The sequence below is a fragment of the Diplotaxodon limnothrissa genome, linkage group LG15 (assembly GCF_057381915.1).
Source record: "Diplotaxodon limnothrissa isolate DT_005_m linkage group LG15, D_limnothrissa_male_GT1.1, whole genome shotgun sequence".
Lineage (NCBI taxonomy): Eukaryota > Metazoa > Chordata > Actinopteri > Cichliformes > Cichlidae > Diplotaxodon > Diplotaxodon limnothrissa.
The window spans coordinates 15,290,996-15,528,077 of NC_140610.1; the positions used below are offsets into that span (position 1 = coordinate 15,290,996).

Here is a 237,082-nt window from a genome sequence, read left to right on the forward strand (position 1 = left end):
GCTCAGCTTCAGACAAAGTACAATCTCCCTACAAGTCATTTTTTTCGGTACTTACAAATTAGGAATTATGTCAAGCAAGCATTCTCAAATTTAGATACCATCCCCATACAGCATGTCTTTTACAATATGATGAACGAACCTCCCACCTCAAAACACTTAATTTCTCGGCTTGTCAACCTTTTTTCTTCGGCAGCCCCCTCTTGCCATATTAAAGAGGCTTGGACAAGGGACACTGGTTTGGTTATCTCTGACGATCTATGGGCTGAAGTGTTAAGTCGGATAAAACTATGCTCTGTTAACGCCCGGCTTCAGTTAATTCAATTTAAGGTTGTCCATAGACTGCACTATTCCAAAACCAAATTGAACAAGATTTTTCCTAACGTTTCCCCCAAATGTGATAAATGTAAACTTGTGGACGGTACTCTTGGGCATCTTTTTTGGTCCTGTTCTACGCTTACAGCCTTTTGGACTACTATTTTTAGTTTCTATAGCACTGTTTATGATAGGCAACTGTATCCTGACTGTCTTATGGTGATCCTGGGCTGCTCCGGCGACTCCTTGGCACTTCCCTTTGCTGTTCAACAGGCCCTCATGTTTGGTATGGTGATTGCCAAACGTTTGATTCTGGGGGAGTGGAAATCTGCCTCCCCTCCCTGCTTCAAGAGGTGGCTCGAGGAGATGGTCTCCTGTCTATACCTGGAAGAAATTCGGTTCTCTACGTCTGATTCCATGGAGAAGTTCAGGAAGATATGGGGGCCCTTTATAGACCACATTAAGAAGGACAGTCCACGCCCTGGGTCCTGACCACATTGTTTTAACTGCTTTCATTCTGAGCTGTTGCCCATAACTGTTTTTGCATGATTGTTATCAGCTCCTCCTAGCGATCTTTGGATTTGATCTTGTGGATTGGACTCACTAGATTGTGAGTTGTTTGACATGTATACCACTTGCTTTGTTTGCTTCTCTGCTGTTTTTAATAAGTGCTGGCCTTGTACCCTGTTGTGTGGTTTGTTGCTCTGTTTTTTTTGTTTGTTTGTTTGTTTTTTTTGGTTGTTATTGTCTTTATTGTCTGTGTTCTTCTGTCCCGCTGTTTGTGAATGTGTAAAAAAATTTTGAAACTTGCATAAATAAATACATTTTAAAAAAAAAAAAAAAAAAACCATCCACAAGGCTCATACTGCCCTTGCCTGCGGTTAGCTGTGCCCAGCTGGTTGTCGAGGCGAGGATCCAGATTTAGGAGCTTGATCTTTTCTGGCCGAGCTGCAACGCTGGATTTTATTATAATTTTCACCTTGTGAGTTGTTTTTAAAGCTTACACTAACCCTAACCCTAATCTTACTCTCATCGGAGGCTTAAAACCTAACCCTATCTTTAAATAGAGCTGAAAAAAACAGGTTTTATGATCGCAAATCTTCAAATATATGGGTTTTTTTTTTCTTGGTGGCTTGGCACTGTGTACAAGTTTTGGGTGTTTTGTGAAGGAGTTGGGCTTTCTCATCAGAAGTGATGTGACGTCCTCAGAGCTCTGGGTCGCTCGGCCTGCTGGTGGAGAGGACTTGGTATTTTTGTTAGAAGTGCCATGTGTTTAAATCAAAAACATTGTGATAAATGGATGAAGGGCACTAAGGAAAAACTGCCAGAGGAGGACGAGGACAGTGGGGCAGGCAACAGGCTGCCCACTGGCAGGACTCTGGGTTTATAATCCAACACTCTATATTTATTTGATTGGCTGCCACAGCTGACAGGAGGTCATCTGCCTCTACTGAGAGAAGAGTTGTGACGAAGATGCTCATTAATAGCCCACAAGTCTGCTGAGTATTTCAGTGCCATGCTGCAAACATTTGCAGAAAATTTCTCTCAGCTTGTTGCTTCTCACTCATGTGCTCCCCTTTGTGAAAGGAGTTTGGCTCTTTGTGCCGGTGGCGGAGCCGGTTCAACAGCTTCAGGTCACGGCGGCTGTAACAGAGACGCTGTGAAGCTCCATTGCACAGCACATTGAGCGTCCAATCTAACATTTATGTTTTAAAGCATTGAGCCTAAGTGATGCAAACGGACCTTGGGATCACATCGAGTTTTTTTGACTCATATTCAATGAAGCAAATAACTAGTTATTTTACATTACATTTTTACAATGTCTTATACAGCTTATGTTGCGTTTATGGGGTTGTTAGGCTTCCTGCAGCAAAGTACACTCAGAACCAGATAACATTTGATAGAAAGCATATTTTTGCTTTTTTTTTCTTAATGAACTTCACTAAAATATGTTTTATCTTTATTTTTACTTTCTGCAGCAGCTGGGGCACACAAGCACACAAGTTTTGTCATTTGTGCCCCAATGACATGCTGTCAGGTTACGCTCATGTTTTGATTAATAAACAGTATCGTCTTAATCCATGTGTCCAATTAAAGATTCTGCAACCCACAAAATGTTTTAGAGCATGTTTCAGCTTTCATATAAATAAATAGTTAGGTGGAGCTCTTTTTTCATCTCCCTTATCGTAAATGATGAGTAGGAATATTGAGCTAGTTACAGACAAGAGCAGTTTATAAAATAATTTCTGAAATTAGCATAATTTTATTGTAAAAACTGTTTTCGTGTTACAGCAAAAGTTCTGATTTGCAGTCCTCACGTATACGTGTGTGCGGTGGAACAGCAGAAACAAATAGTTGAGGTGGGGCTAAGGACAGATTCTTCTCCCTTTAGTATCTTTCTGTGTTTACCAAAATATCTCTGACCCAAAGGTGATAAATAGACTTTATTTCCCATTCAGGCAACCAAGCAAAGGTCTAAATTTGTCTCTTTGTCTTTGAGTCTGAATCCTGTCCAAAATCTCTGACGTCTAAAGAATATTGCCCCGTCATTGTCTGAGACTGCTGGCAAGATGTTTATTTTTAGCAGACATACAAAACCTCCTTTACACACACACAAACAAATGCACCCTGGTGTCTCTGTCTGCCTACGTCCTCGTGTTATCACAGTAACCACATATTTACGATAAACAAGGCATTTAAAAATGAAATGTGGATACTGTGTCAATAATCCAATTGTAGATATGCAATAACGCTTTTTGTGTGCCTTTGTACAGTTGTGATTAAAATTAAGTCATTTTTTAATAGCTTGTATGAAACAACAGGACTTGACCCAAAGTGTTCTAGTTAAGGCAAATATATTTTTATGTTCCAGGTCTCCAAAAACACAAACTACAAAACACACATTAACAAACAACATGATTTTTTATACAAAAGCACAGCAAAACAAATACAATAACAATAAAAAATATATAAATAAATATGAATAAGATAGGATAAAGAAATAACAAGAATTACCCGTTAAAACCAACTGTATCATATTTAACACACAAGTTTTTGAGACTTCTTTCATCATCAGCATGAATTTTCCCCTTTCCGAAAAATCGAAATACATTCTTAACCAATAAATTGCAAGCAAGCCAGATGTAGCAAATATAATACAAACTAGATCCCATATATCCAAATTAGTATTTTAATTAATCTTTTTTTGATTTGTCAGATGTTTCAATGAATACATCATTTTCAAAAAGTTTGCATTTTCTGGCTTCATTTCCTTATCAAGACAACTGTAAATAAACACATGAATAAAATCTACAACAAAAAAGAAGCAACAAGTATAAGTAAAAGAAGAGCAAGACTGGACAAAAATGAGGACTTCACTAGACATAAGTGAAAATAGGTAAGTCTTTCAAACTTCACTGTAAAGAAAAAGTTCAGAAACATGATTCAATAACTTTTGGAATTTCCTCAACTTGTGCCTGTTTTTGTTGATTTTACTAAGCGCTGCAAGAGTTCTGGCAACTTGACATTGATCACTTGTTAATAATAACAATAATAATAATAATAGCTTCAGTGTATTTAAAAAAGCAGAAGGAGCCACATCATTGATTGATCTGGCACAGACACCAAATGAACTTTCTGACCCAGCCCTCACATTTCTCTGTGCTTCGGAGCAGCGGGGGTCGTACACTAGCCTGCGAGCCCTTCCCCCGGCACAAGGTCGAGTTTGTGTTTCCTCCTGGTTGCAAACTGGGGACCTTTCCTGTGTTAGGCAATGCCCTAAGCTATGGAAATACATTAACCTGTGCTTCGTGTTGCTGTAATTGTATCTGCAGAAAGCTGAGACAGAGATAAATAGAGGACATAACATTGCGTTTCCATCCTGTAGTTTTCTTCTTCTTTCGTCGACAAGGCATAGAATCAATCACGCCGCCTTGATATTTTGAGGGGGTTTTTTTACAGTGTGCTGGACACGTCCATATGATGGCAGACTATTCAAAGAAAGAAAACTCGGTTGCCTTTAGTCGTTAGGCAAGAGGGGGGTATTGAGAGAAGCTGCTGGGAGATTGACCTCACTGACCCAGAGGCAACATGTTAGGGGAAAAAAACAATCAATGAAAATTCACTGGTAGTTAAAAAAAAGCAAAAAACAGGCGTGATGGGTTCTCCTTTCTGTCAGCTGCACAGCCTCTGTTTAGACTCGCCTCCATGCGCGTTTGACTTGCAAACAAAAACCACACATTATGAGCCTCGCTTACTCACTTAACTATCACCTAACACTCCACAGCCATTTCTTGCCTGTTTCTCTGATTTTACAGTGATTACTTACAACTGGAAGCAATTCTAATAACTTCATTTCCACAGCAAGACAAATGTAACACATTTGTGGGCATATGCATAATACATTATGATTAATATATAATATAAAATACTGGTAATCTACCGGGATCTTGGCATGCACTCTGAATATAAAAACACAAAGAGGAGAAAAAAGATTGAAATTGAAAGAGCAATAAATGCAACCCAAATGCTTTGGATGGAGATCTGATGGTTTGTATTTCCCTTTGTTATGATTTCTTCTTCTCCACTTTTCTTTATTTTTCCAGTTTTAACCCCATGTTTGAGAAAACTGAAATTCCCCAAATGTAAAATTTCAAGACTTATAACTCCATGCTGTTTTTACAAACTCATTCGACCCTGAATAATGATATTAACGCAGCTGTTCGAGTGCTGTTCTCACTGATACCAAGCCTTGTGTGTTAATTTAAAACTGTGTTCGTGCAGTTGACTCACATGCGCTTAAAATACAGCCTGCGATTAGCATGTCTGTGGTGGGAAAGGTTTGTGGGGAGGCATTATTATTATTATTATTATTATTATTATGACCATGATTATTAAGGCCATGCTGGAGATGTTGTTTCATCCCCTCACTGAGGGAGAATCGCCGTGCCTTCGGCCGAAAGGAGGTTAACAAAGACAGGAAGATTAAATAATACATTCATCACATTCTGAGAGGCCGAGGGCCAAGTTCATGTCAAATCCATAACAAGCAAAGTATCCTCGGCCCAGCTCATTTCCCCACACGCACGTCACACTCTGCTGGAAATCTGCGTAGAGGATGTATTGATCTTACTGGTGCTTCCTTTCTCACAAGCTCACAAACAGAGCCGCCGTATCACAGGCAGTGCCGCAAAACAACCTCCCCCGCCTCCCAGCCCCATAAAACAAAATAATAAACTCACCGCTCGCCAAAATAATCCAAGCACCTTTGTGTGTGCAAACGCGGTCTGTGCTAATGCACTGTTATTCGCTTCCTTTCACTTCAATAGATGAAAATAGCCTGTGTGTTTATAAATGTGGAGTACATGTGCTAGAGGTCAAATCTGTTAGAATAATAATTTGACGTGACTTTTTACCTCCCTGTCAGTTTTACTTTTGTGTCTTTAAAACATCACTTAAAGTTCACAATCGCACGTAAAATGGCAAACGCAAACTCATAATTTATCACTTCTGTGGGGCTATAGATCTTGCTTAAAAAACAATTAATCAAAATAGGGTATAACATATGAAAAGGTATTTATACATAGTTTTTAAAAATCATACTTTTCTCTACAGCAATAAAACACACTGCAGTTTTCTAGTTATAGGTGGAATCTGCACAATTGTGTGTTTATGTGGCATAAAAAGCTTATGACTGTAATTTTCCTTTGTGTGTTACTCTCAATAAATGATAGAAAACACTTAAAATTATGTGATATTGTTTGTTTTATATAAATACTTAAGCTAAGTGCAGATTCTTTTTAAACCTGATATTTTTAGCTCCTACACAGATTCATTTAAACTGAGATACGTTAGTGTAAGCCTCAGTGGCCTTCAATTCAGGAAATTGAAAGCTTGTTTGGGTAAAGTTGTCACAACGAATGACATAAAAAGTGAGGTTAAATTAGCTGGAGACTGCATAATCTGGCCACTTTGTTAGGTACACCTCATCAGCTAGTGGTTTGATGCAAATATCTAATCAACCAATCATGTGGCAGAAATCCAGTGCGTATAGATATGTAGGCATAGTCAAGTGTGCATACATTCAAGCTTAGCATCAGAATGGGCAAGAAAGATGATTTAAGTGACTTTGAAATGTGGCATGGTTGTTGATTATAGCTGGCTGTTCTAAGTGTTTCAAAAACTGCTGTTCTACTGGGATTTTACCACAAAACCCACTCAGTGGTTTACAGAGAATGGTCTGAAAAAATGTTCAGAGAGCAGCAGTTCTCTGGGTGAAAATGCCTTTTAATGTTAGAGGTCATAGGGGAAAAGCCAGTGCTTTGAGCTGATATGAAGGCAACAGTTAGTCAAATTACCATCTGTTACAACCAAGGCATGAGGAAGAGCATCTCTGAATGCACAACACATAAACCCTGAAGGTGGGCTACAGCAGCAGAAGACCACACCGAGAATAGGAAACTGAAGCTACAATTTATATTGGTTCTCCAAAGATGGACAATGAAAGTTTAGAAAAATGTTGTCTATCACGACATACGGATGACAAGGTCAGTATTTGGCATAAAATGACATGAACCCATGAATCCATCCTGCCTTGTATCAAGGGTTCAGGTGGGGCTGTTGGTGTAATGGTGAGAGGGATGTTTTTTTGGCACACTCGGTGGCAAATGAGCGTCACAAAGCTTAGATCATCTCAGTCTGGTTTCTTGAAAATTGATTTTTTTAAGATTTAAGATACCTTTATTAGTCCCACAAGGGGAAATTTCAAGATTCAAGATTATGTGCACTCAAATGGCCTCCACAGTGAGCAGATCTCACAGTGCAGCCGACAAATCTGCAACAACTATGTGATGCTGTCATGTCAATATGGTCCAAAATCTCAGAGGAACATTTCCAGCAACTTGTTGACTCGAGTAGTTCTGAAGGCAAAAGGCTGTCCAAGTCAGCACTAGCAAAGTGTACCTAATAAAATGGCTAGTTAGTGTGAATTTATCACCATTAAAGCTATGAAGAGGCCTTGGGCAGATACTTGTACTGTACTTGTACTGTATGTATAAGTATTAGGTGTATTTTTGCACTATCATTGCGTGTTTTGTTTCCTTCTAATCAGTCAGACTGATTATGATTGTCCTCAAACAGGAAAGCAGCTTCTTGTTTACTGCTCTTTGTTTGTCGAGCTTCCAGTGACAGGCACTGATCGAGCGATGATTAAGTATCACAGAATCATCAACAGCGATCCACAGGGTGAGAGCACTGCCTCGTTATCTGCTTTAAATTCCTGAAAGCTGAAATTAGAGAAGATTAACTTAATTAGGTGGAAACTTTGACTGTGCAAGTATAAACTGTGTTTTGTGTCATCACGCCGCTTCCTCCTGCGTGTAATCATCGTCATACTCATCATCATCATCATGGTGACAGACTGTGATGTGCTCAGTGCTTGTTTTTATCACTTCCTTCTGATTTTGTACATTTGATTAGAAAATCTGACTCCTAGTGGATGTAAAGAGCCACTGCATGTAGTAGCACCCCTTTTAACATGGATACACGGTATAAACATCTACTCCGCTATAAATGTCAGAGGCAAATACTTTTCACTTGTATTCAAAAACAACAACGAAAAATCGGAGATATCCAGTTTTTGTGAACGTGTTGAATCATTATTAGATCCCATTTACACCATTTAATACTTTAAAGCTGCTTAAACATGAATAATCCATGCTGAAAAAGTTACCACTTATGGTAACCATTTTCTACAATATTAGACTGATAGTAGCTTAATACATTTAATACATTTAAAAAATGTGAAATACTGCAACATTGGTATCAGTATTCTGTGTGATGGCGCATACCTTTGATACTTAATCATGCTTTAATGCTGCAATACAATACTGTGGCATCACCAAATGTATCCATAGCTAGAGGAGCTGTGTGATGCCGTGTCCAATTTAGCACGTTTTAAATGAAGGAAACTCCATGTTTGACGGTGTGGCATGTTGCTGAGCTTTGGTTGTGTTCCTGTTTTAGTTGTGTGTATGTACAAAGTGTCAGGGGACCTCTTTGAAAAAGGCCAGAAATGTAAAAGCACCTTTGATTACAATCGCAGAGAGCTCCTGAAACACGACTCCAGGAGCAGCGGAGAGGGAAAGAGGGAGATTTAAAGGGTGAGTAAAAGTGAATGCTGACTGGGTGACTTTTTGCTCTCTCTCCTTGAACAGTGCCTCAAGACACCTGACTGCAACGCTGGCTGGTGCCTTTTAAAAAATTTTTTTTTTTAGAGAAAACACTTCACAGTTCAGGTGTCGGGTGATATTTACGTCCCCCGCGTGCTTGAACATGTTGATATCAACTTTAAGGATGCTAGAAATACATGAGAAGGCACTGAGGAATTTAGAAATGGCCTTCTCTTCCCGGCGTTTCTGAAAAACAGAAAGCGTATTCTCTGCAGATGCGAGTGCTTTTGTTTGCCAGCGATATCATTTTGACATTTTAACAGCAGTCAGCCTCGGCTTTGATTCAATATTTCCCATTTCTCCGCTCTGAGCTCGTCCAAATGCTCAAGGGCGGCCGCACCAAAGCACCCCCGTGTCTGGAGAAGGTCATGACAGCTGTGTGTGGCCCTCTGTCCTTGCCCGGTGTACCAACTGGTTAATTAGCCTGCCACATGAGGCACATAGTGGGCAGGCAGGGGAATATGGGAAGAGATAGGCGGAGATTTAGCCATTGAGGACAATTCGTTTTGATTCTGAACTGTGATTGGTCTGGTTTAAACCCAGAATGTAATGTGATACAATGCAGACCAGTTGTCACTGGTGAAATCTGCAATTCTGGTTACAGAGTTCAAATGGCGTGCACGTGGAGAGAGAATGATGCATATATATGCTGAAATGTGGAAAAGAGAAGCCACATATGGTGGCATAATCCACAAAAGTACAGCCTGTCCTAGAAAGTTTGAAGAGGGAAAAGTATGTGGCAACATTGCAGACTATCTTCTTTTGTCATTAATGGCATCATGTAGTTTTTTACAGTTATAACAAAGTGCAGCAATGAAATCTGGGGTTTTTTGTTGTTGTTTTATTAACCACTTCCTTTTATTACTTGCATTTGAGAGAGGCTGCGTGTGGCTTTGTTCACTCACTCATCCACTATATTATTGCATGAGAGTATACAAACTAGTGAACATGTGCAGCTGCTGCGTAATTATGTGCTGGATCTTCCTAATGAGCTCTGTCTGTAAAACAATGGCAGGACATCTGCACCACATTTTAGGATGTGGGCACCTCGTTGTTGCTATTTTGGAATATTTCTGATTAATTACATGTTGTAATTGACAAAGACAGTCACCAAAACTAAATGTTAAAAAAAAAAAATCCTCCTGCCACTATATCTGGTTTTATTTGTTAGATTTTACCTTCTGAAGTCCCTAAAATATATATTTAGATTATGCTTCACTGAACTTTTTATTTTTTGAATTTTAAATTTAAATGAGCTCCTATTTTTGTGTAATTTTGTTTTTTTCTGAGCTAAGTTGTTTTCAACAATTCAATTTTTGAGATTAATAACATCTTGTTTTTAATTTTCAGTGCTGCTGCTATTTAAGAACTGCTTGGATTAAAACTCCCCTGCACAATGTTTTACTTTTTTATTCCTCTTCACTGGCTTTTTAGATAATCTGAAAATAAATCTTATTTTTAACACTTGTCTGCACACACATAATTATATTTTGAAAATACTTTGTCCATAATTATATCCATCTTTAAAAAAAAAGACGTGATTTAAGAATCTAAAGCATAATAATTGTGAATTATTATCACTCCTTCAAAGCAAATACGCTTAAATAACTCTTAATGCAGCAGCAGGAGCTTTATTGTTGTTATAGTTGTAATGTGCAAATATTTCAGGAGGAGTATTATGCAGACCAATCTCATCAGTTTTCTCTTTTGGTTTTTCCTGTGAGGATTTTGAACTGGATGCTTCAACCACAACCTTAAGTGTAGCTTCTGCTCTTTGCTTGGCCAGTTTTTCACACCACCTGTCACTAATTGATTAATCTGTCCACCCTACATGCACCACCTGTTTTGCAACTCGCTGTTGCCAGTTAATTTCTTTGCTCGTGTCTTGGTGTTTGTATCTGCGGTTTCCAACGTTAACTTTTTGGACTTTTACTTTTTTTTCTGGTGTCCTGTGTTCAGGTCCTTTCCACTTCCTGCAAGAATCAAACAAATCCTCTTAATCCACATCTCGTCAGCTTGAGTTGTTTGTAGTCTTCTGCTATAAACTTGACCAAGTAGTTCCTCAGAGTTTGTTTTACATCCTTGGTGATCTATAAACATTTGTGTTGAGACCCGGGACTTGTACTTTTAAGATCTTATTACTATTTCTAATAATAACCACAGGCATCTCCATAAGGTATCAGTACTGTTACGCATATGAAAAGAGTTGTATAAAGCCTTTTGTCACTCCAGAGAGAGCTGAGCATTGATGCTAACCTTAATTAAGATACAAGTTTGAAAACTATCCACTATCCAATGCTGCTAAATTCACGGAGTGCTCTTTTAGGGATTAAAATCTTAATGATGTTGTAAAATAAGCAAAGCCACAGTAATTATAGCACAATGCCTCATACGTGTAGTTATTCTAAATCTGAGAAGGCCACAGCCTTGAGAGGCTTGTTGCCCAAATGAAAAAGGAGCAGTGAGTTATTTGCTGCCCTAATGAGCTCTAATAAAAAAAAGCAGGATAGCCTGGATAGCCGCCACCATCACCACTTCCACTTCTCTTGTGTTAGCACACACGCACACATCCATCCTCTGTACCTCACTGCATCTGCTGCAGCAGGATCCCATCGGCTATCCAGTTACGGCTCGCCTGGCCGGGGGCTCGCATTAGTGGCGTAGGAGAGCTGTGAACAGGGAGTATCAGATGCTGTAATATGGAAATTCCTCTGTAATGCAGAGGCTGCGGGATTGTGCGATTACTTAATTCATTTAGCTGAGTAAATGTTACTGGTCTGCCAGGGCGCAGAGGGGATGTGGATTTAGCTTGTGTGTGTGGTGTTGGGGGGGGGGGGGGAGTGGAGGCTCTGTCTCAGGGAAGGATGGCAGGAGTGTGTTTAGCTTTTCTGCGAGCAAGTATTGGCACGCATGTGCGGTTGCTGGTACGTGTGTGTTACGGGTAGATGGGAGTACAAATGGGGCCTCAGAAACAACAGGTTGGGTTTAAGGCTCCAGTTTCACGCATCCAGGGAACAAACCATTAAGAAAGAGCACTGAGCCCACACTCCTCCTCCAGTACCCACATGACCTATCCCAGATGCTGATTTGTGGCTCCTGACACTTTAATTCATCGGAAAACACAAGTCAGGACCCAGGAGTTAAGTAAGTCCAATAACACTATGCAGAAGTAATGTTTTCCAGTGCCGTGCCAGCCCTGCCACCCAGTATGATCAAGCACGGAGACTCAGTCATTTCACAGTGGGTGAATATTTCCTGGAGGTTTTACACTAAGGCTGCCGACAACATAATTTAAAGCAATGGTATTAGTATTTTATGAACAGTAAATTATCGTGTTATCATGGATGTTATACAACTCTTCTGGTCATTTTTTTCATTTTTTCTTTTGTGCCATCATAAACTCTTGGTTCTTTGTTAGATAGTTGTACATAAAAGTAAAATAAAGAGTTTCTGTTTTACTTTTATATTATATATTATATATATTTATATTATATTGATTTAATATGAAGAAAGTACAAATTTGGAAGGGTTTTTACTGAGTATACTAGCTGCACGTGTTTATTATTTAATATATAAACCTCTTGGATGGATTTGCAAGATCTGTAGCTATAAAGAGAATATAATTCAGCTTGCAGCCAAATTACGGTCATACCTCATTTAAAATATTATTTTCCTAAAATGAAAAATCTCTGGATGCAGAAATTTTGGACGATTAATGAACTGGTGCTGACAGTGCACAACATTTCAACACTTTTATTTTTCCTCTGAATAGCCATGATTGATTTATGAAGATGTGATGCGACCGCTCCACTCAATCTCTTTCCAGATTTTCAACACAATGTGGAGTCAATGAAGCATTTTTATCAGCTGTTGTATTGACTGGATTCAGCAATTCCCCATAGCTGCCCCAGAAAAAATGATTTCATTGTCCTCTAATCCATTATTTAACACAGCGATGTCAGCTGAGCTGTAAATGACTCAAAACACAGCTGCTGGGGAATGGAAAACTGGGGGCCAAACTCAACTCGAGCAAAATGGAAAAAGGTGGAGCCGAAAAGCTGTTAAAACTATCTGACAGATTCGATACGCTCTGCAATGTGGAACAGTATTATTAATTTGGGAACTGGGCCTGTTAAATCTATCATTCCATTATTCTAAGAGGAATCCAAAGGACATTTGCAGCCTCCAGTGCAGCAGCCAGCGAGCCCTGTCTGTTGTTTTAACAGTTAAAAGTGAGTTTATCTTCCATTTTAAGGTGAGGAAGTGTTTGCAGTGCCACCCAATGGACATTTGGTACATTTTCAGGACTGGAATTAACAATCACGGGCTTTTAAAAGCCACATCGTCATCATCGTTGCAGTACCTTCCTGTCAGTTTGATATATCCTTTTTACACCTCAGTCTTTGACAAGGATTTTGCTCTCTTTTATCTAATTTTCTTCAGGAACAGCCAAGTTCCCTTACTTTTTTTTTCTTTCCTCTAAATATAACTCTTGAAAGAATGAATACTGGACCCAGAGGATTATGGAGACTTTGTTATTTCATCCATGAAGCATAAAAATGACTTTAGGGCACTTCATACTGGAAAGAGATGGTTATTAAAGGATTTAATTTAAAGTAGTTGTACACCTCAAATAGTCTTAGGATTAAACCTGTTGCTTGTCAAGATATCATGCGTGATTTGTGTAGCCAAACCCTTTTTGGTTCGGATGCAGCCTGACTAATATCCTGAATTGACTAACCATTATATTGCTGTATCTCTGCAGTGTATGTCAGTGTGAAGTGTATTTATTTATTATTATATATTTATCTATTTAGTCTATTTATGTGATTTTTTTTAAAGTGCAGTGTTTAAAAAGTGTTGTCATAATATCAACATTGCAAAGGACCAGTGATGTTGTCTGAGCACTCAGTTAGCATTAGCCTAGAAACTAGCAAATAAAGTAGTTGCTATTAAAAACTATCACTAGCAAACCGACACAAGGAGCCTAAATCTTGCTAACAGCAAACTTAATTTGATAATGTATTTATTATATTGTAAATATTAATAAAGAAAATACTTTTGTTCACTTGCCCTAGAAGAGCTTTTGACATCAATAACTGTATTTTCTTTTTCTTTTTAACCCCACATTGCAAAGCTATGACATTACAAAGACATCAGCTGGAGTGTTGATCCTGGACCAACATTATGATAATGCAGGAGCAACAACAACACAGGGATATCAGATACACCCACCACACGACAGTCTGAGATTTACCTGTAAATCTACACATAACCAAACCACTATCAAGTGCTTTGAGTGCTTAATATAACCATAACAAGGTTTATTCACACATTTGTTGCTAATAAAAATCATTATGAAAGCTAATTCAGTCATTGCCATGTTTTTCACCTTGATAGATACATTAACAACTTCATTTCATTAAATTTAAAAACTGGAACTATCTTTAAAAAAAAGTATTTTAAGCCTTTTTTAATATCTTGCTGGGATTTAGTTCGTGTTGTTTCGTTGGAGAATTTTGTTGAATATGAAAACAGCTTATGACATCCCTGGAAGTTTTACATTACATGTCTCAACCACCAGGCCTGCATGCTGCCCATTTGTCAAAAACAATTAATAAAATATGAAAAATGAACAGAAAGTTTGATTCCGTGCAGATAAAAGCATCAATAAATCTCCATAAACGTTTGTCTGTGAAACTCTTTAAAAGCTGATGTGGAGGACAGCGCAGCCTCTGCCAGCCTAAGCTCTGGTGGCCACTCTAAAGGAAAGTCTTCCAGGGAGCGTTGGCCTGCTGGTGTCCCCCTTCAATCTAGGCTTTAATAAAGCTCCTTGCTTTGTGTATTGTGGTTCAAACTGTAAAGTGGTGGGGTCTCGCGGCAGTGCCAGCGTGAATCGCAGGGGGCACAGAAGTCTTGGAGGTCCTGGTTTTACAATGCAGCAGTTCACAATGTATACACCAGCCCCCACTGTGGTGCAACTGGAGTTTGTCACTTGCAGATTTATATTCGTCTCCATTAAAGCTCTTTTACAGGCCCACCGAGAATCCCAGAGAGGCAGAGAGTGAGAGAGAGCGGGAAGAACATAAGGAGAGGCATGAAATGTAAGAGTAAAACGAGGGAGACATCAGGAACAAAGGCACCAAGAACCGATAGTTTAATGACTGTGCGAGCTGGAGAATGTGTCCGTTTAACATGATCCTTATAGATCCATTTAGTGGCAGCCCTGTTACTGTGGAACCAAATCATTTCACATGTTCTCCTGTAAAAGTGAAGAACACCGTACCAACCAAATCTGTGATTTTAGGGAGGCATAAAAGTAATAAAAGTGACTATAAATCTGACAGCAAGAGAAAGATGTCTGATTGTTACCACTTTTACAATTTAATACAAAACCAGACAAAGAAACTGTGCACAGCTTTCTTTTCTTTTTATACTCCAGCCACTGACTGTTATTTGTCATTACAGGAATTTTCATGCAAATATTCATGTATTTATAACAAAAATACACTAAACTACATTATCAAAGAGGAAACTTTCTGTTAGTCAGAGGTTCAGGCCTCAGACTGCTCTATGTGGGATATCATAGCAAGTGGACATCCCTAATATGGTCAACTGAGGCACACTGCTCTGAACACAGAAGCCCCACCCACCTGCTGTTTAATCCTTCTGTTTGTGATGTGCATCCAATTAGAAGAGGGTTCGCTTAAAGGATAGGGGTAGAGTCCAAAATCGAATCTATGGAGATGGAAAAGAGCAAAGTAGACACATACACACATTAAAAAAAAAAAACACTTTTTTTCTTATAGCACCTTTTATATTTTATCTATTTAGTGGGATTGATTTTTAGTCTACTGCCTTAGTTAACTCTTTATATTTTGCAAACTACAATATTTCATCAGTTGTCTTTTTACTGCATTGAGCTTTTGCAGCAATTTATTGAAATGTGCAAACAAACATAGAGGTAAACAAGGCAAATAGTAAATGAGGCCTAAAACCAAGTTTGTACGATTCTAACAAAGTTGAAATTCAGCATATGGCATCACCACCTTTGTTCTTCGGCACAGTCTGAGCCCAAGAAAGGTTTTCTTGTCATTTCTTTAAGAAGTCTTCAGGAATAGTTGTCCAGGTTTCTTTAAGGACATTCAAAGCTGTGTCGGGTCTTTGCTGGATTTCTTTTTCTATTTATAATTAAGGACATGACTTTCAGAAACTTCATCTGCAGTCATGTGTTTTAGGCTTTCTTCTTTTGTTCTCCACTTGTCTGTTTCCTCAGATATTTTAGGGACACACTGCACACCATGCCATGTTATAAAAAAAAATTTTTAGCTAAAGGTTTTTGAGGAATCACCCTGTTGGTGCAAACATAGTACTTTATTCCTGTTAAACTGTGTTAACTTAAGCATTTTACATAGATTCAACAACAAAAAGGGGGGGAAATATGTTTTTGTTACAGTCCGCCAGTAACAATGTGCCAACAGAAACCATTTAAAATTGGTTCTTTGCAAAGTTATCTGTTATGTGTAGACACAACTCTGGTTTATCCCATGAGTTTATGTTTGTATAATTCATATATCTGTGTTAAGGGGCTTAGCAAACAGATAAACATTAGTCTGAAATGGTCGGGTGCAAAGACTGGACTGAACATTAGAGAAAAAGCAGCCAACGTCCAAAGAAAGCCTTTCAAGAAGGCTGTCTTTACAAAGCAATATATTCTACAAACAATGTTCAATGCTTTGTACAAATACTATACAAAATATTGAACTGTAGTTTATTGCCTTGCATTTTTTCAGTAGTTATTGGTAACATAATAAAAGTATATAATTTTCACATTAAACATCTGTAGGAGTTCCATGTTTTGCCAGTACTTATGGATGCCCAATACTTGTGTGCAATGAGAAGGGTTTTTTGCCAGTAGGCCCTCCTCAAGGCTGACTTTCTGGGTTTGCTGAATGTTAGGCTCCTGATGCACAAATGAAGTTTAATTTATGTTGTCTTCTGTGGTAGCTAAAAGCCATAAGTATCCACATCCTCATAAAATTACCCTGGGAGCTTTCACAATCCTGTTTTCCATCCTGTCCAGTTATTTCTCAGTAGCCCTATATGTCTCTGTCATTACAGACCAAAGAGGGGAAAAAGCTTCTTTCTTACAGAACAGAACACAAGTGAAAGCTCACATTTACTCTTTTAAAATTACAGATTTGTTCCTTTCAAATGTTTAATAAAGGTAATTATACCTTGATCACAAACACTGATCCTAAATTTGTGCTGAAGTTCTAACTTAAAATGACCGGGACAGAAGAGGAATGAGCTTTTTATCAAGACAGGGTAAAAAGACAGCTTTTTTCAGCATAATTACATTTAATATTTTTCTTTTTATGGATTTGTAGTAAAGTCTTGGTCTACAATAAGTATGATGCATGATTTTCCTACTGTATAAATATATCAATTAAAGACTCAGAAATCTATGTGTGTGTGGGGTCCTCTACCAGAGGCTTGAGAGCTTGAGGTTTCTGCACAGTATCTTAGCTGTTCCTAGGACTGCGCTATTCTGGACAGAGATCTTCGATGTTGTTCCTGGGATCAGCTGGAGCCACTTGCCTGATGTATTCATGGCTGTTTGCTGCCTCATCCTGGACTGTGGTGCTGACACTCACTAGTCCCCTGCCTCCTTCCTTACGCTTAGCGTACAGCCTCAGGGTGATGGACTTGCATGGTCAGGAGCTTCCAGGTCTTCATGTCAGTGGCTTCTATCTCCTCCTTTGGCCAACTTATTATCTCAGCAAGGTACCTGATCACAGGCAAGGCGTGGGTGTTGATAGCCCAGATCTTGTCCTTACCGTTCAAGCTGACTCCTCAGTACTTGCATGACCCTCTGCCATACTTGGTGGATGCAGTCTTTTCTGGTAGTTCAATCCCCTCAGTTCTGACTACCCTCCCTCTCTTTGTTACCATTCGACTACACTTCTCCAGTCCAAACGACATTCCAATGTCATTGCTGTATAGCCTGGTAGTGTGGATCAGTGAATCGATGTCTCGTTCACTCTTGGCATACAGCTTGATGTCATCCATGTACAGGAGGTGGCTGACAACTGCTCCATTCCATAGTCGGCATCTGTAGCCAGTCTTGTAAATGGTCTCACTGAGGGGGTTCAGGCCTATGCAGAACAGCAGTGTGGACAGAGCATGTCCTTGGCAGATCCCGCACTTGATGCTGACTTGGGTAATGGGCTTGAAGTTGGCCTCTAGTGTTGTCTGCCACATCCCCATTGAGTTCCTGATGAAGGCTCTTAGAGTCCTGTTGATCTTGTATAGTTCTAGGCATTTCATGATCCATGTGTGGGGCATTGAGTCACAGGCCTTCTTGTAATCAATCCAGGCAGTGCACAGGTTGGTCAGCCTAGTCTTGCAGTCTTGGCTGACTGCTCAGTCCACCAGTAGCTGGTGTTTTGCGCCTCTGGTATTCTTGCCAATCTCTTTCTGTGCCCCGCCCATGTGCTGATCCATGTGACTGTTCATCTTAGCCGCTATGTACCAGATACTGGACCCCCTTTTTTGTATATGAGACAGGAAAATGTAATGTATGTAGACATGGTCGAGACAACCTTCTGGTGTTCAAGTGGAGCATCAGAACGGGGAAGAAAGGTGATTTAAGTGACTTTGACTGTGGCATTGTTGCTGGTGTCAGACAGGCTTGTCTGAGTATTTCAGAAACTGCTGATCTGCTGGGATTTTCCCACACAATCATCTCTAGGGTTTACAGAGATTGGTCTGAAAATTTGATAATATCTAATGAGCAGCAGTTCTCTGAGTGAAAATGCTTTTAATCATACCAAAAGTTAGAGGTGAATGGTCAGACTGCCTCGAGCTGATATAAAGGCTGCAGTGACTCAAATAACAACTTGCCATGACCAAATTATGCAGAAGAGCATCTCTGAATGCACAGCACAGAAAACCTTGAAGCAGATGGGCTACAACAACAGAAGCCCACACCGGCTGCCATAAGTTAACTGAAACTGAGGATACAAATGAGCTGCCTAACAGTGGACAACAGAAGATCGGACAAATGTTGTGTGGTCTGAAGTATCTCGATTTCTACCATGACGTTCAGATTGTAGGGTCAGTATTTTACATGAAAGCACATCCATCTATCCATGCTGCCATGTATCAGTGCTTCAGGCTGCTGATGGTGTAAGACTATGGGGAATATTTCCTTGGCACCATTTAAACACCACAGTCTGCCTGAGTATTGTTGCTACCCATGTCCACCCCTTTATGACCACCTGTACCCACCTTCTGATGGCTGCTTCAACCTCGACAACGTACCATGTCACAAAACTAAAATCATCTCAGACTGTTTTCTTGAACGTGACGTTGAGTTCACTACACTCAAATGGCTTCAACAGTGACCAGGTCTCCATCAAATAGAGCACCTTTGCGATGTGACTGAATAAGAGAAGACAGCTGACAAATCTGTAGCAACTGTTTGATGCTATCATGTCAATATGAACCAAAGTCTCTGAAGACTGTTTCCAGCACCTTGTTGAATCTGTGCCATGAAGAATGAAGGCAGCTCTAGATTTTACTGAAGAGGAGTCAAGTGAAGCTTCAAGTTATTACAGCTTTTTATCCTAGTACACTGTAAGTAGCATTTCTTTTTTAAAAAGCCACCAAAGACTAATGAAAATAAAACCTAAAAAAAAGAAGCTATGTAGCATTCATCAACACTGACTTTTTTTTAATGTTAACGCTGTGTTGTAATTATAAGCTTTTATAAGCATAAGCTAATTATAAGCAGCTATAGGTGTATTGTAAAAGTTTATCAATGTACAGTATAACTTTTAGTAATATTTCAGTCTGCAAACACAATATACTGAAGCGTGTGTGTGCAATGATTCTTTGTTACACAAGAGGGCGTTGTCTCCCTTTGTGAACTAATCATTGGCCTGTTACTGCCTCTTCTCCATGCAGGAGATTAATGAAAGGTGTATACATTCACAATGCATCCCTGCTGCTTATGTGAAGAGGGGGGGAAAGAAAAAGTGGACACAAGCTGCATATGCATATGGCGTACTGAGCATATGGAGGGGAGGTGTCTTCCCAGCTCTTCCTCCTCCACTCTTTCTGCTCACTTGTTCCCTCTGTCCTTTCTTTCTCTTGAAGCGAGCCACCTGCATTATGACAAAAATCTGCATCTCCATCCGAAGGGCAGGCGAGCTCCTGCAAAGGTTGCAGCTTAAGAGAAGATGGACTTCAAGTCAAATGAAAAGCAGGCAGGTTGTGTAGGAACAGCATGGGAAACTGGCTTTACAAAGCCCGCACTATCATCTGAGTCACATCAGACACATTTCCCCCAATTCCTGCAGACATTCTGCCTCCGTCCTGTCGCGATCTGAGACTTCATGCTGAATCACTGCGTCTAAACATAGATGCTCATTTGTCGCAACAGCATGGGTCAGGCAGTGCAGGCGAAAGGTGAACAAAGAGTCACGCAGTGGAGTTAAAAAGTTCAGCTGCCTGTTTTACAGAGCAAAATAGGCAGCCATATGGATGTCTTGTCTTTTCAGCTCAGCCCCCCTGAGAAATGGTGTTTGTCAGAGTAATAAAGCTGTCCCATAACCCCATAACCTCTGTAATATTCATGATCCAAAGTTTGTGCCTCGCAGGACAGCTTGATAAGTGTTAGACCTGAGTGTGTTCCCATGCTCAGCCATAACAAGTACATCGTCTACCTGGGTTACCACGGGCCGAGCTAGTCCAGACACCCAACAACGCACGGCAGTTTGTTAAAACACACTCCTCATTGGTTCATCCCAGGCACTCAGCGAGAGCTGTCTTGTCTGTTTACTGATGTCACAGGCTGGACGGAGCCCATAATAGGCAATGGCTCATCTCAACATTACGACCTGTTTATAAACGAGGTGAAAAATGACACTTTTATTGCCCCATGCAGCATCCCTCTGTCCTGCCGTGCCCCGGCCTGTTCTACCTTGTCCTGTCATATCAGTGGAGCACTTCTTAAAATAAGGATAAGTCAACGAGGAGACGGAGAGAGGAGCCTATATACACACACACACACACACACACACACACACACACACACACACACACACAGTGAAGAGAACGGAGGGAGGGGATCTGGACAGTGACAGCTTTAATGCAGTATCTCATAAACATGCATTAATCAGAGCAGGGGGCTGGTATAACCGCTGTGGCATACAAAGAAGCAAGACAAAGAGAAGAAGAGACGGGCCCACCGGTGATTCACGCTTTGTGCCGTGGTCATCTCGTGTCCTCTCCAAAAAAAGCCAGCGGGGTTTTGACAGCCACGACGAGGATGCGCGCAGCGGCAGCAACGACAGGCGTCATCCTCACCATCAATCAAACAGACTCAGAGATGAATGAGAGTTTATATAATGTATGGACATCAAACAGGACTCTGTGACTTTGAAAAATTACAATAATAATTTGTAATATATATATATATATATATTTACAATATAATCACAGTTTATGATAGACCCAGAAAGATTAAATACTGAGTAAAGGTAAAGAGGTGGGGCAAAGAAGCTCTGCAGAGACAGCAGGTAAATACAGTGATAGCAATATTATAAAAGCATGTCCCTTTCAAGCAGTGCGGTGGTTCAATGGTTAGCATTGGTGATGTGCAGAAGAAGGTCCTGGTTCAAATCCAGTCTGGGGCTTTCTGCATGAAGCTTGTGCACGCTGTATCGGCGAGCTCTCTCTAGGTAATCTGGATTCTGCCCACAGACCTGAGGTTAGGCTAACTGGTGGTTCTAAACCTGAATATGAATCGCGGTTTGTGTTAGCCCTGCAGTAGATTAGCGGCTTCTCACCCTATGAGAGCTGGGATAGGCTCAACCCACCAAGCCTCGCCCCCGTGACCCTGAATTCAATAAGTGGAAAAAGATGGAAGGTGAAGGCAGCAAAATGTTCTCAATCAAAGCAATTGCAAGGAGGTTGATGCCAACTTGTGAGGAAGCAGTGACTAGTACTGGTCTGTAGGCCTTATTCACTTGACCCATGATCCAAAATGGCAGACAAGTTAGCGATCAGGTGTGTGGAAAACCTCAGTAGAGAGCATCTATACACCACCTTGACCTTTGCTCAGAGATCTGTATTTTATATCGGAAGTTCTCTAAATTCTTTGACTCTTTTGTGTCCTAAACCAGAAAGGCAGCAGAATTCCAGACTTTATTTCCTGAAACAAACACCAGCTTTCATAAATATACAACAAATGTAAACCACCTCATGAGAAGACGAATGCTTAAAATCACATATTTTAAACATATGGTGTTACACAATATTATATAAGAGCACAATCATAATTAAATTACTGCACATACAGATTTGCACTTTCTTTGCTAGTGCAAATTTCACACACAAATACACACACACTGCATTGGATAAGTGTTTTTTTGTTTTGTTTTTTTCAAATGTGGACCCCTGGAAAACGCTGTACTTTAGGCCACTTCTAACCAATAAACCATATTTCAATTTCACTCCTGCAGCGCAAACTGTTAGGAGTTGTCAGAGTTGTGTCAATAATGTCAGGTGCAATTTTATCAACTGAAGCACTGGATGCAGTAGTATTGTTGATCCAAGACTGTATAGCACTAAGAAAAGGGTACACTTAGTTAAATTCGCATTATTGTGTGCGCTTTTTCCTAATCTTAAAAATACGTTTGTCTTAATGTGAACTCAATCACTCAGTCAGCTTCAGAGCGGCACATGCAGCAGCTGTTATTCAACCACATCTGTTAGGATGATTCAAATTGCAAATATCAGACTATCTAAGTTCAAAATCATCTAAAAAACCTGTCAGGAAATCCTCTACGGGTGTATTCGTGGTATTAAATTTGCACTACCCGAGCTGAGATGCTGTTTGCAGTTAGTGGCAGGTCAGATTAAAGTGGTACAGCTTAGAGTGAAAACAGGAGATTCAGAGATTTCTTTACCAGCATATTTTGTGCAAAGACATACCGCTGGAATATTTCCCCTTTCTGTCCACCAGAGTGCAGCAGTCTCCTCTCTCATGTCTGTACAGCACAGAGTTTGGCTGCAGGGAGCTTCAGCAGCCCCACTGAGGAGCTCTGTTATGTTATCACAGTTTGGGCTATTTATAAAAGTCCTGATTCAGCTCCACTGATGTTTCCATCAGAACAAAAAAGAGAACCTAAAGGAATAAAAGACTGCTCAAAGTTACTCAGTGTAAGCATCCCTTAAAGACTAGTTCCTGCAGACTTTTTTGAATGGATGTTCATGGAGACATCATGGAGCACTGTATGATGTCTCCATAAACAGCATATGGCTCATGTGTATTTATGTTGTCATTGTGTTTCTCTCGTGTTGCTGATGTAAAAGAGTTCCGCTTAGAAGGCGTGTGAGACACAGGATCGAGATAGTCTGACGTTGCTCAGTGCTGCTGTCTCCTGCCCCCTCCACTTTGTCTTCTCATCTGTGTCAAGCCTGTCCATCTTTCACTATAAACCAGTGCAGCTGTTAGAATCAGCGCTCTTCTTATTTCCTCCCATGTGACTCAGTCTAATGATCATATATGTTCTCCCCGCTGAGTCACAAGTTTGATTAATGCGGTAATATAATCTATATTTTCCCTATTACCAACAAGTCCAGTGAAAACACCGAACGCCAACGTGCTCATCTTACCTACAAGTCAAGTTACAAGTCTGATAAAGCTTCTGGAGCCACAGAGCTTCAATGTCTTGGAAAAAAACATTGCTCCGAGTTAAATGCTCCTTAATTACAGAGAACATACACACTGCATACACCAGCCCGCTGCTAAATCATAGCTGGCACACCATATTTGTAGCCTAAAATAACGCTTAACAAATGTAATTTCATAAAAACTAAACAAAGATTTGTGCCTTTGATGACTTCAGTCCTCTGAGGGGATGACTGGGCTTGGAGCAGGGAGCCACAGGCAGGTTGGGAAAGTTGGGAAGAGCTTAGAGTTGGACTAACATTCACTTTCACGTACCTCCCAAGTTGCAGCCGAGTATGTCCTCTGTAAAACAGCCACACACAGTAACCTAGATGCACTCTTTACTTTTCTCAGTGCACACTTGAAGCAGTAGTTAGAGCTCATCCAGCTGTTTGTGGGTCAACAGCAAAAATTAGGAGGTGAAAATATGCTCCATGATGCATTCAGTGTAAATATCATTGCTAATTACACGTTACAGCCGAAGCCCCGCAGATGGACCAGAATAATATTTGATGTTGTCAAGCTCTAAGGTGGGCCTTTTTCCAGCTTTGTCTCTTTATTCTTGGACTGTAGTGGAGCAGTTTTCAAAATAATCATTATTATCCTTCTCTTGTTATTATTATTATTATTCATCTGTCTAAATCACGCTGTTTTATCTCCTCTCCCTTTAAGGTGACCTTCATCTGCTTTTAATTTTCCCATTATCAGCTTGTCAGTCATGTGTGAAGCACTTTCAGCTGCGCTAAACAAACATGTTTTGGTGGGGTCTTTTCATGCTGAAGCACTTTTATAGTTCATCACTAAATCTGACAAAAAAAAACAACGTGTAAAAATGACGTTTCAAGTACAAGTTTAGTCTGGTTTCAGTCATGGTGTAAAATAGGAATCTAATCTGCTACATCACTGCCTAAGTTTAGCTGTAGATATACAGTGTGATCGTCTGCACCATGTCTGGAAGTGTTTTGGAAACACCCTCTGCTTCCTGTCCCCTTCATTATATAAGGAAATCGCTGTGACCTCGTTTGACTGCGGCCCCTGCACACTGGCACATATACAGTTATTATTATTGCTCTTTATGGTTTCTTTTTGCATTCATGTTTTCCTATTTCTTTGCCCCCACCAAGCCCTCCTCTCCTCCTTTTCACCTCGGTTTTGCTTTGTCTTTTTTAATCTTGTATTTATATTCTTTTTAGCTGCGCAAATAAAGTAAATAGAGAGCTGAGCGGGCGCACGTGTCTGAACCAGTTACTTCGATCTAAAAGAAGAGAGGAGCTCTATTCAAGGACGGGGCTATGAATGAGTTTCCAGTTACCATGGAAAAAATGTACCTCTGTCCCATAACCAAAAATGAAGCCTGATGCAACTTAATCCAGCGACAGCGTGCCTCGATGCCAAGCAACATACCGTGTCACTTCAAAATCAGAAGTGGCCTCGATCGAAAGAGCCAATGAATGATGAATTTCCTGTAAGTACGGCACTTCTGAAAGGGCACAAATCTGGATCGCAGATAGCCAGACAGATAGACAGGAGCGACGACAACAAGACGGCCCTACTTTCATCATCCTGCTGCTTTTCAGGCTTCGTGATATTTTTTCCCATGTGATTGAATTGCATGGCTAGTTTATTAAACTCTGCAGCTGTTGTTTGTGAAGGCACCTAGGAAACAGAGGTAATTGATGGACCTATTGAGTTACACTCGCCGCATATGAAACCTGCATGGCTGAGAAAGTCAAGGATACTAAAACAAGCTCAACTTTGCACCTTAGCTCACTGTCTGCAAACAGAACCTGCTGAGTTACTACGAGTTGTTATGAGATATTCGGTGTGTGTATTTGCCCGTGCGTGAGTACCGAAAGGTCACACTCTATTAATACTCAGATTCTTGAGCTTGCTGCCTCTGGTTGCTCTGCGAACAATGGGCTGAATTTTGTCAGTGCGCGAAAGATTTGACTTCCACATGCTTGGGGAAATTATGTATGTTTTTAAAGGTTAAGTTAAAAATAACACCTCGTGGGAATAAAAAAGCACTCAAAGGTCATGAAAATGGAGAAATACAGACCTCCTGTGTTGGAATTTTGGTCCCATTTTTACACCAAAGGCATATTTAATTAGTAATTTTGGAGCCCAGACCACCAAATGGAAAGTTGGTAATTCGACTGATATCATCGTCATGAGTGTAATTATGGAGCAAAAGCCTCCATACAGGAAGAAACAAGACAAAGGAAACTTTCTGGAAAAAATTCCAACGTACATTTGTGTGTCTTAAAAACCAAAAGGTTGCGTTTAAGTAACACCTGTAAAGTATAGTTCAAATCTTAAGCTCTCCAGATATTCATTCTCTAGACAACTGTGCAATAAAATCACTTTCAGCGGTAGCACAAGCTCAAATGTGAGCCTCGAACATGAGTCAAAAGTCGTCAACATCACAACAATGCGTCTCTGAGCACTTAGAAGATAAGTGCTCCAGTAAAATAGGGGTCTAAATTACTGTTTTGGCTTCCTGGGCCCCCCACATTGCAACATAATAGGTGGGTTGAATGTGTCATGAAGACTGTGGCGGGGGGTTTCCCAGGGTAAAAAGTAGAAGGAAAGATGAGGAGGAGGAAGGAGGGAGGTAGGAGAGGGGGATGCTTTCTCTCTATGGTGGTAAGGGGAGAGGAGGGCCACGGAGCAGGACCAGACAGCTTTCAAGATGCTTACAGCAGAGATAGGGAAGGTTCAGACTTGCACTGGGTTTAGTTGGAGCAGAAATTACATTGAATATATAGGTTTGGGTTTAAGTTTCTATTTTACATAATAAAAAATCACTTAATCCTGAGGGCTTGTTTTAATAAAACATACTTAACTATTAAAAAAAACGTATCTCATCTGTAATTTAGGAAGTTGCTTCATTTTGGTCAATGAAAATAGATCAGGGTGTCAGCGGTTGCCTGGTTTTTCATGTGTAAAGCTCATGCTCTATTAATAATGTGGTGAAATTGCACTTTTGGTCATTCCCCCTCGAGCCGCTGCTCTTCATGTGTGTGCCCGCTGACATATCGCATCTAAAGCGGGCACAAGAGAAGAGTGGCCATGTAGAAAGAAGTGATAACACAGCTGCAAACGCCACGCACATTTCCTGCTTTAGATTTTGGGGCTCGCTCTGCTTTATGTTACAGTCATCCTGGTATTATCAGTGCAACAAAATAGTCCAATAGTGCTTCTGAGAGGCTATTTTTGCAATCCAAATTTCATTTACATTATTTAAAATTGACTGTACTCAAAAAGGAAGTGAGCGATTGAATGAATTTCCCCACACTGCTTTAATTCAGGATAAAGCTTCTCTCGCTGCTGTTTTACCAGCCTTATATTTGAACAGTTACAAAAACTGGATGAGTAAATTGTTACAACACAATACAAATAATAAAAAAGAAAAGATTTGACAGGATTTACAGGAGTTGTACTCTCCAGAAAACCACTTTTGCGGCCTTCTGTTGTAATCCGGAGAAAATGAGGACTCATTATGAAGCACACCAGCAAGAAAAGCATGTGTTTGTGAACTCATTACGTTGTGACGCAACAGCCATCCCACACACCGCTATTGTTTGGTTTCAGTCGAATTCCACATTGTTTACAACCGCAGTTCAACAATTCCAAATCCCGATGTGAGGTCACGGTTTTCCTCCTCTCATCTGCAGTATCATTCTTAAAATTAAATAAATGATGACACAATGTTCCCTTTTTTTTCTTCTGCTTTTTTTTTCAGCCCTGTCACTTTGTCTTAGATGACATCACTCACATAACAGTTTAACGCAGAATGTTCATGCTGAGCTTTACTTTGGAAATAAGTAAATAAGCAGGGGGTTGCCCACCAGCTACAGACCTCTTTATTGCATTACCTGAAGTATTTGAAATAACTAAAAGCTGCAATTTTAAACCATTAATTTATTATTTTTGTTAATATCTCTGTCACCAAAGTGCTTGCTCATAGGGGGACATATGATTGTTGGGTTTTACTCTGTATATATTATTGTAGGGTCTTACCTTACAATATAAAGCACCTTGAGATGACTGTTGTTGTGATTTGGTGCTGTATAAATAAAATTGAATTGAATTGATCATCTAAATAAACATATCTACGCTCATTGGCCACTTTGTTAGGTACATCTGTTCAGCTCCTTGTTACAAATGTCTAATCACCCAGTCACATACCGTAGCGACACAAAGCATTTAGGCATGTAGCCATCATCGAGACGACCTGCTGAAGTTCAAACGGAGCATCAGAATGAAGAAGAAAAGTGATTTAAAGGTGGTTGGTATCAGACAGGGTGGTCTAAGTATATAAAAACTGCTGATCTGCTGGGATTTTCCCACTCAGCCACTCTCTCTCTAGGGTTTACAGATAATTATCAGAAGAAAAGAGAAAATGGCCAGTAAGCAACAGTTCTCTGGCTGAATATAATGGTCAGAGGAGAACGGCCAGACTGCTTTAAACTGATAACAGCTTCTTGCAACCAAGGTGTGAAGTTCCAACATGTTGAATCTTAAAGGGGATGGGCTACAGCAGTTGCTATTTCTGTCCGATAAGAACAGTGTTGGTTTCACCAACAGTGGACAAACATTTCCTCATCTGATGACTTTTCATTTCTGCTGCCGCTTTCAGTAGGCTCAGAATTTGGCGTAAACGACATGAAAGCATGTTCATCTCAAACCGGTTTCTTGAACACAACAGTGAGTTGTAATAGCTTCATTTTTAAGGGAAAAGTCAAAAAGCACTGATATCACTCAAAAATGTCAATCTAAGGAAGGGACATCATGATAATTAGTGGGAATCTGAGCACCTGTCACCACGCATGCCTAGATTAAAATTCGTATAGTTGTTGATACTGCCATTAAAATAGCCAACTACAACATACTGCATGCACCAGCATCATCAGGAAATGATGGTGTGTGGACTCTTACTCACTCCTAGGAAGTGGTTGAGCTGCAGTTGATAAAATTATGATGATAAAAGAATAATTTCTACTTATCTCAAGTTGAGAAATATCCTGCAAAAAATAAAAAAATAACGACAAAACAATTTAGAAAAACAGATTCAGAACAGAATGGCTGCTGTTTTAAAACCAGCTCTAAACCAATGAAGTGTAACGTGCACAGTGTGGTGGACTCATGACAAGAATGATTACCAGAGCCATGATTTTGTGCGATATACTATGGGGAATAACGCATGCAAGCACTGAAACAATGCAAAATGTGCATCAATTAAAGATAACAAGATTATGTAATGGTGTTAATTAAATGCACTTTACCTCATGGCCATGTGTGACAAGTTAATCTCAGTTGTTTTTATCTAAATGACAAGTTACCGACTGTCATTGGTCAGATTTTCCAACTCAACAAGTCAGGGGAGGCTTTGATGTATATGTTTACTGAAACTGATAAGTCTACATGACTGTGAGTCAGCCACCTCAGTCATGCTGTGTCTCTATTGTAATTTCTGTCTTAACCTTATTATATTTTAAAATGATAAATCATTTCCATAAAATGTATTCTCCTGTTTCTTCTGCTCTTGGCTGCTCACTTATGGGATCACCACAGCAGATCATCTGCCTCTACCTCCCCTTATCCCCATCATTCTCCTTCACTACAGCATGAATCTTCTCTGAGGTCTTCTTCTTTTCCTCCTGCCTGGCAGCTCCATATTCAACATCCTGTGCCCAATATATCCACGATCCCTCTTCTACACATGTTCAAGCCATCTCAGCTTTGCCTCTCTAACTTTGTCTTCACACTGCTCAGCCTGAGTTCTCCTTCTGATGTACTCATTTCTAATCTTGTCCATTCTGGTCACTCCCAAAGAAAATTTCCACTTCCAGGTCAGCCTCCTGCCTTTTTGTCTCCAAACCATACATCATACCAGGTCTCACTATCTATCTTATAAACGTTCCGTTTCTTGCCATCCTTCTGTCACAAATCACCCCTGGCACTTATCTACACCTACTCAACCCTGCCACACCTTCTTCCTGACCTCTCTTCTCCACTGTATATTATTTTGGATAAAGTCATTGTTAACTTCAACCGATCCTGTATGGAAATTTCATTTTTGATGACCTTTATGTCTGATTTATACCAGATGCTCTTCCTGACACAACCCACCCTGTTTACCAGGGCTTGGGACCAGCATCGTGCCAGGATTCTTGTATTTAAGCTGCTGTAAATGACCAGTTGAACTATAACCTCTTAAACATGTCTCTCATGAATAATATCAAGTCATTTTAAACCAATCAGTTTCTGGCAAAGTTAGTTTTATAAATCCATTTTTTCAATTTGGATCAGAACTATCATTGAGATTAAAGAAGTCTTTTTCAAGCGAGATCTGACCAAAAGGAGGAAGAAATTATAACGTAACAATTCTATAACGTTATTTTAACTGGCCAAAAAGGACTGGATTGAGTGGAATAATGAAGAGTCATAACGATAGTTAGGTCATTTCTTTATTTTACATATAATTTTATATATAATCCTTTCATAGCCTGTTTACTACAGGCTATTTACCAATATAAGAAAAGAAAATTGGGCATAAAAAAAACACATTTTTGACAGATCATCACTTTTTGGCATGGCAACAGCAGCAGAGGTACACTGGCTCATGCCCCCATGGCTGGGTTTTCTATATAAAATGTATTAAAAGCACTAAAAGTAAGATAGGAATGGTTCAAAACTGACAGCTGTTGCGTGTCTATTGACGATTATTGCATGACAGTGTGTGTGTATATGAATCATGAGGCAAACTAGACCAAATACAGTGCTGTGAATCAATACATGCATGAATACAATGTGTTATTTTCCGATAAAGTGTCACTCTGCTGGGGGAGGAGCCTCAAGCCACCAGATACACTCCAAACATGGCCACAGCAGCTTCACGCAGAGACAGCGTGACATATGGTGTCACCACACTGAGCCTGTTTCTTGTGTAGTGGTCAGTTTGTGGCTGTGTAGCAACACATGACACTTCAAATGTCCGACACGTGCCACAAGCGATAATGAACCTCCGCCGCTCTTCGCTCTGCAAAGCTGTGGACTCAGCAGCTCCAGATGACAGCGTATTTATCTCTTCCCACTGCAGAGCCGGCAGTGTTGTTTGATATCAATTTGATCTTTGCAGAATAACATTTTTCTTTGTTTATGTTCACTCTCCGAGCTCCTTGTCCTTTCCCGTCTTTGGCTCCACTCCAGGTGGCATATTTGCATTTGCTTATTTGCAGAGACATCAATATGGCACTTGTGTCATACCTGGAGACCCTCTCTGTAAGCTCCCTGGTGCACAGGGGTGGAAATGAGCCATGACCCCTTCTCTCGCATTTTATCTCTCTCTGGCCCTCGCCGACCCCGTTTGTCTCCCCGTCTCACACTCCTGTTTGTGTCTCTGTTTGTGATGCAGGAGGATAATTCATACTCACCAACTAAGAGCTGACTGCAGAGAATCGGAGGCCAGAACTCATTTACAGCAGAAGTACATCACAGTGAGTGGGACAGCTCGTCCAGACTAATCTACATCACAGGTATAAATATATATACGCTGTGCTGCCAAAAGTTTGCAGACACCAAAACTTTACATCCATAAGTGATCGTTGAACATCTAATTCCAAAACAATGACCTGCCAACTGCTCAGATTTAGATACAGGAGATGGTTTTTGATGTTTTGCACACTTCTTTATGAACATTATGAAAGCCCACTGTTTTCTAAAAGAGGATTTCATTTCATTTTCACGAAATATTGTAACCCAAACTATTACAAATGTGCACCGGTGTACAAATCTATGTGGACATAGACATGGCAACTCTAAAAAAAACATCCTTAAAGCACTCATGAGCAGAGCCTGAGGGGGAGAAATGCATATTAAAGGCTGTAAATGAATAATTCACATGTTCAAAAAATCTGCTCATTTACTTGTTTATGGAGATATCTGAAAAGCTTGATACCACTCTCATGTCTGCACTGTAAATTTTAACTGCTGTCTAGCTTGGTTCAGCATAAAGACTGAACAGTAGAAAACATTAATGTGAATCTGTTAAAAGATAATCAAGCTACAAAACTCAATAATTATCCTGCACAAAACCACTAATCAGGAACCAAATAAATCAGTCTTAATAAGGTATTCTGTGCAGACAGGGATAAAATCCATGCCTATTCTACTAAAAAAAAAGCATTTTGGTTTTTTGGCCTGAGTGAGTCAGCGAAAACAGTGAGTCAACAAATGTTTGCCTGTATAGATGGCAGAAAAGGTAAGACTGCTTTGCTGTGTGTGCAGCTGAGGAATTGTTCCTTCTGCTATTGTGGCTCTGGTGTTGATACCTCAGAATGGTGTACACTGTTCACATTGTGAGGCTTTGTTTCTTTAAACGGTGGCTAATGCCCTTCAGGACACAGCTGCAGAAGATTTCCTCATCAAGTGTTTGTGCAAGTAAGGTTTGAGGGATTGAAATGAAGAAGTAAATTTGCATTCTAATGGCAAAGTCATTCTAAGGGGGGGGGGGGGGGGGGCAACCTCCTAAACCTCTCTGGTTTCCTGGTGATTGCATTTGCAGTAGTTGCAGCAGCCTACACACTGGAATCAGAGAGCAACTCGTCTGCGACACATTCATTTCCAGAAAGCTTTTCGTTCAACTGGTTGCATTCTGGTTATATTCTGTATTAAAGCAAACCTGCCTCATTTGTGGAGGAATATATGATTCTCTCGAGTTTGTTTCATCACGCTTCCCAACTTGACCACAAACTGACAGCATACTGATTCCATATTACTGCTGTTTTATCACCAAAGTTGCTTTAAAGACAGGAGCCGACTGCGAGCGGTCTCGATCTGGTCCCTGTCTTCAAAGCACCAATTTCAAAGGCAACAAGATCACTCATTTTCAATTCATTTCAATTCAAATCAATTGTATTCACATAGCGCCAAATCACAACAGCAGTTGCCTCAAGATGCTTTATATTGTAAGGTAAAGAGAAAACAGAGAAAACCTCATCAATCAGATGACCCCCTTTGAGCAGGCACTTTGACGACAGTGGGAAGGGAAAACGCCCTTTTAACAGGAAGAAACCTCCTGCACAACCAGGCTTAAGCAGGGGGGCTATCTGCAGTGACAGTTGCGGGTGAGGGGAGGAAGACACAGCGGTTCTAGTGGACGTTAGCAGTGGGAAGTTCAGCCAAGAATTCTATCATATTTCATGACTGTTTTTGCAGACTTTAGAGTCACTGAAAGGAGAAAACCTGGTCACAGTATCAAATTAATACACCAAATAAATCCTTAAGTACAGTTATTTTTAGGAGAATCAAGCTGTTCACCATTCTTTCATACTTTATGCAATCCTTTTGCCTGCCCATTAGCTCAAATCCATATTGTACATTTAGTGTAGTTTATAATAAAGTTTGCTGACCGGCAGCATTTTATTCACAAGGTCTCAGCAGAGTGCTGCTGCAGTGTCATTTAGGTGAGACGTCACCCAAGTACAACAAAGGAAACAGTTTTGATTGTAACCAGCGCAGCCGTCCTCAGGGTTGGAGTTCCTCTCTGGATTATGTCACCTTCTCCTCTGACTGGGAAGTATGCACACACTTGACTGTGCGTGTATGAATGTATGTGTGTGTGCACCTGTGTATGTGTGTGTGTACAGGAAAGGTAGGTCCTCCTCTCAGGCCCCCTTTGCCTAATACGTCCATGCAGGGCTCACTGGAGAGCGGCGTGCAGCAGCACAAAGATCAGGGCTATTCTGGTGCTGCCAGCCGGCCCAGTGCTGATAGGAAAGGATTAATGAGTCGTGGCACTCATCGTTCGTAATTAGAAACAACACTAAAAACTATTTTTGTTCTTGTTCCTATGGAGAGATCTTGACCCCCATTCCCCACTAGCCATGAGGCAGCAGCCGCCTGTAAAGTTGGAGTAAATTTAGGCTCATAACTCCTGTAGCTATGTGACACATGGTTCAATGGAAGGGAGCGCAGATAATTCACAACTCTTGCTGTGTATTCCTCTGGGTGCTCAGATGTCAAGACAGCGTCTCCCGTCAAGACTTCTTTTTCTCTTTTCTCTTGTCCAAAAATTATGATTTATTTCTTTTGTGCTTTTTAGTTCTCAATAATTATTAAACCTGCATTTTTTTTTTTTTTTGTGGTCGCTTTGGAGTTGTAGACACAACATTTACATTTAAATACACTTTCTGGACACTTTATTAGGTACACTTTGCTAGTATCAGGTGGGACTCTTTTTGCCTTGGGGGCACAGGTGCTGGAGGTCAATACTGACACAATAACATCGCACAGTTGCTGCAGATTTGCTGGCTACACATCAATGATGTGAATTTCCCATTCCACCACATCCTACAGGTTCTCTATTGAAGTGAGATCTGGTGACTTTTGAGGCCATTTCAGTGAAGTGAACTCATTAACTTCATCATTCATGGTCAAAAAAACAGTTTGAGGTGATTTCACTTTTGTGCCATGGCGTGATATCTTGCATGAAGCAGCCATCAGAAAATGGATACACTGTGGTCATAAAGGGATGGACATGGTCAGCAACAATACTCAGGTAGGTTGTAGCACTAAGTAAAAATGTGCGCGGAAAAGATCTCCCACACTGTTACACCTCCACTACCAGCCTGAACAGTTGAGACGAGCCAGGATGGATCGATGCCTTCGTATTGTTACGTGAAGCTGGGAGCAAAAATAAAGACTAAGACCAGGATAAGGCACTATTTTTTCTTCTGTTGTTCAGTTTTTTTGAACCAATTAGAGTTGGACCAACCCATCTGGCACCGACAACCATGCCACATTCACAGTCATTTAAATCACCTTTCTTCCTCATTCTGATGCTCAGTTTGAACTTCAGCAGGTCATCCTGACCATGTCCATTTGCCTCAGAGTATTGGGTTGCAGCGATGTAATTGGCTCATTCGATATTTGTGTTAATGACCAGTTAAATGTTTTGTTCACAAAGTGGCCTGTGAGTGTAAGTAATCAATAGAGCAAGCAGCTGGATGTCTATACAACTCGCAGATAGTTATGAACATTAGCCAATTCAACTGGTCTCTCAGTCTGAAACTTGGCATCAAAATATCTGCCTGCTGCGGTCGTAAATGAGAAAACTGCATCAAAAACAGCAAAGCTGTGGGCCATAAAACCAAAACAGTCAGCTGCAAAATGCTAAAAGTCCTCATCTAGCTGAGGGGAGTGTCAGGCAAGTCAAATATTACACAGAAATGTGACCATTTTTTCATATAAATAGCTTTAAATGCAACATGAAACATCTGTCACAGATTTAATAACAAATTAATTTAAATGCCAGTAAAATATATTAGAAACTGGCTGTCTTTCATCTTAAGTGGCTGAAGAACTGTTGAGACGGTAAGGAGAAAAACATCCAGTACACCAAACAAAATTTCAAGCCTCCCTGTTTATTTCAAAGCTCACGAGTAGGGATTACAAAATTACAGTGCTTCAATTGCAACAGTTCAAGGAGTAGTAGGAGGAGAGTAGGAGAGATGACAGACCAGTCGAGGAATTTTGAGCAAGTCATGCAAAAAGGTGTGGGAGAAGGCCTCCGTTATAATAGCACCCTTTGTGGAAAAAATAAATCCATCTGTCCATAGGTCAGTGCAAAAATAGTAATGAATATATGCATACAAAGAAAATAGATATATATTTATATACTGTATATATTTGAGTGTTTACTATAGACACAAAGAAAGATATAGAGACTTGTAGAGTGAAGCCCATTGTCACCGGAGCCTGAGCCCAAAGCAGAGACTCTTAAACAAGTCTAGTCGTAAAGAGTGCACATCAAACGTGACAGCTTGATATTGTTCTAATACAGAACCATATTTCCGAATAAAAGGGAACAGACCCAGATGCCTTTTCGGAGCTGTCAGTCTGGCGATGACCTCTACAGAAAGAGCAATGTGAGAAAAAACAGACAGCACCATAATGACTGCGAGTGTCCCTCACAGACCAGGAGCACACAGCATGCTTCGTTTCCGATCGGAGAGCAATGTACAGTATGACGGTTACATTATTCAGTCAAATAGATCGTTACATTTAAACAAAAAAAAAAAAGCCATGTGCCTCTGCGATTGTAAGAATCAGCAAATGGGATGAAAAGGTATACTTTTCCTTTACAACAATGGCTCAGATAATAAGCTCTCTCTTTTTTCTTTTTATTTCTTTTCTCTTTTTATTGGCAAATGGTAGTCACCAAATATAAATGCACATCTACAAACGTGTGGTAAATGGTTATTATTATTATTATTATACCTTTTCATCATAATCAGATATTGTAAAGCACCAGTAGACACCAGTGACAACAGCAACAACAACAAAAAAATACATAGGACAGACATTTTTTTTTTTAAACTTCTTTGTCGGTGAATCACACAAATCTCACTTTTTGAGGCTGCAAACTTGTTATTCATGCTCGAAATGTTCACAGAGACCTCGAAACTATCAAACAATAGCTGAAAACAGCCCGTTATATATTCGTTCGTTTTGCATAGCATGAAGTTTCACATGAGGGATTTTTTTTTCAAGCTTATTGTCGTGAATGTTGGTTTGTAAAGCCTTACTGAGTACACTGTATGCGTATTCACTTTGCTATGAAAACGTCTCAATCTTACCGACTGAACTTTTTCTTCAAAACTGAATAAACAATGAAAAAAAACCTTTCGGGTTTGGTTTTAAGATATAATTTGCTTACAGTGGACTGCGAAGTAGATGTTTTTTCGACACTGATACTTAGCCCTGTGCTTCTTTGCATGCCTTTTATTTCATGCAGACAGTGGAGAGCTGAACAGAAACCAGAAGAACATTATGACTATAAAGAGAACTGGGACCGTAATTTGTAAGGAAGCTGCTTCAAATCAGCTCGGGAAGAAGGCATAAATCACTGGCTGTTTGTTTTAACTTCAGTTGAAAGATTACATGCTCTTTTATGTACTGGGAAAACTTTGAAAGCCCTTGGGTTTATCAAATCTAAACCAATTAGGTCAAAGACGCATGGTTTCCACGCGATAACAAGGCAATTTTTCTTTGTTTGAAAAGGAAATTTTAAATTTTCCAACAGTGTTGATCTGCTGAATATTTTATGGCTGTGCACACATTTAGCTCTAGACGAGGTCTTTAGTGACTGATCGGTTCTATGAGTGGAAAGGCTTAAACCGCAGCTCATCCCACCTGGGTAGGTAAATGCTTCCTTTTTTACTATGAGCACTCAACAGGTGAGACAATCGAATGCGCCAAGACAAATTAGGATGAATGCAAAATTCAGCACGTGCAGCGGCAACGCAGCAATCTACAACATGGATGAGAGCGAAGTCTACCAAGTAGAGTCTTAATATATTTGTTTTATGGGTCAGGGGTGAGTATATTAGTGAAGCAGGAAGTGCATATAATCGTGCCGAGCTCATTTACAATTAGATTTCCTTTCAAATGCCACCACTTGGTTGGACTCGCACAAAGAGCATTTTAACCTCCAGGGGTTTCTTCCTAAACGTCCGCACGTTGATTAAGAATGGCAGAAACAATCTTAGAAGAGTGATGTCTACGTAGCTCCTTTCAGACACTCACGTTTCTATTAATCTGACCGCTTTGCAACAGTCTTGCATGCGTCCTAACAGACAGGCGTGTTTCTCGTGCAACTTTGCGAGCTGCCTCAGCTCACCAGAGAATGCCCCGAATGTCAGAAAAATGGAAATAACATTTTATCTCACCAACTCAGCATCTAATTAACGGATGTAATTAAAACATTCCTCTATGATGCATTTGCTCTTCTCAATGAAAGACAGAGAGAGAGATCTCCTTCTCTGAGCCCGTGGCAGGGACGGGGCGCAGCACTCTCAGCAGCACCCTGCAGCACACACACAGACGCGCAGAGTGATAGAGACCCTGCTCTTGGTGGCAATGGCGACGAGACGTTCAAAAGTGTGCCATCTCTCGATTAATAACTCAATGAGAACCATACCCGCCACACATGAAAGACGTGATCAGTGTGATCTTCTTCACTCTCTTTGGCCATGTCTGCATGAAGCGGTGAGAAGCATTAATTTAAAGATGTTATCCGAATGACAGAATGCCATCATTTATACAGGTTAGCAAGGCAACGTGAAGTCTCTCATGTCTGAAAAGAGCTGAGACAAAGGAGCGGGGCAGTTTTGCCTGGGAGCTAACATTTGACCTCTGCGTGTTCTGCATTCGTGCGTACATGTTAAGAGTGCCATGCGCAGGCCCACTGGTGACGCATGAATTAAGGCATTGATAGAGGCACTAGAGCAGCACGTGACAGCAGCGCTTGCCTATGCAAGGAAGAAGAGCTCACTTAACTGTAGCTTCGTGACAGGGAGTTGCACGAGATTAGACGATGGTCACGCTGCTACCACACCACCACCCTCACTGTCACATTAAACTGTAACCCACGAGTGCATGGTTTTTTTTTGTACCTCAACTTAACTTTGCTACCTTAGAATCGGCTGAACCATAGCTCAAAATATAGGGCACTGACAAGAACATAAGATGAGGCCACAACGGGGACTTAACAGTACAACAGAGCAGGCTCACGGATGAACTGGAGCGAAAAAAACGACTAGGAGACAGAAGCAGGCAGTGATATTCCTCCATTGTGTTACATTAAACAACTCCAGTAGCCCTGTTTGACAATATTCACTGTAATTTCAAAGTGTTCCTTCAACTGCCAGCAGCCATGCATTAAAAAAAAACAGAAAAGAAAAGCTCATATGGCTGTCTATTACTATGTATATTGCTAAAAGATATGCATATGTAGATGCAGGAATGGGAAATGAAGATAGTGAAGAAAACGCACTCAGTATGAATTTTGTTTCAGCGGACGAAAACCCCCATAAGCCCCCCACCCCACCCCCCATCTCCTACCTCTGCCTAAAATACAGCATACTTATGCACATTGAACTGAACAACAGTAATTTACATTAACATCAAAACCGTTGTTCAGCAAAGAGCTGGAAATATTTTTGTATTATCAAGTCCGATATATACACATAAGATCAAGGTCTCAGTTGCATTCCACTCTGAAATTATTGCACAGTAAGCCGCTGTGGGCTTGTCATGGTCACCCCCATAAACCCCTGTATAAAAATAAAACAACATTAACACACCAAACAAGTCTTTATTTGTTTTTTTTGTTTGTTTTTTTTGGACAGGCACTGCCGTGGCCAACCCCGCCTGAGTCTGCAAACATAAACTGTGTGCCACAGTGTGAGCTTTAAGAGTTTCTTCTGTCAATATCTACCCCTAAGCGCACAGAATCTCTTTTCCAAACAGATTTCCTTCTCCGTCATTTAAGCTCCTCTGCAGTCACAAGTGGAAAGCTCGCCACCGACCGCTTCCTGTCTTTCTAGCTCTCTCCTCTGGGACTTCAGCCAGGTCCAAACAGTGGGGATTTTTGGCATTTCTCTTCGCCACTGACCCAGAGCTTTGGCATTCTCAAGAGTCAAGAAAAATTCGGCGACTCTCACACTCCAAATTGGCTCAGATCAGCCAGTCTCCGCTGGCAGATGGAGACTTGGTACAAGTGCGAGCATTGGAGGGGGAGTGGTCGAGAGGTTAATCTAGACGACGGTTTCCACACCAATCAACTTTGGCGTGAGGATTCGTGGCGTTATTCCACTGTTGAGGTCGTCCTCAAACTCCAGCAGCTGGCCCATGAAGTTAAGGTTCGGGGAGATGATGGGCCTCCTGGTTTTGACAAACTTGTAGGCGTCCGTCATGGTCATCCAGGTGTGCTTCATCAGGTAGGCGATCACAATGGTGGCTGAACGAGACACGCCTGCCTGGCAGTGGATCAGGAGGCCCATACCCGCTTGGTGTGCTTCCTCTGCAGAAAGAACATGGAAACAGTTAGCCCATGAGGAAGTCCAGTCATCACACATGATTGGATAATGAACCTTCCTTTGTGCCTTCAGGTGTTCAGAGAGTAAACCTTTCTGAACTTTAGATTATAAGGTTTTGTTTTTATCTACTTCAGTCTTTACACAGTGAAATGCTACTAGGAGCTACCTTTAAGGCTCTTTTCTGAACTGAGGGGTTTCTGTCATGTTTCAGGCCTTATTAGAGAACAAAATGACTAGATTTGCATAAGAAGTTACTGAGGATGGCCTCTGTCTATGCAGCTACCCTTGGAAAGACCCTGAATCTACTCTAATGGTCATCAAACCTCATCTTTATTGATATATACAGAGGTTTAAAAACTCGTCATTAGGGGTACGGGGCAGGTCGTCAAATGTCGTCTTTATGAGGAAAGAGTTAATTCTGCATTACAGCAGCACATCAACTACAGATCGAATTCACTGGATCCAACATGCCAGGACATGGAGCTCTTTTGAAACCTTCAGTTCAGCTAAGTGGAGTTTTTGATTGTGAGTTAGATCTAGGACCTTCCTCCCTTCAGGCAGCAAAGAAATTTCAATAGATCAGCTCAGACTATGTGAGCCATCCAGTTTAAACAAACTTTAGTCATCCATATGAGAAAAAAACAGCACTATTGTTTCCTTACATAAAATATCCCTTTGTGTTCCTAACATTAACATTTTTAATTGCGTGGAGGGGACTGGAGTATGTATAATAAGATAAGGGAGAGAAAAAAGGTGAATGAGTTCATCCTTTTTACAAATACTTCAACCCAAGACTAAACAAAAACTCTTTTGAATCCGTCTAACAATGCCGAATTTCTGAGGTTTTGTCTATAACCTTCAGAAAATAAAATGAATGCATTCAAAGGACGTGAGAGCGAGCTGCTCTAAACCAACTATTCCAGTGTCAGAGGGATGATTCATGACCTTTCCTTTTTTAACCAAGCGGTTCCTGCACTAGAATTTAAAGAAATAAGTGTGAGTCACGAGAAGATTTACAAGAAAACACACAAAAGGAAGTACTCATTACATACAGATTATTTTTATACTATGCGCGATAACCTCACATGACACAATGTGAGCTCTTGTAATGTAGACAGTTTATGAACCAACATTTTTGTTTGTTTAACTGCTGACAGCTCTGTGCAACCAGCAGTGAAAGTTTTATGTCATGTGACTTTTTAAATACGCCAGCTTCCCAGTGAGATGGCCGAGCTTGAGTCCAAATGTGTACTGTGACGCTAAGAGGTGATTTTCATACCAATGAATTCAAACGCCTCCTCAAAGTACTGCCGCAGGTTCTGCTTGTTGCTGTCGGTGGCAGGCAGGCGCTTGTAGACAAAGAGGCCCGTGTCATAGTGGTAGAGCGGCAGGTGGGTGGTTACATTTAGGATGTAGCCGATGTTCAAGCGCTGCAGCAGTTTGATGTCCTGAGCGTCGTGCTCGTTCCCCAGGTAGAGGAAGGGCAGGATTGGCGTCAGCTCTGCGTTCTCTATGTCCGGGGTGGAGGGCAGGGAGTGAGGTAGAGCCCCCGTCAGGCCAGCAGCTGCGCCCGTGTCCAAGCCTTCGTGAAGGTGCAGCGAGTGCTCACACAGGTTTTCATGGCTCTGCCTGAAGCTGCTAAGGCCTCCTGTGAATGGAGAGAGAAAGGCTGATGTAGGGCGGGTTTAATGCTTCAAAAAAAATGAGTTAAACTCTCAAACAACACTTTTTTCTTCAGTTTGTTTTTTCTAAATCCAGACTGGACCCTTTTGGTGTCAGCAGATAGAGCATGAAGATGACATGGCACGGGTTAAAGGCTCAATTCCCACAGGAGCGCAGTTTTGCTAAAAATAAACATGCTTATATGTCTGACCACCACATGAAACACGAAACAGCTAAGCAGGACAACCAAGCTTTGCATACACATCTGATAAAAGCAGATAAAAGCTCTGAAGCCCTGAAAACATTACAAACCCCAGACGCCACTGTTATATTTGGTTCTAATTTGAATGCTGCATTTAGATAATAGGATGAAGCCATTGGCCAAGTGAACTTGCTTTGAAAACCAGACCCAAAGTTGCCTGCAGGACATTTTCCACTAGCTCATGTACACACAGGCGCATCTGTTTACCTGTTAATGTGAAGGTAAATAGGTGCACTGAGTTTTAAATACACTATTCACTTCACTTCTCCAAATAACCGGTTTGCACCTGTTTGCACCAGTGATACCATCAGCCAAAGGTTCCCTTCAGCACTGGAGCTCTGGGGAGGGGTCCAAGTATCAGTTCATGTATTGTTCACAGTGCAAGAGCTGACATAATGCCATGTGAGGTCATCGCACAACCATACAACTTCCCCTGTGGTGGAGAGCAGGTGACACTCCTGTCAACTGTCGGTTTCCATCGTGAAGCAGCCCCACTGTTAAACAAAGACATCACCCTAAACGTGGTATGATAGTCGCCAAGCCCTCATTATCATGGTAGTAATTACACTGTGGTAAATATAAGAAGGGGAAGTGTTCACAGGACCTGCAACAACAAGCTCAACGCTCAAACACCTTGGGGAATTTCCACTGAAATGGAGTTCATTTCCAGATTTTTTTTTAGAAAATGCCCAAAAGAGTGACCAATTTTAATAATAAGATGAATAATATTCATGATGTTAATGTTTTTATGGGCTTTTTCGGCGGTGCAGGTAAAGCACTTGTATCGGGTGTACAACTCTTGTTATATAGATTAGAGAAATCACAATATTTTACAATTATTTTTTTTAAAGCTATATTGTATCTGTATTTTATAGCCATTTAGAAAAACCTTGCCTAAAGAAATAAAACTATTAGGACATTTTTTCCTCTCACTGATTATTATCTCTCAACAGAAAGACTAAACACATATTTATATCAAGCAAACTTTATCATTTAAACATTCTCAAGAATATAAGCCCTGTTCTACTTTTAGCTCTCCTTTTGGTCTCCACCAGCTCATGAAGGAGTTATCCCTTAGCTGCTAAATGCACTGAAGCATGAAGACTGAGCATCAGAATGGAAAGGAAAGGTGATTTAAGTGACTCTGCACGAGGCATGGTTATTGGTGCCAGAAGTGAGTGTTTCACAAGCTGCTGATTTACTTTGATTTTCCGACAACTATCTCTATGGTTTACAGAGAATGGTATGAAAAACAGACAATATCCAGTGAGCGGTATCTCTCTGACTGAAAATGCCTTGTTGATGCCAGAAGAAGAAAGACCGTACTGCAACAGGCAAAAATGAATGAAATACCCCTTTGTTACAACTGAGGTATGACGAACACCCTCTCCGAATGCACAGCATGTCAAACCTTGAAGTATGCAAACAGCAGCAGAAGACCACACCAGGTGCCACTCCTGTTTCCAGCTACAAACAAACTGAGAGTACAATTTCCATGGGCTCCCAAAATCGAACAGATGATTGGAAAAAAACACTGACTGGTCTGATGAGTGTTGATTTCTGCTGCGGCATTCAGATGGCATGCCGAGAGTTTGGCATAAACAACATGATGGCATGGATCCTTCCTGCCTCGTATCAATGGTTCAGGCTGGCGATTGCTGTGTAATATCATGATGGATATGTTCTTGACACACTTTGGGCCCCTTAGCTCTAAGTGAGCATCATTTAAATACCACATCCTAAAATACTACTGTGAGTTGTTGACCATGTCCCTTAAGGACCATCTTCTGATGGCTGCTTCCAGCATTATAACGCGCCATGTCACAAAGCTAAAATCATGTCAAACTGTTTTTTTAAACATGACAATGAGTTCACTGTATTCAAAAGACCTGCACAGTCATTGGATCTAAAGCCAGTAGAGCACATTTGTGAGGTACTAGAACATGAGAGTCACACCATGGATGTGCAACAAATCTACATCAACTGTGTGATGCTGTCATGTCAATATGGACCAAAATCTCTGAGGAGCATTTCCATCACATTGTCAAATCTATGCCATGAAGAATGACGGCAGTCCTGAAGGCAAAAAGGAGGTCCAGCCCAGTACTAGCAGGGTGTATATATATAATGGCTGTGTATCATAAATGGGCGATCGTGGCTCAAGAGTTGGGAGTTCGCCTTGCAATTGGAAGGTTGCCGGTTCGAGCCCCGGCTTGGACAGTCTCGGTCGTTGTGTCCTTGGGCAAGACACTTCACCCGTTGCCTACTGGTGGTGGTCAGAGGGCTCGGTGGCGCCAGTGTTCGGCAGCCTTGCCTCTGTCAGTGCGCCCCAGGGTGGCTGTGGCTACATGTAGCTTACCATCACCAGTGTGTGTGTGAATGGGTGGATGACTGGATGTGTAAAGCGCTTTGGGGTCCTTAGGGACTAGTAAAGCGCTTTACCTAAATTTGAAAAATTCCAACCTGTAATCTGACCATTTACTTTTACCTCTACTGCGCAGAGGTAACTCATTATTATTATAATAACAGCGTTCTTTTGAGTAACCTTATTGGGAAGCTGATTTCAGTTAAACGTCAAAATAAAGCCACATTACGGAAGCATTAGGGAAGGTTAAAGGGAAAGCTATCCATCACGAGTTGGTATAGACCAAAATTAACACTAAAACAGGGGTATTAATGTGCAGATGACAGCGTTTCAGAGTCGCTTTCCCAGTTTTAGAGCAAAAATTCAACAAAGGCTCTAAAACATTGGGCGATATACACATTCCTTTGCACACAAAAGCAAAATATTTAGCTGTAAATAAAAGCTGCCTCTATTGCAATTTGTTGTGACTCTATTATTACTCCATTAAACATTAGTAACAAGCAAATATCTGCCATTTTAATCTATATTTGGGAAAAACAAATTTAGCTAGCCGCACAATGCAAATGAGAATGTGAACAATGCAAATTAGTTCTGGCTCAAACTGAATAAGCATATTTTTATTCTCAAATTCAGCTTTCATAGTAAGCCGAGAACAGCAGAACCCCCAGAAGAAGCACGGTGCCGTGAGATGAAGTCTGCCAAGTGTGACTGTCTGTCATTATCTGCGACTAAAACTGACAAAAGTGAAAAACACGAGAAGTGTCTCGATCACTTTCATAAGCCACTGGCTCAGTTCCTGTTCAGAAGCTACCGCTTCTGCCTCGCAAGGCCTCTCGCACCACAGACCTGCTTTTTTCCAGCCCTTACCCTAAACCCTCCAACACTACTGACATGCTGTTTATGGCAATTCTGACGGATTAGGTGTAACCTATATCTGCTTTTAGCTGCAGCGGGGCAGGGGACAGAAGATCTTGTGTTTCCAGTGAAGTAGAGACACACACCGTGGCCATATTTACAATAAATCATGATGGAGACATGTTTGGTAGCTCTAAAATAACAGACTCTGGCTAAATTATTCAACAGCATTTGCACAAGTATGTTCCAGATGTGTTATTTTTACTGCTGCCTGAAATAACACATTTCTACAAATAATTTAAGGAAGTAAAGAATAATGATGGCTGCACATTACAGCAGCAAAGTCCTTACAGCAACAAAAAAAATGTTCACGGTTTTTAGTGAAATATTACATAATATAAAACATGCATGTATGCTGAATGGAATAAAGGCTCCAGGCAAGAATGCACATGTGACGAGAAGGCAGAAACTAGCCATCGCCGATGCTGATAAAAGTAGAGGAAAGTGAGCCTGTGCTATTTGATCCCCTTTAGCAGAGAGGATGCTCGCATTTTGCAAGAATTAAACCAGAGGAAGAAAGAGCAAGACAGTCTGCCTGTTCCTCCCACTGAGGCAGCTTCAGACAGACACACGTGCAGGATGAGAGACTGAGGAGAAGCCTCGTCTATCAAAGTACACAGGAGGACCAGAGGAACAAGTGAAAGCAACAGACGAGAAGAGACGAGATCAAGGTGCTGTGATCTTACGGCTAGGCTGTGACTGGGAGGCATACAGGAACACTCGCAGCCCAACCCCCAAACCCACCAAATACGACATACTTCTCCAGCTTCAAACACACCAACCAAAGATAGAAAACATGGCAATGACCCAGGGACTGCTATCTCACCAGGCTGCCTTATTTAATAACAGCTGCTTCTAGCTCTCTGCAAAAAACAGAAAAATAAAATAAAAGGGGGAAAAAAAGGTGAAAGCGAGTCATATAGAAAGCTCTTAAAGAGCGTGTGCATATGTTTATGCATGAGCGCGATGCAGGCAGTGGATGCAGAAGCTGTTATCTGTGGTGTTATAACTGCTGTGAGGCTTAAGTCCACAGCTCACTGGGTGATAAAACTAAAACGCTGTGGTGACAGGCAAAAAGAAAGAAAGAAAATCAGCTGGCCCGAACAATAAAGACAAACGTTTAGGAGGCTTTAAACACACTATTATTCTACCACATTTGTTTCATGTTAGTTTATATTGCGACTAAGCTTCTAGCGCTGATTAAATCAGACACTTGCTACAGAGTCCCTCCAAAGTCAGGCTAAACCCCATGAAATTGCGGTTTCTACCCCCTTTTTGTAAATGAAAGCCCTCATTAGTTGCTTGTTTTTCACTTATCTCCCACTTTGATGCTTCTACTTCAAGTGTTACCTTTGAGGATGATTGGGTCCTTGCCCTCCCTCCTCAGTGATTCCAGGACCACATGTAGAGGCTGAGTGGATGTCAGCCGGTTCGGGTCTGTGGTGCTCTCATCATAAACCACAATCTCTTTAGAGAAGATGCCCTTAAAAGAGTCCTTGCCCTCACGGCAGGAAATGAGGTCCAGCACAGTGATCTTGCCCTGCTGCAGCCGTCTCCGGCTGATCTTGTCAGAGCAGTTGATGTGCACGGCCCCCCGGATGTGGCTCTTGTTGTACTCCATGAAGGGCCGGCAGTCAATGATGACCGGCACGGGCCCCACAGGGTGACCCATGGGACAGCAGGTTATCCGCTTGGCCAGCTCATTGGGGTGGATGACCCTCACGGTGGCTAGGGCCTTCGGTGTGCCAGGGGCGAGACTGGGGGCACTTAATGCTTCATGGCTGCTGACCATTGGGGTAGGGGGCCCGGCGTAGCTGAGATTGGGGCTACTGGCGCTCACCTGGCTGTGGCTGAGGCTCTGGCTGTCCTTCTCATAGGTTGTGACAGAGCAGCAGCTGGCACTGCTGCATCCACACGACAATGAGCGCGTGGAGCCCTTGGATGAGGGCATATACGTTACAAGATTGGCCGTCGCCCGGATCTTCACCACGGTGGTGCTGATTACGGTCTTGTCGATGCTGCTGGTGGTGATGGAGTCCAGGTAGCTGGTGTCCAGGCGTAGTTGGAGTTCCTGAGGTCGGATTGGCCTTGGCAGCGCCACCACAATTCTGTCGTCGAGGGGAGATGGAGGCATGGGGAGACCGAGGACTGGACTTTCACGGAGAACTCAACAAGTCGCTCTGTGGAAAGGATAAGTTTTTGAATTAATCCCGGCTGCGAGAAGACGTCCCCTCGTCTGTCTGAACACCATGCAAACTAGGAAACGGCTGCAGAAGCCAAATATTAGTAATGTCAACACCTGCAGGGCGACACCCAAGTTGGTGGGAAAATTTAGGTGTGACAGACCGGCCACTAATAATAAACAGTTAAATCATCAAGACTCTCCTGTAACTGAATCACTGTTGGGTGTAATTAATATGAATCATCCCCCAGACACCGCACACACGTGAGTGATGCTTAATTTTTCATCCCAACTCTGGTGTGGCTGATTCAAAAACAGGAAGAGGTAAAGAGAGAAAGAAGAAGAAAAAAAGATAAAATACTGCATCAATGCTACGCTGCAGTTTTGTCTCACCCAAATGGAAAGACGGGGTACCAAAAAAGAAGGGTGGCATTTCCTTTGGATCAGAAGCCTGAGCATTTTAAAAGCATGTCATCTTGGCATATTATGTAAAGACACCCGCCGAGCTTTGCCTGTCCCGGCCGCTGCCATCCTTTATGCACGGTGCAGGTTCAGCAAAAGCAGAAATCATTCATGGCCAAATTCATTGAAAAAACCGGCATGAGAACGTGCCGAGAATGTGATATGGCTTTCAGGAGGAGACTAACTGATCAGATGAGCTGCAGACTGAAGGAAATCCAATTTCACACCACCGCCGTGAATAATTTCTAAAAAGATTAATACGGGATGACTGATTTAAACAAAAAAATAAAAAATAAAAATAAAGAAAAATAAGGTACAGATTGTAACTTTGCCGCATTTGTCAGGACTGAAGCCCATTAAGCCTGCGGGGCTTATAAAATAAGAGAGAATTTATAATACACACACACACACACACACACACACACACACACACACACACTATATATATATATATAGATAGATATATATACTTAAAATGGTTCCAGCAATTGAATATTCTGCTTCATTAATTATGGAATCGCGTGAAATCTCTATGACCGTGCATTTCAAGAACAACTTGTGCCACTGATTCCCAAACTTGCTCTGCGTTTCTGCTTACCGGTGAGTGTCGCGGTTGACCGTAGACGGATTTATTATCTCCGCTCCCCGACAACGTGGCCTCCATTCAGTCCGTCCCAGTGTTGTGGCTGGGCAACATTTTTTAGTACTTTTACCCTGCTGTCCAGAAATAATATTGAAGGAAGTCTGCCAGCCTACAGAAGTCGCGCAGTGGGAATGACGCGAGTACGAGCCAATGCGCGACTTCATTAATATTACATCTGATCCTCCTCGTACATCCAGGGCCGGCCCTGCGGTGGGAGGGATTTGGACGAGCTGCTTGCCTCTCTCTGTGGCTGGCTGAGAGGGGAGGGGGAGCGGTTGTCGCTTCAACGGCCTCCGGTCCGCGCGTACAGATGATGTCACTGGCAGCCAATCAAAAGTCTCTCCAGGAGGCTCGAGGAAGAAGGCAAACAGCATTAATTGAGCTTTATTGGAGTTTAATAGAGTGTTTAAACCGTAGGAAAAGGAAAAGCTGATTCTTTTCTCAGATTATAGTGTTTTATAGTGAAGAGCCTACTGAAAGAGAGGTTTAGGTTATGCCATATCATCATTTTTTTTTCCTTTTTAAAATTTGTTTGCTGTGTTGCTTCAGTTTTTAATTGACTTATGCTTGTTTTGTGTGTTTGATAGAAGTATTTTACTTTATATAATTTATTTTAAAGCCTATGTGTCTCATCATTTGTCTAAAATCTACATTGAGCGACCGCTTTGTTAGGTTGGAACCTCTTTTTATCTTCAAAACTGTCTTAAATCTTTGTGGCACAGACTCAACATGATGTTGGAAACATTCCTCTAAGATTTTGGTCAGTTTCTGAAATGCTACCATCCCACACCAGTTAATTCACATTTCTTCCCCATTCTGATGCTCACTTTGTACTTCAGCTAGTTGTCTTGGCAGGATTGGCTAATTAGATTAACACATTAATGAGTCAATAATTTCACTTTTATTTTAGGTGTGTTAAATATATTTTGATGTTGTACTTACGTAGAATTATAACTGACTTAAGTTAAGAATCTAAATATTTCTTTCACTGATTTTTAAAGTTAATGAGAAGCTGTTTTTAGGATCTTGTGCCCCTGTCATGTTTCACACACACTGTCTATAATGAGGGCACAGGGTGTCACATGTGATGTATTTCAGATCAGATGTTCTCATTTCTGGTGGGGCCCCCTGTGCCATCCCATTTTAAAAATCCCAATAACGTCCCTGCCGTGATGGCTGTCTGTTCAGCTGTTTATCACATAATTTAATTTAAAAAATACACCCAATCCTCCACCTTCCCTGTGTCGATTTAGTAGGGGTGTGTATAACTTAACGTTTATACGAATAACTTTCCAAAACCAACAGTTTGACAGTACCACACAGTTCCTGTTGTGATTAGCCGGCTGTGGTGGTAATAAAGCAGCCAGTTTTGTTTTCCATTCTGCATAGAAGTATTTCTGCTAGTTTTCATATGAAAGTGCAAAAATATAAATGTCTTCCTGGTGAGACAGACTGAAGACGTACACAGTTAGACCAAAATATAAATAACACTGCATCTTCTCACTGATCTCCATTGTGGTCAGTTAACCTCTCATATGAAGTGTTTCGTTTTCTAGGAAGCCCCGCCCCTGCAGTAGACATTTAAATAACAAGAACAACACCTGTTTCCTACTGCAAGTCATGATGTCTGTTTTGAAAAAAAAAGGCCTATTGCCAACCCAGAAAGGCTTAAGCGAATGCTACACAACTGCCAGAACTGGTTTACTGAAACAGAGAATGAAAAGATAGTTTGTCCACGTCTTGGTTTAGATCTTCATTGTAAAAAAGAATGATACATTGTTTCTTTCTTTAGATTGACACATTGTTCACCATCGTCTTCCACCAAACATTAATACAAGTCACAGTATCTTTCACATCTTTATTGAAAGTACTCACTGAACTGTTGAAAGTGCCACAGGATAAAATAAGTGCCTCTAAAACCTAGATTTAACAGCCTTTTTGAGCCTCCTATAGCACCAGTAATCACATACAAAGACAACAGCGTAATTTTAGGCCCTTCTTTTTTACATAGCTGCTCCCGAGTAGCCATAGTCACAGCATGTTGGTCATAATTGGCTCAAGCCCAATCAAGTTTAAGCACTGGGCCTCTCCAAAAGTGTTTTTAAGTTTTCTCTTAGGTCAGGCACTACACTATGACCACCTTGCCTAATACCTCGTTAGTCCACTTTTTGTTGGCAAAACAGCCGTGACCTATGAGGCCTGAACTGCAAGATGTTAGCAACACATCCTTTCGAGGTGGGTTGTTTGTCCAGCACATCCCACAGACGCTCAAGTGGATTGAGAGCTGAGGAATTTGGAACCAAAATCAACACCTCAAACGCATTGCTTTACTCCTCAAATCATTCCTGAACCGCTTTTGCTTTGTGGCAGGGTGCATCATTCTGCTGAAAAAGGCCACAGCCATCAGGGAATACCATTTCCATGAAATATTGCACATGGTCTGCAACAATGCTTAGGTAAGTGGTAAATGTCAGAGTAACATCAATAAGGTTTCCCAGCAGAACATTGCTCAAAACATCACACTGCCTCTGCCAGCTTGCTTTCTTCCCATAGTGGACCCTGGTACCGGGTTTTCCCCAGGTAAGTAACGCACCTGGCCATCCATGTGTTGTAAAAGAAGACCAGTGATGGCTATAAGCTCGTTGATTTGCTCATTGCCTCAAATATGTGGTGATGGCTTGTTGGATAGCAGAAGCTTCTCCGGGGTAGTCACCTCATCTGCTTAATAATTTGCATAAAAACCGACTCATAAGAAATGTTAAGAAGCTCCAGTGACTCCTCTAATTTGCTCTTTGGTCTTTACTCAGGCTCGCTTTACATCACTGAGGTAGGGCACACAATTCTGTGGTGAGTAACCACAGTACTAAATCGTGTCCACAGTTTTTCTGACTCAACTAATCATCATTTAAATTCAGATTGCTGTGTAAAAAGTGTCTGACCTCAAGTCTTCTGAGAACAGCCATTACATTTAATAATTTTACATCCCTACAGTGCTCCAAAATGGCCGACTTAGCTTAGGGGATAACTCAAAAACCATCTTAAATGTCCACACTTTGACTAGTTTTTCGGCAGTTTTCTGTATCAGTCAGCAAGTCACTCATGCCACCAGTCAGAAAATTATTTCTTGCCTTTGTAATCAAATATCCTAGAGCTGTTTATGTGTCCTAAGTACTGTTGGTGCTATACTTAAGGGGTTATGTACACTCATCTAACATATTTTGTTTATCTTTCTGTAACTCTGGGGACCAGTTTTTCTAAAAGAAATGTCTTCAAAGGATATTCTCATGTCTTATACCAGTATATAATACTATAATACTAATACCCACCCACCCTAATAATTACACTTAATTGCTCATTCTTGTTCTACAGATTGGAACACCCCTGCCTTTCAAGTTCCCGTGTTCTCCAACAGCATATGATCATCTTCCTTACAACCCTCCCTTACTCAGAGGTAGCTATATTTAACAGCCCTATAACCATAAGTCATGATCTAACAGGGAGTCTGATACAGAAATTTAAATCCAGATGTACAACATCTGAACATAACTCAAAGGATATAAAAAAAAAAAAAAAGCCATCCAACATATCGCTAAAATCAAGTTAAACCAACTTACTAGTGTGGGCAGATGTTTAAAGATAGCAGACCCAGTCCTTATTCCATTCACCCTTTTCTAACCTTTCCAAACTCCTCCTTTGGGCTCTGACAGGTGAATATCTCCACTCACCCACTCATGGACTCACGCAGTTGACATTAAAGCTTGAGATTGTTGAGCAACTCTCCTTTCAAACACGAAATGCTTGAACTGTAACTGAATCTCAAGCCATTTATGAATTAGGTGAACATGTTTTCAGGGGTAAAGGTTACCAAAAGGGACACAGGTGAAACATACTCTTTACAATGAATGCAATGAATGAGAACATTTGTAGGTTAATAGACTCTAAATAAAAAAAGGAATAGGGGTCTAAAAAAATCAGGCCAAGTCTAAAGTGCCTTAAATTATAAGTGTCTTAAAATACATGTAGTTTTAAACTTGGTTTCCTTGGTATGTACCTGAATTTGATCCTAGAAAACCTATATGTAGACATAAATTATATAACGAATATTTAGCAATAGTAACACTCCTTTGTGTGATGCTACATGAAGGCTCCAGATTGATCTACTAAGTATGTAATAGTATACTTTCAATGTGATCACCTATAAATGTAATTTTCCCTGGATCAGACCACAGATAGACTGAACTTCAGTGCTAAAACACAGCAGAATAAAAGAGATTAACCTTCTTGTGTAACGCAACACAAGTGACCTGTATGCAGAATGGGGTGGCAGTATTATTGGTGGCAATAAGTAGGTGTCTTTGGCAGGAGTGTTGTTAAGCAAGTGCCAAGTTGGCTGGCTGCGCAGCCCCTGAACGACGGGGACCTATGTTGTGGTGGAAGGGTCTCGTTGGCTTCGAACCCCAAATATAATCTGAGCACTCTATTTATCCTCGCTGGCAACCTGAAACAACGCAGAGCATGTATTATCACTTCTATTATTAGCAGTCTGTACAGTTATTTATAAATGGATGCAGATGATCAAAGCTGATTGGCTTCCCAGTGACTCTGTCAGGGTCCCTGTGCCTACCCGGTCGGCTCAGTATGGCTACATATGTTTTTATTTTCTTTTTTGTTCCTGCTCTCTGCCTTCCCCTCTTTTCCTCCTCCCTCTGCCTGGGCGGAGCTCACCTGTGGGCTCCTGCCCTTGGCCCACGCACCTGGTCGCGATCACGCACCTGTGGCTCATCACGAGAGTGTTCCAGCTCCTTTATAAGATGGCAGCTCTGCGTTTCTCGTTGCTGGATCGTTGCCGACCCTCGTCAGTGTAATCCCAGCTCAGTTACCTCTATTGTGTTTTTTCAGCGATTTGCCTTTATAATCCCTTCGTGTCTCTGTGTACAGATTCCCTGGACCAACCCCTGTGTTACCTGAGTGATTGGAGTATGAAGAGGCGCGTGAGGGGTGGACGGAATGAGTGTGTGACTTTCGGCGTCTTTCCCATTCGTGTGTGGACCCCCGGAGCCCGGCTTTCCCCTCACCTTTGTAAATAGATCACCTGGTGTATTGTAATAAAGACTCTTGTGCTTTCAAGACCTAGAGCCTGCACGTGAGTCCGTTCAGTCCCGTTGTGACAGACTCCTGTTTCACTGTGTTTAAGTGTAAGTGAACCAGCACCCCAGGCCAAACTCAGAAGACCATTTTATTGGTATCATACTATAATATTATGGTAATGTAAGCACTCTGTTTAGCAAAGCAATGTGTGAAGATGAAATAAAATGGTTTATCACACTAACTTGTTTTTAGCAGATATGTACTACTGAATCATTTGTGTATTTCTCACAGAACAAGCCGGTACACTCAGACTGCTTATGAACACCTGGTAAGATTAAAACTATCTGCTATTTTATCTACCCTTCATTTATACAGGGCGGGTTGGCAGAACATCCATGTTTATTAATAGCAGATCCCTGGTAGTGAAATAATAAAACAAGAATAGACAGTATTAAGAATCCCTGAATTTTTTTTTTTTTTTTACATCAACATATATATATGTGTGGTTTAGAAAGATATTGAGATGGTTCTGGGAATACCGAGTTTTTCTAAGTAAATTGAAGAAATGGACTGAAGGAGTTTTCCTTTAAAAGCAAAAGAAATCATTAAAAGACCCACTAGACTGCCTGAAATTTGCTTTCTCATGAAGCTCATAAGCAAGGCAATGCCAGCAAGTAAGTTTGTAATGCTGACATTACATGGTCGTAGTATCTAAAATAAGAGCTACATAAAGTTTAGAGAGCCGTGCAAAATATGTGGGCACTTTGGGTGCTTGGATTCTTATCCATTAATGATTTATTCACTGTAACGACAACCACAAACAGAAAGGGGGCTTAAAAAATCTTTAAAAAACTGGGTGAAAGTATAACAAGAAGAGCTAATGAAGGCCAGTCACATTTTACTGGTATTAAAATAAGATGTTAAATGAGAAACAGGAGCTTGGAACAACATTTTAGGAACAACTTCTGGTGGGAAGTCAGACACACGATGTACGTGACTTGACCAGTTATGTAAATTTAACCAGTTCTGCCGGTTAAATTTACATAACTGGTCAAGTCACGTACATCATGTCAAGCTGACACCAAGATTCTGTCAGAGTTTTTCGGTCTACACCAACACTAACTGTTTACATGATCAAGCAGCTGCAACGAATTACCAGGAACCAAATCTATATCATCAAATGTTCAAAAGCGATTTCCTAAAAGTGTTTATGATCAGGAGCTTCTGATAATGGCATGTAGCGAAGTAGATTTTAGATGCTGGCAGGCTAAGGGGAAAGAATGTTGGTTCCTAGAAACACCCAGTTTATTCAGCTGAAGAATGAAAGATTTCAAATGACAGATTTCTGAAGCTAAACATCTTAATGTTACCTTTGCCTTTTTTTTTAACACACGCATTTTTCTGAATATGTTTTCAAGTAGATAAAATTGGTCCCAGAGTTGTTTTTATATTGTTTTAGAAAGAGTGGCAAGTATTTGTGGAACATATCAGAGAATATATATGTATTCTCATTGCCCATGTTTTATTAAGTCTTTAGTTTTTAACTTTTCATGCAAATATCTAATTAACTAGTCCCATGTCAGCAGCTCAGTACACTTAAGCATGTAGACATGGTCAAGACAACCAGCTGAAGTTCAAACCGAGCATCAGAATTGATTAATTAATTCTTGAGAATGTTTTCAGTATTTTGTTGAAACTGTACCATGACGAATTTTTCCAGTTCTGAAGGCAAAACGAGGTCAAACCCTGAACAAGCAAGGTATGCATATGCAATAAAGTTGTGTGTGTATGTGTTTGTGTGTGCAGAGTAATATGGTGGATGCTCATGTGATAATTGAAACCCTGAAGTCATCGTATGTACAAATAATCACTGTAAGCACAATAGGTAAATTTTATCTAAAAGATACAGTAGACTGTGGTTTTAGTCGCCTCTAGACTTTCTGTGAATTTCACCAAGACCATAATCTGCCTTTCTTTTGAGTGTTCTGAGTAGTTAACCAAACCAGGAAAAAGTTTGCTCATGCTCAAACTGCAACGATCAGATACGGCACTGCATAAGTGCTCGTATAAAAACATTTCCCCTTTATGTTAAATATGACAAACGTGTCAAAAGATGTGTCAAAATTCACATCAGCAGCTCTGTAGATATAACACCTCACTAAGCTAAACTAAATGCTAAAACAAAGTGTGAAAAAACTAAACTAGAAAACTAAGTGAAAGGACAAATCTGAGGAAACACAGTTTATTAGGACTGAGGTATGTAAATCACAGTGAATCAAGTTGTCGATATTTTCATATCTGTACTAAATATTCTAAATCTTACCTCTGGCAAATACCACCAATACAATATGTAGTAAAGCATGAAACTACCACTGAAACTAATGAAAAATAGACTTGAGATTAAACTATTTTAAAACAATAAAAACCAAACTGAAAAAAATACATCAAAAACTGCACTGATTTTAACTTTATTATACTGATTTGTGAGTGTGTGTGTGCAGACAGCTGCAGACACGAGGGAAGTGTTGTTTTTATTATACTTTTTCGTAGTCTGATAAATGGATGCGTGTGAGCTGATGTACATTAATACAGAATCTGTAGGTAAGGGCTTTCTGGTTTGTGTTTGTACTTCCTGTATATTGACCAATTATAGTCTTTGTTTGATCCTTGTAAGGGTGTACTTAGCTTTTCACAGCTCTGCATAGAATCGTGTGAAAAACACCCTTACTGCTTCAATGAGAACTGAGAGCATTAGTAACAAAAAATCAAATGCACTTGTTTAATTGAGCATCGGCATGAGTAAGTGTGAGCACCTCTAGATGAAGTTTTGGGAATTTGTTGGTCTGGAGAACTCAAGTGTGTGTTGACACAATTTCTCAAGGTCATACTATGCAGTGCTCAGAAAACTGCAAAACAAAAATCAAGAGCTATATCCTAGACTCTTCAGGTCTCAGTTACCATGTTAAATTTAAAATGTTCTTGAACAAGTGTGGCTTGTTGGGGGGAGTTGCTGAAAAGATGATGACAGCATGGCTTAGGTTTGCAAAGTTGCAAATGAGCAAATCACAAGACTTCTGGAACAATGTCTTTTCTCAACGCCACGTTTAGAGGAAACCACACACAGCATATCAGGGCAAATACCTCGTACCAAATGTCACACTCAGTTCCACGTGACCTGGACACCTTGCAATCAAAGTCAACCACAAACTCCTCTGTATGCCAAAGTATGCTGAAGTCAAATGTGAGGCTAACTGCCCAACAGCTAACGTTTTGCTGAAATCGGGTCATGCAGCAGGACAAAGATCTTAAGCAACAACAGAATGACTGAAAAAGGAAAGGCTCAAGCTGTTCCAATGGTCAGCCAAAGTCTGAAACTCAACCACATCAAAATGCTGTGGAAACCTCAATGAACTCAAGTAACATCACCAAAGTGGAGTGGACTAACACTCCTTCACAATGGTGTGACTGATAAGTCATATAAAAAACAATTACTTTATGTTATAGCTGACACTGAATTGGGAGTGTACTTAGTTTACCACAGGTTTGTACAGGGTCGTGGGAAAACTGGATGCTTGAGGTTTTGACTGAAGATGATCAGACATCATCTGACGACAGTGTAGCTTTTGCTTCAAAGTTAATAGGTATAGGGTCATAGCTTCATTAAATTAAAATTCAGGTTCCATGATGACCCCAGGCAGAAACTCTTTAGGATCACCAAAGCTACTGCAGTTCATCACATCCAGCGGTTTTTGAGAAATGTCTCTTTAGCTGCATTTTTGATAGTTGTGATGTAATTACGCTCTCGAAAAATCTTTCTGTTGCAAAAACCACTTATAGAAAAGTTCAATACAACCTCCCACAGTCACTGATAGCATTTAGCCTTCAGGTTTTTGCTTTTACATCTGTCCAAGTCATTCATTTTCATCATTTCATAGACATTTTCTATGCTGCTTACAGCATCCGTCTTTTTACATTTACACAGTTAAATCAATATCTCTAATCTCTCAAACCTGTTGTCATAGGAAACTGGCAGCAGGTGGATGCTGCTGCTGCTGCTGCTGCCTCTGATGATGTCAATGACGCGGTGAGATTTGTTTTTTTCTATTTCGTTTTGAATGCTCAGCAGGACGATAAGCTAATGTGGCAACCATTTTCTCTCTTTTGTGAGATCTTGAACTGGATTATAATAAACTGCCTTCCTTTCATAAATGTCACACCATGGAAAACATGACAGTGTGTGGCTTCGTGTATCTGTTGTGAGATAATGTCAAACTTTGATCTCAAACACAGTGAAGTGGTTAGGCCTTTTTTTTGACACTCAGCATGGAAAATGTGACTGATCGAGGTGCGGTATTCACTGGCCCAGATGAAAGACCCAAACCACTTCCTGTCTTCAGCAAGGTGCAGACTCAGAGACACATTTAGCGCTAAACAGGAAGATCTCAACCTTATGTAACCTTGGAAGACACTTCTCACACATGCATTCATTTAGCAAAGACACGAGAGAGAAGTGTTTAAATTACAAATTAGCCCATTTACTAATTGCTGTTTTTTAGTCTTTAACATGCAAAACGCTGGCCTCTCCCTCTAGTATTTCATCCCATCTGGCTATTAACTTTATTCCTCTTTTAATGCTGAGCATTTAATAAATGGAAAATTTTTGCTACTGATGGTTTCTAACAGGGAATGGCACAGATGGGCTTACTGCAGACTCAACAGCTTGAAAAGCAACATGTCCAGCAATGGCAAGCAGGGACACTGCCAAAGATTCAACAGCCTGTCAACCTATATGCTTCTTCACTTTGTGCATATTTATCAGCTTCTCTTCCATTAGGCTGCAACGCAAACAACACGCAGCCTCAAACATATCTTACCTCTTTAAGCTTAATGGGCCAATTATGACTCTCACCGTCACTGGAAATCGTTTTCATTAGCTTCATTAGACAGTTTAATTGAATGAGCAAGATGCTAACCAAGCACCGACGCCGGCTTTCCAAAATCACTCTCTGCTCATCGTTAAGGCTGTGTGACTATCATTGCACGAACTGTCTGAGCTTCGAGGGTCCAACAAAAACAAAAAACAAAAAGAAAGAAAGAAAGAAAGAAAAAGAAAACTGTCAGCCCAGGCTGTCGATGCATTATGGCGCCTCCCTCGGAAATACTGTCACGCCGTGACTGCCTTTGTTTACTTTTGGATTTTGCTGGATGGAAATTCGGTTTCCTGTCTAAACTTTTGTACAAACTGACAGTATGTGACAAACAGGAGTTTCACAATTCAGCGTGTATTTTAGTTTAGCAACCTCACGCACTGAGAAAATCCTAAAATACTTGTGTGTGATAAGATCAGTGATACAACAGGGTAGCCAACACTGGTAAACACATTTTAGAGCTGAGGTGAACTGTTAGTCGTCACTTGGCCAGCATAAAATCAGATTTCACCCACCAGTTTGAAGCTGATAGGACGTCCGATGATGACACGACAGAAATTAACACATGAACTGAGTGACATTTAAAACAATTTGAGTGCCTGTTATTTAACTCGACAAATACATTCGGGTTTAATGTTTGAACTTTAAAAGAATACATCTTCTTGCCTAAATGACTCCAGCTGCTTTAAGAAGTCAAACTTAAACCAGACACTTTGGCTTGATTCAGTCAAACTGAAATGTCAGGGTTTTTCTCATTTCCCACTGTCACACAGGTTCTTTCACTGTTTCACATCAACTACTGCTTCTTTGCCTCTTCTGTAAGATGTTTCGCTCCAACTGCAAATCGGTGCCAACAGTTTAACTAATGTCTTCTTTGAATTTATTGTTAGAAGCTCGTCTGGAGAGGTAATCTAAATGCAGGACACAGGAATCCTCGCAAAAAAAGAGGGAGTACATGACTGTAACTAACTAAGTAATTAACACTAGCACTGTGCATGAAGCTAGAGAGAGGACGGTGGGTGGAGAAAAGCAGAGACACAAAGGGGCGCAATAAACCCAGCAGAAAACAGGGACCATGATATTGATGCTTAGCTCACTCATTTTTAAATACTTATACTTGCACTCATGAATCAAAATTTTCACTCATGAACTTAAACATCTGAGAAAATAACTCAAAATGTCTGGCAAATCTTTTTTGCCAGACACTGTGTTTTGCCAGACAAAACTGTAAAACGTTTTGGGGCTTTCTCCACCCATAAGTAAAGATCTGAGGTAATTATCTGAAAAATTAATCCTACTTACTCACATTACTGAGAAAATAACTTGAAGTAGTTGTTTGCACTTAACGTGCTGGAGACTTGCAGCTATCTGGTCGTTAAGTCTGACGTCACTAGCCGTGTCTGGGCCTAAACTCCGCTGCAGGTCCATATATCAAACGATCACTATGGCATTACTGAGAGTTGAAAAACTGTCTAAAGTCTTTCATCTTTAATAAAATGATCAGCGTTCTGCTCTACCAGGTGTAACAATTGAGTTTAACATCCAGGCATCCATGAAAACGGAATTTATGACATTTAACGGAGTTAGAAGTTAGCAGGAAGTTAGCTCGCTAGCTTCTATCTAAATACAATATAGCATGTCCTGACTGCGGGGTTTTGGAAACAAATTAAAACGTACAGCTCTGTTATCACTTCCAACATAAATGAAGACAGAAAACTAAACAGCAGTGACGTTTGTAGGGTTACTGAAGTTTGGTTAGCTGGTATATAATGATGTGCTACGCGACCGCTAGCGACACAGCTATGTTAGCATAATATAAACAAGCTAACTTTTTTTTCCACTCGATAAAAGTTAACGTGAGTGTTCTCGGTGGTCAGGAACAAATGTAATCGCATGGCAGGATGCTGTAAAAGGACCAAACTTCAGCCAGGAGAACAACTGAGATAATCCATCCTCAATACGAGGTTAGTCATTTATATACTGCTGCATGGGCTGGGCTGTAGTTACATCCTAAGGTTTTAAAAACTGAGCTTAAATAAATGATTAGCGATAATAAAAGCCGAGGGAGGTCAACAGTGATCACTGACTGTTTTAGGAGCTTTTTGAGATTAAATAGAAGAAAATACATAACATTAAACATGTTAACAACACAAAAGCCATATTAAACGCAGACTACTTTAGGCCCGGAAGTAGGATTCGTCACGTCATCACTTAACAACCAGATAGACTAAATATAAATACTGAGAAACTGGAAACAGGGGACATTTGCTTTCAAAATAAAGGTAGGTCAGAATTTCAGGTTATTGTATAAAATTTTGACTTACTAACTCGAACTTCTGAAAAAAGAAATGACTAAAAATTCAGAAAGATTACATTAAATTTCAATTTACCTCTGCAAATCAAGGGGAAAAAAATCCTAGTCGGTGGCAGAAACGAGCTTCCGCACATTTGAGTGTTTGCAGACAAGTTTTTGTCTTCTGAAACCCTCTTTCAGCATTTGTGCCATTTCAAATATATCCACTGCGTGCTATTTTCATCAGAATTAGCAACTTTTTTTGTTTTATTAAAATGTATTCAACTTTAATTAAAAAGAAACACTTAAATGAGATATTATCCCAGAGTGATGTGTTGGTTTAGTTAACAATGACAGAAATTAAGCACATTAAATCCCCAAAATAACCAAGCTCACTGTGTCAGCGTGTTTAAATTATAATTAGAAATACATTTATAACACATTTCATAAGTCATCTTGTGATGCCCACCTCTGAGGGGAGTTCCAGCTGAAGGCTGAGAAGTACTGAATTAGCCGATGACTGCATGCAGTGAAAATAAAATAATAAATTTCTCCTGAAAGTGTTGCCTGAGTGAGGAGGGCCGTCACTGTGACGGATTACCAGAAGAGGTATAGTTTACATCGAACAATAACAGCTCCATCACCAAACTCATAACAGCCCTATTTTCTCTGAGTTGGGCTAGTCTGCTCAGTATTATTCATTCAAGCTGGCATGTCCCTCCGCCTGAGGAAGGGTGACTCATCCTCATGGTCACTTAGCAACTACCAAATATTGTTTAGTTAACAATCAGAAAAATTTAAACATTTGCTCTCACTTGCTCGCATACACACTCATGCTTATAATCTGTATTTTCAAGGAGGGAACCTCACTGTCTCCGATACACTGTAGTTCTTTATGTGTAATATAAAGTATTGGTCATGCTTTCTCAATAATAGCAAATACTGTCATTCTGCCTGCAGTGGGATCCCAATTTAATTGTGACCTTAACCCAGGATGGAAGCGTATCATACACATGGATGGATTTACACGGCTGGGGGTTTTGCATAATGTTCCCTGATATTTATACCCATCACCCTCAGTGAGCGTGTGTTTAATAAACGTCCGTGTCCTCTCAAAGGTTATAAACCAAACTTCTCAGTCTTGACCTTCAAGTGGAGAAACTTATCGGATGCACTCGCTGCCCTCGACCAAAAGGATAAGACAATATAAATAACAATGACTCTCTGCGCCCGCTGCTCATCGTGTCTAAATAGCAACTGTTTCCAGGACAGGGGAGGTCACCTGCTGCATGGCTCTGTGGGAGCCAGGCCCTTTTAGCTCTTAAGAGGAGGTTGAGCTTTAGCCTCTCTTTGCAGCTGCCCCCCCAGCTCTAGACGATTACTGCAACAAACAGAAAGTGATATTCTGTGAGTTTCTAGTATTAATTTCTTTGTCTCTCCAGGCTCACTTATACATACAGCTCATGTTAACTGCCCATCTTGCCTCTTTTATTCTACACAAGCTGTTGCAGCTGTCAGAAATGTAAAATGCTCCACTTCCTGTGTGACTGAGGGTGATTTTGCTGGGGAAAACTTGCCAGATACCAGGTGTATAGAATAGCATATGCAAAACCTTTCCTGAGTAGGCTAATGAATATTAAATGTTCAGTGAGAAGTAAACAAGCGCTGAACTTTGTTTTTGTATTTTCCTCAGGACATTGTTAATTCTCTTGGATGTTTGAGCTTCACTATGCAGAATGATGCACTGACAGTTAAAGCGAGGAAGCTTTCATAAACATGCCACGGATCGTTTTTTATTCACCAATTACGTCATCTACTAATTGGAAGGTTGGTGATTTGATTCCTGGCTGTTCCAGTCTGCATGACAGTGTATCCTTGGGCAAACCCAAGTTGCTCTCTGATGCATCACTATCAGATAGAAAGCACTTAGCTAGAAAAAGCATAGAAAAAAGTGCTGGTGTGAGTAGATAAATGAAACATGTTGGCTTGAGTGGTAAAGCGCTATATAAGAACCAATCCCTTACCATTTTTAAAGAACTGCAGATTCCAGGATCATCAATTTAATCAAGTGTACACATTAGTGGCGGTGTATTGTTATTTGTATGGTTATTTCTGACCTTGTGTGGATTAGAGGAAATCCAAAATAAATTCAGACCTCTGCACCCAATTGGTTTTTAAAGTCATGAACTTCAACAGCAAACAAAAAATCGGATCTACTGAGAAATATATATCATGGCATGAAACTTGACATGACACATCATCTTGTGTCTGAAGACGTTTCGTTATGAGTGTGACTCTATGTGTTGTTTTCAGGTTAAGGAGAGAATTTTAAATCAATCAGATGCCTTCTAGTATTCTTGGTAAGATAAGAATCAAATCATCTAAAAGGCCTAAAATTTAAAAACAGCACAGTTCTTTATGTGTTAGAGGTATGACACTGAAAAACTATTTTGAAGGCAAAAAGCTTCTCAGAGCTTATCTAAAATTTGAGTTTAAGGCAAACACCTACGGGCAAATTCAAAACAATCCTAGTTCACAGAAAAATTACACAAGTGTGAAGTACAAACCCGTAGAATAGATACTCGTGTACTCATGAATTCTGGATTTCCAATGAATTTGGGGGATCTTCTAACCAGGTAAATGACTTTCTTGTGAGACTAACACTTAAAAAAAAATAAAAGAGGATTATTGCGTTTTCAGTCATAATGTGACCGTCAGACTCTTGGTAAATATAAGAAAGGTTACATACACTGTGTCCCAAAGCGCTCCTGTAGGAAAGAATTGGGATGCGTTATCCTCCAGCCAGGTAGGAAAATTTATTTGCATGTGGTGAAGTTTCCTCTTTTATCAGCTCGATACATGACACTGACATCATCACAAATGCTTTGCATACACTGAACCAGTACAGCAAGTAGTTCCACTAGTAAAGATTCTGGTGTCAGGTATCTTCTGTTATGAAAACATGCAGTGACCTGGGCGTTACTGACTTTTAAAGAGTGAAAGATGGGAAAAAACTCACGCACTGGCTAAGTTGCTGAAAATAATGCATGTAATTTGTTAATTTGTCTTTGTTTTTGTGTTAGCCTTGTTAGCCAAAGACCCTTTTAAAGAAGTTATTCTGGGTTTCCTGACCACATCTGATCAATGGATGACTTTTACCTTTGAGCATGATATCTCCACTAAAAGCTATCTTTAAAGATGGGTTTCCCCACATGATCCCATGACCATGCTTACATCATGTGATGGCTACTGAGTAAACTCAGTCCACTGATAAAGAAGCTGTCTGTGTCTGGTTATTGGACTTTGAGCTTTGGTGACTCTTTCTTGTTTTAGTTCCTTTACCACAGAGGAGGTACTTTCAGTGACACATGTGTCTGCCTGTGTCACTATCAATAAGATTACAAAGAACCTGTGTGACAGAATTTCATGAAACTTGGTGGAGAGGTAAAAACTGAACCAAGGATGAATCTTGTACATTTTGTTGCAGATAAATATTTTTCGAATTATGAGACACAGCATTGGCCTTCTTGGTATACACTCTCTGAGCTGGTTGTCTAAAATGACCATTCCTCGTCATTTCCAATTAAGCATTACAATAATATGTGACTCAAGTGTTTTTTTTAACAAGGCCATTTCTGTATGTTCTTCCCAAGAATGCTCTCTGCCATGGTCGCACTCCCATCATAAAAAAACAAGCTTGGTTTATCCTGCCTATCTTGGTCCTTGACACTTAAGATATTCTTCATCCCAAGAATTTAAATTCCTGTTTAAATAATGTTGAAAATTGTTAGGCTAGCGCTCAGCTGTTGCTATGTAGTCTGTGTGAAATATACATACTAGGAGCTTTCTTAGGCACAGCTTGGTATTATGGTACTGGAAACATTTCTCAGAGATTTTGGTCCATATCGACACCAACAACCCCAACAGCCGCAGTCAAAGTCACTTAAACCACCTTTCTTCCCAATTCTGATGCTCGGTTTGAATTTCAACTGGTCATATTGACAATTTTTACATGTTTCAATGAATTGAGTTGCTGCCATGTGATTGGCTGATTACTGATTTGATTTTAACATTTTTCTGTCTATCAGCATATGTAGGATTAGTCAAAAACTAAGCCAAACTTCATATAACTTGGTAGCAAAGAGGAACATCGTTAAAGGAGAATATTGTGAAATGGTGTATTTGTCTTGGTATGAATACCCTTCTAGTCCACCACATGTGGGATTTAAGGCAATGAACTCAAACATTTACCGTAACTTATTTACTGTTCCTTTTGTGAAATATCAAATTGTAATAATGACTTTATTCTGCAACCTGCAGCCTCCTTCGGTAAGCACTTTTAAAAGATCATGTACTCGATTTTTAAAAAATATCCTCCTGGGAGCACATCAGAAGCCGCTGCTATCTTTGTTCTTGTGTTTTCTCTGCCTTTATCCGAGTCTCCTTGGGAAACTAATGATGTCCTTTCTTGCTCTCCCTTTGTTCACAGTCTGACAAAGTGGAAGCCTACAATGCAGGAAAGCTGATGAGTATGCAAATGACTGGAGACAGAGAGACAAAGGGAGAGAAATGAAAGCAGAGAGGCAGTAGTGGAGAGTGATATGTGTCATTTGGTGATGTCATGCATCCGAGCGTCCAGGGTGACAGCGGCGGTGGTAACAGCCTGAGTCAGAGGATGACATCAACGCTACAAGCTGTCAGACAGGTTGTGAAAGGGCTTAGTCTCACGCTCCCATTGTCCCTTGGTTAATGCTTTTATTCAGGCTGCCACCGGCCTTACCATTTGTTAATCTGACCTAACACACACTTAAACACAGGACAAAGACACACAAACAGCAAATTTAAAGGCCAGCGTAGAGAAAGGCTAGCGGTGAAATGTCAGCCTATAACACACCATCAGAGCTTTTTGAATACAAAAGAAGGAGCACACAGTTTTGAGTGAGGTCAGGCAATGAAAATTTACTAGCAGACAGATTCAGTGGAGTTTACAAAGCTTGAATTGATTGCCTTACCGTGAACAAACATAAAGGCAGAATTTTACTTTTACTTTTTCTTACTATTGAACACAGTGAAAGACCACAACTAACATTAAACTGGCCATTTTAAAGCATGTCTTATTTATATCTCTGTGTCACAGAGCTCCAAATGAATCAGAAACACTATTAGACTGGGTTAGTTGTTCCTTCATTATCACAGACATAGGCAGTTTATCTGCAGCCTACATGTGGTACACTCTCTTTGTGTTCTGAGAATGTGTTTAACTAGAACACAGAGTATTTACTCCCATTTGAGGAGAACTTGTGAGTTCTGCGAACAGCTTTTTAAATTAGTTTTCAGGAGGAACAAATGGACTGTGGGGCTGTGCGCCACAATCTTGATGTGTTAACAGATGGACAAACCTGTTGTTTGTTTTGCTCTTGTTCTGCTATTCTTGGAATTTGCTGACAAGAAATATACAAAACAGCACCAAGATATCCATTAAGACAAAAGGACATGGGTAAGAATTAAAAAAAAAAAAAAAAAGATCTGACATACTAAACGTTTTATTGAAGATGCAAAATAAGAAATATCTTTCCTCACTCTGTACTCAGACTTCAGCTTTGTGTTGTAATGATATTTTTAAAGGGATCATATTATGCTAAATATTTTCAGCCCAACATCTACTCTTATAAAAGTGGATGCTCAAACCGAATAGTTTTTAAATAATTGGGTCAGTGTGTGTACAAGCAATCCCTGTGAGACGAAAGCTCTGGCTATAGTTTACTGCTGTAAACACTCAGATTCAGACAAGGTTGTTACACTTCAGTAAGAGAAGTTATCTTTAACATGACCATCACAGGTACAGTGCACAGTAGGCCACCATTTGATGTTCATCAAAAAATAAAACCAAGAAACAAATGTAAACCTCATGATCATACAAGATGAAAAGGAGTTTGTTCTAGTAATATTTGAGGAAAAAAATACTACTGGAAGTGGTATTAGAGTGTTAATATTAATGTGTGTGTAAAAAATCTCTTTGCAAGTCATTAAGCTGGGAAGAAACAAACGTAAACATCATGATGGTACAAGTCAAATTCTATCTCTGGGTTGTAAAATAAATAAAAAAAGCCAATAGCTGGTCATTTTCACCCCTGCAGTCGTGTTAAATATTGTGAAAATGGGCGTCTGTCTTGTCCTGCTGATCATGTCACTGCAACCACAATCTGCACAGCAATGACCATGCGGAGACATGCTATTGAGACACCACTTCCTTCCTGTCCCTTGTTAAGTAAGCTAAAAGAGCACATAATCTATAAATTGAAAGTAGCTCATTGGTATTGACAGATAACCAGTCAGCAATCGTTTTTATGTAGAAAATGACTCATACACAGCAAACACCCACCAAAGACAGTCAAAAATGTGGTGGGTGAGTTCCATTTTAGAATTATGGATGTTCCTAATTTGCTAGTCTTTTAAACAACAGAGAGAAAAAATTAGACTTGTCTAAAAGAGAGAAAACCTGAAGAAAATTGTCGAAACATATATTTGGTTCATAGTTTAGGACAAATATAAAACCATATATCACATTTATTGTTAATCAAACCATGTTTTAGATGTTGCTGAAATGCGTAGCAGTTTGCACCATGCATGAAATTGCAAACACCCACAGTGCCAGATCAGTTTGGGTAACCTTAGCAGTGGGAGTCACAGTTGCCTTGGTTTCTTGGTTATATTCCAGTTTATTGTGATAAAACTGACATACAACTGTTCTTTTGTTTACTTTTTTTTTTTAAAGAGAGAGAGAGACATCAAAGTACTGCAGAATATCGCAATAGAGAAAAGGCCCTTATATATATATTTTGTTCTAGAGCTTGCATCGCGCAATAACAGCTTCCCACTGCACCATTTAAAGCACACCAGCCATATTTATTTCATAGACTACAGTTTGTTCATGTACATATGTCTTTTTCACACAATAAGGTTATTTGTGGAGTTCCACAGGGTTCTGTCCTGGGACCATTTCTGTTTACATTCTACATGTTTCCTTCAGGCAGTATTATTAGAAACCATAGCATAGATTTTCATTTCTATACAGGTGACACCCAGCTTTATATATCCACAAAGTCAGATGACACACACCAATTGGCCAATTAGAAACATAGCGTCTAACCCGATATCTACTCTGGATGGGATTACCACTTCAACTAGGGGTGGGCGATATAAACGATATACGATATAAACTATATAAATTTGGCCAACGATAAAGATTTTGACTGCAGCCCATGTCCAAATTCATGGACTCCATCCTCCTGAGGACCCGGCCTTTGCGGTCTATGTGGGCCGGGTCCTCAGAAGGTCGGGTAGGCCGGAAAGTAAACGGCTGGGGAAATTGGACGGTCCTCCCTTCTGATTAGCGTCACCGCCGTCTCGGTGGAGTTTAATAAACTCTGCCGTCTGCTCCTTGCTATCTAAAATATAACAGGACACTGGCGTAAATTGTCGACCGTCTCACACTTCTGTTTCAGTTTTCTGTTTGACGTTTAGTCAGCTGTGTAAAAACCAAGGAGGAACCCACCCAGGGTTAATAAAGTTTAATTTTATCTAATCTAATCTAATAACTTTAATCTCAGCCAAACCGATTTACTCACGAACAAACAAAACACTGAAAAAAGCCCAACAATAACATTTTTAGGTTGTCTAAGTGACTTATATATTACGTTTAACCCGAGTAGCGAAAGTCCGTGGTGATCTGAAAATGACGTGCCGGGAGTTGTGCCGTTCTCGGCGGCTTCAGTGACCCTCAAGCTCCCGGCTAGCTATCGAGCTGGTGGGTAGCAGACGTCTCCGAAAACGTCGAAGCACGTTTGCAAATATGTGATATCTTGATAAACCGAGCAGATATTTGATGTTTACATAGCTACTTTCTCGCCTAAAATATGTTAAAAGTTTATTTTGTGACCCAGAAAGATTAGTATGAGTAATTTTAAAACTTAGTAGCGGCCGCCATTGTTGGAAACTGGAGTTTGGCTGGGCCGCGCTATGAATTCTGGGATATGGTGGGCCACGAAGGACACACCCGATCCATTCTTCAAATTCGGGGAAAAGGAGGACGCATTTGTCGGCTGCATTCGGAGGAGTCTACGAATTTGGACAGCCTTCGGCGCGTCGCTGTGACATAATTGGTCTACAAATGCGGCCTCAGGAGGATGCAGCCCATGAATTTGGACACGACCAACAAGTATCGCTCTACCGCGATAGCGCATGTTGATGATGTCATCAAGCTGCGCCTGTTTTGGTCGAAAGCATCGCAGCGGTTACAACCGTTATCATCTGCAAATTATGCAGGGCGACAGTCATAGCAAAGAGATAAAGCACTTTTGAAATATGGGGAAAGCCAAAAACTGCGCTTCCTCCACTTCTGTAACATTGATTCATTAATGTTGAGTTCTCTCGCAGCTGTTCTATTCCCATGTTGTTGCAGTATATTAATAACTAACCTTGTATTGTGGATGAATAATCTTAGTTGTTCTCCTGACTGAAGTTTGGCCCGTGTATAGCATCCTGCTATGCGGCTGCATTTGTCCCTGACCACCAGAACCCCCCACGTTAACTTTTATCGAGTGGAAAAAAGTTGGCGTTCATCCTCCAGCTTCACTGTGCTAATGTTATGCTAACATAGCTGTGTCGCTAGCAATCACGTAGCACAACATTATATACCAGGTAGTCCAACTTCAGTAACCCTGCAAACGCCACTGCTGTTTAGTCTTCTGTCTTCATTTATATTGGAAGTGATAGCAGAGCTGTACGTTTTAATTCGTTTCAAAAATCTCTCAGTCAGAACATGGTATGTCATGTTTAGGTGGAAACTAGCGAGCTAACTTCCTGTTAACTTCTAACTCCGTTAAATTGAATAAATTCTGTTTTCATGGACGCCTGGATGTTAAACTTAATTGTTACACCTGGTAAAGCAGCAACGCTGATCATTTTATTAAAGATGAAAGAATTTAGACCGTTTTTAACTCTCAGTGTTTGTTTGACTTTGGGACCTGAAGGTAACGGAGTTTTGGACCCAGATTACTCCATGAAGCTCCTCATTACGGCAGCCATAATGGTCTGACAATCCATCAAGCAGTACGGCTTACCAAAGTTGTACTAAAACATTTTTTAACAGATTTCTGCACGCCCAAATCGGTTCGAGGTCAGTAAGCACAACCAGAATTCATACATAAGGCACACTCTTGATTTTTGAGAAAATTAAAGGATTTTAACCCTTGTGTGGTGTTCGTATTTTTGTTACTCAGCCAGTGTTCATGGGTCTGGTGGACCCGCTAGAGTTTTGGCTTTCCAAATTAACACTATCAAACAATTTTATGTTAAATTACTCAACAGATGTTTACTTCATCCCAATTACAAGACATATGAACAGCAAACATGGTTAATTTTTTCCCTTTACCTTTGTTAGATCACATTTATGAATTAATGTGCTTCTCGTTTTTCTTTTATATAAAATGTTATAAATAAATCAGTTATAATCAAGTGGAGTGAGTGGAAAGACACAACACATTTACACGTGAAAAAATAATTAATTGTTTAATTTTTCTTTTGAAAAAAACTGAACACGGGTCTCACAGACCTGAACACCATACAAGGGTTAAGTGTGCCTTATAGTGTGGAAAGTATGTTATGCAGAAGAAAATAATATATCGCGATATATATCGTTACAGCACGTGCTTCAAGTTATATCGCGATATGGATTTTAGGCCATATCGCCCAGCACTAACTTCAACACTGTGAGAAATCTTTCATGGTCATTTATGACTGGGACATGTGCTTCAATGTGCTTTTTAAACAAATATGTAAGACCGCATTCTTAAACTCTAAAATCAGAAAAATGCTGTGTCAGAACAATGCTGAAAAACTAGTATGGACTAGTATTCCTGGTGGTGGACTAGCAAAGGCAGCAACGCTAAAAGTTTAGTTGACTTGTTGCAGCCATCTGTACTCTGGATTTTTCAAGCCTCACTGTCAACACTTGGTTCATCTACATTTCTTTCTTTTTTTTTATTTGGAGCTAGAAGAGACTGTATTGAGGTTGATTAGTAAGCTGCATCCATACACATGGAAAATTGTTATGGAAAATTTCATGCTCCAAAACTGCAAAAGCCAAACAGGTTAATCACAGTACAGTCCGTATGACGGTGGAAGTTAACATTACAGACCAAATCTATAAACATGTTATAAACAATTTCAGTGTCAGAGTCTATAGCTTGGTTTTGAAGACAGTCGCAATAGGTCATTAGAGGAACTGCACTGAACTCCATTTTTCAGACCTGGAGTTTTCCTACTTTGTCCCCACTGACTTACTAAAAATAACGTCACCAGCATTTTAGTATTATTTCTGTTCAAGAGCAGGATATGATGACATGTTGTCCACACAAATTATGTAATTTATGGTTCAAATTAGAAAGCCCTGAACAGCTTTAATGGATGTATTTCCACAGTTTTCATATATTTGCTTATAGTTGGGGGTTTTTTTGTTTTTTTTTTCTTACTAATGCATTTAATAACTCGTCACCGCAATAAATATCTAAATGACAAATTTTAACTGATGTCACTGTTGCATAATCTGGAAAAAAATCAACCACATTATCTCCATTAACAACCATCCAGATGTGTGTGTGGGGGGCAACGGAAGTGTTGTTTCAAACAATGATGAGTAAAGGAGGAAATGCAAAGAGACAGACAGGCCACACGCTCTGTCTCCCACATTCATTCGAAACGCAGCAGGCTTTGTTGTATTTCCAACCACACAAAGACCATCTATGCAGTCTGGGTACACTAACAAACAAGGCTTCTTTGGGTCAGGTTGAGCTTGTTGTTTGTTCATTGCTCATTGTACTTACACAGAATTATAGATGAGTGGGGGCAACGTGAGTCAGTGGGCACATATACACCTACATGAGTCATTGTGGCATACGCAGCTGACAGGTTAGTTTCTGGGAAATTATTTCAAAGGACTATTCAGCCTACCTTGAGTTTACACCTGTAGAGTTTCGGGGGAATGCACTGTGTGGGAAGCGTGCCTCAGCTGCAAGCTGCAGGCTTGATAAATTTGTGTTTGGCTGTGTTGGTGGATGATATCACCTTGATGACATCACCACTGAAGTAATATAAATATTCATTATGTTTTCTTATACTTGAGAAAAAAAGAAACATAATGGGTGGTAAAAATCGAAGATTACATGTTTACTGAAATCCAGAGTCATTATCCTTTTCAGTTTAGCCACAACACTCATCAGAAGGACAAGAAAGGGGCATAAATTAAAAGATTGTCATTTAAAGACTCACAAAAGATGCCCACATATGGAAAAGATCTTATTTGATCTTCCAGATGCTTTACTCACAGATTCTTCCATTTGAGACCTCTCAAATAAAAAAAATTGAAGCTAAACTTTGAAACAGCAGTTAAAAGGTTCAAACAGTGTGCTACAAGTACATGGAGCGACCTGATGCAGGACTGAATTTATGTCTCTCAAGCAAGAAAGTATGATTTGGAGTATACTAGACGTTTCTAAAATTAAATGGGTCACAAATTCATTTGGTTACAATAACAGTAATACCATAAAAATCAAGAAAGGAAAACATGAAACAAAAAAAAAAACATAGGCACAGGTTTTATAATGTCAACGCATGAACAATACCAGGATCTTAAAACTGTGGCTGCTAAATGAATATTATTCATTTTAATGTGTGTTTCTCCTACTGTGATGGGTTCATATGCTGCTGCCAGAATGCTGTATTATAAGGTAAGGTTTTGTCTCTTCATAATAAGTAATACTATTTGGAGTATTCAGAGAAAACACAGTTACATGAAGTAATCTGTGGCTCTGGAAAGACCTTATAGGTTGTTACAGCATATGTGGGACTGCATTTTTAGGCACAGCACCAGCAGACCTGCTGTAGGCTGAAACTTAACTTACTCACAGCAAACACTCGATAGGGTTTGATCACAAACCCATCAGGTAGAACGCAACATATTTAGTTATGATGTGAAAACCTACAATCTACAGGTAGAACAATCTGTATGGTGTTATTTAAGTCTGGCACTTGATGTCATCCGTTGGAATGTATATCAACCAGAAAAACTGATTATTTAATCTAAACCAGGGGCCTCAATTATTATCAGCATTTTTGATATGGCCTGCCATAGCAAAGCAAAGTAAGAAAGGTTAATTCAAGGACCCACTCTGACACATTTCCTTAAGTTATGATGGTAGACTTTGAACTGGGAAAAACGAAGGCGAAATTGGTGAATTTTTTCTAAAGACATCTTCAGCTGTTTCTCATCAGCTTTGCCGATTGATGGTGGATTAAATTCAAAGGTTTTCAGACTATATTTTTATTCCTTAAGAAGAAAGGGCATGATTGGGAGTTGTTGTTTTTTTTGTAGGTCATCGTGTAATAGGTTTTCTAGTTCATTCTACTTGAGATCAAATTGAGTTGTATATGGCCCATAAACTAAAACAGGTTTGACACACTGGTTTAGATTTATAGTAGATTCATAGTTGTGTGTGGTTTGTTAAAATATTCCCTTCTTTCTAGATGCAATAAAGATATATTGTCACAGCTGTCTTCCATGGCTTAATAATTGATGCCCGCCTGGAATTCAGTTGTGCTCTCTTTTTCACATTTCTGATCACTCAGGAGTTTTTTTCCCCCACCCGTTTGTGCTCCAGTTGGCCAGCCTCTGCAGAGCTTGAAGGAAAGTCACAACATTTGGACTACCACTTATCACACTGAGGCACACAAGAAATTAAACCTTCATAGCCTCAGGTGAATGCTCTGCTGGTCAAGGCACTTTGCATTTTGGAGTCATTACATTGCTGTTCTGCTCAGATGGGAAAACAGCAGTTGTCCACATAACTCTATACACACACAAAATTTCAGAAATAAGCTCAATTTATCCCATTTGAGCAATTGTTCGCTGAGATCAGACATTAATATATGTATAGGAATAAGCTGTTTATTCCAAGGCCAAGATTTTATTCCCAGCTGGATAAGTAGAGCAATCTTAGAAGTCAAGAGGATCAGTTTGTGTTCACCAGCCTGATCTTTTCTCACAGTCTGTGCACAGCAGAGAAAGCTCTTGGTCTTGGCACATACACAGAGCTGAGCGCCTTCTCCCCAGAAATCAGCTCACAGTTTTTATTCTCCTAATACATTATTGAAAGCTATTTTTGCAGCTGCACTCAGAGAACAAAGGTATTGCAGTTGTCACTTTCAACTTCACAGACAGAACAGGGAGGATATTTTGGGAATCTTTTTTTTTTTTGCCTTTTTTCTCTCCACAAGTTCCACAAGACTTGCCTCCCCTCAAGCAATTTTTGTCTAAATATCTGAATGTATGGCGAGTGTGTCGAAACACTCTTGTTATCATGCTGTTCAAATGGGCCATCTTAAGTCTGGAATACACCGGCTATTCTGCTACAGAGCAGTTCATCATGAGAGGATTTAAAGTCAGCACAGCACTGACTCTGTAGCAGCCCATATGGAAAAGAAATAGTAAAAACTTATATGTGATTACTCATGAAAGTGGCCACTTTCTCATTACTTTCATACATTGTTTTAGTAAGTATCCAAAACATACACGTTTCATTATATAATTTTTCAAGGGATCTTATATCTGTTTTCACTCTTATATGCTTTTCATACAAGTTTCACACAAGACAGATACAAACTTTATAAGATTTATATATATCTTTTCCATATGGGAGAGTAGCATAGATTGCATGCATGGGTACAAAGGCTGCTGAGATAAAGATAAAAGTATTGTGCAACCAGTTGCTGGTGGTTGCTCATGTGAAATTGGTCACAAGAATCTATACACCACTACACAGCGCTGGTATCCTCATTGCGATTGCTTTGGCCAATAGCAGGATCCCACGGTCACCAGTAGTTTGCATGCATGAGGCCAACTTGTTTCCAAAAACGGCGGTAGTGAAGCGATGGTGAAGCTTAGAAAAGTGCAACGCAAACCGGAAATGAAAATCGTTAGATGCAAAGTAAAAGTTCCCTCAGCTGTATGGCACAGCTTTTCAACAGGTTAGAGAATACAACTTTTTGCAAGTGACTGCAGGGTACCAGCAAGTTGTAGACCAGTCTCTAGACCTGTGTGACCGAGGTCTTACTAAGGTGCATCCAAAGACCCTACAGGTGCATCACACAGACACCTGTTAATTAGTGCTAAGCATCACTAACCAAAATTGGAGCACAGACTTTGTGAATGGGGGTGTCAGTACAATTAACCAAACAACAGGTCGTACAATCAAATTATCTGTGGCAAAGCCTCACAAACAGCTAGGACTGTATCCACCTCTTTCTGCAAGAGTCACTCAGCACACACGTCTAATAATCATAAACTGAAACATTAATGTGGAAAAAAGCTACAGAAATAAAACTATGTTTTGTACCACCAGCATCGACATTACAGAAAGGTCACTGTGCCTCCTCAGCTGAATTCGTGTGACATCATTTTACTTCTAGTTGTAACAGTAAGCCATTCAGTTTTTGCAGTAACGACCATGATCATATGAATTATTCACTTAAGAATAGCTTTACTGTATCAACAGCGATCGTGGTAGCATGACTGATTTTGGAATGGATGAGTGCAAGTCAGTCTTTGGGAATTACCTATCATGTGTTACTTTGGAACTAAAAGAAGGGCATTCATCAGCTTGTGATGCTAGCTTTAAAGCATGATCTCACTTGAAAATTGCAAAACAAATGTAAATGTGTTGGGAGATATTCTGTGCTCACAGTCAGTGATCCTAACTGTCCGAGTATGTGGTGAGTTCATTAATCCTTTTCTGTACCCTGACGAAGTGTTGCTCCTCTTTTGTATACTACGCAGTCTCAAACAGATATTTCTGTACTTTCGTAACTGTTGCCCCATTTCTTTATAAGTGTAATATGCATGTATGACTGTTACCAGATTTATCATGTGGTTTAAAGTAGGTAAGTAGGTTGTTCATGCTCAAATTGCTCATGTACCCTATAGAGGTGGGTCAGTGTTTAGGTTTTAATTATAGACTATGGGACTGCTTTAAAAGTATATTTAATGAGTTATTTTTACTGTAGATTTTAGTTTATATCCTCTGTTTTGTTTCTGAACAATTCTGAACATTTCTGGTGCAAAGTTGAGTATTTAACCATGGTGCTTTACAGGCCATTTGAGGATCTGTAGTCCCCGAGGTCATTCTTTTACTTTCCATTTTCTCTTCCTTCGCTGTCACCCTTAAATAAAGGCGTAAAACGCACAAACATAATCTTTAAATCTTTTTATTCATGAGCTGATTTGTATTCCCCTTTAATTTCTTAGTTTGATCTTCTGTCGTATTTTGAACCACAGCGTTTACTTCGTTTTATCTCCTTCCTGCTTGTAGCACGCAGCACTGGTGAACACATCAGTATGTTAAGTCCAAATTGCATGGCCGAATTATCGAGCTTTCTCCCTCCATCTCCCTCTTCTGCTCCACTTCCAAGCCCTTTCCATACTTGAAATGTTTTGCAGGGTTACTGAGATGTTACACTGTCACTGTGCAAGTCTGGATTTTAAGTTACAAATCCTCAGAGCCCTGAAGACCAACCAAGCGAGACTCTGAGTCACCCAATGCAGTGTGTGCGTATGTGCAATTGTGTGTGTAGCTTTTGTAGAGCAGGGAGCGAGGCTGTACGAGATGGGAAAACTCAATGTCAGCCACACACAGCAAAGAACCATCCAAGGCCTTTAGATGTCAAGCACAAAATTAAAACATCTCTCTGAGCGCCGTTTGTGTGTATTTGTCCCAGAAGCAAATAGATTCAGCCTGCAACCTGCGTGGATGATTAATTACACAAACAGTTATTATGCTTGTCAGTTCACAGTGGGGTTAGGCCAAAGACGTCATTAAATTTCTCTCAGGGCTAAACGAGGTTTTAATGGGTCTGTTAGAGTCATCAGAAGAACCTATGGAGACAGGATTTTTTTTAATTTTATTTTACCTGATAGATTTTACAGTACCATTTGTCGCAGCAGCCTTGGAGTGCACTCCCAGATGAACATACATCATTGCTTCATGTAGGCTGAGAACTGGTGGAGCTGGTAGAACTGGTGGAGCTGCTCAGCGGCCAGTAGCTCTATACTTACTTCCTCCTCCTACCATTATTCTTCAAATGTGATTTCATTTACATCAACAGCCACTAAGCCAACGTGTACTGAATGATTGTGTTTACATCAGCGCTAACTTTGATTGTAAATTTTTTTGATTTAGTTGCAGTCGTAGTCTTTTGACTAGAACATCATTTAGTTTTCTTTTAGTTTCAATCGACTAAATATCATAAGATCATAGTAGACTAAATCTAAAGTTGATTCAGTTGAATAAAATATAAAGTGTTAAAGTTTGCCGTGGTTTTACCAGTGTGAGTTGCTCCATGATTTAGAAAGCGTTTCATTTTCCTTGATATCAAATGTGAAATGTGTCCATGTGTCTGCTCTTGCCTTCTTCCCAAGCACTGACATTTGGTTGTATTTTTCATGAGAAACAGGGAGCAAGCGTGTTAGCAGAACCCTCCCACCCAGATCAAACTGTGCGTGTCTAACCTTACCGCAGACAGACTGCTTCTGACTGGAGGACTTCCGAGCTTGTGCCGCCTTTCTACACAACCTAATTGGTTCTGATTGGATCGTCTCTCCAGAATGTTTTCATTTAATTTTTATTAGTTGACGAAAGTGTCAGTACCTTTCATCATAGTTTTTGTACTCATGCATTCATTTTGATTTAGTTATCCTCTTGCTTTCACTGAAAAAAAGAAAAGAAAAAGCAATTGATGAAAAATATGACAAAAATTATTAGTCAACGAAATTAACACTGGTTTACATGATGTTATTTGGCTTAAATAACGCTGAAGTCTACATTAACACCAGTATTGGAAAATCTTACCCATAAAAAACTTTGTTACTTTTCTATTGCTGCTTGTAAGTTCAAGTCCTCATCCGGTTCTGTTCTAGGGCCTCTACTTTTTCTGCTGTTTATATCTGCTCCCTCTTCAGGACATTTTGGACATTTTTAAGAACTGCTATGCACTGCTAAGCAGGTGACATTCAGTTTCAACACATTCCGTTTAGTTTTAAGATATTTCTAAGCAGCCACCCTATGATAGCTGGGATAGGCACCAGCTCCCCCACAACCCTGAGAATATGTGGAAGACAGTGGATGGATATTTCTGAGCTTCGGCTCTTGCAAAGGTGCTTAGACACTTTTAAAAGTTTGATGGATAACATTATTTTACAACTTAAGAAAATAATAGATATCCTTGTTTGTGTCTCTCACAGATTTGGTATTGGAAACTCCAGGTTCCTTTGCCACTTTTGCTATATCTTCTATCAGGAACCTACAGGTAACTTTTAACTCAGTTTTCACTTAGGATACTCACATTAAAACCTCTGGTTTGCTCTTATTTTTTATCATTTAAGGAATATTGCCGTTGCCATGCTCTGATCTAGAAATTGTTTTTCATGCTTTTATTTCATCACATTGGGGTTACTGTAATTCATTGTTAACAAAGCTTCCTTGGAACCTCTGCAGGTCAGTCAGAGCACTGCTGAGAGGCTTCTAAGTACTCACATGTCACATCGTTGCTAATCCAGTTGCATTACTTCCCTATTAATTATAATTTTGAAATTCCCCACAAAAAAATAATTAACGTTTAAGTTGCATTTTGTACACAGCTGAGTGTCTGTACCATTTAGATGTCTGTTAGGCCTCCAATCAACAGAACATTGCTCAGTGGATGAAGGTGAATTGCTTGAAATTAGGCTAAATTCAAATCTTTACAGAGCTAGAAACAAATACTGTTCAATAAAATTGTGAAGTAATTTGTTTTTAAAGCTGAACGGAGTTATACCACAAAACGTCCAAATATCTAGTGATCAGCGAGCATAATTCTGTGATATTTCAGACTGTTTAACATTAATGTATCTACTGTTGCTTGAATCATTCTAATTTTGTTGAAATGACTGGGAAAATAAGTTGGAAAAGAGCATGAACTCCCCTCCAGCGTTTCAAAGAATAATAATCAGTGTGTTTGTTTTCAGGCCTGATTACAAGTAAAGACAGAAATCAGCCACCTGGTACAACCACTTCACTGTATTAGAAATCTCAGTCTAGAGCTACTTGGCGCCTTGACCTCATCACCCTGCATATTCATCACACTGGATAATTAGGACTGCATTCTTGGAAATATGTGATGTTTTGCAAGAACTACAGATTTATGGGTATAGCATCTGAACATCGATATCAGCTTTATTTATGGTAAAAATGTTGCAAAATGTACACGCTTGTAGAATAAAATGTGAGAACGTGTTAAAAAAAACTTTGAAATTGTAATTGAATATTTTCCCTTGTAAAAATGCTTCAGACGCTTGTGTTTAAGTTACTGTAAAATAAGTAAATATCAGTAAATATGCCATTTACTGAAGGTGGTGGAAATGTTGTGGTTATATAAATTGTTTTGGGTAAATGTTAAAAAAAAAGAATAGGGCATGGAGAGTTTTAAATTCAGTTATTATTATAATAAACATTGACTTTTTCCCAGGGGGGAGAGGGATACATTACTATAAGAAAATAAAATAAATTGCATTGGATCAGCCAAATTATTATTTTGTATATCAGTACTGGGCCAGTGCATCCTTATTAAGCTCCGGGTGTGGGATTTAAGTGGTTGATTTAGCCTTAAACAGGAATTTCCTCTTGGATACTTCATCCATAAAATAATCATCCACAGTTTATATGCTGGTGTGTAACACGTCACAATAAAATGACAATATTTTGATGATGGTTTTATCTGTACTGAGCTTCCTGTCTTGGCAAAGCACACAGAAACAGTGCAGGGAGCAAAGCTGCAGGTTTTAATAACAGTGTTTTGAACAGTCGCCTCAGACTCTCGCAGCTGCTTATGAATTGGTCATAAGGATGCTTTCTGTTTGTTACTCTAGATGATCCCTAAGTTGGGACTGCTCCAGCTGCTAAGATCTAAGGAGAAATTAAAGTCAGAAGACACCAGGTGCATGAGAACAGATGAGAAAAATGATTTGTTGGTGAACAATTCGATCCCTGGACAAAAAAAAAGAAAACTGCCCTTTTAACCTTCAACCAAAGTCCCTACAGAGCGTCTCCAAGGCAGAAAAATGACTGCTTCAGCTGTGAACATCTGCGTAGATTAAAAAAAATTTGAAAAACACTGGGGGGGGGGGGGGGGGGGGGGAAGCTTTAAAGAGGTCACAAACAGGACAGAGACCAAAGAAGTGAACGTTTACTGACTTGATTCTCCTTGCTACTGCCCGAGTTTTGAATTTTCGAACAACATGTCTTACGTATTCCCAGATCCATTCTGCAGCTGCTCCTGTGGTTAGGCAAGTGCTTTGGGCTCTGGTTTATGTAATGACTGCAAAGCAACACACATATACAGTACGGCTGACTGAGCTGCTGCATGGCCAACGCTGTGGCAAGCCGAAACAGAATCATTACAAACACTTTCACTTATTAAATTGGCATGCTGCTGAATGCAAGAGTTTATTTCATGGTTCAGTGCAAAGGAGTCAAGAGCAACGCCAGGATTTGAAGGCCAGAAACATGCCCTGATACTAGATTCATAGGAACAGAAGTATTTATCTTTATAGACAGAGAATAGAAAAAATGAAGCACTAGGAGTTTAAGTGGAGCCTTTTGATATGAAAAGGTTGACGTGGATGAATTCGTTGTATGGGTGTAAATATAAACACAAGTCAATTATAAGCAAACTCAACACACTTTTGCATTAAACGACTAAAAAAACGGAAGAGTGTAGCAGCAACCACCTGCCAGCGAGTCTGTCTTCCTTAAACGTCCTCACAACACGCTGCTCAAAGGTTTGTGATGATGGGTCTTCTGACACGTCAACAAAGCTGTCAGAGAGAAACTCCTCTGAGCTCTGTGCATAATACATACACTACTAACGCTTATGAATTTAACACTCAAAGGTTTGCTGAGGTCAGAATAAAACAATGTTCATAGAAACCATAAATCGGACATGAACACTAACAGTCAGAGGTACACTTTTCAAAATTAGGTGATCATACCCTCCAGATACCCAGTGCAAAAATGCAGAACAAGAGCTCCACACAGTGGAGAAAGTAAATCTAGGCACAATTTGCTCACGATTTTGGGAACGTCACAGACTGCCGGAGGACCTTTAGTTAACATTTAACAAAATGGAGCTTTAATATCTTCTTCCTTTTCTTTTCTTTGTCTCAGCTTTGCCCTTCACCTGTGAGCCATTCACGCTGTACTTCAGTGGTCGGTCTGTGAAAAGAAAATACACAAAATACAAGAAGACAGAGAGTAAATGTACAGCTTTTACTGTGAGCTTTTAGCAGCAATGGGAGACATTTGCAGTAAAACATGACAAAGTTGCTGCTGTTTTACATAATATAAAACATTTTATTGAGCAGAATGTGGGGGGGATAGCAGAGTGATAGTACACTGACTTTGTCCTATTGCAACATTTATAGCAGATTATAGTGACAGTGTCGGCATGCTTGATAATCTCATTTTGCACCAAAACATTTTGTCGTTTTTTGTTGCTATTATACTCAACATTTGCCAGTAATTATTCACACAACTACCTGGCAATCCAAAACTGTAAACTATTTAAGCCACTATCGCAGTAACTAACAAAAGCAGAAAATATTAACATTTTAGAAAACTGAGCAAGATTGCTTTTTTCATTTTTCCTTTAAAAACTGTGATTAAATTAGAAAAATGACTAATTAGTCATGAGATCTATGTCAAGACATCATTTTCAGAATTAATTCCACTAAAATGAACACAAACCAACCTGGGAAAAGGATTTTTGTCAGCGAAGCTTTCACTTCAAAAAGCTCGGGGTTCTCCTTTGAGTCTTTCGTGGCATGGAAGCTCGTCAAGTGCAGCGCAAGCCACCAGTCTTTTCTTTCAGCCATCTTTTCACAGACAATGTTCTCCCAGTCTACTCTGTTAACATTACACAACAGTAAGAAACAATAATAAAGTATGATCTGTTTCAAGCTGAATTAAAAATATAACTTAAAAAAAAAACGCACATACTGATTTTGAAGCTTTTGGATCACTGCCTTTAAACGGATCCACACTTCCAGGTTGCTCCCCCAGCAATTGAAGTCCAGCATTTCCAGGACAACTCCCAAAGCTTTCTGGGTGTCACTTTGTTTCTCTTAAAGAGCAAAAATCATATATTTTTTTATTACAAGAGAGAAAGAATGATTTAGAGACACGGCTCTAACCTTGGAGAAAATCAAACAAAGGAATTAACATTACCTATTTAGTACTGTCAAAACAGAACAGCTAGCTGTAAATAACTTTTCTATACATTTACTATCATCGATTTTGCAGCAAGACTGAACTTTATTTGGCCAACGATAGACATTTAAATCCATATTTAATTCCCTTTTACCCGACTGAAGCAGGAGAGAGCTATACTCCAGCATCAACTCATGGCTGGGGACCAATGCATGGAGGACCTACAGCAAAACAAAAGGACATTTTAAGCTTTTGAAACTGAACTGGATACAGTTCACATAGCTTTAAATCTAGTAACAGCCAATTTAAAACCTTATTCAGTGTGAAGTTTAACAGGGATCACTCCAGTTTTCCCTCAATACACAAATACACAAACTATAAAATATTAATCATTAATACCATTTGAACACCTAGATTCCAATTTAAATTCCATTTTTTGAGACATCTTTAAAGCACTGATTGAAATAGTAATTAGTTACAGTGAGTTTCATATGCAGCTTTACCTTCAACACTTTCATCAGTCTCTTCTCCGAAGCACCTTGTCGCTTTAAATACTGGTAGAGGTAGACATGCGCATTGGGATTGGGTGGGAAATTGCTGTCATACGCATAGTCATTCAGGACTTGCAGAGCCTCCTTATGATGCTCATAAAACTCGAGCATCTGCCAAAAAAATAAAACAACGGTCATGTAATCAATGCTAATATTTTCCTTACACTAAACAACAACAAACCTATAAACAGGGCAACATGTGACAAACAGAAAGAGGCTAAAGTACCAACTCCACTCACAGGTGTATTTCAAACACTTTATCTTGTATCCACTTCAGAATACCAACATTTTTCCTCTCAGGTTTGGAGACCTATTGATTGTCTATCCAACCATGTGGTTACGTCAGTGAACAAATCTCGCCCTGGTTTCACTGAGTGCGCTGCTGCTAGCTCCTCCGTAATCTTAAACTCTTTTTTATCCCATGTAAAGAGAACTAACTGGGCTATGTCACTGATATCAAAGCTCTGGTCCAGAGCCAAGGAGAAAAAGTCAAAACTGTCTGCTTTGTTTTTCAACTGTAGCTCCAGATTTCCCCACAATGTCCTTGATCCATCTTGTTATGGATGTTATGTTAGCATGTCAGAGTGCACCTAACGTCCACCAGAGAATGCCTTACAGCTTATTTTGTAGGAAAATGCAAAGCTGGTCAAACATGGATGCTGGTAGCATCCATAAGCTCTCGTATTTCACAGTGTGATTAGTAAGTAAGTATGTCTGTGGAGGTTCTAAGTCATCCAGGTCATCGTAGTCTAAGGAGCAGGGAAAGAAAAGCATCTGGACTTCTCTAAGTTGCTTGAAGATGTTTCACCTCTCATCCGAAAAGCTTCTTCAGTAAGAAAGTAAAAGGTTATTTATATAGCACTTTTCACAGACAGATGTCACAAAGTGCTTCACAAGAGAGGTAACAAAAACACAGTCATAAATACATCATGATAGGCTTCAGCGCCCCTGTGATCCTGAATTGGATAAGCAGAAAAAAAATGGACGGATGAAGGAAACGAAGGAAGGAATGAGTGTTTACCTCAACATATCTCAGTATGAAACAATCCCAGACGCCTGGATTTTTCAAAATCTCCTCAAGATTCACTGACGCTTGCCTGAAGTAGTTTTGCATGGTTTGATTGGAATCAGATTCATAATAATCTGAAAAAGAGAGCACCAAACATCAAAGATGTGAGCCCAGACAGACAGGTTTTCACACACAAACACATTTTTCCCCAACATAATGAATTTAAACTGCTCTGTCAAACACGCAGTTCCCATGTCTGACCTGTAGGTGGCAGTGTGACTTCACACGAGCCTCCTACACGCATCTTACTGAGAAACCTAAATAATGCATGTTCTGGGCTGTTATGCTGCACGTTGCCTTACCGCTGCTGGAGCGTGTGGACTTTTTGTCACACCAGATGATATAATCCAGCAGGCCCCTGTACGCCTGGATCAGTTTAATATTCTGAATCTGAGCTGCTGTCTCTTTCCCGTGCCTCCAACTCTCAGCGCTAGCAAGATGCCGCTTTGCATCTTCAATCTGCTGGTGGAGCAGGAGGTGGAAGGAATGTTCCAGAGAAATCTAGAAACACAAAATGACAACACCTCATAAGAAAAAAAAAATATGCAGATTCACATGAAAACTACACTGCGGCCACTTTTATTAGTTGAAGTACCATTAGGTAATGTCTAAATCCCGAATGCTTCATTCGCTCATAGATGGTGTTGTAATCTTCCATTGTTGAGTTGGGATGATGGTGAAAGATCTCAGTGGCAGTTCTCCAAATAAACTGAAATTTCAAAGAGAGCATTAAGGTCAAGGATGAAAATGAATGCAGTGTTTAAAGCTGAGTGTTTAAACAAGTCTTTATTAATTCTAATAAAATCTACCTCCTTAGATGGCTGCGCTGTGAAAAGATTTCTGTCTTCTAAAATTTGGGGGTAGTACACCATATATTCTGCTGCCTCCTCCCATCTGTGGTGCAGCATGGCTTCTCTGATGCGCTCCCGACACATGCTGGTGGTCCGGCGAAACCCATTCTGTTGAGTCTGATCTGAAGATGAAAGGTATGAGTTCCAAACCTCAGACAACATTGGATTTGTGAGGCTGATAGAAACATTTTTGATACCTTTTAAATTTGTTTTAATAAAGAAATAAAATATTTGTATTTCACATTAAAGTGAAGAAATTATTTCTTAATTACCGCTGACTAAACTTTTCTATAATGTAAAATCCAGGACTATGTAGAAGCCGGCAAACAGTGTACCATACATTGATCAGTGAGCAATAAGTCTTGCATCTAATATGTCCTCTGCTGTCTAACAGAAAAATTTATTTATGGAAATTCTGTACAACCCACCTCCATAAATGGGTTTAACCAGAGGGAACTTTGATTTCTTCTCTCCTTTTGAAGAGTTGTCCTCTGAGGAGTCAGAGTCATTCTCTAAGTCAATGTGAGGCTCCAGCTCTCTTTCTAAGTCATCCATAATCAGCACAGCAGTTAGACTCAGTCAGGATACTTTAACCGGCTCATCTGCAAGAAGAAAATTAGTAACAAATACATAAATGTATTTTTCTTCCTTTTTAAAAGGTACGTATTATTATATAAGACAAAGCAATCAAAAACAGGCACCATTAGTGTCACTGTTTCATGAAAACTTATTTAAAGATATGCATGACAACAAATTCCAATTACACCACAGTGCTACTGCACTAAAAATTGTCTATCAAAATGGTAAATGAACTGGTTCTTACATAGCACTACTACTCTATCTGAGCACTCAAAATGCTTTACACAACTTGCCTCATTCACCCATTCACACAAACACTTTTTCTATGGTCTTTCCCTGTAAGTGCTTTCTATCTAAACTTCACAAGCATTCATACGCTGATGGATGCACCGGAGAGCAACTTGGGGTTAGTATTTTGCCTGCACAACGCTACACCAAACCATATCATGCAAAAATCTTAGATACTTTGGATTCTCATCCACATACAGAAAGGTATCTGATGGCTCCCAAATTTATTGTGCAACATGATAATTACTCCAAACATGCAGTGCTTAATTAATTATGTTGTAAAAAAAAAAAGAGAGAAAAAAAATGTTAGAAATTATCAAAAACTTGTTTAAACTAAAAAGTACATTTGTTATTTATTAGTCAAATAACAAGCTGAATTCACTTTGTATACCCAAAGTTGAGCTGAGCTATTTTCTTCTGGTTAGGAAGTAAACAGAAGTAGTAATAACTGTAATTTGACATCTTAATCAGAAAATAAATATCATTTAGGGTGGCTGTGGCATAAACCCTAATAAATTTGTTAAGCACTGTATATTGCCAGAGTCATTTTTGAAAGAAAGAAAAAAAAGCAGTCAATCTCGGCTTGCATACAGACACAAGATCAAATCAGGCAGCTTGAATCCACTATAGAAATGTTTGGAACAACCTACCCAGTAGCTTAAAAACGTTGGGTATGAGAAAATAGAAGCATTACTGCTGTTTTAAAGACAAAAACACTCACTTTAGGACTTTACTTGTGTCTGGGTATTAACTTCCTGAGAAGGTAACGGACAAAATAAAAGTATTCAATACTTAGTAGAGGCTGAAATATTTGCACAGTACTGCATTTAAACAGGTGTGCTTGCCAATAGTTCAGTGATGTGTATTAGAGCAAGACCGCTTAAAAAGCTTTCATAATATAATTGGTCACTTTATACTAGAGTTGGCAATGTGCAATTGATAAAACTTTGGACATCTACACATGGGATATACCAGTGTTATTACAGTCTTGTTAGTGCAGAGCTATTCTTTGCAGCTGTATTTGATGCTAACTCACTAGCTTTCTTCACAACGGCTTATTTAGAGGCCAGCGAAAAACTACAACTTTAAGTTTTAAGATATCAAGAAATGAACATTTTTCCACAAAAGCAACAAAGAAACGGTCTGTTTTCTTCTGACTTACCCACCAGTTTTAAGTTTGCTCAGACTTTTCTGGAGAAAATTGTTTATCCTCCGTACCGATGTTAACAGCTACCTGCATCAGAGAGCTAACGTCCTATCCAACGAGCATTGCTGTTGTTAATCTTGAAAATTAATATAATGCAACGGATTGCTATGCTGTTGATTACTGTGACTTCCACACATTGTTTTTGACCGCCATGCTTTAGTACCTAAGGAAGTACAGTAGGAAGCTACGCTGCCATTGGCTGCTGTACCCGGAAAGGGCGGGGCAAATACTTTTCTCCTTCCTCCTCTGAATTGAAGCGAAGAAACCTTACAAAACTGACTCCTGTTTACAGATATTTCCGCTTTTGTGTTTCTATAAAATGCTGCGTTCAAGAAAAAAATAGGAAAAACAAGGATAAGAAACCCTAGACACAAATCAGCATTGTTTACCCTCTCCACTTTACTTTCTCTACGCTTTTATTTATATTAAACATTGGCAGTGTATAAAATACATTATTTTGTCACTTTTTACATAGCTCATGTTATTCACGGGTTTTTTTTGTTTATTTTTGTTTGTTTTTTTTTTTTTTACCATTACTCCAAAAATATTTAGCTATGAAATACTGAACTTTTTACTCCACACCATTTATTTTAAAGATTTAGTTCCTTATTATCTTTCACTCAGAAGGATAGCAGCAAGAGTAAAACGGCAGGTTTAGAATATGTTAGTGAGATCTGCTATGATGTATGGTTAGGAGATGTTGGTCCTGACAAAAAGACAGGAGGCAGAGCTGAAGGTTGCAGAGTTGAAAATGTTCATATTTCATTGGGAGACTCTAGACAAAGTTAAAGGGACAAGGTTGAGATGGTTTGGACATGTGCAGAGGAGGGGCAGATATGCTGGACAAGTGATGTAGTGAGTGACAAGTGAATGTAGTGAGGGAGGACATGCAAAGGGTGACAGAGGAGAATGTAAGGGACAGGATTAGATGGAGCCAGATGATCCACTATGGCAACCCATAAGGGTAGTATTATAACTATATTATACGGGGTCTAAATTTTTCTTTTACCTCTTTTCAGAATAGTTACTTAGTAGAAAACAATTATCAGGATCTTGTGTAGTGCCACTTTTCATCAGCAAAGAGGCTCAGTGGTTAGTGCTACTAAAAACCTGGCAGGGCTCTTTTGTGTGGTGTTTACATCTTCTCCCTGTCATTGCACAGGTTTGCTGTTAATCTCATTAATTTCCATCATCGGTTAAATAAATGCTCATAATAAAAATATAATAAGATGCCATTTTTATGAGGGCAGAGGGATTCACATGAGCCTGAAAATCATGCCCAGTGTTCTCTCCACTCTATTTATTTATTTCTTTTCAAATAATAGATTTCCAATGGGCAACACCGCCTTTGTTTTTTACCCTCTCTGTGCCAGCCTATTTAAAAGATCTTGGAAACATCCCTGCCAAAGGCAAACAATGGAATCCATTAAGATAGTAAGATGAGGGCAAGTTATCAAGACACCAATATGAAGGAGCAATCCACAGCAGATATATTTGTATATTTAAAAAAAAGAAAATTACTACAGAGATATTCAGCATATACAAAGCAGTGATGTACATGATTTTCCCAGCCGGCAATAAAGTGTAAAGCACAACTGCAATGCAGGATCATCCTCATTAATCACGGCACAGATACTGCTCCTAAGCGCACATATGCAAAGTTAACTGAGACACATCAGTTAACTTTTTATGACGGTCATTTCGTGCTAAACGATAAATCAAAAGCATTTATGCATTAGTTATTCATATACCATTTTGGTTGTCTTTCCACTGTAGTAGTCAAATATGCCCAATAGTCAAGTATGCATGATAAGGAAACCCTTTTTCACATGCACTAGACTAAATGATAAGCCTAATTTATGACTGCATCTGCTTCATTTTTTCTTTTCTTTTCTTTTTTTTTTGGTGTTGTTTTTTCCCCCCACCACGGCCACATGAAGCAGACACATCCAATCATGCATCCTGTGAAAAGCGATCCTGAGCCTACACCCAGCCGGATCTGCTGTGCTGACGTGTCGGCTCCTGCTGCCCAGTGCTCATGCTCCAGCAGCAGCAGCGGAGTCAATCCAGTCAACAGAAACTGCCAGCATGGCAGCAAAACACGTTTACCGACAGGGCTTTTTATTACTTTTATTTAACTTTATGTCAGCCGCAGCCCTGGAGAGAAGGTTCTCCGACATTAAGAGATGCGCCGATAAGGAGTGCAGCAGTAAGTCCGCTGGCTTTCCAACTATTATCTCAGGGGGGCTTCTCTGATGCGTCTTCGCACCATCCCGATACTACAGCCATAAACTGCCGTTATCTCTTGACCTGTTGCCGGTCGATATTTGCGACCTTGATCTCCTCTTGCAATTGTTGTGATGCTGTTTACCTGTGTGATGCCCAGTGAAAACAGGACAAGCAAACATTAACATTAATCATTTGGCTGGGTAGGATTACTGGTTTCGATGCAGCCCATGTTGGCTGGGTGCCTGTCAGCTTCGGCCTGCCTCGCTCCCGGATAGTGGAAGCTAAGGTTAGCAGCTAATTAGCCACCGGCCGGCTCGCTCTGCTAATGTTCGGGGTAAAGGTGATAGGTGAAGTTAAAGCCACGGTGTTTATAGTGTTCAGCCACATTTGCCTCACTCTCATGTGGATTTGTGGGATTGGGCTGCTTTGCCACAAATCAATATGCTTCTGTAACGCTTCTAGCTAGCAAAGTTTACATTTTTACCCTGCCTCCTGACTCTTAACCTCTACATTCAGTGCAAGACTTAATAAAGGACACGCAGCAGTTTTACTTACAATACAGAATATTCATTTAGCAATTGTTAACCACAACCGCAAAGTCATCTATAGGTGATAAGAACGTATTTTTATTGTTGACTTATCATCAGGGGGAGCTAATTTTGACTCATAAAACAGTAAATATCACACACTGTAACTCATAAAACACAAGTCAGAGCTGAAACTCAGCCACTCAGAAAGAAGTCTGAGTGAAATACAAAATTTAAGACAGTGGTTAGTAGCTAATACTTGAATCATAGTTAAAGCTTCACCTTTTCTGCTTTTTGTGCATCAGTTTTGGGCTTATTTTTCTAATGCACGTGTTGTTAAAGTGGCAGCATACATTTCTGTTATTTAGCTTTACATCAGTTAAGTATGTTGTAGTTAAAATGTAGTTGTCCAGTGAGATGTGTGGAATAAATACCTAACAACATAACAGAAGAAAACTGCCGACAGATAAGTACAAGAATTACTGACCATGTATGCTATCATCCCTCTTGTTGACTGATATGCACATTCAGCTGTAAGTATTAGTTATTGTTTATGTTAAGATGTCTTTGTTTCTCTGACACAACAGGCTGTAGGAAATGACAACAAACCAAAATTACTGGTTTCAGCTAAGGGTCGAATGCTTTGTATAAACATCAGCTTTAGCCCGATGTTTTACATCTGGTGCATCCAAGAACCCATCCACCCAGTTTCTTCTGCATATCCAATTCAGGGTCATATTTGGGGTGCAGTCCATTCCAGATGGTCTATCGGAGGCCTGACGAACCATTCACACTTATGGCCAATATAGAATCACCAAGTGCTTTACATGTTGGCTTGTCAAGCAAAAGATTGCTGATTCGATTCTAGCCTGCGATGCAAATAAACCTGGGGGTTTCTGTCATCAGGAAGTAGTTTCTAGAAAACTCACCGGACAATATGAAAGCACCACACAGCGGCCTTAGCCTGCAGTGGATTCAAACTCAGCTTCTTGGTGTGAGGTGACTTGAACTAAGCCCAAAACAAATATCCATCCATCCATCCATTTTCATCCGCTTTGTCCAGGGCCGGGTCGCGGGGGCAGCAGCCTAAGCAAAGAGGCCCAGACCTCCCTCTCCCCAGCCACCTCCTCCAGCTTATCCGGGGGAATACCAAGGCGTTCCCAGGCAAGCCGAGAGATATAATCTCTCCAGCGTGTCCTGGGTCTGCCCCGGGGCCTCCTCCCGGTGGGACATGCCTGGAACACCTCACCCAGGAGGCGCCCAGGGGGCATCCTTGTCAGATGCCCGAACCACCTCAGCTGGCTCCTTTCGATGTGGAGCAGCAGCTGCTCTACTCTGAGCCCCTCCCGGATGGCCGAACTTCTCACCCTATCTCTAAGGGAGAGGCCAGCCACCCAAAACAAATAAAATCTTTGAATAAGTCATTCTTACCCTTTGTTTTTTGTTTTGTTTTTTTCAGTGCTGCTGTGTCGGGGGAAAGCTGTGAATGATTTCTCAGGACCTGATTGTCGGTTCTTGTCTTTCAAGAAATCTGAAACCATCTATGTATATTACAAGCTGTCAGGAAGAAGACCTGACATATGGGCCGGAAGTGTAAGTATACTATAGCACATATTTATTGAGCTCTGGATTTAATTTGTGTAGTTAAAATCCTGAACATGTTCTCTCGCAATAGGTTGGAAGCCACTTTGGCTATTTCCCAAAAGACCTTCTGGCAGTTAACCACATTTATACTGATAACGAATATGAAGTTCCAGCTGAGGTATGGAAATATATAAGAAGATAATCCACTTGTGGATACCACAGATAGTAAGATGTAATTTTTAATTTATTTTTTTTTATCTCTTCTCAGGAAACAGATTTTGTCTGTTTTGACACTGGATTTGACAAGTTTGATAATTATGATGTAGATTTGCTCCTTGGCTTGTCAGCAGGGGAGAATGATAGCGAAAACAACAAAACATCTTACCAAGTCCAAGCAGCAGAAGCAATAGAAACAGGAGAAGTAGCTCAGAGTGAAAAACAAACTGAGCATCATGATAACTTGGAGGAGCTTCATAAAGCCCCTGATGATCAAAGTGCCTCTTCAGCCGTTCTTGATCAGTCAGCTGAAACACCTTTACAAAACACAATGGAGTCCAATGCAGAAGTTGCACGTGATGCTACAGAAGCTGAAGAGGTTAAGGAAAAACATGTACCAGAGTCTGTCCCTGAAAACTTGTCAGAAAAGAGTGAAACCAAAGATACACCCGCAAAATCGGAAGTGGAGTCTGTGCCCAAAGATGATTTTGTTTCAGAAAGCGAACCAGTCTCATCTTCTGAAGGAGTTCAAATCCCTGAGTTGAAAACTACCATTGGTTCAACTTTTGATGCCATCGTCACCGATGAAGAAATCACCGAGAAAATTACCCCTTATGAAGAAGAGGAGGAGAGTGTAGACGTGGAAAACCATCCAGAAAGTGGCACTAATGTTAAAGAAGAAACTCCACTGTTCTCTTTTTCAGAAGACTCCATCAATACTCAACCATCTGTGGAAATCCCCAAGTTAAAAACGACCCTTGGGACAACTTTCGATGCTGTGATCACAGATGAAGACACCACCAAGAAAGTTACCCCGTATACAGAGGAGGACAGTGAAGATGTGGAAGACCATCCCGAAAATAATAGTGATACTAAAGAGGAAACTCCACTGCTGTGTTTTTCAGAAGAATCCGTCAACACTCCAGCATCTGACTCTATTAAAAAGCCTGAAACTCCACTGGCGACACCTGAGGATAAACCAAAGACAGCAGAGGAGAAGAACGTGTGGACATCACTCGGAGATGCTGTGTTTTCAGCTGTCACTGGAGTAGACATAACCACACAAGAAGTGAATTCAGAACAAGAGGAAGATGATGATGAGCGAGTGCCAATCCCTAAGTTAAAAACTACCCTTGGGACAACTTTTGATGCTGTTGTAACAGATGAAGAAAGCACCAAGAAAGTTACACCAAATCCAGAAGACGACAGTGAGGATGTGAAAGATCAGCCCAAAAATGATAGTGATACTAAAGAGGAAACGCCACTGCTGTCTTTTTCAAGAGAATCCTCTAACACTCCAACACCGGAGTCTCCTAGAAATCCTGAAAGTCTGCCATTGACACCTGAGGATAGACCAAAGACAGCAGAGGAGAAGAATATGTGGACATCACTCGGAGACGCTGTGTTTTCAGCTGTCACTGGAGTAGACATGTCAGCAAAAAAAGTGAATGAAGAGGAAGATGAGGACGAGGAAGACGAGGAGGAAGAGGATGTAAAAACCCATGATGAATCACTCTTGGTAAAATCCCCAGAGGACCCAGAGAACATGGAGCCAGTTCTTCAAGATTCTTTGAATTCTACATCTGATAATTCTGATGTGAATGAAGGCACCAGTGACTCAGAGAAAGTTTTGTCTGATAAGAATGAAAATGATGTAGAAGTTACTGGACATAAGGAAGCTCAGGATGAAACCAAAAAATCAGCAGAGGATCAAATAGAGCATCTAACAGAGGGGATGAGAATATCCACGGAGCCACTGCCACAAGATAATAATTTAGACAACCATGAGGCTGAAGTAACACATATAAAAACCACACATGAAGCCACTGAAGACAAAGACGAGCAGGAGGTTCCCAAGGATTCAGAGATTACTGAAGACAAAGACGAGCAGGAGGTTCCCAAGGATTCAGAGATTACTGAAGACAAAGACGAGCAGGAGGTGCCTAACGATTCAGAGATTACTGAAGACAAAGACGAGCAGGAGGAGCCCAAGGATTCAGAGATTACTGAAGACAAAGACGAGCAGGAGGTGCCCAAGGATTCAGAGGCCACTGAAGACAAAGACGAGCAGGAGGTGCCCAAGGATTCAGAGGCCACTAAAGACAAAGATGAGCAGGAGGTGCACAAAGATCCAGATGTCACTGAGGATAAGGCAGCAATACCAGACAGTATTACTGCTGCAGAGCAGAAATTAGACAGTGCAGTGGATGAAAAAGAAAACATGACCGAAAGTGAAAAACACCTCGACTTGTCCGCTAATGAGAGGTCCAGTGACTCAGACCTCAGAGATGATGATAACATAGTAAATGACAGCCTGCCTAATCAGATACCTGATGATTCAATGACAGATTTAGGAAGTAATAACAGTCTAGCAGAATCACCTGTTGATGAGCCAGAGATTCAGGATGCACTACATACAAGGGAGATGATGGAAGAAGATGAGACTCCAGATGCGGAGGAGGGGAACGATGAAGAGAGAGAAGAATTACTTGAAGATGAAAACGCGCTTTTGTTCTCGCAGTCAGACAAAACCTTGCCTGAAACAAGTCCACCTACCGTGTCACCTCCAGAGCCAGAATACAGCGAAAGCGTAATGAGATTGACTCTGCTGTGGGATCACTTCACAGAGGAGAAGATGGAGCAGGTCCAAAAGCTTCTGGGTCTAAAAAATCTCTTCAAACTGGAGGCCATGTTCATGGATCTGGACATAGAGTTTCAGGCTACCCGTCAGTCACAGACGGGTACTACAGAGGACATTGAAAATGCGCTCGAAGGCATCTTGGAAGCCTCTGAGAACACTATCTTGGACGAGATTGAGAAGATGCTTGATAGCCGGGACACTAAACACGACTATGATCACCATATGGACCCAAGTAATTTGGATGAAGAAACAGAAATACTGGACGACTTTCAGGAGCTGGCTTTCAGCCTGCGGCAAAAATATTCAACAGCCAGTGACAGCACGCCTTTAGCACTAGAACTGTCATCAGACACTGAGAAAGGTGGGTTTGATCAGTATTATTTGAAGTATCTTGAGTACAAAAAGGCTTACACGTCTCTGTGGTTGCTTATTCTGCTTTAAACATTGACAGTTGTGCTATTAAATATGTTCATTGCATCAGTTTATAATCAAAGTGAATGCAGAATTTGATACTGTGACGAAGCAGATATCCAGCATCTTGTTTCCAGATAAATAGATAGTGTCGTCATCACGCTAAAAGGGAGTTCAGTTCACACCCAACAGTAATGGAGCCGTTGAGATAGGATTTCCTGCTTTTCTTACCATCCTAACAACAATTAATTGTGGTCACAAAGGGAAAGAAAAACATGTTTTCTTCTCGTTCTCTTTGACATCAGAAACTTCCCCCTAGGTTTTTTCAGTGTAGTCAGCTAGTCAAATCAACTTTTGAGGTGAAATTTTAGATATGTTGACTATCAGTGAACACAGTGACATAAGACTCTGACCTAAATTAAAAGGAAATGTTCATAATTTCATTACAGAAAATTAAATAAATTACTTTTTAAAAGGTAAAAAAATAGCAAAAAGGCCCAAGAGTTTAGTGAACTTACCTCAAATTGCTTATTTTATTCAAACTCCAATCCAGAAAAAACACTCTTAAAGCTATTTTACAACAATAACAGAGGAGAAACTATTCCAAACTTTCTATCTTTTCTCTCACTTTGTTTACTGTTTTGTTTTTCTGAACCAATGGTTTCATTTTTGGGCAGCACGGTGGTTAGCACTGTTGCCGCACAGCAAGAAGGTCCTGAGTTCAATTCCCCCACAGTCTTTCTGTGTGGAGTTTGCATGTTCTCCCCGTGTTTGCGTGGGTTCTCTCCGGGTACTCCGGCTTCCTCCCACCGTCCAAAGACATGCAGCTTGTGGGGATAGGTTAATTGGATAATCCAAATTGCCATTAGGTGTAAATGTGCGAGTGAATGTGAGTGCGAATGGTTGTCTATGTCTATGTGTTCGCCCTGCGACAGACTGGCGACCTGTCCAGGGTGTACCCCGTCTCTTACCCTATGACAGCTGGGATAGGCTCCAGCGCCCCCCGTGACCCTGAAAAGGATAAGCGGAAGCAAATGGATGGATGGATGGTTTCATTTTCACTCAATATACCAATTTAGGTATAGCTTAAGCATCAAGCAGATGGTCACTGTAGTGGATTTTCTGGAGTTATCCCTATCTATTTGTTGATGTACTTCTATTTGAGGAGGTCTGAAAACACATTAGTCTTAGTCAATCTTTTAGGAGACTGATAACGTGACTGTCCAGTGATGGCGCTGGGTATTTTGGCTCTTCAGTGGGCCACAAGGACAGCTCAGCTGCATGCTGATAGTGAAGAGACATAATGTGTTTCTTTATCTTGAGAGTTGACATAGGAAAGGGTTTATGAAAATCCATAAGAGATTAGAATTTCAGAATAACTCTAACCCTTTCTTGTAATGTTAAAAATAACTATATTTCATATTACTAATGCATTTCACTTGAATAATTCTTTTTTCACAAAGCCAAAATGGATTTTCATGATAATGAATTTGCATGACATCTGCAGAGCAAAGACAATCTAGAGGCTAGTTCTAGATTTAAAATGTTTAATCTTAAATTTAAGCATTATTGGGTTTTCCCCTATGTTTCCATCTCAGATGAACAGGAATTGAATGTTAAAGAAGATGTGCTACACATTGCTGAGGAAGAATTGGACAAAATACCAAAGGCCGAGAGCGATGACAACCTGACAATAACGGATCCTGAAGAAAAGCCAGCTGAGGTTGAAGAGGAACAGCTGGTTAGACCGGACGTTAGTGTGGAGGAAGATGGTGGACACTTTAATAAAAACAAAGACAATCCGCTGAGCTTCAGCACATCTGATGAGATGCAAAAGGTGCCTCAAGCCACCCTGGAAAATGCCTTCGACATGGGCCTTGGTGTTGAGGTTGAACACTCACCCTCAGGTTAGTAATGTCTTTAGAGCAATGGTGTAATGGAATTAAATTGCAGGTTTCCACCAACAGTTATAATATGTAAGATTACAAAGAGGCTGTGTGGTGTAAATAGTAATACAGGTTCCCCATTGAAATTGTGCCTTGAACCTTAGTGTGCCATGGTCACAAAAAAGGAGCATAAATGTTTGATACCTAATAAAATGGGGCGATCATGGCTCAAAGAGATGTCAGTTCGTCTTGTAACCGGAAGGTTGCCGGTCTCGTCGTTGTGTCCTTGGGCAAGACACTTCACCTGCCGCCTACTGGTGATGCCCAGAGGGGCCAATGACGCGATATGGCAGCCTTGCTTCTGTCAGTCTGCCCCAGGGCAGCTGTGGCTACAACCGTAGCTTGCCTCCACCAGTGTGTGAGAGTGAATGAATAGTGAAATTGTAAACCGCTTTGAGGGTCTCGAAAAGCGCTATACAAATGCAATCCATTATTAAAATATCATTGCTTTTGTGAAATATTTAGAACATGTAAACACATTATGAGAATTTTGGACTTTGGCTACAATAAAATAGGATAATCTTGAGGTCAGCAAATCAGTCACATTAAGCTTCCTCTGGTTTTATCATATTAAAGTTACACTATATTAGTTACATATGGTTTTGCCTTTATGTTGATATTTAACTATATTCTGTTATAGAAGAGCTTTACATAATCCAGCAATAACAAACAGACTTACTAACTGTTAAATTCTGTTTGACAAGGGTCTATGGACTCCATGGAACCAGTGTCCGAAGTGCACGAAGAAGAAGTGGGGTTATTCTCAACAGGGCTTGTTTACACGGGCTGCATCCTTGCAATGATCACGAATAAAACTGCAGAGTGGAGCACTGTGGTAAGTGTACCACCATTGCATACACCACATCCTGTATACATTAGATTCACCACTAATCTAATTCACTAATCTAATTTGTGAAATATTTCAGCAACATCCAAATGAATCTAAATCTGTAATCAGTCTCGATGATCTGACAATTAAAAACGTCAAAATAATGTCCGATTTTTCTGATCTTTCTCTGTCATGTGCAGGGAAGAAGCACAAACATGCAGATTTTTAAGGAACAAGTTAAACAAATTAGTTCTCTATCATCTCCTCTGTCTGCGTATGCTGAATATCTGTTGCTGGTTTGAGTGCCGCACAGAAAAATGAATAAACAAATGTTCCCTTGATGGCTTCTTTAAAGGAAGTAGGAAAGAAAAAACTTATTATATACTTTTTAATGCTATCCCAGGACATCCTAACATCACTCATAGTTCATAGGGACATACTACATACTATACTTGAGTATGCTGCTATTGACTCTTTTTGGCGTGGTTTATTAGATTGGATGATTGAAGTCTGAAGAAACAATTTACTCATTTAACATACAGAGGCCTCGTTATCACGTGGAAGAACAACAGCTTGGCACCTCCAGCAAAACCCAAAACATTTGAACCACGCTTCAGAGCAGATTTTCAAAACATCTCGGCTTCGGAGGCTTGACACAGTGTCGAAACGTCTGTTTCGAGCTTCCCATCCCTACCAAAATTTACTATTTTATTTGAACTTAGAGTGGCTTAGAAATATTACTCGTAAATGAGCAGTACACAGTCCAGAAAAGTATTGGCCTCTCTGATATAGTTACGCACCATATTTTATGTTGCTAGGGTAACCAGATCCGGGCAAACTAAATGTGATGAAAGGGGTTTGTTTGCGAAGACTCTGTGGGACGTGTTGCCAGTGCCGAGAGGGATTTTGATCTAAATTAAAACATGAATACACACATACTGTGCAGGTTACAGGTTTGGCATTGATCAGGTCAATCACAAATAAACTTTGATTTACTCTAATTTAGTTAAACTCAATTACTATAGAATAGACATAAAGAGGAATTTAATTTTTTTTATGGTCCTATGTGGCAGTCTTTGTGCAGTCTTGCATTTCCTGTTTGCATCACTGTAACTGTTAAAATTTCCACCTCTTATCTCTGTGGTAATAATTTGGGGATTTTAGTTGGGAGGCATTCAAAGAGCGAATGGTTCATAAGATCACTGTTTCAAGACTGGGAGGAGACACAAAGCTATCCTCAGGGGTCACAAGCTAGTGGGAAGGGCATCCGGTGTAGTATCTGTAACAAATCAACATGTGGTTCCCTCCTGTGTGGCAACGTCTTGGGAAATAAGGGAACAGCTGAAAGCATGAAAGTACTTTCAGCAAGGAAGCATTCATAGTTCAGCTCATCAATTTTTAAACCAAAATGTTTCTTGTGAGACTAGTGTCATCAGGAGTGTGAGACTGTACAGCATTTTTATATCGAGACAGTGTCCCGCATTTTAAATGACTCTAATTTACAAAAATGGACTTGTGTCAGAATAAAACAACTCAAAGAGAACTTGGATGCATCCCTGCTAAAACCCAAAGATGATTAGCAGACAGAAAAGCTGAAAAGACAGCAACTGCAATGACAGCTGTTGGAAGCATGTACAGAAAACTGTTCCATAGGACCAATTATGAACTTCAGTTTCCATCTATGCTCATCACTAATAATAAAAAAAAACAAAAACAGGAGCCTCAGCTGGAGATGACAGAGTTAAAGATGCTCAGATTTTATTGGAAGTGACCAAGATGCTCAGCAGGATATCAGAGGGTTGGTGTGATAGAGTAGAATTCAAGGAATAGGGTGAAATGGAGGCAGATGATCCACTGTTTTGTTTATAAGTTTGTTTTATAAGAATCACTGGCGAGGACTTTTGTAGAGCCAGCCAAAATGTAGGGCATTGTTGCAATATTTGGGGCAGACGTCACAGACTGTTGTCTTGCTGCTCTGAAAATAGGAGGGGATGGATCGATCTAAATATTGATTATATAGATACCGGCGTTGGTACTGGTATCTGATCAATACTTGTGTGATAGGATTGATCCTTTAGTTTATCTCCTCTGAGCATGTCGCTTCAGTTACATCAAACAGTAAGCATGTCTGTTCAAGCATCCCCACAGCCCTGTCCACACTTCGCTCATCTTCCTTCTTCCAGTTCTGCCGTAATTGGTTCTGATGTCACTCAATTTAACACTTAAATTTTACTGAAACTGAAAAAATATATCCTGAACATGAAAATATTTAAGTAATTTAAGTATAGTATAAGAACCCTTTTTGGTTCACTATCAAGTCATTTTTATTTATTAAGCACATTTAAAATAACAGGGGTTGACAGAAAGCGGTTGCCAGGAGGGCACATTTAAATTCCAGCGCTTCAAAAAAAAGACAAAAAGTGGGAAAAACAGTCAAAGGTGCACTTGTGATTTGTTGACCAATTAATGCAAAACTCACAATTATTTGTCATAAAAACGTATTCACATTCACCTCATAAATCATTACATGCGGCTCTTAAAAGTACTGACGCAGGCAAAGCTGGGTCTGTATATACTTTATATAATAGTATACTTTATACTGTATATAATATTGAATAGATACCAAAAATTGCAATGTTGCATTCCACTATCCCACATTGTTCCGCATGAATAAACTCTTTTCCCCACATATAGTTTTTGGGGAGCTGGAGACTTGCATGACTTTAGAGACTTTTGTTCAGCCAGCCAAAATGTGGGACAGAGGATTAAAATCGTGTGGGTACACTTCTGGTCGCCCTACATAGACGTCGGTCTTACTGCTCTGAAAGTGTGGTGCATTATGTGAGAACTCAAATTTCCAGTTTTCCCTGAACGCCCCCTCCGGCCCTCCCCCTGCCTTGTTGACTGTCGCGGTACAGGCTGAAGTTCGACACAGCCGGTGCTGAGCTGGCTGCTGGGGCTAACGGCCTTATTGTGGCATGTACAGGCAGATAATGTGTTGTTGAGTTAGTGTAGCCTTTTTTGGTCGCTACAGTCGTTATCCATAATCAGAACCACCAACTCTGCTAACGACCGTCGCTTCACGATAACTGCTGTGAATGGGATTTGACGGGTGATCTTTAATTACCGTTAGCAAGTCGTTGTTACCAACTCCTATCTCCACTATTTTACGTTGTCCATTTGTCTAACGACCGCTTATTTGTCTTTCATACGCGGGAGACATTAACGCTCCTGAATAACGAGCGTTTGCTTAACGATACAGTTACTTTGTGAATAGCTAACGTGCTAGGCAGCTAGCTGATACCTGTCAAACTAGCATCTGGCTAGTTCCGTTCTTGTTTTTAAACACGAGAATGGAGAGGGAGACATTATCCCTGCCTGTCATGGAACCGGAGAACACATATGTAGTTTTTGTGAAGGAACTGCAACATGTAAGTATTCATTACAGTATTAAAAAAAAAAAAAAAAAGCCAGACTGACACCTATATGAATATTATTATTTACGCTGTCACGGCCTGTGGGGTTAACCATGACGTGTTAATTAGCAGGTGGCTGATGGATAATGACTTGGACGGTTCCTTGTCCTAAATCTACTCACCAAACTTGCCTTTAGCATTAGCAGCAGTCGACCGGGTCTTGTATATTTGATTGAAGACCTTTCACTGTCCTGTGCCCTTTTCATTGCTATCTAACTTTTCTTACAGCCCAGCCTTTGTTGAATTTGTATTGAACATTTAGAACTGAAAAGCAGTAAATTGAAGAGAGGCTTTTAATATTTGCCATTAGTATTAAGGCAGCTGTAATCCCTGTATTTTATTAGAGCCACGGAGTGAGAGCATGTATGTGTTTGCTACTGTTGTCTCATGGGGAGTTCAAAGGTTTCTTTGTGATTGGACTAATATGCTCGGTTTGGTATGACTGGGCATAAATGAAGCTAGTTTAACTATAAAGTGAAACCCACCTAGCTTGTGAAAGAGAAAAGCTTGTAGTATGAATTGCTCCCTAATCAAGTAATGTATGAAATGCTACATCACTTCAAAATGTATGTATAGAACAATGTAGAAAAACACGTTATTTTTATGTTAATAAATAACCAACAGAATTATTTTGGTGACTAAACTGAGAGTGTAGACTAATCTTTTTGTGTTTTTATATCGATCCTGTGTCCTTTTCACATACACTCAGCTGCCACTTTATTAGATAAATACTTGGGGGCTTGGCAATGTTTTCCAGTTTTCTGTTGTCCAATCCTGCTGAGCCCATGTCAGTCATATCATTAGTTTCCTGTTCTAGCTTACAAGAGTGGCACTTCTGCTGCTGCAGTAGCCTTTCAGCCTTAAGATTCGTTGTGGGACAGAGATGCTCTTCTTGCTAATCTTGGTTGTAATGAGTGCTTATTTGAGTTACAGATGACTCTTTACTGATGTGTCATAGTTTGGTAAATGTATGCACAGTGTGTTAGTCTAACGGTAGATTTAATTTGATGTTTAATCAGAGCTTCTGCAGTGTTTTTATTGTATATTGTCTAGTTTGTTTTTCCATTGGGCTTTTTTGTTTATTTATTTTGCAGCCAGATTTATAGTCATAATTATTTTGATACATTTTGAAACATGGTAACTCTCTTGTCTCTTTTTAATTAAGTGTCTTTGAGCTAAATAAAAAAAACAAACATTTTTGTAAACCAAAGTATTCATGCAATAGCCTGAACTTAAGCTTTTACTGAGAGGAAAAAGTGATGTTGTGATAGGCAAAATGAGAATATGAAAGGAAAAGTGCAATCAAGTTATAAGACAAAATAAGAGCATCACTATGAAAATAATTTTCAATCAATTTCTTTTTCAATCTTCTTTTCACCACCTTTGAAAGCTGTGTTTGTAACTAGAAATCGATATAATTGAATTGCATAGTGCTAGTTTAACCATCTGTTTCCAGTTTAATTTCGTTCTCCAGAGTTAAAGCTGTGGTTGTGGGGTTGTTTTTTTTTTTTTTGTCTCTTCAGATGATTTCATTGCTGCCAGAAGAGTGGAAGCCAGGAGAAACTTTGTTTGGCTGTCCTTGGCAAGCTGTTGTCATCACTGCTTTGGTTGGAGTATTGACCTTCACCCTCTTCTTCTGGAGGACTGTGCTGGCAGTAAGTGTTGTGATATTGCTGCTCTGTTTATTTGGTGCCTGTAAAATGCCAATATTATTTGTATGAGCTTTGATTTAATAAGGCTTTGTATCCCCCTGGGTTATACTCCCATTGGATTGAGTTATACACAGTATAAAATCTTCCATATTTAGGTCATTGTTGGATGATATTATACACTGTAAGATTTAAAATTGATTTTTTTTAATTTTATTTTTAAAGATAAAGAAGAAAGAGTACCTCGGTAAGTTTTCAGTTATAATTTTTGCACAACATGACAAAATGCATATGTGTACGGCCTCATTGATTGTGTGCTTTGTGTAATGGGAAAAGTGGATGAAAAAAGACTCAGAGAGCAAATCCAGGTGCACAAAAAGGAAAAGGATGAAGCTCTCGCCAAAATGGCTGAACTCCAGAAACAGGTGAGCCCCAGAAAGAGAAATGTTGTTGAGTTTCTCCTATACAAAAACAAACAAAACACATCTGATTCATGTTTTCTTCTTTTTGTAAAAGACTGAACAACTGAAAGAAAATCAAAAACAGTCAAAGGAAACTGTTAGTTGTACAGTGAAAAAGATGCAAGAGCTAGAGGTAAGCAGTAAGAGTCTTTCTCATATGTATTTAGTCTTACGTAACCGGGTTGAATCTTTGTTGACACTCAGTTATTTGTTGAAGGGTTGTCGTTAATTTTTTTTTCTTTACTGTTTGCAGAGTAAAGTCTTACAGGCTGAAACATTGAATAAACAGATGGCCGAGGAAAAGGACAAATACGCACAGCTACTGGAGGAAGAGCAGGCAAACACTCTCCAAAATGAAACCAGAGTGAGTGTTTCATTTGCTTTCTGCTCGTTGTTATTTGCGTTCTTTTCACTGATTCATGCTGCAATTATTTATTTATTTTTAACAGATTGAGAAATTAGAGAAGTTAAACGAGAAGCTACAAGCTAACAGGAAAAAGATTCAGGAAGCGCTCTCTAAGGTACAAATCCTTTTGGGATATTTTTTTTTGCAAACTCTGTAGTGTTACTGTGACCTTTTAGCTTTAATTTATCTCATAAACTGTTTTCTTTCATCCATAGACTACTGTTCTCCTGGATGAAGCCAAGATTCGGGAAGATGCCCGAAACGTTCAACAAAAATGTCTTGAAAAAGAGTTTGCTGCGTTAAAGGACGAGAACAAAACAGTAAGACAGATATGGATATTTCTCTTTTATATTGTCATTAATCTGAATGCCTAATCAGATTTAATTTATGCTTTTTACCCTGCCTCTTCTAACAGCTGAAGGTCACCATTAAAAGCTGGGAGGAAAAACACACAGAGCTTAATGAGAAGATTAAAGTCTATCAGAAGTCCCAGAAAGAACTGGAGGACTCTGTGGTGCTCAAAGATCACAATGTGGAGGTCATTTTTTTTCACTAACTACTGTCATAACTCTTCCTGATTTTTGTTATTATTTATTTATTTATTTATGAAATTGTCTCATTCTTGCACAATATGTCCACTTCAGGTGCTGTCTGAACTTCTGTCTGACCTGGAAGCTTGTGATTTACAAAAAGGTGACACCAAAGTTTTGGCCAATGGTGAAGTAGCACCTGGTAAGTTTGTAGTTTATCAGAATATTTATGGATGAAATACGGCGAGTAGTTTTATTAACCACTGTTTAATAATATAGTGTTTTGTTGTTCTTTCAGTGTCTCTTACAGACAAGAAGACGGCCGTAAAGAACAGAATCAAACAGATGATGGATGTTTCTAGGGTGAGATATCAACAGATGTTGTAAAGCTTATTATATTTTAGTTTATAGAGGATTGTTCGGTTTCTAAATGTTATTGCATTTTCCTGTATTTTTCCCTACAGGTTCAGACCACTCTTGCTGTAGTTGAAGAAGAGCGGGATCGCTTCATGACAAAACTACTGAATGAAGAGAAGTCCAGGAAGGCAATGGAAGGTACATTGTTTAATGTCCTCGGGATTCCCATACACTTGTTTGCCATACACCTAGGGGTCATTTTTGACCCAAGGACAACACAAGGGTTAAGAAGTTGTGTAATTCAGTTGGGTATCTGCATCCTACTAAACTCCTCTTTGTTTTATTTTAAAACAGAGCAACACCAGGAGCTTGAACATGCAATCTCAACCCTGAAAAGTGAGAAGAGCCACATTGAAAACCAGTTCAAGATCCTCCAGCAGAAAAACGAAATCATGGTCGAAATGTATCAGCAGAAGGAAAATGCCCTGCAGCAGTAAGTGAAGTCTTCAGCAGATTCGAAATTGTTACTTCCTGTCGTGAATGTCTGAAAGTCTTCTGTATTTTTGTAGTTGTAAATTTTACTTGCTGTCTTTACACCATGAATGATGATGATGAGTAAGTGAAACCTCTCATCAGTTGTGATTTGTAGAAGGACTGGGAGTTACTGTGTTTCTCTGCGCACACAGGAAATTAACGAAGGAGGAGCTGGAGCGGCGCAGCAAAGAGAATCTGCTGTCGGAGGTTGGAGGGAAAGCTGTTGAAGCTGAGGAGCAGGTTAAAATTTTAAGGCAGCGCATTAATGAGATGGAGGACCAGATGAAGAAGACTGAGGAAGTCTACAAAGAGCAGGTAGACTGTGTGTTTGTTTGTTTTTTATCTTAACGTTTTCAGATTAGCCAACAAAATAAAAACATTACTCCAATCTGAATCTCGGCTGAATGGGATTTTCTTTCTTTAGATCAAAGAGCAGGAGAACAAAACTCACTCAAACTGGGTATGTTTCCACACTGTTTATTTACAGATGCGATAAATAATTTATTCGGTCTGCGTAAGATTAGTATTGAGCTAAAGCATTACTCTGCTTCTTTGTGCTGCCTGCAGGTGAACGCTCGTAATGCAGAGCGAGCTCTAAACCAAGAGAAGCTCGAATCATCGAAGCTTCGTGAAAAGTGAGTTTTGGCAGTTGTTAAAGCTTCCTTGTTGTTCTGGAGTATCAGAAATTTTGTTTGTTACTCATAATGAGGCTGTTTCTATACAGGAAGTTGCGAAAGCCTGAAAATGTTTAGTCGTTACCTCACATCATAGCTGTTCCTATTACTGCTTAATGTGACTTCAGGCTGAATAGATTGGAGGCTATTGATTGTTTGTTTTTGTTTTTTTTGGACAAACTGTGAAATTATTTAATGACGTCACCACTGGCTCTGTTACATTTTCATCAGATAATTAAAATTGCCGTAAGTCACAGCCCAGTTTAACTGCATCTGAGCTGTTTTTCTTCCTATTCACAGATTGGCTGTACTCACCTCTCAGCTCAATGAGCGCCGCGCTCCTCTCTTCAGACCAAACTCTGGTCAGCCTGCAGGCCCTCGCCAAGGTAAGCAGGCACATCTCACCCTCTGTTTTATTTCCATCAGCTCAGCTGTCATCCCGAAGAACCACTGAAGATAATACTGTTTTCTGTTGCGGGGCAGGGGGGCTCCAGTTTTGCCTCATATGTGTTCTGATTGTGTATTTGTCCTGTTCATGTGCTTGATTTTTCTTGGAGACCCTGAAGTGACCCTCTTTATTGCATGACTTGTGTTGTTTTGTCAGCTGCAGTTCTTTTCTTTTGGTAAATTGACGGTTCAATTGTAACAGGTGACTCATACGGGCCCTCTCCTGTGAGTGGGGGTGCACCATCCCCACCTATAATGATTGAGGGTCCCAGGCGTCCTCCTTCTGCCCCAGTTGCACGGAGAATTGACCCGTTTGGTGAGTCCAAGTGGATTGCTTCCCCCACTTCCTTTTTACCCAAGTGGAACATCACTCTCCGTTACAACCTCATCTCTCTCCTCTTTCCCTCCTGACTTTATTTTTCTTTTCAGCTCTCTCACCTCAAGTTTTCCTTTTATGTTTTTTCCTAGTGTGTATTGCATCCTGATTCCTTCGGGTACCAGCTCTTATTTTCACCCTCCCTCCCCTTCCAGTTGGATCATTTGCTTGTTTCTGTTGAAATGTGCTTTTGCTTTTATTTCATTAAAAACAAGATTAGATTGTGGAAGAAGATTTTCTGAATTTGTATGTGTGAATAAGTTATTCTTAGAAATCAAAGATGATTTCATTTAAATGCAAGGGTTTGGGGTTTTTTTTTTTTTTGTACCTCTGATTTATTTTTTTATTTTTTTTCCTAGGGTGTACAGTCTCTTTGTTTCCTCTTACTCTGTGTGTTGCGGCTGTGTTTTCCCTGCGAAGGGGCTCCATGGAGTTTTGGTTATTCATAGTTTTGTGTTTTTCTACCCTCAGGTCCTCGCCCTCCATCAGATCCCCATGGTCGTTACCCTGAAAAACACATCTCTGGGATGGGTATGTCCTCTGCAGTTTGTGCATTTCGAAGGTTTTGTGTTTATTTTGAACCTGTTATTAATGCAGTACTGTTTCCCCTCTTTCAGACATGATGGGCCCACGTAGCTCATCTCCAGCCAACTTGGATGCATCTGTAAGTTTCTTTTTAATCATATCAAACCCATTTTTATGTGATGCCATCTCTCCTTTCATGTGTAGACTTAGAGCTCCTGCTGCATTTCCACTGTTTGTCCTAATCTGAAACAGACGCAAGCAGTAGATCCACAGATAAAAACAGAGACTAAGGCTGAGGTCACCACAGAGAATCCAGAGGCAGTGAGTACAGATGCTGTCAGTCCAGGTGTTGGTGTGAAGGTGTTTGGAAGCACTCCACGTCCTCTTCCCTTAAGCTGGATTTGGATTTGGAAGGGGATCAAAGGCTCTTCTTTTTCTCTGGGGCTGACTAAACATTTTTTTAGGCTTAGTGTGTTTTTCATCTCACTGCACTGAAAGAAACAGCAACTCAAAAATGTGTCTTGAAAATACTGGGGTTATGAAAAATTGCAGAGTATGTGTGTCATATATCAAGATGCTATGAAAGTGGCTTGTTTTTAATCCAAATAACCATGGTGTGTGGTTAGTGGTCATGTGATTAAACCCTGGCTAAATGCACTGTGTGGTTTCTGGATCACTTCACTGCATGACAAAGTGTTGCCCATCTATACTCTCATGAAAGTTGTCACTTCAAATTGTCATGTTTGTTTGTTTTCCAGGGTCCAGGATCCTTCATAGCATCACCAATCAGGGACTCACCTGGACCCATGGTCCACGGACCTCCACCTGGTCCTGCACCCTATGATCCAATGCTCCCTCCTGGCCGTCTGCCACCACCCATAGCTTACAGACCACCGCGACCTGGCCCATATCACCTCCCACCTGGCCCTCCTCTTCTTCAAGGTCCTCCCCTACCAGCTAATGGACACCCAGGTATGCCCCTGCCTGGACCAATGGGAGGAGAGTTTGGACCCCCCAATGGACTTGCAATTCCCCCCAGGCAAGGCCCTGGCCCAGGCATTGATCCCCGGGGTCCGCTCCCACCGCAATTCCGTCCCCCTCCACCTCATCACTTTGGACCGATGCCTCCTCCACAGGGTACGTTCAACTTTTTGTTATATTTATAACACTATATTTTTAGGTCCATATAAACCTGATGTGGACCTCTTTATATGCCAGACTTTCTCATTTTAGTTTTAGCCAAAATGGGAAAAGTTCACTAAAATGTTATAGTTGTACTGAGTAGGGCTGTAACTAACGTTTATTTATGTAGTCGACTAAGCTGCCAATTTTTCTTTGATTAGTCAACAATTATTTCCATAACTCTTATCTCCACTTCCCTCAACAAATTACAATGACCCAGGAAGCATGAATTTGAAAATAATCAAATATATTTTCAACATTACTCAACAGGACCGTCAGAATAAAAATGAAATAAATTAAAAAAAATAACGCGCAAATAGGAAACTAAAAATGGCTTTTGTCCATAAGGTCAAATAAAGATTAAATCAAAAAGATTTAATTTCTAGTCCAAAATAACACATTTCAAGATGTTTCAGTTCATGAATTCATGATTGCAGTGGACATATCTTTGAGATGATGTCCCCAGCTGTTGAAAACCACGCTAAAGATGCTCTCTGTCATGACTTCAGCCATTTGAGAGGTGGATGAGTCTCTTTACAGGACAAACTCATCTATACGACTTTGCTTAATACTAGTAAAATAGAATTGGAAAACTGTCATTTCTAGTAAAACACAAACTCTGGGACATACTTAGATCAGTTGAACTGCCAACAGACAGTCTGTTGTCATCATCTTCAGTATTCTTCAGATTCAGATTCCAATTCATCATGCAGAAGAAGAGCAGCAAGCTATTAGACATGATTCACAGTGGAGTTGAGTGAGTCCAGATAGATTGACGTAGAGGCAGTGTTATGGTAAAGCCCGGAAATGGACTCCATTTGTAGCCGCTTGCAATGCTTAAAATTTGATGAAGAGCAGCCATTCATAAACAAAGCGGATAATAGCATGATGGTAAATGAGCAGAAAGTAGTGCAGTGTACCACATGATGAGAGGAGTTACGGCTTTAACAAAAAAAAATATATATATATTTTTTTAATGTTTATACATGACATTTTCTCACATTTGCCACCATTAATTTCTAGTCATACAAGCCAATCTTACTTGGACTTAAAAAATATATAATAAACTGATCAGGGAAGCCATTCATATAGTTCGCCTTATCAACTCTTCGGTTTTAACTAGTTTAAGGTGGCATTCTGGCTTTCTAATACTCAGCTTTTGGCAGATTTAGATTCTGTTTGTAGCAGCTGAGGGGTTCCTTGGACTTACGAGATGAACATACACAATGCTTATCTCTTATTAAATAATGCCAACTTTATGCTTCCCTTCTAAAAATGGCAAATAACATAATCTGCTGCTGTGGTTTTCATCCTGGCTGACTAACATGAAACAGGAAGGGCCGGGGCGAGCTGGTCAGCAGTAGCTGAACTTTCAGAATAGGTGGGAGGGGATTGTCCACAAGTAAATGAAATGCAGATGCTAATTTGGTGCTGATTTAAAAATGAAAAGAAAAAAATTGAGTTGCAGAATATATTCTGGTCCCTGTTCATCTACTTGGGCTACTAAAGTCTGTGTAAGAAGACCCTGAGGCAGAAGAAGGCAAAGGCTTCTTTATTTCCTGAAAGAAGTACAGACCTGGTCTTTGGTCTTTTTTGTCTGTGTGACCATCATTTCCCTGCGATTTTCCTGTTTAGGTGTCCGTGGGCCCATGGGACCTCGTCCACCCTTTCCTCCTGACATGCGCTTCCCATTACCACGTGACCACCCTGGCCAACCTGTGGACCTGCCTCTAGGTGCCCCGCCTCATCCAGCACATCCTGGTGATGCTTATGGCCCGCCTGCACCCGATGCCCTCCAGAACTCTGTAGCCGCTCACAGCGTCCCCAGACAAGACCTGCACGTGAAGCAGGAGGCCCCTCAGGACTCAGCCAGGCCAGAAATGGTCAAGCCTTAAATATGCCACCAGCTATGGCAGAGGACTCAAACACCCCCGTTAACTAAACCTGTCACAATAACAACCCAGATCCAGTACAAACAAAGATCATGATTATTTTCATAGTCAGATGCAAATGTTCTTACAGCGAGGCCCGCAGATTAAAGAATGATCAGTTATGTCTGAAATGTGAGCTGAAAGGGTTGCCACTTTTCTAAACAGCCTGTGCAATAACACTTCGTTTTATGCCAGATTTTCATTTGTGTTGATCTTTAAGAAAATTATATAGCTATGATTTTTAAAGGGGCAGTTTTTTTTAAAAAAATGTCATTTCCTGTGGAAATTGTTTTTTAAAATTGAGAAACAGGAGGGAGGTTTAGCTTCTAGCATTTCAGGAATACCATGATTTTTCCCAAAGCTCTTGCTTTACGTACAAATTTCAAAGCAAATGTGTAATTTGATGGCCAGATGTATAACTTATTTTACTATGTTGGTAGAACTTTTATTAATAAAGAATATAAAAGCTGTGTGTGGTACGTTAATACTGAGGATGTTTTTTGTAGGGTGTGCGATGAAGAATATATGTGAAGAAATAAGGCGTACATCTGTGCTGTTATACAGACATGTTGGTCCGAAAGCTGCTGTTTCGTATTTGCTGTCTACTGCTCAGTGATTGTGCTGTTGGTGGGACAAGGACAAAAAAGCTGCTCGGTTAATCTGATTTGCTGAGCTGGGAAGTCGTTCCACCAATGTGCTTAATGTGCTTTTAAGTCAGAATGTGAAAACGTACAGAGACAATGTGTTTGCATTTTTATTGCTCAGAGTGATGATGACAGTTTTTATTTAATTACCTGGGGTTTCTTTTTCTGGTTTACAGCTAAAATGTAACTTTTGTAGCTAATCCAGGTCCCTCTATGTGGAGGGAAAGTGTTAGAACAGAATGCCATAATTCAAATTAAAAATGAGGGGAAAAAATTATTTGAAATACGTGAATTTGCTCCATTAATCAAAAACGTCTCTTAGTTAACCAAATATTTACTTTGACCCGCCGTGTGTCTGAGTATGACGTCAATAAGTTGGCCACCTGTGCAACAAAAGTTTCTCAGACTTCCCAAGACGTTTTTTATGCTCGAGTGGGAGTTCATGTGAGTTTTCAGTCTTTTTCCGCTTACTCCACTACCAAAAGAATGTGTAAGGAGTAAATACACAACACTGCTTCTCACTGTCCTAGGAGACTCTCATTCATGCTTCATCTCGGATTCAGCGCTGGCTTTGGGCCACTTCTGCCTTTGTGCTCTGAGGATTGTATGCTATGTGATAGAAACTAGGGTGTCTTGTGGGCTGGATCTGGCACTCGGTGGTAGATTTCTCCAAGTAGCCCCTCCTAAAGCCATTGATGTCAGTGGTAGTAACATTGTGGTGTTGGCTTTTTGGTGGAAATTCTTGGATATGGTGTTACTGACCACCATCTTACAAACCACATTTACCCGAATATTCAGGAAGCTGGAATACCCAGAGGTAACCTGCACAGAAAGTACCCTGGCCAAAGCAGGGGATTTGAACCAGGAACCTTCCTGTTTCCTTTTTTTTTTTTTGGTTTGTAAATCTGACAAAATGTTAAAGAAGCAAAACACGATACCTCGGCTACATAAAGTCATACGTCCGTGCTGATCTGTGCTAATTATAACTCAATTTTCTGTCTTTACATCATCTTCACATTAAACATTTTTATTCGTAGAGTTTGAAATACTTAATAGCATCACTTCTTGATATTAACTTTTCTATTTCAGTATATTAATGTATAAACTTTTCCTCACTCGAAAAATATCAGTTCAAATAAATCAACACACTGCCTCATTTGTAGTTTATTAGAAATTAAACACGCCGTAAATGTTTGATACAATTTCCTTCATTCTGCCAAAACGAAAACACTCCACAGTTCTCACTCCTGCCACATCAGAGCACTTCACACATACACACGGTTACTGTATATTCATCAGTTAGTGTATCTTACAGTTAATTTACAGTCCAGATTTTTTTTGTGACATTACAAAAATAAAATCTAAAAATCAAAAATTACAAGACGTTTTAGTGAAGAACATCTATAGAGTCAAAATGGAAAGAAAGATGTGAAAAGCTCGAGAAAAGAAAGAGGTCTCTAGAATAAAAAGAAGAGCACAAGCGCATGAGAACAGTTCTGAACGTAATCCCATTCACACAGAGCCAACACGAAATCTGCAACGTAACAGTGGATTAAAACCCTCTGTGTGGTTACGACAGCATGTGATCCAACACTGCGTATCGGAAACCGGTGCTAAACATCCGCTTCATGGCGAGACACTTCCACAGTATGCAGACCGTGCTGCATCTCTTTCCCTCTACGTTTCTAAATCCACGCTGACACGTGGCCACTGTCAGATTTATAGGGACATTAAACGTCTCCCTTTGTGATTTTTTCTGAAAAACCCAACCGTTTTTTTTTTTAAAACCAGTATCACTTTACATGTGCTACAAGTTTAAAAAGAAAAAAAACATTGATTAAATTGAAGATGTTACCTGTGATGGCCCCACTTGAGTCATTATAAACCTGAATGTGACTACTCACTAAACCAGTATGAAGTGCAGACTGAGTTTGCTTAGTGTTTAATTACAAATGAAAATTAAAAATGTACTTTTCAAATGATATGCACGTTTACTTCCGATGGCACAATTCTTGCATGACTTGCACTTCGTTAGGTACACTGGTTCAAATGCTGGTGAATGGAATGGCATGCTTTGGGCCCCTTGGTACCAACTGAGCATTGTTTAAACACCACAGCCTACCTGAGTATTGTCGCTGACCACGTCTATCCCTTTATGACCAGTGTTCCCATCTACTAATGGCTGCTTCCAGCAGGATACCACACCAGATCGCAAAACTTAAACCATCTCAAACTGCTTTCTCGAACATGACAACAGGTTTACTGCACTCAAATGGCCTCTCCAGTCCTTAGACCTCAATCCAGCAGAGCACCTTTAGGATGTGGTGGAACAACTCACAGGCATTTGCATCGTGGATGTGCAGTTGAAAAAAAAAGAAAAGAAGATATAGCCTAATAAAGTGTCCAGTGAGTGTAAGTTTAAACAGATACAGTTTGACATTTTGAGCGGGGAAACTTACAACATGTTACTTAGTGAGCTGGCGGCAGCTGAATCTGTGCAAAATAAGCCACCTTTAATTCAAAGCTGCTAAATGTCAGGAACTGTAAATGTTAAAGCAGGAAACAAAACTGTGAGACAGAGTCTGCGACAGGCAGTAAACAGATTCTTTGTCAGGTTAGTGCCCCTTTAAATTTCTGTTAATTCACTAGTTTTAAGACAAAATGAGGAAACGTCAGGACTCGTCTCTCTTGCGTCTGTTATACCTGTTTTAGATGTGTGATTATGAACCGTTCATAACTAAAAATGATAAAAGTTTATTATTGTAGTGCACTCCGGACCTCATAAATACACCCGGATTACAAAAAGCACTTCTTTTGTGGCTCAATGGAACAAGCTGTCGCTGTTTTGTCTTTAATTTATTTCATGTCTTCCTTGGTTTGCCGAACTTAAAAGTCTAAACTGAACATTGAAGGATTCAGATGCAGATGCTCACGGCCTCTTCCTGACCCCCCGAAAAAAAGAAAAAAAAATCAGTGAGCTACGGAAGACTGAAATGAGGTGGTTTGAACATGCTACTTCTGGATTCTGGAAAACTTGGTATTTCCTACACTTCACAACAAAATCAAAGACTTTAAAATCTGAGTGTGAGCTGATGCGACAGGAATCCAGCTCTGTTCACTTTACTTTCTTCAAATACTCATGGAAAAAATAAAAAATAAATACCACAGGTTTTTTGTTGTTGTTTTTTTAGTATTGCTTGATGCGATGAGGGGGAGAGAGAGAGGCCTTCGAAGGTTCGAAGCGTGGTCCGACTTAGCTGTCTTTGTGTAACGTCTGATGAAGATGGAGATAAAGTGGTTTCTTTGTGAGAAGCTGCAGTTTCTTCCTCTTAAAGTCCGTGGGCTTCTTGTACCTGAAATGAAACACAGGAGCAGTTTTCACTCCACAATCGAGAGAAGATTTTTCTCCAGTTCACGCTGGAAAACGCTCATTGGACGGTGAGACTCACAGCTCAATTACGATCGGCCCGGGTTTGATCTCGTCCATTTCCATGAAGGCAAAACACTTTGTGCTGGTGAACCTCTTTTTGGGTTTGTAGTGCTTGAATTCAAAGAAGATAGCTGCTCCTGGAAAAAATGTAAACGTACCTCAAATGTTAAAGGAGGATATGAGAGAATATGTTTAATAGTCACATTAAATCAGGAAAAATACTGGTGCTGGCCAGAGGGATACACCTATTGTATCAATTTCAAATTCCCCTTGTTCCCAAGTTATCGCATTCACAAGATTTTCAGAAAACATAACCTCTGACCTTGAGATCGAGTTAACTGAGATAAGAACTTGCATGAGATTTTTTAAGCGATACATCCATGGTATCAATTTCAAAATCCTAGGTGACAATATTTCTAAATTTGCAGCAGGTTGCTGTCTCTTCCTGGGCTTGGTTGTGCGTGAGGTTTCTTCCTGTTAAAAGTGAGTTTTTTCTTCCCACTGTCGCCAAGTGCTTGTTCAAAGGGGGGCGTTTGATGGTTGGGGTCTTTACCTTACAATATAAAGCGCTCTTAGGCGCCGTTGTGATTTGGCGTTATATAAATAGAACTGAAATTAATTGAATTGAATTAACTTAGGTGCCACATAGGTCACATAGGTGCCACCTATGCAGTAATAATTAACCATTAACTAATAGTAAAGTGTGGAGAATTCATAGCCAGCAAGTGGTCTTCTTTCCTGGCTCCTGCACAAACTACACAGACATCTCTTTATATCTGCTACATGTGAGAAGGACTGCCTGGAGTTTTTGTTTATGTGTAAAAACAGCTTTATTTTCACTGCAGGTTTATTTTCTAGTCGTCCGCTCCTCCCCGCAGGAGCTCTCTTGCCTCTACTCGGAGAACGCTGAGCAAAAAAAAAAAAAAAAAAAAATCACACAAATTACTTGGCATGCTGTGAACCCAGCGTGTGGCGGGGACTACCTTTTGGTAATTTCTCCACATGTCTCTGGACCTCCACGTCCACACTGAAGTGAATGTACGTGTCTTCCTTTCTGGTGGCCACGGGGGTATCCTGCACCGGGTTCAGATCGACACCGTTTACATCTGCAGCCACAGGAAAAGGCGGAGAGGTTTTCATGTACAGGGGACAGAGAGCGTGGGAGTACAGCTGAAAAGAGGGTGTGTCCAATCTGAAAGCAGCAGCTGTGAAGGTTATAAAAGCAACTCCAGGCCAGCCTGCTGAAGGCGTGCACTGTGGGATCTGTACCTTTGACACTGATGGTCATGTAAGGATCAATGCACTGTCCGGCGTCCTTTAACCCAATTTTTTCAATCCTTATTGTAAGTAGCGTCATCCCAGGCTCTGAGGGTAGCCGTGGTAACAAGGTACCTATAAAAGGACAAAGGTCAGAAGATATTAGCAGTTAGAACTGGTTTTAAAAACTGGTTTCAAGTTGGGGATTTTGGCAAACCAGTTTTACACATTTTGATCAATCCATAGGAATGATGCGTTTAATCCATTCTCCTTTAAGTCCCTATCACTTCCTGATGGATATCTGTCTTTGGGGCTTTGTCTACAGGCAGTTTGCCAGTAAAAAGTTAGTTTACAGAGGTTTAAATCTCTTTAGCTAAATAAAGTTTGAACTACAGCAGGAAACAAAGCTGGCGAGAGGAAATAAAGTGAACCAAAAAAATATCAAAGCTGTAGCTGTGAACCAAAAACCATCATCTGAAAGAAGATAAAGACACATTAAAACAGAAGGGAATACAACACAGCCAACGAGCCAATCAACAGTGGAAATAGGAAACACGTGACCAAATTATGTTGTCGTTTTGACCCTAATTTGGGGGCAAAGTTTCCCACCGTACACTGTGGAGTTTAATGGATCTGACTGGCAGTCCTGCACATGTGTTTTAAGCCCTTGTGACTACTTAAATCAAAGTTAAGGCTCATTTAAAATTGGGGCTGCAAGTAATTGCTGGGATTTGAGCCAAGAAGTCTGCTGCTCCTTGTACATTACTCACATTTATATATAGTTTGAGCTATTGTAAGCACAAAAATATGGGTTCCTCTATTCGCCCCCATCCCGAGAATCTCACGTACTTTTGGTTTCATTATGATTAAATTGGACACAGAATTTATTGTGCTTCTTTTCTGTTGGATCAAATTTCGCAGCATCCTATGTGAACACTTTTAGAAAAGGTCATCAATGACTCTCACACACTCATCATGGGCATGAATGCCGTGGTAGTTTTTTGGCTTTTTAATAGTTTCTGTGAACTGTTTTTTCCAGGATAGAATAATAGTGCAGCATACAGCTTTAATAACACAAGTTTTAATATATTTTGCATTTTTTTCTCATCTCCATAGGGTCAAAGGTATACAAACAGGCTCAAATCTATACATACATCCGCATACAATCAACAATGTCTTTTAACTTAGCAAGGCTGAGGCCTTCTAACTTCTCGTTAGCAGTTGTTATTGACTACAACTAGCAGAAAATCTTTGCCAGCATAAAACAAAGATTTGTTTGACGGGACTCATTAGATTGATCAAGTTAAGAAGGTCTCTTGGAGAAATTTCTAAACAACTGCAGATTCCTGGATCAAACAACTTAAAACCAGGAACCAATGAGGCGCAAACTTCACATGAACTGGAAACGTCTGAAACACCAGCATCTCTGTCCACGGTGACACAATCATCATAGACTGAGACGATGCTGACCAAGAAAGAAGCTCCTGCTCCAAAACCCACAACTGAAATTTGCACCACATGAACAAGCCAAATGCCTTCTGGAGAAAACTGTTATGGTCAGACGAGACAGAGATTGAGTTATTTGGCCACAATGACAAGAGGTATGTTTGGGGTCGTAACGGTGAGGCTTTCAAACCAAAGAAAATTGTACCGACTGTCGAGCATCACGCGCTAGGGCCTCCAAATCCTTCCATCTAACCTCAAATCAGCAGCTAGACGGTTGAAACTTTGTCACAGTTGGGTGTTCCAACAGGACAATGTTCCCAAATGCAAATCAAAACTAGGAAAATGGGAAGCAGGCTAACATTAAGCCCTTAAAATAAACTTCCCTATTTTTGGACTACGCTTAAAAGCCAGCTCTCCTCCAGGAAATCAAGCAATTTAAATAAACTCTACTAATTCTGCTGAGAAGAGTGTTCAAATATCCAATTAGAATTATGCCAGAAGCTTCTTGGTGGTTACCAAAAGCGTCTGCTTAAGGTGCAACTTAAGGGACATTTAACAAAATGTCATTGCAGGTGCATGGACCCTGTGTGGATTCGACAAAATACCAAATAAATAAAAATTTGTGCAAGCAAATCTTGCTTTTTTAAAGTCACTAAAGCTGCATGCTGTACAATCCATCCACCCTGGAAAAATAACAGGTCAAAGAAATTATTAAAAGCCCAAAATTACCATGACATTCATGCCCATGATGACTATGTATAAACGTCTGACCACAACTGTATATTTAGAGTTTTCGAAACCTCACTTTGGAATGATGATGGAACAAGGAGATGTTAGGTTGGGTATAACACATCCTCTGAGGACAGAAATGATCTCAGAGCCAAATCATCACATTTACCATAAAGTACTTAACTCTAATAAAGGAAATATTTCTGATTTTAATAAATGAGCTCTGAAAAAAAATCTGTTTGGCCAAAGCTGATGGAATCAGGCTACCTTGATCAGTGGAAAAGCTTTCTGTTGGTGAAAGAGTGAATCATTAACTTCACCTTCCAGTCACATATACGCATCTAGTTCTAAAATTAACTCTGAATGAGGCAGGATTATTCACAGTCATGCAATAGAGGACAGATTCAAACGCCTTTCATTCATAAGCTGTACCTTGCAAAGCTGCTAATGAAGCAGGCGGGAATGAGCGGTGAAGCCATGCACGGCACCAACAGAAAAGACAAAAAAAAAAAGCAAACACACACGGTCAGATGATCCTCCAAAACACGACAACATGTAACAATGACATGTGAACTCAAGCGGGTGATAAACAGGTGTAACGCACCAGGAGCCCGTGGCGGAAAAGCTTCTGTTGAACCTGCTCCCGCTGTGGCATCCTCCTCCTCTTCCAGCTCGAGGTTCTCCTCTTCACCTGGAGCAAAGATTTTCCTGATGGCAAGGAACACAAACCCGCCCCCCCAAAACACCTGATTCATTGGACTGATAAAGTTTACATATCCCTGTAAGGAAAATATTTAAAGCGTGTGCCCCCCTTCACAGACACACTTTTTTTTTAGAGACCTGAAGATAAAATTATCAACGCTTGTGTGTGATTACATGACTCATGTTGATCTATTAGTTATTCTTTTATTGTATTAATTCACAAAAATCTGTAAATCCAGTAATGTTGAGAGACAATGACACATGCAGCACGAGCCCAAAGCAGTAATAACACCAGTGATGGATTTTTACCTTAACGGCACCGGCTGAACATCGAATGGAAACTCTTTGTTGTAGGTGAGTACATTTCTAATTACTGTTGAAGAAAAAGGAGTTAGGTTGATTATATCACTATTAAAACATGTCAGAATATCCAGTAAATTGTCCATCAGTGTTTTTCCTTCATAGAGAAATTGTTTCCACAGGCCAGAGCAAAAGGAAAAAAGAAAAATCACCAGATCAACATTTTAAATTCGTCTTTCATTTACTAAAGTGTAATAAACATTTGTTTGCAAAATGCCCAGAAATGCATGTAGAGTTCTGTCAAATAAGGCCACACAGTTTCAGCACCTTTACTGTACACACATCAATCATGTTTTTCTGCAGAGTCGCCCCTTAGAGGCCCATTTCGAGCCAGGAAAAAACCCAGTCATACACTTACTGGTTTCCAGTTTCTTCAGGTCTTCTAAGTTGAACTCTTCCTTTGACTGAGTGCACTGAAGAAACCCAGACAAAAGATATGTTCAGTATTTGTTTTTCCTCAGGAAAAAATGTAATTTTTTGCAGCGCTGTGCAAAAGTCTTGAGCCACCCCTAATTTATTCATAATGGGAAATAGAAAAGTGTGTAAACATACAGCATACAAGGCAAAAACAACTCTAACGAGCTTGAAAGCCAAGATTTATGATCACTTTTATTCATCATGAACTGACGTCTCTTAGTCAAGCTTTCTTATGGTTTCTTTAGGTAGTCTTCAGAAACAGCTCTCCAGGCTTCTTGAATGACATTTACAGCTCTTTCTTGGAAGTTGGTCGTCTTCTGTTCAATGTGAGACGATCTCACACTTATCTCACATTAATGTTGAGGTTCAGGCTCAGGGGAGGTCAATCCACGACTGACAGTGACTCTTTGTGTGTTTCTCTATTCAGGAATACTTTTCCTGCATTGGCAGTGTGTTTGGGCAGAAAAATAACGCCATTATCAAACACTTTCTGGACGGACCAGAATCTGATTGTACTTTTCTGTGTTCTTATTCCATCGATTTTAACAAGATCCCTAATGCACACTGGCAGAAACGCAGCCCCAAATCATTACAAGGTTTTACAGATGGGTGTAGACACCCACCGCTACACCTCTCTCCTGACCCCTTCTATACTTACCGATGATGATTTGAACCAAAAATGTCAAACTTGGATTCATCACTCCATAAAACCTTTTGGCACTGATTTCGAGTCCAGTTCTTGTTTAATTTGGCATCCCTCAGCCTTTCCTCCCCGTTTCCTTTCCTTAAGAACGCCTTCCTGACAGCCACCCTTCCACTGAGACCATTTCTGATGAGGCTTTGTTGAACAGTACATGGCTCAGCTGAAGGGTCAGATGGATCTCTCAGGTCCATGTGTCAGGTTTTTGATGGATTTTTTCTGGTTTCTTAAGGCTTTGAAGTACTGTTTTGTATTTTAGGCCTCTCACTTCTTTTCTTCTATACTTGACACTTTTCCTTATCTTATTTTAAGGACACCTTTTCAGTTATAGCTCTTTGGGAATCACTTAGTCCAACAATCACAATTTTATGCCTTTTAAAACTCAAAGTGTCTAAAGATAACATTTTAAATCATTTATTTGCTAATGGCCAATGTCCATTTATTTGCTAATGGCCAATGTCCAAAGACAAACTTTGAAAGACCTTCAGAAAGCCTGGAAAACTATTGCTCAAGACCACTTTCAAAAGTGTTATATGCATAAGTAAAACTGCCGATGCTCAAATTTTACTTTTATATAATAACGATGACCTCAGCATCTCTGAAAACCTGGATACGGCCTCCTTTTTGTAGCTACTAATCACGCAGACTCCTATACAAACCTGCAAACTGGCACTTCTCATCTCCAGACATGTTGCAATCTTTGCCAGAGTTTTCTTTAAAAGAAAAAAAAAAACACTCGTTAGTTTAAGTAAAGTGACAGGCACTCCGGTGCAGAAGCTGCAGGCGGATGTAATGATTACCTTCTGCTCTTCGGTGAAGTCTGATGAATTTGCTGACTGGACTTCTTTTTGCAGTTGTCTTGCCAAACTAAACGAACCCACATGAAACACAGTTAGACGCGTTAATGATTCACTGCAAGACCCTGCAAGACTCCTATAAGGTAAGGTGTGTGTCTGTGCGCCCCCCTGCGGACAGTAGAAGCCGCTGCAGTGATCTAGATTTTTGCATTGTTAGTGCAGTTTTAAATAAACTATTAACTGGGAGAGAAGCTGGGCGCATTTTAAGGAAATTGCAAAGACAAAGATCTGGTCTGAGAAGCAGAAACCATTCCTCACTCAGCAGATGAAACCCACCCATAACAATGAGAGGGTGTGGCTGACTGTTTCCCAACACTCTGAGGAATACTGGCCCGTTTCTGCATTGCATGACACATAATGAAACAGACTGCTCGCAGCTCCGACCGATTTTCCATGACAGGCTACATGGACGGACTCTCCCTTAAACTCTAAAGTGCTGCTGTGGACAGAGCTAGGATGCATCAGGCAACACATCTGCTCCCCACTGCAACAACTGCCACATCACGTCATGGATGGTAGGGTTTATTTACTGCTCCGAGAGCTGACTGACAGCACACGGGCTAACTTCTTGCACCTACTGTCTCCTACATGTTTCCCCGCAGATTTTAGGGACAGGCGACCCAGAGAAGGGAAAAATAATAATTTAAAAAAAAAAAAGAAGAAGAAGAAGAAGCACAGCGCCCGGACTGCGTTCGGGTTAAACCAGCGCTGTGGACACACAGGACACACATGTTGAATGCAACTTACATTTGGTACTCATCTATAGCCTCCACTAATTGTCCCCACGAGTCAAAGTCTGTGCCTTTCTTAAAACTGGCGTGCCATTTCTGAATAGTCTTGTTGACATCAGACATGTTGGCGGGGCGGATACTCGCGGCGCTCTCAGGGCAGCATAGCCGAGGAGGAGATTCATCTACGGGGCTTCAGCGGCAGCGGAGTCGTCGGCCAGGTCATCTGCTGTCCAGAGGCGCGCGGATAGACCGGTGACACTCCGACCAAGCCCTTTCTGCCTGCTCACCCTAATATCAGCGCATCCGCAGGAGAAAGGAAGTCCCGCCTGGAGCTCGGGGTGCGCGCGTTTCGGGACTCGGGGTCGCCCGAATGGGCGAAGAGCACCGCGGCGCGTTTGAGGTTTGAGTGCTGCGGGGAGAAAGAAGAGCTATTTTATTTAAAGGTGCAGGGATTTTTAACAACTGTATACACCAGCAACAGCTATGAAGCAGTACTACAGTTAAAATACTGCAAAGTAACAGTGTTCATGTTTGGCTGTTTGGGGTTGTTTTGTTTTTTTTATGTATTCTCCACTTTTTATTTTATTTTTTTCTTTTCTTTTTAGGTATAAGGATCTTTCACTACACTGTTTTGAATTTTAAAAAACAGTAAACACAAGCTCCAACGAAAACCCCCCAAATAATATTTATAATAAAATACAATATGATTGTGACTGTTTTATTTATATAGCACCATTCTTTACACTTATACTCAATGTGCTTACCAAGCGATCAAAACAAGAGAAATCATAGACGTCTACAGTGTCTTAAGGCAATACAAAATGCAAGCTAACGAACACAAACTTATTATATGTAGGAATAATTAAAAGGTTTCAAGTTAAACATGTGTTATTACAACACTAACAGGGTCCACATGATTACCTTTTATTATAAAATTTAAAAGTGTTATTTCATTTATTTATTTATTTATTTATTTGTCTTGATGGTTGCTCAGTCATGCAGGCAATGAAATCCTAGACCTTATTAGCAACTCTATAAACAGTATATTCGCATTATGTGAATACACTGTTTAGAATGAAACCTGCAGTCAGCTAAGATAGAAGTTACTTGAATGAGTGACGAAACGTTTCCCGCACGTAAAACTCTACGTCTTGTTTTCTCCCTACTGTAATATGTTCATGGACACCGTAATATTTCTACTTTGGGTCTGCAAAAGCTGAATAAATTTTGAATTAATAAAAAAAAACAACTAAATGATTTTAGAGGGATCCAAGTGATTCATGGGCTGTCCAAAGATAAGCGTTGAAGCACATCTGTGGCCTTTATTTTGAAAGAAATCGAAATGTCTTCCGGTTTCTCCCAGTATGTCGGGATGTGGCGGAGGAGCTGAAACAGCGCAGCTAGTGGTGTCCTTTCGGACGACTTGGCCGCTGACAGAATGAGATAAGATGGATAAAGAGACGACGGCGGATTGCTGTGCGGCTGAAGACGATGAATATCCGGACTCGGAGGTTTTTTGTCTGATGAGAGTCGGGAGGAACTCAGACTGGCTTCGCTTGTTCGAAAACACAGAGGTGCAGCTTGCTAATGTTAGCTAACGTGCTATATTTATACTAACATGAAGCTTGCTGAAGTTCACGGCAGATTCCAGTTTACATGTTGGGGGAACATTACCCCCAATTTATGGTTAATAATTAAGAAGTGTTTTAAGCTGAAGAGTGTCCCTGTCCGTTTTTATAAAACCGGAGATGCAGACTGGAGCTAACTTGTGGGGCTCGCACACAAGAATTTCACTCGCATGTGCTGTGCCAGTGTGCCTGCACATGTGATGTGACAATAAAAAGTGATTTGATTTGATTTGACTAACATGTTTATTTTTGGCTGTGCAGATCACCATTGGACGTGGTGTGGATGTAACCTACCAACTACTGTCTCCCACCTGTCCCCTAATGATCTCCAGACTGCACTGCACTTTCAGGCAAAGTGAAGACGGCCACTGGACAGTGACAGACAAGAAGGTGACAACGAGCTTTATTGTGAAATATATTTTACAGCTGTGCTAGAGGTCTTTGGTACAAGTCCTGTGCAGGGATGGGCAGCACTTTCTCTAAGGGAGGCATGCTGACGTGGATAAAATAAATAGAGCCACACGAAATTAAAACATGATGCGCATATTACTAAATTATGCCAAACCCAATTAGTGTGCGAATATCTAAAAGCTAAGAATGGGTTCATGTTTTAAAACCCACCAGTATTATGTTGGCATTTGGTGAAGTTTTGAGTCAGTCTGGTTTACTGTGACATAAAGCCATAAATACACTTGAGCATCAGCATTGTCAACTTTTCTATGTATTTATGTGTTCATCACAAAAAAAGGATGTCAGGGAATGCCAATTTTGCCCATTTGTGTTGTAGGAAGTTTATGTTATTCTGTAAATCTTTTCGTGGTATTTATCTGTCACGCACATCTTTATATAATAACGGCAAAATAAGTATTGCAACAAGTCAAACTGTGCAACAGATACCACAAATTATACATACACAAATAGCAAAAGTTTCAAACCCTTATAACTCTAGAAACATGAGATGAAAGGTGAACATCAATACCATACTAATCATATACTGTTTTATGTTCTGAGGTATACTAAAATGCAGAAGGCCAAAGGTTCAGGACCTTCAACAGCAACATCAAATCACATTAGATGTTAGGCATTGAAAATGTGAAATAGATTAAGTTAAACTGCCAATATTTTATCATTACTATTTAATGAACATTTCCCCAAAGATTGTTAAGACAGTGTGCATCCTTATGCAAACTTTCCATGCTATGGTATTTTACTTGTAGTGTAAATTTCTTCATCTGCAGTTTTGTCTTTTTCTTCCTTACTCGTGAATGAAATCTAGTCTGTTTTGGCCTTTAACAAGTGTGTTAAAGTCCGGTTCACTGTCAGCACTAAGGTGGGATTTGATAAACTTCATTAATAAGAATGTCTGTTTACGTATGAAGTTAGATTCAAAGAGGACCAACATCTTCTGTGCATGCCTCCTTATGTGTTGAAAGTTCTCCTTTTTGAGAGAAGAATTCAAATCCAGCGCTGATACTGACTCGAAGTTCTCTGCAGTAGGGAATCAAAAGTGCAACAAGCATCAGTAATGTGTTCATTTTTAGCACTGACTTATGCAACACATCCTGGTGTACAATACAATGGAAAAATACCAGTTCCAGTTATGGGTTCATTTCAGTGTCTTTATCTGGGATCTGCTTAAAAAGTCCAAAATTTCTCTCTGTAAGCTCTCGGTTGTAACACCTGTCGGTTTGTTCCATTTCAGCCTCAGCCTATCCGCGTGCAGTTCATGAATAAATCTCTGTCTTTCATACTTGCTTTCATTTTGCTTTCTGAACTCAACTATGTAGTCTTTGGTAATCTCATGTACAAAAATTAGTAACTGCTCTGTCGCCCATCCCTTTTGTATGTGTCTCTGAATGAAGCTGTGGTGGGGAACGTTAACGTGGACATGACCTACAGTCTGAACGGCAGAATGACATCATTGTAAAATGTTGCATGTTTGAAAAGAGTTTCAGTGTCCTGGACACGAAGGAGTGGAATCACCTGCTGAGACGGCTCCTGAAATTGTTTCGGTGTGAGGAAATATCCTTAAACAGTTTACTCTCCACCATGTGTAAATGTCTTGGAGACAGGATGTTTAAGTAGTGTAGGCTTGTTGTGCGAACATCCCGTACAAGACACATGGACTACAAACAATCCACGGTACCTTCGTGACATCTGTCGACCACCTCTGTCATGCCACCACATGAAAATGACTCCTGTCTCCCAGCTGGGATACGGCTCTGGGTCATACCAGATGCTACAAAGTCCATGAAATTTAGTGGGTCACTTAATATTTGCATGTGTGGCCTTTCAGCCGTGTGATGAGTTTGTATTTATCCATAGATGCCTTTTTACAGTCCTGTTATTTCCAGCAAATGGCAATATGTCTGAGCTTAAGTTTGGGCATTTGTGACTTTAAAGTACATTTAAATTCTCAAGTTAATTCAGTTTTAAATATGTTTCTGTACCAGTGTATTATTTTGGTTCTGTTTTTTTCCCTCAGAGTCTTAATGGTGTTTGGGTGAATGGAACTCGTCTGCCTTCCGATGAAGCCCATCCGGTCAGGCTCGGAGACTCCATACAGCTCGGAGTTCCTGTAATTGGAAACAAAGCAGAGTTTGACTATGTCGTCGTCCAGAAGCCCCTCAGAGACATTAAACGCTTCCTGGCAAAGAAACTGGTAGAGCGAGTAACTTCAAAATCTGCCCACATATCCAAGAAGCCCAAGAGGAAATTGACCATGGAAGAAGTGGAGCCATCTACCTCGAAGCCCAAACTCTACCGCTGCTCTTCTGCAGACAAGTCCTTGGCAGTGCCCTGCCCTTTATCTCCGCTAAAAGGTCAGCAGCGACTCAGTCACATAAAGCCAGAGGGAACCAGACCTGGCAGAGATGACCGTCAAGCAGAACGACCTTCAGATGGCTCCAGTGCTACCCGTGACTTTGACAACTTGCAAATGTAAGCCAGAGTAACAGCAAGATAAGAAACAAATGTACCCAGTAATAAAAGAATGAGTGAAAAATACTACTCTGAAGTTTTATTTTCCTTGTTTATTGTCTGCAGGTACAGTCAGAACATTCTGCTCTTAAGGGAGCAGGTGGATAACACCCAGAGGCAGGTCGCCTCCCTGGAGGGGGAGCCCCGACAGGCTGACCCGCTCAGAGAGGAGCAGGTCAGGGAGCTGCGGGGTCAACTAGATACACTCAGAGCTAAAATGCACAGGATGGAGACATTAGAGAAGTCTTTTAGTGAGACTAAAAGGCTGCTAGAGGTGAGTTGTTTTTTGTTTTGTTGTAGTGTCTTTTATGTACAGGAGTTCCTTCATTAGCACCCATTTTAAAAATAGCCTCTGTTTGTTGTCTTGTTGTTACTTTTTTTTTTTTTTAAAGCTCCTACAAGTGACAGTTCATGCTTGATTGGCACTGCTTTGTAAGATGCTATTTTAAATCAAATCTGTCATTAAATTTTAGTTATTTGACAGCCAGCAGGCCTCTGGTGTGAGTGTCTCTGACCAAACAGTCAGAAACAGACTCATAAGGGTGGCCTGAGGGGCTGACGTCCTCCGCTGAGGGCTGTGCTCACTGCCCTGCGCTGTGGTGCCCGATTGGGATTAGCTATAGAATACCAGAACTGGTAGGTCTCTCCTTTTCACGGATGAGAGCAGTTCACCCAAAGCACGAATGATAGACACTGGAAAATGTTGTGCTGCCTGTAACATTGTTTAGCACAACTGATTTGGTGTTGCGTTCATGATGGTCTGTGGAGGCATATCCATTGAGGAACATAGAGGCCTCTACGCTCACATAGAGAGTAAATACAGCCTCTGTGTGAAAGTAGATGCACAGATATTGGGATGATATGCTGATACGCTTTCAGCATGTTTCATGGTGATGAGCAGTTCTACAGAAGATGGACAAAAACTAGTCTTGGATGTTTTTCCCACTGTTATTAGTGTTATTATATTTTATCATGATTGTATGTGAGTATGCATTCATATTGGGGGGTTATGTGTCTTTCTATTCCTCTGCAAAGTGCTCTGAATTTCCTCGTGTCTGAATGGTGCTGTACAAATAAATCCAACTTGACTTGTTGCAATAGCACCACACTCAAATTCAGTGAGCTCTCTTGAAAGGTCCATTCTTTCACAAATACCAAAGATTAAGCAGTGTAGGCCCAATACTTTTGCACCTATAATCCAAAGAATACAATTTTTGCATAAATAATTGCAAAACTCAAAATATTCTCTTTCACCCTTTTATGCTTGTAGGAGCAGAAAACGCAGCAACAAGAGGAGCTTTTAAAAAAGCAGCTTGAAGAGGCCCTGCAAGAAGTATGTCGGATCAAACTAATTTGTGTGCAGTAGCTGTTATTATTTAGAGTGCTTGCATTTTGGTAAAGCAGAATACATTTTAATATGTGAATTTGTTTTCCACAAATCCTTAGCAAAAGAAAGTGATAGGTGAACTTGCGCTCTCCCGACAAGGCTTTGAAGAGATTCTCTTGGCCAAAAACAAGGAGTTGGAGGTGACAAAGGTATATTTAATTAATGCATTTATTTTTTTCCCTTCACATATTTCCACCTGCTTTTGCTTTCGAGGCTTCACTCCATTTCATCTGTTACAGGAGGAAAAGGAAAAGGCAAGAGCCCAAAAAGAGGAAGTAGTTACACAAGTGACCGAAGTGCTGGAGAATGAGCTTCAGTGCATCATCTGCTCAGAGCTCTTCATTGAGGTAGAGCTGATTACAGTTTAAAAGCAATTATTATGAAACTTATTATACGTTGTTTTGTGTTTGAGCTGATTTGTATACTAGACGCCTCTAACTGTCATCACCTTGGTTGATCCCCTGCAGGCCGTCATTCTGAACTGCGCTCATAGCTTCTGCTGTTACTGCATCAATCAGTGGCGCAAAAAGAAAGATGAGTGTCCCATCTGCCGGCAGGCCATCCAGTCTCAGACCCGCTGTCTGGCGCTGGACAACTGCATCGACCGTATGGTGGAAAACCTGAGCCTGGACATGAAGGCGAGGCGGCAGACCCTCATCTCTGAGAGGAAAGGTGAGAGGTGCGTTAACAGTGGTGTCCTACATCAAATACAGTCAGAGATGCATGCGTGGCATTATGACGTCTGCTTTCACTTACAAACACAAACCACTCAGAGTAAGTTTTCCTTGTTTCAGATAAGCGAGCTGTTGACCATGAAGTCATCAGATCAGGTCAGTGGAAAGCAGTGAAATGTTTCTTTGATGCTGTTGAGTCGGTCGGGTTATTCAACAGGGAGGAGTTCAGTAGTGTGTCATCTGTGGGTGTCTGTGGATTTATATGCTGATGTCACATTTTAGTTCATAGTGAAAAATAAAACTTTGTTCAGTCCTATGAAAAACTAAGTGTACCCCATGATTCAGTAGCTTATAGCTTGTAGTCATTTAGCAGCAATAACTTGAAGTAACCATTTTCTGTAAGACTTTAAGTCTCTCACGTTGTGGAGGAATTTTGACCCACTGTTCTTTACAGTGTTGTTAAGTTTATTGAGGTTCGTGGGTATTTGTTTATCCAAAACTCTCTTAATGTCCCACTGTAACATTTCAGTTGTTTAGGTTTGGACTTTGGGCTATTGCACCTTAATTGTTCTTTTTCAGATACAGTTTGTTGTAGTTTGCTGCTGTGCTTGTGATCATTGCTTGTTGCATGACTCAGTTTCAGCCAAGCATTAGCTGTCAAAAAATGGCTTCATATTTCACTCTCGATTGCCTTGGTACACGGAGGATTCATGGTCGACTCAAAGACTGCAGGGTGTCCAGGTCCCGTAGCTCTAAAACAACCCCAAATCATCACCCTATAGCACCAGGTGGGGTTGTGATGAGGAGAGGTGGATTTTTCAAACACAAGATGGCAGCACAATGAAGCATTTTCTCTGTATTAAAATTGCAAAAAAATTGAGCTTTCCTACAGAAGGAGCTACAACATTATGTATAGTTGAGTTAGTGTATTAATGTGCGGTATAGTTGTGGTGAAAATGAGCATCGTCTGGTCCTGATGTTGGTGGTTTTAGTTTTCATCAGATTTGTTTCCAATTTGAAAGACAGAGCAATGCTGATCTCATCTTTTTAAAGTTTGACAAAGAGCTTGAGAGTCCCTCGTGAAATGTTTGCAAAATGCAACTTTTTGCCTTTTTGTGTTTCACAGCAGCTGAATCTGCAGAGGTGATGGTGATCCCCGATGATGACAGTAGCAGCAACAGCAACAGCGACAGCAACAGCGATAGCAGCATGGTGTCCATAGATAGCAGCCTCAGCTCCGTGTTGTCTGTGGACACGGACAGTAGCATCCATTTGGAGTCCAGCTCTCCGTACAGCGGATACTCTGATGACAGTTCTGATGAAGATGAGGATTAGCCCCTTTTTCTCCTCTGGGCTGTAATATGGAATTAGACTTTTCTGCTGTTGAGTTTCGCTTTTCCATGGAATGTTCCCGGGACATTTAGGATAGAGGATGCAAAGTTTGGTCCAGGGAGGTTTATGTTTAGTTATTTTTTGTAAAATAATCATTTGTGTTGTCTTTATTTTCAACTAAATGAATAAAGTTTATTCATATGCATTTCAAGTTCAATTTCTGTTTCCTTATATTTCAAGTAAACCTGGGAATTCAAACTTTTGTCAGTGGCACAGAAATCCTGCGTGTGTTTGGTGATACACGTTTTACTTCTTTAACATTTACTGGCCCAGGTAACTAAAAATTCTGCTGTGTTTTGAAAGTCGCCACCTTGGTGTTAAGTTACATTCGCAAACAGCCTCACAGTTCAAACAATGTGTTTAAACTGATGTTGCTGGTACCACAGCAACATCAGTCCCTTATGACCAGACAATGATTGTGTTATCAAAAGCAGATAAAGGCAGAAAAAGGGGATCTAGTGGCTCTTTTATGCTTTGGAAAAGGGATGTTTAATTAGATTAGAATAGAAATATCCCTTATTGTCCCTCATTGGGGAAATTCAGGTGGTCCAGCAGCAAAGTGATAGGCAGATGGAGCATTCAGATTTAAAAAAAACAAAACAAACAAACTTCACAACATAATGACAAAAAATACTGTGGAGTTATTAAGTTATTTAAAAAAATCCATCTTGTATGGTCCCTCTGTGCCTGCCTGGCTTCTTTATGGGTACTCCGGCTTCTTCCCCCTGTCCAAAGAAATGCATGTTATCTTAATTGGCTGACTGTGAATGGTGGTCTGTCTCTCTATGTTAGTCTCAGGATTGGCTGACAACCTATCAGGACCCTGCCTTTCAAGTGGGATAGAGTCCAGCCCCCTGTGACCCTGAATTGGATAAGGGGAAGAGAATGGATATATACGGATGGATATAAATCTCCTATGATGAAATATTTCTATGCTGATGGGCTGCAGCACAGTTTATAATGTGGTAATGCTGTAATAGTAACACTTTCCAGAGCTACTCTCATTTATTATAGCCTGCCATGGTTTCTGGCTGTGAGTCAGGGATTAGAAATCAGGAGAAGATCTGCTAACTGAACCCCAGTAAACTGAATCTTATATAGAAGTGTTGAGATCAAACATAATCTCCTTCGTCAGCTTTGTTGGTTCAGTTTGTTTTTCCATTAAAAGAAAAAGAGGTAAAAGCACATCAATGCTGGTTACCTAGCATAAATCCATTAAGCTTTTTGTTCTTCAGTTGGAAAACATCCTCCTGCATTTAATAGGTTAACAAAACTAACAAGTCTCAGTGTGTTAGAAAAAATAAAGGCAACATGTTTTTAAAACGACATACTGTCATTTGTTTTCTGTGGCTCCCTGCCTTCAATTCATGCCCTGAGTCACCTGGGAGTCGCCCTGCCTTGCAGACAGGCTGTGGAGCTGGGAGGCTTGCAGAAAAGTCTGGCAGCACTCCACAGTTTACCTCAGCTCTCACTGCTTCAGCCTCATATAAACAAACAACTGAATGACTTCAAGTCTTAACATAGTGTGGGAATTTTCAGTAGCTTCGCATGATTCATAGTTGCTGAGATTATGTTTCTTTTTTTAAAATTAGGATGTTTACATGGGCTGTTGAAGCGCACAGGGCAATATTTAAAGGGCACCACTTCCAAAAGGCTTTATTGTCATCATGCCCCTTGACCATTAGAGCTGTCATCTGAAAAAGATCATGAGATCATGAGTTACTTCACAATGTTACACTTCTAAATCTACCAGCGGTGGGCGTCACATTTAAAAATAGATTTCCATCTTGGAAGGAAGCACTTTATTTTGCTAAATCCTTCTATCCTTTAGTAATTAGACACACGCTCTGTTGCCTGGTAACTAATGCAACAGCTCCTTGGGATCTGAAAGAAAATGAAAGAGAGATGGCACCGGCTGCTCCGGTGCTAATGCACACAGTCCTCAGACTGCAGACAGACAGCTTTGATCCTGTGTTAACTCCATGGCCTGGCTTTGGTTGAGGTCTTAATTGCACTATAATCACTTCATCTATCTAATGCTCCTGAACTAAATCACTTATTATCCCTGAGAAACAGCAATTATTCAGGAAGATGTATAAGCAAATATCCTGCCGCGCTGCACTATTTGTTAGGGGGGAAAAGGTAGATTCCAATGTAAATATTCACACATTCTTAAATTAATTATTATTATATCTTAAAAATAAAATACTTACATTGCCAGAAAGTAAAAGTAAAAGTACCCAGGCATGTTATTCTTTCTTTTGCATCTTCTGATTCGATACCTCTGGCAAACAGTAGGGTTGAATAGCTGGTTGGTTTTTCCCATTTCTCTTGTTTGCTTCATGCCAAAACATCAGAGATGCCACTTTGATCAGTAAACATGTGCACCTCTTATGTGGTGCAGTGACAACCCCTCCCTTCGAACACTGTGATTCACTCCACAGAGAGCACTGGGACAGCAGCCCACAGAGTGAGTTTGCCTTCTGTGCTGTGGATGCCTGATGTCACGCCAGTCCATTAAAGCCGGAGTACGAGGGACGCGTGTGTCTGTCGGACCGCGTTACACGAGGACGACAGTGATGGACTGCCTTGGGGCTACAGTTGGAGCCTCTCGTTCCTCCATCCGAGCCGCCATCCGACTCCTGGAAGCAACCTCACGATGCCAGTAACAGCTATCTAACTGTTACTCAGTCACGCTCTCTCTGCCCAAGCATATGGGGAGCAGAGTCAGGATTGCAGCATCATGTACCTGCTTTCATCCATGCTTGAATGTTACACAACTGATGAAAGCTGATGAAGTCCACAGATGATTAATTCAAGGAACAAATTTATCCTGCATCTACTTGGTATTTGATTCGGGCACTTTAAAGCAAAGATTCACACAAATGTATGAAATTAAGTGTTACATCTTTCCACTGCATCAAAGCAGCAAGTCTACACACTTTCGTTCCGTCTTTACTATGCTACAATGCTTTTCAGACTATGAAAAAATGCTCTAAGTGTAATTTGTGGCTTATGTGATAACAGTGGTGTCAAATTCAAACATCTCATTCTCTCAGTGCAATTAGCTCCTACAGCCGACTCTAAAATTTGTGACTCCATCTCTATCCATGTAAAATAACTTGGCCTTAAATGATGTTTTGCTTAATAACAACCATGAATCTCTTAAGGTGGTATTTACAGATTTCTCACCTCCTACACAGTAGCCTTGTGCCTGTTTTGTGTTGCTTGTGAGACAGATGGATCCACTCCAGTGTGCTCTTTTCCAAAAGGCCCATGGTCCAGACCCAAGGTCCATCTGGCAGTTTGGTGGCATCTGAGTGTTTCACAGCATGATCACTGCTTCCTCAGATGCAAACCTAAACACAAAGCACTCGTTTCTCTGTGAAAATAAAGCTGTGGTTGTATAAATACTGGATGTTATTTAAACATGCGATTTGTTCCAGGTAGCTTTGATTCCCAAATTAAGCAACTTATGATTGTACTCTTCTTCTCTTTCTACAGCTCATTGTTATTATTATTAATATTAATATTAGTAGTAGTAGTAGTGGTAGTAGTAACACTATAGCTTGTCATTGTCTGTCTTGTGTATTTAAGAAAAACTGTTTCATTTCATGAAACTCGGAAATTTGTTTTCCCGAACCGGTGACTCACAAAAATGAAAATGATTTCCATGTGAAATGCGTATTTCCATGTGTCTTACTAAATTTTGTATTTATTTTTTTTGTCTCCTAAACACAGCAGTAAACAGTATAAACATTACGTTTATACGTACATCGAGGTATCGGTCAACATTCAGAGTAAAAACTCAAATTTCCCAGAGACGTTAAAGTAAACTCACTGCGTTCCGTTCCCATGGGAACAGATGAACCCTAAACCAGTACTGCAGGTATGTTAGCATGTATACGACAAGGATTAGGCTGTGTATATCTAACTGAATGACATAAAACAAATATTAAATAGCTCCGTGAAGACGTTTTTATTCGATAGCTATAACAGTGGTGGGACTACATGCTCTTAAGCTAACTATGTAAGATACCGTATTGGTCAGAAGCTAGCAACTTCTGCCCAACTTCAAAAGCAACTCAATAGCCCAATAGCTGAGCTACTTAGACTCACCATATAACTACAATTGAAAATATAATATCTGTCTATGAAGGAAACTTTAAATGTGTGATTTATTTATTGACTTATTCTTTTTTATTATTCATTATTTATTTATTTATTTTTTTAGTCCACTTCTGGCACTTATTTTGCAAAATTACTGTAATAACTTTATTCGAACATTGTTAGGAAATAAAAACTGCACGTAATCGCAAAATGTAATCAAAGTAAGTGAGTTCGTTAACTGAATTTAAATTAAGCTGATGCAGTTCATAAATTATTATTTTATTTAGGGGAGAAAGCTATTTGAACCTACCTGGCCTGCCTGCCACCCCGTTTGTTAAATTATTATTTTAACCACATTTTCAGAAAGCTGAGTTCAATTTTCTATTCACACCCAGGACTGATCACTGCAGTGATCATTGTAGTAGACTAAAAGACCACAAAAAGTAACACACCATGCCACGGTTGAAAAAAGCTGTTGAGAAACAAAGTCATTGAGATCTATCAGTCAATGACAAAGCAGTTTCTAAGGCTTTGGGACTCCAACAAACCACGGTGAGAGCCATTATCCACAAATAGACAAAACTCGGAATGGCGATGAACCTTCCCAGGAGTTGCCGCCATAGCAAAGTTACTCCAAGAGGACAGTGACGACTCATTCCAAGAGTTCCAAGGAGAAAACCCCCGCTAACAAAAACGACACAAAGGCTCGTCTCGCGTTTGCCAAAAAATACCTTGATGATCCCCAAGACTTTTGGGAAAATATTCATCCAAAATTAGGGTCCAAATTTATCCACACTGATGTGAAAGACTCATTGCCAGTTACTGCAAATGCTTCATTATAGTTCTTGCTTCCAAGGGTTGCATAACCAGGTATTAGATTTTTCACATCACCAGGCTATTTGTAAGGTGATGGGCCAGATAGATTTAAATAGCTTTTTCCCTTAATAAATGAAATGATCATTTAAAAACTACATTTTGTATTTACTCAGGCTATCTTTGTCTAATGTTAAACTTAGTTTGATGTTCCAAAATATGTAAATGTTACAAATATGCAAAAAAAGTTAGAAATAAGGAAGGGGCCAAATACAGCACTGTATTTTCCCCATACATTTCACTTAAGTGCCGTATCTCTATACTATAATGCCTCTCTTTATCCTCCAGGGCTAATCTTATCCAAAGTGAAGATTGCAGTAACATGAGGAGGATCATTGCTGAATATCTAGACTGGTCACTGGCTACAGTGTCCAGTTTGTCAAACCTCTCTCTCCAGTGCATAGTGAACAACTTTGAAGGTGGTTTTTAGTATCGCTATTATCCACAAGTTTATAATCTCACTTGTAATAAAGCTGGAACTTAATTGCAAAATGTATACCTGTTGCAGAAAGGCCAATATATGAAGAGCTTACATCCAGTGAGAAGGACTTCATTCAGAACAGAGTGTCCCTTTCCCTGCCTCTGCATTTCGCAGCCAATGTTTTCCCAGATGGCGTTTACTGGAAGCGATGCTGTGAGCAGAAGTGGAAAGTTTGTGACGTCTCTAATTATGGCGAAAGCTGGAAACGAATGTTTTTTGAAAGGCAGCTGGAGAACATCATTGAACTTTTCGTTCCAGGCATAACAGAGCCAAAGACAGTTCTAGACATGGTCACGCTTTGTAAAGACCACATCAAGAAGCTAAACATTGCTCAGCTTCTGCCACCTGTCAAGGAGCCGCAGACGGAGGATGAGGAGCAAGCATCAGAGCTGACACTTGCAAATGATGATGATAAATCTGGTATGGACCACTTTGACTTTAGGATCTTGCTTGACAAGCTTACAAACCTGGAAGAGCTGCACTTGGTGTACAAAGTCAAATCATGTGGTATGAACTTTGAATGGAGCATGTTTGAGATGACCAACCGGGACTGTGAGTCCCTTGCCAAGGCACTTAAGTCCTGTAAGACATTAAAGGTAAGTATTGCATTAAATTACATAGTACCCATTCCAGATATCCTATGTGAAAAAAGCTCCCGCCCGACTTCGTGCAGAAATAAATCCCCATTCTATGTACGTTTTTTCAAGCCCTCAAATAACAGGAGTGGGATTGGGTTGAAATTTGGCACCTTATTTTGTTTTCCAGCATTTTGATGCTGCAGGATAGCTGCAGGATATTTTTGGAACAAAAAAGCTCAAAAAGCTACAGCAAAATATCAGTTTTAAAACCCAGGACAAGTGTTGCACTCAGGAGTCAAAATCTACTTGTTGCTCATTGCAGTTGTTTTTCTGTGACCAACTTTGAGCATCAACATCAAAGGATATGTCAAGAGTTCTGCAGAAAAAAATGCAAAAATGTATTTTGTGTAATATTGTAATATTTTAATACTTGCAATCTATCCATTAATTTTTATCTGGGTTCTGGCTGCGGGGGGCAGAAGTCTTAGCAGAGACGCTCAGAGCTCATCTGGGCGGACACCAAGGCATTCTTAAGCAGGCCAAGAGATGTAATCTCTCATGTGAGTAATGGGTCTGCCCTGGCACCTTCTTCTACTAGTGCACACCTAAATACCTTACCTGCATCCATTAGGTATCCTAATCAGATGCCAGAAGCCCCTGACCTGGACTTTCAATGTGGAAGAGTAGCAGCTCTACTCAGAGCTGCTACTCTTCTGACTGAATAACCAAGTTCTATCTATTTCATATTCCAATACTGATGCTCAAAGTTGATTATAGAAGAAATTTTGCTGAACAAAAAAGCTGATAAAAATTTGATCTTATTATAGTTTTTAACTGTTTTTATGTATGGATGTATGTATGGATAGTCAGTTTTTAAGTCTATCCGAACATCTATTCCATCCGTTTTTCTTCTACTTATCCAACAGAAACACAATGCTATGATGGTACATCCCCCCCAAAAAATAAATTTTAATCCGATCTAAAAAGTGCCAAATTTCCAGCATCCACTTTGTACTTTGAGAGCCTGTAGCACTAAAAATGAAGGCAAGCATATTCTGAGGGTGTCCTGATTAATTTTTCAATGTTTACCCATAAAACATTACTTATCTGATCGTGTGGTGCTGATGTGTAAGCATGTTATTTTTTGTGTGTTGCTTGGAAAGACCCATCACAGGTTCTTACTGTTTCCTCAGCTCTTTAGGCTCCATCTAAGCCACCTTGAAGATAAAAAGTGTCGTTTGTTGGTGAAGTACCTTTTAGACCACCCCTCCCTGCGCACTCTAGATTTTTCTCACAACGTGATTGGAGACAGCGGAGCCAGAGCCATCGGCAAATTGCTCACAAAGAGCAAGCTGGAGATCCTTAACCTGTATGACAACAATATTGGCGGCCCTGGGGCCAAGGCTATAGCTCATGCCTTGTCCAAGAACACAACTCTTGTGTCCCTCAATCTATGTCTGAACCGTCTGAAGGATGAGGGTGGTCAGGCTATTTGTAAGGCCTTGTTGAACAACAAAACCCTACTTCACCTGCAACTGGGAGCCAATGGGGTAACTTGGCTTACTGTGCTTTCCCTGTCTAGTATGTTAGCACAGAATAACACCCTGAAGAGCATCAATCTCTCCTGCAACACACTGGGTGAGGTAAGAGAGAAATAAGTCTACTTTTCGCAGCAAGGAAAACTGCTAAAATTAGAAACATGCTGTCTCAGAAAGATGCTGAAAAAGAAGTCTATTGTAATTCCTTATTATGTGGCTGTTTTATTATTGAAAGAAAACGGATTGCATTCCTCCGGACTGCAGAATACATTTTATCCAAAATGTATAAATTCCGCACCCTAACCATCCTATGAAATTTGCGTTGACAAAGATAAAATCTACATTAAAACCCTACAGCCCTATATTCAAGAAAGCACTAACAGGAATAGAAAGATTGTGTTTCTGCCTTGTTAATTAATTCAATCCAGAAGTGAATTTAAAATCCTTGTCCGCACATACAAATTACATACAAAGTCCTGAATGACCATGCCCCTTCATATCTTGAAGACTTGGCAATATAGTGTATCAGGCGACAGACACACTCTTTAATTTCAAGGTTAGACTTCAAAACTTTCCTTCTTTTCACATGCACATCCAAGTTTCTCTTTTGATTTAACTACGTTGTATTTTGAATCTGGAAGCAAGTGCCACCAAGAAAGTGAATCCTTAAAAGACCATTAACAAACATAACATTTTATGGACAAATTGGGCATCTTTGCATAAGAAGTAAGACATTTGAATAGTTTCCTTTAAATTCAGACATTCAGTTGATACATTTCTTCTTATTGTCTAGAAGTAGATGCAAAATGATTTTATTTGCATAGTGCCCTTCTCTTCATCTCGCCCTCTAGGTCCTCTATGCCATGTAGGAGGCTATTGCCATCGTAGGCTTGTAAAGACCACATCATATCTTTTCATGTAATTTCATGTGTAAAATAATTAACTGATAATTAACTGATTATTCATTTATTAGAACTTTACTCAGCAACAATTAAGGATAGCGTTGAAAACATCCATCTGTCCGAGCTACTAAAGTGTATGCGTTTTTTTATTCTGTGATATTATTTCTTCTTTAATTAGTTTTGACTGCTGTTTAGACCAAAGAACCTATTTTAATTTAGTCAACATGGCTCATAAACAGTATATCAATAAGTTAATAAAACTGATAATTGATTTAAAAAAAAAAGAAAGAAAATAATTTGTAGTTGCAAAGATATTATTATTATTATTATTAATAATAATAATAATAATAGATAGATAGATAGATAGATAGATAGATAGATAGATAGATAGATAGATAGATAGATAGATAGATAGATAGGTTTGCTGTTATCCCGAAAGCCATGCAGATTAAAAACTGTCAAAAATTAACTGACAGAGAGGAAGAGTGAAACTGTTATTTTAAGTTATGGTTTCACTGTAACCACTTATTACTTCTTCTTGTTAAATTTGTCAGCTTTGGAATGCTGGTTCATTTTGAAAAACTCTCAAAGCATGCTAACGCTTGTGCAGACACAGCATAGTGAAGTCAACAGAGCAGCTGTAAAGTACTAGGATTTTCAATTATTCATAGATATGTGTGGGAAAACATGTAATAATGGAAAACTGAGTAAGTGTTGTTTCCCCAAGAGAGGTAGATCTGAATTCCCCCTTCTCATGCTCTCTCTTCTTCGGATTTTAACTGCATATTGTATCTCTGACTGGAATACACTGCGGAGGATCAAAAATCACCCACATAGCAGAAATCCAACATGCAGTACCATCAATATTTTTGACCTTGGTTTCAGAAATAGAAATGCCTGTTTTACAAAAAACAGCAAAAGACTGGTAGCAGCAGCAAAGGGGAGCTTATAAAGTGTGCCGTATTTCGAACTGCAAGGTTAGCAGTGAGATGTTTTTCAAGGTTATTGAGGCCATCAGCAGAGCTTTTAGGTGTGTGTATGTTTGCATTTGTGCAGGTTGGAGGGAACGCTTTGGAGGAGGCGATGTCTCACAACACCAGTGTGACAGAATGCAATATCCACCTGACAGACATCGAAGAGCGGAGAGTTTCCGTCATTAACCAAATGGTTTGGAACAACCAGTTTAGAAAACAAGAAACAAACCCAAGAGAGAAGAATACTGAGAATGCCAACTGATGGTTTTTATAATATAAACCCATCTTTATCAGCCGTCTGTCTTTGCAATAGATGAACGTATTCATCTAAAACCACAATAAACGAAAATATGCAGCAAAATTCAACCAAATTTGGTCTAAAACACAACAGATGTAAGTGAGCCCTACATTAATTCTAACGTAAGAAAAATGCAGGATATGATGTGTCATTAAGATCTTTAAACTATCTCAAATGAGTTGTCTGATATCTACTTAATTCATAATGATTGAAGCAGATGATTGGTTGCTGGCAGACCAGGTCATGTATCAATCATGGGTATCCTGCGCTGTCATTAGTTGTTGTTTCAAACAGTCTCCTGCAAGTTGAGCAAAGTTTATATCGGGATCTACCTACTTTGCGTAGCCAGCAGGGGGAGGGATCACAACATCACAACTCACATTTACTCCAGTTCGAGTAACATTTCCAGAAATCTTCCAGCTGAGACTTTTTAGACAATGAGTAAGTGTGAAAAATATGTCCTGTTTTGATTATGAAGCAACAGGAACCAATGAGCTTGGGACCGAGGGGATGGACCAGCACACTGTTGCTTCTGTTCTATTTACTACACTTGTTGACAGTATCAAAAGTTTCCTTTGGCTGACAAACATGCAACACTGGTTGCATCAGTTGACCTCAGATCAGTGATCATAGTCTTTCTGGCATGTCTGTTGTGTATTTTTAAACAAATAGACCAGATATTTTAGTGAGCATTTCAGTTTATTGAGTTTTTTGTTCTACTTTGATACACATGTTTGGTATTCAGTCCTTATGTAACATCAAGGCAACGTCGTGATGGTGTTGGAATACATACAGACTTGCATTGTTTTATTTTTACCTATAATCTACTGGTAAATAGTGTAACTCTTGAACTAGGCGGCAACAAAATTATCAGTCAGATGTAATTTACAGTCATAGCCATGAATCAGGTGTATGTCACAGGTGTCACACCTAAAATCACAAATCAGTCTCCAGAGCCATTTGAAGAGAGGTTATTCTGGACTAATTTAGCCAAAAAGCAGAAAAATCTATGACAGAATACTGATTTATTATATTTAGATCCTTAGTAATCACTAAGCATATGTTTATGCTTAGATATACCTTATCCCAAAGCAGTCAAATCACACCAACAGCATTTGTATTTTTAAAAAAGTATTCTAAAATGATTAAAAACGTGTTTAAAGGGAAACAAAACCATCCCAAAACAGCCTTTTTAGGGGGACTGTTCTGCTTCTCTCCATTTAATAGCAACACATCAAATCTGTCCCTGCTCCAGTTAAGTGTGTGTTTGTGTGCATGTGTGCACACAATATCCACATCGACTGACATTCTACACTCCTGTCTCTATTTATTTACAGTACAAAGCCATCCTGCTCTACAATGTTAAAAATCCACAGATTTATGGAAGTATAAAAGATGAGGCCCAAAGCATCATTGAGTGAAAGAATACAAATCATCGTACGAGCCTAATCTACCTCATAAGACATGATAACGGCTATAGCTGCTTTCTTTGCAGAAATGTTATTCTAACAGTCATCTATAGAGGAAAAGTGTATAGCTTTAAAACTTTCAGTCAGATTGTAATCGGTCAAATAGCTTGTTTCTGTTGCTGCGTAAACATTTCACGGGTAAACACATTTTTCTATTCTTACATGGGACTATGTATGAATATCACAGTGAAGCCACCTGAGAGGCTTGATGATGATGATGATGATGAAGGAGAGATTGTGATGATTTCAGAGTGGCACAGTGACTTTAGCATTGACATCCGGTGCATCCTCCTATATTTTGATTAACATAACAAAAAAGACATTTCGGTACATTTAAATGCCCTGTGGAGACTGCATGCTGTTATTTGTGTTGTCCTCTGAGTCATGCAAGTCCACTTGAGTCTCTGACTTCTGACCAGCACGAGCTCGGTTGTGATCCAGTCCTTCACAGCTACAAAATAAGTAAAGAATCTGAATGGGCTAAAAAATTAACTTGTTAGCTCAATTGATTCCCAGCCATTTTAGCTCAGATCACTGACATCTGTTCTGTGAATAGTTTAACATACACACTGGAACCACTGAAGATGTATAGAGAGCCTAAAATAATAACTTGCCATTTGTACACTTCAGTTTTTCTGTGATTAAACTAATTTATTTCAAACACTTGTCATAAATGTCCCCCTATCTCAAGATTTCAGGTGAGATTTTGGTGTTAGCATCTTGAATACAGGAGCCTGAAGCTGTTCATAACCCACCGCATTAAGTTGTTAGAGCGGTAATATGAGACGTATTATTCTGAAGAGTTGTTTTGTTTTCTTTGATAATGCAGATGTTTTTTCTAGTGGAAGATTTCTCTGGTAATAACCTCTTTTTCATGCTAAGATACCGCATTTTTCTTGTGTTTCATGGTGGAATCAATTTTAGCAAAAATCGACTTTAAAACGTTGCAGTTTACCGGACCTTTACACACAGACTAAGTGATGGATTTATGAATAGCGAGTGCAGAAGTGAAACTCAATGACTGGAGATGTTTGCATCTGCACCTCCGCCTTCTTTATGTGCAGATGAGAACATGAGTGATTATCGGGATGTTGTTGCAAGCAGAATCGTTGACCTGAATACTATCCTGAGTTTGGGGTGAGGTTGCATAGATGACCTTGAGTTGTGAAAACAGGTTAAAATTGTTAGTTAAACGTGACTCAGCCTGTTATGAGGGGGTTGTGTCTCAGTCCACAGCTCCAAACACAACAACACACATGGAATGTAATGAGTATGGCTGATTGATCACTTTATCGGGAAGGCAAATCTCAACACCAAATGTCTAAACGCAGGTGAGGTTCATAGTATTCAGTGATGGCCGTAATGGCAGTATGATCCATGTATATCCGTCGTTATGGACGTCCTCTATGCTTAACCTCCATTCCTTCAAGTGGCTAAATGACTGTCCAAAAATATTAAGGAGTGCTGGAAGAAATAAACCAAACTTTGAGCGATGGGTTGTGCTGCGGGGAGTGGCTTTTGTCACTGTTTGCATTAAACACCGCTTCGGTTCTTGGCTGCAAAAGTAAATTTCCCATCAGATACCGCATGCACTCAGCTGAGAGGAAGTAGGTTTTAGTGTTTTAAAGTAATCCTTTTATATAATTAAATCTGACACTATCAGTAGTGAATCCAGGCCTCTGCCTATTTCGAGTGTTTTCGATGGTCAGCTCTCTAGCTGTCTCTCTGATATGCAGCAGCAGCAGCAGCACAGGGCTGGCTGTGTGAGTAATGTGAAAAAGAAATCTGAAAAGCATTTTGTGTCTGATTCTTACAAACTTGTGGATTTTTGCCTATGTTTTCAATAACCTTGATGTGTTCTTCTGCTTGTTTTAATGGGAGGATAGTGAGATGAGATGAGAAGTCATTGCAGCTTGTGCTTGTCAGTAACGGTTGATGCTAGGCACTTAAATAAAGAGGTAGGCTCAATGAAAATATTGCCCAACACGAACCTAAATGGATCTTTAAGATTTTAAACTGGCGGAGTTGACACTGATTTCTCAGCAGTGCAGTGAGGGTATTTTTTACTGCTTTACAAAATGTACAGTTTGAACAGTTTAAAGAAGTGTTTATGAATCAGTTTTAAATCCTCGTGTCCTTCAGCCCTCGTCTGCTAAATTATTCAAACTCCTCCTGTGCTATATTTGGCGAGCCATGGAGTTTAATGTCATTGCAGCCAAGCACATATCAGCTGACTGAATGTTTTATCCGCACATTTATTTTCAGTTTTTTTCTCTTTGAATGGATTTCCATGAGCATTAACTTTGAATGGAGACATTAAATCATCCAGGATCAAAATGTGTTAACATGCAGATTTCTGTATTTGTCGACTGTACTGACTTCACTTTGATAAGAGCCATGAGAGGGTTAGGGTGTTTGGTTTCAGCAAAACTACTTAGTCTCGTTAGTGTGTTTTGACAAGGTTGCTTATCTTTGCGTTCCATTTCTCGTTTGGCATCCATTTAATTTTTTCATTTGCTGCTGAGTCAAAGCCCATTTCAGGCTTCATATACCGGGAAATGTTACTCATATCTTTGTAAATTGTCTGTGACTAAGATCTGTAAATATGGCATTTACACTAGGATGGGATGGCCCTTGATTTTCATTGGTTATCTGAATCTCAACAGACTCTTTAGGGCTGCACATGACACTTTGGCAGTATCCTTTAAAGCCTCGCTGTATTTTAAACAACAGTCTCATCGGGTCTGTTTTTCCCTGATGTATTGAGTGATAAATTCCACACACATACTTTGTTGTAATTGCTGTTGTGTCAGGTGACAGTATGTTTAGAAATGTTAACAAATCCTTTGTTGTGGTAACTCAGAGAATGCTCTTTTTTTTTTTTTTAAATCTCTGTGTTAAAGAGACACAAGAGTCCATGTATGAAGAGTTTCCTTGGCCTTAGCTCGTGTCATCAGAGTGAAGTTTCTACACAGGAGCCATTTCTGTGCAGCGAGCGGTGGTCGTGGTTGAGGCAGCCTTCGTTGCGATGCACGATGAGCACTGGGAAGTACAGCGCGTCCTGATAGGCTGGAGGGTTCTCCTCACTGGCCTGCTGGCCTGACAGACAGCGCGTGCTCTCTGTGGGACACGACTGCTCATTCAGGCTCCCGCTGCTCCTCCACAGGCAGCTCCGCCTGGAGCCGTACAGCCGACCCAGCGAGAAGCGGCTGGCGCTGAACGGGATGCGGGGGCTCCCAGTGTTGCAGATGCTGAGGGCGCTTCGGGAGAAGATGGAGGAGCTGCTTATGGCACGGTGGCAGCGTTCGCAGTTCTGCCTGTAGCTGCCGTAGCCTCCGGATAAGGAGTAGCTATTACAGCTCCCTGAGAGCTGGGCCAGGTCCATGAGAACCGCCTCAGAGTAGCTGGGCACTAGCTGCTGGTTGGAGCGGATGTGCCACTCGAGCTCTGTGCTGTCAATTGTGTTGACCCGTGGGATGTGTCTGCAATACACCCGCTCGTCAGATGGCGTTACTGGCACATAGTCAAAGCCGAACAGCTTCTCCACATGGTAGTGCACACAGGAAGTACGATACTCTGTCAGCACCCTCATAGGCCAGGACAAGGTGAAAGCAGCCGCTACCCAGAAGGTGGAGTTGGAAGCATACCATGGAAGGTGATCAGGGTCAGAAAAGGCAATCATATACTCCTTAAAGTCGACATTCTTCAGGTGCATCCCCTCACGTGCCTCCATGTAATCATCAAGGCCCTCGTTTTCTGTAAAGAACCTGGCCCGCTGGTTCAGGTAGGAGTTTTCAGACTCCACATTGGCAAAGCTAAAGCACTTGGTGAACCTCAGCTTGGTGATGGGGAAACCATCCAGGCCCAGCAGGTTCTTCGAGATGTCCTTAACCCCGCAGTTACCGTAGTCAAACTCCGCCTCGGCTACGTGGGTGTTTACTCTCTCATGGTAGACCTGTGTAGTGGTGTAGGCATCTCCATTACGGTAACGTGTCACCTGTCGCGTTCTCCTGACATAGTGATAGCTGATGGCCTTCCACCAGATGCAAGGCGTAGCCTGCTGCATGCGCTGTATGCGCTCCGTCACGCTGTCCACATCAACCTTGTACTGCAGCTCATTCCTGGTGTAGCAGTGCCAGCATTCGACCAGGTAGACCACATAGAGCATGACCAGGAAGGCCAGGGGGATGTAGATGTAGCCATTGGAGCAGGGACTGTCATGGTACATCATAGAGTTTCCCTTGTAGGCGCTATTGAAGGTGAGGCGTGTGACCTCTGTCACCTGGCACCAGGCCATCACCCCGACACAGCCGTACATCAGCAGTGACAGCAGCAGGCATTTCCAGTGAGTTTCCTGACACAAGGACTTAGCCAGAGACTGTTTCTGAGGCTGTTGCTGCAAAAGAGAAAAAAATGATTACAAACACAGGTATTAACATAATAATATAAGAAGGAGTAACCTATACCTGAAGATTTAAATGAATGGCACATTTTAATGTGGCATTGATGAACACAACCTAAATACCTGTAGGCAAAAAGTTAAGGAGCAGCGGCTCATGTGTATAAAATATTTAAGGAAATATTCTTCGTTGCAAGTGCTTTTGCATAGTTTATGCATGAGCCAAGAGCCAACTGCTCATTTCTTGCTCTGTGCATGTTATAATCAGACGATTCCTTCATTATTACCATTAAAATGTAAAAGAAATCCTGTTGTCACGTGAGAGTTGAAGACTTGAAAGAACTGATATGATTTTAAAGAGTCAAAAACATTTAGGCAGACAGGCAGAAAAAAAGGCTGTAGTCTGACTTGGGCAGCATTTAGATGGTGCCATCCTTTATCTCCTCGGGGCACAGCAAGCCCCAGCGGCTGCATCAAAGAGCTCGAGAGCTGGTTACGCCCTGCAGGAGCACAGCCACACAAAACCTGGCAGAGATTCAAAAGTCCCAGGAAGGGGAAGATTATCACTAAATTCATTCAAAAAAAATTTGCATGACAGACCTCACTTCTAACACTTCAGATTAGACTGTAAATGTCTAGATTTTGATCTATAGGTCGCCTCTAAACACCACATTTAAAAAAAAAAAAGCATCTGCTCTATCACAGCGCTGATTTATTGAACTCGACATGTCAGCTCTGTGCTCTTCGAGTGATAGACGAGCATAAATAATCAATGTTCTTGCATCATAATTAACTTCCCGACCTTGGTCACATGGTCTTCAAGCACACTGCCAACCCAAGGCTACACCCCACAGAGCAAAAGGGATTAACAGTGAAATTCCCCACTGAGATAAACCTCCTGCAGGAGGAGTGCTCGCTCACCAGCATTCTGGCCACGTTCGAAAATTACAATCAATACTACGTGGCACATTTTGTGGCCAGTGTTACATTTTACAGGCTCGAGGTTAATGATGAACAGTTGTGCAGTAGGAGATATCGTTCTGATTATGTGCCTGCAAAGCAAATGCATCTCTGCATGTTACAATCTGATTAAAAATGTGTTAGAAAAACCTTGCGCTGGTCCTAAAATATGAAAGGAGAATCCATTTTTAATTGTAGTGAGTTACATTTATATTTAAGGCAGTTATTGTATGAAACAGCTCTAAAAGTCTTCTGTGTACAGTTAGCTGAAGGCTCTTGTATCATTTTTTAATATTTGGTTTCAGTGTTGTTTTGTATTTAGTGAAAATTCCCTTTGCATGAAAGCAACAACTGAGAATCACTTCAGCACGCCACCTTACGTGCTTATATCCTAATGTAATTTTACAGTTTGCACTCATAGGAGTCATAGATTTTAATATGAAAGTGGCTATTGTTAAAAGGAAAAACAGTTTCAAGAAGGTTCAAATCTGTACAGTCTTCACATTCAGGAGGCTGCCGTGGTGCCTTTAGTGCCTCTCGCAGTCATGGACACTTTCTCTTGACATAATAAGACCAGCTAGGTTATATAAAAAGACTCTCTTGTGTAATGGATATGTAACTTGCCCAGCATGTGTGCATGTAGGGGAAGACTGGAGAAGAAGGAGAGGAATTGGGTGTTATAGTTTAATTCAGGAAAACTGCTGTTGAGTCCTTATGTTTCCAAATCTGTTTTAGTTTTTCCCTTAAGGGAAATTTACAGACTCCCCCCCCCCCCCCCCCCCCCCCCCCCCAATACAACATCTCACTTCTCCCAGCCCTAGTAACGTCAAGATGTCTTTTAAATGCTGCGTGACTTTCAATATCTTCTGGAAAGATATGAGCAAAGTAAGTTTTTTTGTTTTAACACTTTCGTGTACCTGATTGGACCGTGATAGATTCTTAAACCTAATTTTGGAAGCCTGCCCGGAGGACACAGGAGCGTAATCATGGCGTTCACACGCTCGAGTGCGCGCATGGGTTCGTATAATAGGCAAATAAAGCGCTTTAAGTGCTGTGCAAACACTTAAATCAGAATCTAAAAAAAAAAAAAAGCCAAATGATTATTACCGTGAGATTATTACAGTGAGCATGCACAAAGGCAGCCTGTCACTTAAACATGCCACACTACTCAAAAGCCTTAATTTACTGCAAACAATTCTTACCTCTTCCCGGGGGCTTTCCGTCTCCTCCTCGGGGACGGTGGTGGTGGCGGTGGCGCTTTCACTTGCCGTTGCAGCCGATGCTGGGGACATGGTAATAACAACAACACAAAGACCGGTGGTGCATGGATCTCCTGATGGGATGGGGGCTTTCCAAAGCAGAGTGAGACATAAACACGCCGCGAACTCCTCCGCGCATCATCCGCAGGAAACCAGTGCAGCAGGAACCTAAACAGAAGGGCTCAAAGGATGCTGCATCCCCAGCCTGTTTCAGGTGGGCACACTTCGCATGGTGTAGCCTACGGGAACGCGGTCATTGTGCCTCCGAAGAAGACTGAGAGGCTGTGACTCTTCTCGCGATGCGATGGTGATGGTGATGAGGACTGCTGCGGCGAGGGATCCAGTGTGATGAGGGAAGTGACAAAGCTCCTCTCCCTGCAGGCAGAGCCCATGACACCCAGTGAAGCTGCGAAGCAGGACAAAGGAGACGGGCAGCGGCACATGCGAGCAGCCAGCCCGACACCACGATGTAAATAACACGCACGTACGTGTCCACGTAACTCACAACAGCACAGAGGGGCGCTGCTGCTGCCGCTGCTTAGGAGGGGGTGGCTCCTCTCAGCAGAGATCTTTATTCTGATCTGTATTTAAGCAAGTTCTTTGAAAAACAGTAATAGTAAAAGCTCACGTAGGGTTTAAATTCGTTATATATATGAAATTAAATAAGCCACCTGTGATGCTCCTCAGATGGTATGATTTTTTGGCTTGTTTGGCTTTGTTTCTTTTTGTCAAAGGGTTTAATTTAGTTTAGTTTAGTTTAGTTTAGTTTAGTTTAGTTTATTCACAAATCAATCAAAAGTACAAATTCCAACATAATAGACAAGATAGCCATTTGTTAAATGGGACTCCCCAAAAGCTAACCACATCTTATGAGTAGGGGCCTAATCATCAGATAATATAATGCAAATATAATTCCCAGGTCATGTTTCCTTTTTTTGCAGCTGTTTTATTTCTGTGGGTTTTTGTTATGTATTGTTTGTGTATATTGGATATTCCCTGGATCTATCCATTTGGACTTTATATGGGTCAATAAATGTCTCTCTTTTGTTTTAGTCTGCCTATGTGTGCTGCATTTGGGTCCCTCTCTTCCACCCTGGACACCACCACAGTTTGAAGACATGCTGTACAAGATGAAACACGAGACAGCGTTTGCGATGAAAAGTGTTTTAGTTAGACACTTTGGTCAGACTTTAATAGCTTTTATCACAGGAAGGAGCCATTAGAAAATAATTTCACTGTAGTCATAAAGGGATGGACACAATCGGCTACATGCTGTGATGTTTAAGTGACGCTCAAGTGGCCAAAAGTGGCCCACGCCATTAGCAGCCTGAACTCTATATGCAAGGCAGGATAGATCCATGCCTTCATGTTGTTTATGTCGAGTTCTTGTCATCCAAGTGTCACAGCAGAAATCGATCAAAGCAGCCAAAATTTTTCCAATCTTCTGTTGTCCGGTTTTGTTCAGCCTGTGTGAATTATACACTCAGTTTCCTGTTCTAAGCTGACTAGAGTGGGCATCCGGTGTGGTCTTGTGCTGCTCTAGACCATCGGCTTCGTGGTTCTATGTCCTGTGGATTCAGAGATGCTCTTCTGCATACTTTGGTTATAACGAGTGATTTTTTTGAGTTACTGTTGCCTTCCTGTCAGTGCAAAGCAGTCTCCCCATTCTCCTCTGACCTTTGACATCAACAAGGCAGTTCCACCCAGTGAACTGCTGCTCAAAGCATATTTTCTCATTTTCTTCTCTGTAAATCATAGAGATAGTTGCATGGGAAAATCCCAGCAGTTTCTGAAATACTCACATCAGCACATCTGGCACCAACAAACATACAATTTTCAAGGTCACTTAATTCACCTTTCTTCCCCATTCTGATGCTCAGTTTGATTTTCAGCTGGTCATCTTGACAATGTCAGCATGCCTAAATGCACTGAGTTGCTGTCATGTGATTGGATGATTCCACTTTTCATTTCAAATAAACTTCCTAAAGAACATGTGATGATTCCACAATAAAGTTGTATTTTAAATTCTTAGCAAATTAATCTCATCACTCCACCAAATATAGCTTTCAGACAAAAAGAAAAAGAGTACAAAAGTTCAAGTTTAAGCTGAGATATGGTTTACTTAATGCTGTGAATAAGGAGAAGAGGGCAAAAAGACAGAATTGCCCCAAAGCGTTTGTCATTATTTCATTGTTTTTTGTGAAAGAAGAGACCATAAGAAGACCAAGTAGGGAAAACTGAATATTTATCCTTGCTTTTGTTGTGCACAGCCCTATTTAAACAAGAACACTTTCCTGTATGATCCTGGAACACCGGCCTGTGTTTATCACAGAGCACAGTATGGACATTGGACTGGACTCCTGGTGTAAAGTGGAAAAAGTAAACACAACAGTAGAGAAAAACAGATGGTAACTCTTAACAGCACTAAATGCTTCCCTCTAACAGTCAGCATTGTTTTATGTTGTAGACTGTTTTCATCATGGACCTACCCCCCTCCCATTAAAGTACAGAAGCAGCTGTGTAAGTGAGCCCTCTAAAGGCCAAACCACAGGAAGCGTCTCAAAAAAGTAAAAGTAAAAATACAGATGATTAAAAAAGAAAAGCTCTGAATATTTTCTTCTGTTTATTTGACTGCATCAATCCCAAAAGCATGCAAAACAACTACAGACTGACACTGTGAGCTCCTGCTGCTACAGACAGGACCCCTCAGCACATATCAGTAGCTGCTCATGTTTAATGTCTCCTCACTTTTAAATCCAGCAAAATGAGTTTTCTATAAACCAAGCTCTGGTTTTGCAGCTTCTTAGAAAAAGGACTAAAGCTCAATGAATAATAATGTGCTTGTGGTTTATTGTTGCTACCAGTGACAAGCCTGAAAACCGAGACTTCCGCTGTGGACTTCAAAAATAAAAGCCAGATGAACGGAGTATCACAGTGGGATGCTTGTTGTGTTCTGAATGAGTACATTAATGAGATTTGATACTTCTATGTAAGTCAGACTTAGATCCCATACTTAGATTATCACACTTTACTGTGATTGTGCTCTGAACCACGCTCACCTTTGAACTCCCCCGCTGTTTTGATACCAAATACACATCAATAAGGTTTCATGAGTGCACCTTGCACAGTTCCGAGTGATTGTTTTGACGCAGACAGACTCAGACTGATAAGCTCAACTATCTCACCTAATGAATAGGCCAACAGGTTTATTTATAAAAAAATCATAAATAAACACAAATGGGCTTTGTGTTGATCTTGTAAATGCACACCGGATGAAGGTTACTTTATATGGCGTCTTTCAAACAAAAATAATAGAACTTCCTTCCTTTCTATGCTTCAGATAACACCCGCGGTCAAACTTTATTTTGATATCTACTGCACACATGTGAAGTTTGATAAGTGCATGTTGCACACATGCTATTGTGGTGATGTAATTAGTCCATGTAGAGACAAGCATACCTTCCAAAGTATTTGGAGCCTCTGTGGTAAATCGTATTGCACAGGGTGTCACCAGGATTACAAGTTGTGAAGATGTGAGGCCTGCATATGCTCCAAAAGGGCTTAAAGGAACATGTCATTGTGTTAGCAAGTTTTAGTTCTGTGGTCAGATTTTGCATACTTAATTGGTTTTATTGACAGTTGAGTAATTGTTTTGTTAAAGCAGTTCATTTAATGCTGTTTATGAAAGTGTGCATGGGCTCATGCATCATTCAGAGGCAGTAATAATCACACAACTCAAGCGGGGAATAATCACATAAACAAGTTGTTTGGTTTTTTGATTCTATTGTTTCATTTTTCGTTATTGTATGTGATGTTGCTGCTTTCAGTATCCCTGCAGCTGTGGTACACAGTGAAGACTAAGGTTCTCAGAACAACTGAGACTTAAACATCAAAAATTGGAAATGCAAACCAACACAGTTCATTTATTTGATTATATATTTACTGTTTTTTTATTAGCACACTAGACAAGGTTGATTTCATAGTGTGTGTGTGGGGGGGGGGGTATTGTTATTAAGCATTTTGTATATTTCTTATTTTGCGCGTTTGTTGGCCTCATTGAATGTTGATATAATAATAATAATGGATTGGATTTATATAGCGCTTTTCAAGGCACCCAAAGCGCTTTACAATGCCACTATTCATTCACTCTCACATTCACACACTGGTGGAGGCAAGCTACGGTTGTAGCCACAGCTGCCCTGGGGCAGACTGACAGAAGCGAGGCTGCCATATCGCGCAACAGGGGTGTTTCCAGGAATCGTTAATGGGGTGGAACAGGATAGAAGAATAACAGGGCAGGTTGGGTGGAAGAGGGGAGGCTGGAAATCAGAATATTTGATCAGAAGTAAATACAATTTGAGGCTGGTGTAGCTCTATGCCCTAATATAAATGATGTTATATGACAGACTCTTTGTGTAAGCGAATATCATGTTTCATATTTCTTAGCCTAAAGATGTATTCATGTTAGCCACAAAGTGAAATTTGCACTGGATGATGTGAATAGACACTAATCTGCATTAAAGGTATTTCAACTTTGCAAAAACCCATGAGCGGGGATTCTCCTGACACTGCCGACAGTCAGAAATGAATGATGAGCTTACTGAAGTCATTTGAGGGAAGCTGGAGTTTAATAGTTCAACTTTACTCTTAGATAAAGACCGATGGGGGAAAAGGAGAGGGTGTGGGAAAAGCTACTGATTGTACTCCTCCTTATCCCCTTGACTTTTGGGGTTTTTCCACTGTGACTGTGCAGCGAGGCATCAAAGTGCACTTAATGGAAAATGAAGATTATACAGAATCGTCCTTCTTCAGAATCATTATCATTTTTAAAAATAATAGTTATTAGTCGTTTCCTTATTTTTTATTAATGTGTTTATCACTTTGATCTCCAAATCCCTCCCAAATTACTGAACTTCTTCCACAATCTCATTCTTTCAGCCACTACCCAGACCTCGTGATTGTAGATATCATGATTACATTAGACAACAGGTCTTATCTATGTTTAGCACTGCAAGATTAACAAGCAGTCATTTCTTTTGAGGGGGGGGCAGATGTCACCCTATGCCCCCCTCTGGACATGCCCCTGAAAATAAATTCCAGTAAGAGTTAGTCAGAAGCCTGCGAACTGTTACCATGTCATCCTAATAGAGCACTTTGCTCTCAGACTGCAGGTTTAATTGTGGTTCCAAGGATATTTAAAAGTAGAATGAGAGGCAGAGCCGTCGGGTTTCAGGCTACACTTCTGTGGAACCAGCTCCCAGTTTGGATTCAGGAGACAGGCACTCTTTTGGATCAGGTGACCCTGAATCCCCCCTTAGTTATGCTGCAATAGTCCTAGGCTGCTGGGGGCTTCCCATACACTAAGTATTTCTTCTTCACTCATCTTTTTCACTCATTATGTACTCACACTCCATTTTGCATTTAATCATTAGTTACTACTAATCTCTGACGCTCTTCCATAGTATTTAGTCTTTTGTCCCGTCTTCCTCCGCTCGCTCTCAGAAGATGGTTGCAGATGACTGTTCCTCCATGAGCCTGGTTTCTTTCTTTTAAAGGGGAGTTTTTTTTTATTCCCAATGTCATCAAGTGCTTGCCCAGGGAGGTTGTTTTAATTTTGGGGTTTACCCTGTATTATTGCAGGGTCTTTACCTTACTCTACACCACTTGAGGAGACTGCTGTTGTGATTTGTGGCTATATTATTAATAAATGAACTTAACAAAAAAAATGAGAAGACACGAAATGGAAAGTCATCAATGGGTATATATATATATATATATATATATATATATATATATATATATATATATATATATATATATATATATATATATATACAAAGCCTTAGATAGTGTGCTTTTATTTTGATAATCACAAAGTAATTCCGCTCTCACACCCGACTCTCCGGCGTTTCTGCGCGCGCGTGTTCGCGAGGGAACATACTGTGTGTGTGCGTTCGATCACGCCACTGGGGATTCCCCCGCGTGACAAAAACAGCTTTGCCTTTCACATGTCAGCTCTTCCCCTTCTCGCCTTTCATTGCTCATATGCTCTCCGCCTGGAGCTCACGCATTTACCGGATATTTAGTCGACGGGTAGTCGTTAGTGTCTCGTTTCACTCGTTTTAAACCCGATACACCATGTTTTCGAAACTTTTTAAAACGCGTTAAATCGGTAAAAAGTGAACGCCTCTTCCTACACAGAGGGCACAGTGTTGTCGGTTAATGGCATGATACGCAGCGGCTCGTTCCTCTGGTTTCACGAAGACGGTGCGGCGGTTATCACAGGTGTCACCGGGCTGTCCGGTCACATCACCGAGCACCGAGCGGCTACAGCGCCCGCAGGAAGCCTTTAAATCCTCGGGGAAGGCGGGAGGGGGAAACCCAGCGAGGCCACCATCATCATCACCACAGCAGCACTACCATGGCGAGCCATGACTGTACTAAAGAACACTTGCCGGAGGATAACCGCACAGACTCAGGCATTGAGTCGTACCGCTCCATAGTGAAGTCGGAGGAGCCCCGGGGGCCGAGCAATGACCTCAGCGGGCCGAGGGACAAGTTCTCCGGCGGGGAGGAATGGCTGGACTCAGCCTACGGTTCCTCGTCTCTCACGGTAGAGAGCCTGTCGGATATAGTGGAGGGCTGCACGATTTCCAGCAGCAACCAGCAAGTACAGAGCTCTGAACTCTCTGAGCAGGAGCAGGAGGAGAACTTGCTTACAACTATTACAGAGGATGGAGACACGTAGGTTTTTAATTGTTATTCATTTAATTTCCATCAAAAATAAAAAATTCTTGCTCATCTTGCTAGAATATTTGCTGAAAGGAATGCTGCTGCACACTGGTGGGTGAATACAAACCTTTTTGCATTTTAACTGTTTCTCTCTTAGAGGTTTCACCAGCTTTTTTGGCACCCGTGATTTTTATCCTTAGTTGATATGGTTGGCAATATCCTACAGTTAGTTTGCAAAGCTCTTTATGATTATCATTTCCATTATCTAGTGATTTGTACATTAATGCCACCACATTAGTTTTAATTGGATCACTGCCTGATATGTAGTGATGGGGATTTATTAGACAATGTACGATTCAAAATGATTTAAAACAAGAAAAAAAGTATATATTTTTTTATAATTGGTGACCTGTAATTAGAAATCTTTTTGTGTATTTGTTCTAAATATTGCACAGAATAATTTAAAGGTTACCAGAATAGTTGCTGGTTTAATTTTGAGCAGGGTAGTAGCTTCTCACTTTTTTTTTTCTTCTTCTTTTTTTTTTTTTTTTTTTTTTTTAAGTCTGCTGTAAGCTGATGAACTTAAAATCGTCATGAATGGCATTTCTACTGCAGCTGGAGTCTGTAAATCACATTAAATTTCAGGCACAGTTTTTCCCATGGCGATACAGGTTTTAAAGGGGATTTCATAAGAGTGTGATACTGCAGACTTTTATAATGAACTTTGTCCTTGTCGCATATGTGACCGGTCTCCATTGAGTTGTCGACTCTCAGTCAGAAAACAGAAGTGAAACAGATAGGTCTGGACTTCCCCCATGCAGCACAGACAAAGCACATGCTGTGAGGTAGCTGTGTGGCCCGCTTTTCATCCAAGAAACTTGTTGATCAGGACAGGACAGTGTGTACGCATGTTTTCATTCCTCACAGGCTTCTTTCTTTCCCCCTTGCTTTTTTTTTTTTTTTTTACTTTCTTCCCCCTTCCTTCTTCCAGACAGCTAAAAAAATCATTTGCAACTGAGCGGCTTTTCGCTGCTCTTCATTTCTCAATTTGAGTCAGTGAAACTTTTGCACACAATCTAAACACCTCAACCTCCACACACACACACACAATCTTATCAGCCCATGCAGACCTTCTTGTTTCTTATGTGACCCACTCATCTAGAGTTGCAGCGTCATCAACCAGCAGACCGATTTAATGAATCCTGCAGCCACGACCAGCCGGTGTGATCCTGATGTAGTCACATCACACTGCACAAGTGTTGTTGTGTCTCTGACCTCTTTTCATTTCCGCTTGCTGATTGTTGGGGCCACATGGTTTCATTCTCACACCCTAACTATAGATACCTGGTGGAGGGGGAAAAAAACACCTGAAACACACCACAGTGCATTGCTTCGACTGACAGAATCATGCAAACACTAATTTTCCCCTGTGGGATTTTTTTTTTAAAGTTCTTATTCATTCAAGTCTTACTCAAACCAGGAAGTCCCTTTCACACAAAGACATTTGCTGACAGGTTTATGTCAGTGCAGCTCCATCAGTCTGCAGACGTAGCTGACATTTAAGCATCACAAAAATGTAATGTGGCTTCTCGTGCAGTATCCTCTCATCTTAACCATTACTGGGGTACTCGAGCGATGGATTAACACTCACAAGCAGCTTTGTATTTTTACATTTATTTTCATTTTCTCTACAGTTTTTGGGAATTTTACATTCCTAGAAATGCACAAGGAATCATGCACTTTGTCACCTGCAGCCTTCCTAATTTACTCACAGTGAGAAATGCCCCACATCTGTTTCCTCATTGCTTCTTCTCAAACAGCCCAAAGATATTTAATTCAGTGGGGAAAAAAAGCCAACTTATATGCTTAATCGGTGTTGATAATAGTAAAGTAGTAATACGTTTTATGTATTTATGGCAGTAACTACAAGAAATGCTTTTTCCCCCTTGTTTTGTGCCAAAAATAAGCGTAAAATATTGTCACCTTTTTAAAATAAACCTTATGCAGGTACTTTATCTTTTTTTTTCTTTGTTTCTCAGTGTCAGTAGCTGCAAACAAAATGTTCAGTTGCATGATTAATCCTTATAGATTTCAATAACTGATCACTTTAAAAAAGCAGCTGTATTATCGCTACCGCTGCACATTAGTTTTTGAAACGCTGATATTTTAAATTTGTGACTAAATAAAACTGAATTCTTTTTTTCCCCCCTTTGGTGTGGGTCTTTTGAAATAAAGTAACCAAATTTACCATTTAACAAATCGATAAATGCCACGTTGTTTACTACTTTGTATAATTAGACATGTGGCACTGTAAGTGTTCAAAGCTGAGTGTACAGCGAGACGTCGTGGGAACTTTTGATCCCACTCTGTCTGCGTCTGAAGCAGCCCGCGGCGTCCAGCTTTGGGTTAAATGACATTTACTCTGAAAGCAGAACGTCTCGCTGCTAAACTAACAGAGAAGTAACTGCTGCGGCGAATCGTGCAGCAGTAAAACATCAACGGTTCAAGCCCGTAAGATAAAACCTGATGTTCGCAGAATTTGGACTCAGCAGTGAGTTTAAAGAACTTGAAGCCTCAAACTTTGATTTTAATCTGTTAAGATCCCTTTTCCAGATGGGGCCCTCGCTATGTTGCTGTTGAGTCTAAATTAAGCACTAATGCTCAGTTCCATTTCCTGCTTTGCGCACACATTTGTTTGCTACAACTTCCCACTGTGTTTTTTTTTGGGTGGCGTGCTTTTTGTTTTGTTTTGTCTTTTGCTGTAAGCGTTTAAACTGAAGCCTGTGCGATTATATCTGCTCACAGATGTTTGATTTTTTTTTTTTTTTTTTTTTTTTTTTTTTTTTTTAAAACCACCAGCACCTTGCTGTGCTGTCTAGAATTTTTTTGTATTGCTCAATACCCCAACGACTCAGTCTTGCCATTCAGCCCACTAAGTGTTACATTTCGAGGTAGTCTCTTGAAATGAATACCGAGGAAAATTGTTAGGCAACATTTGTTGAAATTCACAGCACTGCTTTTTTTTTTTTTGAGGGGGGGTAAGTTGCTCAATTTGAGATAAAGTAGGGCTGCAGATTTTTCCAGACGTAACGGTTAATGTTCATCTTCTCTTTTTCTTTCTCACTCCCGTAGAATCCTGCACTTAGCAATTATCCACGAAATATCACCACTTGCTAAGGAGTTGATACAGATATTCCCAACAGAAGTCCTGGACATCCAAAATAATTTATATCAGGTAGGTACAGCAGGTCCTACAAGTTGCTTCTGCTGGAATTTTTTAATCCACAAATACTTCCTCATCTGCACCTTGATTGTGGAAGCGGTGGCTTTATTTATATCTCTGTACTTCCAGAGAACTCTTGTTCCTCTTTATTTGCAGTCCGTCCTCACTCGGGACGTCACTGTGGGTGGTTCCAGTGTTAACTCATAAGGGACTTTGAATGGAAACTCCCCTCCTCTACTTCATGTAGAAATAGAACCACAGGGAGCTGTGGAGTGTATCCTTGTGTGGATGTGGGTGGAGGAGTTGTTCCAGTCCTTCAAGAAGTCCGACCAGAGACTTAACTTGAACTTGCAGAACTGTCAAAAGGAAACATATGAAGTTGAGACTCAGCACTTCATGTAGTGACTCAGTTAGCTCTGTGCTGGGCTCTTTTGGTTTCCTAATTTCCTCTTAGTAGTCATTCTAAGATTTCACATTTGGACACATTACCAAGAAGAAATTTGTTTGCAACCCAGGGGGTTTAAAATAAAAATGCATCTTCATTTCTGAAGGAAAAGGAAAACAAATGGATTAGGGATTTTTGCCATATTTTAACACGTGGTCCTGTGAGTACAGTCTCGCAGCAAAATTCTGATAACACAAAAAATTGCAAAACACATAAAAAAAAAAAAAAGGGAGGGAGAGACAGCACTATCATACTCTACACCTACAGCAGTCTCAGTAAACCACAGTGCAGAGTAACCGCATCACTTGTTGTGGATTAAAGATAAAACTCAATTTCTCGGAAAGGGTTTTCCTCACTTGTACCTGAATGCAGCAGGTACAGGCCTGCGCTCTGGGGATTTTCAAAGGGAACTATTAGACTTTTACCTATTTCCTCTCATATTTATACCACTTCAGTAATGGGTGCTCACATTAAACATGGCAAAAGTTTGGTATAATGAGGTCGGTAATCTCAATGAGCCGAAATTTTAGTGAAGCTTTGGATTACTCTAACGCTCAGAATCATCATTCATGCTAAGCTACTCTACTAGAGTCCAAAAATAATAATGAGGAGTTAGAAATGAGGATAAGAGCATTCTTGGAAATACAGGGAAGCTGCAGCTGTGAAGGAGAAGTGACAGGGTATAAGGACAACAGCTGAAGAAATATATAAGACCACCATCAACCTGTTATTGTCAGTATGTTTGATGAATCAATGGACAGCTAGTATTTTTTTTGTGTGTCTTTGCTTAATATCAACTCAACATTTTAGTAGATTATTTAACATCTCAACTTAAATATGAACTTCTGACGTGTTTTTGTTTATATTGACCAGAGACACACAGGTAAAGTTTTTGTTTTGTTCCTCAGAGCCCTTTGCACCTCGCCACCTACCTAAACCTGAGAGAGGTGGTGCAGTGTCTGATGGAGAAACAGGTCAGCATAGAGCTGCAGGACCAGGACGGGAACACGGCGCTCCACGTGGCCTGCCAGCACGGGCAGTTAGAGTGTGCAACCGAGATGACCAAAGACGTTTCTCCCAGCAAGTTGGCTCCGGTCCTCGAGACCCAGAACTGGAGAGGTGAGGGGAAAACAGTCATGGCTGCTACTAAATCTGTTTATGCGAGTTTTTATGCATTAAAGTCAAAAGTTGTTTTTGTTTTTGTTTTACATTTTAATGTCGCAGAAATATTTAACTAGCTTGTCTTTCCCTGATGTCCTCCTAAAAGATACATGAGGATTTTCTTGGACAGTAGCAGAAGAAATAACGCCCACATTTAGCATTGATGTAGAACATGTTTTGTGTTGTATCGATACAGTGTTGGTCTGTATTCTGCTTGAAGTTTGTAAAAACTGTTTGACCTAAAAGTGAGCTCCACATTGCAGATTTCAGACAACATTTGTAATTTCAGGTCTTGGCTGCCTTCACTTGGCTGCACTGAACAGGCAACATGAAATTATGAAGCTCCTGATCAAAAAGGGCGCAGATCTGAATATACAGGTTAGTCTGTGGATTCCCCCCCCCCCCCAAGTCAATGCACCATATGAGCTGTATTTGTGTAATTAAGTTTTGCATAAAGGCAGAATTCACACTAAACAGAAAGCCTTTTTTGCACTCGTGTAATTCAGCCTGAAATGATCACAAACAGTGCAGCTCCACTTGCAGACTTCAACTCATAACACTGAAAAGGAAAAGGTTGAAGGACCGGATGAAGAGTTTGTTTTTGTGGAAGCAAAGCTGCAGTCTTTATTTATTTTTTTCCCCTAAGAGGGCTTTCCGTACTTGTTTAATCCAGTCATATGTCTGCATTTATAATCACATACGTCCTGTTTAAACTGTGTTTACCACATCGGGACCTTATGTTGTGTTCCTATCATAAATCAGCTGCACCTGTGCAATGCTGATAGTGATATGAGCTGAGCTCGGGGCTTCCTGCAGGATTCAGTGAGACATAATTAGATTTGAGATATGATTAGGTCAGACTAGCCGGCCGCTCTTAACTTTCTATTGATGGTAGGGAACGTGGCAGTCCCGAAACCACCCCAGACATTCCTCTTAGTTTAAATCAGTGGCCTAACATATCAGTCTGCCTCACGTCCGATGTATTGAATTATTCATTATTCTAATTAGAATGTACTTTGACCTTTTTACTAGCTGATTTCAAGAATGTGGAATTGCAAAAATAAAACTGTGAAACTGTTTAAATTTCATAATGAATTTCTGCCCTTTTTGTGGAATTTCTCATCGCTTTTCTTCGTCCGCTCCCCTCGTAGGAAGGAACCAGCGGCAAAACGCCTCTTCACCTCGCTGTGGAGCTGCATGACATCACATCTGTGAAGCTGCTGCTCGGCAGCCGAGCCAACGTGGACGCTGCAATGTTTAATGGCTGCACACCCCTGCATCTTGCGGTGGGGAGACAGGACGCCACCATCGCCACCATCCTCTGTCAGAATGGCGCCGACAAAATGCTGCGAAACATGGAGGACGAGACGGCGTTGGATTTGGCTGACGGCAATGATGATGTAAGCAAATATTAAGGGTTGAAATGCACTGTTGTACATAGTTTAAATAATAAGACTTAAATCCTGTTTTAAAAAAAACCCCACAAAACAAAACCAGCAATATGTATGTTTTGCAGACTTTCAGTGGTAACTGTGCACTAACTCAACGCACAAACCTAATCTGTCAAGCCTCCTCCTACTGCCTGACTGAACTCATTCTTCGTTTACTCTTTAAGTGGTTTAACATCACTAACCTACCAGTTCAGAATAACCTACCAAAGCATACAAGCAGGGGACCTGGTACTCTTTTAAAAAGCAGAGTAGTCACAGCAGAAGTGGATTTGGTTCATTTGTTTTCATTTATTTTACTCCAGTTTGTATGAAGCTCACAGACAAACACTATTCATGGTTTCAATTTTGACCTCTTGTGCTCTAAATGCTCTGCTTAGTTCTGGGTTTCCTAGAAAGACATTTAGATAAGGGATAAGTCATCTGTACGGCAGCGCTTGTATAAATGCTGTTCTCTGGTATTTTTTCTAATCATTATTTAAGGATCAGTAAAGTTTGACCTGCTTCTTGTTCTTGTCTTTCAGATTCTGGCTCTATTTCCTTTTGATGACATCCAGATCTCTGGAAGGTCGTTGGTTGGCGTGAAGTTTTGAGCTGAGTCACGGGCTGAACAACAGTCCTCTAATTGTCTGGAGCCTCACTGCAGCTCATATAAATAAAAATTTTAAAAACCTATATTTTGAGCTAACATTGTTGATTAGTATACATATGCTTAGACAAGTATGTGCACAGTATAAATCTCACTTCGCTCTGATTAAACAGAGTAGTACCGCTTAATTGAAAGATTTTACAAGCTTGGTTATTTTGCTTCTTTCTGCATGCCTCTGGAGATGGTTGTACTCAGCTGTAAAACCCCACCTCACTGTGAGTACCAGACTGTCTCTAAACCTGTTCAGTGCCCACAAAAAAAATCTACCTCTTTATCATTTTGACCTGGTTTCAGTGGCTACAAATAGAGTATGCAAAATGCATAGTTTCGGTTTCTCAAACTTTATCAGTGACTTTGCATTGAAATTGAAGTAAGTTTTCATTTTTTAAATTTTGTTTTTAACTCTGAAAATGTGGCCTTTCACTGTAGTGCATAAAAGAGATTTTTGGAAGAATGCAATCAGAGGTGTGAACAGATATTTAAAAAAATGTAAATCCTGCAAAAAACAAACTATTCTCATCTCTGCTTTTGCTAAAAAAAAAGTGACAAGTGGTTAAAAATGTAATGTATATAACAGGAAATGCAGCTTGATCTTTTTGATTTGTAGTTTTTGTTTTTTGCTTGGAATAGTGAAACTATTTATCTCAACCTAGCTTTCATCAGCAGAAACTGTTCTTTGTGTAATTACACTGGCCTGTCTAGTTAAGAGTTCATTTATTTTGTAATAAAAAGACAGGAAATTCATGAATGTTGTCTTTTTTAATTGCAAAAACAGTCATGGTAAAGTACGTGTTTAATTTTGAAGGTTTTACATATCAGCACTTAATAAAAAAAATAATCAGATCTTAAAATTAGCTGAATACAGCTTCAGATAAACTACAAAATGTGGCACGGTTTCATTATTTATGTGTGGAAAAACTAAGTACAGTCTGACGTCTTTAGGAACTAAATAGATAAACAGCAGCCAATCAAGTAGCACGGGCAAGTGTAAGCACCTCTATGAAAATAGAAGCTTTGGTAATTTGCTGCTCTGAAACCTTAGGGTGTGTGTTAACATGATGACAGAGGAGGACAAATCTGGGAAGGATTATACAGCCATTTCTTCACAACTGTGCAGACCAGCTGTCAAGCACAGTGGTGGAGGAGTCATGATTTGAGTTTGTTTTGCACTCACTGAGTCACTTGTAAAATCCTCTGTTTACCAAAGTATTCTAGAGCCGAACATGACACCATCTTTTCAGCGTTTAAAGCTTATTCAGGACAATGATCTCAAGCGCAGCAGCAAATCTACAACAGAAAAGAATCAAGGGAGTGCAATGGCTGAGTCAAAGTCCAGACCTGAACCTGCCAAATGCCTAGGCGGGGCCTAAACGAATCCCCACAGACCTCCTGAGGCAACGTTGTAAAAAGGGAGAGGCAAAATTCCTCCGTAACGATGTGAGCGGGTGATAGTGAAATAGAAACAAAAATGCTTCTACAAGTTATGGAATCATGGGGAATACCGAATTTCTCACATGCTGCCAGTATGCCACGTGTTGCTGTTCATCTGAGGCTGTTTACCTAATTTAAAACCTGATTAAAAACTGGATTTTTTAAAATCTCCTCATATGTAAAACCGTAGAATTGAAAGAGGGTGTCCTATCTTACTCAAGCATGCATCTCTATCTAATGTGTGCACGTGCACAAGCCTGACACGGTTTACCAACGGTCTTACATGTGCAATTCCAAGTTGTTGAAAGCCTCAAAAGAAGGTGTTTCAAATACGCACAGAGACAGGTGATGCAGATATATTTTAGCTTCCACTTAAATGAAAGTAAAGATGAGATGATTAAATGTTATGTTGTACAGGAATGCTCCTAACAGCAAAAAATCAGCTGACTGGAAACATGGTTTATTTTTGTTTTCCTGTAAGTGGCTTCTTCCTTGTGGGTCTTACAGTACAATGACCGGTGGAACTGTGGAAATTCCAGTTGGTTGGATTTCTATTATAAACACATTACCCACCGCAGAACAGGTTCACTTCATGTTCATACAGGTATATTGACCTGACTAACTACCTGGCAATTACAAAATTACTTTCCTTTGACCAGGTAAACATGACAGCAGAAGCAGTAGCTGCAGATTTGTCTTTATCTATTTCCTGGTCAAATTAGCTGTATGGTTGCAAAGCACAACTCAAGTTTTATATTGAATATAACAGTTAATTTTATGGGATTTTCTCATCTTTCATTATCACATGTGCACAAACAAAACTTATGGCAACAGCTACCAAACCGACAAACCTCTGTGGTCAGTAGCTAGAACAGAGTTATGAAACTATACCAGTCTACTTCTCCATTCAAGTGTAATCTGGAAAACTGATACTGTTGTGTTATGTACAGTAAAGACCATGCTAGTGCTGCAAAAGGTTTTAAAAATGGTGTGTTCAAGTCATGTATTCCGCTCTGTGCGATCCTTCTCAATCAACATCTATGATGATAGTATGCGTAATACACTCAGCAGGTCAATTATCTCATCAGGTCTGACTAATACTCCTGGAAATAACATTTCTTTCTAATGGAATGCCGGAATTTCCATTCTTGCAGACATCCACCTACGTGGACATAGCCTACGTGGGATATTATTCAGATAAATATATCAGCTGCTATTATGTGATATCTTGAAATACGGTTTCGCTGTAATATCTTGGTTTAGTTAATGATTAGCTGCTGTATTGAATTTGTTTTTATGACGGAATGTCTCTCTTCACTTTTGCAGTCAGAAGGAAACAAAGACGAGACAAACGTTGGAGGAATTACTACTGAGGTGTAGTGGAACGAGGGCACACATTCCCCTGCGTGAAAATAAAAGGAATTCCTTACTGGTGACCTGTTTTAGAAGTGAGTCAGGGGTACGGCAGGCACTGTGGCGTCGTTGAAGAAGCAGCTCAGATGTGTTTATCAGCAACAATGACAGCAGCCTATTTCGATGCTCACTCACTGGCATGAAGGAAGTGCTTTACTGTGCACGTGTTTATGAAGTAGGATTCATTTGAAATGCCTCATGCATAAGGCTTTCCAGCACAGCTTAACCTTCTTCAGAGATGCATAGAGTGGATGTCTTGGTTGTCTGGGCCTTGTTTACTGTCTTTTATACTGGAACTCTTCAAAAACTATATATATCTTTACATTTTAATCATTTTTTCTTATATATACATATAAAAACGGTATGTCACGTCTTATATGCGATGCTTCATGTTTCCAAGAAACGGCAGAAATGAGTCATTACATGTAAAGAAGAGAAGATCTGTTTGCTGCTTTTGCATTTATTTGTATTTACTTACATATCAATAAAAATAAGGAATGTCATCCAGACAGTCATCTCTATGAGCAGGGGGGGAAAAGCCAAATTAAGAAACACAACAACAGCTTAAAAGTTTAGACTATGAAGATTTTCAGACACTGAGCAGTGGGAAGCACTGGCATCAAAGTAAAGACCTGTATCTTTACATTTTAATCTTTTTTCCCCCTGTTTGTTTGTTTGATTCATTTTCAAAGATCTGAATCTTTGAATTGTTAATTTTCTTATGTTATGCATTTACATTTACACCACAAATATATGTTTTGGTCCAAATTTAGGTATTTCTTTAACTAGAGCAGATAATTATTTCAGGCTCATGTGCCATCTTATAGATATGGTATATTTATACTTTAAAATGTGACAAATAGTATGTATGTCAAGCTTTAAAATGAATAACACGGAGTATAGAGTAGAATACTTCCAAACTATAGCTTCCACCATCTGGTGTAAAATCTTGGCCCAAAGAAGATTTCAATATTAGATTGGTTGAGAAACTTGTGCTACTGTTGGCCAAAGAGGAGAGGGGGAAAGAAAGGCAAGAGTGTGGAAGTGAGTTTAATTACTTCTGGAGTTAACCATCCAAAGCAAAGGACAATGCACAAGAGAAGTGCAGGAGAGAGTGCAAGCAAGGTGGAGTGAGTGTAAATGAGTGTCAGGGCTGAGGATTGGCTCAGGATAAGTGTCAGCAGCAATAGTATGAAAGTTTACAAGACGATGATGTAGACAGCAGCACTGATAAAAAGAAGGCTGAGCTGGAAGTGGCAGAGCTGAAGATACCATACCATACCATACCAACTTTATTTCTAAAGCACTTTAACATAAAACCAGAGTTTCACAAAGTGCTGTACATGTTAATAGCATACGTAAAGAAAATTAAAATGGGCGTAACCAGGATGGACAGGATTAGAAATGAGTAGATCAGACTGACAGCTTAGGTTGGGCCTTTTGGAGACAAAGAGAGGCGAGGCTCAGGTGGTTTGGACATGTGCGCAGGAGAGATGGTGGATATACTGGACAAAAGATCACCATGGTGAAAATTCTTGGCATTCCAATCACAATAGTTGATCACAGGGCTATGGTGGGCCCACTCAGTGCCCTGCTGTCTGTGCACGTCATAGCCCAACAGCTCTGCAGTTCCTCCTCCACACCGACAGGGGTCAGGGCCGCCGGGAGGGCGCCGTTATCTCTCGCCAGCATCCTGTGGTGATGCTGCTGAGTAAAGAGGAGGTGGCCTTTCCTGCTAAAGTGAACACATCGGCTATTGAGGAAAAGTCGAAGACCTCTGATCTAAAGGCGACTAGCCTGAAAGAAAACAGCATCTCATTATTTAGTCATTTTTCACCTGGCGGACCCACGGGGCTTCATGGTGTGTCACAGCGGGGACGCTTGAGTCTGTCGGCGTGTGTGCTACGCCGGGTGTCGGCCACGGAGTGCAGGGAAAATGCCTTCTTTCTCACGGAGGTAATATTTTTCAGACAGAAGTGTAGCTAACTGGGAAAATGTGTCACGCTGAAGATGAGTTTGAGGTATGGGCTCATTCAGCTCACGGTGAACCTTTCTGTGATGCAGCCTTACGGGGGCAGATTTTTGAAGCTGTAAGCAGCCTACGGAACTGGTATTAGCTTACACTAATTTAGCAACTAACGGTCCGACCTAAACACCCTTTCGTTTGCCAGCCTTTACCATAAATGGGTTAATTTAGTTTTATAGCGAGCGAGAGAGAGAGTCCGCTTTTTCTGTACAGTCTACGGCCGTTTGATAGTGGGCGTGTCTGTCTGCAGGCAAATATGTTGAAATATGTTTCATATCTAAGTCAGTTTACTGCAACTAGCCCAAGAGTTATGTGTGCATTCATTAAAGGTTTAATAAATGGTTCCAACACCTATGGAAAAATACCTAATACTGGTACAAGTATTGGTGTTTTTCCACTCTACACTTTCTACATCTACCCCACCAGCCTTTTTTTTTTTTTTTTTTTTTTTTTTTTTTTTTTTTAGCAACTTGGGAGAAACAGTTCCGTTATTGTAATGAAGACCTGTTGCTCCAGTTTTAGTGGTACATATATGTGCACACGTCAATCTAAACAAGTGCTCATTTTCTCTGTTTGTGTGTCTATGGCGTAGCAGCATGTAGGATGGCTTGTCTGGTGCAGTGCATTCCTTCATGTAATAAGCTTCTTGTTCAGGGCCCAGGTCTCCCTGCAGTAGGCTATTGGCTGACCAGGGCGCTGCAGAGTCCCAACACAAAGAGGCTCTGTGTTAGCCGGGCTCACAGGCCCCCACAGGAGGAGGCCCTGCCTCACTCCAAATGGGATACATCTCAGTGCTGTTGTCGGCAAGGAACACACCTTTTCACAGGAAGCCTGAGTTTCACCACAGGTGTCCTTTAGTCATTAGTAACACTTAAGCTGTTTGTGGGAATGGGTGATGAAGAACATCTGATGTCTTCACGGCTCAGTTAGCAAGTTGGTTGTTTTAACTGATTCCATCAGCTCATTTCATCATCCAGTGCTCTCATGCTGTAGCCACAACCAGACTACACTATGCTTGATGCTTTATTATTATGTTATTAGCTTGGAAAAAAGTTTTAAGGTGGGATTTATGGCTCTGGAGGAGGTTTTCTGAAAAAACTGCCCTATTTTTTTTTTTTTTAAATGTTTTAACATGCTACAAACTGCATTTAAAAGATAGCAAGTTAAGTTTATAACTATTTTCAAGAGAAAGCTGCTTTTTTACAGGATGCTACAGAGTTAAATGCACAGAGAGTGGTAAGTTTCCCCATAGTTTTGGAGCTCAGGTCTGGAAGGAAGGCAGAATCCCCCTTAGTTTCAGAGAAAGGGAGATATTTGAGGACTTGATAACCCAGTTTGGAGAATAAGGGTGTAGTGGTTCCGTCATATAGGTGGATCTGTAAATAGACAGATCCACCTACAGACAGACAGATCAGGGAAAGATAATTAATTAAAGATATTGTGAAGATGCATAATGTGATGGTGTTTTCTTCTGCAGTATTCGTCAGTTTAATCAAACCTTCACCCAAACTGTGATTGGGGACAAGGTCACATATGTCATTTTACGGGCATGTTTTCATTTTTGCTAAGAATCGCTACTCCGTGTAGAGGATTGATTAGATTTTAATGAAAGTGCGTGAAAATTGAATAACCATTGCAATGCTCACAAATTAGCTTTAATTTTAGATGCTTAAATGAGCAGACATAAACAACATTTGTGTATTGTTCATTTAATATTTATCATCAGCCTTGTTAAAATAGAAAGTAATGTAAGCTGTCTTGTTTATGTGTATAAGCTGTAATCACCAGCAGACTCTCATTGATATTGTTTCTGTTATGTAGCCTGATTGGTAGTTTTGTGTCACCCTGTAGGATTTGGCCTGCACTCGTGTTGCTCCTGTTCCCTTCCGCTGTGACTGCAGAAGAGCCTTCGCTGCTGGATGGCTGGCACGATGTCTGGCTCTTCCGCTTTCTCGTCAACATGCTGGGATACTCAACCATTATCATCCCTGGCTACCTCCTCATTAGCTATTTCAAGCGCACCAATTATGCAGAAACAGGTTCGGGTTTTGAGAGAATTTTACTGTCTTATTTTTAAATGCACGAAAGCTGCTGATCTAAAACTCCTTGGGCTTTTGTCTTTCTCACGTTTATTTAGGGAGTGGGTTTTGCTTTCCTCTCATAAAGACCTGCGTGTTTGGAAACGAAGCCAAGACCAGCTTGTTGGATGACACGTCTGCAGCAAGCAGGAATGAGGCTGATTCGGGTTCAACACTCAAACAGGCGTTAAAGTTAATCTTTTGCGCTGCCGGACTTCAGGTATCCTCCCCCAAAACCTTCAGTCATTAATTGCATATGCTAATGCTACCACATTATGTCCTATTTCTGAGGACCCAATGTTTGGAGGTTGAAGTATGCCACTGTTTGTCGATACTGTATTTAGAGCAACATCCAGCACAGTGCAGTACAGCAATAAAGGTACTGATCCATGCAGACAAATTAGTTATTTACAAGATTTGTTCAAGGAGTGAAGGTTGTATAATTCTTTTTTTATTTTTTTTAAAGGCGGCATGATGGTAATGTCGTCACAGACCAGTCGTACTGGATACTTTGTTCTCTGCCTTCATTGATAACAGAGCTCACTACAGGCAGACCGGACATCCTCAGATTAAAGCAGATCGCAAACACGCCACACCTGCTCGACCATAAATTTCACTTGTGTTGAATTAGACTGGCGACCGGGGATGGCTGCTTAGGGTGTGCCCGCCTCTCACCCAGTGATAGCTCAGATAGGCTCTCCTCTTTGTTTAAAAACAGAGTGACCGTAAGCCCACTCCAGTGTTGTCTGAGTGACTTTAAAACAACACTGGAGTGGCTTTGGGATAACTCTTGAGCGGCACAGTTGAACCCCCTTCTCAAACAGAAACATACATCGCTGGTGAGATCTCAAATTTCTGACACTCATCTTCCATTGTGATAGCGCTTTAGATACTCTGCAGTCAAGAATGGCAAAACATTTCCAAAAACGAGGTGTACAAAACTTCAAAGCTTCAGCTAAGTACTCAGTAAAGGGCCTGAATACTTCCGCTTTCCTTTCAATATACAGGCAGTGAGTTTATAATAGGGGAAATGATGGATTTAATTCAGCCGTTGACAGTAACACGGTTAAATGTAAAAAGAGTAAAGGGTTTGAGTAGTAGTAGTGTGATTCCTGCTTTTAATACTACAGTGGCAGAAACTGGGGTCAGAATTCACACCACCTGAAATAACTCTTTTAACGCTCTTATTTGATAAAGTGATTTAACTCAGTGTTAAGAATAAACTTCTTTTCTTATCTTAGGTTTCATATTTGACATGGGGAGTCCTCCAGGAGAGGGTGATGACTCGTTCTTACGGAGCCGCAACTACAGATCAGGAGGGAGAGAAATTTAAGGACTCGCAGTTCTTGGTCTTCATGAACCGTATCCTTGCTCTGACTGTGTCAGGCATCTGGTGCGTCATGTTCAAGCAGCCTCGCCATGGAGCACCCATGTACAAGTACTCCTTCGCCTCGCTCTCCAACATCCTGAGCAGTTGGTGCCAGTACGAGGCCCTCAAGTTCATCAGTTTCCCCACTCAAGTCCTGGCCAAGGCCTCCAAAGTCATTCCTGTCATGCTCATGGGCAAGATCGTGTCCCATAAAAGCTACGAATACTGGGAGTACTTCACTGCTGTGCTGATCTCGGTTGGCGTCAGCATGTTTTTGCTCTCAAGCACAACCGACAAACATCCATCCACCGTCACCACTTTCAGCGGGGTCATCATCCTCATCGGCTACATCGTCTTCGACAGCTTTACCTCCAACTGGCAGGACAACCTGTTCAAGTACAAAATGTCATCAGTGCAGATGATGTTTGGAGTCAACCTGTTCTCCTGCCTCTTCACCGTCGGGTCGCTGCTGGAGCAGGGTGCCTTCTTTGAGTCGTTGGGTTTCATGACCCGCCACTCCGAGTTTGCCTTTCATGCCGTGCTGCTGTCCGTGTGCTCGGCATGCGGTCAGCTCTTCATCTTTTACACTATCAGCCAGTTTGGTGCTGCCGTCTTCACCATCATTATGACCTTACGGCAAGCTTTCGCCATTCTTCTCTCGTGTTTCCTTTACGGTCACACTGTTACCTTAGTAGGTGGCTTTGGTGTCGTTGTAGTGTTCCTGGCACTTTTCCTACGGGTGTATGCACGTAGCCGTATGAAGTCAGGTCGGCGGGGAGCGCAGCCGCTTGCACAGAAGGTGTAGCGCTCCAAACTGGGAACTAAGACCACGTTTTCTGTGGTGCTATTTGTCTATTTGTGTGCATCTTTCTTTCTTTTATTAATTTTTTTTTTACCGTTCAGTTCTTTTTAATTTTATTTTTATTAGCAATGGTACAGAAAGGGATTCTGCAGTTTTTACTCTTACACCAAGGTACCCCCAAGGGGTTCATGTGATTCGTTAGGTCAGAGAAGTTTTGAGTGCCTGCAAACTGCCTCTTCAGCTCTTTGTTATCTTTTTTTTTTCCTTAAACCTCCATACGTTGCCCATGCATCCAGTTTAGGGTTTCTATGACCATGGAAAATGTACGAGTTTAATAGCTAGGCATTATTTCCCAAGCGTTACTGATATTGTCCCTTATTTAACTTTATCCAGGCTAATGGCACCATTTGTTGGGTTATCCTTCAGTCGCAGCAGCCAGATGTTTATCTATCAACCTATTGTGTTGGAGAGCAGGGGTCTTTATGTGGCTTAAGATGGTGTCAAAACATGTTGCATACATTTTAGTTTAATTTAAAATATATTAACATGTCACATAGGCTAGCATCAGTTAGGGTTCAGGTAGACAAAATTCTGGGTCATAATGAAAGAATCAGATGCTGCTGTGGGTTGTTTTAGAATTTTTTCTCCACACTATGTTTTACTTAATGTTTTGAACTTTGGGCAAAAAAAAATGTATATATATATATATATATATATATATATATCTCTTAAATCCGTTTTTTCAAGCCAACTTGTCAGTTGTGTACTTTTGTAAAAGGACTGCTTTGATGTGAATGTTTGGGGAACACTGAATGGATGATTCTGATGCCTCATTGCTGTCACAAATGATGTGAAGATACTGTAGACCCAGGGGTCAGTTTGCAGAATGGAGTGCATACAAGGGAAATGCAATGTAACTGGTACCTTGTTTTTATCATTCTACTATTTCCTCTGGTAACTGGATTAATATTAAAATAACTTAATACTATCAAGTGTTTTGCAGTGATGTTTACATTGTTTTTATTTAACCAGAGGAGACTGAAAAGAAGGTAGTAACATCTGGAGAAATTGAACCAGCCATGTCGCCAAAGAGTTATTGGACGTCACCTATCATTTTTCCTGTTTGGCCTCAGCCCGACATTCAATGGCATTGACCACAATCTTAGAACCTGGTATTTACAGGGAGTTCATTGCAATGGTTTGAATCATTTTTATCTAATACACTCCATTTTTTGTGTAAATGAGCAATTTCTTTGAAGCTATCATTTTTTATCAAATTGGGTAAAACCAGCACGGTGGCACGGTGGTTAGCACTGTTGCCGCACAGCAAGAAGGTCCTGAGTTCAATTCCTCCATCAGGCCGGGGTCTTTCTGTGTGGAGTTTGCATGTTCTCCCCGTGTTTGCGTGGGTTCTCTCCGGGTACTCCGGCTTCCTCCCACCGTCCAAAGACATGCAGCTTGTGGGGATAGGTTAATTGATTAATCTAAATTGTCACTAGGTGTGAATGTGCGAGTGAATGTGAGTGTGAGTGGTTGTCTGTCCCTATGTGTTAGCCCTGCGACAGACTGGCGACCTGTCCAGGGTGTACCCCGCCTTTCGCCCTATGACAGCTGGGATAGGCTCCAGCGCCCCCCGCGACCCTGAAAAGGAGAAGCGGAAGCGAATGGATGGATGAATGGATGGATGGATGGATGGGTAAAACCAGGTGAAAAATACAAAAAGAAACTAGATGGAGTTATACCTTTTTCAATCAAATACAATGGCATTGTATTATTCGGACCATGAGGTGCACCAGATTATAAGGTGCACTGTTGATGGATGGGACTGTTTTCATACATAAGGCGCATTAAGCGAAATGAAACAGTCAGATAAGTCAAACTTTACTCAACTCATTTTTCTTGCTTTCTCCACTTCCGTACCATTGATTCATTAATGTTGAATTCTCTTGCAGCTGCTCTGTTCCTATGTTGTTGCAGTATATTAATGACTAATCTCGTATTGTGGATTGATTAATTCATTTGTTCTCATGACTCAAGTTTGGTCCATTTACAGCACCCTGCGTTGCGATTGCATTTATCCCTAACCATCAGAAACCCTCACGTTAACTTTTTTCGAGTGGAAAAAGTAAGTGTTCATCCTCCGGCTTCACTGTGTTTATGCTAACATAGCTGTGTCGCTAGTGATGTCATAGCAAATCATTATATACCAGCTAGTCAAACTTCAGTAACCCTACAACAGTCACTGCTGTTTAGTTTTCTGTCTTCATTTATGTTGGAAGTGATAGCAGAGCTGTACGTTTTAATTTTTTTCAGAAATCTCTCAGAACATGCTATATCATGCTTAGGTAACTAGCGAGCTAACTTCCTGCTAACTTCTAACTTATTTAAATTTAATAAATCCTGTTTTCATGGATGCTTGGATGTTAAACTTAACTGTTACACCTGGTAAAGCAGCAACGCTGATCACTTCATTAACGATGAAAGAATTTAGACCGTTTTTAACTCTCAGTGATCCAGCAGTGTAGGGCGGGGCAATATGGCCAAAAATATTCATCACGATATATATATTTGAAAATTTGCGATAACAATATAACTGACGATATAATTGACATGAGACAAAATACTTTACATCTCCACAACTTTATTAGTGCAAAAAAAAAAAAACCCCCATTGATGTATTTTCACTTAAACAAGCAGCTGTTTTTTATGTGCATTGAAGCTATATAAAAATTTAACAGTGCAAATGCAAATTCCTTGCTCACAGTTTAACCAAAAGGCATTTCCAGTGGAAATTGGCCAACATATCCTGAGCATAACCATGTATAATTTCCACAAAACTTAAAAAGAGGTTATACACACTAGAGGTGGGAATCACCATACATCCCAGGATACGATATTATCACAATACTTAACGCACGATACGATATTATTGCAATTTTTTTAAAATATTTTGCGATATTCAGATTCTGTACATAAAGGTAAACTTTATCAATATTCATTTTATCTAATATCAAAGTCTCACTCAGTCTTTCTCTCATTTCAGTTTTATTGTTGACAAACTGAACGGTTTGTATTAGTCTAGTCCAACTTAACTGAATGCAACCGTCTGGTACAATTATAGCTATTCTGAACTATGCAATTTATGAAAACTATGCAGCCCATTCAGCAACTGAAGAATTTGAAAGTAAATTAAAACAAAATATAATTTTACATTAAATAAAAAAGTTTTAAACTTAATTAAAATAAAACATGTCTTAAATTAAAATAAGTAAACTGTCATGTTTGTTGCTGCAAAAAAATAGTTAAACACATTTGGACAGTGAAGGAATGTCAGGATTCTTGCTCAGAAAAAGGATCAACATGCTCTGAAGTCAGAGCATGTTCCAGTCCACAAAAACTTTTTTTGTAACAAAATATCGATTTCTGCTGTCCCTGTATCGATACATTATTAGCAAACAAAATATCACGATACTACACAGTATCGAAGTTAAGTGGCAAACGGTCATACCTAACTTACATTTGTGCTGGAATTACTCTGTGAAAGCAGCAATGTGCATAAACTACTGACGGTAGGACGTTTTGCCAAAGTAGGATGGTTTGTCAGAACACCGTGTACCACATAAAATCAGTTCGGTAATAACGACGGCCCGCTTGCATGCTCTACCAAAAATGTGCTTTGGTGTGTATCTGACGGAAGAAAGCCAAACCAGTTCCACACCACTGAAGTTGCACCATTTTTACAAACCAATTCTAGTTCAGCTTTAAACAATCCGCTTTCGCCCTTCTCATTCTCCGTCGCCGCCCTGCTTTTTCCGCCATGTGCGTATAAAAACAAGGCCACTGCGCATGCACGTTTTACCCATATTCTATCACGATATTTCATTTTCTTATTATTGCCTGACATTATACCGGTATTACCGTGAACGGTATGATATGGCCCAGCCCTACTGCAGTGTTCATTTGACTTTGGGACCTGAAGCAGGCATAGTTTTGGACCCAGATCACTCTGCGAGGCTCCTGACTAATGATCGGTGCGGCTTTGTACTTTACCAAAGTGGTACAAAAACATTTTTTGACACATTTGTGAGCGCTGTGTACCACATAAAATCGGTTCGAGGTCAGTAAGCACAACCAGAATTCATACATAAGACGCACTGTCGATTTTTGAGAAAACTAAAGGATTTTAAGTGTGCCTTATGGTCCTTCTTCTGTGATGTGATTTGTAAATTCCAACAGTGTGCCCCATGAATCAAGCCTGTTTTATGCATTTCTGCATGAATACACCTGTGCATCCTTGATTATAGTTAATTTAGCAAATTGCTTCTTGCTTGTAGTTGTATTTCAGGAATGAAGACCTCCTTCATTGTAGTATACTGAGATTTGTTACAGGATCACAAGCAGGAAGAAACTTTACTCTACTTTTCCTGTAATCTTGCTCATAATGAGTCAATCACCAGTGGCCCAATGGCCCACTGGTGATTGACTGGTGTAAATATTAAGCAGACTGTCTTAAGGTTAGTCTATGATAAAATTGGTGTCACATTTTGTATGAGTGGTATTTGATTTACTGACTTTTTCTGAACATGTATGAAAAGTTCAATGTGGTTATAAAGCACACTTGGCAGGTCTGAATCTGGTGATATTATTTCAGTAATCTTATGTTGCTACTAAGTTCAGTCTGAGTCACATACAACACACTTTCAGGAGGTGTGAGGTCCCGAGATGGTAAAATCAAAGTACAGTTTTACTCTCTGCTCTTTCACAACCAATAACTAGAATCTCGGTTTTGTCTTTTGTCCCTTGGAGGTTACTTTGGGCCATCTGTTCATGTCAGAGATACAGATTTCAAAGGAGTAAATTTGGCTTTGGTGAATAGGATTTACATCTGTGTAAAGGTGGGTGTCATCTGCAAAAAAAAGCTGACAATCGATTTTCATGAAGCGAATGTATATTTCTGTATTGGCAGCGATAGCAGCAGCAGCACAGTGCTGAGGCTGCTGTGCTTCAAAGCTTTAGGGGCCTGAGTTTTTACCATAACTGCAAGTTGTTCAGTTCAAATCATTTGATTCTCTTTCCGAAATGCCACGGCTCCCGTGCCCCTTCCACCCTCTCCTGTCTCATCGAGCGACAAGACAGCAAATATAATTTTCGAAATACGTTTGAGGTACTCTTTGCGCTTGTCACTGATTCATTAATCAGTCCACTATTATGATTCACTGAACATCAAAACGAAGACCGGGTTTGACTGTGAAGTGCCAGAAAACATTTCCCCCTGGTTTATCGATCTCAAAGCGGCTCAATTGGGGAATTTCCCTACACCTCTCGTTTTCACAAGTCCTACACCCCATCTGGGTTGTAGAAGTGCGTCACTGCGTCAGTCTTAGCACTCTTCTTTTCAGTGAGAGAGATTTAAAAAGAAACAAACAAACGAGAGGTGGGGTATAATAAGAGCTGCAGACAGATTGACCTTTGGTTTCAGCCCCCACTGGACCAGTCACTGTGAGCTCTCGCTCTGACTGCAGGGATGACACATTCCGAGTGTTTTTTATTCCTTTATTAAAAGAACATTTGACTGTTTCCATTACTTGGGAGCTTCCCGAAACAATATTTTCCTTCCACAGAAGCTGCACTACTGTGCAAAAGTCTTAAACCACCCTAATTTCTTTCTATTTTGAATATGGACAATGAAACATGCAAGCTTACATATGAATACAATATATAGGATAGATAACGCTGTTTCTTTTTTAGCGGTAACACTGCAGCACCAGAGAAATGTGAAATGAATAAAGATCAGTTACAAAGCATGCCTCAGAAATCTGCAGTTTCAGAGATAAAATGTGCTATTTCTTCTGGATTTTGATACATGAAATGATAATATGATATTGATAATACAATCATATGGTAATATACACCTAAAGAAAATATATTTACTGCTTTTATTTAGAGCCCAGCTTGCGAGGCCAAGGGAAGATTCTGTGGGGATGTTGTCACATGGATAAATGTCAGCTCATTAATAACCTTGAATATTGTGACACAGATGCAGTAATGTGCAAAAGGTCTTGAGCCACCACTTCAGTTTTGTTTTAAATATAGTGCTTAGAAAATGGGAAATGGGTGTTGCAATTTACTGAAGCATCCGCAACCATACAGCATATAAGCTTGAAAGTCAATACTTGGTATGATCACCTTTAATCCCAACATAGCCTGAACTCTCTTAGGTAAATTGTCTTCTGATTTCTTTAAGTAGTCATCCGGAACAGTTCTCCAGGCTTCTTGGAGAACATTCAAAGCTCTTCCTTGGATCCTGGCAGCCTTTTATTATTTTCTTTGTCAAAATAATCCCACACTGGCTCAATAATGTTGATGTCCGAGCTCTGGGGAGGCCAGTCCATGACTGATAGTTCAGGTCAATTTTACTGAATTGGCAGTGTGTCTGAGGTCATTGTCCTGCTGAAAAATAAAGCAGAAGCAGCTGCCGATCAGATAATTTCCATATAAATGGTGGATCGAAATCTGACAGTAGTTTTCCGTGTTCATACTTTCATCAATTTTGTATGTGATGTATGTGAAATGTAGGCCCAACTTACTTTCAGATACTGTTCATCTGATGTACTTAGTTTTTTAGGCCTGTAACCTCTTCTGCCCTCCATTAATTCAGCTTCCTCAAATTTTGTAAGGACACAGTGCACACAACGGCGAGATACTCTCAAGTTCTCAGGCTAATAACTCTTTGGGAATCACCTTGTTGCTGCAAAAATACTATACTGTTGAACCAACACTGTGTTATGTTTGACATTTTTCATAGATTCAGATAAAGAACTAGTAAAAAAAAAGAAAAAAGAAAAAAGAAGCCATTTGTCGTGTGTAGATGCATCACTGATTCATTCCCTTATGTCTTTTTTATGCTTGGATGATTCATAGGTCATTTCAACAGCATATTATGAAAATGAAAAATATTACGTGCGGTATATATTAATATGCTTTTTTTTTTTAAAAAACAAAACAAAAAAAACCTTTGTCTTTTAGTTTTTTAATAGATTTCCTCGTTGAATCAGAGTACAGTTCAAAAGGTCAAATAATGAAAATCTAAATATAGAAGGAAATTTTAAAGAAATGGGGGGCAGCTTAGGAATTTGCACAGTACTGTAATATAAACATTTGAATCAGTCGAATTAAATAAAAATTATAAATCATTTTTACCCTGAAAAGACAATACAGAAGAATTTGTCTTCACTGGTTTGACAATTGTGAAGGAATCAAGAGGGAATTTTGCAGAGTTTAAAACAATGCAGATGTTACCAGACTTCAATAAGACTTGATATAATGATAATGACTAAAGGTAGTTTGCTTTGTGAGTGTAAAGGATTTAGGAACTTTCATAGACAGACTAGGGACACCATTTTTTTTTAGGTCAAAGTCATGAAGGTTTGAAGTCATGGCTTGTTTTTGTAATTCTCCAAACTCCAACTTCATGTTTAATAGCAGTATTTTCCAAAAGACAAAGATCTCGAAATATAATTACAATTCCAAGAATCAGAGCATCTGGATTTCTCTTTGGAATCTTATTTTTAGGGGGGAATTACATAAAGATGGAATGTGTTTAGATTTCCAGATTAGCCAGAGAAACTGACCTGCAGCCAGAATGCTTCAGAAATAATTACAGTAAGATTTTACTAACTCTGGGTCACTGAATCTGAAACAGATGCTTAAAATGATTAGCTGTCTCTAGTTTTCATGATATGCTGAGAGGTCAGTTCTTGGACCAAAACTTCTTAACTGAAACCAGAAAGGAGTAAAACACATTTTGACCAATGGGTTTTGACAAACAAAGGCCTAGATGTGAGTCATTTGAGTCAAGTATTCTTTTATTTTGTAGGAACTGAGCTTTTTTTGAGTTGGATTTCCACCAAGTCTGAAATGCCGTGTCCAGTTTCAAATACTAAACTTTCTCTACTTGCCTTTTGACCTCTGCTCTGACGTTATGTTTGAATCTTAGTACTCGGAAATCCAGATAAAATCTAGATAGGAAATCTATATATTACCACAAGTAATATTTTTCATTTTCATAGTATGCTGCTGAAAGTTCTGTGACTCATGGAACTTTCACCAATGAAATTCACTTAACCTTAACCTGGATTTCCTCTCTTGGTACATGTAGCTATGATGAAACCAACATACAGTACTATGCAAAAGTCTTGAACCACCCTTATTTCCTTACTCTTTTTGCTTCCAAGGAGCCAGACTTTCTTGTGCTTTTTAAAGTGGTCTTAAGAAATAGCACTCCAGGGTTTCTGAAGGTATTTTAAAGTTTGGGAGTTTTATTTTTATGACATTCACTCGTGGACTCGCCAAGACCTGAGATCTGGCCCTTCAGTTAATCTAGTGACTGTTCACCAAAGCTTTGTCTGAAATGGGTCAGGCAATTGTCAAGAAGCCATTCTTAAGGGAAAGAAAACAGGGAGAAAAGGCTGGGGTATGTTATTTACACAAGAATCAGTAGCAAAAAGATTTTATGGATTGATATGAATGCAGGAGATCAGAAGAGAGGTACAATAGTGAGTGTCTACAGTCATCTGTAAAACACGCTGGAGGCTCTGTCATGGTTTGGAGCTGCATTTCAGCCAGTGGTGTTGGACATCTTCTTAAAACTGATAGAACCAACAACGCAGAGAAGTACAGTCCTGCCAAGCATCTGATTGGCAGTGGCTTTATTTTTCAGTTGGACAATGATCCCAAACACAGTACCAATGCAGTAAACTCATATCTGGATAGATAAACACACAATGGAACAGCATCCGTCATGGATTGGCCTCCCCATAGACGTAGCACAAACTTTCATGTAATTAAAGCATTAAAGCAGTGCGGGATTCTCTCGACACAGACAGAGCAAAAGGACCCCAATATCCAAAGATATTAGAGTGTCCATCAAGAAGCCTGAACCAATTCTGACGACTATGTAAAGAATTTATAAGAAAGTTTAGTGAAGAGAGTTCAGGCTGTGTTGGAGAATAAAGGCCTGAATTTCCACAAATGCTTGCACATCTTTCAATAAATCGCTGCATATATTTCCCATTTTACTAGCAAAATATAAAGAGGGACTGGCTTTTCTCCATGTGGTCACAAGAGCTTCACGTGGCCTGGCAGGCTGAGGTTGAGGTGGGGTGGTAATAACTCTGCTATGTTTTCTAGTATACTATTTCAAATTCATTTTTTAAACTGTTAGATTAAAAAAAACCAGTGACAATATTATCATATGAAGCAATCATAAACAGATAAGAAGGCTGATATTACAATTAAAAATTAACCCTCATTTAAACAGTGTACACAGGTGTAAAATGTAAAACACTGAATGGCTTTTTTATTCATTTTATACCACTGAAAACTGTGTGCACATGTGCACCTCACTTGATTTGCATTTCTCTGGCGCCACAGCGTTCCCCCTAAAAACTCAGTAACAATTTAAACCAGATTTTACTTTAAACACTCTCTCAGAAGTTTTCCCTGGGCTGTAGAGCAACACAAAGAGCTCGTGTGCCACCCTCTTACAGCTAGTCATAAAGGTTAACATTTAAACCGATGTTTGTGTTTTATTCTTCATGATAAACTGTTATCTGCTCATCTTGCTTCCTTCCTACTTAGTGTGGGTGTTTATCCTGTTCCTGTATAGTATTTACTAACTGCTGTCAATATGACAATTATAACACCCTGCCTTATGGCATAAAAATGTTTCAGATCATGAGTAGAAGTTATGATTTTTCTGACATTTAGTATTTCAAATGTCAAGGAAACGAAAATACGCCACGCTTAACACATGACACCAAGGTGATGTGGTCGCAGTAAGCATTGTAATGTCAAGTTAGATTTGCGGTGTATATGATAGGTATTGTTTACTCATACTAAAACTACACGTCCGTGGTGGTCTGTTATCAGTGGGCCACAAACACACAAACTCTCTCGTTTAGGTCATCATGACATAGGCAGAGCCACACAGAGAGAGGAGCATTTCGATTTCTTCTCAGGGTCCTCCAAAATTATCAGGAGCACTCCTTTGCAAGAGCAAAAGCCGTGTAGTCTGACGCATTTTAAACCAGTTTCTTGGCATTTCTGCGCTGGTATCGCGCACCAGAGCAAGACAGACTGCAGTCTGCAAAGGTCGCAAGATGCATTCACAACTGTGACGCTGCTGCCAAACAGCAGGAACCCCTCCATTATTGCGCTCAGCATTTGTGGGCTGAGAACAGACTTGCAGAAAGGAGTTATGTTTCCACAGGATGTCTTTTGTTGAAAAAAGAAAAAAGACAAGTCAGATCAGAAGCACCTTTCAACTTTACAAGGGAAACCTATTCTGACTCTTGATTAACCTCACAAGGAAATTTCCATTAGTGCTGTCGGAAACAGATGTCACCGTATATTAGAACATCCCTTTGAGGTTACCTATTTGTCAGTCTAGATTCAGTTTATTGGGAAAAACAGTTATGCATCTATCCCTGTTTCCCCTTTTTCCTTCTAATTAAATCTGCCTTTCCTCTAAATGGAGAACAACCATCGTTTTTTAGTGTTTGAGTTCAAAATGTTTTTTTGTGCATGTAAAAAAAAGCTAATTCTTCAGCACAGGCAAGAATTAAACTTCATGTTGTCCAGCTAAAAGCATGTGGACTACCAACAGTTCATCACACAGAGGACTGAGAATGAGTAAAGGAATTTGATACATATAAGTAAATATCCACTTTATTAGGTACACCTGCATAGACAGACCAATAATCAGTAATAATAGCAAGAATACTATAAAGTGCATGCATGTAGGCAAGTCTGTTTCACAATACTTTTCTTGTTGGCACCAAAGTTCATTCATGATAATATTTTGCATTATGGGGGCCAAACCCAGACCAGTAAACCTTTTTTTGGAACACCTGAGTGCCTGAAAACGGTCTCTTTTTAGCGCAAAGTACAAGTGCAATCTGAAAAACTAGTATTTTAATGATAAGCTGGGAAAGAACATTTTTTTAAAAAAGGGTCCAATTTGAATAATGTGCCTCAGCATTTTCACATTTAGTCAGCTTACTGATCCACAGTGGTCATGTTTATTGTTTGCTATAAAGGTGTGATGATTCAGACTTCTGGCTCAGATGAAATTAATAGTTCAGCCACTCTCGTGCTGTGATCCATTCTGAAAGACTCGTGTCACCGTGCTTACTGGTGCAAAATGCAGTGAAAAGTCCAGAAATGGGTTCTCCTCCTCCTCCTTCTGCTCTTCCTCCTCTGCAATTTTCACACTTTACATAACCATGCTAGGCCGCACTGAACCCTTTGGGAAGCAAGTTCAGACTCCTGGTGTGCATCCATGCCGCAGCAATAAAGGTTTTGATTATGCTCAGCGTCAGTGTTTGATGCATTAGCCTGCTGATGTAGTGGAATCTTTCTTAATAAACGAGTGAAAGAATATTAATTTACATTTGCTCACATGCTTAAATTTCATGTATGGTTGTGCTTCAATAGTTTGAAAAGGGAGTACGCTCAGAAGGCAAGGGCGATGATGACATGTGGGGATATCGATGTCCTTGCCAGATAAACAAGATGAGATTCTCAGGGCTGTCTAGACCAGGGGGTGTTAAACATAAGGACTGGGGGCCAGAATCGGCCCAGCAAAGACTCCAGTGGGGCCCACTGGATTTCTCTGCAGAAAAGGTTGGAAGAGAACATATATTTTGGACTTTTAATTGTACTTTCATAAGTTTTACAGCTTTTCCTCTTCTCCTTGGCCCTTCATGCTACACCAAAGTAATTAAGTTATAGATTTCTGTAATTTTACTCATTTGCTTCTTAAAATTTAAGCCCAAGGAGTTGTGCTGAGAGATTTCTTCCTGTTAAAATAGCACTTCATTTTTTTATATAAAATATCTCAGGGATTAAATGTGTAGTTAAACTTCTGTACACTGGCAGAAAGTACAGTTTCAGTGGTCCAGGCAAGTTCCAAGTTAAAATATTCCACACATTTGATCAAACCTTTAAGATCAGCTATATAAACACATAACAAAAACTAACATTTATAGTGTTATTTGATTTACCTCATCTAACCCTTATCCTTTGATGAGTTTCCACAACATATTTATATACACGTGCTTCTGGGAGAGCAGAAAGAGTATCTAGAAATGATGAATAGGACCCTAATATTTAGGAAACTGGCTCATATGCCCCAGCTTAAAATGAGACTGAGTTTTTAGAATTGTGGTTTTTAAGCTGCCAAATAACCAAAGCTACAAACATCAGCCAGGAAAACATGACAAGGTATAGCAACGAGTGGTGTACCTTCCAAACCAACCTCAGGCATGTCTTTATCTACACCATACCACATGGAGAGAAAAAGACTTGCACTGCTGCTGCAAGGTGAGTAGGGTTTGCAAAGACACAGTTAGGGAACACACAGTTCCCTAACTGTGTCATGGGGATGGTCTTATCCAATCCTTAAAGATATTTAGATTTTAAAAACATACTACTGTATCATTAACTACTGTTAGGGGTTTGAGTGGGGGATAGGCTGGGATAAGAGCATTGTGTGCATTTGGAGCCTAAGTGGCTGAGAAACGTAGATGTGTTGATTATACGGTGATATTTACACTGATATCCTTAAAAAACCAACTCATTTACTTTTACAGAAATGGACTGGTTCATTATGGTGTTACTGATAGGACAACACAGGGTAGAGAATGGCACTGAGGGACACGGTCAACCCAAGCTTCACTATATGGCTACACCCCTGATTAAAGGGGCTCACTGCTGTAGTAGCAACTTAATTTTCATGTTCAGTGTCCACATATTTATTGTAATATACTTTGCACAGTCAGCTTTCCCTTACTGTCATGGCAAGTTTAACATGACCTTTACTAACCGTGCCTGGTTGATGCCGTTAGTCCCGCTGTCACTTTGTGCCATATTTTTACATTTATTTACATAACGTTGTCAGTATTTGCGCACACAGCGCAAGTCTTAAGAAGGTGGTCAAGTCAGAGATAAGAGGTGGCAAAGAAGCAGCGGAGTCAGTTTCTGAATGACAGAGCTCAAGTTTCCTCACTATCACTTTGACTGGAGCGAGTGTGAGTGAGTTAGTGTGTGAGGGGACAGACACCCACACGTCACTGTTTTACTGACAAGAGTAGAAAAACTGCTGCCACCTACTCAAGCTTGTACAAAACACACGACTTCCAGGAAAGCTACACGCTCTACATTTCCCCCAAATGTTCAGCTGATACCGCCTCACGCTTTGAAGAAACACGTGCCTCCAGCACATGGCTGTCCTTTAATGCAACGATCTGCATTTCTCAGTGCCGTTCTTTGTCAGATTAACAGGATTACTTCGTTTCTTTTTACTCCCTTCTCAGGCACACCTGCACTGTAATTTATGCAGCTGTATGAGAGGTCTTAAAGAGAAATTACAGATTTTAGTGAGAAGACAAAGTAGATTTACATTAAACTGACCAGATCATACATTAACTCATTCACTGCCAGCCATTGGCAGTGAATGAGTTAAACCCATTGACTCATTCACTGCCATTGACGGCTATAGACGTCAATGGCAGTGAATGAGTTAATATGTAATGTAGTTGGCATTTTGATGCAGCTTTAAGCAAGGCGCAGGGCGGGTCTACTATTTACAATAGTAACACTTACAAAACTCATTCTTCTGGTTCTAAACCACTTGCATGCTGATGTTTGGAAATGGCTCTCACACTGTAGCATGTCCCCACCTAGTGGATACATTGACCAACTGCCCCAGTAAGAATTTTGAAGAAGTGTGCCAGGTCCAAGTATGTGTGCAAACACTTAGGGAATTTAAACTAAGGCATAAAAATACTACAAGACAAATAAGGTCTCACATCTTTAATTTTTTTGCAAAACAAGACTTGGAATTACAGACGAGCCTGAACTCAGGCAAAGGAATCATACAGTCCTCTCTCCATGCAGTGTTGCACGTGAACAGCACTCCCCAAACCCTCCAGATGCGACTGTGGAATGTACTTGTGTTCACACATTTACCGCTCTGACATTTAAAACTCAGTGCAACAGAGTTCTCATTAAAACAAATGTGGCGTCACCATGAACTTCTACAGGAAAAATCAAGACAGCCTCTTAAAGAGCTCTTCAGTGTGAGGTGCCACACTCAAGAGCACCAATATTGGTCCACCACACAACATTAATAGCTATTTTTTTTACAGTTTAAGGATGAACAGTTGGAAAGGGAGGATTATGTGTTGAAATTTGGGGTGCCATCTTGTTTAATCCACTTCTTCCATGCGTGAAGCATCGTCCTCAGCTTCGCCTTCTAGGGGAGGCATCTCATCTGGGACTGCTGTAGTGGTGGTCTCCTCTGCGGGAATGTCGTCATCGTCAATACCTGAGAGCAAAAAAAGGAAAGGAGTTGTTCACCTAGATCGATACCCACTTCTAGAAAGTAAAGAGGGTCTGGATCTGCACAGTTTTCTTACCAAGACCAAGTTTGATCATTCTGTAGATGCGGTTTGAGTGAGTCTGTGGGTCGTCCAGGGAGAAGCCTGACGACAGCAGTGCGGTTTCGAACAGCAGGATGACTAGGTCCTTCACAGCCTTGTCGTTCTTGTCAGCCTCAGCCTTCTGCCTGAGAGTCTCCATGATGGGGTGGTCAGGGTTGATCTCCAGGTGCTTCTTGGCCATCATGTAGCCCATGGTGGAGTTGTCCCTGAGTGCCTGGGCCTTCATGATCCTCTCCATGTTGGCGGTCCAGCCATAAGTACTTGTCACAATGCAGCAGGGGGATGACACCAGTCTGTTTGACACAGTTACCTGAAGGAGAAAGACGACATTAAGATTTAAAGAGGCTCAGGTGACACATCTGATAATTTAAGGAGACAAAGTCAAGTTAGTCAAGCATGTTAGAAATAATACCAGCACATTACAACTTTAAATCTAGTCTAGTTAGTTTACTTCCCCAAATCCTTGCAAAAACGTAAGTACTAGATGCACATTACTGCAACAAGCACGAGTTTGACTGCATTCACTTTAGGGTTCAGATTTCAAACATGTACAGTGCCACATCTGGCAAAGAATACAAATCATTCGCATCACACCAAGACTGCAGGAACTCACCACAGTAGAAGTTGGGACCAATTAGACTACCTGTTACCAAACAAAATCCTGTCATCTACAGCTGTGAACTTTGAGACCCTAAATGTTAGAGCACGAATGGAAGTTTGGGTTAATCTTAGTTGGGCTCTCATTAGGATTACTGACCTTCTCCACTTTCTTGTCAAGGATCTCCTTCATGAGCTTGCAGAGGTTCTCAAATTTAGCCTTGTCATCCTCCATCTTTTTCTTCTCCTCCTCATCCTCTGGCAGCTCCAGACCCTCTTTGGTGACAGAGACCAGGGTCTTGCCATCAAACTCCTTCAACTGCTGGACACAGTACTCATCAATGGGCTCCGTCATGTACAAGACCTCAAAACCACGCTTACGGACACGTTCAACAAAGGCAGAGTTGGCCACCTGATCCTTACTCTCACCTACAAATGACAAAAAGCGATAAAGTTTGAATAAAACTGCATTTTTAAAACTTGTGTAAATGCAGTTCTCTCCTACCATTTCAGAAGCTACTTAAGGTTTATTTTACTCACCAGTAATGTAGTAGATGGATTTCTGGTTTTCCTTCATGCGGGTCACGTACTCCGAGAGGGAGGTAGTCTCGTCACCGGACTGGGAGCTGTGGTAACGCAGCAGCTCAGACAGCTTCTTGCGGTTTTGCGAGTCCTCGTGCACACCCAGCTACAAGTGAACAAATAAGATTTATCATCTTATCCAAAAACAACCTCATACACCAGTAGGTTAATGGATTCAAGTAAAACGTCAATCCCACCTGTGTATGGTCAGGTGAGATGGACTGCCAGCAATGTCAGAATTCTAGTCACACTGACATTGCACACTGCATGAATAGTTTGTCACTTTAGGCTTTTAATTAAATTCATGTTTTCAGGCTGCAGCATAAATGTAGGAAGTTCCTATTCCTAATGCAGATTTGACTGCATGGAATTACATAAATGCCAAAACAGCTATTCTACTGGGTTTTAAATATCTGTTTACTACAAAAACATCTACACTACTTTGAAGAACAAGAGGGCTTTACAAACCAGATTAAAGAATAAAGAGGTAAACCTTTGAGGTCCATGAAGATGCACGGACATGAAACGAAGAGAATTTTAAGAGCCAACTTTCCTAAAGTCAAAGAAAAAAAGAAAAGTATCTAGAATATTATAAATACCTTGAGGTTCTTTGAGAAGGCTTCGTAGAACTTCTTGTAGTTTTCTTTATCCTCACCCAGTTCAGCAAAAAGCTCAAGACATTTCTTGACGATGTTTTTACGAATGACTTTCAGGATCTTGCTCTGCTGCAGCATTTCTCTGGAGATGTTCAGGGGCAGGTCCTCGGAGTCCACAACACCACGGATAAAGTCTGGAATAGCATACAAATGCTACACTAAACCTTTGCCTTTAAGCAATTCTTTACTGTGTGCTAAGCTGTAAATTAAAGTACTTTCAGACTAAAGGTAAAAAGCAAGTCATCTTACTCAGATACTCAGGGATGAGCTCTTCACAGTTGTCCATGATGAAGACTCTCCTGACGTAGAGCTTGATGTTATTCTTCTTTTTCTTGTTCTCAAAGAGGTCAAAAGGCGCACGGCGGGGGATAAAGAGCAAGGCACGGAACTCCAGCTGGCCTTCCACTGAGAAGTGCTGTAGAGGAAAATGACTCAGTTTAGCTTTATTTGTAGTTTATGACTAGATTAAAAGCCCAGTAGGCCAATTAAAACATGGAAGAGCTGTTCAGGTTAACCTGCTTACCTTAACAGCGAGGTGATCCTCCCAGTCATTGGTCAGACTCTTGTAGAACTCGCCGTATTCTTCGTTTGTGATGTCGTCAGGATTCCTGGTCCAGATGGGCTTGGTCTTGTTCAGCTCCTCCTGGTCGATGTACTTCTCCTTGATCTTCTTTTTCTTCTTCTTGTCCTTGTCTTTAGAGTCCTCCTCATCATCTGAGCCAACATCCTCAATCTTTGGCTTGTCCTCACCTTCCTCTTTCTCCTCCTTTTCTGCCTTTTCTTCCTCTGCCTCGTCGTCACTGACCTCCTTGTCACGCTCCTTCTCCACCTGCAGAGTCACATTACTTTAATTTTTACTTTGCTGTTCTTCAACGGTATTCTAACAACGTCCTCTCTACAAGTCACTTACAAAGAGGGTGATTGGGTAGCCAATGAATTGAGAGTGCTTCTTCACGATCTCCTTGACCCTCTTCTCCTCGATGTACTCTGTCTGATCATCCTTCAGGTACAGGATGATCTTTGTTCCACGGCCGATGGGCTCACCTGTGAACAGTTGTGATGCTTTTAATACATTTTGTACTAAACAGTGTCCATGGATTCAAGATTCGATTTTTTAGATACTTCAACTCCATATTTAAGCCTCTAAAGGACGATGCCAACTTTAACGCCAAGAATGAAAACCACCCTCGTAATATTTTAAAGCTACATCGTAACCTCAGACACATGAAAAACAATACACAATTAACAACATCAAGACCATTAATAGTAAGAACTGCTTCCAATTAATGCGCAATCAGGGACATCCTTAGATGTACCCACAATATTTAAAAACAGGTTTAGTTCTGATATTGTAACATCAAGACACTTACTGTTGTCAACCTTGACTGTGAAGGAACCTCCAGCAGAGGACTCCCAGGCATACTGCTCATCATCATTGTGCTTTGTGATGACAACCACTTTCTCAGCAACAAGGTAGGCAGAGTAAAAACCCACACCAAACTGACCAATCATGGAGATGTCAGCACCAGCCTAGAGGAACACAGTCAGTTCTAATGTTAGATTTCAGCTCAATTGCGAACATGGAAAATGCTGTCCTCTTATAAAGCGTCCCTACAGTTCCATGATGCATTCCCTTCATACCTGCAGGGCCTCCATGAAGGCCTTGGTACCAGACTTTGCGATGGTACCCAGGTTGTTAATGAGGTCGGCTTTGGTCATACCGATTCCAGTATCGACCAAGGTCAGGGTGCGTTCAGCCTTATTGGGAACGATGTCAATTTTCAGATCCTTGCCACTGTCGAGCTTGGAGGGATCAGTCAGGCTTTCATAGCGGATTTTGTCCAGAGCCTGCAAATGTTTAAACAACAGGATTAAAACTAACATTCTTTAAAGCATTCAGAAACACAAAAAAAGGCTAAAAATAAATGCATTAGTACTGAATGAAAAGCTCTGCGCCTGCTAACTTACATCAGAAGCATTGGAAATCAACTCCCTGAGAAAGATCTCTTTGTTGGAATAAAAGGTGTTGATGATCAGCGACATCAGCTGAGCGATCTCAGCCTGGAAGGCAAAGGTCTCAGCCTCCTCATCTTGGTGCATTTCTTCAGGCATCTGCATTAAAACAGTTTGTGTATGCTTTAATAAAATGGGTGGATTTCGATGGAAACAGGATGATAAAGCTAATTACGGGGAGACAGATCCGGTTAAACTACATACATTCAACTACTTTCAGTTTCGCAAATTGTATCGTCGTTTGATCCTGTCAGAAGTCGGTTACATAATATGGATAACTGCCGTCATGTTGCGGAAGTGGCCGTTAACCAACATGGCGTCGAGCTGCAGACAATGGACCCCGCAAACACGTGCTAAGGAAAAGCTACTGATGAAAATAACGAAAAAAAAGCTTATGCAATGCGGCAAAATAGGTTCCCCCAGAAGAGCAACTTAAAGCCATGTATTAACGACGGCAAACGTGACTGTCATATAAAACGGCTCTGCCACCAATTCGAATAAATAACAGCTAAAAACACCAGTCACTTAAGACTAGCATAAATCTGAAAGCATTGGCAACTTGAGACTAACTCGTGCGTTTTATAGAAACGCGAGAGCAACGTGAACAACGGGGACTAAGCGAAATCGACTCAAGCCAGTTCACTTTATTCTTATAAACATTTAAGAGGATTTATTCTGTTAATGTGGACCAGTCGTACAATATATGAACAGATACAGCGCTGTCATGTTCGCCACACCACACCTGCCTTGGTACTACACACGGCTGGGGCAGTGCGGCAGAGTGCAGCATTTACACTGCTCGACGTCTACATGACAAGTGTAAACATTTCTTACTCCACAGTAATTAAAATCCAAAATTCTGACTACTACAGTGATAACTGTGATATGTTAGCTGTCCCTGACCAGAGTTACTTAAGGTTACAACCGTAACTCGTGAGAATAGGAGCTGTATACTTCAATGACTGTTTAATAAAAGGTCAAATATCAAAGGTTAAAGCACGTAGCAACCGACAAGAAAACGCTCGTCTACATACCTTGTTAATTTCGTTGACTTTTCTTGAATAAAATGCAACCAAATCGCTATCCCTTATGCTGTCTGACGCAGAGAAATGGAAAGGGGCCTCCTTTTAATAGACCGGTATCTTTATACACGTGCTTCACGGTGCAGTCGTATCCATCCGCGGTGCGCCATCTAGTAAGGAGAAGTGCATCAAGTGAATTACAGTTAATGTTTTAAGGCTACATTCACCATGTGATGAGTTTGAATGAAGACTTGAGGAAATACGATAGCTAAATAAATAAATATGATATTATTAAGACATTTTAGCAGGTATTAATTCAGTGGATTGAAGTGCAATGTGTACTAAAGAAAACAAATCTCTGGAGATTTAAAGCCATTATATTAGGTATACAAACACAAGGGGACTTTTTCAAGATTAATTAGTAAAGTGAATCCAAAAACACTATACTAATCTCCTGGAAAACACAGTATTACAGTTTTATTTCTGAGACAAGCGCATCATTGCTGCCATCTTGTGGCCGTTAAAACCAAAAACGAAAGTATTGTAAGAACCGATCTATTTTATACCAGTTTCCAGAGCTGCCGCGATATGCTATCAATGTAGAATTTAAATCAGTCTAACAAATAAAGTCAATAAAACTCACAAGTATACTGTTAATTTCCCGAGAGACCAACAAATACTTTGGATCTTTTTAATCTGATGGAGGAATATTCAAAAACATGCAGGGTGTGCTTCGTTTCTTCTAGCACTTTCCATGAAAATCCCGCCTAAAGTGACGTCACGCGATGTCAGTCGCAGTCTTCACATAACAGCCGCTGTCTCGGAGAGGCACCGACAAAAAACAAAACGAACATACAAACAAAACAAATAAACAAAACCAAAACGCTGCTTATGCAATAAATAAATAATTAATCTTCAGATATTTATTCTGTCGGATGTCAAAATTATTATTTTATTCGTAAAAGACATTATGGAGGATCTCCTATGCACAAATAATAGACTACGTCTTTGGATTACATATTAATGTAATTAAATAAAAATCTAAATTGACGGTGTCTTAAAATTTCCACAAAGTAGTACATACAAGTGCAGGAGTTATCTTATAGTATTGAAATCTATTTTTAACCCAGCAAACCTTCAACATCGACAAACGCTCCCTAACGTTATGTTTCATTAACCTTCTAGACGACCTTTAGGAATGCTATCTAAATATTAATAATAATAAGAGTAGTGATTTTTCTTATGGATGTTAATATTATAATACTAGTATAAAACTATACTCTAATGCTAGTAATAATAGTAGTACAGTTATTGCCGCAGTAGATACTAGTATCGTTAGTAAACTCCGTCCAGTGGTCAAGTCTTGGTGTACAAAGCAAGCGCTCATGTAGTGTTGCTCGTAAAGCGCTTGCGTCAAATGTTTTTTTTTTGAAGGCCCGACTAGCCAACGTGCTAATCCAACATTTGGAACGTTAGAGGAATTTTCACAATTACTAACCTTCTGAGAATATTTTTATTCTTTTAAACACCGCCTGATTAAAGGTATGTATACCTGGGCATGTGTAGATTTATCTTGAACTTTAACCTAGCCCGCTAATAGTTGAGTGTTGTTTGTTAAGTAACGCCAGGTTGCGCTAATATTAGCTTAGCCTAAGTCTATGCCGGGGACACTGGAGCGTGCTCGGTGGTAGCTTTAGCTAACTAAGCTGCTAGTTTTTTGGCCGCATAAACAGTGAACAAATTAACTCGTTGTAACACAATAACAATACGTGGCTCCTGGGACTTTATAATAGTCACCCTACAAACGCCATCCCATTGAGCTAAGCTAAGTTTAAGTATTGTTGCTGCTGGGCAGCAGAAGTCACCGACGGGTACTTCAAATTCATATGACTAGATACCAATGAACATCGCTGTGCTTTCTCACTTATAGTGTTGTTGGGTTAAACTAATCTTTTTACAAGTTTGGCTCTTTGTTCTAATTTACATTGTTTAGAGGACTTGATTTAATTACACATCTGGTGCTGCTGATAACGGGTATCTTGGTTCTTTCTTCAGGTTGGTCCAGTTCACTTCCACAATGTCCTTCCCCCCTCATTTAAATCGGCCGCTGTTGCCACCTCCAGGCATCCCTCCTCAGTACACAGGCTTCCCCCCAGGTAAGCACCCTTCTGTTTGGCGTTCATCTGTTTTGTTTCAGGTTTACCACAATGTCATTATTAAGAGGCATATTCGCAACACGGTAGTTGAGATTCGCTACATTACTGAAAATATTTGAGAATCGTTTTACTAATCTGCAGTCATAGATCTTAAGTGAAAATGGTGTAATTGCTTGTTGCATGTTTTCTTTGGTTGTTTCAGGAGCCCCTATGATCCCAGTTCACATGGGTATCATGGCCCCCACACCAGTAATGGTTTCTTCAGTACCAGTGCTCAGCAAGCCTGCAGTCCCTAAGAGGGAAACCATTGCTGTGATTGCCAAAGACAGTGATGAGAACAGTGGCCCCACCACAACAGTGTTTGTGGGGAACATATCAGAAAAGGCTTCAGACATGTTGATCAGACAGCTGCTGGCGGTAAGATGGGGAACACCCATTCTATTTGTAGAACTACACCAGCAAAGGCAGACACCCTCTTAAGTTGACAACTTTATTTTTTCTTTGTAATTATATAGAAATGTGGAATTGTTTTGAGCTGGAAGAGAGTACAAGGAGCCTCTGGCAAGCTTCAAGGTAATTTTTATTATTAAAAGATGAAGAATATCTAGATACATGGCAAACCGTCAATTCAGTCTATAAATAAACATTTGATCATGCCCTTATGTCTATTTATATGTCAATATTTATTCCAGCTTTTGGTTTCTGTGAGTACAAGGAGCCAGAGTCCACACTGCGAGCCTTACGACTGCTTCACGACCTCCAGATTGGAGATAAAAACCTACTTGTGAAAGTTGATGCCAAGACAAAAGCACAGCTGGATGAGTGGAAGGCCAAGAAGAAGACTGCAAATGGGGTATGAATTTTGTAACAGCAATTCAAATAAATGTTTGCAACAGCTAGAGAAGGTGAAAAATTGCTAAACTTGACTCATTTTATTGACAGGATAAAAAGAGTGAAGATGAAGGAGAGGATGAGGAAGAAGTGTTAGATGAGGAGACAAAGAAGAAAGATCAGATTATCAAGGGCGCCATCGATGGACTGATGCGGGAATATGCTGCGGAACTTAATGCACCTTCACAGGATGATGAGTCCCAGCGACGAAAGAGAAAAAAGGAGAAAAAAGAAGAGGTGCTAACCTTGATTAATTGTTAACTTGTGCTACTGTTTTGTTTACTCCTTAGCTTGAAAGTGAGCATTGTTATTTCAACCTGTCAATGCGTTGTTTTTCCTCAGGATGACATAAACACTATTGACATGGAGGAGGACAAGAGGGACCTGATTTCCAGAGAGATTAGTAAATTTCGTGACACTCACAAGGTAAAGTGGCTTCTTTGATCTTGTAGTTGACATTTCAGGTTTTGGACAGCAGTTCACTCCTAGAGCTTGCACATTTAGTTGACACAGTTTTTTTTTTTTTTTTTGCCCTAACTCAGTAACATGCATACTCTACTATAGATTGGCGGTCCCTAAAACAACACCACCAAACATATTATTCTGCCCTAAACTATATGAAATGTTTTATTTTCAATGTTTGAACACTACAAGTGGGCAGACAGCTAGTGTATTCTTGTCACCTTTCTCAGGCGTGATTTGACACCTGCCACTATTGCCAAACTATCTAGGTGTGACCATTATAGATCCATATCTTCATTCATCACACAAAAATGCATGGAGACGATGTAAAGTTACTTAAAAGCTAATCTATTCATTAAACCCCACCATTATGATAGTGATCATATGGTGACTAAAGCAAGATGAATCTCAGAGCTTTGGAAAAAGTTGCCAGGATAGGATGTAAGTATCAGCCTTCATTTACTATATACATATACTGGGCGTCCCCCTCTTGAGGACTTGCATTGGGGCAACTGTGCTGCTCAGTTGTGTGTGTGTGTGTGTGTGTTGGCCTTGATTTAGCCAACCTTTCCACCACGCAAAGACAGTTTCCCTAGATCATCCTGAATTTATGACAGCATTGGTGCTTCACTCGAAAGCTGATGAGTCAGTGAACCTGTGCGAGTCCTCTGTAAATTATGGTCTGTCATAATGGTGTTCATGTTGAAGCACAAGGACTCAGTAACTACTGCAGTGACTTTGGCTGTAGCCTTATTATTCTAGTGTGGGGTGGGGGCGCCCTCTCCACAGCAGTAAGATGATCTGAAGACTAACAAGGTACGTGCTCTCTGTATGTTTTGTTGTGGAATTTCTTTCTTCTCTCTCTTCCATTTGATAAATATCTTACTCTCTCTGCATTAGTTTTTATTTTTTTATGAACGATTAGTTAGTGAGTTTATTCAATCAACTGTTTAAATTCAAATTTTTATTAAAACAACAGGGACGGTAGCAATCTAGTTGGGTTTTGGATGCATAACTGTGGTTTGCTTGAAGTGTCCTCCAGCTGTAATCGTGATCTTGCCAAAACAGCGTTTAAACAAAGGGAGAAATTTCTGCTGCCTGTTGTGACCTACCATATTTGGGCTGATTGATTTTTAGCCCCAGAGGAAAAAAAGAAGTCATACTTAATTCAATATCATTATGATTATTTAATGTGGTTAATCAGTTTTTAGTGAGTGACTTTGCAGGGAGTGAATTCAGGCTTTTTATGGGGAAAGAAAATTAAAAGAAGCACTTAAATGCTGAAAGTATTTTTGCAAAATGTTTTAATAATACCAGATTTTTCTTTATAATTATAAGTTTGCCTAAATATTACTGCTTATATACACCCATACATGCTTACTATAAATAAATAGAATTAAATTTATTTTTTACATGGTCGCATGTTTATTTAGCCTTGGCAGACAATGAAGAGGTAAGTAAAAAAAAAAAAAAATTAAAAGAAAGGAAAAAAACACCTAACGTGAAATCATAGATTTTAATTAGAGCTAGGGTATTAAATAATATAAAGACAATTTAACTGGAGCGTTATAGATTTTTAAAATAATTAACATCTATGTTATCTCTGTCATGTCACATGTTTCTTTCTCTTGAGATGCATAACACCCAAGGCTTTTAATTAGTTAGTTATTGTAAAGACCAACTGACTGCATATGACTTGTACAAGAAAACTTTGTAAAGTTATTTTCCATCTAACCTCAAATACAACAGTGCCAATGTAAGAGGAATGCAAAATGATGAACATAGTATTATATTAAGGCTCAGTATATTCAATCATTGTTTTTAAAAGTCTTATTTTGCATCAGATGCCAGTATAACTGCAAAGGAATTCTGGTTAAAGCCTTGTGTGTGATGTCCATAAAACCAGAGTTTGGTGTGTATGTGTGTGTGTGTGTGTGAATAATCAGTCCTGAAGAGCTCCTGAAGACTTCTGCAGGGGTAAGACCGTTTCTACAATTTCATTTATCTGTTCAGAAATATAACTGATGTTCATAATGTTTATTTTTTTGATTTTAGCAAAAATACCAAATGCCATGTTACTCATTGAAGGAAAGGCTGTTGTTGTTTGATGACGATGATAATGATGATGCTTAAGCAAGACAGAATCCCATAACATTTTTCCCTTGTATACCGTGTGACCTGCTTTCCTCCCAGGCCTAACTTAAAAGGCTTGTAAGGGCAGCGAAGGGCTGAGTCCATAGTTCAACACCTGTAAGTCACAAATAACTAGTTCAAAAAAAAAGACTGATGCCTGTTTTCTGTTTTTGTTTTCCTTGTTCTGAGAGGAGGACTCTTAAGGAGACAAAAAGCATTGTCATTTCCCGCGTTTTCTTTTGTTTTTGTTTTTTTTTGTTATGAATGCCTCAAGTTGGATATGTTCCACGGGTCTTTAAGGCCATTAAAGTGGTTTCCAGTTCTATTCTTGCTAAGCTGTAGTTTATGCTGCAGGCTTCAAGCAATAAACTTTGTCCTATAGTTTTAGATTAATGTTGAAGCTGTCTCTCTGTGGGGGGAGAGCTTTTTGATTGTTCCTGGTTTTCCATTTAGGATTCTGGCTTCTTATACAAGCTTTGCGCTGATTAGCAAAGAGCATGTTCATCTATGAAACCAAAACCTGGAAACCACTTGATCTGTGCACAGCTGTGAATTGGTTGCAGGGGCTCCCTGCATCTTGTGTGGCATAAGCTGAACCTGTCTGTATTTTACTCTGCAGAAACTTGAGGAAGAGAAGGATAAACGAGAGAAGGAGCGGCTGGAGTTTGAACGTGAAAGGAGGGAACGGGAAAAAGAGCGAGAGCGGGAAAGAGAGCGGCGGGACCGCGAGAGGGAAAAGGAGCGAGAGCGGGAACGGGAGAGGGAACGAGAACGTGAGAGAGACAGAGATCGAGACAGAGACAAAGACCGTGACCGCAGGACCAGGGAAAGGGAACGAGAGCGAGAACGGGAGAGGGAACGAAGCCGTGACAGGAGTGCCGACCGCAGCCGATCCAGGTGAAGCAAAAAAAACCCAGAATAATGTATAAAGACACATGTTGCAATTAAACACATGCAAATGTTTGCAGGTACTTTGCTGGTGACTGAATTCTGACAAGTTTCTGCAAGCTGATTTTCTCAGGATTTAATTGAAACCGCTTGAATTTTAAATTGAAATGTTAAAATTCATATCATCTCATTTTGATGAAACTCCTTAAGACTATGTACCATGCTTGATCAACACCTTAGTACTTGGATTTGCCATGTGTTTCTATATGGTCACAAATAAAAGAAAATGTATCTATGATTTCATTGTTGCAGGGAGGTCAGCCGAGACAGAGACAGAGAAAAGAAGAGAGACCAAGAGGATGAAGAAGAAGCATATGAACGCAGGAAACTGGAGAGGAAACTTCGAGACAAGGAAGCAGCCTATCAAGAGGTGGGACTGGCTGTGCTAAAAATGATAAAAGCCATGCGCTGAAGAGCAATATAAGCTATCCTACTAGCAGTGAGGTCACAGCTTCTATTTCCTACTATACAAACTGTTTGTCTGAGAAAGTCAATACAAGCAGTAAAATTCAATTAAAATGATTCTTTATACGTCAAAAAAAATCCAATAAATCTTCAGCATCATTTCTATTTTTAGCAGAGTAACAGCCCTTGTATTACTCGTTTACCTTAGCTAGGGGTAGTTCTTGTGTGATGTTTGCAGCTTGCCTGACAATATATTTGTTGTAGCGGCTGAAAAACTGGGAGCTGAGGGAGAGGAAGAAGGCACGGGATTATGCTAAGGAAGCTGAGAGAGAAGATGAACGCCGACGAGAAATGGTAAGCGGGTTCTGAATGATCACTGGTTCTGTACTATTATACAAGTTAAGTTCATACTGTATTTATTTAACTTGGGATTTGTATAGCAAAGTAACTTTGGGGTTAACTCTGGGGTTACAGAGTTAAAGTGGTTTATTTATTACCAGACTACATTGATATGTTGCGCTGCAGACTTAACCTGCTCTGGTAAAGGTTAGAATAGAGATAAGAGATGAACACACAGAGCCACAGCCTTCAAACTAATCAGTTTTCTGGAAATGGTATTGCCTTGTTTGGAGAAACCTTTGGACCTCAGGGTGCAGGTAGTTGGAGGCTTTGTATGTTTTTGAGATGGTCTGCACCCTAAGCCTTGTACTCGCCAAATTTAATTTAAGATTTGCAAGAAGGCTAAACCTGCTTACTAGTTTGAATTCTTTACTAACAGACCCACTAACACACCCTGTTCATCTGAATGCACTTATAGTTAGACCCAAGGCTGCCTTATCGAATTGATAACCACCTTTGTGTAAATGCTTAGCCTAATTTTTTTTATCTTGGTGTGATTAAAGCCAGATAAGGAAGTCATATCCTGGGTATGTTGATTATATTTTATAGCAGAGCAGTCAGTTTTTCCCGCAAAACTACCTAAACACGTCTGTTTTTCAGTTTTAAGCTAAAACGTTGAAATGTTGTCTTTGTGGGATGCATTTAACGAGTTTGAAGTCTGCTATTTTTGTCAGTTAAAAAGAATTCCACTTCATATCTTGTGTTGTCCATGCTGTGTTCATATGATTTAGTTTACTAATTCAGACAGGTAGAATTTGTTAGAAGTAATTTTTGTGGAGAAGTTCATTTTTGTCCTTTGTTTTCATTAGATTAAAGAAGGCAAACGGTTAAAAGAGTTTCTTGAAGACTATGATGATGACAGAGATGACCCCAAGTATTACAGGTGAGTGTTAACCCAGGTCATCAAAAACAAATGCACTTATGCAGGATCCTAATTGGCTAATTATAGGTCACTATAAATCCACTCTAACAAATTTCCTATACATATAATGTTGTTTGCCATACACTGCCGATTTCCTGTTGCCACCAGGCAGCACTATGAATGTGACCTAATATTGACACATACAGTGAAGGAATTCAAATTCAAAATTCAAATTTTATTTGTCACGTACACAGTCATACACAGTACGATATGTAGTGAAATGCTTGGACAACTGCTCGTGACCTAAAGAAAACAAAAAAGGAAAGGCTATGAATAAGATAGGAAATAAATATGAAAAATTAAAAAGGGTAAATTTAACTAGGAAGGAATAAAATATAAATTAAGGTTAAAAAGGAAATAACTGTACAACACAAATTAGAATGAAGGGTAAATTTAACTGGGAAAGAATAAGATAAAATATATAAATTAAAGTTGAAAATAAAATAACTGTACAACAAAATACACAATATAGAACTATATAAGAATGTATGAAGAAATATAAATATATACACAATAACAGCAGCTGTACAAGTATTAACTGGAAATGAAGAATATAATGTCCAGTGTTGTGCAATCCACATTATGTCTTGTGCAGTGCAAATATGCTTAAAGTGATTTAAGTGATGAAGTGAAAACAATGTCCAGAATGTCCAGTGTGTGTGTAAGAACTATATGTGTGGGTCAGTACTGTGTGGTGGTGTGATTGAGAGACCGTATCGCCTGCGGGAAGAAGCTCCTCCTCAGTCTCTCTGTGTTGGTCTTCAGGGAGCGGAATCGCTTTCCTGACCTCAACAGAGAGAACAGTCTGTTGTTGGGATGGCATGGGATGAAATGAGCAATCTCAAAATTTTATGGTAGTGGCTGCAAGAGTTTTACATGACATTTCCAGATGGCAATATGTAACCATATTCATAGCCGCTAGTCTATGATTATAGTTAAATACTGCCACGCCCATGTTCAGAGGCAGACCCTTATCAAACATGAGAAGTTTGGTTAATGAGTGAATTACAGGAAATTAAAATTTCATGGGGAATGATTGAAATTTTCTATGGCAACATAGGGGCGCTCTTCAGTGAAAACTTAAATCCTTTGCAATTTACCTACAAGAGTTTTTATTTATTTAATTTTATTATTTATTTATTTATTTTTGTGTGTGTACCGTGCTGTGTTACATATGTTTATTAAATGTTATACATATACACACAACACAGCAGCGGGGCTCCTGTTTTGCAGAACGGTGCTATAGAGTCATTTTGCTCCACCCATGCACATGCCCATAACATGTGTATATTATCAGTAGACCTGACACGTGCAAAATTTAATTAGAATTAGAGCATGTGTAGGACTTTAAATAAGCCAATTTCTTTTCTTATTATTCTTTTTCTTTTTTCTTTTTTTTTCCTTTTTTTGGGGGGTAAGAAATAAAAAAACCAAAACAAAACAGAGCATACACAATAGGGCCTCCTCACTATCAGCAGATTCTGTGTGACCCACATGTGGCTCATGGCAGCGCATGCAGTACTGCAGCCATTGTTCTGAAAGCTGTTATTTTCCGTATGACCCCTAGGGGCAGTGCACTGCAGAAGCGTCTCAGAGACCGAGAGAAGGAGATGGAGGCGGATGAGCGTGACAGGAAGAGGGAGAAGGAGGAGCTGGAAGAGATCAGACAGAGGCTGTTAGACGAGGGACATCCAGACCCAGACGCAGAGCTACGCAGGGTATGCTTGTCTGTAATGTAATATAAATGTGTGTGTTTGCCTGTATCTGTCTGAGCTGAGTGGGGCATGCTGTCTGTTGTCTGTGTGAAGGTCACTTTATCGTCTGAGTCGCTCTGCACATTATGTACGTCTAGCTGTCATTATCTGTTGACCTTCTTTTCTGTAAAATGCTGTGACTGGATGATTATTTTCTGCATATCTGCCTGTTATTGGTCCAGATGGAGGAGGAAGAGGAGGAGCGTCTGAGACAACCTCCCATCGTCCAAGAGCCAGAACCTGAGGAGGAACGTGAGCGCCACAGGGGTTCACGAGATCACCGGGAGCGCCGACAGGAGCCGGAGAGGGCAGATTCACGCTCACGACCCCCCCAGTCCGACAACGAGGTGGAAGAGGGTGAGGAGGAAGATTATGACAACGATGAAGACAACCCAGACGTGAAACCACGCCTAAAGCCCACAATGCGACCAATCACAGCAGCGCCTTCTGTGTCATCAGCCAGTGGGAATGTGTCTCCCAACACGCCCGGGGAAGAGTCACCCTGTGGCATCATCATCCCCCATGAAAACTCCCCACCTGAGGCTCTTCCGCAAGAGGAACACCGGCCAAAGATTGGCCTCAGCCTGAAACTGGGTGAGTCTAAAAGATCTTTTACCTCATTACAGAATGAACAGACACACAGCATACCCATGTAAATATGAATTCAATAATCGATTAGTTGATGGGCAAAAAGTAGCAAAATGTTCAATAAGTGATAAAAAAAAAATTCATAACAAGGAAATAAGTTTTTTGCATTTTTTTTAAGTTGCATTCTATAGACAAATAATTGTTTAAAACTGGTTTTAGGGTAAAAAAAAAAAGAATAATAGGTGATGTGTTGCTTTTCTTCAGGTTTTGATCTTGTCTGAATGTAGTCAAGGTAATTTGGCACCTGCTACACTGTTTGGTTAGTGTGAATTGGACTGAAGGAAAGGATATTTCTATATTTTAATTTATTTTGAAGCTAAATAACTTCATAGGAGCAAATCTATAATACACAGATTCCTACATGGATCAGGCCGTGTTCCAGAAAGCATGTTTAACAAACTCTGACTCCCGTCCACTTCATTGTTTCTGTCACCTCAGTGTCTTCACTTTGAGTGTTTGTGGGTATTTAAAGAAAGCCATCATCAATGGAGCTCAAATACCAATATTCACCATGGCAACAGATAATTAAAGAGCAGAGCCTCAATTTTCATCTAGTGGACTGAGGAATATGAATATGAATCATGAAATTCGTCTGAAAAACAGAGGGGGACTTATTTTAATCGGTGTCATCTGCTCAGGCATCATTTATCAAACCTAATTTTCCTTTAATAGATGAAATCTGGCAGAATTCCAGTTTTACATCTGATGTTTTCTTGAATCGAAATTTTAATCCGACAGTAACAAAATGGAAGTTATGACAGTGTTTTTAGTGTTTTTAATCAGGTACATTTTTGCAAGGTAATGTGCCTGAATATGAGCTTTGATATGAACTATATGAATGTCAGGCAGGTGTTTCAATTGTTTCAACATTTTCAGATGCTGTTAAGGGCGTTTAAATAACTCTGGGTTTGCAGAGACAGAATTCTTGCTCCTTAACTACAGACAGAACAGTAGTTAAACTCTGTGTCCTTGCCAGGTGCCACGGGAAGCCCCAGTCAACCCAACGCCGGCAAGAGGAAGAAGCTTCCGGTGGACAGCGTGTTTGACAAATTTGATGACGAAGAGGCCGATGAGCAGCCGCGCAAGAGGAAGCTGGTGCCCCTGGATTATGATGATGACAAGAGCCTCGGGGTGGACGGTGCTGGACTTTCCAGCATAAAGGGAGCCAATGCTGAGGAGAAACGCAAACACATCAAGAGCCTGATTGAAAAGATTCCCACCGCAAAGCCCGAGCTCTTCTCGTACCCACTGGACTGGTCCATGGTTGACACGGTGAGGAGAAGAGGGACAATTTGTGGCATCTCACTGAGTGTGTCTTATTTTTAATCCATTTATAATTAAGCAAGTTAGAAAAGAAAACCTGTGCTAAGAATATTTTACTCGCAGGATTTAAATGATCAAGGAGGGTCAATTCACAACCTTATTTTCTGCTTATTGCTAAAAAATAATATAGAAACGGTGAATATTTCTCTTTGTCATCCCTTTTCCTACAGACGTTAATGGAACGGCGTGTTCGTCCCTGGATCAATAAAAAGATCATTGAGTACATCGGAGAGGAAGAGCCAACGTTAGTGGACTTTGTCTGCTCCAAGGTAATAGACATGTCACTAGTTGACATCTGTCTTAGAGAAAGTGGAACGATTAAAATGTAAACTTTCTGATATTTTCCTCTGTGTACTTTCAGGTGATGGCCCACAGTACACCGCAGACTATCTTGGACGATGTTGCCATGGTGAGCAAAGACACAGTTTATAGATGCTTGTTTATGTGGTTTCTCTGTGATTGTATTTCTTGCCAGGATGCAGGTTTTTTTTATTTTTTTATTTATTTTTTTACAAACCTCCTTACTAACCTTCTCAATCAAATTATACCAAAATACACTTCATTAGGTACACCTGTTCAGCTGCTTAATGTCAATATCTAGTTAACCAATCACATTGCAGCACCTCAATGCATTTAGGTATGTAGACCTGATCAAGACAGCCTGCTGAAATTTATACTGAGCATCAAAACGGGGAAGGAAGGTGATTTAAATGGCTTTGGACGTAGCATAGTTTTTGGTGCCACAAGCATGGTCTAAATATTTCAGAAACTGCTGATCTGCTGGGATTTTCCCATATAACCACCTCTGTTTGAAAAAGAGAAAATATTCAGTGAGTGACAGTTCTCTGGGTTCAAAAGCGTTGCCAGGCTGCTCGAGCTGATATGAAGGCCACAGTAATTCAAGTTTCCCACTTGTTACAAATAAAGTATGCAGAAGAGTATCTATGACTACACCGTGTCAGACCGTGAACCTGAATGGGCAAAAGCAGCAGAAGACCACTCCTGTCAGCTGAGAACAGGAAACAGAGGCTTGGATCACACACCGTCTCATTAAAATCAGACAACAGAAGATTGAAAAGTATTGAGTGATCTACTGAATCTTGAGTTCTGCTGCAGCAGTCATATGGTAGGATCAGAATCCTACCTTATATCAACAGTTTAGCTTGATGGTGGTTGCGTTATAGTGTATGGGGATATTTTCTAAACCCGTTTTAGATCCCTTAGTACCAACTGAGCATCACCTAAACTATGCAGCCTACCTGTGCATTTCTGCTGAACATCCGTGTACAGTGTACTCGCCTTCTGATTCCAGGAGGATGTGTCACAAAGCTCGTATCATTTTAAACTGGCTTTTTGAACATAATAGTGAGTTCACTGTACACAAATGGGCCTCCAGTCACCTGATATCAAACTAAGAAAGCACCTTTTGAGATGTGAAAAAGTGCAAGATTCACATCATATCAGCAAAAATCTCAGCGCAGTGGTTCTAGCGCCTTTAGTAAATCAGGGACATCAAGAATTAAGGCAATTCTGGAGGCAAAAGAGTGCAACAGGTATTAGCACGGTGTACCTAATGAACTGAAGAGTATGTTAGTTCCATCTGATTTAAGATGTGTGGGGGGAGATTTATGAGGGGAGATTTCAGGCGCACCTCTTATCGATCAAGGTGAGTGCCAGATAAAAATGTAACCCTTTAAGGCAACTGAAATTGTAACATTTGACTAAGAGTTCAAGATCTTTAAAGAAACTGGCCTTGAAATGTTTTAATGTCTCTCATTCGATGGCACAAGTAGAGCCATGTCAAATGAGATGTATTTTAATTAGCAGTTCATGGTCAGTATTTTAACATATTCACCTTTTCCACATACACGTCATGAGTTTTGGTTAGTCCTCTAAGTTTCTTTCGATATCTAACTTTCCGTTTGTTCCGGGTCAGGTTCTTGATGAAGAAGCTGAGGTCTTCATAGTGAAGATGTGGCGGTTGCTCATTTATGAAACTGAAGCAAAGAAGATTGGGCTGGTAAAATAATCGTTGGCTGACTGAAGATGAATTCCTCTTCTCCTTTACCTTCATTGTGTATAATACTGTAGCGAATTCATGTCACCCCAGAAGACGTGACTGACCATACCAGTACAGACTGTAACTGCAGATTCTGCTCATTCTCACATTTGCACCAGTTGTTAGGTCTTTTTTTTCCCCCCTCCTTCTTCTGTTTAAACATACTCAGGCTGCATCCACCTCCTCCACTCTGCAGGTGCTGATTGTGTCTGTGCTTTTGTGTATATACAGTTTGTCATTATTTGGTTATGAAGAAGCTACAGCTCTGGCCACCCAGGGTCACTGTGTTGGAGATGAGACCCTTTAGTCGCATACTTTTTTTTAATATATATATATACATGCCAACACACACCGAGTGAGAACAGTTTGCAGGTTTGCTACAAACAGTTCACCATTTCTCAAACTATTCTTTTGAGTTGTGAAATTGGGCTTACAGTTGAATGTGGGTTGGTTAAGTAGACACAAACTAAAGCGTATGAATGACTACAGCTATGTTTTTAAAATAATTACAGGGGTATTTATTAAGGGTTTTTGGATGCAACTGAATTTTATTTCTGTAATCAGTACACACATTCTTCCCCTCTCCCTCAATTTCTTGTCACATTCCTGACGAACAGGCATGTTGTTTTCAGACCATCTCTAAAACATCTAGTTGTCATTTAAAATGTGTCTACTGACAAGACCCATAGGCACTGTGTCATCCTCAATGCTGTAAAAGCACACGTCATAACCACTATAGGAAAATGAGCTAAGAACGAAAACAATTGAAATTGTGAAGATGCTCTCCATTTGTTTTTGTATTGGTGAACATTTGAATAAATAATTTTTATAATCATTTGACTTGAGATCTAAGTTTTCTGAATATTAAATCAATGTTGAGGGGTTTTGGCATTCATACGCTGATATACAGTCAAACCTATCTCCAGTTGGCTTCATTACAATCTCTCTATTTGAAAAAAACAAAACTAAAAGGCGAGAGTAACGGACAGGATTTACCTTTAATTCATCCAATAATAATTGCTGCTTTTTGGGAGAATAAATGTTATTTCTTGTTGGTGGAACAATTTAATTAAACTGACAAAAAGGCATTGAGATCAAAACTTCCAGATCTTTATTGATACGATGGGAGCTAAACAAGAGCCAGTAAAAACCCTTTAACTGCAAGAGAATCAGCACATAAAGTCACCGCTGGCCGGTGTAGAGACAGATGAAGCATATGCGTTTCCCCTTCAGTCAGTCACATCCAGCGAGCAGCCGGAGATAAAGCGGCGTGGATACTGAAGACACCGGGCTCTTAAAGCAAGAGGTAAAATGAAAGGCCACAGCTTGAAAACAGCTTTTCTTGTCTTAGAGTTATTTAATCAAATGGGGTACTTTAAAATAAAAACTATAAGTGATGTTTAACTTGTAATTTAACCATCCTTGTGTCCGTGTCTGGTTAAAAAGACCGCGTTTCAGTTACCTTCTTCTGAGACAAACCTCTCTTGAACAAACTGGGATGTTGCCAATAAAAATAGTAACACCAGTTAATGGTTGCAATGTGAAAGTTAACATCTGTTGGACTGGGTGACTGAGGCCAGGTCTGTCCACGTTTATTTTTCTTCTTTCCTCCTTTGATGCTTTTCTCCCCACCAGCTTTCCAAAGAGGACCGACTCTTAATCCTCTGCTTTGGCCTCCATCTCCTCAGCGTCGTCGTCTCCATCCACCTCGGCGTTCTCGCGCTCTAACCTCTCCAGCTGCCGGGCGAGCTCTGTCTCATCCGTGTCCGTCACCACCTTAGGCTGCAGGACAAAGTTTACAGTATAGGCAGATGAGCTAAAGACAAACATGTCCATCCATCCATTCGCTTCCGCTTCTCCTTTTCAGGGTCGCGGGGGGCGCTGGAGCCTATCCCAGCTGTCATAGGGCGAGAGGCGGGGTACACCCTGGACAGGTCGCCAGTCTGTCGCAGGGCCAACACACAGGGACAGACAACCATTCGCACTCACATTCATTCACACATTCACACCTAGTGGCAATTTGGATTATCCAATTAACCTATCCCCACAAGCTGCATGTCTTTGGACGGTGGGAGGAAGCCGGAGTACCCGGAGGGAACCCACGCAAACACGGGGAGAACATGCAAACTCCACACAGAAAGACCCCGGCCTGATGTTGGAATTGAACTCAGGACCTTCTTGCTGTGCGGCAACAGTGCTTGCCACCGTGCTGCATGATCATGCCAAGACAAACATGATCATGAAAAAAAAAAAAGAAGAAAGAAAGAAATCATTCACCTCCATCTGGATATTAAACACGCCCCTCTTCTCTTCAATCTTCTCCTTGATAGCAGCCATGGCCTGGTTGAGGACAGAGAGGCCCTCTGTGCGCTCCAGGGTGGTCGTCGTCATCACATAGCGAGGGGGAGCGATCAGGTTGATCTGTAGAAGGTAAACACCATGAGAGACAGATCCAAGTAGAGCCTACAGCTAGAGACTTTTTACTTCTTGATGGAAGAGAGAAGGATTACCTTGATGGGCATGGCCTCTGTGGAGCAGCCCAGCCCAGCCCTCAGAGCTTCTTTCACGGCGTCGATCCCCTCGTAACCATAGCACGCCACTTCAATGTCTGCACGAGGTAGAGGAGGTTATCTTCACATTTCCAATTTATTCCTAAGTCCAACTGAGAAACACTGTGAGTAAACAGTCACCTGCTCTGATTTTGACAGCCTGTGGAGTGAGTCGCCTGTTGATGTTATCAATCAACACATTCCTCTCCTCCTCTGTTAAATCCAGGCCATCCAGAATAGCAGGATCTCTGCAGAAAGCCATCAACATGTAAATGTGTGCACACACTGAACAACCTGTGTTTCATTTTAATAAGAGTTGCTGAAATGAGAACTTACGATACAGCCTGTTTGAAGACATCATAAGCGCCGTATCCTGGCCGCTTGTATTTCTCGTCGAAGACCCATGCGGTGCGCTGGTACAAGCTCTCTAGCTGCTCGTCCTTACTGTACTCCAACACCTCTGCCACGTGTCGCAGGATGCTGTAAACCTGCAAGCACTTTCAAAATCAGCTCAGCGCAAACAAACAAGATAGACGTTTACAATTTCTTACAAATACACGTCTCACTTGTCTCACAATATTATAATGAACGCCTGAACCAAATGACCACTACTTTGACCACAACAAGGCTCAAAGGCAAGTTCCATCTACCTTAACTTTACACAAGACAAGGAAGTCCTCTCCAGGCTGGGCAACTTGCACCAAAATGACCGAGACAGATAAAAAGCACCTGACCAACTTACAGTTTTAGATTTGGTGAATTTATCCTCACACTTGATGGCCTCCTCTGGCGAAACTCTTCTTTTTGATAAATCAATGTATCCTGAGAAGAAAACAGAAGGAATGCAAAAAAAGCTGTTTTAGTGCAGCAAGTAGTTTCTTACGATTAGGAATGATACGATTAACTAACAGGGAGGGATTCGATGGCCACTTGCTGGTCTAAGTTTCAAAATGTGCTCGTCTTTATTTCCTCATTACCACCTTTGCATTTCCATCCTGTGTCTCTACTCGAGTGTCGGTACATGGATCACAGGTCAAATCTGCACAACTATCTATATAAAGAAAATAGCCACGTAATACGAGTCAGATGAGCTGCATATTTTGCGATTAGCAGAAAATGTCCAGTTCAGTAACTCAGTTCAAAGTGCTCATGCTTAACTCATGTCAGTTTTGTTTTTCCTTTTTTTTTTTTTTTTTTGAATGTATGAAATATGCCGATGTGTTATAAACTCAAAAATCATCATCTTCATTCATCTTATAACGAGCCTCAGTTCACCCACTCTCTCAGACAAGCTGTTTAAGGCAAACTTGCATCTGATTGGGCTGCTGCTGGTGGGTGGAGCTGCAGTTCCCACAGAACTTTTGAACAGATAAAGATATCACCTTCTAGTGACATCATACAGAGCCGAAAGCACAAGAAGGGTCTGAAACGGTGCATTAAAAAGCAGCCTGAAGCCTGAGCTTCAGGAATTACTCATACATATGGTGACCTCATCAGGTCCCCTTTAATTATTCTGTGTGTCATGTGAGACAGTCCTGACATTAAACTGGTGAATGCTATAACATAATGCAAGTTATTGATCATATTACCAACCACAGCCTGTCTCAGTCCACCTGATGTCACAGAATAACACCTCTAGCTTCAATTCAAAAAAGGAAATGTGGACCACACAAAAAGATCTCATTTCATATGGTTTTTATTCCACCACTGCCCTGCAGATCCGACACACCGCCAGTTTCAACTATACTAATCTACACTCACCCTTCTCTTTGTCTACTCGGATGACGACCACGCACTCGTTGCGGCCTATGCGGATGAGCTTGTTGATGGAGCGGATACGTCGACGCGACAGCTCGCTCAAGAGGATCATGCCCTCGATGTTGTTGTACTCCAAAAGGCTGACGTAGGCACCCATCTCAGCGATGGACCTCACGTTCACCATCACGACATCCTCCACCTCTGGGAACCGGTGCTGGTAAAATCGACAGCTGAGCCCCGGCATTGCTGTGAGGTCAGAAACAGTTAAGAAGACAGGGGGAGCTTAACGTCTGCAAGTCATGGCACAAATCTTCACTTTGCAGTTTTAAACACTGTGAAAAGTGCTGCTCGGCCTGTAACTTGGTGTTTCGGTACTAATAAATACAGTTTTTATTCTAGTTAATAAAAAAAAATAGTCAATAACTTGTAACTAGCATCTCTGCCTCCACTGCTTCAGTTTTCACCAAAGGTTGTTTAAAAACAAGTCCCACAACTAAACACAATCAAAGCTCAACATTAAATTAGCAGAGAACCATGTATAAATTATTTCATTCTGGTTTTCTTTGTCTTTTTTAATCTCAATCATAGTGATTTGTGAATAATCTGTCACACCATCCCTCTGACAATCCTCCTTTTAGATGTAGTGAAAGAGACATGCAGAGCACGTGTCAGAGCAGATGCTAGAGACAGAATGAGAGGATCTGGTGTGGTGACCCCTAAAGGGAGCAGTCACCTACAGCACCTACAACGTAACCTAAGTAAAGGACCCATGACCCATTCATGCTTGTGTATGGTCTATTACGTGTTAATTACTTAATGGTTGTGAATCAGTGTTTTATATGTGGGGTCAGCCACAAATTATAGAGCCAATGATTATTATTCTCTCACTAATAAAATACAAACTATGCTGTGAAAAAGTAGACAGAAATGCACAAGAGGACTCAAAAATACAGAACAATCGTAATAGTTGTGGGCTGCGTCCACACGATGTCTAATTACATGTCAGGTTACAACATAGGCTTTCAACACAGAAGCACAAATCCCTTGTTACCAGGGCACATCACCGTGTTAACTTCTAGATTAGCTTGTATGAAATCACTGCCTAATGACCAAACAAACTCTCCTTGAAACAGCGTCATCATTCCATTCAAGATCTCCTGAACATTTTTCTGTTACAAACACTCATACCGCTGACTGGTCTGCAGCAGCCGTGCTGCTGTCGGCCTGTATTATGTGTATGACCACTTTATATTCTTCTAATATCACAGTTGTCTCCTCTTTAAAATCAACGTCCCTGCTGGCAGTAGGCTTATCCAGGTTTATGACCGATTGGATGCTGCTAATGCCAACTCTCTCATGTAACTGCACTTGTAGCTAGACTGAGATGACAAATAAGGGGACAGCCTTGCTATTCCCCAAATCTTTTGCTTTTAACATCCTGTAGTCCCTGTAACCTGAGGACAGCAGCCTACCCCCTGGAGTGTTTGACCCTTAGATCCTATCACCGTTGTTTTCCCATTCTTTGATCTCATCACTCCTGATTGTTGTCTTTAAACTCTAGTATCTTCTGCTTCTGTTTAACATTTACATATAAATCATCTCCTAGTGATAGTCCAGTGTGTGAATGTGTGGATGACTGAATGTGTAAAGCGCTTTGGGGTCCTTAGGGACTAGTAAAGCGCTATACAAATACAGCCCATTTACAAATACCATGCCTCTTTGGTGGGTCAGAGTTGGCTCATCTTCCAGGACCCACTATCTGGGCTAGTATATGGCTAGTCCATTTCTTTGAGAGTTGATATCACATCAAGATGATAACCACCTTGATGTGATATCATGGTTATGCAGGCCACAGACAGGCAATTGGGACACAATGTCAGCAACCACAAGTACTCTGAGTTTGAATAACAATCTGTTGGGTGTAAAATGCTGCAGTCAGCCAATTAACATCAACCCCTTTCTACATCAGAGTATTTCAACTATACACTGCAGTGCCTGTAAACTCAGCTACCAGTAAAGACATTCCTTTATGGAAGAACACTGTAATGAAAAATATCACTTTTTCTATTTTACTCAGATTTTAAAATATTAGCTGTGGTCATTTTTAGAGGCTTTAACCTATAAGAAGACTTTGGCCATACAGATGTTTTCTCTCTAATCCTTAGTCTACTATCAAGAAAGGTGTGGACAAAATAGAGAGATACCTTCAATATTAAACGAAAAGTCTCAGGATGTTTGAATGGAGCCACTTATGTGTGTTTCTCTGTTTTCCCACCGAACAAAATCCAATGCCCAGGTTTAGCTTATAAAAATATCCAGGACATAAAATAAAAGCAGCGAAATGAAACAAACTTCTGCCATTTGTCGTTTTCTCCTGTTGCTGTGAATGGACTGATGTAACGCATCATCATCGCAGAAAAATCACTTACTGTTTAAAAGACAGAATCGGCGACAAAATATGGACACAAAAAGCTGCTTACCAAATATTTAGTACGTGTTACCAGCGACTGTATGACTTCCTAGTTATCACATTTAAAACCACGAGAAGAATGTTCATTCAAGCGCAGAAACGCTTTCTTTCAACATCAGTTAGCTTCCCAGCTAATAACCCGGTGCCCAGCTCACATGCGGCACACGCAGGCTAAGCTGTTAGCCGGCTATCTGCCAGTTCCGATCGTTCCCCAGTCCCCGCCAAACGACATCTTCATAAAACAAACTCACCTGTGTCATAAGGTTACAGAACGACGCGCCTGAATGTTCCGTGCTGACTTTGTTTAAATGTCAGATTCGGTTTTCTTTCTGGTGTTTTTTTTTTTTAATGAGTAACTCGGGCCCGCTAGCTCACATTCATGGGTGTGCTAATTTGTCGACCCGGAAAAGATCGTAGGGACCCTCCACACTGGCGCATGTGCAGAACGAGTTTGGTTCTTTGGTCACATGACGCGGAGGGCCAGCTGATCATCGCCGACAAGATCACGACCGTCAACTCGATCTGCTCTTCTAATCCTACACGAAGAGCAAGATTTTAGCTGTTATATGTCTAGATTAATAATTCAGGATTCGAGCTAAAGTTGTAGTGTTGATTTAGGGAAGCGGGAGTGAACTGAAAATCTCAGTAATCGACAAAAAACGGAAAGATGTCTGGAAAAGACAGGATCGACATATTCCCCTCCAGAATGTAAGCAGCTTGTGCGATGGCTAGTTGCTAAAGCAATGTAGCTTCGTTAAAGCTCATATACCACTGTTTTGTTGACATATTTGCTTTTATATATGAAAGTTGTGGATAATTTTCTGCATGCATTTGAAAAGCAGGGATCGCCGTTTTGTTTTGTGCCAACGTTACCGTTTAAAAGAGGAAGAATCCTGCTGCTGTCATGTGATATTTCTAACATTATCCAAGTGTGAGCTGTCAATCGGAGAGACTTCATTTTAATCTAATTTCACCTGCTTCCAGTTATATTACATTTAGGACTACTGAAACTGTAAAACACCGAGGTCCTGGGTGCAAATATCAGTGAGCTGTGTATGTAGAGGAGTGGTGCAGATTGTGTTGTTCCTTACCTTGTTTTAAAAATAACGCTATTACACAAATCACAGCATGTGACACCTTCTGTCCGTAGACTCTTGGATCAGATAAGATCTCCTGAAAAAAAATCAGAAATTTTTGAAAATTTCTAAAATTCTGAAATGGTGAAAAACAGAAGAAATCTCAGGAAAATTAATGGGATCTCTCTTCCATGATGGGAAGGGATTCAGCAGATGTTGTACAGCATAGAGCAACAAAAGTAAATTTATATTATAGACGATCAGGATGACATCGTTAACAATCTAACATGTAACAATCTGTGAGTAATGTGACACAAAAGTGGGCTTGAATGTTGATGGCTGTATATTTTTGGCTGCTCCCTTATTCACAAAGAGGGATCCACAGAAGATGGATCCCCATATTTAACTGGTCTTACTCCAGGGATCTCTAACCTTTACACTATGGAGCCATGTTAAATTCCAACACAGGCCTAAGGCAGCATATGAGTCACCTGCTCAAGTCTGGAAAGAGCTGGGGAAAGATTCTGATTTGGAAAATCTTATTCAGCCTTTATTTAAATTGAAAGTTATCAGTCATGATAATTTAAATGAAAAGTCAATGAACAGTCAATGACAAGTGAGTTACAACTACTTAGCCATTTAGCAGATAAAATTCAACTTGTCAGCAGCTCATTGTAAGGTCTCCCACCAGAACTACAACACATGGACTTATATATTAGCTAGATGAAAGAGACGAACAGATACTACTACTTATTCATTTTTAAGGTAAGCTAGCAAATGGCTGGATGAATTACAACCCAGGCCTCCACACTATAGCCCTATAATATACAGGTTTTCCTGCTAAAACCAGTGAACCACACTGGTGCTCCAGAACAAACTACTACTCTTGACAATTAGCATTTAGTAGCCTGGTAGAAGAGGGAACAGAGGAGTTTCAGTAGTGGGTTTTTTTCCGCTTCATGGGCGCAGGATAGCCCTGACCTGAGGGCATTGAAATAAACTCACTAGAGAGAATGTGGCCACCTTGATTAATAAGACCCTTTTCTTTCTGAACTACACGTTTCTTTGGACTTGGTACTCTTGGAGTATAAGACTTTAATAATGCTATTAAGGCTGTTCCTGTCCTTCAGAGATGACCCATTGAACCAGTATATGAAATGGGGAAAATAAGAAGCAAATCCATTTAAAAAAAAAGAGCTTTAACAAGCATAGAGGTCGAGAGAGAAAAGAGGAAAATCTGCCGGTTTAAAAAAAAAAAAAAAAACTGGGGTGAGGGTATCAACTACCAGAGAAGAGAGACAGAGACCTTGGGATGGCCTAAGGTCTGAGTGAAAACATGACAAGGAGATGAAATGAATGAAACTTGGTTGTGTCATTTTACCCCTAATTTAACCATCTGATTCAAATAGTGTTAAAAATATGTGGGTTTTCTCTGGATTTGCAGGGCTCAGACCATCATGAAGGCTCGGCTGAAGGGAGCACAGACCGGCCGCAACCTGCTCAAAAAGAAGTCCGATGCCCTCTCCATGCGCTTCCGTCAGATCCTTCGCAAAATTATTGAAGTCAGTTTAAAATGAGCCTTCGTTTTTGGTCCTAATGTGGTCAAAAGAACCGATGATGCAACAAATACTTTATTCATACATCATGATCTTTGGTTGGAGGCTGTAGCTCATGATAATGCTCAATTAATCTGATACTAAGAGGTGTTTCTATAGTAATTAATTGGGTACCTTCATTGTTATAAACTAACAAATTACAGCCAGTCTGAATCAAAACCTCATGAAATAAAATCTTCCTGAAGGCTTTCAGCTACATGTTTCCCAAAAGTGTGTTTATTTATACTTTTAGACTAAAACCAAGATGGGAGAGGTGATGAGGGAGGCTGCCTTCTCTTTGGCTGAAGCTAAATTTGCTGCAGGAGACTTCAGGTAAGAATGAGAATAACGTGTCAGCGACGTGATGTTGTGTTCTGGTGCAGATACACAAGCAACTTCCATCTGTTGTTTTTGGCCTACAGCACAACTGTAATCCAGAATGTTAACAAAGCCCAGGTGAAGGTCAGAGCCAAGAAAGATAATGTGGCAGGTTAGCATCAAAAAATATTTTCTCATTTTTAATCATTTTTTTGTTTTGTTTTGTTTAAAATATCTGCTGCTTTTCTTCTTTTAGGTGTCACCCTTCCAGTATTCGAACACTACCAAGAAGGCGGAGACAGTAAGTCCAGTCACACGTCTGAGTTTGGTGTAACTCTACATCGGGTTTGAAGGGAATCGCAGAGAGCGCTCACCCCACGATGTGTTTGTGTCTGTCAGGTTATGAGCTCACCGGTTTGGCGAGAGGAGGAGAGCAGCTCTCGAGGTTGAAGAGGAACTATGCCAGAGCTGTGGAGCTGCTTGTGGAGTTGGCCTCCTTACAGGTAGGAGGCGCTGTTACATATTAAAAGCATGCTTTATAGTTAGGGTTTTTTCCCCCCAGTGGTATTATCATTGAAAAAAGCACAATGTAACGTCCCTCATTGAAACTAAAATTGTATTGATGATCTCAAATGTAACTGTGCACAATGTGAGTGTATAATCAAAGGCTCACATCCTAAATGACCAAAACAACTCGTGAAAACAAAGGGGTAGCGTCTCCCGCTATAGTTTGTGTATTCCTGCTGTGTGGCATATCACTACAACATTACCACAAAGGATACATTCGTACACTGAGCCTGTGTGGATTAAAGATGCAGATAAAATGTAATCTATACTCTAGAAAAGCTGAAGTTTAAGTGGAAAAAATTGCTCAATTTTGGTTTGCAGACATCTTTTGTCACTCTGGATGAAGCCATAAAGATCACCAACCGCCGTGTGAACGCCATCGAGCACGGTAAACACACTTAACATTCAACTGCAACCTTTTATTAATACATTTATTTATTTATTAATTTTTTAAAAAAAAAAAAAAAGGGTTGGTGCAGGTAAAATAATTTTGAATCCGCTTTGCAGTGATTATTCCCAGGATTGATCGCACCCTCACCTACATCATCACAGAGCTGGATGAGAGGGAGCGAGAGGAGTTTTACAGGTGATGATGTTTTCTGTCTGCCTCGTGAAGGTTTTAGTGCATAAACCTAAAAAAAAACTTATCAGGAGGCATCTTTTGCATGTTTATTAGATATTCTTGTTCCAACTGGCTGTCCACAGCTCCGAATTCATTCTGTCACTACCCCAGCAACTTAAGTCCAAAACCAGACTGCCCAATCCTCAACTTTTGGTTATAACACAGAATGTTCTCTGCTTTGCCAGACTGAAGAAGATCCAAGAGAAGAAGAAGCAGCTAAGGGAAAGGACGGAGTTGGAAATAGCCGCCCGTTTAGCTGCTCTGGGACCCATCGCTGAGCCCGCCAACATGCTGACAGAGGAGGCGGATGAAGATCTGCTGTTTGAGTGAGGAACATTACAGGCCACCGACTTCACTAATCCTTTTATTTATTCTGTGCCTCTCTGGCCACGTCTGCGTGTCTTTACGTCAGCGATGAAAGTTGTTTGTTTCTTTTTTTGTGTCCACGTCGTGATGATTAGTTCTGAGTGTTTCCAGATGTGTACAGGGATCAAAGTGCTGTTCGGTATAATACACAAGTGAGACCAAAGCAGTCTCTAACAAATTAAGCAAATATTACAATGAATATGTTTACACATGGTGTGCAAGTGATGATAAAGAAGCGTCCCGGGTGACCGATCACCTTGTAGATATTCAAGTTTTATCATATATAGAGGCATTGCATGCTGTACAGCTTAAAGTGGTTGTGGATTTCAGAGGGTGCGAGTGTGCGCCGTGGAGACCCGTCCTGCTGCTCACTTCATATCGTGCGGTTCCTGTTACCTCACTGCAGGCTGTTTACCATTTCACCAGAAGCCCCAATGTGACCCTGTTGTAAAATGTGATGTGCAAGTCAAAACAGCCCAACACTTCATCCAAATAAAGATGTTCTAAATATTCAACCACTGATTGAATTTCTTTTTTCCCCACTGAAGGGAAAACATTTTAAGTTCCATATGTGAAGACTGCTAAGAGACTGCTTCAAAACCTTTAATCAAGTGCAAATTATACTGTGTTTAAGCAAAATTAAATGTTATCTTTTTTCAAAGGAGATCCATTTCAGAGGTGTTCTCACTATTGGATACATCCCATTTAAGTGAGAGGAGAAACTGAATAAGGAACTTATGTTAGTTACCCAGTGGCTCTGGCAAGAGTGGCACCACAGTAGATTTAGACACATTAACACTGTGTTGAAAAATGTTTTTAACTGCAATCTAAACTTATGAAAGAAAAAAAACTCTAGCATGCTGATAAGTCTTTTGCCAGTTTGGTCAAATTTGTTTTGTAAACGTGCCTGATGGCCTTGATGGACATGGTTATTGCTTCCTGTTCTTAGCTGCAGCCGGTTTGATAGTCTACTGCTGTCACCCATCTGCTTCAAGGTTCAATTGTGCATTCGGAGATGCTCTTCTGCATACCTTGGCTCTGACAAGTAGCTAGTGGTTTAGACCAGCGCTCCCCAACCCCAGGGCCACAGACTAGTAACAGGTATCAGGCGGCGAGAGTTGAGGCTCGGGTGTGAAATTGATGGTTTTCAGGGTTTTTATTGTTAACTTGTCCTGACAAATACCCAAATATAACCATATAAAAAAATAAAACTAACACTGAAAACAAAACCTAAAAATTCTCAAACATTAAAAGCTAAACTCAAACCACCAAACCTGGAATCTGAACTGAAATGGAAACTCAGAACTACAGAAAAGATAAAAAGAAAACCTTCTCTTTGATATAAAAGCCAGACAAAATATGTGACTTGTTCACATGTGTTTTATTTTATTAACAATTCATGAGCACAAAATTGTGCTTATGAATTTGCAAATGAACTGCAAAGAATCAATACAGTATTTGTTGGAATCACACTAACTGCTCTTATCAATACTGATAGAAAAACAAAAAAACAAAACAAAACCAGAAACTCGGCCGTACTTAGCAGCATTACTGTTTGTAACGACAACCAGCTACAGTGGTTTGTTATCACAGCGTAAAATCATAAAATGAGACACAAAATCAAATACTGACAATGGAAGTAACTCCAAACTGTGCAGATTACAGCAGATCTCTCTCCTGCACTTCTGAGTGGAAGACGGTGCCCTGCAAAAAGCACTGATGCTTCTCTTCTGTTTGGTACCTAAAGAGTTTCTGATCTGCTGCTTCATTAGGGAGTCAATTAAAAACCAACACATAAAGACTCCCACACACAAACTGTAACAGTAAAACACTTGATCCTTTGGTCTAGAAAATATGTATGTACAGTTATAAATAACTATTAAGCATAGAATAGAAATGGTTCTATTTTGTTGATAAATGACTTTGCATAAAACTGAGATCAACAGAGAAACAAAAATCACCAACAGACACACGCACACCAACAACAAAATCAAAGATTAAAATTGAGTCCATCCCTGTAACGATCACCTCCTCTACAATCGAGGAAAATGTGCAAGTCAAATTCCAGTGACAGTTTACCAACCGTCCCTGGTTCGTTTTTCACTCTCCAGTCTTCTGTTTACGTCCTTCGACTCATGGTGCTGGGACACAGTGACCTCTAACACAGCCAGGACGTGGGCACCCACTGCGGCTCAGTGTCCAGTTTATCTATCATCCTGCGCAGCTCGTGGAAAGCCTGGTCTGGATCCACGTTCAAGATGGTTGCATCAAAGTAGTGGCTGAAATTTTGCTCCATCTCGCGGGCCTTTTCAATGACCTCCTTCAGCATGTCCGGCTGTGCACAGGACATGGACATCAGTTCAAGAAACTGCAGTAGTGACTCTTATTATCACGTGTCTTCATTCTCAAGAGCAGTCTTCATGAACAGAGGCAATGTTTATTTACTGATTTTTATATCTAAATTGGGATCCAATACATTTAAACAACGGTGTACACACATAAAAAACGTGCCTGGGACTTTTCCCCACATATTAACTGCGATCTATAAGAATGTGTCATGTGTACTTCACACCATGTGTACACACATTTTTTTTTAAGAGTAAGTCTGTTATGAAGTTCAAGTCAAAAATAGTGTGATAAAATTTAAAATAATTAAAAAAGGCATTTTTTTTTATTATGGAATCACCTTTTGTTCTTCATAAAATAATAAAACTGATTTGCCTTTCTCTTCGGGTGATGCTATAAATTCTTTTCTCTCTATAAGTTAACGCATAAATGAAAAGGATGAGATCTTGTTTTTGTTTTTTGATCCATTTTTTATTTTTATTTTTATATCATCATCTTGGCCAGCACTACTTCAAAGACCGGTGCTGTGCTGACAGACTTTTGAAAAGCCGATGATGTGATGATGTCATTTTATTTAGTAAAGTGAGTAAAATTTATTTATTAATTAAGCGCTTTTCACAGACAAACAGTCGCAAAGTGTTTGTGTGGGCTTGGTTGTTTCTGAGACCATTAAACCAAACACCTTTCCTTCTCTCTACTTCTTCAGTCACAGTTTTGTCTAAGAGTTTATGGTCTAAAGAGTCTTTTTTCACAAGCAAAATTACCCAGATTAATTCATGACTAAAGCTGGGATTGGGAATTGAGCTAACAGTGTATGCAATTTATAAACAGGACTATGTACTGCTCTCCATGACTGATGAAACAATGCCCCTTTCTGCCTTTGTGTTTACACACAATTTCACTTTTGTTTGGTTTGTGTGCATCTTGCCTCTAGTTTTACTATCTCATGGCGATTCTGTGAGTTAGAGACCAGTTTTTATGCAATATATGTGAGTAAATAATGGTCATTCCCTGCTCTGCCTGAACTATGTTTTCTTTTCTGAGCTGGTCAGCGTTTACCTTTGGTGTTTTCCCCTCTGTGGCCAGCAGGGTGCGTAGTCGCTCCTGAGAAGGAGGAGCTATGAAGATCACATATGGCTTAAGGTTGGAGGATCTCAGGACTCGCAGTGACTGACAGAAGAAAAAAATCAAGGCACAAAGAAACAAAATGAATGGAAAGAGCAACACAAGGGGAAAAAAACAGATTAAATATGGTGTCTTCAAATGTGTTATTTCAGCTTTGATCAGGCTTAGACAGGATTAAGACTTATGTTGAGGAAATGAAAGGGGGTCATTATGTTCTGGCAGGGCCACAGTGGTTAAGATCACAGATGAGGAAGGATCTAACGGGCTTTGTAATTAACATGTTAGTGTCTGGACAGTAACGAGGTCTCTTACCCTTGTGTGTAGGCAGAGCAGACAGATGCGTCCAGAGTTGATGACGTGTCGGACGGAGTCTGTGCTGGTGCCATACAAGTTCTTCTCGTACTCCCCCGATTCAATGAACTTTCCCGTTGCCAAGTCGGCTTCAAATGCAGAACGGGTTACAAAATGGTACTCGCGCCCATTCCGCTCATGTATCCTCGGGCTCCTGGTTGTATCTGAGCCGTTAAGAAGGACAGATATAACTGTTTTACATTTTCTGAGCTTTAAGTTGTCTATATATATATATATATATATATATATATATATATATATATATATATTTTTTTTTTATTACTTTTTTTTTTTTTTATTTATCTGTGTGACAAACAGTTGTGCATTATGTGATAAGTTAAATGGTTTCACTTCTTTACTGAACACCAGAAACACGTTCCGCTCATCATCTGAGGTCTGTGTTTAACATTTCACGTCGCCTCGCTCTGGGCTCTGTTGCTTTGACCAAGTGGAGACTTACGTGGAACAGCGACAGCAAACTTCTCAGGTTCGATGGAAAGAAGCCTCCGGCGCAGCTCATCGTGACCGCTGTTTGTTGGGCCGATCAGAGCTATGGGGCGTTTGCGGTTGGCAGGCTGGTGATAGAGCGACATCTCCTCATAGGTCAGGATGTCATCGTAGTCTGAGGAGACAGCGTGGGAGGGGTTATTGAAACATCCCTGACCTACATACCAAATTACTTTGAGCTCTTGGGCTGACCTGTGACCTCTCTGTGGAGGATAGAAAGATGCATGGGATTAAGAGTTCAATAAATTTACTGTGTTTGAGTAAAGTTTTTTTTCCATAGTGCTTCATATCTGACCCTCATGGCTCACAGTCTGCCACTTTTAGCCGTGGATCAGGTTCATTAGAACAGTATGTGTGCTACTTAGTGAATATTTGTGTTTCTATGTGTGAGCCAATCACAGCACAGGTTCCTCCAAGCCATTTAGGCACCTGCTGGTCACCTGTTCGTGCGCCCTCTGATCCTGTCTGTGAGGGTAGGACTAATCTGACCGGAGACACACCAAGTCTGATCAAGCTGAAGTGAGAAAGACGAGACGTGTCAGCTCTGGTGTGGAAGTGGTCTTTCACGTGTGACAAAGACAGAGCGACACTGGGTTAAGACTGTAACCAGAGCCCACTTTTAAATGGGATTATTGCTCAAACCACTGAAGAGCGACACAAGAGAAGAAAGCCTTACCTGTACTTTTGCTGGACTGTGACGTGCTCTTCTTCCTCTGTTTCTTACTCTTCTTTGGGTACCAATTCTTCCCTGTTATTACAAAGAAATTTGCTTTAAAAGGCAAATTATCACAAGACTGTTAAAACACGCTGAGCACGTTAACTTCGTCTTACCTTGCTGCTCTCGACTTCTGTCTGTTAGAGTTTTCTTTAATGTCTCTCTCTGTTGCTGGAAGCTCTTACCTAAAAAAAAAGAGAACGTACAGACAGTTATTAGTAATTTATATAAATTATATTATACTGGAACATTATTTGTGCCTAGACTGGACGATTACTACGTGGCCAGAAACCACCAATATTACAAATCCTAAGCTTTTGCAAGCCTACTATTGTTTTTCTTTCTCTACCTAAAGAGGGGGAGACAAAAAGATGGCCCGCTTTCCATTTCCAGTGCTTAACCCTCTCTTTCGTCCCACCACAACAAGGCCTAGGTCAGAAAGTAATCACAAATAATTCTCAGGTGTTTGCTTTAATCTGCTTGACGTGCCAGATGGATGCTGATTCCTGCCAGGGTAGTAGTGCCAGATTAGCTATTAGTCACTTTCAAGTACTCTTCTGAGACTGGGTTTCCAGTTACTAGAAGGGGTCGAGCACATTACTGGCTTATCATTATTTTATAAGAAGCTCTCCTATGTAGCCCATGCATTAATTATTAAAGATTTTATTTCATGTATCATCTCTCAGAAATATGCCATTTTGGAAAGTTGTTACCACGATGTGAATTAATTATGTGTGTACGCTACAGGCAGTGTCACAGTTATTCTTTCTGGCAATTTTAAGTGTGTAACCCCACAAATAGTATTCGCTTTGCATATATCCATATACGGGCTCCAGTTTTTTGTGTTGCTTTTCCATTATAGATGATACTCAGTACATCTAGTAATGATTAATAATCAACAAATCTACCCAAGTTATATAATTTCATATCTTAATGTACACATTTCCACGTAGCATTTTGTTTGTGCTTACTGACCGACGGTTTAACCTGACCACAAAAATAAATACAATTCAATTAAGTTTTATTTATATAGCGCCAAAGTACAACAACAACAAAGCTTCGGTGTGCTTTATACTGTAAGACAAAGACCCTACAGTATTCTGGAGAAAACCCCAACAATTAAACGTTCTCTATGAGTAAGCACTTTGCGATGGTGGAAAGGAAAAACCCCCCTCTTAACAGGAAGAAACCCCCAACAGGACCAGGCTCAGGGAGGGGCAGCCATCTGCCACGGATGGTTGGGGTGTGAGGGGAAAGAGAAAAGAATAAATAAAAAGAGCTACTCATACCAAAACAGGAGCTTAACATTAAATAACATTTTACTGCTCCTCCTCTTACACATTTGAGCCTTGTACATTGCAAAAGGTATTAAAAAACAGCATGTATATTTTAAAATATAATACGATGTGGGGTTTTTTAATATAGTTATATGTCTTTTATTACTCCATGCTGTGTGTATGACATCACAACTATATGTATTTGTAAATATTATGCAGCATTATGTCCTTGCTGTTATTATTTGTCCTTGTTAAGCAATAAACTTCATAATGAAATTCAGCTCCGGTCTGACTTCTACCTGGAATGAGTCCAGCCAGGGGCTGGTTTTCCTCATCTCCATCCCTGTAGGCTTGCCACCAGTTGGAGTCATCCTGGCTGATGACATGGAGTATATCTCCCTTCTGGAAGGACAGGCCCAGCTCTCGACACGGCACGAAGGGGTCATCAGACGGGTCGTAGTCAAAGTACGCTCGTACGTGCATCTGAGGGCAGGGTTTTACATTGTGAAGGACTCTTGCACGCATGCAGACAGGCCATCTCACGCACATACGGCCACATACTGTAAGATACTTACCACAGTCTGTCTGTGCAGGGCAGGTTTAATCTGAGAGCTGGGGATGAGGAGGAAGGTCAGAGTGCCATGCATTTGTTGCTGTGGAAAACATGAATTGCAAAAAAATTGAACACAACAGGAATATGAAGAGACATTATTCATTTACTTGTAATTTAGGAGATGGATTTTATATTCTGAGAGCACACTTAGTTCAAACAACTATTATTTGCATATCTTTTTTAAATGACAGCTTGAAATTCAATTTGCCTAAACAACATTTTTTTTTAGCAGTAACATTATTTTATCTATTAATAAGAATTATATGTTAAAACTCTTTTAGAAATATTCATTTATTATTTCAATTTAGAAATAATCATTTTTTAAAGTTATATTCTCTGTGAGTGAAACCTACTGCAACCAGCATCTCAAGTAAGATACCTGTTTTATATATATATCCCGATGCCCTTTGTGACATTAAAGTTACAAACAAAGTGTCCAGGCAGCAGCAATCTGAATGTTCATTACAACATGAAAAAGTATTTGTCCCCTTCTTGATTTCTTAGGGTTTGTTTTGCATATTTGTCACACTTACATGTTTCAGATCATCAAACAAATTTAACCCCTTAAAACCTGAATCATGAGAGACCTGTCAGAAATCTTAAATTTTTTGATAATGGAGTGTTTGTTGAATCTTTAGACAAAATATATAAAAATATATCAAATCTGCATATGTGAGTTTTAATTTGAAGAACATTTGCTACATAAATAATATTTTCGCAATTTAGTAATTAAAAGTGTGTCATGCAATTTCTATCATCTTTTGGGGTAAAAAAAAGTCACACTGATGATGTAGAAGTCTCAAAAACTCACAAAAACACATGTATCAAATATGATCCGCTTGGCTTTAAAGGGTTAATAGTAGTCAAAGATAACCTGAAGAAATACAAACTGCAGTTTTTATTTTTGATTATTTAATTTATTAAGGGAAATAAAATCTGCCCACTTATTAACTGGTTGCGGCACCCTTGGCAGCAAGAACTGTAATCAATAACTGGCAATAAGTCACATTGCTGTGGAGGAATTTCTGCCTTTTCTTCTTTGCAGAATTATTTTAATTCAGCCACACTTAGTAATCCTTACTTGGATTAACTTTTGATCTTAAAATCTGTTTGATGAGCTGACGTTTAAGATTAATTTAACATTTATGGGGGACAAATATTAAAAAAAAGAAATCAGAAATGGGACAAATAGTTTTTCATGTCACCGTATTGAAATACTTTGTGCCATTATTAAAACAAAACAAACTGCTATGAAAAATAAAAGAGCACTTGAAATTACCAGCAAGTCGTGGACTTCATTGACGTGTTTCCCACGGATAGAAATCCCGTTGATCTCCAGGATCTCATCTCCTTCACTGAGGAGGCCACTCCGCTCTGCTGCTCCGCCCTTTACAACACGGCTCACCACCACACTGTCCATGTCATTACGTACTGTTGCACCCTGATGACCACGCACAGACACACACTTACAAAGTTTGTACAGATGGCATAACAAGAAAAAGACCTTACATTGAGCAAAGACACAAGTCTGAAGACACAAGGAGAGGAACGGGTGTGAATACAAAGAAATGCGACCACCACTTTCATTTCCAATTCATTCCCATTGGATATGGGACACTCAGGCTGACAGGGATTCATTCTCCTCCACAGTTTGAATGCAACAACCCTTCCAATTCCATCCTCATTTCACAGGAAACCAGAGTCAAAGGAGAAACATATGTGGGCGCTAGGGCAGGTAGTTAATGATGACTATGTACTGGTGCATGAAGACATGACTTAAGTAATTTCTGCTAACTATTCTCCCTCGGAGGCCAAAGGATGTTATAGTACAACTCTACATTTAATATTAAAAGGATTAGTATACCTTGCTTGCATTCCTAACATGATGAGCCACCTTTGGGAGTGGTATTGTAGGCTCAACTGAAAACTACCGTCTGGTATCTGTTCTCTTCTCTACTGATGAAGTAGGGTCAGGTTGACAGAGAAGCTGATGTACGCTACTGAAAGTAAGCAGTTTACAATCCATGATGAAATCACAGATGCACATGTGCAACTGGTCAGAATGAGACTTTCAGACAGTGAACTCAAAGTAAGAAGCAGCGCAGAGACATACGACGAGATAATCTTGAAGGAACACTAGCAAAAATGAAATCAGGTGAGGCATTTTTATGACATAGCTAATTTTTATGGGTTGTGTTGCAATAAATTATGATTGACTATCCTTGTTACCATGTTTCTTATTCTTTCTTTGCAGATACAACCAAAAAAATTGATGACATCTCACCAGTGGAGTGTCTCTGGCCTTCTCCAGCCGCACTAATTTAACCGTCTCTCCGAGGTACTGGGTCACACTTTCCTCTGCCATTTCCTGCACTGCCACGCTGTCATGGGCCTGCATCAGTGCCTGCAATGCAAACACACACATATATTGTAGAGAAAGAGTATGATCATGCAGAAATATACAAACATGTAATGAACAAAAATAAAGTGTGAAAGGAATAAATGAGGACTTGAGGAGAAACAAAGGATGCTGCGTTCTATAGCAGTTGACATGGGAAATAAAATGATCATAAATCTTATACGGTTTTAATCAAATTCTTCACGGCTGTGATTTTTTAATGTAAAATGATGAAAGACGAAGTGATACCAAACAAGTTTCCAGACCCCTTTGACATGCACCTGCAAGCAGAAGCATCCTGCCACCCAATCTTTTTTAACAAGACCAGTCTGCAAACCCACCTCTAAGCCAGAAATAATACAGATATTGCTCCTTCACTTCATTTAATGTGACAAGCGCTCGGTACCCCACGATTAATAACCGTCGGTCCAAATTAGTTTCTCTATCCTGCAGCAGAGGGGACCTGAGAGAGCAGAGGCCGGGCTAAGCTTTGGCATACACGCAATCCGTCTTACTCTCCCCTGCATTTAGGAGTCAAAATGCACGGCCATCAATCATCAAACACCTTTGGCTGGACTGCTCCCGAGGAAACGGTGTCCCAGAAAACAATGAGAGGGAGACAAGGGGACTTGAGGGGGCCCTGCTCGTCTCTCACATGTCTCTATTAGTTTTTCACATGAAGCCGTTTACCTGTACTACAGGGTGACTCATGTGAGCCTCTGCTCCCTGCAGAGAAACAAACATAATCTGTTCCAATTTCTGTGCCACAAGGCAGACTCACATCTCATCACTCTGCCCCTGCCGGCTACACGGTTCCAACTCAGTGGAGGGGTTAACCGACATCGGGGGTGGGAGATTGCGATGCTTCACATGGTCATCTGGGTCAAACATCAGACCCCGTGGCGCTCCCCTGTCAAGACCCTCAACCATAAAAATCATAGCAGAGTAACGCACCTGGGGTCTTTTCTCACCTTAGTGCCTCGCTAATAGACGATGACAGCCTGATAATGTGACTTCATTTTTTCCTACAGAGGAGTCACTTTAGTCTAAACTGACAAAGGCAGAGTGTCACGCAACATCAAATAAATGCATTTTCTGTTGTTCTTTTCACGTTGACACACCAATTTTTTTTAAAACAAAAACTCCCAATGTAATGCTGCAGGGGTTACCCAAAATGAAGCGTGTAATGTTTTTTTATTTTGTTTTTCTTTTAAAACAGAGCTGTGGGAGTGGCCTTTGTCTACTGCAATGCTAATGTTTCTGTAAAGATGCAAAAAGCAGCACATGAGAGAGGAGCATCTTAATTGTCCAGTTGGTCAGCTAGGCCAGCAGCAGCCTTTGGCAGTGTACTGTCAGGTCATTACTACACGGGTTACGGACAAGTCGGACCTCGTTATGTTGAACTGTAGCCATGTCACAAACAGTGGACAAAAAAGCTCTTTAAGCAGTCCGACAAGAAGGTTGCTCAAAATTACATATGCGTAATTTAAGGACAGATATAACATTTCACCAATTTACAAATTACATATACCTAAAGTCATATTGCCACATTTAAGTTTAAATTTTAAGTGTCCCTCCATAACAAGTAGGCATGGGCCAGAATGGTCCTTTTTTTTTTTTTTAAACAAATTCAATTTGTCTGACATCATTAGTGCTAATTTCAGTGAGACAACTCCAGTTTAAAATGATTTATTACAGCGGCAAAACATAGTTAGAGGCTGGCATCTAATTTCTGAGCTCATCCCTCCCTGCAAATATGATTGATGAGTAAATACCCCGCTGGAGACTACATATGGATACTGGGTTGGTGAATGGCTCAAAACAGGTGGGAGTGGAGATGGGCAGGACTGACATGTCAAAGAAAGTGATGGTATATTCTGCAACTTGAACAGACCGGAGGAGGGAGTGTTTGGACACATGAGCATAAAGTGCTAAAGCTTGAGCTCAGTGTTTGTACTCCTTGCAGGAAAGCTCACCAAAACACTACTGCTTCAACAACACTACACATCTATATTAAAACTTATGGTTGTGCTCAGTAAAAATGTGTAAAAAATAAACTAGCATAACAAACCTAATTTTTCACAACCTTTATTAAAAAAATAATTTCATTAAAAAAATTAATTTAAAGGAGGTGGATGAACAACACACCAAATGGCTAATTTAAACTGCTTGAGGAACAAGTTGATCTTGAAAAAAAGCCTGACACACACACAACCTGAATAACACCTAAAAATAAGAGTTTTAGAATTAATATGTCATAGAGGATTTAAGGTCTTTAATAACCATCCGCCCTGGCCAAGTGTCCTTGATCAAAACAGTAAATTCCATCCATTTCATAACCCTGTGGCTGTAATGATGGAGAGCCTGACCTCTATATCTTTCATTCAAGAGAAAGGGCCCTATTTCACCTTCTAATAAAGTGCACATGACAGCAACAGAGATGTAAAACTGTCCAACTGTCTCTGAGCTGGTAGGCAGCCAAGTCTTATGGTTTATTGGCATATTCTATACTTCCACTAGGACCTCTGACATCCTAGTGGAAGGTGCAAGAAAAACAATTAGCCTTTTGGAAAGAGTCCAGTAAAACATTAATTATATTTCCAGTTGTGCAATTATCAGAATATTAACTAAATAAATGAGTTGGCCCAAAAGGTTCTGCAAGCTTTCTCGGCCTCAATGGTGCTGCCTTATAATAAAATTGCGGGTAAGGAGAGGTCATGGCTGGGAGGCTGATCTCTGACCTGGAGATGAGGATTGGTGAGCAGAGCTCTGAGCTCTAAACCCTCCTTATGTTGGCTGGACTGGAGAATCTTCTGTACCTGAAGAGAAACAGAGACACACCACAGTAAAATAATTCTGTCAAGAGCTATAAACAGTGCATCAAGTCAGAACAAACTGTCAACGGCTAATTAAAAACGTTTAACACAATAGGGACAATCAACCTCTTAATCTTTTATAACATGACTTTTAAGTCATCTAATAAGTCACAAGAATCCAAGTAAAATTAGAAAGTTAAATCCCCCTTTATCAAATTAACAGATATCAAATGTAGACCTCAAGGATAATTATGTATCCTATTTACTAACTTTACAAGGTTAGTTCTTCTTTCACACTTTAACATCTGAAAGCAAACACTTGATAGTTCCATGGTCTTCTCCTTACTGTACAGCTAAGGGGTCTAACTTTTTATGCATAGGAGTAGAACGCTATGATGAATAATATATAAGTAAAATGTGCATGAAAGGTTTCAACTAATGACTTTATCACCATTGTCATGGACATTATTTTCTGAATCTGCCCTGTTGTATCATATTTTACAAATGTAGCTCTTTCATCTTGTGACCCTCACTTGTTTTGCTGTCTGGGTACCAAAACGTACATACTGTAAATATCTATATGAAGTTTAGATGCTAAACTGTTCCCATCCTAAACCCACGTACACCATAAAAACCATGCTAGTGGCACATTCTGGTAACAAGCCTGTGGCATGGAAGAAACGTTTTCCAAGAAAACTGCAAGACAAATAACATTTTTGAAGTGATCTATGTATAACACAAGAATTTCCAAACATTTGGGGGGAAAAAAGTATATCTTTCAAAGTGCACACAAACATAGGTCCCTCACACAGAGTTAATTTGGAACCGCTCATGTAACTCACAGCAGGAGTTCGAATTCCGTGCAGAAAACTGCTCTACATACAGTCTTGTTAAATGCAAGTTTCATCCTGTGTTTATAATGTGCGAACTTTGTGTTTCACCAAATTTAACAAGCACTGGGGACTGGAAAATCCCCGATCTGAACGGCAGCATGTCAAAATTCTGGTCGATTTCCAGCCTGTTTCTTCCCCTTCTTCTCTTGTTTGGAGCTTAGTTCATCCGTTACACTAATCAAAGCTCTCACTAACAAGGTGACGCACTTTCCCTCCCCCCCCCTTAGTGGTGCGGCGCCGCGGCCCACGCTGCTGTAAGCTGCTGGAGTTTCTTTTTCTGGCTGCCCAGATCCTGGCTTCCTTCCCGCAGTGCGCTGCACTGCTCAGCCAGCATCAAGGGCTGCCGAGAGATTAGTTTACCCAGTGGTCAAAGTGAGTGTCACACAGAACAGCCACTTAGTTTAGACATGCACTGATAAGCGCTTCGGGAGCTGGCCCGGCGGATGGGTGCGCACACTGATTTACTGTACACAAGAAAGGGAAGGGAAGACAATGTGCTGTGTGCGTGAGGCAAAACAGATCATCACACCCAGCCTCTTTATCTTCAAACCACTCCTGTCATGACTGGAATAGCAATTCTGTTGCAGTGCTGCTTGCTGGCCTTTGAATGAACTCTACACAGCTCACAGTCTGTTTTGTTGACACAAGTTGTACTATTACACATCTAGCCATCAGCTAAACATCACACTGAACGATGTCCTGAAAAGTCTCCATTACATTCTTTCATGTTACACCTATCACAAGTTGACACTAATCCTAATGAAGTGCCTATTGTGGGTGTAACTTGCCACAGATATACAGAGCTTCTATGTGTTTCATGGCAAACCACATCAGAATTTCAGTCTTTCTACAAGGTCTGTTCTGTGTGACAGGCTCTATTTTGAACACTGTGTGCAGAGGCTCAGTTCTGCTGGGACACAAATCAATTACTGCTGCTTTGCTTCAGCAGAGACCAGCTGGTGTTTTGTCAACAAGGAATTCAGGTGTGGCAGATTACCACCTACTCAAACCTAAAGATTGAATTGGTTTGTTGCTCTCTGTCACCTTCTGTACTGCAGCTCTGCAGGCACTGTAAACTGTTATTTAAATAGAAAACAGCAACTACCCGATGAAAGGTATCAAAAATAAAAAAAATTAGTTAAAAAACACTCATTATTTTTTATATTTACAAATAACCTGAAATACACCTTCCTCCTTTATTTCCCTGTCATATCATCCACTTTTCAACCTAATTGTCATATTAACGTTCTTGAATCTCTTTTGTTGGCAGCTCACTCAATTTTTATGCGCAACCTGGATCTCACATATCCCTCATTTTTGTTTTGACTCACCTTGTTAACCGCAAGACAATTTACATTTCATAATTATTCAGACTGGCATGGCTGTCTTTTGGGCAGCTTTGTTGAATTAATCATCACCTCGAGCAAAAATTTTTCACGCTTCACTGAGTTTGCTCAGTTGCTTTACTCACATATGCGCTTTGAAAGCAAATATAAACTGAAAGGGTCCAAGGAATTAGGAATTGCAGCCCGAGTGCCTTTTTGCCTTTATGCATAAAATGCAACCTCTGCAGAGGCCACCCTTGGACTAATGAGGTACAAAACTGGTTTTGTGACGTGGTTCAAATAATTAAAGTGAGGGCTTCATTATTCTCAACGCAAGACTGTGAACAGCTTCATCTGCAAATATAGTATTGTATATTTGTATACATAGTATTGCCAATGTTTCAGCCGTAACAAACAACTAGAAAATGATCATCCCACATACCTCCAGGCAGAGGTCTTGAGCTTGTGATGTAAGGGGGGAGGTGGGACTGACTCTACTCATCTGCTGAGACACAGCGCTGTATATTGAATAGGCAGTCCTGAAGTCTTCCTTAGTGAGGAGCTGCGTTATAAGCTCCACATCCTGCTGGCTCTGAGCATCAGTCAAGCAGTGCTGCACCCACTTCAGAGTCTGCAGCAACTCCTCCAGCTCTGAGAAAGAATCACAGACAGTGAGTAGGGGAACAATAGTACAGAGGCAATGCCGAGGAAAAGTCAGGACTTTAGCTTTTAGTCCTTTAAGTTTAAAATTTTCCTCATTGTTTGTCTTCTAGGTTTACTTTTCTGGCAGCATAGCTTCTTACTGCAATTAAATTCTAAGTCTTATACCTGTATATCAAAGTTTTCCACTAGCACATTCTGTATTTGGCCCAGGGTAATCTCTAGCTATATCACACATAGATCTACAACCTTAGTACTGCAGCACACAAGCTGTCTGTTGCTCTTAAAACATGTTATTTCTAAGTCATGTACAAAATATTTTCATTTTCAGAGGCATAATTACTTTAATTTTAGTGGAACTAGAGCTGATTTTGCTCCACTGCTTTCAAAGGTAATAGCCACCTCTGCTGCAAAGCCACCACGCATACTGTACATAGTATGCTTCTGCTAAATGAATAGTTGTTTACTTTCAGTGCAATGAAAATATAAAAAGAAGGTAGAAAATTTTAAGATTAGCAGTGCAATCTTCAGGAGTCATGGCATAAGAAAACATTTGGGAGCAAAAATCAAAACAATAATTAGACATCTTGCTGTGGAGGTCCAGAAATTTGCTCCCAGGCCACTAGTTATCTATGAGTCTTTATTTTTAGTCAACCTTTGTTTCAGTTCAGTAGTTGCTACAGTGTTTACACTGGAGATTTAATATGGAAGATAGTAAGAATACATTTTGTGGCATCCTTTTTTTTTCACTTCACATTTTCTTGGACAACGTTCATGAAGTAGTTTACAGTCTAGAGTAATGTTTATTATTATTTACTACTGACTGAAATTAGATTTTTATAACTGAACGTGCTAAAAAGTAGCTTGACACCAATATCATCTGAAGTATTTATATAGTAAAGAAATAATAGAAACTTTTAACTAATCCTACAGAATATTGTGTGTATTTTATTATACCACAGCAAAGCTCTGTCAAACCAAAGTCTTAGACGGGTCAAGGTACACAGGGACTGTCTGTGAAAAAAAAAAAAAGATAAGACCCTGAAGACCCGGTAAAAGTTACTTCCCAGGAAAATCACACTGTTTCTGTCCAGCTGTGATAAAAAAATTTTTTATTATCATTATTATTATTACTACTGTTGTTGTTGTTGTTATAAATACATTAGAGTATGGGCTGAAAAAAATGACTTTAACAATTTGTATTTTACCCACTAAAATAAGGCTCATACTACATAAATCATGATCACTGAGTGCATCCTAGCTATATACTGATGACCTTAAATGATCTTAAACTGTATAGAAAATATAACAAAGACACTTTTTTCAACATAAACAAACAAAAAACATGTTGATCCATAGTGGTGTGCTCTTAACAAAACGTATGACGCCTTTTGTATGGCCTGCTTTAACAACGTGCTAACCTTATTTACAATCAATATTGTATGGATGTAAATAATGGTGCTAAAGATACAGAGGGCTGTTAAAAAAGAAAAAGAAAGTTTATCCACTCTTCTTCTAACAACATTTTTTTTCCTGGAATGCTGAATTTTTTATTTTTTTATTAATTTTATTGCTATTTCTGGTTTCTGTTATTTTATTACCGGTACTATATTTATATTTGTATTGTACAGCACTTTGGTCTACCAGGTGTATTTTTAAAGTGCTATATAAATAAATGATGATGATGATAATGATGATGAATTTTGTGATGGGTTCAGCTAATCACGCACCCTATGGTAGCTGGGATAGGTACCCTGCAACCCTGAAATGGATAAGTGGAAGAGAATGGATGGATAGGTTCAACTAATCAGTGGAAACTGGACATCAGTGACACCAAACCAACCATCTTTAGTAACATCTTTCAATTTACCCTTTCACTGTTTAGTCACTAGTTTGACTCTTTCTGTTTTACCAAATTTTTTCTTAAGTATGCATACATCCCATTCTTTCAGGCATGTCTTCCTCACTGCAATCTCTCACTTCACACCTGTTAACTCACCGACTACAGAATCCAGGGAACATGTGTCTTTGGTGGCCTTTTCCTTTCCCTCAAAGGTGGGATTGTCAATGCCCACTTTAGGGTTCTGCGACAGCTTCTTGAGCCTTAGGGAAGAGTTGAGGTCAATTTCATGCTTCAACCTGCTGTCCTCTTCCCTCCTTTTTCTCAGCTCCTCTTGGTAATGCTGGATCCTCTCCATGTGGGCACTGCACTGTGGAGATTTGACAAGGCTGCTTTCATCCCCTGGACAGTCCACGGCCCTCTCCCTGTGGCTCTTGATCAGGCCTGAGGCCTCTTGCACATAACCGTTCATATGGGATGTGATCATCCCTGCTGCAGCAGTGTACCGCTCAAAGCACTCCAGTGTTTCCTGAGATCTGCTGGAGTGTTAGGAGGGACTGATGCTGAGACTGCTCAACTCAGGGGCCATACTGAAGCAGTGGAAGATGTAGTCCTTTTCCCTTTTTCTGTAATTTGTCATCCTGAAATTCAAACAGAAAGTTTCAAAGGTTTAAAACACTTCCTCTAAGTGTTTACATGCTTAATTCTAAAATATCTTTGAGGTCTTTGCTGCCAGCACATTTACTTTTTCTATAATTTTACAGATTGTAAATTAAAAAGAGTGTCACTTAATTTATAAATAAATGATTTGTTTCTTGTTGTTGTTGTTATATGCTCTCAGCATTTATTTGTTCACACTTGAAATAAAATACACCCATAGAAACATTTGCAAGCCTTATTAATGTAGTCTATGATCATGTAATATAAACTATGATTTAAACACACTATTTAATATTAATTTATCATTTAGACCTATTTTCAAACTAAATATGCAAAGATTTCCTACTTAGTTTCTCAAATTGTTTTCCCTTCACCTTAACTTTGCAGTAAAGCGAATATGTTATAGGACTGTTTTCTGCTACTACTAAGTAGCAGTTTCAGAAGTTGCCGTCTGAACCTGAATAACTGTGTTACTAAAAAACTTGCTCAGGCATGTAAACCTCATACTGAATCTGTGATGTTTCAGCAGCCTAGACTTGTCATGTTGAAGTTCTTTAACGTCTCAAATGACTCACATTGCAAAATTTCAGTCATGCTGAGACTTTGTGTTGCCTGTTGATCAGTGCCAGCACCGGCTCCCACGTCCTCTCATCAGTCTCACCACTAATCTAACTCCTAACAGGAAAGGCTTTTTAACCTTAGTCAATTAAAATCCCTTGAGTGCAGCTCCATCCAGCCATTTTCTTGTTTACACTTATCCCTAATTGCTCACCTGAAAAACTTAATCAACTCTATTGTATGTATGGGTGCCCATTATTCGATTACATACATGTATATAGTAACTGCTACTTTATTTACTTTTAAGGACGTAACATGCACTCATTTGATTCTGGTAGTACAGCAGACATGAAGCTTTGGTCAATTCATGAGAAAACCCCCCAAAAAACTTTCAATAAGTGAGTAGTGAAAGTGTTTTATAACAGGACATGTAGAAAGCCAAAACCATGTCTTCATTTCTTACATAATGTGTTTGTGTAAATACCATATTGTGGAATAGCTAATACAACCAGCTATGGCTTAAATACATTTCAGGATTAAAAGCTTGATTTTGAAAGCTTTCACCTGACCTTATTGCAAAGGCTTTGCAGTTAAGACAACCTTTACATGCAACAATAAAATAAATATAAACAAAAACTGTTGCTGAATGCCACCTCTCTTTTGTAGTAAGTCATATACTCACGTCACCCATCACTACATGGCAATCCCCCCCCCCCTTTTACCTACTTCTCAAAGCTAATTACGGCTGGCAGTCTTGTCTCTCAAAACCCTCCCTCATGGAAGCATTTAGCTGTGTTTAGAGTGGCGATGTACTGCTGACAAACAGCAAAGACTGCCAGCGTACCATCTGTTCCCAAGGGCTTAATTAAGCATGGGATCTCATCCTAGCTTGGTGGCCACAGCAGAAGTGGGAATATGCTGGGAGGGGACAGGATACCTGTGTGGAAGACTGAGCATGAATGTGCACACACGCACACAGACCCACTCACCCACCCAGTTTAAAAGTCCTGAAAAATGTTTGTCAAGTGAACATGGTGCACATAATAATTTTGCAACAAAAGTGTTAAAGCCTGCTCCGAGGATAAGGTATTACAACTCACTGTAAAATGCGGATAGCACCCTACACTGGCATGCTTTTTCTCGGCCAGTTTCTCTTTATATGGCCTTACAAATGATTTCATAATAACTAGTAAACATGGGAAATGGGCTTGTACCATTCCAGCATAACAGTAGATACTGTGAAATGTCTAATAAAGGCAAATAAAGACACAAAAATGCTTCTTAGTTAATTGGTAACTTTAAAATTTGCACAGTGAATCTTAAAGCACTTGTAATTTACTTTCTATTCCCAATGAGACACCAACTGTCTTGTTAGTAACAAAGGTAGAAATAAAATAAAATAAATGAGTTTCAGTTCATAGTATCCATAATTCACTGAAAATATGAATATGATAAATATGACATGATAGCTGGAACAGGCAAATTGTAAGGAGTTAGTGTCTAAATATTACTTATTGGGTTGAAACATTAATTTGTAGCTTCGTACAACTTTTAAAAAGTAGCAGCACATTTCTACAAAGCAGTACCACATCCGCTTAGAATAAGCAGCGGTCCTAATTTAAAAGTGTAAAATTGGATTTTTAATCAGCTAACGTAACAATAGCAAGGAACTTAGCTTAGTAGCATGGTACCGCTAACTGCGTAGCTTAACGGTAACTGTCCCGCAACAAACTCGGTGTACTTACCGCTTTAAAAAGAGCGAAGTGGATGAGATTTTCGTATTATTTTACTGTCCGTCGCTCAGAAAACGTGTGATTTGTTCACACAAGTACGAGCAGGATAAGGAAGACGTGTCTCCCGGTCTTCACAGAACCATGTTCAGCCGCTGCTGTGAGTTTTGTCTGGGCACAGTCGGGAACACTTGTGGCCATTGCTGTGGAACTGCGCTTGTTGTTTTGAGTCGTCTCCGTGGCAACACTTGCGCCCCCTCCCTGTCAGGCACGCGATGACCCCCAATCTGCCGAACTGCACCATGTACTTGAAGCCGATTAGATCAGTGACGCAGTGAGTAAGAGTGAAAATTTCCCCCATAAAATCCCTGTTAAAAGTCGTGGAATCAACAATAAGGTTAATTTTGTTTTCTTTGCTGAAATGCTGTGTTTATACATACAACTTGTGTGCAAATGTGCAGACTGCATGACAGAAAAGCAAGGTTCTAAATTACTGTTTCATTTTGTTCTTACATTAAAGATAAGATCAATATCTTTTAATCACATGATAGATCACAAAATGTCAACAGTTAGGGAAAGAAATGCATTTATTTTTAATAATTCACACTATAAATGAAAAAAAAGTGAAACCCTTTAGAATATAAACAGAAATAAAACTGGATAGTTTCAGAAAACACTCACTTTGAGAAAATATCCTTTAGAGCACTGTATTTTTAAATTCTTCCAAATTCGTATTGGAAACTCGCAAATAATGCTTCATTTCTTGCCCAATCCTATACAAGGTTTTAACCTCAGCAGGCTTGACCACGTCTAAATGCCTAAATGTGGTTTCTCCCATGTGATTGAGTAATACGATATTTGCATAAACAAGAAACTGAACAGATGTAGCTAAAAAAAAGTGACCAGCGGGTGTGAGTACATATGAAACATCATTCATATGATTCTTCGCAGACTAGCGTGTGAGCGTTACTTTAATGCCGCAGCCTGTAAAAGTCAAGTTAGTTCTAAGCGCTATATAATTTATTTTGTGACTACATTTCTTGAAAATGTGCTCTAAAAGTCCAAGCTAACTGTAAATTAACCTGTCTTTATTTTAGTCAAGTAAAAGTGGCACAATTACCTCCAAAGTATAAAGTAGTATAAAACGGAATTAATGACAGCACATCCACAGATCACAAAATATCACAGTGAATTTTAAGGAAGCGTGTATAAAATTATGACTGAAGATCACAGAGGAAGCTGCATCACACTTGGAGGACTGCCTTATTCTCCTCCTAATAATAATATTACTTTCTATAAGCTTTTTCAAAAGGTTCAAACAACAACTTAGTATCTTCAGAGAGGCTTTGACTGATCATAAATCCTTTCATTTGTTTTTTTAATCTAAATGGCCTAATTTAGTTGAATGTATTTACAAAAACTAGACACTTATGTATATCTTCTAATGAATAAACACAGTCATTGCACTTGAGGGTATGAAGAAAGCGCCATTATTCCTGCCGTCATCTTCACTCTTATCCTCTTACATTCAACACATTTTACACACATCCACACTGATGACTTTAACTAAGTTCTTGTCACAGTACTATTATTCATTGCAAGCTAATTGGATCTACTGTCATTTTACCTTGCTGAGAAGAAGAGAAACTGTCTAATCTCAAGCTGCCTAAGAAATATCTCCACTGAAGCCAGGAGCTGCCTTTTCTAGCCGTACTTTCTATTTGGTTAATCCTTTCTGACACTTTTGTGCTTAACCTCTTTTCCTTGTTAGGCTCCCTTCTGCCAGTTCCCAATTCTTAAATACTTAGCTTCCCTAGAAAGATAGACAGTTAAAACCTCCTAGGCTCTTCCAATGCAACTGATTTTTTCATGTTTATCTAAGGAGCAGTGAGTAAAAGAAGTACTAAAAAAGTAACCACAAAAATAAATAAAAAAAAATTAACAGTGTAAAAACCGTTAAACTGTGAAAAAATCTCAAGCCATCTCTATTTTTTTCTATATATGCTAAGAAAATGGGAAACAGATGCAGTGATTTATTGAAACATGCGCAAACATACATGGAAATGCATTGAGGCAAAACCAAGTTGGTATAATTCTAATGAGCTTGAAAGTCAATATTTGGTATGATCACTTTTATTTCTCACCACAGCCTCTCTTAAGCCTGTTTTCCATTAGTATCCACTCAGATCAGCAAACTCTCTTATAATTTCTTTAAGTAGTCTTCAGGAATAGCTTTTCGGGCTTCTTGAAGGACATTCAAACCTCTCTTTTGGAATTTCGGTGCCTTTTGTTCTTTTCTCTGTTGAGATGATCCCACACTGCTTCAATAATTTTGAGGTCTGGGCTTTGGGTAAACCAAGCCATGACTGACTATCCAGTTATGCATCAAACAAGACCTCAAGACAAGATGGATAGTGAACTGCAGATGGATACACTGAAGGTCTACATGCTTCTCTTAGGTTGTGTTAGATTTTTTTCCTCTTCTTTATGTCATTTTTTTGTAGATTCAAGTAAAGAAATGGAAATAAATAAATCTTTTCTTGTGACAGGCTGCTAGTAACGACGTGCCTAAAGATACAATTTAAAATTGGTTCCTTGATAAGTTTTCTGATATGTGTAGCCACAACACTGGTTCATCTCTCGAGTTAGGTGTGATATTGTTGAATGATTTACAGGTCAGAGTTAAGTAGCTTAAAGAAGGAAAAATCAGCCAGTGTCCGAAGAAAGACTTTGAAAGCCCCTCAGAAAGCCTGAAGAACTATTGCTCAAGACCACTACAAGAAGTCTGGCTCCTTGGAAGTAAAATCTTAAGAAATGAGCAATGACTCAAAACTTTTGCACAGCAATGTCCATTCAAAGTCATATAAATGAAACCACATTAGTTCAGTATTAAAAAACAGACCCTAGTTTTAACAACTTTACATGCTACTCCTAAGGAGGATGAGAAAAATAAAGGGATAGAAAAACTGTAAAATAGTGGAAAGCTGAAATTCTTTGGACCCTTTAAGTTAAAAGTCACAAACCAAAAAAATAAACAGAAATTGTGATTTTTCTTGAACATTTAGTCAAATCCATATTTAATAACTGTATTCACTGAGTCCCTCTTGTTATGATCAGTGATTGTTAAGGCTGGTAAACTCTTGATTCATTCATACACTCCTCTAACCTTCACGCTACTTTTAGCCCCAATGAAGAAATTCACTGCTTTTTCATTAGATATATTTTATTTAAAAAAAAAAGGAAACCCAACAAGAACTTGTTTTTTTTACATAATGATCAAGGATTTTATTTTCGTAGTCTCTTTCATCAGTTTCATTTCATTACAGAAAATGTTATAGTACAGCGTTGTTCAATGTCTCCTCATTGCTTAATAATTTCCTTAGGAGTGCTGGTCACATATATCTGTACAATATGATTCTTATTTTTTTCTGTACATTTTTTGTGAAGTTGGTTAAAAAGGCTGTCAGCACTTAAAGAAGCTGTTTCTTTTCTTTCATTTTTTTTTCTTAAATAGTTGATCAAATAAAAGATTATTTTTCCCAGGTTCAGCTCGCTCGTGGTGGGGTTTGGGACGGAGTTTACACCCGGTCACCATGAATATAAGGAAGCTTTAGGGTCCTGGGCCGACTGGGGTGTGCCCCCCCCCCTCCCCACCCTCCCCGACACCGCCTCTTCCTTGCCCAGGCATTTGGCACTGCGCACATAAACAAGACTCACAAGATAAAC

At 40.1% G+C, this 237,082-nt stretch overlaps 14 protein-coding genes across 16 annotated transcripts; 7 read left to right on the forward strand and 7 right to left on the reverse strand.

Moving 5' to 3' along the window:
* Nucleotides 1-38,201: 38,201 nt before the first annotated feature.
* dusp10 (dual specificity phosphatase 10) lies at nucleotides 38,202-47,804 on the reverse strand. Its single transcript, XM_085372327.1, has 4 exons — nucleotides 47,617-47,804; nucleotides 45,725-46,554; nucleotides 40,450-40,818; nucleotides 38,202-39,154 (listed from the first exon to the last, which is right to left on the reverse strand). The coding sequence occupies exons 2-4, from the start codon at nucleotides 46,506-46,508 to the stop codon at nucleotides 38,889-38,891; spliced, it is 1,419 nt and encodes a 472-aa protein (XP_085228453.1). The 5' UTR covers nucleotides 46,509-46,554; nucleotides 47,617-47,804; the 3' UTR covers nucleotides 38,202-38,888.
* Nucleotides 47,805-79,733: 31,929 nt separating this feature from the next.
* Nucleotides 79,734-86,004, reverse strand: taf1a (TATA box binding protein (TBP)-associated factor, RNA polymerase I, A). Its single transcript, XM_085372061.1, has 11 exons — nucleotides 85,821-86,004; nucleotides 84,220-84,393; nucleotides 83,750-83,913; nucleotides 83,536-83,649; nucleotides 83,243-83,441; nucleotides 82,893-83,014; nucleotides 81,824-81,982; nucleotides 81,475-81,541; nucleotides 81,111-81,234; nucleotides 80,863-81,017; nucleotides 79,734-80,327 (listed from the first exon to the last, which is right to left on the reverse strand). Exons 2-11 carry the CDS (start codon nucleotides 84,344-84,346, stop codon nucleotides 80,245-80,247), a joined length of 1,314 nt encoding a protein of 437 aa, XP_085228187.1. The 5' UTR covers nucleotides 84,347-84,393; nucleotides 85,821-86,004; the 3' UTR covers nucleotides 79,734-80,244.
* A 1,905-nt stretch (nucleotides 86,005-87,909) lies between these two features.
* Nucleotides 87,910-109,422, forward strand: mia3 (MIA SH3 domain ER export factor 3). Of its 3 annotated transcripts, XM_085372058.1 has the most exons (28): nucleotides 87,910-88,074; nucleotides 90,081-90,214; nucleotides 90,297-90,383; nucleotides 90,474-93,423; nucleotides 95,072-95,380; nucleotides 96,124-96,254; nucleotides 101,248-101,379; nucleotides 101,599-101,620; nucleotides 101,710-101,798; nucleotides 101,890-101,967; nucleotides 102,088-102,198; nucleotides 102,284-102,355; nucleotides 102,456-102,560; nucleotides 102,656-102,778; nucleotides 102,885-102,972; nucleotides 103,069-103,133; nucleotides 103,235-103,325; nucleotides 103,482-103,620; nucleotides 103,814-103,976; nucleotides 104,086-104,121; nucleotides 104,229-104,296; nucleotides 104,636-104,721; nucleotides 104,985-105,098; nucleotides 105,630-105,689; nucleotides 105,776-105,822; nucleotides 105,936-106,004; nucleotides 106,442-106,820; nucleotides 108,501-109,422. In XM_085372058.1, exons 1-28 carry the CDS (start codon nucleotides 87,954-87,956, stop codon nucleotides 108,758-108,760), a joined length of 6,129 nt encoding a protein of 2,042 aa, XP_085228184.1. In that variant the 5' UTR covers nucleotides 87,910-87,953; the 3' UTR covers nucleotides 108,761-109,422. The 3 variants fall into 3 exon arrangements, with proteins under 3 accessions (XP_085228184.1, XP_085228185.1, XP_085228186.1); XM_085372059.1 differs by lacking the exon at nucleotides 105,936-106,004; XM_085372060.1 differs by lacking the exon at nucleotides 104,985-105,098.
* Nucleotides 109,423-110,594: 1,172 nt separating this feature from the next.
* On the reverse strand, nucleotides 110,595-120,367 carry aida (axin interactor, dorsalization associated). Its single transcript, XM_085372295.1, has 10 exons — nucleotides 120,086-120,367; nucleotides 119,282-119,348; nucleotides 119,141-119,194; nucleotides 117,723-117,777; nucleotides 117,314-117,377; nucleotides 116,907-117,010; nucleotides 114,140-114,262; nucleotides 113,854-113,976; nucleotides 112,890-113,007; nucleotides 110,595-112,793 (listed from the first exon to the last, which is right to left on the reverse strand). Exons 1-10 carry the CDS (start codon nucleotides 120,190-120,192, stop codon nucleotides 112,694-112,696), a joined length of 915 nt encoding a protein of 304 aa, XP_085228421.1. The 5' UTR covers nucleotides 120,193-120,367; the 3' UTR covers nucleotides 110,595-112,693.
* A 1,076-nt stretch (nucleotides 120,368-121,443) lies between these two features.
* On the forward strand, nucleotides 121,444-128,186 carry rnf8 (ring finger protein 8, E3 ubiquitin protein ligase). The gene is made up of 10 exons (XM_085372417.1): nucleotides 121,444-121,643; nucleotides 121,959-122,087; nucleotides 124,183-124,637; nucleotides 124,743-124,950; nucleotides 125,947-126,009; nucleotides 126,123-126,212; nucleotides 126,303-126,410; nucleotides 126,531-126,735; nucleotides 126,858-126,893; nucleotides 127,864-128,186. Exons 1-10 carry the CDS (start codon nucleotides 121,518-121,520, stop codon nucleotides 128,070-128,072), a joined length of 1,629 nt encoding a protein of 542 aa, XP_085228543.1. The 5' UTR covers nucleotides 121,444-121,517; the 3' UTR covers nucleotides 128,073-128,186.
* Nucleotides 128,187-133,434: 5,248 nt separating this feature from the next.
* Nucleotides 133,435-137,847, forward strand: drc5 (dynein regulatory complex subunit 5). The gene is made up of 4 exons (XM_085372419.1): nucleotides 133,435-133,531; nucleotides 133,621-134,189; nucleotides 135,365-135,814; nucleotides 137,668-137,847. Exons 1-4 carry the CDS (start codon nucleotides 133,435-133,437, stop codon nucleotides 137,845-137,847), a joined length of 1,296 nt encoding a protein of 431 aa, XP_085228545.1.
* A 1,593-nt stretch (nucleotides 137,848-139,440) lies between these two features.
* tmem151ba (transmembrane protein 151Ba) lies at nucleotides 139,441-146,426 on the reverse strand. The gene is made up of 2 exons (XM_085372450.1): nucleotides 145,914-146,426; nucleotides 139,441-143,748 (listed from the first exon to the last, which is right to left on the reverse strand). Exons 1-2 carry the CDS (start codon nucleotides 146,001-146,003, stop codon nucleotides 142,306-142,308), a joined length of 1,533 nt encoding a protein of 510 aa, XP_085228576.1. The 5' UTR covers nucleotides 146,004-146,426; the 3' UTR covers nucleotides 139,441-142,305.
* Nucleotides 146,427-151,952: 5,526 nt separating this feature from the next.
* nfkbie (nuclear factor of kappa light polypeptide gene enhancer in B-cells inhibitor, epsilon) lies at nucleotides 151,953-160,317 on the forward strand. The gene is made up of 6 exons (XM_085372451.1): nucleotides 151,953-152,714; nucleotides 155,835-155,937; nucleotides 157,279-157,489; nucleotides 157,821-157,909; nucleotides 158,683-158,931; nucleotides 159,504-160,317. The coding sequence occupies exons 1-6, from the start codon at nucleotides 152,392-152,394 to the stop codon at nucleotides 159,570-159,572; spliced, it is 1,044 nt and encodes a 347-aa protein (XP_085228577.1). The 5' UTR covers nucleotides 151,953-152,391; the 3' UTR covers nucleotides 159,573-160,317.
* Nucleotides 160,318-164,194: 3,877 nt separating this feature from the next.
* On the forward strand, nucleotides 164,195-169,424 carry slc35b2 (solute carrier family 35 member B2). The gene is made up of 4 exons (XM_085372886.1): nucleotides 164,195-164,428; nucleotides 166,350-166,537; nucleotides 166,636-166,796; nucleotides 167,818-169,424. The coding sequence occupies exons 1-4, from the start codon at nucleotides 164,409-164,411 to the stop codon at nucleotides 168,748-168,750; spliced, it is 1,302 nt and encodes a 433-aa protein (XP_085229012.1). The 5' UTR covers nucleotides 164,195-164,408; the 3' UTR covers nucleotides 168,751-169,424.
* Nucleotides 169,425-182,614: 13,190 nt separating this feature from the next.
* On the reverse strand, nucleotides 182,615-187,204 carry hsp90ab1 (heat shock protein 90, alpha (cytosolic), class B member 1). Its single transcript, XM_085372273.1, has 11 exons — nucleotides 187,055-187,204; nucleotides 186,728-186,934; nucleotides 186,457-186,616; nucleotides 185,997-186,130; nucleotides 185,610-185,915; nucleotides 185,336-185,501; nucleotides 185,030-185,220; nucleotides 184,389-184,536; nucleotides 184,009-184,277; nucleotides 183,228-183,561; nucleotides 182,615-183,136 (listed from the first exon to the last, which is right to left on the reverse strand). The coding sequence occupies exons 1-11, from the start codon at nucleotides 187,202-187,204 to the stop codon at nucleotides 183,018-183,020; spliced, it is 2,184 nt and encodes a 727-aa protein (XP_085228399.1). The 3' UTR covers nucleotides 182,615-183,017.
* A 2,357-nt stretch (nucleotides 187,205-189,561) lies between these two features.
* rbm25b (RNA binding motif protein 25b) lies at nucleotides 189,562-203,024 on the forward strand. Its single transcript, XM_085372468.1, has 17 exons — nucleotides 189,562-189,663; nucleotides 190,177-190,277; nucleotides 190,480-190,694; nucleotides 190,793-190,850; nucleotides 190,970-191,130; nucleotides 191,220-191,405; nucleotides 191,511-191,594; nucleotides 194,383-194,660; nucleotides 194,964-195,081; nucleotides 195,381-195,470; nucleotides 196,325-196,398; nucleotides 198,005-198,155; nucleotides 198,374-198,785; nucleotides 199,816-200,111; nucleotides 200,333-200,431; nucleotides 200,524-200,571; nucleotides 202,099-203,024. Exons 2-17 carry the CDS (start codon nucleotides 190,199-190,201, stop codon nucleotides 202,189-202,191), a joined length of 2,442 nt encoding a protein of 813 aa, XP_085228594.1. The 5' UTR covers nucleotides 189,562-189,663; nucleotides 190,177-190,198; the 3' UTR covers nucleotides 202,192-203,024.
* Nucleotides 203,025-203,286: 262 nt separating this feature from the next.
* Nucleotides 203,287-209,408, reverse strand: eif2s1b (eukaryotic translation initiation factor 2, subunit 1 alpha b). The gene is made up of 8 exons (XM_085372096.1): nucleotides 209,250-209,408; nucleotides 206,532-206,774; nucleotides 205,513-205,592; nucleotides 205,107-205,258; nucleotides 204,912-205,018; nucleotides 204,732-204,829; nucleotides 204,499-204,642; nucleotides 203,287-204,003 (listed from the first exon to the last, which is right to left on the reverse strand). Exons 2-8 carry the CDS (start codon nucleotides 206,770-206,772, stop codon nucleotides 203,878-203,880), a joined length of 948 nt encoding a protein of 315 aa, XP_085228222.1. The 5' UTR covers nucleotides 206,773-206,774; nucleotides 209,250-209,408; the 3' UTR covers nucleotides 203,287-203,877.
* Nucleotides 209,409-209,477: 69 nt separating this feature from the next.
* On the forward strand, nucleotides 209,478-214,034 carry atp6v1d (ATPase H+ transporting V1 subunit D). Its single transcript, XM_085372115.1, has 9 exons — nucleotides 209,478-209,706; nucleotides 211,519-211,636; nucleotides 211,923-212,002; nucleotides 212,092-212,159; nucleotides 212,244-212,288; nucleotides 212,387-212,490; nucleotides 212,876-212,942; nucleotides 213,062-213,140; nucleotides 213,362-214,034. Exons 1-9 carry the CDS (start codon nucleotides 209,666-209,668, stop codon nucleotides 213,504-213,506), a joined length of 747 nt encoding a protein of 248 aa, XP_085228241.1. The 5' UTR covers nucleotides 209,478-209,665; the 3' UTR covers nucleotides 213,507-214,034.
* A 1,007-nt stretch (nucleotides 214,035-215,041) lies between these two features.
* Nucleotides 215,042-233,556, reverse strand: pals1b (protein associated with LIN7 1, MAGUK p55 family member b). Its single transcript, XM_085371873.1, has 14 exons — nucleotides 233,372-233,556; nucleotides 230,568-231,049; nucleotides 228,351-228,559; nucleotides 225,616-225,693; nucleotides 222,761-222,880; nucleotides 221,756-221,917; nucleotides 220,439-220,516; nucleotides 220,163-220,346; nucleotides 218,703-218,771; nucleotides 218,548-218,619; nucleotides 217,825-217,986; nucleotides 217,326-217,528; nucleotides 216,948-217,058; nucleotides 215,042-215,877 (listed from the first exon to the last, which is right to left on the reverse strand). The coding sequence occupies exons 2-14, from the start codon at nucleotides 230,893-230,895 to the stop codon at nucleotides 215,701-215,703; spliced, it is 1,953 nt and encodes a 650-aa protein (XP_085227999.1). The 5' UTR covers nucleotides 230,896-231,049; nucleotides 233,372-233,556; the 3' UTR covers nucleotides 215,042-215,700.
* Between the last annotated feature and the right edge of the window lie 3,526 nt (nucleotides 233,557-237,082).

Coding starts and splice junctions, on each gene's coding strand:
- atp6v1d (XM_085372115.1), top strand. CDS start 209,666: ATGTCTGGAAAAGACAGGATCGACATATTCCCCTCCAGAAT. Junction 211,637..211,922: donor TCCTTCGCAAAATTATTGAA/GTCAGTTTAAAA, acceptor TTATACTTTTAG/ACTAAAACCAAGATGGGAGA. Junction 212,003..212,091: donor TTTGCTGCAGGAGACTTCAG/GTAAGAATGAGA, acceptor TTTGGCCTACAG/CACAACTGTAATCCAGAATG.
- slc35b2 (XM_085372886.1), top strand. CDS start 164,409: ATGCCTTCTTTCTCACGGAG. Junction 164,429..166,349: donor ATGCCTTCTTTCTCACGGAG/GTAATATTTTTC, acceptor GTCACCCTGTAG/GATTTGGCCTGCACTCGTGT. Junction 166,797..167,817: donor TTTGCGCTGCCGGACTTCAG/GTATCCTCCCCC, acceptor TTCTTATCTTAG/GTTTCATATTTGACATGGGG.
- dusp10 (XM_085372327.1), bottom strand. CDS start 46,508: ATGCCTCCATCTCCCCTCGACGACAGAATTGTGGTGGCGCTGCCAAGG. Junction 40,819..45,724: donor GGACCCAATCATCCTCAAAG/GTAACACTTGAA, acceptor CTCCATTCACAG/GAGGCCTTAGCAGCTTCAGG. Junction 39,155..40,449: donor GGAGGCGTTTGAATTCATTG/GTATGAAAATCA, acceptor TTCTTTCTGCAG/AGGAAGCACACCAAGCGGGT.
- nfkbie (XM_085372451.1), top strand. CDS start 152,392: ATGGCGAGCCATGACTGTACTAAAGAACACTTGCCGGAGGATAACCGC. Junction 155,938..157,278: donor TCCAAAATAATTTATATCAG/GTAGGTACAGCA, acceptor TTTGTTCCTCAG/AGCCCTTTGCACCTCGCCAC. Junction 157,910..158,682: donor GCGCAGATCTGAATATACAG/GTTAGTCTGTGG, acceptor CTCCCCTCGTAG/GAAGGAACCAGCGGCAAAAC.
- mia3 (XM_085372058.1), top strand. CDS start 87,954: ATGGCAGCAAAACACGTTTACCGACAGGGCTTTTTATTACTTTTATTT. Junction 101,799..101,889: donor TGGCTGAACTCCAGAAACAG/GTGAGCCCCAGA, acceptor TTTTTGTAAAAG/ACTGAACAACTGAAAGAAAA. Junction 104,297..104,635: donor TCATCGAAGCTTCGTGAAAA/GTGAGTTTTGGC, acceptor TCCTATTCACAG/ATTGGCTGTACTCACCTCTC.
- tmem151ba (XM_085372450.1), bottom strand. CDS start 146,003: ATGTCCCCAGCATCGGCTGCAACGGCAAGTGAAAGCGCCACCGCCACC. Junction 143,749..145,913: donor CGGAAAGCCCCCGGGAAGAG/GTAAGAATTGTT, acceptor TCTCTTTTGCAG/CAACAGCCTCAGAAACAGTC.
- eif2s1b (XM_085372096.1), bottom strand. CDS start 206,772: ATGCCGGGGCTCAGCTGTCGATTTTACCAGCACCGGTTCCCAGAGGTG. Junction 204,643..204,731: donor CAGAGGCCATGCCCATCAAG/GTAATCCTTCTC, acceptor TACCTTCTACAG/ATCAACCTGATCGCTCCCCC. Junction 204,004..204,498: donor TGTTTAATATCCAGATGGAG/GTGAATGATTTC, acceptor TTTGTCCTGCAG/CCTAAGGTGGTGACGGACAC.
- pals1b (XM_085371873.1), bottom strand. CDS start 230,895: ATGATCACATCCCATATGAACGGTTATGTGCAAGAGGCCTCAGGCCTG. Junction 225,694..228,350: donor CTCAAGACCTCTGCCTGGAG/GTATGTGGGATG, acceptor GTTTCTCTTCAG/GTACAGAAGATTCTCCAGTC. Junction 217,059..217,325: donor TGCTCTGCCTACACACAAGG/GTAAGAGACCTC, acceptor TTCTTCTGTCAG/TCACTGCGAGTCCTGAGATC.
- rnf8 (XM_085372417.1), top strand. CDS start 121,518: ATGGATAAAGAGACGACGGCGGATTGCTGTGCGGCTGAAGACGATGAA. Junction 124,951..125,946: donor AGACTAAAAGGCTGCTAGAG/GTGAGTTGTTTT, acceptor TTATGCTTGTAG/GAGCAGAAAACGCAGCAACA. Junction 126,213..126,302: donor AGGAGTTGGAGGTGACAAAG/GTATATTTAATT, acceptor CATCTGTTACAG/GAGGAAAAGGAAAAGGCAAG.
- taf1a (XM_085372061.1), bottom strand. CDS start 84,346: ATGGATGACTTAGAAAGAGAGCTGGAGCCTCACATTGACTTAGAGAAT. Junction 83,650..83,749: donor CAGCGCAGCCATCTAAGGAG/GTAGATTTTATT, acceptor TTGAAATTTCAG/TTTATTTGGAGAACTGCCAC. Junction 83,015..83,242: donor GTCCACACGCTCCAGCAGCG/GTAAGGCAACGT, acceptor TCTCTTTTTCAG/ATTATTATGAATCTGATTCC.
- rbm25b (XM_085372468.1), top strand. CDS start 190,199: ATGTCCTTCCCCCCTCATTTAAATCGGCCGCTGTTGCCACCTCCAGGC. Junction 191,406..191,510: donor AAAAGGAGAAAAAAGAAGAG/GTGCTAACCTTG, acceptor GTTTTTCCTCAG/GATGACATAAACACTATTGA. Junction 198,786..199,815: donor TGGCCTCAGCCTGAAACTGG/GTGAGTCTAAAA, acceptor TGTCCTTGCCAG/GTGCCACGGGAAGCCCCAGT.
- hsp90ab1 (XM_085372273.1), bottom strand. CDS start 187,204: ATGCAGATGCCTGAAGAAATGCACCAAGATGAGGAGGCTGAGACCTTT. Junction 186,617..186,727: donor CCTTCATGGAGGCCCTGCAG/GTATGAAGGGAA, acceptor GTGTTCCTCTAG/GCTGGTGCTGACATCTCCAT. Junction 185,221..185,335: donor GCTCATCCCTGAGTATCTGA/GTAAGATGACTT, acceptor ATGCTATTCCAG/ACTTTATCCGTGGTGTTGTG.
- aida (XM_085372295.1), bottom strand. CDS start 120,192: ATGTCTGATGTCAACAAGACTATTCAGAAATGGCACGCCAGTTTTAAG. Junction 119,195..119,281: donor ACTTCACCGAAGAGCAGAAG/GTAATCATTACA, acceptor TTTCTTTTAAAG/AAAACTCTGGCAAAGATTGC. Junction 117,378..117,722: donor CCTGAAGAAACTGGAAACCA/GTAAGTGTATGA, acceptor TTTCTTCAACAG/TAATTAGAAATGTACTCACC.
- drc5 (XM_085372419.1), top strand. CDS start 133,435: ATGAGGAGGATCATTGCTGAATATCTAGACTGGTCACTGGCTACAGTG. Junction 133,532..133,620: donor CATAGTGAACAACTTTGAAG/GTGGTTTTTAGT, acceptor TACCTGTTGCAG/AAAGGCCAATATATGAAGAG. Junction 134,190..135,364: donor AGTCCTGTAAGACATTAAAG/GTAAGTATTGCA, acceptor CTGTTTCCTCAG/CTCTTTAGGCTCCATCTAAG.